Genomic DNA, 288,358 nt, shown 5'->3' on the forward strand with positions numbered 1-288,358 from the left:
GCTCATAATGGTCCGTTCTGGCCTGCAAATCTATGAAACTATGACACTGCGTGTGAGACTAGTTGCAAGAGTGCTAACTTCTTATTTGCTTCTAATTTACCAGGAATTCTGTTTCCCATAGGAAACTTTTATAATTAGCTTCAGTTTCAGTGAGATAGCAGGAATTTTGATAGAGTTAAACTTTGCTGTTGTATATCACTAAATTTTGTGTCAGAAAAGGCTCCCATAGTTCTAAATTCTGCAGTGGGACCTAATAGCATTAGACCCCTGAGCCCATACAGACTCTCACTGAAGTCAATGGGGCTTAGCACAGATACAGGTTTTTGCACTGACAGAAGTCTTAGTGATTGCCGTACTAGATCTAGTCTTAAAATTATCCACCATTACTCTTCTCCATGTGTTTCTTTATTGGTGTGATTACCAGGTTTTGAAAAAACATGTAAATAATTAATATCCTTTACAAGAATGTAAATTGTTCTGAGATTTCACAAGAGTATGTTTTTATGGAATTTTTAAATAGTAGTCAACTAATAGTTGCTATTTTCCAACAGAAAATCTAACCGTGGGTTCTTGTGGGTCATTGGCTGATTGTTAATTTAGAAAAGGTATTCATTAAAATAAAACCGCCACTCCATGAAACAAAGACCCAAGTCATTCTTGCCCTTATATTTTCCTTATTCTCAAAATGATATACTGGAAATACAGTCTATTAGACATATTCATAAACTACTAAATTGAAACAACTAAATTGAAAATATTTCAGTTTGTGCCTACTTACAGCTGGCCTTTGATGCCTGTCAAACTTGCGATAGGGCCATAAAGAAATTCCCTGAAGTTAGAGAGCTTTGGGCTGATTCTCAAGAGGCTAAAGCAACTAAATCAGCTCCATTTCAAATAGGAATTTATTCAGGAAACTCCTATGGCCTGTATTATATGGGAGGACTAGAAGATATGGTAGTCCCTTCTGACCTTACAAATTATGAAAGTTTGCTGATCACTTACTGAGTAATGTGTTTCTAAATATGAGAAGGGATATTTTCCCCCTCTGCTTTTTTATTTTATTTATTTTTGTATTGGGACAGACTTTTGGAAGGGAAAATCCTCTCCTCTGGACTTTAGTTCTATAATAAAAAGAGAAAGGGTAGGAAGATTATTATTGAGGGAAATAAGGGAAATGATTTTCACTGGGATTTCAGCAGAATTAAAGAGTGGCAACAAAAAGGCATTTGTCCTGTAGGACAATTTGACTAAGGAAATTTTTACAGTCAAATAAGTTGTGAGTGAGAGTTTTGCTTTTAGTCAGAGTGAAATTGTTAAACAAGGAAGATTCCTGGAAAAGGAAAAGGTTTTAGACCTCAGTAACAACTCTGACAGTCTGAAGTGCGCCACTTTTCATTTTCTGTTTAAAGTCTGAGTTAAAGTCTTGTTGAAGACTATCTTTAATTTTGTAGATGTAAAATGCTGGCAGAGTGTTAACAGAATACCATTGTTGCTGTGCCTTATGGAGTTACTTGGTTAGCTCAAGTGATGGTGAGCTGTGTAGAAGTGTTTGGGTTCAAACCCAAGTGATGATCCATGCCAGTGTCATTGAAGAAACAGGAAAGATTAATTTAGGTTGCCTTAGATCAAATGCATGAACATGTATATCCCCTAAAGGCTTTCTAAAGAACCAGGAACAGCAGCAGATAACTTCTAAAGAACCAGTCAAATAATTGTGTTGTGCCTAGCTGTGTATAACTTATACTTTCCAGGTCCATAACCGAAACACAATGCCCAATTTTGTTTTCTGGACACCAACAGCTTTTAGTTGAGATGAGGAAGAATAGACTGTTACTGTTATTGTCAGACATTTTTCAGTCTCACGCCCTCTTCTCCTCCAATGGTTATTACTGCTTAAAGAGTTCAGATGAGCTGATGTCACAGTGAAGGCTGCCCTGCCTCATGTGGCAAGACTGTAGAGCTTTCAGAAGTGTGTATGTTATAGAATTATCAAAAGAGGTAGCTAGAAACAATAACTATGGAAACAAGATTTATGGGATGAGAATGTTTAGCTTTAAATTCTAGAACTAACATTTTAAGAGAGTTCTTGTTTAGCAATATTTGTTTGCTCTCCTACTGAGACTGTCAAAGAGGAGTCTTGACCAGCTGGAAAATCTACATGCTCTCTTAAATGTGTGAATAGCCTATTTTTTTACTGTATGGTTTAGTGGTAGTGCTAAGTACAATAGTTGTGTTTTAGTTGGCCACATTTGAATTTAACAAATGTAAACATAGTACTATAATTGTAATAAAATTGTTCCCCCCCCCCCCCCAATATTAAATTAAGAAAAGGTTGCTTGCTCTTTGGGGTAGGGACTGCATCTATCTTTGTGTTTGGAGGGCACCCAGCATATTTTGAGAGTTAATAATAATCCCTAGCTCTTATACAGTGCTTTTTATTAGTAGATCTCAAAGCTCTTTACAAATGAGGTCAGTATCATTATCCCAGTTTTACAAATGAGGAAACTGAAGCACAAAGGGGGAAATGACTTGCCCAAAGTCATCCAGAAAACTATTAGCAGAGCCAGGAATAGAAACTAGGTCTCCTGATTCTCCGTGCAGCATGCTATCCATTAGAGCAGTGTGTTTCAACCTGGGGGGGTCATCCCAAAGAGTGTTGTGGGTCGGGTTTAGGGGGGTTGCAAGCAATAGGGCTGGCATTAGGGGGTAGGAAGCAAGGCAGTTGCCTGGGGCCGCACGTCATAGTCAGAAGGGCAGAAGACAGCATTTGCCACTAGGGCTGAGGAACCAAAGTACCTCCTCTTATACTTTCCATCACCATTTCCTTTCTTATAGCATAAGAACAGTCAACAGAACTGGGTCAGACAAACGATCCATCTAGCCCAACTATGGCCAATGCCAGGTGCTTCAGAGGGGGTGAACGGAACAGGTAACCAGCAAGTGATCCATCCTGTTGTCTGCTCCCAGCTTCTGGCAAACAGGGGCTAGGACACTCAGAGCTGGGCTTGTATCCCTGCCCATCCTGGCTAATAGTCATTGATGGACCTATCCTCCATAAAGCAGTAGATATGGCATATCTCTACTTTAGTAAGGCTTTTGATACTGTTTCACCTGACCTTCTCATAAACAAACTAGGAAATACAACCTAGATGGAGCTACTATAAGTGGGTGCATAACTGGTTGGAATGTCGTTCCCAGGGAGTAATTATCAATGGTTCACAGTCATGTTGGAAGGCCATATCGAGTGGGATCCCACAGGGTGCAGTTCTGTTCAGTGGCATAGAGAGTACATTTATGAAGTTTGGGAATGATACCAAGCTGGGAGGGGTTGCAAGTGCTTTGGGGAGTTGGACTGAAATTCAAAATGATCTGGACAAATTGGAGAAATGGTCTGAAGTAAATAGGATGAAATTCAATACAGACAAATGTAAAGGAAGGAACAATCAGTTGCACACATACAAAATGGGAAATGACTCCATAGGAAAGAGTACTGTAGAAAGGGATCTGGGGGTCATAGTGCTAAATATGAGTTAACAGTGTAACACTGTTACGAAAAAAGCAAACATCATTCTGGGATGTATTAGCAGGAGTATTGTAAGCAAGACATGAGAAGTAATTTTTCTGCTGTATGCCACGCTGATTAGGCCTCAATTGGAGTATTGTGTCCATTTCCGGATGCCACATTTCAGGAAAGATGTGGACAAATTGGAGAAAGTCCAGAGAAGGGCAGCAAAAATGATTAATGGTCTAGAAAACATGACTTATGAAGGAAGATTGAAAAAATAAGGTTTGTTTAGTCTAGAGAAGAGAAGACTGAGGAGTGGGACATGATTACAATTTTCAAGTACATAAAAGGTTGTTACAAGGAGAAGGGAGAAAAATTGTTCTCCTTAGCCTCTGAGGATAGGAAGAGAAGCAATAGGCTTAAATTGCATCAAGGGTGGTTTAGGTTGGACATTAGGAAAAGCTTCTTAACTGTCAAGGTAGTTAAGCACTGGAATAAATTGCTTAAGGAGGCTGTGGAACTTCCATCGTTAGAGATTTTTAAGAGCAGGTTAGATAAACACTTGTCAGGGATGGACTTGGTCCTGCCCTAAGTTCAGGGGACTGGACTAGATGACCTTGTGAGGTCCCTTCTAGTCCTATGATTTTATAATTCTAATTTAGCTTGTTCTTTTTTAATCCTGTTATAGTTTGGGACTGCACAACATCCCCTGGCAAAGAGTTCCATAGGTTGACTATATGTTGTATGAAGAAGCACTTCCTTATGATTGTTTTAAAACTGCTGTCTATTAATTTCATTGGATGACCCCTAGTTCTTGTGTTATTTGAAGGAATAAATAACACTTCCTTATTCACTTTTTCCACACCATTCATGTTGTTATAGACTTTTATCATGTCCCCACTTAGTCGTCTTTTCCAAGCTGAAAAGTCTCAGTCTTTATAATCTCTCCTCATACAGAAACTGTTCCATACCCCCAGTCATTTTTATTGACCTTCTCTGTATGTTTTCCAATTCCAAAATATCTTTTTTAGATGGGGTGACCAGATCTGCATGCAGTATTCAAAATGTGGGCATTCCATGGATTTATATAGAGGCATTATGATATTTTTTGTCTTGTTATAATGGTTCCCAACATTCTGTTAGCTTTTTTGACTGCCACTGCACATTGAGCAGATGTTTTCAGAGAACTATTCACAGTGATTCCAAGATCTCTTCCTTGAGCTGTAACAGGTAATTTAGATCCCATCATTTTGTATGTATAGTTGGGATCATGTTTTCCAATGTACATTACTTTGCATGTATCCACACTGAATTTCCCCTGCCATTTTGTTGCCCAGTTACCCAGTTTTATGAGATCCCTTTGTAACTCTTCACAGTCTACTTTGGATTTAACCAGCTTGAGTAATTTTGCATTGTCTGCAAAGTTTAACTTCACTGTTTTTTCCTTTTTCCAGATCATTTATGAATATGTTGAACAATATTGGTCCCAGTACAGACCACTGAGGGACACCACTATTTACTCTCTCCATTCTGAAAATGGACCATTTACTCCAGTCTTTGTTTCCTATCTTTTAACCAATTACTGATCCAGGAGAGAACCTTCCCTCTTATCCCATGACTGCTTAATTTGCTTAAGAGCCTTTGGTGAGGGACCTTGTCAGAGGCTTTGTGAAAGTCTAAGTATACACTATATCCACTGGATCACCCTTGTCCACATGTTTGTTGGCCCCTCAAAGAATTCTAATAGATTGGTGAGGCATGATTTCCCTTTACAAAAGCCATGTTGACTCTTCCCCAACAAATCATGTTCATCTGACGAAGTGGGTTACAGCCCACGAAAGCTTATGCCTACAGAAATTAAATTTGTTAGTCTTTAAAGTGCTACAGGACTCTCGTTGTTTTTTATGTTAATCTATGTATCTGGTAATTCTGTTCTTTACTATAGTTTCAACCAATGTGCCTGGTACTGAAGTTAGGCTTACTGACCTGAAATTGCCAGGACTGACTCAGGAGTGTTTTTAAAAACTTGGCATCACATTAGCTATCCTTCTGTCATCTGGTACAGAAGATGATTTAAAAGATAGCACAGTTAGTAATTTTGCAATTTCATATTTGAGTTCCTTCAGAACTCTTGGGTGAATCTCATCTGGTCCTATGACTTATCACTGTTTCATTTTATCAGTTTGTTCCAAAACCTCCTCTACTGACGCTTCAATCTGGGACAGTTCCTGTGACAAATCACCTAAAAATAATGACTGAGGTGTGGGAATCTCCCTCACATCCTCTGTAGTGAAGTTACTGATGCAAAGAATTAATTTAGTTTCTCTGCAATGGCCTTATCTTCCTGAGTGCTCATTTAGCACCTTGATTGTCCATTGGCCCCACTGATTGTTTGGCAGGCTTCCTGCTTCTGTTGTACTTAACTTTTTTTTTTTGCTCTTACTATTTGAGTCTTTGACTAGTTCCTCTTCATATTTCTTTTTTGGCTTGCCTAATTATACTTTTACACTTGACTTGCCAAGGTTTATGCTCCTTTCTATTTTCCTAAATAGGATTTAACTTCCAATTTTTAAAGGATGCCTTTTTGCCTCTAACTGCTTCTTTTACATTGTTGTTTAGTCATGGTGGCACTTTTTTGGTCCTCTTACTGTGTTTTTTATTTTTTAATTAATTAAAACATTTAATTTGAGCCTCTATTATGGTATTTTTAAAAAGTTTCCATGCAGCTTGCAGCATTTCACTTTTGGGACTTTACCTTTTAATTTCTGTTTAACTAACTTACTTATTTTTGTGTAATCTCCCTTTCTGAAATTAAACGCTACTGTGGTGGGCTTCTTTGATGTTCCCCCCCTCCAACAGGGATGTTAAATTTAATTATATTATGGTCACTGTTACTAAGTGATTCACCTTTTGGACCAGATCCTTTGCTCAATTTAGGGCTAACTTAAGAATTGCCTCTCCTCTTTTGGATTCCAGGATTAGCTGCTCCAAGAAACAGTCACTTATGGTGTCAAGAAACTTTATCTCTGCATCCCGTCCTGAGGCCACATGGATCCAGTCAATAAAGGGATAGTTAAAATTCCCCATTATTATTGACTTCTTTATTTTTATAGCCTCTCTAATCTACTTGAGCATTTCACCGTCATCATCCTGGTTAGGTGGTTGGTAGTAAATCCCTACTGCTATATTTTTATTATTCAAGCATGGAATTTCTATCCATAGAGATTCTATAGTACAGTTACAATTCTATTGTTGACAGTGAAGGAGCTACCTTTTATTTCTGCTCTACTAATTTGGTTTGCTGCATCACACTGATGTCTTTAAACTTCAAAGTCTTTAAATCTTTAGTCATCTAACTTCAGGTTTCATTTGAGGTTTTCCTCAGAAAAATAATTTCTTCTCCTATATTTTTTCATGGTTGTGTATTTTTTGGTTTTGGGGGTTTTTTGGTTTTTTGGTTTTTTTTTTTTTTTTTTTTGCCTAACCAGTTTGTGCACTGTGGAAGCACTGATCCTTATAGAGTTTGTTTCATCCTTATTGATCTTGTCTTGTATTGCTGCTGTATTCGTCTTCCCTTGCTGCTTACCCTTACCCTGTATGTGAGCCGCAAAAACATAGTCCTAAAATGTCTATAGCCTCAGCCAGGGAAAAAGGGGGAATCATCTCTCTCTTAGTTGTGCTCCGTCTCTACATCCCCTTCCTGTAACTCCTGTGTAGAGTGGATAAATTGATTGGTATGTCCTGCATTATGACTGTTGGGCTGCAGGATCTGTTTCCAGAAATCACTACATGCCGTTAGTCACCGGATGGATGTCTGAAAACACCATTTTCTTAATCCAACACAAATATTGCCTAGACGTGCCAAAAAGACAAAGCTTGGAATGTATCAGAGTAAGGTGTATTAGCTGGTCAGTGAAACTCCATTGAGAGAGTTGGGTTTAATAAGGGCATGGTGATAACTACAGGTGACTGTGGAGCTTCAGCACCTCTATTTATTATTATTATTTATTTTTATTTTCATAGCACCCAGCAGTCCCAGTGAGGACCAGAACCCCATTGTGCCAGGCACTGTACAAACACAGAACAAAAAGACAGTCCTTGCCCTAAACAGGTTATAATCTAAGTATAAGACAAGAGAAAATAGATGGATACAGACAGGGAAGTATAAGGAAAAACAATGAGGCAATACCGGTGAGCATGATAGGCAGTGGGTTCACCACACCAGCAGCATAACCACTGTCAAGTTTTTTTGTAGGCCTCACGACAAAGTAGAATTTTAAGATGCATATTGAAGGAGGATAATGAATTAGTTTGCAGATGTTTACAGGGAACACTTCCCAAGCATGAGGGACAGCATGGGAGAAAGCATAAATAAGCTTGTTAGAAAGTTTAAGAAATGGGTGATGGAAGCAGGCATCATGGGCTGATCTGAGGTAGGAATTAACTTTTCAGTATTGAATGAGAGATTCAATAGGGAGGGATAGATTGTGAAGAGTCCTGAAAGTGAAGAAAAATAGATATGATAGAGAAAAGGAAGCCAATAAAGGGATGCAAAGAGCAGAGTTAAATGGTCAAAGCAATGGGATTGGAAAATTACCTTTGTAATAGCATTCTGAATGGATAGCAGACGGGCAAGATTGCATTGGTTAAATCAGAGAAAAGGATGTTTGCAGTAATCGAGATGTGAGCTGATAAGAGCCTGGTCAAGAGTTTTAGCTGTGTGGATGGATAGAGAAGGCTGTATCTGCAAGACTTAGACTTAGCCTGGACATGAGGTCCTAAAGATAGGTCTAAATCAAAGATGACACCCAGGTAGCCTTTAGAACATTGATGGACCAACAAAGTGGTGCTTGAGTCAGATTCAGAGGGTAAGATGAAGCTTTATGCCTCATATAGTCTCAATTTGTGGACTCACTTGGCTCTACCCTTTAGTGAATTCTGTCCCAATAGCACCAATGGACCATGCCTTTAGGTTCCAGGACACAACAATACCTATTGTATAGCTTGAACTTGTTTCACCACTTCACTCTCACAACACTTGCTATATATACTGCAACTCACTGATAAAATCATGATGCTGGTACCAAACTCAATTCAGTTGACACTACATGTGTTTCAGCACCAGTGAACATAAGAATGACCATACTGGTCAGACCATTGATTCATTTAGCTTGTATCCTGTCTCCTGACAATGGTCAATGCCAAGTACTTCAGAGAGAATGAATAGAAGAAGCAATCATCAAGCGATCCATCCCTTGTCATCCACTCCCACCTTCTGGCGGTCAGATGCTAGGAATACACAGAGAATGAGGTTGCATCCCTGAGTGTCTTGATGCACGAATCCTCTATGATCTTATCTAATTCTTTTTTTAACCCTATTATAGTTTTGGCCTTCACAACATCCCCTGGCACTGAGTTCCACAAGTGGACTGTGCATTGTGTGAAGAAGTTCTTCCTTATGTTCGTTTTAAGCCTTTGGCCTATTAATTTCATTGGGTGACCCTGGTTCTTTTGTTATGTGAAGGAGTAAATAACACTTATTCACTTTCTGCACTCCATTCATGATTTTATAAACCTCTATCATATCCCCCCTAAGTTGTCTCTTTTCCAAGCTGAAAAGTCCAAATATTTTTAATTTCTCTTCATACGGAAGGTGTTCCATGCCTTAGTCATTTCTATTGCCCTTCTCTGTACCTTTTCCAATTTTAAAATATCTTTGCTGAGATGGGGTGACCAGAACTGCATGCAGTATTCAAGATGTGGGTGTACCATGGCTTTATATAGTGACATTATGATATTTTCTGTCCTATTGGTTCCTAACATTCTATTAGCTTTTTTCACTGCTGCTGCGCATTGAGCGGATGTTTTCAGAGAACTAGCCACAATAACTCCAAGATCTCTTTCTTGAGAGGTAACATCATTTTGTATATATAGTTGAGATTATGTTTTTCAATGTGCATTATTTTGCATTTATCAACACTGAATTTTGTTGCCCAGTCACCCAGTTTTGTGAGATCCCTTTGTAACTCTTCACAGTCTGAATGGGATGATTTAGTTGGGGTTGGTTCTGCCTTGAGCAGGGGGTTGGACTAGATGACCCCATGAGATCCCTTCCAACCCTAACCTTCCATGATTCTATTTTGGACTTAATTATCTTGAGTAATTTTGTATCATCTGCAAATGTTACCACCTCACTGTTTACCCCTTTTTCCAGGTCATTTAGGAATATGTTGATCAGATCCCTGGGGGATACCACTCTCTCCATTCTGAAAACTGATCATTTATATTTACCCTTTGTCTCCTGTTATGTTTAACCAACTACTGCTCCATGAGAGGACCTTCCCTCTTATCCCATGATTGCTTACTTTGCTTAAGAGCCTTTGGTGAGGGACCTGGTCAAAGGCTTTCTGAAAGTCTGTGTCTGTAAATCCAGATTTGATGTACCCATTAATGTTTCAAGGCACTCTGAGATAAGTGGATTGGTTCCAGGCACAGCTGGTATGTCTGCCACTTATGTCTGATCCAGACTTATGGGGATAGTGAATGTCGCTATATGGATACAATAAAGATGAGCTGGAACACTTTTCCAATTTTCTTTGCCTCAGTGGGAAATGAAGGAGAAACCTTGTGATTCTGCTTCCTCCTCAGTTTTGATTCCAACCTTCTCCCTGTCTATTAAAAAGATAGTTTATGCTCTCCCATTTAATACTTAGACCACTAACACAGATATAATGGAGTCTCTTGTGCTGTTCCGTCCAGTGGATAGGGGGTATTGCCTGTCCACTTTATCCTGGGCCGGTTGGTGACAGGTCTGAAGGAAATCCCCAAACCAGCCTGAATTATCCAAAGTCATGAAACACAAAAGAATCAGGCAATCAAGGCAGAAATGACTGTAAGGAAAACTAGCAACTTTAATTGGTGACTTCAGAATTGTGACTCAGGGTATCAAGACGGTTCAGGGTATCCTGAACTTTGTTTATTTCTCAAAGTATAATTGATAAACTCTATTAGTACCAATGCATATTTCATCTTCTTCCCAAAGGAAATGGGAAGACTACCAAATTACATCTGAAAATGAAGAAGTGGATTGAGCAACTCAAGAAATCACATTCCAGAGCATGCTGTGTCTGCCTGGTATTTTAAAATGTTTGTCACCCCCGCTTCATAAACACTTCCTTCAGTTTTGAGGTACTGTAGGTATCTTAATTTCTTGTACATAACACATGTACCACTGTGTGTGAGGAAGAGAATGCCTTAGGCTATTTTGCTTTCAAAAATTGTTTTGCAAATAGATCAGAGATTGATTGGTGGAGTTTGATATCTAAGAGTTCTAAAATTGCTTTTTCTTCAGTTTGTACTTGAAAAGAATATTAATGCAGGAATGATTCTACATTAATCTATAGAACAATGAGGTAAAATGAGATGACTATCATAAGGACCCGATAAAGAGCTCTGTGTGCCTCGAAAGCTTGTCTCTTTCACCAGCAAAAGTTGGGCCAGTAAAAGATATTACCTTGTCTCTCTCATATACTGGGACCAACACAGCTTCAACAACACTGTATATCATAAGATACGCACACAAAGAGACAGAGTCAAGATTACACAAGCAACCTTAGCGTTGAAATTTTGTGACATTTGAGTAGAACAGTTGGAAATTTTCCTTCAAAATGATTTTTAAGAGAAAATGCAGTTTTCCACAGGAACATTTCAAGTTTGCTGAATTTTTTTGATTTTTCCATCAGGAAAACCTAAACAAAACATTTTGTTTCAGATTGGTACCACCCAAATTGGAATATTTTGATTTGTTGAACTGACCTGAGTGAACTGAACTTAATTCTGAGTTATTTCAACATTAAACTGCATTTTCTTACGGTGTCATATTGCCTTATGGAAATTATAATTTAGGCTCCCGTTTTCTCCTATTGGCTGAGCTCCCATCTCCCTTCTGACCAACCTAGGTGGTGCATCATGGGAGACACATGACTGTAGGTGTATTGTAGGAGATGTACTTGGGCCTGTAAGTCAAATCCATAGGGGAGAATGGGGACATTAAGATCCTGAACTACAACTCTCATGAATCAGCGTGACACCATGTGGAAATGCAGTTTTTATGTTGAACTGATTCTGAATGATTGGTGCCTCTGGTTAGAAGCTGCTATTACAGTGATGAGCATGGTATATAAACCTAGATTGATGGCTGTACGTACTACGTACACACCAATCCATATGTATTTATATATATGTTGTGTTTTTAGTGAACCTGCAATTGTCGGCATGGCTGATAGTGCACCTGACAGAGCTGTGACACAAGTTGAAGATCTCCAAGTTGTGAATTTCCTGGCCATCACTTCTCACATTCGATTTGTTGGCTTTATTTTGAGTATTTTAGGCTGGATTCTGTGTGCTATTTCAACAGGACTTATACAATGGAGAGTGTGGCATGTGGACAACACCACAATCATCTTCTCTGGCATCGTATGGATCGGAATCTGGGACGTATGCTTTACTCTGAACCCTCAACTTGCCAATGGCTCTTCTTTAATGCTCTGTCAAAGATTCACTACCCAGAACACCTTCATCCCCTCAGAAATTTTTGTTGCCCAAGACCTTCTGACGTTAGCCACTGCCATTGAATCAGTAGCTATAATTTTTACTTTTTTTGCTTTGTGGAGTGTTTATAAGAAAACACTTAAGAAACATTATATCTTAGTCTTTTTTCTAACTGGGGGGCTCTTGAACATCATTTCAAGTGTTATCATCTTAATTCCAGTAAGCTGGAATTTATATTCCATAATGAAAAATCATAGTATTGCCTTCCCTCCTCCTTACCACTTACCTTCCACTCCAAAGACTCAGAAAGTTGGGGCTGCTATTCCTGTGGGGCTTATATCTGTTCTCCTGCTGCTGTTGAGTGGATTCTTACTGCTGTATGACTGGTTTCTTAAACTAGTCAGTAAGGTGCATCCTACACAGAAAGAACCAGATCAAGTAGCACAGAGCCATACACAAACAAGCCAGCCCATAAAAATTTCTGCCAGATCAAGCCAAACTTATCCACACTGCAGATCTTCCTTGGAAATTGACCTGTGGGGCCCACAGAGCCCTTTTGGCTTGCACAGCTGCTCTGGGACCCATCCATATAGAGGCCCCACACTTGTGAAGAATCAGGTATTGGGACAAGAAATGTTAAATAATTTTCAAATTCCTACTGGACCTTTTCCTCACCGACCATCCAAAGCTGTAATACCTGACTCCAATATTTTTATAATTGGTGGAGAATTTCCTTATTTTTAGTTTGACTAGCTGCCTCCAATTTTAATTCTTACAGAGGAGAGGAAAGGTTGAGTATCAGGAAAACAGGTGTCAGATGTGAGGGGTCTCTCCCACTTGACAGGGACCCATAAGCTACATCATAGCTACATCATGGCAAAACCTAGGCCCAAACCTGTTCATGCCTTCCCCTAAAAGCTCTTATTGATGTCTGTTGGGGCTCCATGTGGTGAATAACTCCCGAGAGAGATCTGCACTGCAGATAAGTGCAGATCTGAAAGCAGGATTTTACCCTTTGGGCCAGGGCAAGTTCTGTTTCCAGTTACACGGGCGCTTCACCTGTGTAACTGGAAGCAGAATTTGACCTTTTGTGTTCTTGGTGAACTCTTAGATCCTACTGACACTTACAATTATATTAACCATGTAGTAACTTGAACTCAATGAATACTAATAAAACACATAAAAGAATGTAGTCCTCTGAGGTGCTGTATGCCCTCAACTCCTTTGAAATTAATGGAGTTGGAGGCGTTCAGCATCTCTCAGGAGGAGCTTAGCATCTTACCAGATTGTGTCTTTGAATATGAAATAATTATTCCTGCTAATTGTCAAACATTTGAAAAGGTTTATCACTGAAGCAAATGGCTGTCTCACTTTATAACTGCTGACTACTATCATCTGTTATCTTCTGTGTCAACTGTATTCTTTTATCAAAATGAAAAATAAAATGAAAAAATGAAAAATACGTGTGTAGCTTTCTTTAATAAGGATCAGTTCCTGTGACTTTCCTCTTGGAATTAATTGTCTCACACCTTGTGAGACTAAAGCTTCTAAGAGTGCTCAACCCTTATATGTTTGTTTCCATCTGTCAGGATAGCTGTGTCCTACAAGAGGCTTTTATAATCTTTCCTTTTGGCAATAGATCCATGCTTAAACTGTACTGCGCTTGTATGTCACTCAAACTGTAAACAACTCACAGTGACACACAGTGGGCTAGATTGTCGCTGGCCCTGCAGGGATGTGAAAAGGGGCTGGGTAAGAGAGCACAAGGAACCTTACAAAATATTGTGAGCTTATTGTAAATACCTAGATACTTCTTTGCACCCATGCTCAGGGTTTAGCCACAATCCCAAACTCTGTCCCTCTCTCTCTCCCCAGCACAAGGAATGCAGTCTAGCTCTGTAGCAGGAAAGCTGAGAAAGATCCCAATACCCACCCCATTTGCTCACCAGTCATTAAGCTGGTGTCAGGAAGCATGCACTGCATCCTGTAGAAGAGGGCAGTTCTCCCACCACAGCATGCAGTTCCCCAGAGCCACTGGAAGGATTCTGATGGGTTATCAAAATCACTTCACAAACGCTGTTGTTGAGGAGCTCCTGGCCCTACCTACATCCCCACTGCGATCTTGGGTTAAAAAGCCACAATAAATCCCTCTGTATAGGGTATAAGTGGCTTTTTAAAAAATGTGTTTGTGTAGGGAATTCACAAAACTGAGACTGAACTTCAAAGTTGTCAGAATAATTACAGCAAGGTGCTGGAGAGATGACACTTATGGTAAGACTGACTAGAGTCTATAGATGGACCACTGAACACAAACAGATATATATTACCTTCCCTAACAGAATAGCTAGTTTGCTAGGAGACAAAATGCAAAGAAAGATCATCCATTGCTGTATGTGTGCTGGACCCAGGATATTAGAGAGACAAGGTGGGTGAGGTAATAGCTGTTACTGGACCAACTTCTATTGGTGAGAGAGACAAACTTTCGAGCTTACACAGACCTGAAGAGGAGCTCTGTCTTGTCTCTCTCACCAATAGAAGTAAGTCCAATAGAAGATATCATCTCACCCATCTTGTCTTTTCAGTTCAGGACTGATGGAGTCTGAAATAGAGAAGGGTCATCAAAGAGGTGAGTCAGTGAGATTTCCGGGTCTGTGAAGCTAGACAGAATAGAAGAGGCCAGACTTAAAATCAAAATTTTTACAAACCTCCACTGGTGCCAAGAAATGAAGAAGGAATACAAAAAATGCACCGCTGATGTAGGCTCTAACAGTTTTGTGTTATGCTACTGAAGAGCCAGCAGAGGGTGTCAAAGTTAAACAACAAATTACTCATTGATGTAAATATTAGAGACAGGAAGAGCTAAATATTATTACATTTGCTGAGTACTAGGAATAGTAAGACCACCCAGTAATATGTGGCAGAATAATATTTGATATGTCTATTCATGCCAACTCCATCTCCAGATGTCAAGCTTCTGCCAAATCCCATTCCAGGTATGGCCAAGATTCCCCTATCCATACCTTCCACATACTATAAACATGGGGAAAAAGATCTTTCAAAACTAGGAGCCTGAAATCAGACTTCTAAATACAGTTCTGTAAATAAAGGGTCTGATTTTCAACAGTGCTGTGCTCCACTAGGTGCTGCTGAGATCAAAGAAGTGCCTCCATGTCACCATCCCTCATTCCCCAGGCCTTGCAGAGCAGGGACCACATGGGAAAAAACAGTGGAGTCTGGGAGGAAGGTTGGGCTGGCTGGAGACGAGGTCAGGGGCACACACATACATATCATCTCTTCATTGCCCTTACAAAATGTGCATGAACAAGGTGATGATTTTAATTTACATGGACAAGCTAATATTTTTGTCTTCCTCATTTAGCTGTACTAAGTTTTTATAATGCACATGGATTCTAGTGACTTTGACGTTACATATGATAACTTTTAAAAAAAAATATCATTTAAGTATTGTCTCACATGAGCAATATTTTTCCCTTGGACACAGATACGCTGCAGAAGACTATGGTAGTTAACAAAGTGCTTCTCATGCAGACAGGCTCACCATCAGGATTTACAGGATCTGGGACAAAACCCCCTTCAATTTTTCACTTACTCCTCAATCTGTCCTGCTTCATTATTCTTAAAATAAACAAAGAATTCCAACTATATGCAAAGCCAGCATTTATACGGGCCTCAGTTGTGCAGGGGTTTATAATTAAACATTGCTGAATTGTATAATAGTGTCCATCTGATACAGTTGTAGCCCTTCTAGAATTCCTGCTCTGTCCTATAATATGGAATGTTAAACAAGTGTATCTAAAGTTGTAGAAAAGTATTATACTTTTATTTGAAAAAAGAATGAGGTCATGTAACTAACAAGTGAATCATAATGCACGTGCCCAAAGGGGCAGAGTTAAGGTTATACATTCATTTGCCAAATTTTGAATACTTTATTTTACTTTGGAATTTTAAGTCAAGAATGTCCCTTGAAAGTATTGGCCCATGAGGAGAGAAGTGCACGGCCATGGTCCTGAACCCTCTTTGCTCATTAGCTTGGTCTTGGGTCTTTCCTGAACATAGCATTGCTCCAGTAAATTATGGTGCCATGATAAAGTACTCTGTCTACTGCGACCTGAGCTGAGACAATCAAACGCAGTTTGCTTCCATGATGCTATTACAAGGGAGATGTTTATCTTACTGTGGTATTTTCACATTCCTATACTGTAATATTATGGTGAAACAATTTAACGCTATCAAACAAAATTTTCTTTGCCAAATTTAATAATATAGAGAAGTTATTTGTCCTCTAGTCATCTTGATTTCCTATGGTCTGACAGATTTCCCTCCATCCTAGCTCCCTTTAACTTTCCTAATGCTTCAGCATTGTTCTGGCTATCTTAGCCCACTCTGGTTCCTATATTCTGATGGTTCAGGTAAGCTGATGTTACAAAGTAAGATGTCCTGCATCATGTGATAAAATTCTAAGAACTTTCTGAGTTGTGTGTATTATAGAATAATCAAAGGAGCCAATCAGGAACAATGACCGTGGACACACATGGAATGGCAGTGAGAATGTTTGGTTTTCGTTTTAAAGCCAACAGTTTGGGTGAGTCCTTTCCATTCTTCTGAAAAGGCCAGGACAACACTTCAGGTGGAGAATTTCTGAGAGGAGTTTCTCCTTCATAATGCTTATTCTTTAGGCGCGACTTCTGGTTCAGCCACACATACTGTCAGGAAAAGCCCTGATCAGGTGGGAACTGTTAGACTTTTAAATGTTATTACTTGTCTTTAATCTGTAAATACCCTACTATTTTAGTGTATCATTTACTAGTAATAGGTGTTAAGTACTCCTAAACCTGTAGTAGCTGCTCAATACATAGGAATGTGGGAGTCACTGAGTGTAAAGTATGTCTGCATTAGAAATGCTATAATGACATAGCTGCAGTGCTGTAGTGTGGACACTTGCTACTGTGACAGAAGGGCTTCTTCCATCATTGTGTAAATCTACCTCTCAGAGAGTATCTAGGTTGACGGAAGAATTCTTCCATTGATCTAGCACTGTCTACCCTGGAGTTTAGGTGTGAATTTTTTGCTCCCCCTGAGTGATGTACCTAGGTTGACCTAAGTTTTAGTGTAGACCAGCCCTTAAATACTAATGTGGTAGGAACCATAGAAATACCACAAACAGATAATAAATCATTCTGGTTTTAGTTATATATATGCTTTTAAACCTATAACTTAAAGTAGATTTGAGCAAGTGAGAGAGCAGGGTGGTTCTGCATGGTACATGGTGGCAGTACAATTGTTTAGGCTGAGATCATCAAAGGGGTTATCAAAGAGGGCATGTCCATAGAAGGTAATACTGATGACATAATGCAAGACTCAAGACAGATCATTAGAGTGGCAGAAGGCAAAAGCTTCTCCTAACCAGGGAAGACTGGTACTGCAAAGTCGAAGGTGCTACACTGGAATTACCCCAGGACATCCCTCATTTAGATAAGGTCATTCCATAAATAGAATAGCTCATAAATCTGTTTTGTAGAGACTATTTTTACAAATTTATTCAAAAATACACTTTTAAAACTACAGACTCATTTGCAACAGGAGACTACTTTGAAAGTGGACTTTGTTTACATCATTAACTTTGCTAATTTCACAGTTTGCTATATTGTCCTACAATAATAATCCCCTTTTAATACAAAAAAATGAGACAAAAAAAAGTAGGGCTTTTTTCCCTGCCAGTTCAAAAAATGTAATAATGCTTCACTGTATAAGTGACAGGATTATTGATGTTCTCACTAGTGTAAAAGAAATACAGGCTGTGACGAAGAGTAATTTAACTGTATAATCTCATTGTACTGTGTTAGATTGTGTATGTAAATTCTCATAGCCAGTCGAGAATGATTGGCCAGATTCTCTGCTGAGATATTTAGCACAGTGCAGCAGAGAGGGAGGAACCAAGTAACCTATTATGAGTCTCTTATGTTCTGCCTGGCTCCATCTGAACCCAGCATATGTTACAGCAACCAGAGTGCTACTCTAATTTATGTCATAAATATATATAATTTATGGGAACAATCCCCAAGAGACTCTGCCAGCTGGGGATAGCAGAATGATGAGCATGCTTTGGCCATGCCCCCACCCTACCTGTCCCTGCCCTCTCTGATGCATAGGAGATGGGAGAGGACCAGGGAGAGAATATGCCCCAAATCTCTTTGATATTTGTTATTAACTGACCTTTTGTGATACTATTTTATTTATGAAATTAGTTCCCTTTCTATTTATTGATTAAAAAATAAATTGACAGACTGGTACTAAAAAAAAAAAAAAAAAAAAAAAAAACTGTTTGGATCACACTCAAAAATTCCCACTAAACAAGTGTATATATAAATAAATCAGATATAGATAAAGAAGAATATCTAACAGAATATACCAATTTTTATTCCCAATAAGGACGTAATATCAGTGTGTTATTGACACCATCAATAAATTCATTCCATAGGCTTTTATTATATTATGAAGGGATGAGCATGTACTGGTAACACAGGAAAATTTATCAGAATAAATTTGTCTACGAAACAGTCGATTAAATACACATTAGTACTAATAGTGATTATCATCTTCCCACAGGTAAAGTGTTTCCTGTCAAGTTAGAGTTGATATGAAAAACTGGAGACCACACTGCAGAGTATACTAAATCTGGGTGACATTTGAAAATAAATTTAACACCATCTTTTCTCCAGTGCTGTCTTTGGTGAGTACTGCAACATACTGGCCAGTGTGTACATGTATTACTGCTCTCTACTGGAAAGACTCAACACTACTCTACTGTATGTGCTATCGGCCTTTTCCTGCTAACAGCTAATGGACATTCTTCTTCAAGCAGAAGTAGCCATGTTTTCTGCTTAGATGCGTGTGCACCTAGCACACTGAAACTGGAGAACTTTGCCTACCAGTACCCGTAGGGGAGGCGCTTACAGCCTTATAACAGCAGTGCCACCCTGACCCCCTCAGTTCTTTATCATGCCCCAGGGCTAAAGTCAGAGCTCTGTGTATGTATTTTACCTCATGCTTTTCGGTCTCAGTTTCTGAGAAATTTCTTATTGTAGATAGTAGTTAGTAGTAGCTTAGGTTAAGTTTAATGTTAGTTTAGTTAGAGTAGTTGGCTGACCCTGTGTGGGGTCACCAGGGTTCAAGCATTGTTTGTCATATGGGGAGCCATTCCCAATAGTGATCCCCGCACGAGGTACTTACTGTGTCTCTCAATACGGGACACATACGGGGTGCTCTATCAGCAAGTTGTTCACAAAGACATGGCAAGAGACTTGTGGCTGAAGCAGCACCTGCTGGATCTGACCATGAGACCACTTTGGCACTTAGGCCATTGTCTGATTGACAGTCACCTTTGGATCCAGCAAGCGATACTGCTGTGCATTCAGGCTCTGGCATTTCCCCCAAGCAGAAGAGGGATCGTTCTAACCTCCTCTGGTACTGTGAGGAAAAGGTCCCATAAAACAAATCAGGACCATTCTAAGGATCAGGGAGACTCTTCCTCATCTTCTAAGAGGATTGCTCACTGGCACTATACTCCCTCCAGCACATGGGATGGAGCAGGTCTCTCTAATGTTCCCCAGACTGCACCAAGAGCCTGTTTCCATGCCAGTGGTATACCAAGTAGCATCAGACCTGCTTTGCCTTTCAGTCCCAGACTCTCCACTGGTTCAAGAGTTTGCTGGTGCCATGGCTTCTACTGCTTTGTCCTCCAATGTATCCTTGGCAACTTCTGGACGTGTTGCAGAGCTACCATTCTTGTTGGCACTGCAGTTTGCACCACCAGATCTTCAGACTGTGAAGTTGAGGCCGATGCTGGGCCCGGCAGAGAAGGGCCCCTTGACATTGGGGTGTCCTACAGCATTGTTGTTGTCTTGATGGCTTATCCCTTAGTCAAGTTTGATACTGCTGTTAGCCTCGGTAATAGCATCTCACCTGGTAATGAGTGGGCATGTGTTTCATTCGATACCACTGATGCCAGTCCCCTATTTCTTTTCGGCACTGACGCGACCCCTGGGCTTCAGACAAGTATGACCATTAGTTTGCCCCATCAGGGCTCACTCCCTTGTTGTCACCAGAAAACTTCTGTACTCCTCAAGGTCTAGGTTGTGGTCGTCCTCTCCCCCATTGTTGAATAGGTATCAGAGATTGCTCTTGGATCACCATTGGCACTGATATTGGCATCTGTCCTGCAATCAGGATAGGAGCTCTTGGCCCGGTGTCTACTGGCCATCAGAACCTTATCCATATGCACAGCAGCCTCCTTGGACTCCTTGGGGCATTCCTCATTCCCTGGAGTCACACTTCTCGACCCACTCCAGAGCAAGATCATCAGTTCCAATGGTGGTTCCTGTTCCAAAACCTTCTCAGTCACAAGCAATCATTGAGTCCATTCCCCTGGACTCCCAAGGCTATTCCAACCAGATCCAGTGGTGCAAGAACAGGACCTGTTGTCAGTACAGCAAATTGCCTCTTCGTTCTCCCCAGATGACTTTACCATGCTGGAATCCTCCTCTTCCTTGGTACCCGAAGACTTTAAGGTGTACCTCCTGAGGCATATGGCCACTATCTTGGGTAGCCAGGTGGAATTCCTGCAGGAGAATATGCATGAGCTGCTGGATATTCTCCAGTCATCAGCTCTGGGGAGAGAAGCCTTCCCTATAAATGAGGCTCTCTTGGAACCTTCAAAGGAATTCTGGAATACTACAGTTTTGTTGCTTCCCATGGTGAAGCATTAGGAGAGGCTATATTTCATCCCTATGCAGGCTTTTGCGGGTTTCTACTCCCACCAGCCCTTAACTTGCTGGTGGTAACTGCAGCAAATGACAGGGCATAGCAGGAGAGGTATAAGTCCACCCCTAAGGACAAAGTGTCCAAGAGGGTGGACTTAATGAGGAAGAAGAATTATACACCTCTTCCCTGCAAATGCAAATTGCGAAGCAACAGGAGTAGCTCTCCAAATATGATTTTGTCAATCGGGCAATCAAAGCTCATGGACAAGTTGCCAGAACGCTCCAGAGAAGAGTTTATGGCATTTATTGAGGAAGGCTGTACAGTAGCCAAGACCTTGTTGCTGTCTGCTCCGGATGTGGTGGATGCCGTGGCCAGAATTATGGCTGTGACCAAGGAGGGCCTGATGTGCAGCGGACCATTGAGAACTTATTGTGTGATGGCTGGGTTTTGTTTTCAGAAAAACAAACAAACAGTGAAACCCTGCACTTTTTTAAAGGATTCCCAAGGTACTTTGTGTGCTTTGGGAGTATATATAGCTGTGAAGAGATGTCACTACAGTGGTCAGCAGCTGCAACAGCAATGCTGCTTGCACCATTTTGCAGACAGTCTTCTCTTCCCGTGCGGCAGCAAGACTACTCCAGAAAAAGCCACAGATCCTTAAAGAAAAGGCCTTCTGATTCTGTGTTTAACCAGACAACTCACCCCCCCACTCAGCAACTAGCAAGGGTCCATTTTGATTTGTGTGTTCAGGACAGTGATCCAGTCGTGACTTCTCCTTCTTTGTCCTCCTGTTTAGGGACAGGCTGACTTATTTTTATGGTGTTTGGGACTCAATTACCATGGGAACCTAAGCACCATCAGATTGGGTTATGTCACACAGTTCCTCTCCATCCCTCCTCCCCAGCTCCCTATCCTGTCCCTTTTCAGGGACCCCTCTCACAAGACACTGCTCCTCGTGCAAGTTACGTCTTTATTGGCATTGGGGGCTGTAGAGAAGGTCCTTCTGCAGTACTGAGACAAGGATTCTATTCCCATTATTTCCTGGTCCCCAAGCGCAAGGGAGGGATGATACTTATCCTCAGCCTCTGGTATCTCAGCAAATGCATCAGGTATGTGAGATTCTACATGCTCACCCTAACAACTGTCTTCTCTGCCTTGAATGCCATTGACTGGTTTGCTGCCTGGACCTTCAGGATGTTTATTTCCATGTAACAATTCTCCCAAGACACAGGAAGTTTCTCCAGTTTGTCACAGCAGACCAGCACTACCAGTCCACCCTGCTGCCTTTTGACCTGTCTTCCTTCTCCAGATCTTTACCAAATGCATGGTTGTGACGACAGCATACCTCAGGAAGAGGGGAATTCATATCTTCCCATATCTGGCTGATTGGTTACTGAGGGCAAGTCCAGTGAGGAAGTCACACTATGCCCACTCGGTCATCTAAGTCTGATCCTAAACAGTGGGAAGTCAACATTGGTTCCAACTCAAAGAATCAAATTCACTGGGGCCCTAATAGACTCTATGAATTTGAGAGCATTTCTGCTGACTGAGCGACTCCAGGAGATTTGCCACCTACGTATGGAACTCCAATCTCAACTCTCAGCCACAACCCAAGTATGCCTGAAACTGTTAGGCCATATGACTGCCTGCATACAGGTAATCCAATATGCTAAGCTGCGTCTATGTCCTCTGCAGATATGGCTGAGGTCTGTTTATCATCTGAATCATCTTCTCTTAGACAGAATGGTCTGACTTCCTCCGCTGATCCTGGACTCCTTGCAGTGGACAGTTCAGGAAAACGTGTGGCAGAGGGTTCCCTTCACTTGGTCTCCACTGACCAGAACTATTGTCATTGATACCTCCTTGATAGAGCAGGGAGTGCATCTGAGGTCACTGAAAATTCAAGGCCTGTGGTCGAAACAAGAAGCTTCTTTTCACATCAATGTCCTGGAGCTTCATGCCATCTCTAATGTCTGTCAGACCTTTCAAGATCATATCAGGGAGTCAGTGATTCTCATACTCACAGACAACACCACCGTGGTGTATTATGTGACCAGGCTGGGGGAGCATGCTTCAACATTGCTGAAATCCACCAGCAGTGTAGACCAAGCCTTAAAGTACCCATTATACATTCAGTCTTCTGGTCTTGCACTTAGTTCATTGACAGTCCACTTGATGGCAGTTTCAGCATTTCATCCACCCATCCATGGAAAGTTGGGGATTTCAAACTTCATGGCAGTGAGGGAGTCACTCATCTCCACCCACCAGTTAAAGATTCGGTTAATTTGTGGGACTTTAATACTGTCTTAGCAACTCTTATGGAACCTCCATTCGAACCTCTCACAACTTCTTCTTTCTCCCTTCTGTGCCAGAAAATGGCCTTCCTTGTGGTGATAACATTTGCAAAGAGGGTAGGTGAATAACAGGCTTTGATGGCAGTGCCTCTTTATACACAGTTTTCTAAAGATAAAGTAACCCGAAGTTTTTATACAAAGTGGTTTCCCATTTTCACTTGAATCAAGCTATACGTTTACCAGTGTTGTTCCCTAAGTCACATTTAACCCTAGAGGAACAACTTCTTCACACAGTGGATGTCAGGACCAAATCTTTCCGCTCCTCATCTTGTTCGTTTCATGCACAGACCAAATGAAAGGCAGACAGTCACCAGGTGGATAACTTCCTGTATCATGACAGCACACAAAGAAACACAGCTCCACCTCCTGAAAGGGTGGGACCTTATTCCATGACAGCCCAGGTAATGTCAACAGCATTTCTAAACAGCATTCCTATATTGGACATTTGCAGGACTGCCACTTGGCCCTTTGTGCACACTTTTACAAACCAATATGCCATTACTGCTGTATCCAGATCAGATGCAAATTTTGGGAAGGCAGCCCTGCAGTTCTCATTTAAATAAATTCAGAGCCCCACCTCCTACGAACACTGTTGGTGAGCCACCTAAATGGGATACATGGCAGCATCTACTCGAAGAAGATAAAACGGTTACTGTTTCTTCTTCGACATGTGATGCAGGGGACCCATCCTCCATCCCTTCTGCATCAGTGTCTGGGCTTCCAGTGTTCTGTATGTAGGAACTGAAGGGTTTGGAGTGGCACTGCCCTTATACAGCCAGGGGAGGGGCTAAGTCTCCAGGCCATGAGTGCCACCCCTATGGGTATTGTTAGGCAAGGTTCTCTGGCTCTGGTGTACTGGGTGTGCACACTCATACATGGCTGCATTACATCTTGATGAACAACTGTTGCAGGTAGGTAACCATTTCTCCTCCTTTAGTTCAAGTAGTAGGCCCTATGCTCAGTCCTGCAAAATACTGAGGACACTTAGGATCTCCACAGGAGTGCATAGTTAGGTACATTGTAGGACCTTACAGAAGGTAATTACAAGTGTTTGTAGTACATGGCATAGAGGCTACCATGAAGTTCACAAGAGGCTACAGTTTTGTTAGAGTAATTTACTTTTCTGTACAGAACAGGTAAAAAGCATGCAAGGAAGAAATGTGTTTGCTGAGACATACAATAAGTTACTGTGGAAAGAGATCATGGACTGGTAGATTATGGAAAGGTTTAAAAAACAATTATCTAAAACTAGTTTCACACATAAGTAGATTGCGATATAGCAATTAGATACTGATCACTAGAAATATTTACTGAAGTTCAAAAATCAAAACATATCTCTTTTGTGAATCTGCTCTGTAATTTATAATTTAATTGCATCTGAAACACTAATCAAAAACTTATAAAGCAGCCCAGCCCAAAAGAACTGCTGCTCAAACAGTTAAAATGCAGTATATTTAAAACATAATATATTGTGTGAAAACAAAATATATTCATTAAAATGCGGGAAGACCAAAACAAGAAGGGCCAATTCTCATCATACAGAAAAACCTTGGGAAAGTAGAGTTTTGAGGCATATTTTAAAAGTGGATGAGCTGACATGGTTATTTCTGGGGGGCAATTTCCACACTTAGGGGTCACCACAGTAAAAGTTCTGTTTACCAACCAACATAAGCTGTGATAATGGAACCCTTAAATGACAGGTGGTATCAGAGCAAAAATACTTTCCAGGATGAGGATCACAGAGCCCTTAATAGAGGTATCTGGCTTGAACATACTGTAGCCAGATATCTCAAGGACTTAAAATCTGTAAAAACACAGAAGAGGTAAGAAATAGGATTGCACAGTGATAGTAAGCTACCATCTCTTTTATTTCGAGAACACATGCTCAGATTCAACCCAAGTCAGCAGTGATTAAACATTAGTTTGGGCTATCTGGTGATCTTTGTGAAATGAAATACAGTGATCTATGTTCTATTCCTTGATGTCCCTATTATAAAACCCACCATTTCTGTGGATATTAATTGGCACCCTTGCCAGTTAATCCTGGGCATTCTGAGAAGAGAGGCCAAGCATTAAATGTATATAGATATTGAGATTTCTCATTCCTTTGCGTGGATCATCTGGTTCCGAACCAGAGCACAATGGTGAGGTAGTGTGGAGCATTACTGCAATGCTGGTGCCCTCTATGAGCAAACATGATTTTTAGGATTGCCCATCTGGCCCCTTCCTGAGACTCAATTATTTTCAAAAAATGATTAAGAACAATAGAACACAGAACATATGGGACTTTCTGACATTGGATGTAATTCAGTAGCTAAAAATTGCTGCTTGATCAGAGAATGCCTATACTATGGGGGTTGCTGTAGCTGGGCTGGAAACCTCACTCACATTAGAAAGCCCCTGTTTCACTCATTCATAACCTTCTAAAAAATATTCCTTGTTGCTAGAAACTTTCAGGCTTGACCTAAGTCCCAAAATGATTTCTTGGAGGGTGCAAAGGAAGACATGGGAAGAAAATCCATTTTTGAGAGGGAAAATATACATTTTTTTTGCCAACTGCTTGTAAGAGTATAGGATATATGAAAGATGACCCAGGGGTGTAAGGCACCTCACCACCACTTGCCCTTAGTGTGAGGCAGCCTGGCCTGTGCATGCTGTGGCTCAGCTTCCTGAATCCACCAGTCTCTGGCAGCACAAGTACTACCTTTCACCCCTCCGCAGACCTCACTTTCTCTGTATGGGCAGCGGAAGGCACACAGCAATCCCCAGATCCTCACCTGCCGTGTTCAGCCCCTCTTATATTGAAGAGTCACAAAATTACCAGGCCTGCTGTTCCCAAAGGAACAGAACACGCCAGCTTGTAAAATTCAGCTCGGAATGTTGGCAGCCCATTGTAAATCAGACAATACTCGAGATCCATGTCAACAGATAGATGAATAAACATCTCTTCTCTGACAGAAAACCTGTTTTTCATCTTTGCAGGTGACCAATACCTTATAGACTTTAAGAACATATTTTCAGTATATATGCATAACTCCATACTTATTATTTGTACATACATTTCACAATGACATCAATGACCTGTGTGACACCAGCTTTTAATTGAAACCTCACAAGACATTCTTTGGTGATCCAGAACTTATATATCAGAATCAGGAGATTCCTGTAGCCTCTCAGCTTTGTCAGCATTAACAGGTTCTTGGGTCACAATGAGAATAAAATATGAAATACTGAGTTCAAGCAGCAATGATGCTAACACCCTGAGGAAAGAGATGAAACTTCTATTCTTTGTTCATGAAGTTCAAATACAGGTCTGATCCTGCAACTCCATAAGCAAAGGGTTGCATATGTGAACAGCTCCATTGGTATAAATTAATAAACTAATGGACATGTGTATGTAAGTGCCTGCAGGATCAGGGCCAAAGACTGCAAAACTCATCAATGAGAGACTTTTCCCCACTATAAGAAAATGTATTGTAATAATTAATAATTATATATTGGGTTTCTTTTCACTGAAAATGAATGGTAAAATAATAATAATCAGTTAATTAATTAATATATTGGGTTTCTTTTCAGTGCTCCTTTGATGATCTTCTTGGCTAATTTGCTTGCATGAGGACTGATGAAGATCTCGAAACAATGTCCTCTCTGTCTAAAAGAGTTACCCTCCAGCTAATTGGCTTTTCTTTGGGCTCTCTTGGCTGGATTTTATCCTGTATTACAATAAGGCATGCAGAGTGGAGGCTGTGGCTTGTGGATAATACCACCATCTTCTCGTCTGGTGTTGCCCAGGTGGGAATCTGGAAAATCTGTTTTCCCCCAAACTTAAAAATCTCCAGTGATTATGGCATAGTGTGCTGTCATGAATTCAATTTCAATGAAAAGTTCTTCCCCCTGGAAATGTTTCTTGCCCAAATCCTCCTGCTCATTGCCTCTTTCTTGGGAGGATTAGGAATATTTTTCACTTTCTTACCACCATGGCACTTTTATATGGGAACAATTCGCAAAACTCAGGCTATCTGCTTGTCTCTAGCTGGTGGGATCTTGTATATAATTGCAGGTCTCTGTGTCTTAGTCCCAGTGAGCTGGAATTTCTATTCAGTAGCAAACAATAGCAGCATTCCCTTTCCTCTTTCTTTCCACCTGCCCTCTGTCCCAGTAGCACAGAAAATTGGCATTGCTATTCCTATGGGGATCATATCTGGCCTCATGTTGCTAATAAGTGGAATCTTGTTCCTCTGTATCAGATCTCCTGTGACATCAATTAGAGTAAACCCTATGAACCCAAGATCATAACTATCAATCTAAAGAGAGAGAGAACATTTCAGAAAATGTTTTATGGAAAATCTTTGGCCCATACTCCTGTCTTTAAGTGTAGTAGCAATGTATAAATAAAGTTGATGGTTAGTGCTTACAAAAATAAAACAGTGACTCCTATTCATTGCCAAATATTTTCCAAAGATTTGTCAGTGATGTCAACAGCTGTTTCACTCTACCACTGATAAATGTTTGTATCTTCTCTGTGTATGTAAACTTCAGTCATCTACTAAAATGTTTTAAAAACAGGCATTCAAATGATCACTGTTAATATGTTCATTTAATGGAGTTATGTAAGTAAGCACCTGACACTAACACATTTTGAGACTGAGCCCTGGTCAACACTTACCTGGAGATTCGGCGGCGGTCGACGGGAGTTACGCAAACTACACAGAGTAGCTTGTGTAACTCACGTCGACTACTCTGCTTCCCTTCTGCATGCTGTCTTCACTGCACTGCGCTGACGGGAACAGTGTTCCTGTTGACGCAGCGCTACACTACTTGAGGGGATGGATTTACTCACTTGACTTCCTGATTGATTGAGCGTGTCTACACTGACTGCTCAATCGATCCAGAAAGATAGATCTGGCAGCGGCGACTTTGCTGCCGTCAGTATAGACATACCCTATATCTTATACAAATACAAATTCCTGGTGTGCTTGTTCTCATCATCATCATCATCATCAATTTTGTATTGGTATTTATACAACATCATTGGTGTGGATGGTATTTTAAAGACAAACAAAATGATAGTGTGGCAAGAAAATGGTTTACAACAGTGAAAGATCATGAAATGTGCTTAAAATAATGTCCATATATTAACCTTCATTTTGTATGGATTTTTTTAAAACAAAAGTTAGGATGGTGTGTGTCCAAAGTGAAGGTTGAGGTTGCAGATTCAGTGATAGAAAGTTAGCTGGATGGTGGGTCTTTAGAATGGTTTTGAAGAGTGAGGGTGTACATACTGAATCAGAAAATATATTGTAGACATAGAAGATTGCATGGAACAAGGCACAGACTCATTTGTGGAAAAAGAAAATTAAATTATCTCTCAGGAATTTGTGTGTCATCTAGAAGTATTTATAAATAGCCTCACTAACTGTCATTGATATAAGGTAGCAGGAATTCTTATACTTACACCTTGTCCACACCCAAACTTGCACGGGTTTATTTAAAGGTGTATTTTAAAACTGATTTAGTTAATTCAGTGCAAGTTTATGTGTAGACATGTCCATAGTTAAATTCCACTTATATATTACTAAAATGTTACCAAATGAGGTTGTATAGTATTGTCTGTGACAGAGGTTTTACTAACTGCCCTACTTTGTATATAGTAGATACTTCTGGGCCTGATTGTCATTTACACTAAAGCCCTTGTGTAAATGGGCTACATTGGGCCTCTTTTTTTACATTTGGCACTTGTCTCTTTGGCAGTGTAAGATGCCTTAGTGTAAATAGGAATCAGGCCTTTCTCTTTTTCATATTATTGTTGGTTGGGTTAAATCTTGTTGTTATGGGTTGGGTACAACCCCTACCTTTCATTCAGGTTCAATGTAAAGAGATAACGGAATAGCAGTCTCCAAATCCAAAACACAGATACAGGTCTCTTCCCAACACAAAAGCAAATGCAAGGCTGCCTAGAAATCTGAATTACCAGGCCAGAGGGGTTTGCTGGATATGATTTGACTAGATGTGTGTGTATTTGTGTCTGTAAGAGAAAACAGGACTGTAGCAAGAGGGTGTGGCCTCCCTCTGAGACTGACAGGGAGGAATGCCCCAGAGGGCGGCCCAGGGAAGCCACGCCCACAACTCCAGAAGCGGAGGTGTGGGACCAGGAAGTATAAAGGGCAGGCCTTACGGCTCAGTCAGGGGAGAGCTGCCAGAGGAGAAAGACATTTCTCCCCCAGTGCTGGGATGCCCCACCACTGTTAGGGTCCTGGGCTGGGACACGGTGGAGTTGGGAGGGCCCGCATCCCCCTCCACTCTTCCCACACCACCCCTGGGGTGACCGCCCCTAGGCTGGTGAAGCCTCAATAGGCCGTAGCTGGCTCGCTTTGCCTGCCCTGCTCTGCCTGAGGACTGAGGGCAGTAGACTCCTTCGCTTGCCCTGCCCTGACTGAGGGCATGGGCAATAGATTACATCGAGAGCTCCCCCACACAGATGCGAGAGGGGGCGTGCGCTCCCTCCGAGACTGACAGGGAGGGGCAGGCCACCAAAGTAGCTTACTTTAAGCAATCTTTGGGTTTCTCGCTTAAAGACTGGGTGTATTTTTCCCCAGTTGTGGCCTATGGGTTTTTTCTGCTTTCTCTGGGCTTTTAAAAAAAGTGTCTTGGACCATGCCCCACCCACCACACCCAGTGTGATGATGCATATTCTGCCGCCATGTCCAGCATGATGATGAAAACCCCACACCTTCATCCAGTGTGATGCCACAAAAATGCAAACCCTACCCTCATGCCCAGTGTGCTGATTGAAACCCTTCTCCAGGGCCAGCATGATGACGCAAACCCCATCTCCACTCCCAGTGTGATGACACAAACCCCATCTCCATGCCCCATGTGATGACCTAAAGACGCAGCCCTCCTCCCTCAAACACACACCCAGCATGGTGACAAAGATGCAAACTGTGCCCACATGCACTGCGTGATGACACAAGCCCTGCCCCCATGTTTCATTCTAACCCTGTCCCTTGTGGTTTTGGGTGGCTTTTTTAGAGAAGTCTTGCTTGTTTCTTTGACATTTTCTGGCAACCCACAGCGCACAAGGAGAGACAGATAACTTGGACAAGCACAGTGTGTGACCTAGGGTTGCCAACCCTCCAGAATTATCCTGGAGTCTCCAGGAATTAAAGATTAATCTTTAATTAAAGATTATGTCATGTGATGAAACCTCCAGGAATACATCCAATTAAAACTGGGGAGAAGCCTAGAGAAAGGGCTTATCGGTCTGGGCTTGGGGTTGTAAGCAAAGAAACTATTTTTTTGGTTCCTCCTGGATTCAGGGACACAGGATGTTGCATGTTCTTTGTAAATGAACATGACAATATCAAAGAAAGACCTTTGAAAGACCAAAGAAGGACTCAGAGGCACCACGTTCCCTGGAGGGACTGTTATTCATTGCACGAAGTGGAACAGGGGATGCAGGGAGTTAGGCTTGAAGCAATTTGGACAGAGAAGTCCACAGGGTTTAATAAAATTGCACTTGTTCAACTTAATCTGCACTGAGCTTCACTCTTTGCTAATAAAACACAGTGGCTGCGCCTGAGCTGTTGAGTTCTCTGCAGTGCAGTGGCTGGCAGCATGAGCATGGAACTTGATCTGAAGCCCTCCAGATCCCTGGATTTTGCAGACACAAACCTAGCCAGTGATGGACCTGGTGGAAGGAAAAGTTCCAGATATCCACAGACCTGGCCATGCATGAGGCCAGCAACAGCAGGAAAGTAAAGCTGTTATTTTACCTTATTGGTAAAAAGAGATTTGCAGCACTCTGAAGCTCTCCACTGCTCCAAGCCGCACAGCAATCTTAGAAATCCTGGGGATCTATTGCTCCGCAAAGCAGAACAAAACTGTACAGCAATACAAGTTTTTCACTAGAGACCAATCCAAAGAGGCGGGGATAGACCCCTATGTTACTGCCTTATGCCCATTGGCTGCCACATGCAATTTTGGGGACTTGACAGGACAGGACAGTCCGTGGCACTTCGAATCATCATCTGTGGGAGTAGCTGCTCTGGGAATTCAATCTCACATCAGACAGATGCTTAAATATGGGGCATGCTGCAGAAGTCTCAAGAGAAAGGATGAAAGCACTATGAAGGCTCAATGCCCCCAGAAGTATGTGCAGTAAGACAACAGCAAATGAGAGGAGGTGGCCATGCTCATAGTGAGATGCATTTATCGTGGGAGACAACATGAGTGGGTAAAGGAGAAGTGTCCAGCACTAGGACAGCATTTTTAAGGTAAATTGTACTATGCTACCAGTGTAGGCAAGAACAGACGCTCTCAGAAAGATTCAGTCAGACTTGCACAAGAGGGTAATGGCACATCAGACAGTAGTGATGACATCATGACTTGAGTCTGCGAGCGTATCAGGTTCAGGCTGTCAGGACAGAAATGCAATAGTGGACAGTACTGATTGCTCTGCATGCAATAATGTTAACAGGGAAATGTCCTGTGTGATTTCAGGTGTCTCGTGGGGCCTCCTGCATTGTGATTCCTTGGGGTGAATTGGATTCAAACACACCCATTACAAATAGCAGTCACAATCTAATAAAATACAATGAAATCACAGTGAGGCCCGTAGAAAAATGTGACTTCATAGTAACTAACATGAAAAACAACAGGAGGTGCTAACTGAAGTTTGTGATGGTGGATGGTAAGCATCACAGAGCCCTCTTGGGGAACACAGCCATGGATCAACATCAGAATTGTATAACTGTAGTGCAAGAAGCAAAAGAAGGGGTCCCATGTACAATGAAGACAATTTTAAAAGCATGTTGGGGATGTTTCAAAGGCAACCGGAGTCTCGAAGGAAACTATGACTGGATGTAGACCCCAGAGTAGAATCTGTGTGCTTATCTCTAAGGAAAATTCTAGTGGCACTACATAATTCAGAACACAAGATGTTTGAAAGTCTGCAGAGCAGGGATATCATAGCATCTGTAGAGCTCAGTGCAGCCTGGGTAAGCAGCATGATGGTGGTAAAGAAGCCATCAGGCAAATTATGCATCTGCATAGACCCAAAGCCACTGAACCAAGTATTGAAAAGATGCTACTATCCTCTGCCCACAACTGATGACATCTTGCCAAAACTCTACAAAGCCAGAATCATTATGGCCTGTGATGTAAGGAATGGGTTTTGGCAGATAAGCCTGGATAAAGAATCCAACATGCTAACAACCGTTGCAGCACCATTTAGTCACGACAGCTGGCTGCGCCTGCCAGTGGGAATAAGCCCAGCAGTAGAGGTGTTCCAGAGGAGACTCACCCAAGCACTGGAAGGAATTCTTGGGGGGAAAATAACTGCTGATGATATCCTCATTGTAGGGAAAGTGAGTAAGGATATAGAAGCTGAATGAGACCATGACAGAAAACTACAAGCTTTTTTACAGCAATGCAGGGACAACTTAAAACTTAATCCAGAAAAAATGTGACTCAAACAGCATAGGGTGAGACAGTGCACATCTGCTCACAGCAGAGGGACTAAAAGCAGACCCCCAACAGGAGCACGGCAGTCAGAGACCTGCCCACTGCACTTGTTGTGAAAGAGGCACAGTGCTTCATAGGAATGATACATTTTCTATCCAAGTTTTGTCCACACCTGGCTGCAGCAGTGGAACCCATACACCACTTTACAAGGCGGGATGTTGAGTGGGACTGGGCAGGTGGCCAACAGCAGCCACTTAACATGCTGAAACAAAGGAAAAATGGATGCCCCTGTCCTGAAATACTACTAGCCAGAGGAGCCATTGACACTCCAGAATGATATATCGGAGAAAGGATTGGGTGTAGCTCTTTCGCAGGAGCTCTTGTGACAGCAGAACCCTGTCAGATTGAACAGGAGTAAGCCCAAATAGAAAAAGAGCTTCTGGCTGTGGTACTTGGAGTGGAGAAAATCCATCAGTACAACTATGGCCACCCAGTAATAGTGCAATAGTGCATAGACCCGTAGAGCCAATCAGGGCAAAGCCCCTTCTTAGTGCTCCAAAGAGATTGCAACCCATGTTGATGTTCAGTGTTACCAGGTAGAGATCAGATATTGTCCAGGACAATTACTGGTGTTAGCAGAGATGTTGAGCAGGGCATATATACCCACTGTTAGTGAGCTGAGAGAAGGACATCAGGACATTGAATACATTAACGTGCTGCACTATGACCCAGTTGCAACTGCAAAGCTGATGGAAATCAAAAGGTATGTCTACACTGCAAGTAGACACCCGCAGTTGGCTGATGCCAGCTGACTCACGCTCTTGGATCTCAGGCTAATGGGGCTGTGTAATTGTGGTGTAGAAGTTTGGGCTCAGGTTGGAACCCAGGCTCTAGGACCCTGTGAGGTGGGAGGGTCCCCAAACATGAACTTCTACACCACAATTACACAGCCCGTTAGCCTGAGCCCCGCGAGCCTAAGGCAGCTGGCACACACCAGCCACGAGTTATAAATTGCAGGGTAGACTGACCCAAAGAGGCTATGAAAAGGGACATCCAACTACGGGCAGTCAACGGCGTGATCTTAGCACAGTGGCAAGAAGACAAAAGCCAAGTACCAGTCAGGGCAGAACCATATTTTCAAACTAAAGATGAGCTTAATGTGTAGAATGAAATCATATTTTGAAGACAGAGGGAAGTAATCCCCATCTCGTTATTATGGATGACATGCCTCACACCTAGGCATTGACCGCTGCCTTACACACACAAGAGTATGTTACAAAACTCTGCTCCTTGATAAAAGGGTGTGACACCTGTCAGTCTTGTGATAACCATTAGTAAAAAGAAATTCTGTCATCCCATGAGCTGCCCACCCAAACATGGGAAAAGGTGGAAGCAGATTTATTTACTACTAATGAAAAGCAATGCTTGATTAAGTGAACTACTATTCAATTTTTGGGAGGTTGATGCCCTGCCTGACACAAGAAGAAAATCAGTGGTTAGCTAACAAGGCCCATTTTGTGAGATATGGCATTCCAGACACTGTATTCACTGACAGCAGACCCCAATTTGCCTTGGAAGAATTCAAGGAATTTGCATGCAAATGGAAGTTTGACCACCACACCTCCTCCTTCTCAACATACCCACAGAGTAATAGTAAGGCGGTATTAGCTGTGAAAACAACTAAGAGTCTTACATTAGGCTATTTCTTTTGGTTCAGACCCTTTGTTAGTATATTTGGCACACAGGAATACCCCATCACAGGCATGCCGAAACAGTACATCGCAGTTGCTGATGGGGCAAAGGCCCAAAACCTACTACTAATAAGAGATTGTTGCAGCCAGAAGGATGGAAATACTACTGAGAGAAGATGACCAATAATCAGAAAAAACAGGTGCTAGACTATGAAAAGTTAGCCAAGGACTTACCAGCCCTGGAGACAGGCACTCCTATGGGGATCCAGCCATTAGAGAGACACCAGAAAAAGTGGACTGGAGGGGTGCAGTGGAAGCCAGGTCAGACAAGGTGATGAAGTAAGAGGGACAACTGATCCAAAGGAATAGGGGGTCTTATGAACCAGCAGACACAACACACAGAGAGAGCCTACGGAGAAATAGAGATAATCACAGAACAGAAAGACAAAGAACCATCTGGAGACCAACCCCACAGTGATGGAAGAAATTCCATAGAAATATAGTTTGTTAGCTTCAGTGATAGTGATAGGGAGACAGAGATAGGTCACTCATGGTGTAGTCACCCTGTTAAGGAGACCAAACTATCTCAAAGACTATGTACCCACTGAGTCTGTGCTAAAGATCAGACACCAACTTGGCTATGTGTCTGGCTGAAGGGACATGGGGTGTAAGGCCTGGGTATCAATGATTTGTTTTAATATTTATATTAACATGTTTGTAAAATAGGGAAGATATATCATGATCAGTGATATTAGAGTCAGAGGGCTCACGTTCCCTGGAGGGACTGCTATTAAGGGGACATGGGAAAATAGGAATGTGAGGAGCTAGGCTGCAAGGAATTTGGTCACATGGACAGAACAGTGCACAGAGTTCAGTAGAGATTCACCTGTTCAATTTAACCTGCATTCAACTTCACTCTTTGCCAATGAAACAGTCACAAGAATGAAATGCCTGCACACAGCATAGAAACTTTATAAAAACACCATAATAGAGGTTCAAACTATATGTATACCCCCAAATTTAAAAAAAAAAAGTAAGTGGACCAAAAAACCTCACAGCAGAGTAAAAGATGTGGTTAGAGAAAAAAATACATTTTTTAACGATTGAAAGTCAAATCCTATTGAGGAAAATAGTAAGGAATGTGATCTCTATCAAGTCAAGTGTACAGGTATAATTAAGCAGGCCAAAAAAAGAATTTGAAGAGCAACTAGCAAAAGACACAAAAACTAACAGGAAACATTTTTTAAGTACAGCAGAAGCAAGAAGCCGGCTTAACAATCGGAGGGGCCACTGGATGATCAAGGTACTAGAGGAGCACTCAAGGAAGACAAGGCTGTTGCAGAGAAAATACATGAAATTTTTTGCATTGGTTTTCACTGTAGAAGGTGCGAGGGAGATTTCCACACCTGAGCCTTTCTTTTTAGGTCACAAATCTCAGGAATTGCCCTAGATTGTGGTATCAATAAAGGAGGTTTTGGAACAAATTGATAAATTAAATAGTACTGAGTCACCAGCACTAGATGGTATCCACTCAAGAGTTCTGAAGAAACGAAAATACAAAATTGCAGAACTACTAACTGTGATATGTAACCTCCATTGCTTAAATCAGCCTCTGTACCAGATGACTAGTGGATAGCTAATGTGACACCAATTTTTAAAAAAACCTCCAGAGGTGATCCTGGCAATTACAGGCCCTTCAGCTTAATTTCAGTACCAGGCACATTGGTTGAAACTATAGTAAAGAACGGAATTATCAGCCACGTGGATGAACACCATATGTTGGGGAAGAGTCAAAGCAGTTCTTGTAAAGGGAAATGATGTCTTGCCAGTCTATTAGAATTCTCTGAGGATGTCAACAAACATGTGGACAAGAGTGATCCAGTAGATATAGTGTGCTTGGAATTTCAGAAAGCCTTTGGCAAGGTCCCTTATCAAAGGCTCTTAAGCAAAGTAAAGAGTCATGGGCTAAGAGGGATGGTCCTCTCATGGATCAGTAACTGGTTAAAAAATAGAAAACAAAGGATAGGAATAAATGGTTAGTTTTCACAGTGGAGAGAGGTATATAATAGGGTCTCCCAAGAATCTGTACTGCGACCAATGTTGTTTAACATATTCATAAATGACTTGGAAAAAGATGTTTACAGTGAGATGGCAGATGATACAAAGTTCTCAAGATAATTAAGTCCAAAGCAGACTCTGAAGAGTTACAAAGGGATCTCAAAACTGGGTGACTGGGCAACAAAATGGCAGAAGAAATTCAGTGTTGATAAATGCAAAGTAATGCACATTGGAAACAAAATTCTAAGTATAAAAACAAAATTGTGGGTCTAATTAGCTGTTACGATAATTAAGTCCAAAGCAGACTCTGAAGAGTTACAAAAAGATCTCAAAACTGGGTGACTGGGCAACAAAATGGCAGAAGAAATTCAGTGTTGATAAATCCAAAGTAATGCACATTGGAAACAAAATTCCAAGTATAAAAACAAAATTGTGGGTCTAATTAGCTGTTACGTTCCAAGAAAAAGATCTTTGAGTCATTATGGATTGTTCTCTGAAAACGTCTGCTTAAAGCACAGCAGCAGTCGTAAAAAATAACAGAATATTAGGAACCATTAGGAAAGGGATAGATAAGACAGAAAATATCATGATGTCACTATATAAATCCATGGTACGCCCACACATTGAATACTGCATACAGTTCTGGTCACCTCATCTCAAAAAAGATATATTAGAACTGGAAAAAGTACAGAGAAGAGCAACAAAAATGATTAGGGTATAGAACAGCTTCCATAGGAGGCGAGATTAAAAAGACTGGGACTGTTCAGTGTGGAAAAGCAACAACTAAGTGGGGCTATGATAGAAGTCTATAAAATCATGAATGGTGAAATATGAGTAAATGAATAACAAAGTATTTTTACCCCTTCACATAACACAAGAATCAGGGGTCACTTGAAGAAGTTAATAGGCAGGAGGCTTAAAACAAACATAAGGAAATACTCCTTAGCAAATCACATAATCAAACTGTGGAACTCATTACCAGAGGATGTTGTGAAGGCCAAAAGTATAACTGGGTTCAAAAAAAGAATGAGAAGTTCATGGAGGATCAGTCCATCAACGGCTATTAGCCAAGGTGGTCCAGGACGCAGCCCAGTGATCTGGGAATCCCTAAACTTCTTACTGTCAGAAACTGGGACTGGACACAATGGATGGATCACTCAGTAATTGCCCTGTTCTATTCATTCCCATCTGGTGTTGGCCACTGTCAGAAGACAGGATACTAGGCTAGGTGGACCATTGGTCTGACCCAGTATGGCCATTCTTATGTTCTTATAACTGATTTTAATCTCAACTCCTATGGAAGCTGTTCCAAACCTAATAATTTTTGTTGCCCTTCTCTATACTTTTTCCAATTCTAATATATCTTATAACAGTTTCTCCTCCTACCAGGACCAGCCCATAACACCCTTAATTTGGCTAACTCAAAAGGGGATTTACAAAGTCATCAGTAAATTGAGAATGAACTGAAAATCTTCTAGACCAGGGGTTCTCAACCGGTGGTACGCGTACCACCAGTGGTATGCGGAAGCCGGCTCAGTGGTACGCGAGGGAAAACCCGCCACTGATTTCACCACCGAATTCCCCCTCTCACCGCCGCCTATAAACCCTGCTGCCGCTGAATCCCCCCGCCCTTGCCGCCGCCGAAAAACCCTGCCATCGCCGTTTCCCCCCACCTGCCGCCGCTGATAAACCCCTCCTCTGCCGTTTCCTCCCCCTCTGCCGCCGCCGATGAGAAAGCTCGCCGCCGCCGAATCCCCCCCCTTCCACCAGCGACAAACCTTGCCGCCACCGAATTTTTTTCCCCTGCCGCCGCTCAAAAAACTCTCTGCCGCCGAATTAACACCCCCCCCCCGGCCGCGAAACCCATTTGCCGCCGCCGGGAAACCGCGCTGCCGCCGAAAGCCCCATCCTCTCTGCTGCCGAAAACTGGGAAACGGCGGCAGGGTTTCAGCGGAGGGCATCTATCCCTCCACGCAACCCCGCTATTTTACTGAGTCTCACTCGGGTCAGGTACAGTCAGGTGAAGCGGTACTTGACCCGACTGTACCTGACCCGAGTGGTACTCTGTAAAAAAAGGTTGAGAACCGCTGTTCTAGACCCATTACAGGATTGCCTTTCACCCTATAGAAGTACAGCAAATGGGTAAATCTGAAATCAAGCATATCGGCTGTGGCTAGTTAGGACATAGTTTCCAGAATTCCAGAAGAGTTAATTGCTCAATTCTTTAAAATGACACATCAGTGGGTAATGTTGATAATGGATACTTAGTGATCAGAGTGGATACCAGTGAGACACGGTACGCCCGATTTGCAGATCAATATGGTTCAATGTGCAAGGTTTTCTATAGCTCTACTAGTTAGATGTACAAAGCCTAAAATTAACTACAAAATATCATACTCACTAAACTTGGAGAGCTAAGCAGTCGCTCGGAATGCTCTATACAGGAACGGCTTTCTTTAGGGGCTCCACCAGGGAGTCAGTGGATCCTCTGGTCCAACCAGCAGCACCTCCCGCGGAATCAGGCGTTGATGGAGCACATCCCTTTATCTAAGCGGTGACTTTTTATATTTTTTATACATAGCTTTTACCTAATTACCTTTGTATTAATTATTACATATTGTATTACTTACATTGGGTTTTTACCCTTGATTACATTCTATTTTTACTATGATAATTGGGGTTGTTAAAACAACATTTGGTGATAGGAGGGGTGATAAGAAAATATGCCCCTTGGCAGTGAAAAAGCATACCCCCAGATGTTTAAGGATAACTTGTTATTTTCCTCACTGTTATTTATGTGCAGCTGCAATCATACATGTTGTGTATTTCGTCTTATTATGTGCCGTGGTATGCAGAAACTGAGATATCTGCAAGATTACTCAGTAGTCCTATTCATCTCTGCCAACCAGAAGATGTCAGGCTGCAAAGGCCAGAATAGTCAAGCAAGCAACTTAAGCTATGCTGGGTCTCAAGACAGTGGTCAAGCAACTCAAATTGCACTGGGCCTCCAACAGGTAACACAATATAATGAAGCCTTATCAGCAGATTGTCTTTTGTCACAGTAAATTCAATGAGATGACAATGGTTTATGTAAATTATGTAAAACACAACATGGCTATGAATTAAGGCAACTGCAATTCTCTAGAAGATATGAAGGACATGTTAGAATTGAGAATGAGCAAACCATAATACCATACAAAGAAAAATCAAATGCACAACAGCAAATTCTAATTTTAATCAAAATATGTTAATACACAACCAGATTTTTTAATTGCTTAAAAATTTTTAAAAAACCCATAGGACTAGATGACTGTTAGCAAACATTATTCATCTGTAACAAGTCTGCACTATACTGCCTCTCAAGGGGATTAGCTACCTGTCACAGTAAGAGAGAGAATATATTTTTCTACATGCAGCAGCAACAGTTTTCTTTCTGCCATAAGTTTTCGTACTCTTATAACCCAAATTCCCCAGACTTTCTTCCAGAGTGCATGAAGAATTTTTACACAGCAATACCATCCATTTTTAGCAAGACAGTCTTTAGTGTGGAACAAGTGTATTTAAGAAACATACATTTAATGTTAGGGTTTTCTGCCTTCTCATCAAAAGAATTACTATATCAAACACACTAGTAGGTCTTTTGTTAATAAAACCAAGCTATGAAATCTACTCAGAATGTAATAACAGAGAAGGGAAAAAAGAATATCTCAGTGTTTTAGACGTTAAGTAACATGATACTCCCAAAGGATAATGGTTTTAGGAAATTTAGCTGGTATTAATCTAGTTCATACATAGTCTGTCTTGTAGAAAGAAGAATGTCTTGAAATAGTTTGTGTGGTAGGAAAATGTCTGTTTAGCTCATGAGCTCTTTTGAAACATAACTGTGATTTGATCAAATGAAATCTCCCTGCCAAAAGCAAAAATCCACCAGAAGAGCCACAGAACATAGTATTACCCCACTCCCAAAGGGACAGGTTGTTTGGTACATTAGGATCCTGAAACGTCACTGTTATGATATGAGCCATGAAAAACATGGGCGCCAAAGCCATGAACCTGCAAGAGAAAAGAGAGCTCCACCTAAAATGGTCATATTTCTTTTTACAGGCTTTCCATTGTTTCCACAGAACTTCACATAGGTCTGACCAGGTGTGTCAAAAATCTAAGAGAGCAAGTGGTCATAGAAAAACATATAAACATCCCTGCTATTTGGATTTCAACAGGAAGGTGTAATAGACTTATCATAGTTTTTTTATACATTGCTCCGCAAATCCTGAACTACACAGGTTTCCCTGCATAAATTCAGCAGATAATTTTCAAAGCCCCATGACAGTGTGAACCACTGAGGCAACAGCATAGTCATCAGAGAGCAAATATGGCCATCAAGGGTGAGGAATAGCCCAGAAAGTTCAGCAAAGCAAAGTCCACCATCCATTTTGCCTCTGTCTTGAATCACTCTGGCTGGAAATAAATTGCATCAACGAATCATGACCCAGCAGTCTTGTTGGACTTAAATCCAAAAGAACACAGAGCAATTAGTTTCAGTTTACCCTTGCTTTTGAGTTCACTTAATCAATTCTCATATCAAAAAGCAGCTGCTAATTAAATCACTAGTTTTTTTTTTAAACTAAATGAGCGCCATATTGTTCTGTCAAACCCACTGTAATTAAATCTGGTTTAATCCATAATCTCTAAATCAGGCACTGTCTAAGATTATTCCCTAAACTTTATACACAGTGCATATCATCATGTGTTTTGATGTTAACAATTTCCAGAAATGTATGTAGAACCATAGGGTTGTTTTTAAGTCATGTGATTGATTTGCAGAGCTGGCTTTTGGGACCCATGAAACTTTTGGCTAAGGAAACCCTGAAATGAGTAGGATTATTGGGTTTGCTGCTCTCTAAGCACATTGCTTGTAGGAGAGAGGAGGGATTTCTGTTGCGAAGGAGAGAATAAAAGGATTGGGACTCTATGAATAAACTGCTTGGTCTCCTAAAACCAGCCCTGCTGATTAGTCACATATTGTGATCTTTTATAAAGTTTTTGTCAGCCATATATGTACTCCACGTGGGTCTTAGCATGTTGACTTTTCAGTTTCCTTTGTTCAGTTCTTTATCTGCAGTTATTTCTGTACTTGTTTATTTTAGCATTTCTCCTGTCGATGAGAAACATGCGGTGGAAGAACTTTCCCCCCATTGAGTGGCCTCTGCATATTCCCACCTTGGGATGTGCTGGCTGGGTTTAGCTCGCACCATGGAACCTGAGGTAGCTGTGCCTGTTGGAGTGCTCTAGTGGCCAACCTACCCCTACCTTCAATGCTCCTGGACATTCTATGGTTGAGGCTATAAAAGGGGGGCATGGCACGGCACTCTGGATCCTTTGGTTAGCCCTTCCAATTGCCAGCTGCAATGGATTAAGAACCAGAGCCTTCCTTCCTCAGTGCCCAGATACTTTTTATTAAATTTTTAGAAAATCCATAGTATTAGTTAGCAATAGCATTTAAATTAGAATAGTTTATTAGAATGTTAGGTAGTGTGGTTATCTTGGCACATGGGTTGCATTTTTGAAGAATCCTCAATGGCAGATCCAAAGATTAAGAAGGTGGGTGTGACAGGGTATGTACCCCATACAGGACCTGAAGGGATTAATGTGAAGGGATGAGATGCCAATTAACGTACCTGATAGCACCTGTAAGAGAGAGAGAGTGAGCAAACCAGGTTTAATTGATGATGAAGCCCATCTGGGGAGGGGCTAGGTGGTGATTATAAAGCCAGGAACAGAAAAGGGCTGTAGGGAAAGAGTCTGCAGTCACTCTCTGGGGGATGGAAGAGGTAGGAAATGTGTCTGAGGGAGTATATCTTGGATATCAGCTACAGAGTCCCTGGGCTGGAACCCAGAGGGTGGGCCTGGGTTCGGGTTCTCATACCAGCCACCAAGGAAGGTGAGGTGGAATGCCCTGAGGTAAGGGGTGTATGGACCATGGAGCCCAGAGACAGATGGACAACCTGCTGTAAAGTCATTGGACAAGTGTTTGGTTGGACTATCTGTTACTCTGGAAGGTGTGGACAAAAGAGTGACCTGGCCAGAGGACCAAGTTGTGGGAAGAGAAAGCATGACAGTGATAGAGTAACTATCAGCAGAGGGTACTATATGGGGAGACAACTGCTACGCCACACCACTCCTACAGTGAGTGAACCCCTTTATACAAGAATTTAAATGCAGTGTTACTAGTCTTTACATCTTCCCACTGTCAGATACGCATACACAATGCCTAGCCTGCCTTGGAGACAGATATTCCTCCTTCTCAAGGTGCTCTATTTGCACTACTATTACTCTGAGAGTAATAAAAGAGAGAGAGAACAGATTGCAGCTCTACTTTTATAAAAAGCATCAGCAGCCAAACCCTCTGGATGTGAGGTATCCATTGGTTATGAGAAGATTCACAGGTCAGCTTCGGCCCCAACATCTCTACAGAGAAAATAAAGCAGAAACTACATGAGGTACCATCATTGATTCTCTCATCCTCTTCAATTCTGAGCTTCAAGAAGGCAATGGTATCTATGAAGGATCGTAGATCTATACTTTATTGCTTTATGGGGATGGCTTAAATAGGGTTATTAAAATGTAGGTATCTCTGTACCCATCCCTGTTCCACATACTGATGGATACATATTGTGACGGTATGCAGAGCCCCTAGGGTACAGCCTAGGGGCTGTGGAACTGCTGGGTGCCCTTATCAACTATTTAGCTTGGGGTGAGCCCTCCACTTCACTCTGGCTGGTGACCCACAGGCAGCCTTTTCAGATCCTGTTATCACCCAACAGCAGGTGGTGCCAGACACCCAACTTAGTTCAGTGAATGCTTTCCAACCACTCACTAACCAACAATAGAGAAACTCCAGCTGGCTTCTCGACCCAGGACCATACCATCTACCCTGGTCAAAAAGCCTGACCAGTGGAGTTATTATCCAGTCCACCCTTCCTTCAAAGTGGAAAGAATGTGCACCAGCTTTCATTAATGGGCAATTTGTCTACACACTTCACTCAAAGACACACTGGTTATGATAAAATATTAAACAATATTATTAACTACAGAAAAATAGATTTTAAGTTATAAGTGGCAAGTGTAAAGAGATTAAAAGAAGTTATCCAGTGAAATAAACATAAGTTTGCAGTCCAAGTTCTACAAACTAATAAGATCTTGAATTAGCAATGTCTCACCCTTGTTAGCTGGTACAAGCAGTTTCTTAAATGCAGGCTGGATAATTTTCCCTGCCTGGGACTTCCTTCCTCCCCTTTCAAAGTCCTTTTGTCTTCCAAATGATCCTTCAGGTGTTCAGTTGAATGGGAGTGTCACACTCCTCCTTTTATAGTCTGTTTAGCTCATTAGAGCAGTCCATGCATGTGACATGGCAGCTGCTTCCCATTGGTCAAGCAACCCCATTGTGAATGTGTGTCCTTCAGGGAAGCTTTCACTGAAAGCAATTCCTGGTAGTGGATTCTTTCCTCGATGGCCCATTAACACATCTGGCTGTACCTCAAAAGCTGGCTTAGGTGGTTCCCACCTCACAACATGTTCTAGTAACATTTACTACAATATTTTATAATTTCACATACTATGGTATCACATAGAATCCAACAGTCTATTAATGTTTAGCAAATCAAGACCTTTAAAATAATATAAACAAGGTATACCTTGTACAGAACATACAATAATTACATGAGATTGGTGAATATGGGGTTTTTGGCATGTTGTTTTCAGACACAGGGTGTCACACATATTATCAGTGACGCTGGTAGCTATGCCTATAATTAAGAGTGTCCAATACTTTCCATAAAACCTTTTTTCAGTTGCTTATAACAATGCCAAATTTTAATCAAAACTTTCCATGCCGTGTAAATGGCTGAAATCTTTTTTAAAAAATCAGCTAACATGGTTCAGCTGTTTCTGAGAATGTGCATAGGGGAAAAATGTTCTGCTCATTATTAAAAAAATACAAATTTCATTGAGAAGCTCTATCATCTCCATGCTTTTTAGCAGGGATTTGACATTTGGCAAAGGATTTGCTTTAGTGCTGGGGATGACTTGGGCTGTCCCTGTGAAAAACCATCACAATTTGGCCAAGTTTATAAGACTAAAAATATCTGTTTCTACTTGCTCAGTAAAGACTTGTTAGAGTTTGGCAGCTAAATTCTCTACATATTTTGTCTGAATGGAGCATACTCTATTTCCTCACAGCTCCTATGTGACTATTGGACTGCACATGCATCATTACCATACTTCAGACTAGGGCTGCAGGGGATGATCAAAACTCTCCCCGCAATTGCTCCTTTCAGGTTATGAGGTTGCTGGGTCCCAAGCACTGGAACTAAGAGCAGGGAGATATGCTTTCAGTGGTGCCAACATAATGGAATTTCTATCTTTTCAATCTGCTATTTAAAAATGTAGGAGATTACATAAACACATCACTTTGTTAAAAATGTTAAGATTGCAAAGTCAAGCATTCTAAAGGTAGGAAATGCCAGTTAAGGTTACCTGTGCATATGCATTATGATAGTCTTTAATTACATGATCACATCTTATTTTTTTCACAGGACACCTGCCTCATTCAGTGCATAGGATGGACCTGCTCTGGAGATTAATCAGGGTTAAGCAGCAAAGGAGACTGTTGTGCATAGCAAACCTGTCTCACGTGTTGTGGAGACTAGAAGGTGTATTGTGAATGAAGCAATGAACAGGAGGAAAAGAAAAAGTCTCATGGTTAAGGCAGCTGAATCCTGCCCTAGAGAATTGGATTCTATCCCTGCCTCTGCCACAGAATTCCTATGAGATGCTGGGCACGTCATTTAAAGCAAAATTTTGACCGGTGGCCATTAAATATGTATTCCCTATTTTCTGGGTGTCTAATTGAGAGACCTAGGGCCTGATTTACAGAAATGCTGAGCACTCACAGCTGCAGCTGAAGTCAATGGGAGCCGTGCTTTGGACAGTGCTAAATAAATTCTTTGACTCTGAAATCTCAGGCTATAGATATCTCAAATTAGACATCCAAGAGTAGTGGATACATCAAACAATTTTGGTCTTAATCCCTCATCTGTAAAATAGGCATAAAAACATCACCTTATCTCACAGGGGTTTTGTGAAGATAGATTAATTAATGCTTGTGAAGCACCCAGAAAATATAGTGAAAGCATGATAGAAAAGCCCTCAAGGAAATTAATAATTCAGTTTTCAGTGTTTGGATGCTATGCAGTAAATAATGCATGAAGCCACACACTGAGCAATGAGGCTGTAAAGAAATGTTGAATAACTACTCATACCATGAACACCATTCATCTTTAATTCTGGCATTTCCTAACTTTTGAGTGCTTTACTTTGCAAGCACTTTTTAATGTAGGGTTTTTTTTATAATATATGGCAAAAGTGGCAATGAAATGCATGATATGAATTATTGAGAAATAAATTGAAACTCTTAGCAGCAAGGGATAAACTCTAACAGAATACACAAGGGCTGGCTACAGCAAAAACATTTTAAAAGGGTTTATGTGGGGTAGGCACTTTCGTCTGGAATCTCGATGAAGACCAGTAGAAGAGTTGTCTCCGGTTGGCATTGGGCCAGCTCCTCAATTGTTATAAACTGGCATATCTTCAACTTAAATGACACAAGACTAATTTACACCAACTGAGATTTGGCCCATTGATTATAGTCTAGTCTATCTGAGGAACTCTCTTGTGTTACACTGTAGCTTGGAAACAAATTGGGATGATGCCCAGATACAGGAAATAGTCCATGCTTGGTAATGAGCACAAGGAGCTCCATGAGGTCTCAGGCTAGTGATAAGGGAGTTCCTCAGTGAAAATGAGATATTGGACGAAGTTCTGCCTGAAAAGAGCATCATAAATTTAAGGCCACCAATCTCATTTCAGTTTTACTGAATTCCATATTGCTTATTTAGCTGAAAGTGTGAAGACTGAATATTGGTTGCTGACCTGAATTAAGTTGGGGAGTTCCCCATGTACTCGTCCATTTATTCTGCACCAGGGCCATATTAAGATATGATTATCATGGACTTTACCAGTCTAAAAGAACTACAGAAATTTGCTTGGAACAGATTTCCTGTATTAAGGCTGGAACAGCAGGATCATTTCACAGACATGATTTTACGGTGCAGAGGAGTCTTGGAATTAATTTTAAAAATCAGTTCCTGATTTGTAAATAATTGCAAATATTGCTGGGCAATTGAAATTCACTTTTGAGGTTTGTAAAAGCATAACTAATCTTTTGACGGTATAAACCAACCTATATTTTGATTAGGCTCATTGGAAACCAGTTGAAATTTCAAAGTTTATATGAAATACTTGACATAAAGACATCTAAAAGGTGAGTGGCTTTGTTTGTTTTTTAATTCTGGTGTTATTGCCAGTCCCCTTAATATCTTGATAAGCTGTCTACATAGTTTCTGTGGGACAAATATTTGCTAAGGGAAGCTGATGCTTAGAAGCTACGCAGCACAAACATTCTTAACCTGTTATCACTGAGTATTAGAAATTCCTTGCATGCATCCTGCTTCTAGCAAAGAATTGTACCACAGCACTGGCACCGAGGTTTGACTTGGTTTCTGAGGTTTTTGTTTGTTTAAAAGAACAGTGTCCTCCCAGCTGGTGAGACAGAGTTGTCCACAATAAAAAGCAGGACAAAATACCAAGCAATGTTAGGATAATCCATTCTGTATATTGGATATGAACATAATGCTTCTATAGAAAGAGAGGCTGTGATTGTTTTTATCCATACATACTGGGGAGTGTGGAGAGGAATTCTTCCTCCCTGAAGTGAATTTCCTCCTGGAGTTCTTCCTGGGATAGTGCCACTCCACATCACTCCCCACAATGGATCTGTGATTAAAAGGCACAATTGAGGCTTATGTTGTAAATTTCTCTCTCTGTCTTGGAGGAAAGGGATAGAGATTAATTTGGGTCTTGAATGCTTTGCTCTATATGCAAGGAGGAACTGAGTGTGGTGAAGAAATATGACAGCTCAGAGGGTAAAAGGACCTAAAGATAGATTTCAAACTGGACACTTACAGCCTTTTTTTAAAATTCCCTCCATTATAGCTGTAAATACTGGTAAAATGTTGTTGCTTGATGCAAACAGCTAGTGATGATGTTACTATAAAAAGGCATATAAAATAAGCATAGCCTGGAGAAGCTTGTGAACACTCCTGTGTGGAATTTTTACCCAGGGGTCTATGCTATCTGCCCATTGTTCATGGTGATGATAGCAAAGTGATCACTTCAGCTGGACTGATGGAATTGAGGAGATTTCTCCCTCCATTGATCTGTAAACTTATTTCATGGAGGCTTTATAGCATGTTGAGGACTAGAATCACAAAGCACATAATTAGTGAACATTATTTTCACACCATTAAACCAAAAATGCATTTCTTTGAACAGGAAAAAGTATTTTCTTCTGAACATTCATTCTACCTTAGCCAAAATATCTTTGAATTAAAATGGAAAATGAACCATAATCATGTGACTGTAACATAAAAACAGCTTATTTTCCACAGCAAACATCTCACATTGGAACACATACCTCTCCAGTGATGTCTGTTTGAGAACAAGCATCACAGTGTTGCTGAGGTAAACAGGAATTGGTGAGTGAACTAGAATTGTGCTAGAGACCCTGCACAGGAACTGCATGAGGTCATTCACCTAGGAAGGTCCCAATTTATATTTCTTAAAAAAATCTTTAAATCTTTAAAAAAAAAATCCCTAAAGAAGAAATTACAAATAATTTCTAGAAACAAACCAGTCCTTGAACGTTTATGTGCAAGCTTAATGTGATCTACTCTGTACTGAAAGAGGAACAGTGGAGAACTGGCAATAACGGAGTCTCCTGACCACTGGGTGGTACTCTTAGTGTGCATAACTCAAGAATGCAAGAGGAAACAAGTAATATCCTCTTTGGATAGTAACATGGTGCTCTGTAGTTACACAGTGTGTGTGTTTTTGCAGTCTTTAAAGTTGATCTTCTTGCAGCTTCTGTAGAATCAAAAAAGGGTAAATACCTCTGCCATTTATACATTTCTCACAAGGAAAGATCTCTTCCCCAAGCTTCAAGATAAACTAACAGTTATTCATTTTCAGGTTAAATTCATAGCAAGTTAAACCAATAGCATTGCTTTTTCAGGGAAGAAGCAATTTTTTAAAAAAGCAAAGCAAAATTTGTCATTAAAATCAGTGTAATATAGGCTAGTTACATAAAATTCTAAATATAGTTAGCAGGAAACTTGAGTATATTTGGTAAAGCTTGCTTAGCAGTTTAAGTTTACAGTCTTCTACTGCTATCTTAATCAACAGGTCCACTGTCTCACCCATCCTTTGATCTTCTAGCCTACAGGTCCTTTAATGGCAGTGTCCTATTTTAGTCGGAGCATCTGAAAGGGCTTTTAAAGACAATTCCATCTGGTTTTTCACGTCTGAACATTGGTATTTTAAATAAAAATAGTAACTAATAACAAGAAAAACAATAGACCTCTACCCTGTTATCTCCCCTGGATGACTTGCTAGTGCTGGGCCCCCATACCTGCATTCTGTCAGAAGATGCTGCTACATTCCAGTGAATGAATCTGACCCTATGTCTTATCTATCATGTCCCCAAACCTATTAGTAGCAGGCTGGGGAAGCAGTTATGTGAAAGGCTCTTAAGTTTGCAAATAGATCAGTTGGTGAGGTGGAAATCAACATTCCTCATAAGAACAAAGGTGGAAGTGCAGTTGTCCTGGATGGGTGGGTGTTTGAATGGGTGGGAGATTCACTGCAGTCATCCCTAATACATGGTGCGAGTCAATTTTCAAAATCAAAACCTGTTTTTATGGCAACATTTTTTAGGGTTGCAAAGTACTCAGCTGTATTCTGCCTCTCTGCTCTGCTCTGCTCTGCCTGGATCAGGAAAGCTCCACCTGGAACAACAAAGCAGATCAAAGAAAGGCTCAGCTCTACCTCTTCCAATGGTAACCACAGGAGGGAAAACAAGTAACAGGAGGTCTGCTAAGTGCCCATCTCTTGGCCCTTCAATCATCCCTATTGGATCAGAGCAGGAGTTTTGCACTAACTAAACTGGTTCATCTCCTATAGAAATTTGAATGAATAAATAAATAAAGATTGCAACATTGTTGCCTGACAAGTTATGACAAGATTAGGCCTTGAATAATGGTTGGTACAAAACATACTCTCACTGTGTCATGGGAGTGAAACAGGAGAGTAAGAAACCCCTGATCGTAATAAGTTGTGAGCAAACATTTCATAGTTATAATAATCTAAAATGTTTTGATTGATAAATGAAAAAAACTGGGGCATTTCAGGCTCTTGAGACAGCAAGATGTTAAACGAAAAACTGGGCCTGAACTGTAAAATTGAGCTGTATGGTTTCTTTAGTGAAAGCAGTATTACACTAACTTGAACAATACTTGATTCAGTAGGTAGTACAAAATGGCCAATAAGGACTGCAAAACAGGAATTAAGAATATACAGAGAAACAGAGGGTTTAAAAACACACAGAGGCAGCTCCCAAGCATGGCTGTCTCTCTCTGCTTAGCATAAAATCATAGAAGATTAGGGTTGGAAGGGACCTCAGGAGGTCATCTAGTCAACTAGATCTAGTTAAGTTACTTATGGTAACTCATCTACACAAAAAGTCTGTTATGATTATTTAAGGGTGAACTTTACTAACTCCTGCACATTTCACAACTTTCCTATTTGCAGTTATATCCATCTTAGTAAGCAGCTGAGTCTAGAGAGAGATTGTTGTTTCTGCCTAATTCGGTTTCTTTACAATATTTTGTTGCATTACTTTTCCTTTTAATTTACTATCTAATAAATGCTATACACGAAGAGATTTCTGACCACATTGTATTTCATATTATTACCTTTCAGGTATGCATTACCAAAAGGGTTACCTTAAGGGTATGTCTACACCCTCGCGGAGCTTCAGAGCCCGAGCCTCAACTTCAAAGCGCTGTCTACACCACTATTTTTAGAATTCTAGCATGAGCCTGACTAGCCCAAGTCTATCGACCCAGGCTGGGAGACTTGTTCTTGTGTAGATAGACCCTAAGGGTCTAATTTGGTCTCAGACTCTGAATTCTCAAATAAGTGTATGTGGACAACATCAAAATACCGGATTTGCGCTCACGTAAAGGCTAACCTCAATCCCTGTATTCATTACAGTGCAGCGACTGCTCTTTCTGTGTGCCCCAGAGGCACTGTCCTACACAACAGGCTGCATCATCCATGCACACTCCTGCATGCACATCCAGGAATTTGAGGAGGAACTCTCAGCTCAGGTGGTGAATAATGTCTTACTGCCAAAAGGTCTTAATCCTGTTTTGGAAGAACCATCTCAAAAGTGAGGGTAATTTAGTCTCAAAAACCATGCATTCCTACCTCTGCTGAAGATGTCAATTCATGAATGGTGGCAGTTTTGTAATGTTGATATTTCCCACTACACAATAGTTGGATGATAGCTTGCAGTCTTTTCCTGAGCTGGATTTGAACCAACGATTCAGAGGTAAAAGGCTCCCTATCCCATTGAAATTAATATTTGCATGAGAGGAATGAGGAAATAAAATACAAATAGCAGAAAAACAACAGATCCCCTCCCTCTATCCTACTGGCTATAAGATCAAGAGGACTTAAACCTGGACCTGCTAGGCAACCACCATCCCCACACTGCCACCCAGCAGCACCTGTAACTGAGGCTCAGCCTGTGACCCACAATCTGCAGAAGTTCCATGCCATGGGACGTTCCACCTTGAGTGACATGAGTGACAGTGGTTTTAGCGATCCCTGATTGGTTCCTTTTCCCTTTTTAAACCCATGGAGCATACCAGGAATTGTCCTGGCAAAAATGGGGATCCCTAGTTAGTTGTCACAAGTGCCCTGTTTCTCTGCCCTCGAACTCCTGGTATTGACCCACGGGGCTGGTTCCTGACTCTGGCTTGATCCTCAGCTTGTCTTTCGACCCTGAGACTCTCAGCTTCAGTTCTGGAATTCCCAAGCTCCTGTCAATAGTTCTGACAATGACACTGACCTTGGGTGCACTGGTACAACAACAAGAGACCTCCACCTGGTGAGAGCCTTGCACCACTGTGTCCCTTCCGCTGTCTGAGTTGCTGGTGAAGACTAGCTAGACTTCCCTTCATTCAAATTGCTCCTTAATAAAACAACATTCTACAATGAAATATTTCAACAACAATACACTTTAGATTCAGATCTGCCAACCCTAGAAATTTTTCCCATAGGCCAGGGGCTTTCAGACCCCTCCACAGGGAAATCCCCTAGTCTATGGATAAATCCCCCACTATCCAGCTGCTTTGTCCCATTCCTCAACTTCCTGGAGAAAAGCAGACAAGCACACAAACCATGTGCTGAGGGATAGCCTACTTGCTCAGCACAGAGGCAAGAAGAATCTGACTCCTGGCCTGCCTCCCAGATGACACACTGAGCCTTTTGATCTTTCAGCCAGCTCTTCAGATCCCTGTATTCTTCCAGTTCCAGGTCAGGGAGTGAAGATAATGACACTGACGTAGAGATATGTTTGTAGAAGATTATAATTTAGAGATGCTCCCTCAGAAGGGACAGTATTATGAACATAGCCACTTGGAGATGTGCCCTGGAGATTGGGGTTGGGGAAACACGGCATGGCTGTGTGCAGCAGTTCACCAGAGAGGCTCTCTACCTTGTTTTATTAAAATTTTATTCCTTTCTCATTCACTGATTTGTTATTTAATGAACCCCAAGATCATTACATGGTGTCAGCAGTGCTGAATGAGAAGGAAACTGCAGTGATTTTTGAAGTTAACGCCTGTGTTTGCAACTAAAAGCAGTGACAGAGAGAGGCACCAGAGAAGCGTGTGGAGTACCAGGCACCACAGGCTTTTGCATGTATTTGGTGAGCACAATAGTAACTTGACTAGCTTAAGAAGGGGGAAAAAGCCAAATATTGATGTGTTGCAACCTTCATCCAATCTGCAATTGTCAGGCATGTTGCAAAGAACTGGAAAAAAATTCAGACAGAGATCTGAATTTTATTTAGCAGCCATAGGGGCAGAGCACAAAAATAAATTGAAATCATCTGTCTTTTTGCATGTTGTTGGAGAGGAAGCATTGAATATTTATAACAACTTTCAGTTTGAAGAAGGTGAAAGCATGAAGTTCATTAATGATCTGGAGGATGGAGTGGATTGCACCCTCAGCAGGTTTGCTGAGTGGTAGATACGCTGGAGGGTAGGATAGGATACAGAGTGACCTAGATAAATTGGAGGACTGGGCCTAAAGAAATCTGATGAGGTTCAACAAGGACAAGTGCAGAGTCCTGAATTTAGAATAATCCTATGCACTGCTACAGACTGGGGACCCACTGGGTAAGCAGCCGTTCTGCAGAAAAGTACCTGGGGGTTACAGTGGACAAGAAGCTAGCTATGAGTCAACAGCGTGCTCTTGTTGCCAGGAAGGCTAATAGCGAGGGAAGTGATTATTCTCTTCTATTCAGCACTGATGAGGCCACAATGGGAATATTGTGACCAGTTTTGAGCCCCCCATACAAAAAACTGATGACACCATAGAGCAATATGTCACGGAATTAAGGAAATTCAGTAAAACCTGTGACTTTGGTGAGCTGACAAAGTCTTTGGACAGAGACAGAATTATTTGTGGCATTAAAGACAATGTGTTAAGAGAGACACTGCTTCATTAAGGGGACAACTTCAGAAAAAGCTCTCCAAATATGCAGGGCAGCAGAAACTGTGACTTGGTCTACACTGCAGTCGACAGGAGATACGCAAGCTACGTAAAGTAGTGTTAATCTTTCTGCAGGGATGGATGAACGCTGTCGACTTCCGGATCAATTTAGCGGGTATCCACTGCCACTCAATCGAGCCCACAGAATTGATCCGGCAGTGCTGACAGTGACGAAGTCAGTGTACACATACCCTGTGAAAGCACAAGCCAAAGAACTGAATCCACCATGTAGTGAGTACAAAAGAATATAGCCAGAATAGGTCAAATCAAAAAGAGGAACCACTCGCTATGAAACCACTGCTGGGGGGGTACAGACTGGGTACAGACTGTCATGTGGAAGGTGTGGATCACAGCATGGCCCCAAATAGTGTGTTGCCTTTGGGAAACTCTGTCATAAATGTGGGGAAAATAATCATTTTGCAAAATGTTGCAGCTCCCAAATGCAGAAAAGTCAAGAGCATTCAGTTAAAGACCATTTGTATTAGTAGCTTTTCATAGACGTACTGGGATCTAGCAAGCCTGATGAAAAGGACTGGATGCTGCCTATGACAGTGAATGGAATAATTATTCCACTGAAACTGGACACAGGAGGTCAGGTTAATATTCTATCTGAACGAGATTATGAAAGACTGAAAATAAGACCAAAACTGGGACCAACAAAACAAAAGTAACTGGTTATTCTGGACAAATATACCAGTGAAGGGGAGGTTCATTGCTAGCATCAGCCTTAAAAACACCATGTGCAGGCTCCCTTTCACTGTTGTGCTGAAGGAGGTGACACCAATTTTAGGCCTCGCAGCATGTGAGAAACTCAATCTGGTAAAATGGATGTTCTCACTACCAGATCATATTGAACCTAGCTATGAGGCACTCTTTCGGGAATATCATGACCTGTTTCAAGGGCTGGGATGCTTGCAGGGTGAAATACAGTCTGGTTAAACAAGCAGGTCCCTCCTGTTATCCATCCATGAAGAAAGATGCAATTTGCACTCCGTGATAAACTCAAGGCTGAGCTTGCAAGGATGGAAGCAATGCCAATAATATAAAAAATTGAGGGGCCAATGGAATGGGTGAGCTCCCTAGTCACTGTGGAGAAAAAGAAACGATCACCTACACATATGCTTAGATCCCAGAGAGCTCAACAAGTCTATAAAAAAGAGAACATTTCAAACTACCAACCAGAGAAGAGATTATGGCTCAATTTGCAAAAGCTCAATATTTCAGTAAATTGGACGCATCCTCAGGTTTTTGGCAGCTAAAATTAACCGAAGAAAGCTCAAAGCTATGCACATATAATACCCCATTTGGAAGATACAGATTCTTACGCTTACCCTTCGGCATAGCTTCAGCACCATACATATGATCTCTGAACATTAATGGTGTTGACACCTCAATGGATGACAACAACATCTGGGCTCAATGAAAGAAGAGTATAATCATAGACTTAGGTAAGTCCTGGATGCAACTAGAGCTGCAAACCTCAAACTAAATAGGAAGAAATGTATTTTAGGGGTTACAGAACTGACTTTTGTTGCGGACATTATTTCCAACGAAAGTGTAAAACCCGATAAGACGAAGATTTCAGTCATTGAAATGATGCCATGTCCCCAGTCAAAGAAAGATGTCCAATGGTTCCTGGAAATGGTTAATGCTCTTGACAAACTCATACCTAATCTATCTACCAAAGCAGTGGCTTTGATAAAACTCCTAGAGAATAAAAATGAATGGTACTGGGGTGCAGACCAGGAGGAAAAATGACAACTGATATAAGTACCAGTGTTGAAGTTCTATGCACCAGGAAGGTCTATTAAAATTTCAGCAGATACTTCACAGTCTGGGTTAGGTGCAGTGATTTTACAGAAGCATGAGGATTGTTGGCAACCAATGTTATATGCATCCAAATCACTGATTGAGGCAGAAACTAGATATGCACAGATTGAGAAGGAGCTTTTAAGAACATTGTTTGCCTGTGAGAGATTCAATCAGAATATTTATGGCCGGACAATGGAAGTTGAAACACACCATTGATAGCATTATTTAGCAAACTGCTAAATGATGGTACCTTAAGGATTCAAAGAACGATAACGTTGCAAAAGTATGATTTGGTTGTGACCTACATGTCCACTAAATTCATGTTCACTGCAGCTGCACTTTCCAGAGCAGTGGTTCCCACGAAACCAGAGAACACTTTAGAGCAGTGTTTCTTAACCTGGGGGTTTAGAGGGGTCGCAAGTGCAGAGCTGGTATTGGGGGTGGCAAGAAAGGCAATTGCCTGGAGCCACAGGGGCGCCATGAAACTAAGTTACATGCCTCAGCCCCGTGGGGGTGGGACTCAGGCTTCAGGGGTACAGTAGTTTGGAAAGGTTAAGAACCACTGCTTTAGAGACAGAGATGCAAGCCTACATAGATTTGATTGTAAGGAGAAAGATGAATTGTTGAGAATCCTTTCAGAAGTGGTAATTAAAGGGTGGCCTGAAGAAATAAGCAGTTGCTGTCCAAGTATAAGAGACTATTGGAACTGCAGACATAAACTTATTGTGATAGATTTTCAAGATCAGTAAGGTTGTAATTCCAATGAGCCCCAAAAAGAAATGCTACAGAAGGTCCACAAAGATCATTTAGGAATTGAGAAGTGCAAACAACGAGCACAAGAGGTGCTGTATTGGCCATGGATCAGTCACGATATTACTATCAAGGTAAGAAACTGCTTTTCATGCTTGAAATACAAGCCACGACAACTGGCAGAGCCACAGAGACCACATTCAGTTCCATAAAGGCCTTATGAAAAGGTAGGCACTGATGTATTTACCTGGCAATCAAAGGATTAAATAATAGTGACAGATTATTACTCTCTGTATCCAGAAATCTGTATACTGCACAGTACTAATAGCAAGTCAGTGATAGCCAGCATGAAGGGAATCTTCTCCATACATAGAATTCCAGATGAAGTCTTTAGCGATATCTGTGCAGATTTTAGGTAATTTGACATAGATGGGGATTTTCATCACAAAACATCAAGTCCAAATTACCCCCAATCAGATGACTTGTGGAAAGGTCATACAGGCAGTAAAGAACCTTTGAGAGTGGGGATGATTAATATAAAGCATTACTGGTTTACCAAAGTACACCTCTAGAGAATGGCTTTTCTCCAGCTCATCTGGGAAGAAGGATCAGATCTAATTTACCAATTACGGATAACTTGCTGAAATCTCATAACAATGAAACCATACAGAAGATGAAAGAAAATCAGAAGTGGGAGCAGAAATACTATTTTGACAAAAGGGCCCATGATCTCCCATCTCTTAACCAGGTGATAGACTGTGCCTTAGGTATCACACCTCTAATACTTGGGCTCAAAGGGGTACCATTAAAAACAGCTGCATCCAAGGTCTTATGTAGTCCAGACAGACCCGGGGGACACATTTCTATGTAATTGAAGGGATCTATGAGTAATCCCAGAAAGTTCCAACATACTGACAGTAGATGTTCCAACACACTGAGAGTAGATGTGGACTCTGGCATTTCCCATCTGACTGATCCTTTATCATCAAAGTATAAACTGAAGGAACAAGAGAACAACTCAGACTGTAATGAAAGGCTGATACTGAGAAGATCAGAGTGGGATATTAGACATCCTAAAAGACTCACAGAGACTTGCTAAACCTGCCTGGAGAAGGGGTATTTGAGGTAAGTGAGTGGTAAAGACTCACTCAAGACTGATGTGCTGGTAACCTCTCCTCTCTAGGTAATTGACATATTGGGTTTATGGACATGTACTACATGAGCTGAGAATTTAATGCATGTGTTATTAGATAGTTGTTAGCTGTTTATATGTATCTATGTAAGAGTTAATCTGTTTTTCTTTTAGAGGGAGGATGTAGAGATATGCTTGTAGATTATAATTTAGAGATGCTCCCTTTATGAGACAGAATTATGAACATCGGAATTTGGAGATGTGCCCTGGAGGTGGGGGTTGGGAACACTGCATGGCTGTATGCAGCAGTTCAGCAGGGATGATCTTTGGTTTGTTTTATTAAAGTGTTATTCCTTTCTCATTCATGGGTTTGTTATTTAATGAACCCCAAGATCGTTACACTGAACAACTCCCCAACCCCTTCATTTCCATAGCTCTGCTCTTGGCCAAAGAGCCCCACATCAGCAATGAAGGCCCATAGTCCTCTGCTTCTGCCCAGGCCTTCCACTATGTGCCCTTGCCTCTGTGTGCAGCCACCACTTCCACCCATCGGATGCTGCCCCTGATTCCCCCAAATACAGTCCCTGTATTTGATAATAGAGGTGATTAGCAATGTTTAAATAACCAAGTCCATATAAGTGAGCTAGAGAATAGATTTGGCAGCAGCTTGATGTAAATCTGAAATGCCAATGGCAAAAGATCAAAGGAAGCACTGATTTACAATGTGGTTCATCATTTGTGACTAGTATCCACAGTCACATTGTGCATTATCTCCCATCTGTCAGAGTAGTAAGAGATGACAGCATCTGTCATGTGATATTCTGAAATGATTCAGTAATGAATATTGTTTCCGGGGTAGGTTGAAGCGTGGGAGTTCTTTTGTGGGGTCAGCAATCAGGGGTTTATTTGGGACATTAGCATTACCCCAGAATTCTTTCCAGCATGCCTCAGGATTGGTTGAAGGTACTTTTAAGAGCTTTAGCCCCATCCCAAAAAGGCATGTGAGATTTGAGACATATCTTTGGAAGGTTCTGGAGATACTCATGAATTGGGAAGTTCAAATTGGTCATGGTTCAGTTGAACTCATGAGCTCTCTGTGTGTGTCTCTCTCTCTATTTTGGGTAGATGTCTACGTACCACAGTGGGCAACCATTGAACAGGTGATGATATTTTAATGTTCCAATTATGATTCTCATCATAGCATTAAGCTGTACATACAGAGATTTGATATGTGATTGCCCACCCAGATTGGTGCGCAATATTCAGTGGTTGAGTATACCAGTGTTTGTGCATTTAGCCACAAGTTTTTGGATCAGACTAGTCCTTTCTTTTTCCTTTTCTCATGTCTATTCAGGATGAAGTTTAAAAGTTGAGCTTTTGTCCAAGGCTACACCAAAATACTTTGGATTACTTTCATTTCAGACCTGTTGATCGCAAAAGCTGACACTTTCCTTTGCAGCTCTGTTGTATAGGTGAAAGGCTATTACCAAGGTTTTGGAGGCGTTGGTACAGAGCTTCCAATATTGAAAGTATTATTCCATATATGTTGCCAATGATGTTAAGGTCTTTGCCTTGTGCCACAACTGTGATATTGTCAGCATGAATTTATACAAAATGGTGACAGGTAAGTCACTTATAAAGGTGTTGAATAATGAAGGAGGCAGCACAGATCTTTGAGGTAATCCATCATTAAGAGTGTGTGCTTTGCCAATCTGCCCATTCAAAAGGATGTGGTATTTATGGTTGCTGAACATTGTGGCAAGGAGTATCGTGCTATGGCATTTGATGATCCTTAATTCCTTAAGCAACAGCCCATATCTCCATGCCATGTCACAGGTGGTGGATAAAACTAGCAATGCTGTTCTGGTTTTTACATTTCACTGAAAGCCAGCCAATGTGACTAGTGATGGTGAAAACCTGGTCATGACAACTACTCCCTTGTCTGAAATCAGCCTGTTTATTAGCAGGATGGTGTCAAAGATACAGATGAAATGGGCCATAAGACCCTCTCTATTAATGTGAGAATTATGGAGAGGAGTTATATTGGGCGATAGCTGGCAGCATCATTTAGTGGTTCCTATGTTTGCGGAGGGCCTCTTTCCAGCTTTTTGGGGTCGTCCCAGTTGAATGTATGACAATGAATAGGTGTGTCAATCATGATAGTCTCTTTGGTCCCAAATTCTTATGGAATTCAGGATAAATGCCAACCTTGCCAACAGATTGTTTGCTTTTAGTGGCCATAAGAGCCTGACTTATTTCTTCTATAGTATATGGGGATGATCGCAGTGAAGTGGTGAGGTTTGTCAAATGTTTAAAGGAGCTCTTTCTCAATCTGCTGTCTAACTGGCTTGTCAATTGTGGTCTTTGAGGTGTGAAGTGACAGCACTGATCATTGCTTTCAATTGATGGTGTTTTACTGGGTCAGCAACTTCAAACTTATGGAGGAGTGCCCAGGATTTGCGACTGGAAAGCATGAAGTCAAGATCCTCCACTGTCTTTTTCCATCTCTTCAGTGATTCTACTAGTGATTTTGCTGTGTCTGGATCACCACTTTTCTCAGACTCTTTGAGGAGTGCTCCTCTTTCCAACTGCCAGCAAAGAGCATAGCCATTGCAATAGGAGCAGGGAATGTGTTGTTCAGCAGATTCAATAAAAAGGTGAACAGAGTGGTCATTGTTTTCTGGGATTGACTTGACATGGTATATTTCAACTTCAACTTCTGTGGTATGTGCAACCCAGTTCGCTTTGCAGAAATTCCAGCACGGTTTTGGCATTAATTCAATCAATGGTAGTCTAAAAGCCAATGTGCAGAATAGTGGGGTGGTGTTGACTGTGAGGAAAGTTTCCAAGCACTGTTCATGAAGCTTACAGGGGTACGCTGCTATTGTCTTTCATCAGAAAGCAGAGGTCTTGGTTGTGTTCAGTATTCCATCTGGCCAAATGAAAAGCCCCTGCTTGTTTGGGGTTGGAAGATTTGACTATTCATGGTTTGGAGGTTTGTGGATATTTATTATGGTAAGTTGTCTGATTCTTATTGCAACAACAGAAATTCCCATGGTCTTGGATTCCTCCAGGACTAAAACATCTTTAAGACCATGCCTGATACACATGGCAAGGCCATACTTTGCATCATTCATGGTGGCAATTAATTCTTAGCCATGCATTACGTATCTTGCAGATTGCTCATTGTTTGCAGCCTAAGTTTCTTGTAGAGCAATAACGTTAATGTTGTTCATCTTGAGAACTCTTGAAAGATAGTCACATTTAGCACATGTGGCAACCTTCCACATTGTGTAGTACACATGCAGAGCTGGTCCTATGATTCCTCAGTGATATCCCAGACAAGGACCCTTAACAAATTTCACATTGCTAATCATAGGGGGACATTGACAAACCCATGTCTGGTAGCCTTTTGACGACATTTATTAAGTGAATAGGAACACCATGTGAAGGTTGTCGTCTTGCCCTCATGGGCAGTCACTTAGTCCCTCATTTACCCATATGTGATGGAGTGTACCAGCCCTGCAATGCTTTGGCAGGGGTTAACCCCACTCTGTGGGCCGAGGAGGCTGTGCCCGCTCAGCTCTGCTGGGCATGCTCCCACTGGAGCCACAGTACAAAAGGGAGCAACCCAGCTCGGTCAGGGCTCACCACTGAGGAGAGAGGATGTACTTTGCAAGCTCTGACACAGGAGCTGTCAGAGCCCCGGATCATGGAAGCTGTGGGCACCGAAGTCCAGACTGATGCCCACCTGCCCATGGAAGCCAAACAGTGGGATATCCTGCAGGCAACTCAAGGGAAGCCCTACCACAATGGGAGGGGTTTCTCAATCATAACAGGGTTTCTCCATCAAATGGATTAAGCTATTCTGCTCCTCGGGGATGGCGTTGGTACAGCACAGTTGGCCTCTGGAGCCAGGCCCTTCTGGGAGGATTATGCGTGGGAGGGGGGAGAAGAGGCCATATCCTTTCCCCTTAATATCTCTCCTCTCTGCTGGATTAGGGCACAGTGGCTCCCTGGAGACTGGAATATGAGGGGATTAGCTGGCCACCACAATGAGATGGGAGGAGGGAGGAATTCATCAGACTCTGTATGGGGAATCCAGATGGGTTGGAGGACAGCAAGATATGGGGGATAAGCTTAGAATAGCTGCTCACAACAGGAAGCGAGGGGAACAGGAGCTCTCCCTGCTACCAATTCTGATTGGCTGCCATTTCCAAACAAGTGGAGGAATGAAGATGAGCCATACAATCAGGTACAGATTTCCACACAGCCAAAGGATTTTCCCTGTAGACTTTAGAAAGGCCAGAAACTCCATTAGGGGCTTGGCAGTTATGAGAGTGGGTGTATGTGCGTATGAAATGGGCAGATGTAGGGTGAGCAGATGGCTGTGCAGAATGAGTGACTATATGTATTCAAATGACAAGGAAGGTGTATGGCATGCAGAACAAGTGAGTGAATAAATTGGGGTAGATGTGGAGTGAGATGTTACTGTATGTGTGTGCTTGTGGGTGGAAAGACTGGGAGTGGAGTGGTGTGGAATGAAGATGTGTGAAATAAATGAGAATTGAGATGTATATACTGCATGCATGCGGTGGGTGTGAGACAATGGGTGGATGAAAATGTGTGTAAATGTATTAATTTACATTAATCATAGTATTTTGTTAATAATTAATTAATTAGCTTATTTGTTGGCAGTAGGCTTGTACTTGTACAAATTGTATTGTCTTTCTTGCAAAATCAAACTCAGAGTAAACTGAAGTGTGATATATGGTGCACAGCACTCTGGTTTGGCACTGCTCTACCTAATGTGGAGAAGCTGCATTATACTGGGTACCCTACTTCACTTTTGCCCTCCCCTCCAGTTAGACAAAAGAGGCCTCCAAGAAGCAGAGCTGGCTGAGAGGAGTCAGTGTTATTTTTTGAGGAAGGGAGAAGGGGGCTGTCGAGCAGCCTGAGATGCTACATTTTTCATAAATGCACTGCAAGTGAAGGTGTGATTGTAGTATAGGTAGTCATATGATGCCAGCTTCAATCTATCTAGCAGTATTGTGTAGACAGGTTGCCACAGACTTCAGCATGGGCTTCCAACCAGAGTACATATCCAGGGTCTCGGGCAGGTTTGCTTACCTGTGCTACAATCATGCCTTCACTTGCAGAGTAGACATGCCACAGAAGGAAAGACAGAAGGGCACAAAATGGGCAGTGGCACTGAGCCTAATATGCTTTTCCCCTCCTATTAAAATTTTAGTGGTGCTGCCTGATTCTCTCTCCTCCTCAGAAACCACCATTGGCTCCAAGGTGCTGATTCTCTCCTATCTGGAGAATCTGGAGAGGTGGTAGGAGGATGGGGCAACTGAAGATACAGGGTACTTATCCTGGCCTCTGAGTGATTGGGGATGGGGTTCCTGCTCAGAAGCTGAGTGGTTCTCTGTCCAAGTTTCTTGGGGCAGTTGATACAGTCCCTGCCCTGACATCTCATGTGTGTGTGAGTGTGCATGTGCATGTCAAGGACGGAGGGAGTCCCTGCTCTTGGGAGGTAACTGACAGACAATTGAGAAACTCTTCCTAGACTTCCCACTTTTCTCACACCTGGGAGAACCTCACACATGGGGGTTGTCTGTTTCTCAAGATAGCCTCCAGGCAAGGGTCTTTTCACAGATACCCTATGTGCCAACTCTATTCAAGCACCCCTTTGTGGCCACTCACTAAACAGCTGTGAGAGGAATCCAAACCTCTGGATCGCTAGGTATTTTAAGCATCTGGTCTCAGCAGGCTGCAGCGCTTTCCTCCCTTGGCCTCTCTGGCAGATTTTCTGGGCACTGACTGAGTCTGTTGCCTCTCCACGGAAATGGAGATCCTCAAACCATCTGCATGTGGGCCTAAGGCAGGTAGAATGAGGGGCTCCATTTCTGCAGGTAAATGCTATTTTTCCCATTTTTACAGATGAGGAGCTTAGACAGAGAGACTAAGTGACTTGCAAAAGGTCACAAACATTCTGTCCCAGAGTAGCAAATTGGACCCAAGTTTCAGGTCCTAACACCTGGACCATCCTTCCTCTCATGTCTGCCACAATGTCTGTCTTCCCTTCAAAAAATGTCCCCACTAACTCTGTTTGTCCCTGCATCTTCAACTACAGGTTCCATGCTTCTGCCTGCCTCTGCCTGGAGCAGACTGCTGAGGAGGGAGAGCCAGGCTGGTCTAGACTGGCACAGACATGGAGATGGAGACATAGAAGCAGTGAAGGGCCTAACATGCAGCCAGTGCATTCTGCGGTGGGAGTAATCACTATGAAAGAGTGGAAGGGAGAGCTGGGTCTGATACATGCAGGTGCTAATAAATTACTTTTTAAAAAATTAAAATTAAATGCCTCAAAACTTTAACATAGATTTAAGGTTGACTGGTGGCACTTTGTGCCCTTCCGGAACATCAAGTTCAGCTAAACTCGAACCTTTGTGAAAATCAGAAATAAAGTACATACCAACACAATCTTAACTCTTTGCATGATGCCCCAACCCACCCATACTAGCACTCTGCCCTTGTAGATACTGCAGAATGGTCAGGGAATAGGGTGCATGACATTCATGATTTGTTTAGGCAAGATGTACTAACCGGAGCTACTGCCATCTATTCTACTCCACAGAAATATCCCAACATTTGCTAAATGCTACAACCCCTTCATACCGTCCCTGATTCCATCTAACAGTATCACTTAACCGTTATTAAACCCACAGACCACTCACATATCCCACCTCTCTGCTGGCAATCCCCATGGCAAGGAGACTCTTGTGCGTTGCTACTAATACACCACAATTCAGCACTGAAATGAGTCAGTCTGATCAAAGGAAAAGGGTGCATGTGTACCATGAGAGATGAGGACACACCAGGGGAAGGGAGAGACACTCAACCCTCCCCCCCAAAGAACAGTGTCCCCCACATCTCATATCACAGTCATAGCTCTGCCAAGCTTCTCCAACTCATCCATCCATCACTGAATACAGCTACATCTAACTCAGTATATGCAGTTAAAATGCATGCAGATCATTTTCAGTGGCTATTGCCAGCTTTAGGGAGATAGTGCTAAGGCTACCATAACCTCTTATATCCTAGTTTTACTAAAACTCTTTATTTCCTGGTTTTCAAAGGTTTGAATTTCAGTTTAGCTGAACCTGACATTCTGAGAGGACACCAGCTTCCCTGGGCAACTGTAACTCTGTGTTAATGAAGTTTTGGGGCATTTAATTATATAGTGGTAGAAAGCTGTGTTGCAGTCATAGCAACCTCAGCTCAAATCTCACAGCTGATCTTTGCTCTACAGGATGGTCTTGTGGTTCAGGGACTGGGCTGGGGACCTAGTGATGCTAGGTAAATCAGGGATGAAATTCTACAATCTGTGTTATGCAGAAGAGCACACTAGATGATCATAATACTCAGCTGGGGCACCAATATGTATGTCTCTCTACTGTGCTCAGACTGGAGGTGAGGTCACACAACAGAACACACTGGCTAACTCAGGAATCCCTCCCCATCTCAACACCTGCAAGAAGCTTCGGTAGGGATCCCCACCAAAAGAGCCTAGGCAGACACACTCTCCCACAACCCATCCTCCCTTTCATATGAAGCATATTTGTTCTCAGCTTCTTAGACAGCATTGAACAGATCCTCAGCTGATGGAAACCTGGTGTGTACCTCCGTTGACTTGAATGAAGCTTTACCCATTTACAGCAGCTGAGGACCTGGTCCCAGCTGTGTAGCAGGTTTCTTCTGCACTCCTTTAAATCGTCTTCTGCTGGCTCTAACGTCAAACACTCCCCATCCACATATGTATTACCTACCACCTCACTGACAGCTGCAGATTTTGATAGGCGATGCTACACACTTGGTCCCAGATCCTCAAAGGCTTGAAACGAATTGAAACTTTGGAGACTAACTAGTGTGAGAGCTGGGCTTTGGGAGCCAGGAAGTTGCGAATAGGCGTGAGCCGTGGCGAGGTTGATCCAGTTCCTTACTAATTACGCCTCATTCTCCAGATGGCTTGTGTGGACACGGGGCGGGTGTGTGTGAAATTCACATGATAGAGAAAACTGGATGTGGGAACGCAACCACCCCCATCTGGAGCGGTTTCATACACGGGGCCGCTCTCTCTCCCTAGGCCGGGCCACTAGTTTAGAGGGGGCGCTGCCGGCCGCATGGGTTTGCCACCTGAACCCGGCTCCGAATTCAGAGGCAAGCCCTGAGCGGAGCAGACGCTCCGGATTCCAGTGTTCCCCCCCCTCCCCCTTGCACCCGGATTTGTTTCCGTGCCACCTGGGCCAGGAACTAGTAACTTCAGCCACCGCCGCGCCTCGCTGCCCTTCCTCAAGTGGCGGGGCCCGGGCTCGGACCCACCCCGGGCCGGAGGAGGGGAGTGTCTGCGCCGCCGGCCGGGGCTGGAGGCGGAGGGGAGGGGCAGGGCAGGGCTGGGGCAGTGGGGAAGCGTCGCTCCCCGCCCCAGCGTGGGAATAGCCGGGCGGGGCTGGGCTGGCCCTGGCGGAGCAAGGGAGGGAAGATGGCCGGGGCAGGCGCCGGGCTGGAGCGGGGGGAGCCGGCGGGGCTGTGAGCGGGGCGGGCGCTGGGAGACGCGGGCTCTCGGGGCCGCTCCCGGGCGGGGTTAGCGGCGGGGCTGGTCCCGGCTCGGAGCGGGGGAGGATGAGCCCGGCGCGGCGCTGCCGGAGCCGCCCGAGTCCCGCTCCCCGCGGGGCCGCTTGGTAGCGCTGGAGGCGGCGACGGCGGCGGGCGGCCGGGGCCCGGCAGCGGGCCCGGACGGGGAGCGGGCTGCGACCGGCTGGCGGCGGCCGGGGCCGGGGAGCGGCGGGGCCATGCCGTGGCTGAGCGGCGGCCGGAGGCGGCGGCCCCAGCAGCAGCAGCAGCCGGCGGCGGCGCAGGGAGCCGGGCAGCCGGCGGCGGCGGGGGGCGGCCAGCGGGGCCGGGAGAGCTCGGAGCTGCCGCTGCCCGCGGGCTGGGAGGAGGCGAGAGACTTCGACGGGCGCGTCTTCTACATCGACCACAACACCCGGCAGACGTCGTGGATCGACCCCCGGGACAGGTACGGGGCCGCCGGGCTGGCGCCACGCCGGGGCTGCCCTGGGCAGCGCTCCGCCCCGGAGCGGCCGGGGGGGTGGGGGGGAAGGCTCCTGGCTGGGGCACGTGGGGTGGAGAGCCTGGCGAGCCCCCCGCTTCCATCTGGCTGACGGCCCCCTGCCCTCAGTCCCGTGTGGGGGCTGCGGGAGGTGCATGTGTGTGCGTGTGTGGGGGGGTGTCTCCCTCCCCCAGTTGTGCTCCCTCCTTTGCGGGGCGAGCAGCAGCGGCCCGGCCTCTACCAGGGTCTCCCCTCCTCCGTCTCAGCGGCGGGGACGTGCTTTTGGTCACGAGCGGGGGAGCGGGGCCCGTGTTCCAGAGACGAAATCCTGCCCGAGTTCCCTCTCCGCGCTCCCACTCCCAGCCCTGGGTCGGGAGGCGTGCGTGCGTGCGCGCGCTGCTGCTGCTGCCGGCTGGGGCCGTCACGCCTTTGCAAGGCTGCCCGCTCTGGTGGAGCTAGATTTCCCCTCACGGACATAGAAGACATTCCAACTGCAACACTGTTGCAGGCGCCCCCCCCCCCCCCCCCCAGCTTGCAAAAAGGAGCTGAAGCCACCTGAAAGAGTGGCCGCGCTGCGACACTCGCTTTTATTTATCTTGCCAGGGTGGCTTGTCTGTTCCGCGGTGTAAGTTTACCAGCCACGAAAATCCAGAACCGCAACGTCTTTAAAGGGTTTATTGGATTTTTGTAAGTCAGGGGGTTGCCCGAGTAACTTTTAACTGCATTCCCAAAGTAAAGCCAAAGACACTCTTCTTGCCCGGACCGAAACTCCTGCAAACGTTGTTTGTATTTCAACAGAAGCAATTTTAAGTATTGGTAATTAGGTGAAATATCACTTTATTCTGAAGTGTGACAGAGGAGATGATATTTGGTGCCTTATGGGTGTAGTTTAGAAATACAGAGTTGTCACTTGTTGATCAGGGGGCTACTACTATCTGATACATGTCTTCTCGAGCTTTGATCTACCATTTCGTTTTGAGAAGAACAGAAAAATATTCAGGCCTCCTCTGATTTAAGTATGTTTAAAAGGGTCTTGTGTGGAATATTCATACTTCTCTGCTTTAGAAACCCCAGACAATTCCACTCCTCCCAATTGCACTATTTTAGATGTAGCTGTGTATAAAAAAGAATTGCAGCACAAAGTCTCTCTTACAGTGGATAGACTGATTGAGCTACACAGCTTGATTCTAATACAGTCCTTAGACTCTGTGAACATTTGTGTACATGCTTAACTTTACTCACATGAATAATCGCCCTGACTTCTGCAGTGGGCCAGCTCCTTTAAATTAGGCATGTTTGCAGGATCAGGTCTCTAGTTATTTCTGTTTAATATTAAAGATGACAATCTTTTTGCTTCCAATTTGTAAATATTATTATTTGAGTGGTATAAGCTTATTTTAAGAGACAAATAAACAGATGCACTGTCTGTGAATAGTCAATACCTTGTTTAGTGAGGGGTGTACAGCTAGAAGCCTGGAAGGTGTTTTTATTTTTCAAGTGCTAGTACAGAATCCACTGTAACCTCATAGCACACCATGCTGATTTATTAACCAGTCTGAACAAATTGGAAACAGCAGCTTGAGACATAATGAAATAATATGGTAGATTACCTTATCAGAAGATAACATTTAGGGAGAAATCTGGTAAATTAGTGTTTTTTCTAATCAAGTTGAGGAATATGTAGGCTACTACAAATTACTTTGGACTACATTGTTACAACATGATTTCAGATCTTTTGGACTTGATGACCTAATAAAGTTAAATGAACTCATTCTAATGAATGAGAAAATATCAATTTTTTAAAATAAGTTTTTAAATAGACTTGCATCACCTGAAAGAATTTATTACAGTTTAAAGATTGTAGAAGTCAGCAACATTTATAGATGGTGTGGTCTGGTAAACACAATCTCACTTTAAAGAGGTGCTCTAAAAATTTCCCTGTGGAGTCACTGAACACAAGTCGGTATTTTAGGTGTCTGTAAAATAAGAAACAGTTTGCTGTATACTTTTCTATATTAAACAATTTTTTATAGTAAGTGAAAGTTGGACAAGGACAGTTTGAACTTCAGCCAGAGCTACCTTGCCAGAAATATGCATGGAATGTTAAGCAGGCCACAGAAACATTTAAATGGAGTCTGGGTTAAAGACAGTAATAATAATTTGTTCAATTCCTGTTTTAATGTACCATTGTGCAAGACTGTTTTTGTAGGTAAATATTTATGCTGTTTATACAGTTAACTGCTTTCTTTGAAAACAATTTTAGCTTTTTCCATAGTCTATTTGACTGTGTGTATGTGCATGCTTTGTGTTAATGTATTGCAGTTTTCTGGTGTATTCAGCTGGCATATTATAATTTTCTACATTGATTGTATACTGTAATGCTGTTGACGACTTATTTTGAATATGCAGTGGTGTTACAGTCATCTCAGTCTCCGGATATTAGAGAGACAAGGTGGGGGAGGTAGTATTGTTTAATGGACCAATTTTTGGTTTTGAATATGCCATGTTAGGAGTGTCTGGAGGCAAGTAAGTAGTCAGTCTCTCTCTTTGCCTTCTCCTGAAATGTAATGGAAGAAAGTCTTTCAACATGGCTCTTTGGAGTATATAGAGCAAATACATCAAGTGCAGAGGAATGGATTAAACAAGTCTTAGCATAACACCATTGAATTAATTACTGAATTTACCTCAGTATGCTTAAAATCATCATATGCTTTAATTCTTTAAAATCAATATTTTGGAATGTTGTCTGATTTATGTATAGCTTTATCAAAAAAAAATTAGATTAATGCTTAATCTTCCCTTAGCTCACCAAAAATGCACAGGTGTGTGGTAGAATTTGTTCAGTGGAAATAGAAACGTTTAACTTGATGCAGATACAAAAGATGACTTATGCCAGGCCAGTGCCATCAAATTCTGCAGAATTTAAGCCTTCATTCTAGCCCTGTGGTAGCAAAGATAACTGTTCAAATGCAAACTAAGGATAAATTGCTGCTGTGTTATCTTACAGACAGACATCTTCAGACTATGCTGTTGATTAGACTTTCCTTTGGAAATGCTATAGAGTGAAAACTGACTGGTCTTGTCAGTTTTCATTGCTGCTATTCAAAGTCTTCTGGGCAGCAGGGGAACAAATTAAAAATCAGGTCAACTCAATTGCCATGCATGGGAAAGTCCTAAGCAGCTAGGAGGCATACGTACTTTAGCTGTGCATTTTGGAGGGGGGAAAGGATTTAACATCACATTGAGAGTGGGATAGGGTAGTAGCAGCACCCTTCCCCCCCATCACCGAGGGAACGGAATAAAGTAGCAGAAATCACTCCACACACCCCATTCCTGAAACAGCCAAAAGATCTTGGGATGGATGAGGATGAGGTGGAGGAGAAATACACAGCATGTTTTTACTATCTAGCCAACCAGAAGGCATTAGGGAAAATTTGAACCTTGGCCCCGAGGCCCCTCAAATTGTCAGACATCTACTAACTAGAGACTGATAGGAAAGATGGTGCCCCATCCCCAAGCACTCATCAGGGATAGCACTCTATTAAGTATTCCAGCATGCTCCCCATTCCCAGCATCTTGGGAAATTGGTTCTTCTTTTGGGCAGTGCCTTGGGGGTGTGTGTGTGTGTCTCAATTCTTTTGTTTGAGTACAAAATTAAACCTACTCACAATGGTTCAGGTAACAAATCGATCCCTATGTGAGGGTGGGCAGAAGAGAGAGAGGGAAAGGTTGATGGAATAAGTTGGGAAAGCAGTATGTATACAGACATTTTAGGGGGATAAGGTGAGGAAGGGAGGAGGGGAACAATGGAAAAAGAGATGAGGGGAGATGAAATGGAAACTGAATATGACTCAGGAAAGAATATATTGAGATCTATTATAGAAAAGAAAACGGAGTAAGGCTAGGAAGGAAAAGAAGAAGAAATACTAGAGATGAAGTATGTAAGGTCAGTGTCACAGGGTGTCCTACTCATGGCTGGTTGGCACCTCCTGGTGATTCTGGGGAGTAGCGCTGCCCAGTTTGGTACCCCCTTTAACACCCCCTTTCTGGTTTTCCACCATGCAGGTCTTGTCCTGATCACAGTGTCACAGTACATCTGTTTTGTGACTTAGCCTTCCAGACAGATCTCACTAATTTCCTCTTCCAGGAGAGTCTTTCAGAGTCCTTCTGCATCAGCAGCATCAGGCAGTCTTCATACTCGTTGCCCTGACTAAGTCACTCCTGCAATCTTCCTATTTACTGCCCCTAACGATACCATTCTGCAGTGGATGGTAGGAGAAACCAGGCCTGCCTTCTACTCTGAGTTGCAGTTCAGGGCTCTATAGCAAGCAGTTTGGTCTAGGACTTCACCAACCTTACTGCTCTTTTCCCTGGACTACAGCCCACCATGCTTCTTTAAGTTTATTTTTAATCAGCCTTCCTAGTCTGACCCCTTTTTCTTAAGCTTATGAGATAAACTCTGCCTCATGGATCCATGTTTCCCCTTTCTGCTCTCTTACCTCAGAGAGAGAGAGAGAGAGAGAGAGAGGGGCTTCCTCCATGTTGTTTTCCACCGTGTTGCCACCTGGCTTTACAGAAGCCCTCCCTGTTCCCTCACAGGTGAGCTTCCTTGAAATTAGGTCCTTCACACAGCCTAATTCTCCCCTATTTTCAGCTTAATTGGCTGATGGGACCCACCTGGCCTAAATCAACTTTTTCATGGCTCGTGTGGGGAGTACACCCCATAACAGTTGGCCAAACAGTTTTAGTGAGAACTTTATCTTTGAGATAGATCACTGGCTTGGTTGACAAAGATAATTGTGTTGATGTATATAGACTTCTGTACACTACAAAATCAATGTGCTATATATTAAATGGATTGTAAATTGCTAGATCTCAAAACTTAATTGTTAAAAGGTCAACAAGTCTGTACTTCCCCATCTGTCTGTTTGTTTCCATCTGTATCCATTATACTTAGGCTCTGTAGCATAGACATGGCCTATATCAACATAACCCCCTAATGTAGATACAGCATATCCTGACAGAAGTCCTTCTGCTGGCATAGTAACACCATCTACCTGAACAACATTACTTAAGCTGACAGAAGAACTCTTCTGTCGGCATAGTTACATCTGCGCTGGTGGTTTTGTTAGCATAACTGTCTTCAGGGGATATGGGTTTTTGTGTCACACTCCTAGCCAGCATAGCTATTCTGGCATATCTTTGTAGTGTATATGAGGCCATAGATGGTAAACTTTTTAATGGGGTTCTGATCAATAGCCAGGGTGCTTAGGTGCTATGATAACGTGAAAGTTTCTGGTGACCTTTTTTCTGAGAAGATCTGGCAACCACATGCTTTGTAGCAGGGACTTGAAATTTGGCTAGGGGGTGGCCTTTGGGTCAGGTATGTGCCTTTTTCTTTCCCTGTTAAAACTGCCCAAATTTGAAAAAGCCTTTGAAAAATTGCAGTTCACACATGCTCAGTAGAGATTTTGATTTTTAGCAGCTAAATTCACTGAAGATTCCATCTGCACTGAGTATGCTGCAGCTTGGAGCTGAGCAGGACTTGCTCTGCAATTGCAGTTCTGGGCTGCTGCGGGCTGTGTTGGGTATGGACACCTAAACTTGAGAGCTGGAGGTTTGTCTTCCCTGTGCTCTTAGTTGGCACCCATTCAGGCAGCATGGAGGAGGAAGCTACTTGATTTGAATGCAGAGGGACAAAAGCCAGACTTGAAGGGGGAATAGTTTGGAGAAAGAGGGGGTGTAGCACGTAAACTGGGAATGGAGGCTGGGGGAAGGAAAAGAGTAGGGTCCATTGAACCAGGTCAGGGCCTCATTTTGCTAGATGATGTGCAAATGTATAGAAAATGACAGTCTCTGCCACAAATGTCTTGTGTAACTCTTTCAGGATCAGGGCTTTAAATCATACGTGCTGAACGTTATGCACTCTGAATAACTTCCTCAAAATCAAAGGTAAGCTTGGACATGAGTCTTTGAAGCTTTGGGGCCTAACAAATATTTTAATGTACAAGTTAGATGGAACTTAACAACCAGGCCATAGGCTAAATTTTGCTCACAATTAAACAGATGTTGCTCCCATTGACTTCAATGGGATTTGTATCCATATGACAGAAGAACTTGGCCCATATATTCATGTCAGTTTCCAAGTACAGTAGGTGGATCTGTCCTGTGGAAGAGGGTGCAAGGACAGCCATTGGATTTCTGTTCAGCTTAAGTCATAAGAGATTTCTTTTACCCTTTGATTTAGGTAGTTGCAAATTTAAGGGAGAGAAGCAATTCAGTCACCCAACAGGAGAAATTGTTCTCTGTACACTCAAGTCACCTTTTCTTACACAGGGTTAGGAAATGTCAATCTAATCAAGTCTCATAGAAAAAAGAACTAAGAAATTGTCTATAGAAAAGTCACACTTTGTTACAGTACTGAAAGGGCCAAACATTTTATAACAGTCAATAACTAGGTTGAATTATCCAGAACCTTTTCATCTTCCTCAAAGAGATTTATTTTCCAGCTTGATGATCTGAGTTCACTGTACACAAGACCAGGCCCTGCTTTAAGTTTGTCTTTTGAATATCCCTTAATAAAATTCCAAGTTATTTTCAGACTTTTCTCACCATTTCCTTTTTGTTGTAGTTATAGTCCCCAACTAAACGGGTTGGTTCGTGGTGTAGAGCTGTTTAATAAGTTTTTGTCAGTGATGTGGAAGAAAACATAAAATAATTACAGATAAAGTTTGTAGATTGGTGGAATGGTAAATGATGATGAAAGGTCATTGATCCAGAGCACTCTGAATCAGTTGTTAAGCTTGATGCAGTCAAACAATATGCTAAAATACAGTGCAGGGTAGAGGTACAAAGAATGTAGGCCGTACCTACAGGCTGGGGAACTGTATCCTGGAAAGTACTAACTCTGAACAGCCATTTGGGGACATAAAAGATAATCAAATTGAACAAGATTTCCCAGTGAGATGCTCTGGCAAAAGGTTTAACGTAATCCTTGAGTGTATAAATGGGGATATTGATTAAGAACAGAGAGGTAATATTTCTTCATATATGGCATTAGAGAGACTACAACTGGAATATTGTGCCTGTTTTTTAAAAAGGATGTTGAAAAATTGGAGAGGGCTCAAAAAGGCCGAAAGGAAGGATTTGAGATTTGGAAAAATATGCGTTCCAATGATAGACAGACAGTTCAATACATATAGTTTATTGAAAGGAAAGTTAAGAGGTGACTGAGTTACAGACAGTGACCTACATAAGGAGAAGTTACTTGAAACTTCAGGGCTCTTTAAACTAGCAAAGTCATAACAAGAAATTATGGAAGCGGAAGCTAGAAATAGTTAAAAGTGGAAATAAGATACATATTTGTAGCAGCAAGGAAAATTAACAATTGGAATAATTGATCAAGTGGCAGGTCTTGAAGTGTTTAAATCAAGATTGGATGTCTTTCTATAAGATATGCTATAGTTCAGGGTTTCTCAACTTTTTTTAATCCACTTTAGGATTTTTTTTTTTAATTTGAAGCCCCCCCCAAGTTGTGACAGTGGGGGGTGCCATTTCAGATTTCAGCTGGAGTCCAGGGGCCACGTAAACTCTTGGATTTTTTTAAGATTGAAATATAAATATCAGTCTGTGTTGTGATTATTTTCTGTCTCCCAGCAGTGCTCCCGTGCCTCATTCTGCCCCCAAATCACCTGGCAGTACCCCTCTACATTCCCCTGCCCCTGAAAATTACCAGACTCCATCCTCATACTCCCCCAGCTGCATCTTGCATAGGCCATCCCCCACCACTGTACTTCTCTCAAATCACCTGGTGATACCCCAGCTTCGAATGACCTGGCAGTGCCCCCACCTCAATCACACATCCATGGCCCTTCTTCTGCAGAGAGAGCAGGGGGTCCGGGGGGGGGGGGAGGAGGAGGTATATGGAGGGAATTTCCCCACGTGGATTCTCTGTTCTATGCCCTTCTCCTGCCTCGCTTACCTGGGTTGCATTAGGTGTGGTGGGAGCTCCCTCCTACCAGAGATGCAGGGACAATCTCTGCTCGCCTGTGAGGGTTGGGCTCTCTAAAACAACCCTGGGATCCACTTGGAACATCCTATAGCTGGTCCTCCATGCCCAGGTGTGCCACAGTTTGGGTCAAGTTGTTTTGCACCCCCCCCACCCCCCCCCCCACTCACACACACACACACAGAGTTTGTTCTGAATGCAGGAATTATTGGTTGAATTTCTGTGGCCTGTGTTATGCAGCTGGTCAGACTAGATGATCACAACTGTCCCATCTAGTTTTTGAAATATATGAATCTATTCCCTTTTTATTGCTGGAGATGTATAAGTACAGGTATTTTTCAATCTAACATTGGCCTGGGCCCTGATTCTCCAAACACACACATGCTTAACTTGATATTTGTGAGTGACTAAAGCATTTGAAGAATTGGGGCCAGAGATGTCGGGCTAGTCAGTGTTTGGGTGTATTTTTAAACTTGGTTTACTTAAAAATTGTAGCTTCTTTGTTACTCTTATTCGTTAACAAATCTAGTTACAAATCTAGAAACAAATGAGGTGGAGAGGGTATTATTTTTGCCAAAATTATATGCCTGTTTTGGGGAAAAGCAGTTATCTGTGATAATCCCATATCCACAGTTATCCTAATTAATGGCTTTGATATCCTATGGTTTATCCAGCCTTGTTGAACACTGATTCTGTACCTCCTGTGGTAGAAGATTCTGAATAGTATAGGCCTAAAATGTGTTGAGTTGTATTGTAGAAGGTAGAGATGGAAGCTGCTCTCCAGATCATGCAGACCGTTTCTCTCCAAAAGTGAAAGATTGTTCCCTACAGTACAGTACAAGTGATAGATTTGTGTATTAAAAAGAACATTAGATTGAGTGACACAAAACTTTGGTCAGGTTAGCCAATTTTTTCAGTAATTGAAGAAGAAAAACTAGAGTTCCGTGAAACTTTAACAAGAAGAAAGATGTTAGGCTGCTAAATGTTTTGTCAAAGTTCATAGAAACTAGTTTTTATTTTGGGCACCCTCTAAACCCATACAGTTTTACACTTACAGATGATCTGCTCAAATTATATTTGTCAGAAAAAAATGTTAGTAGAGTTCAGAGCTTTGGTGTGTTATGGCAATGATACAGGAGAATATAAGAATGTATGATAAGCATTTGATCTTGGAAGGTCCTGGCTGGCTGTCTGTGGGGAGGTGACGAGCACCCTTGAATTGGACTTGTGGGCAATTCACAGCTTCCAGTATCTTGCCCTGAGCAGCTAAGTTTTGAATGTAAGGAATTTTTGGAAAATATCTGTTCTTGAGAATTTGAGACATATCACTGCCTTGTACTGATGAATGGAAGGTAATGCAATTTAATCTTGGATAAAATGAGGATGCTGTCTTGCATCGTAAATGCATGTAAGAGTTTTAAGGTAAGGCACACACAGTGAAATGTTAAACCATGTCTTAAGAAGATGGAACTCCAGACGCTGTTAAAACTGTGAGCTTCAAGGGGCAGGGACTCTTATTTGCATGTAAAGTGCAGTGAACTCCAGAAGCACTTAGAAAAATAACATGCATGTTTAGGTATTACTGAACAGGAAAGTAAATATTAGCTTTTTTAAAGACGGTAGCTAGAATGCATATGTCATATAAAAGAACATTTTTACTCTATTTTTCAGGTTCTATAATTAGCTGATTTAAGAATGAGTGACCTGAGAGTTCAATCCTGAGTACAAGATGTGGATTTAGGTTTCTGTCGTCTTGAGCAACCGTCAGTTTAGATTTAGATTCCATCAATATCAATATAGTTTGTGTTAGAGGCAAAAAATTAGTTTGTGTAGTGAACGAAGTTTAATAACAACAATATACAAACACAAGAACAAATGCCTTCCGGGCAAAAAGAGGAGAAGTGTTGGAATTTGTCTGTAGTAGATAAAACTCCGTTAATAAGACCACTACATTTCCTCAGTCCTTCATAAACTATTAAATATAATGTTTGATTCATGGGGCTTCTGATATTGTGGTGGGAGTCTGTGGGGGAGCATGTTTATAAAGGTCTGAATGGGTCTCTACAGAAATATATTTAATCGCTTTTTTGGCAGAACAAAATAAAACACTACTTCTGCCTACAGTTTAAAAATAGAACTTCCTGAATATCATGTCCGCTACAGATGTGACAACTTACATTCTTCAGCAGAGCAAGCTAGCGCCATGCCACAGATTCTTAACATTGGGTCTTCAGCTTGACTGCAATATTATCTAATGAAAATAGAAATGTAGGTGCTTTCTTATCTCTCTCAATCTCCTTCCCAGTCAAATATAGACTAGGGTGGCATCCATACTAGTAGAAGCAAGGAACAGAAAGAGAAGTTGAAAAAAGGATGGATTATAGCTAACCCAGAGGGAATAACGTTTCTCATGTTTCTACAGCAGGGTTCTTGTTTGTTTTTTCGTTTGCAGTATCTGCTAGAGGCCCCAAACAGAACTGGGGCCCTATTTTGCTAGGTGTAATGCAAACATCAAAGACATTCCATCTTTGAGAGAGCTTACAGTCTAAACGTGGACAGAGGTGTATAGAAACAACATGAGAGTAGAGGGACAAAGAAGAGGGTGAAATAGCAGGAACCCTAGGTATCATATTTCAGATGTTGTCTACATACAGACGTGGATTGGTTTAAAATAAGATGTGTTTTAAAAGTGACTTATACCAGTTTTTCTAACACCATTTTAAAATGGTGTATATCAATTGAGCTTAAGTTGGTAAGGAATTGACTTAAGGTAAATCGATGAGTCAATTTAAAAGTAGTTTAAGAGTACAAATCCTTGTGTGGATACCAATCTAACTAAACTGATTTTAAAAGAAATCAAGCCTTATATTATGTACGATAGGTAGGTTTCATATTTTTTTGAATACAAGTAAGATGGGTGTACAAAGGATAAAAGTGAATCACTAAACAGGCCACATATTTAATCATTATCATTAGATAGTTTACAATGGGTGTCATGGTAAAGGTGGGTCATTGGAAGGGGTTTGAAGGACAGGATACTGGGTATGTGAATCATTTTGGGGAGGGCATTCCAGGCATAAGGGGCAGCAAGGAAAGAGGCATGAAGGTACCTGTGGTAGAAGTGAACAAGTGAGTGATAGATGCTGACATCATTTGTAGAGTGAAGGGTGTGTGAGATACAGTGAGATAGAAGATTGGCTAAGTAGGGAGGAGCTTAGCTGTGAAGGACCTTGAAGGTAAGGTCCAAAAGTTTGGGGAAGGGAGAGCCAATGGAAATAGTTAAAGTTGATCTGAGGAGAGGAAGTTAATGTGATCAAAGTGGTAGGCTAGGATGATGATTTTGGCAGAAGTGTTTTGAATTTGAGATGGTCCAAATGTTTTTAGGTTTTTTTATTTTATGAATTTATTTTTTTTTGTGGACTTTTGTGGAGCAAGGTTGGAATACTCAATGTCAGAGAGGACGAGATTACAGTAGTTGAGGCACAAGATGATAGATGAAAGCTTTGATGCACTGGATAGAGAAAAGGCTGGATATCTTTGTTTGCTTCATTGCTAATAATAGGAGCATTTCATGCTGAGGAGAGTACATGGATCAATGAGGTAAATTGAACATCAAATTAGATTTTAGTTGGTCATGTCGAGATTCTGGATTGTTTCCTGACCTGATTTTTTTTGTTGTGTTCCCCACACTCCCTCACTTTCTAGGTAAGTAATTTTAATCAGTTCTACCAACAATTTGTGATACATATCACTTTTAATAGCCCATTGAGTCATTTCCATCATCTATTCTTTGCTTCTTGTCTAGTGAGGCTAGCACCACGTGTGTGTTGAAGTAGATGAATAAGAGGTGGTGTACTTGTTTATGTTCTTTAAAGGAGTTTTTTTAGGCTATTTAGTGGGTGTTTTGCTTGTGTGAGGAATGCAGGAATGGTCCCTAAATATGCCATAGTTAGTTGGGTACAGGTCCTGTAGCTAGCAGGGTGGAAGGGGTGCTCCTTCTGTGCTGTTGCTTTGATTTTGATGGGTAAAGAAGCTGTTTGACCATTAAGTTTGAATTAGTGAAAATGAAAGACAGAAATTGTTGTTACTTTAAAATAATACAGATGATTTTTCTATTTTAGTACATTTAGTTGGCAATGAAACAAAAAATGAAAAAGTACAGAGATATCAACATCCTTGAACCAGAAACTGAGAATCAAAGACTAGCTTTCAGAGCTTTCTGAGAGATTTATTTTCAGGATAAAGTATCTATGGTGGGTCTTATTGGGACTTTTTTGATTTCTATTATACTTAGCTTGAGCTTGTTCACAAAGAAATCAGATCATGCTTCTTTATGGTAAAAATGTGCACTTCATATCACCATTGAGATAGTATATATTGTTCTGATTTATTAAAATAGGATTGGCAATGCAACTAATGGCTATAATTAAAAGGACTGTAGTGTTCATTAAGCTTTAAAAAAAAACTACTAAAATAAAAGGGTGGCTTGTCAATGTAGCAAAGACTAGTACAATATCTCATAGTTATTTATTTATGTAGCACTGACAATGTATGTGATTTTACAGAAAAGGGATTATGGCAGCAGTGTTTTGAATTAGCATTCAGTTTTGAATTTTGAAATTTAAAATGTTTAGAGACTCTATACAATCATTCATGCACTTTTTAAAAAAAGCTTTAAAAGAAAAATGAACTAAAAGTTTGATATGGAGAGGGAAGACCGTGTAGAGAGAGAAGTCATTTAGTTGGTGTTGAGAAAACACCGTAGGCGTTTGTTTAATCAATAATCTCCAGCTATGCAGCTTCTGTTTCTCAATAACTATGTGGGAAAGGAAATATGCCTCCCTGACTGAAGGTGAACTATAAACTTCAGGATCTGTTATTGCATGTGATTTTAAAAAACAGTGAAATAGTACAATTACTGTTAGAACATGCTATTAAAATGAGTTGGTTTTAAACATTCTATTAAAAATAACATAGCAATGAATATGTTTGGAATGCAATAATTGTGGGTGTCTAATGTTGTAGAGTCATCGGTTTTTAAAATACAGAAGAAACGTTTAGTTGTTCAGCAGGCTTCCATCACCTGATGGAGAGAATTGACATTGACAATTCACTGTTAATAATATTGTGACAGATTTTGTAATCCCATAAAGTATCTTTAGAGGCCATTGTATTAAATGTATGAATAATTTAGATATGATTGTGTTCTGCTACATGGGGGAGGGTTACTACAGATCCTCCAGGATCTAAAACCAGTGTTTGTGGGGGGTAATTAAAGTGAGTCACCAGATTAAACAACTCTAGAGAGGTATCACCCCCTGGAGTGGTTTACATATACTGGTTCAAGCTGGGTTTTCCAGAGACTCAAACAAAGAAAGGGCATAAAAAGGCTAAATTTAAAAGATCCAGGGCCGCCTTTCTGATCTAGCAAACGGACAGGACCTTCTTTCCTTGGGTGGCCCCCGCCCTTGTGGAAGGGTCGGAAAGACTTTGGCTTATTAGGGCCCCGCAAAACTTTGGCCTATGCCCCATAAGACCACTGGTAAGCTTTAAGCATGCATATAAGAATTTCTATTGTTTTATATGTTATGTCTGGAATGCTTTTACCTTAAGAATAAATGTGGTTGCTTAGAAATAGTTGTGTAGTAACTGGGAACTGCTGGCAATGCACTGTTTGTAGCTCTTGGGAGACAAATCAATGCACAGGCGCTGACTGTTAGGCAGACTGACTTGCTGGAGCTATCAGAGTGTGCATGAGTCAGCTGTGCTGCCTTAAAACCTGTGGTCAGAAGGGAGTGGATCAAAGGTGCTTACCTAGATAGAGACAGGTGATGGCAGCAGACCTGAGACCTCTCTGGGCACTCTTGGAGTGAACCAGAGGGGGTTGGGGGATACAGTTACCCTGAAGCTGTGACAAATATTACTCCGAATGAATGGAAGGATTTTAGCAGTAGATAATTTGTCTAATTTTCAGCCATGCTTAAGGCCCTGATCCTACAAATACTTACACATGTGCTTAATCTGAGTAAAGTTAAGCATATGCATAAATAAGCTTGGCAGAATTCAATTTTCATTTTTAAATAATTTTGATTGATAGCATCAATGTATGTTTTAAGCCTTTACCATTTTTATCTATTTACATTTTCACAGGCATGGGAAATATTGGGGGCGTGTCAGACAATAATTATTTAATGACCACAGACGTTGAAAAAAAGTTAAAGCTTTAATCACTGTTAAAAACAGTGTTAACATCACATGCAAAGTAGGTATCCTTAAATCAAACTGTAGTTCGCAAACAGCATTTTCCTTCCTTTCCCTATCTGTAAATTTTGATGATCAACTATTGAAATATTTTTTCATCACTTTTGTGTGTGTGTACAGTGCAATCAATATTTACTGACATTTCATCAAAAAATCTAATTCTTCCATGCCTTTGCATAAGTGTTTATTGGATTGTGGCTTTAGTGGTGGTGACTGCCTTAAATGGAGGTGCTGTCATGCCTGGTGTTTGGGTTATTTTCACAGATGAACATTTCCATAGATGTGTGCTTGTGAAGCTAAATTAGTTAGCTCTTGTTCCTCAATCTGTTGCACAATGAAAACTCCCATTAAAGTAACTAGGAATTTGGGGAACACACAGAATGAAGGCTCGTGCCCTTTTTTAGACTGTAAGCTTTTAGGATCAGGAACAGTCTTCTACTATGTGTTGAGACTGCATGTAGGACAATGGGTCCCTGATCTTGGTTGGAGTTTCTAGGTGTTACTATAATAAATTTTGTTAGAAGTGAATTGGTGAGTAGTTTATAGTAATAAAGTAGAGCACTTCTGTTTCAGTATTGTAAAGTTTGTACAGCATTCCAAATGCATGCAGTGGGCCCTGTTGAAAATAATGACAGAACTGATGTAGGTTATGGGAATTTGAAGAGGTGAGCTTGGCCCAGAAAAAATGTGCACCAATGTAATACAAACAAGAAAATTATTATTGATTTAGCCCTGACAGTGTTGCTTGTGCTGTACAAATAGAGTTCCTGCCCCAATGATTTTAGACTGTCAAACACAGAAATACAATCCAAATACATAAATACAGTCCAAACATACATGATACATAGTGTGAAAGGCTAAACTTAAGTGTTGGCATTTTTAAAATCTATGTATTCTGTTTTGTGAAATAGGCATGTTGACGGTCATTCTGAATTACACTTCTTGTTTTCACCATCAGGGCATAATTTATTTAAAAGAAGTTTGGAATGCTTTTTGCTTGTTCACTGCAGAAGTGCATGTAGGACCTCCAGGGTTGTGGTTGCTTTGAGATTTGCACTTAAATATCACTAAAATCCCTCTTTTTTTACATTTAAGTGTTTGAATTCAGTCTCTGTATTTTGTATAATTACTCTTCATTGGACAATTGAATCTTCGGTGTCATTTGTTCAGAGGAATATTTGCCAACTTGCAGAAGAGATTTAGAACTATTCTCCTTTGAAATGTTGCCCTAATTTTTTCATATTTGAGTTCTTCTAGCTAAATTACCAGTCACCACAAACTCCAAACTATCCCTCCTTTCTCTTTCTGATGACATCTCAGACGTAGGCCTATAAATATACAAGGAAATATTCTCCCTATTCATCTTAGAAGTTAATTAAGCTAAAATTAGCCAGTGTAAATTGTTAGTCTATTAACTACTTATATTTTCTGATATTGCTAATTTTAATTGTAGCAAATCTCCAGATTTTGGAACTTTTCCCCCAGAAATGTTGCTTTCATTTTTGTAAAAACTTTTTCATTGAATTTTTCCAAATGTCTCTGTCCAGGATTCAGCTATGTTCAGCACATACCCTGGTGTTGACCCTAGGGTAGGCTCTGGGGGAGAAAAGTGGGTCAGAGCAGACATGGGGCAGTCATCAATGGGAAGTGTGTATTAGTGCTCTTGAGAAAATTGGTTTTAATGTCACGAAGTTATGGACCTTAAATTAGAGTTCATACACATGCAGCACTTTTTTTTTTTTTTTTTTTTTTTTTTAAAGCAAGGTTGTTTGCTTAGAAAGAGTTGTGTAGGGACTCTTTAGTCACTTGAATTATTATGAATTAACTAGGACCTGTTTCCATATGTATCTGGGAAATGTCAGGTAAAAAGCTTGCTTGCTGCTTCTGCCTTGCTCACCGGAAAAGCCCCCTTTGCCAAGGGGAATGTGCACAGGGAATGGGGGTGGGAGAGTCTGAATACTGTTCTGATCCTTCTTCTTCCACTGATGGGCTTTAGTAGTTCCATGGACATCACAATCCTTATTTAGGCTCTGATTCAGCAAAGCACTTAAGCGCATGAGTAATCCAGTTAAAGTCTAGGAGCCAAAAGACCTAACTCTCAGCCCTGTTTCCATTCCTTTGGACTGAGTGGCCTCTGGATCAGCGGTATCATTACGTATTTCTGCCGCATTTTCAAGACTCACAAGTAGGAATTTTTGCACAGATTTGGTTTTACAACTTTTTGTCAATCTCTAGACAATGGAAAATATTTTGAACTCTTTTTTTTAAAGATATTTTATGAAAAATTGATTCAATTCCATGCTTTGTGAGCTCCAAAAATAAGGTAAATTTGATCACAACTGCATTTTTGAAAGAATTATGGCTATTTCACCTAGATCTCATTGTAAGAGTATTTCCATGCTCACTCTGGTTTTTGAATCTCCTCTCTGATAACGTTCATAAAAAAAGAAAAATATCACATGCTGATTTGGACCAGAGGAGAAATCTTTGCAACAGTTTGTCAAGGTGTCCTGGGATTATGACACCTTGGAAAATTTTCTGAAAAGAAATGAAAAATATTTTTTTTTTTTTCAAAGTGCTTCTCTTTTCTCTTCTCCTTCTCTTCTCTTTCCCCCCAGAAATTCAGAAATGGCTTAATGTAAAGCCTTGTTTTACACTTGATTCCCAGTGAAAATCAGATAGTTTGAATTTTGCATAAGCTTAGTTTAAATTTTGTGGAGTTCCTTTTTTTAATGAGTCTTCCACAGATAATACAATTTCAGTATGATGTATGTACTGTTTGTTAGCTCTATGCTAACTGCTGCAGATATTACACAATCTATTCAGGTGTGTTTGAGATTTAAGTAATGTGATCCTTGACAGCTCCCCATGGTCCTTGGTGGCTCTGTGCTTGTGTGTTTAAGCATAGATATAGAGGTAATATGCTTCAAATTATAGGAATTTTTCTAGGTTCAAATTCAGATAAAGATTTCCATTATTATAATTTAAAACAAATGTTGTAATAATATGCTTTCCTCTCACTTAAGTCAATTTTTGGGGCCTTTTATTCATTGAGATAATGTACATTTACAACAATAGGAACTTAAGTGCCTCATTCAGGTACAACGAGAGCATCCACCGCATATGTCCTCGTACCACAATATGTCTTAGTTTTGTGCTAGCTGAACTACCTCAAGGAGTAAATGAGTAGTTCCATCCATACGTATTTGTTCATTGGCTTCTACCGTGTAGCAGTGATTATACAGGTGGTTTCTGTTTCCTGGGCCTCTTTCCTTTGTGAACTAGCTCAGACTTCCATTTTATTTCACATGGTCTACCAAACAGCTGTTAGATTGTAATGACTTTTGGTTACCACTCTCCTGGTATGAATTTAGACCAGTGACCTAAGGATTTAATCTCATTTGTCAGTTCCTCTGTTGTGCCTTGCTTTTTTCCCCTATGAGATACTTCATTAACTTCTCAATATAATCTAAAGGAGAATGTTGTGGTTTTTTCCCCTAATATGGCTTGATTTAAAATTTTGGCAAAGACGTTTCAGGAGTCTATATTCAGCTTTTATAAAATCTCTGCACCATTCTGTCATTACAACTTTTACAGAATAACGTACAGACATTTTTGCTACATATATCATGTCCAATACATGAAAAGTCTATATATTTTGAGGTTTTGCATATTTAACTGTTTTCAGATTTCTTTAAAAGAAATATTTTGTACTTCAAATATTTGGTTTATACTTTCTGAAGTCAACTGGTAACGTCTTAAGGAAGTACAGTGAGTGTGTTTGTGTGTGTGTGTAAAGAATTTATGGAACTTAAAAAAAAAATTATTTTAAAAATAAATTACTGAGTATTCAGAACTCTAGTGCCATGTAAATGAACTGTGGAAAACGTGACCTTGTCATGGTAAGGTCTCCCTTTCAGTGGATGGAGGGAGGCCTTCAGAATGTGCATTTGTAAGTTTGTGGGTCATGTATTCAATAAAGAATAAGATGATCACATTTTATATCTGGAAAAATAATTTCTCTTGTTAACCTTGTATTTGATCTGTGGTATCTGTTTTGATACTGAAGTGGGAAAATTCAATAGCAATGGTGATTTCTGTAGTAGGCCGTGTCTTCAGTAGGATAAAAGTAGGTAAGGGTGGGTGTGTGTGTGCGCGTGCATGCGTACGCGTGCATGTGCCCCACCCCCTAAGATTGTGCTTCAAGTTACCTAACTCGGGTTAAGAATATACCTTTTTTGTGTATAATCTAAAATGTGGTATGCATAATTTTTGTAACAAGAAGTTCTTGAAAAAAACTGAGTACCTGATGAGTGAGATTCTAACGGGAAATTTGGCTTAGATCTTTGACCCTGTGTTTTGGTTAAGCTTATCTATAAATGTCTATATGTTAGCAGGCATGTTTTAAAAATGTATTTGAGTATAAAAATTAGCTGTCTTATTTGAAAAACAAGTCAGACCTGTGCTTCATGATCCATGTGAAACTGCTGCTTAGAGAGGCTCTAAGAAGGCATTTATACAGTGAAGAATGAATGGCATGCCTACACTAACTCCCACAGGCTGGATATTTTCAAGGTATCAGACAGAGCTGTATATGTTGCTGTCTCTCTTTCTCTCCAGATATGACTATTTCTCTCTCAGAAACCCATAAAAAGCCCTTACCCCACTGGAAAAAAAGAAAAATGACAGAGGTAATTACACACATTTCTTTTGTTCCCGTTTACTGTGATACCTTTGTGCTTTGTAAGTTAGCGTTTTTTTAAATCATTGTTCTTTGAGTAGCTTAGTTAGGAATTTCCTGTTCACATTTTACTACAATGGTTTGTTTAAAATGATAGACCACAGTCTCTTTCCTGACCTAAAACTAGATTGGCCTTGAATGTTGAACAGAAGTATAACAAACAAGGAGAATTAATTGTATTTGCTTATGTCATGAAGAGAGGGCTTTTACTACAATGGATTCAGTAATATCTAATACCATCATTTGTGTTTCTTAAATATTTATGAAAACAAATAAACACAATTATTATATGAACTGTCAGGTCTCTAAATTTGTTTCTTTGATTCTCCAGGACGGGTCGTTTTTAATCAGGACAGCTATTTTTAAAAAGTACTTTACCTGTCTATTGGGGCATGAAACTCAGTGTTACCAGCAATTTTTTCTTGCCGTCTCTTGTAACTATGTTAATGCAATAAAACTACTTTAACTTGATATTGAAGTCATAAAATGAAGAACTCAGGTGTCAGGAAACACCAAAATTGTGGATAAAATATGCTTTGCTCTCCAGTAAAGTACCCTGTTGCTTGCCTCAAATAAATATTAGGATAATCTTCAATTATGTCAACATATATTGGTTTTAAAATAATAAAGTAAAAAAAAAATCTACCTTAGATGCATACATAAGTGTAGCATCTTTTAATCTGAGTAATTCTTACTTAAAACAAGTAACATTACTAATACATGTACACATGTTCCGTTTTCCACATATGTGAAAAGTCGCAATAAATTTATTTTCAAATAACTTAGGCCATAGGCATTTGGTATTACAGGGAGAGGTAAAAAATACAGTTTCAGCTTGTTTTAAATCTAAAACAGTCTTACAGTAGTTTTTCTATAACATATATGGCATATACAAAATATGTGGTGCTGTCACAAAGGTTTTATCAGCACTACTTTGGGTTGACCTACCTAACTTGCTCATAGCTTTGCCACCTTGAATAATATGACTATTGCAATCTCATGGTGGTATAAACTTCCTAACACATAATCATGTATTTTTGTGTGTGTCTGTAAATAGAGTGTATGCAGTATTTAAGTATCTAAGTGAATTAAATTTTCAAGCCATGATATTTCATATTTTTAAAGATATGGATTCTATAGCTGATACAAGACACAGGCATGTCACTACAAGAGTGTTACTACTTAAAATACTCAGCTGTTATGGTATTTCTAGCTCAGCATCTATCTCTGTTCCACCCAGTAAATACTCACATACATAGGATTTACTGTGGATTTATAGAGGAAATATTTAATGTATTTTTAAAGAAAATAGCTTTGGAAGGGAAAATATTTGGGTAACTTGCACGTGAATGTCTAGGGCAAGGTGGGAGGTGCTTTGCAGAAAAATGGGTTTGACATTTGATTCTATTCAGAGAATTCTGAAAGAATCGTGTGGCAGGAGTTATGTAGAAAATGTTATTGTTTTTCACGTATAGGTCTGAGTTCTATTCCCTTTTTGCCATTTTCCAGTTTTTAGTACCCCTTCCATTAAAAACAAATTTATTCTTAATACCCATGGTTAAAATCTTAATAATTTCCTTGCCTAAAACAGCAATCATAAGAAATATGCAGTGTGAGTGACTCTTTGAATTATGTTTCAGATTTTGAACTTCAGGGTAGAGGCTTTACTTTAATCATACTGTTTTGCACTTACAAATATCTCCAGGGCTGAAAGGAAACATTTATATTTTCTGTATAAGCTTCAGGCTATATCATCTTTACCACGCTGGCTTAATTTGAGCTTGGCTTATGTAATGTATTTAGTTATCAGTAGTTATATGTGAAATGAATTAGTATTCTATTTAAGTTGCACAACAACTCTCTCTTGATTGGAGTTATGGTGTTGCAGAGCAGTGGGAAGACACTCGTTTTTCATAAATGTGTAGCAACCTGGAAACTATCATTATTGTATAGTAAATCTCTGTCTTTAAGGATCTCTGTCAAGAATGGTACTCCAAACTATGCCTTATTCTTTGTCATTAGCAAAGTTTGTTCATGTGTTTTTTTTTCCTTTCAAACTTATATTAACTCATTTGGTTTATTGGATATAATAAAATGCAGCTGAGCATTTCACAATGTGGTAACACATTACTTTTTTATTTCAATTTTTTAAAAGCTGGGAAGTATGGGCACTTTATTTCTCTCATGTGTCTGTGTTTGTGTGGTGTTTTTTTTTTTTCTTTTGTACACATGCAGTTTCTATCAGCACTGGTTAAGTGGCGTATCAACAATATCTAAGACACGTTAATGAATAAACACCACTACAATGCAAACTGTTAATTCACTATAACTTGGGGAACTGTCATTAAAACACTTCTTAACTAATTTTAAAGCCAGGAGCTTTGAAGTGCTGTAAGCATGTGAGTTACTGAAACTGATCACCCCAATGTAATAGTGGGCTTCAAAGACTTTGGAAAGCTCTAGTCATTTTTCCAACTGCCAACCATAAACAAACAAACAAAAAACTGCACTGAAAAAAAGAGAAGACTGCCTTGGTAAAATAGTATCCTGACAATTTAAAAAAATTGGTTTGTTTCTAGTACACAATCAAAATGTATGTCCGTATGAAATCACATGAATAAGAGCAAAGGAATGTAGTTGAAGTTGCCATTAATGTGAAAAGATGCAAGAGCATAAGTGACCTTAAAGGTAAAGGTATGTGTATTTGGAAAAAAATGTTGTGATCTTTTTGTTTTGGAAATTCTAGTTAGTAGAGATTAAAACAGTATATGTTCAAGACAAGGAAAGAATCTGCTAAGCTTGAGTAGAAAGTGCAAGATGCTGTACAGTTTACTAAAGATAGAGTGAATGAGTTTTTGCTGTTGCAGGCTTTGGGAGGAGACCTTGCCTCAAAAAAAAAAAAAAAAAAAAAAAAAAGGGGGGGGGGGCGCAGCTTGAAAGAATGTTTGGAATTATTTTATTTTTCTTCAGAATAAGATTCTGATAGATGCTAAATTTTGCTAGAAAATCTTATTTCTGTTCACTAGCCTTTGGAATACTTATGGACCTGATATACATTAAAGTAATTTCTGCACAAGAATGGCAGAATGGCATTTGTGTAACAATCGTCTCCTTCTAAAATTAATTTAACTATATGCAATAGCTTTTTAAATATTTTTTAAATATTTCAGATATTTTAAAAAGCTTTATACTATTCCTGATTTACATAAAATTGTTTTGGCACAGTCAACAACAAATTGTATTTTATCTTTTTTAAGGGTTCCTAAATTAACTCTGCTTGGCAGAGTTTTCACTGCAAATTCTCAGCTCCCAATTCAGTTGTTGGCATTCTTTTTAATTTTCTGAGCCACGGCAAATGTTGAATAGTACTTCTTTTCTGTGTTTGGTAGAGTTTTGAGAAGTACAGGCCATTTATTCAAAGGTAGCTTGGCCTGCTTTCATGATTTTTTACATTTCAAGAATGCTTGGCATCACTGAAGTGCCACCTCAAGAAGTGACGTTGTACAGACCAATGGTGACATAGTCTAATGTGCAAGCAACTATCTTCAAATTCATTTCTTTGTATTACTTGGCTGCACAGTTGCCAAAAAGGAATGAAGATCCGTATTACACTCAGGACTTTGTTGACTGATGGCTATAAAATCATTGTAATATAATTGCTCCTAACACAGGGAAAAACATTTAATAGCCTCCATAAAAATAATTGAATACAGGGCTTGAAACAGCTGCACCCCACTGGTAAGTAGGAAGTCTTGTCTGATGAGTGGGGATGAGCTAAAGCATTGATTTCTGCAGAATTTAAACATCCATTACAAAGTTTTGGTTACTATTTCTATAACACTGACAGTGTTTACAGACAGGTGTGAAGTCTTGCTCCTTGCTCAAGGAGTTCATAATCTGTACAGATAACATATGGAGGAGGATGGGATGCAGTGAAATTCAATTTTGTTGAATGGTGATCAAGAATGTATTTCCACAGTTTCTAATCCTTATGGCTCCAAAGATGACCTTGAATGAGGGGGAGGGGCAGGGAACAATCCTCTTGGGGAAGGAGGGAAGAAACTAAATCATAACTAGGCTTATATTATGATGATTTGTTTAGTCAGTAGTGGCCCAGTTCTGCTCTCATTGAACTCAGTGGCACTCTTTTGCAGAACTCTCATTGATTTTAATGATGTGGGATCAGACTTTCAGATACCATCATGAGCTGGGTATAAATACATAGGTACGTGAACCAATGCATTACTATCTTCTTGAGTCTGCAGAAACGACTACTGTGCCTATGTTACTATTTCTCAAGCTTTATCTCCTGCACTACCAAAAGGAAATTAAGAAAATGCTGGTGAGTTTCAGTAATGCTATTTAAAACCCTCTGAACAAGAATCCTGTGGATTTAAATCTGTATGTATCTGGGAAAGCTATCAGTAGCAGCACCTGTGGGCAATTCCTGTTTATATGGGAAAACAGGACCTGAAAAAGGAGGCCGGGGGAGGGGATAGTAGAGGAGAGCCACTTCCTTGGCGGCAGCAGCAAGGAGGTGGGAAAGAGTCAGCTTATCAGAGAAGCCCTCTGTCCCTCCTCAAACCGTCATTAGGTTGTGGAGTGAGCATATGGGGAAGAGTGAGAGCTACCCTTTCAACTAGATTGTGTGGGAGGCTTCGAAATGTATCTAGTAGGTATCTCAAAGTTTATAAAAATAACAGAACTCAAGCAGTGTGTAGTGACAGTAGGTAGGCAAGAATCAGAACCCCATTACCCTTTGAGCTTCCTGGCATGCCTCCCCGTCTTCCTGCTTATTACACCACAACGGAGGGAGCTTACTTTTTCCCCCCCTTCATTTCTCCTTTGAATTCAGACTCCCATTGCTGGACTGCACATTGACTCCAGTTTACTCTGTGTTCACCTGAGAAAACAGTGCACTCTGCTATACATAATAGAGCTTTTAAATCTGCAGATTTCTTCTCATAAACTGCTGGGAGCTTGACTTAACTGGATTTTCATTAATCAGGGACTGCCTCTTGTCTCAAATTTTGTTGGGCAGTCCCTGAAGACTGGCTCACCTATCTTGCTTAGCTCTAAGATGGTCAAGATTCCGGTGAGAGACAGACAGAGAGGGACAGACCCACAGAAAATGTTTTGTAGTCTAGTAGAAGGTGCACTGAGCTGGGAGCAAGGAGACGAGTTCAACTCTGGCCTCTTCTGTTGACTGTAAAGGGTTGTGAAGTGCACAGAATTGTTATTGAGCAAAACTTTGTATCCCTCCCATTGAGGCAGGCAATCATATTCTCTATGTTTTACAACTATAGAAACATAAGGTCACTTTTAGCAGAGCTGGGAATTGAACTGAGCTCTCTAATATGGCAGTTTCCTCCATTTAGCCACACTGCCTTTCAGAATAAATCTGTCCCATGTATGTGCTTGGCTGTTTTGTTTGTAAATACTAGCCTCTTTGGAAACAGAAATCCTGTTTCCTTCCTCCCCCACTTTCCCTATTAAGCCTACACACACAGTGGTTTTAATAGTACTCATATGCTAGATTGATGGCTAACACTTATTTTTCTTTAAACCGGTGTAAGAAAGTTAGCCCTTCCCCCCAAATACGGGCCTGACATCTTTGACTATAATTTTCTTCTTAATCGGTATTAAAATTTAGAACTGGTCCTGTCTGTGGGATGAAGTGGGAGAAAGAAGTTTAAGTACTGCTTCTGGAAAAAGTATAGTTTAATGAACAAACTATTGAGTTTATCCTTGACTTTTGAAATATAAAAGTTGTCTCTCTTTTGTACACTTTAAAAGAAACAAAGGCCATTTGGTCAGTCGATACTACATGTTTTCATAATTCATGAATAGCTAATTGTTTCCTGAATAACTCTTAGTGTTTTTCCTTAGCTATCTTAACAGATAATTGATTTCATTTGGGTTGGTCATTTCATGAAAGGCTCTGAAATCATTGTATAAGAACCTGATAGAATAAAATGCTTCTGGGGTTACTGTCTAGTATTGGAGACTCAAAAGTGCTCCTGAAGTTTTGCTTATTTATTTGTTATACAGTTGTTTATACATACCTCTGGGGGGAGAGAAGATTCATTCAAGAGATTTTGATTCCATTGAGTGAGTTTCAGAAGCACCCCTGAAATATAGATCTCTGAGCGTGATTGGGGCCTTGGAGTGCTTCTACAGAATACAGAATGTTTAATTACATTTAAAAAAACCCTTCAACCTGCATTAAAAAAAATTACAGTTGCAATTCAGCCCCTTTGTGCATATGTATTATGATGTAGTCTTTAATTACATGATCACATACAATGTTTTCCACAGGACCCATGCCTCAGCAGGATCTGGATCTTTAGACTTGGAGCTCTGACCTCTACCACTTGAGTTAGTGCAATAACTGATAGCAGTAGTAAGCTGTTGTTCTCTTGTGTTCTCTCACTTGAAAGGGGGAAGAGAGACACATATTTACAGTGGGTTTCACAGCTGTTTGCTGAGAGCTGAGGAATGTGGAGACTGAGGACTCGTGGGTTCAATTCCAGGTTTTGTAGGACAGTGTTCTCTAATGCCAATAAACCCTCTGTCCTGTCCCTCTTCCCCAAGGCTTCTGTCCCCCTCTATCCTATCCTCTCTCTGCTTTCCCTTTGCTCTTAATCCATCTCCCACTCCTTTGCTCCTGCCACTCCTCCCTTTTTGTGCCAGTATAGCATTCCCCCACACCTCTTGGTTCTAACTTACTCCAGGACTGTGTATTTGAGAGTGAGAGAGATGCAACTGGCTCTTCACAGCCCCCCCCCCCCCCCTGCTCGGAGTGCAGCTCTAACATCACAGGGAGTCAAAATCTCTGAATTGATAGTGGAAATTGACCTTCACATACACTTCCACTGATCACAAGGGAATATTTAAAAGTACAAAAAATAAGCGGGTGTTGAAGAATACCTAACAGACTTTTAGGGGGTGAGGGTTAGGAGGTGATTTCATAATTAAAATTGCCCCTATGCCGTACCTTCTAAGAGAGCTGCAGAGCTGGGAGAGAAATGCTAATAAGATGCTGTTTATGAATAATAATACTATAAAACATAAAAATCAGTTTCCTGAGATGTTATAGATGGAAGTATGGTATTAACCCTCCTCCTTTTCAAACACAAACATGGGAAATTGACAAACTAGATAAACTTTCTCAGAGCCCTGGAATTAAAGGGAAATAATCTGAGGAAACGGAAATATCTATTTTTAACTTTCTTAATAGTATTTGTTTTTTGGGGGGAGCAGGAAAAGGAGGACCCTTATCTAGTGTTGAAGGATTTGATAAACATAGCTTCAATTAGTATGTTACCTGTGTAAATGCCCTCTTCATTGATAGTTATCCATTTTAGGGATGATTTTTCTCTTGTCCTATGGTAAACTGGTTTTTCATGAGCAGCAGTTGCTTTCTGTTGTCTGGCTACGAGGTGCTGGTGTTCATTACTTGTAGATGTGCAGTTGCATGTACTTTTTGCAGTCAAGACCATAGTGTGTCTTCAGTGCTGTTTAGTTCTGCTATATCTCTTGTTGCTCCAGGAATTTACCATATTTAAAATTTGTGTTGCTGTATGTGGAAACTTATTACATGGATAATTTTGCAAAATTACTATATTTTTTAGTCTAATCCTTTCACAATTATTTTATTTTAAGAGGACTCTGCTGTTTGTAAAGCAAATGTTAAACAGATCTGTTGTTTTTGCTGATGATTTTTATTTGACTTTTAGAGTACACTGGAATGTTATATTCTGAACAAATTTTGTAAGTTCTCTTAGTACTGTTTTACTCATGTTAAAGGGCTTTGTCACTGTATAGCTATTTATGTTTAGTTTGTTACACAGAAAACACATTTTTTCCTAATAGATCCATTTCTTTAACATAGCATATTTATGTAAGTTCCACTTCAGTGTTTCTGTTACCTAAAGCAAGATCCTGTTTTCCCACTGTTTTTTGTCATTTTGTTCTTATTTGGTCAGCATTCCTGAATGGATTTTTCACAGAACATTTTTAATTCTGGGACTAAAGGACTAAATTGCAGTAGCTTTCTTTAAATTTAAATATAATGTATTATGAAATTACTGGCAGTATTTAAGATTGTAAGGTTTGGTACCATTATTTTTACCTCTGAAAAATATATGGTGAATATTAAGCTTGATGACTAAACACTTTAGGATCTATTACCTAACGTAATAATCACTGTAAATGCAGCATGGTTATATACATGTTTTTGGCACTTAAAACAATGTAGGAGCTTTATAGGCATATGTGTGTAGGGATGACACACACTATTGGGCGGTATTGAAGAACTGAAAAACAAGCAATATGTTTTCTGAGAACTGGAAGAATGAGTGGGGGAGAATGTTGGCTGATATGATGGGGAAAGCTGCTTAGGATTCGGGAGAGTTTTTGGGAGGTCCTTCCATCTTTAAAGACTTGCAGGAGTAACCCACATTTGGGAGACCTGTTTTATGAAGCTTTATAATAATATTTTTTATGTATTTTGATGATTTTAGATGGGGACTGTTGTAAGTGTAAATACATAACACAAAACATAAATTACAAGTAATATTAACTACATGAAATCGGAATTGACACAACATAAAGCAATAAAGACAAATTGGGCAGTTACATGCCCCTCTAATTTTGAGGTCATGGGAAGGAATATTGTGATATGGAAAAGGACATGTACCCATGGTGCAGAAAATATGTTGAAGATGGTTGTTTTTTTTGTTTCCCCCTGTTTAAAATATCTAGATGACTATTGAGCTCTAAAACAAATTATGTATCGTTGTTTACATTACTTTTACTTATAGTAACTTTCATTAAAAGACTTACATTTATGAACATGCTGTGAGAGGAATCTGTCCTGCATATTGAGGGCATATGGGGTTTGTACTCTCATTTCTGGGGTACAGCAGTAAATGATATTTCAAGGAATCTGTGTAAATACGTTAGCTAGAAAGCTTGGCGCACATAACGGTTTTCAAACAGAGGATAAGAATGAAACCTCAGGATCTATGATATCAGAGGTTCTCAGAGATGAGTGAGACACTGCTGGCTAGTGATTCTAATATTACTTTGAACCATAGAATTGTTTGGGTGTGGTGTACTTGCAATTTTTTATTTCACATTTTTCACGCTAAATTTGTTTTTAATTAGGATGAGTTTGAAGCCACGCTATGCATATAATTTTGGCACCGCTTACAAATCACTTTGTGATGAAATTTGAAAAGAATGTTCTCCTGAACATACATTTTTTCACCGTTGTTGTTTCCTGCTTAGTCTACATGAATTTACTTTTTCCTCCCATTGTTAGGTGCTTGATTTTATTTTATAACACTTCATAACGTGGTTCTGTAACCTTTTAAAAATAAGGTTTCTCTTCCATAAGACTAAGACTGGATAAGGTCCAAGGTCATATAGTACTTTACCAGGAAGTCTTGGGCAAACACTTACTACCGGGAGTAGTACTTACTGCTGGGAATAGCCTCATTGAAATTAATGAGAATACTTCCAGTCGCAAGTTTTTTGCAGGAACAGAGCTTTATCAAGAAGATATTAAAGGTGAGTTACTGTGCAGCAGATGGGGTGTGAATTTACAGCACATCAGTTTGCTGCAGGAACTTCTGGAGTGGATATTGCTACAGCACATTGAAAGTCCCAGCCTGTGGTCTGGCTTATTACTACTTGAAAGCATAGTATGCCAAACTGCACTCTGGGACTTTGAGTGTGCAGTAGCAGTATCCACACCAAAAGTTACTGCAGCAAATTAGTTTGCTGTAGATTCACACTGGGGCTTGCTGGGCAGTAACTAGTTGTGTAGATGAGCCCTCAGACCCTGCATTTCTTACCTAGGTCTGGTCTACGCTAAAACATTAGGTCAATCCAGCTACACTACTTGAGTGTAAAAAAAAAAAATCCACACCCCTGAGATATGTAGTTTAGTCGACCTAATCCCTGGTGTAGACAGCGCTAGGTCAAAAGAAGAATTCTTCTGTCCACCTAGCTGCCACCTCTTGGGGAGGTGGATTTACCTATGCTGATGGAAGAACCTCTCCCATCAGCGAAGATAGTGTTTATACTGAAGCACATTTCAAGTGTAGACAAGCCTTTAGTTTTCCATCAAAATAGTGTTTGGCTTACTGGTGTATTTGAAAGTGACTAAGGTCTGTTTCTAATCTTATTTAACTTCTCCTCCAGGGAGACTCTTAAGAATTAGCCACAACTAGCTAATACAGTTTTAAACATGACTTGTCCCTATTATTACACTAGATGCTAAATTCTGTTTAACATTCTGTTAGTTAGAGTGTGTTGATTAAGTTTTTCTAATGATGCATTCTTCCAGCATGGAAAAGGCTTTTCTTATATTGATAACCAATTGTAGACCACAACAGGTTATAGCTATATCTAGTGTAAGCCTTGAGTCAAAAGCACTGTATATCTTCATCCTTTCATGTGCACAGTCAGACCAGTCCTTTTATCCAAGGATATTTCAATTTTATCAATTGACATCTGGCCAAAGTGATTTTGAACCTTGTTATAAAATCCATTCATAAAAGTATTTCACAGCATCCTTTATGGAAAAAATGCTGATGAAAAGCCTTATCATTCCTGTCATTTGCCATTTTTATGGTATGTGGACTTAGTAGCATGACTTCTTGATCTGGCTGCCTGTAGGAGGAATGCTGATAAACTTGGAGGAGGAGAAAGAAAATCTAGTTTTTTTTGAGGAGTATCCGTAGGGTCACTACACTTCGGGTGCACATGCCCTGCTCAAGCTCTTGATCAGAGATGTTTCCGCTTGCAGTGCTTGTTCGGCCTTATGCCTACTTGAGCTATATAGGGATGCACAGGTGAACTTCCCTCAGGTCCTTCTCTACTGGCTCGGCCTGAGACAGAGCCCTAGCGTGTCTGTTTTGAACATGCCTCAGCTATTTCATATTCTTTTTATAGTTGTTTAGAATAGTTAATTGTTAGTAGTAGTTACAGTTACTTAGTAAGTGTTAGTAGTAAGAAGATAAGTTGTGTTTGTTTTTCTTCTCTCTTTTTCTTTGGGGAGCCTTGTCTTCCTGGCATGGCGTGTTGGCTCGCCAGGTTTCAAACACTGCCTCTCCTGCTTTAGAGGCTGTACACCTGTGAGTGATGGCCTCTCTAAGTGTGTCCATTGTTTGGGAGAGTCCCGTCTCCCAAAATTGCAGTTTTTGCCTGTCCCTCAAGTCAAGGTCAAGGAAGAACAGGGGGATTAAGCTCCAACTGTTAATGATGGAGTGCTCATTTTGACCAGCATCTGAGTCGGATCAGGAGACCCTCATGCATACATCTGTCTCCAGACAGATCTAGTGGCTCTTCTTCCATTTTGCAGGCTTTCCTAAAAAGAGGTCATTGGAGGTTTCTGAGAGGGTTCTCAAAAAGAGGAGTATAGACTCTCTACTGAAAGGGCCTGCTCCAAAACAGCCCAAGTCCCCTGCAAGATCTATGGTCTCTGAAACCTAACCTCTTGGCTCGGTACTGTTGAGTCAAAGGACGACTCCTCCGTTAAGAGTGGAGCCAGAAAGTCCTGGAGGTTGAGGAAGAGACAGGGCTTCAATATTCTCTACCAGGGACAAAGAGGGCAAGCATAACCACCCAGTCTGATACCGTCAGGCTCAGTCCTGCCATCAGCACCTACCCATTCGGCACCTTGGGAACTGAGCAAGCAGTGGCGCCATGCTCCATTGGCACCTACATCAGTATGTGCATCATTGACAGCACCATCAGCTCTGGCTACTGTGTCCTAGGCTACTGTATCGGTACCAGTTCCCTACTCCATACCCCAAGAGTTTAGATACGTGAGGGGTCTGTCTGTAACAGATGAACTGGACTCCCCACTCCTTATGGTTATTGAGCATCTTTTGGTAGTGAGACATCGATCTCCAGACAGCTACTGTCCCCTACTACCACAGGACTCTACCTTGTTCTATCAGGGCTCCTCCACTGGACAGTGTTGAGGAAGATGGATACTTCTAGCTGGTCTCTTCTATTTCAGTCCAGGATGCCCCTGCATATCCTGTCACGAACCCATTCTTTGACACTCACAGGGAAGATCGCGACTGTCATCAAGGGTGATGGAACCAACTCTGCATGCCACCCCCCAGTATAGGGGCCCCCCCAGTGACTACACTGGGATCCCTGGGCTGCTTACTGACTGCAGTTCTCCAGACAGCTGGTACTGTCTCAGAGGGAGACCGGGGTGTTCAGTCCTCTCATCTCCAGAGAGCGAGTTCCACCCACCGCAGGAGGTGTTTGAGGAACAGGAGGCCAAGGTGGATAAAGAGGCCACCCCTCAAACACTCATCTCATCCTCGTGTCCGGATGAAGCAGTTATGTTTCCACCACTTATCATGGCCAACGATGAAGCAAACAGTACTGATGCTGCTGTAATCTGCCTGATTCTATTCTCTGACCCAGTTCTGCAAACAGTTTTTGTGTGCATGCATGCGAGTGAGCATGTGCAAGAGCCAACAGGAAAAGTGGCATCCCATAGTGCCCTGCGGGATGTGAGACCTCTTTAAACTTTGTGTTAAAATGTTAAGCTTCGTAACACACCCCTCTCCTTTCCCAGTTTATGTGGTGGGGTTTGAAGGCTCAGATTTGGGGGGCTTCCATCCTACTTGTTCTCTCCCTAGGTAAGCACACTTGCCAGGGGCTTCCTATCTTCTTCCTCTTTCTATCCCTTCTCATATTTGCACACATGGTGAGGCTTATTGAGTACCTCCAATCCCTTCTACTGTCTCCTCTCTCCACTGACAGTGGGCTGGCAAGATCATGCAGATACCTCCTCACCACTGCATTAAATGAACTGATGAGGATTTGTTGCTGCTTCTAAAGTTGCTGAGCAGGCAGGAGTTGTGTGGATCAAGTAGCAGCAGAGAGGAGTTAGTGGCTGCTGCTGCTTAGGTTCTCCCAACAGATGCCTGTGCCCTGAGAGAAGCTGATAAGCCTGTAGGGGAAAGGCAGAGATTTGTATGGGATCAGCTGCGGCCAGAAGTCTGGAGAGGTCCCTGAACACTTTGCCTTTTTGAAACTTCAGCTGCTGGAGTCTGTTTGGCGTTTGTTGTCCATGCCATTCACTGGAGTTGCTTCTGTAACATGCACATCATGCTGCTATGAATTCATAGATTTTGGGAAGTGAAGCTACATTTAAAGAATAGTTTTGGCTTGGAAGAGGAAAACAAGTGAAACATGCATGGGTCCTTCAGTTATGTTGAATGGAATATTAAAATGTTATGTAGGTGGGGTAACCCATTCTCCCCTCTCCTAGTCATTCTCCCTTCTCCTACTGGTGTCAGGTGCTTTGTTTAGACAGTGGTCTCTGTTGTACGCTGAAGTGGCCAGCAGGAAGTCAGCCATTTAATTATTCATCCTGGAAATGTCATGATAGAATTAGATGCACAACTACTAAATAGTCCAAGATACCCTCACAAGAATTAACTCAATATTGTGTGTTTCTAAACATCTAATTGAACATAAATAAGTTTTAATGTGTGCTGAGAAACCTAATTGCCACATCACTGACTCCTTCCCAAAAGAGCATCAGAAAGACTGTATTTAATATAAATAAGCCATTCGAAGAAATAAACATAAATTAATGCAGACCAAGCCTCCATCTCTGTACTACCAAATGCAGAAGTCGCAGATGAAGGCATAAATAATATGGAAGCACAAATACTGAAACTAGAATAGGGTTTTACTTGTGTGCCTTGAAGTTGTATTGTTAGCTTTGGTGCTGACTGTTGTGGTAGGTTCTCAAATAGAACAAATAATAAAGAATGCTGATACTTTGACAGTAGAAAATATGTTAATGAATTATCATTTGAGAAACCAATCCTGGGGAAGGCAAATCTGCAGAGCTGCTGGAACAACACTGTAAATGAATCCGTTCCCAGTTTCATGAACTGCCATGAATAGCAGAGCCATGCATGTGGCTGTTTGTTTAGTTTGGGACTTTTGCTTGAATAATGTATTAATACTGAATCTTAACAATAACAAATATTTTAAAAACAATTTGTATCTTAAATAGATTTTGCCTTTCTCTAAATAATTGCTATAAATATTATTTGCCTTAAAGCACTGCTTAATATTGACAAGATTTTGCACACTTTTGTTCTTTTAGTGATGCACCTGAGTTGAAACAAGTTCAGATTCCAACCTTCTACTCAAATATCATGGTGTTTTAGTCTGGGCTTTTGATTTGGGCCTGCTGCATAATTTTTGATTATTGGACTCATAGCTAGTATTTAGCATTTGGCCAACTAGCAATTTTTTGCATTTACAATGAAATTGCACAAAAAAGTATTTATAAGAATAATACTGTAACGAACCCAGCTGTGAGTGTTGTGGTATACCAGTCCTCTCCTAGATATTTGGTAGCATTTTCTCTGTACCATGAGCTTGATGGTAAACATTGTAGGCACTCACTGTTTTAGGCTCTTCAGACACCAGTGCTTGGGGGGAGGCTTCCATAAACATTCACAGATTCTGAGTAACAGAAGATTGCTATATTAGGGCTGGCAAAATAGAGGGTCCAAATACCATAGATACAATGGCTTCTAAGTTATAACACAAAAGCTCAAACTCCTCCACACCATTTTTCTGCCTGCACCATGCTGTCCTGTATTCTTTCTTGCTGTACCCTTACCAGCAGTAGGCTGAGTCTGCTTGGGTCTCACCTTCCTAGTCCTAGATCGTAGTCTACCTGTAAGCCTTCCCTCTGCAGTCTCCAGGCTACACAGTGCCTCTCAGATTCTGGCTTTCTCCTTTGCTTGTTTCTCTGAGATCTCAGGATGTGACTTTCTTTTCCTGAATTGAAAGGGTTATGGAGCCTTCTGCTGGTTGGATGTTGAACTGGAGAAAGGTAACTGTGTCCAGTAACAATCCAGCAGATGTATTACAATTCTGTACTTTGTTGTGTCCGTAAACACTTTTAAACACACATGACCGATCACAAAGAAAGGGAAATAAAGACTGCCTTAAACTTTGATTTAATTTGTTGCGTAGGAGCAGTAAATAATAGAAACAACAACAAACTTTTTGTTTTGTAGTTGGCCTTTAACCTAGGTATGGATTTTTAGAGAAAGTGAGTCCTTTTGGTCAAGTGACATAAGACTTGGCAGATACACTTTCTTTTGTACACCTTTACCCTGGTTTTGCTTGCGGATCAGAGCTACCATTTAAACAGTGGTGGCTGCTTGGAAGATTAGTTCTTGTTTTCATGATGTATTTCAGGAGTTCCTTTGCTGCCAGATATGTAGTTTACATGGGAGAGTTAAGTAAAGAGTACAATTTTTAAGGCATCATGAAAAAAAAACCATTTTCTGAGCCATGCCTTCTTTTCTGAATATGATTATGAATAAAAATAAGAAAATACATTATATAACTATCATGATTCATGGGTGTACTTGATAGTTTAAAAAAAAGGCAGGGGTTGGAGTCTTCCAATTTTTTTGTTAGTTCTATCTTTATCATAGTTATACAGATTCTCAAGATAGTGACTATGAACTACTACTGTTTCTTATTTTTGGTAATGAACAGGATTGTTTGTTATGAGTGTTACAGTTCAGTCCAGCCCAAATTCAACATATAGCTGCTGTCCTGAAGAGATTCTACCCTCTTGGTTTATGGAGACATATAGGTGCTATCCTATTCAGATGGGTTATTTGTGACGCAGAAGCAGCTGCGTAATAAAGATTTCAGTATTTCATGGCTACTCATCTCCTTCTTAGGCATTTGGTTTATGTGAGATATCAGAGGATACACTGAGCATGTTTAGTGCATCCAGATTCCAATACATGGGTGAGGTTCTTTACTGGTTGGCTGGTTATCATTGACAGATAAGAAAATGTAAAGGGGTCGCATGGCCTGAAAATTTAAAGTCTGTGTGTCTAAGTGATCTCTGAATTGACTCAGTATGCCACATAACACAAGGCTCAAGAAACTGTAAAATGGGGGGAATCAATCCTTTTAGTGAGTTTTCAAGAGTCAGAACAGAATATTCCTGCCTTATTAATTTAATGTGGTGACCATTTCCAATGACTGTCAAGAAAAATGGGAATGTTTTTCTTCATTTGTATAGCATCGTAAGTGATGTTAAATCAGATGATTTTCTACTTATGTATTTTGTAACTGTTGCCAAATTAATTAATATGAAATGATTTGCTGATAATAGTAGGCAATAAAGTCCCAATTCTGCAATCTGATCTTTGCAGGCAGACTACTTGTGCCTGGGTGCTGACCCCATTGACTTCACAATATGTGGTTAGGTGTCTACTTACATGGACTGAATTGCAGCATTAATGCCTAAGTGTGGGTGGTGTGTTAAGCCCTGCTTTTACACTTTGTCCTTGGCAGGTGGAAGGGTTCACAAATACAGGACAACTTACAGGTTCATGGTCTTAGAGACAAATAAGACTACATCCACTAAAAATATTATGGGTCTGGTAATCAGTAGAAAGCAGTTCTCTTCTGCAGTTTATTAAATAAAGTAAGCCCGATTCATCACTGTGCTACTTCTCTTTTATGCCACTGTAATACCATTGGAATTGAATACACTTATTTGGTGCTCTGTTGGCAATAATGCTACAGTGTAACCTGCTTGTGTTTAATTTTTTTAAGTTTGGGTGCACATTCCCCAAGGTACACAAAACATTAGAGAGGACTGTAAAAATAACTGACCTTTGAATTGATAATCTTTTTTTCCTCTCACTTTGAAGTGATGTTTTATTTCTGAGGGGAACAAATCCATTGTGAGAGGCTGCTTTGAATGCAAGTTATAATTTAAAATAATTTAAAATATCTCAATCATTAAATACAGTCGGTAGAACTAAGGGATCTGACATTGAATGTTGAATAGTTGCTGAGCCCTGTGCAGGTACTTGTAGCATGAGTCTTTCTGTGTTTTCCTCCCAGTGACCTCAAACTAGGCTATATTGCCCTCTGCAAGTTTCTGTCCTAACACTGTCCTTCCGAGCACTGAGCTTCATTTGTGCCAAATTCGGTGTGGTCGTTTCTGTTGTGGATTTATGTCCGCGAGGGCATGAGATGATGTGTAACCAATTATTTTATTTCAGAAATTAAGGTTAGATTTGAGCTGTCGTTCTTCAATGGTGAAATCCACTTACCCAGTCAGGCACTTTGTACACAAATGTGCACTTTTATGTGAGGAATGAAGACTTTACCTTAAGGCTTCTCTTTTTTTAAATGTATATAGTCTATATTACTCTGAGCTACCCACATTTCTAAGTAGTGAATATGGGTTTTAAAAAAAAAGGCTGGCATTTTAGAATGCACATCTTCTATGATTTGAACAATTAACATGCTCTAAATTTTGTTGTTAGAGCGAGGTGCTTTATGTAAGTTGGACAATGTGATGATATAATATCCCAAAGTACTCTAATATAGGGCTCATTGCTTAAGATGTAATTTGTTACAGATTTTACACAATGCCTTCTTTGCCTTAACTATAGTGTTTGCTGCCACATTGCTAAAGGTGCGCTGGAATTTTTAAAAAATTGAATATATTTTTGAAAGGAAATATTGCTGAAAAAGCACATCCTTCCACGACCAGTGGAGTGCTTTTATTACTTGTTCAATACTGTACTATCCTGCTGGGAGAGGGGTGGCATCTCTAAGAAAAGTATGTTTGATCTCTTTGGATTAGTCTGTTTGGAGGAGCTGTGAGGGTTAGGGCTGCAGGAGGGATACAGCTGAACAGTTCAGTGGTCACAGACTGGCTTTCTTCAAAGAAGTTCCTGCAGGCCTTGGAATGTATTTCTAGCCAGCCTGTAGCTACAAAGGTGAAGGAAGTCATTATAGCGTCTTCAAGATTGGAATGTGACTAAAATAAGCTGTAAACAGCTTTTCCTGTGAATGGCTTTGTGAAACAACAAAAAAAGCCCTCTTCAACATTTCCCTTCCCTAATTTTATATTTTCTATGAAAAAGTTGCTAAAAACCAGGCTAATGTGTAAGCTTAAACTTATTAAGGTGGTTATAAGTTACATATAGTATGAAAGGCAAACAAACACTAGGGCAAAATTCAGACATCTGAAAAAAACACTTTAGCTATATGCTTTCCTCCTCCTTTCACCCTCTCCACTTCTCATCCATTTTCTCCCCAGCAGCAACAGCCACTATGTTGTTTTTTAAGAGTACCTTCACTTTGTGAGTGAACCAGCATTAGCCCTATCAGAATGAATAAGGATAAGATCATGTCTAGAGTTTTCTTGTGTCAAATTGCACACTCCTTTACAGCTTCCTGTGACCTTTGTAGCTACAAGAAATAAATAATTTTAACAAATTTTTTGCCTAGTTCACATTGACTGGTCAAAACAATCTTAAATCTATTCTTAGACTGAGGCCAGGTCTACACTGCAGACCTATATAGGTCTAACTGCGTTGTTCATGGGTGTGAAAAATCCACACCCCTGACCGATGTAGTTATATCAACCTAACTCCCTGTGTAGATAGCACTATATTGACAGGAGAGCTTCTCCTGTTGACATAGCTACTGCCTCTCGGGGAGTTGCATTAAACAGCATCTTCACTAAAGCGATGTAGCTGTAGCGCTGTATGTGAAGACCTGTCATGAGTCTAGTTTTCAAAGTGGGATCAGCTGACAGATATTCTAGATTTTCAGTGTCTATCAGTCAGAATCTTCTAGACATTTTCAGTTTTTGCCATTGCCCACTGTGGCCCTGTTTACAGTAGGAAAAAAAATTCATGGGTGATGGTGAGTGTCAATCCTGAATGTCTTAGTCCTCCCCTCCCTGCTCCTTTTTCCCCCAAATGGCTTAACTTCTACTTTGGACAAGGCACCCAGGACAATTCCCAGTGTAAATTAGACAGACCTGTTGGCAATGTCTGAATTACAGCAGCCAGTGAGTTTCCAGAATCTCTGCAGTACTGCATGCTGGTACCACAATGTTACCTCTTGGACCCCCATGTAAAGCCTTGCAAGAGCTTCCTCGCCTGGCCTGTGGTTGTCTTCCTCCTCTTCTGACAGTGAATTGCTTGTCACATTGATTCCAGGGCTTTTAAGCACCTTTACACAACTCTGGCCCCTTCACTGTGTGTAAAGGGGCCATAGCAGGTGTGAAAATCTCATGTTCCAGCCTCTTGTTCTTCCAGTGGTCTAGCTCAATTTCTGAACAGGGTGTTGAAAGTAACTAAAATTGGCTTGTCCTGGTCTATACTAACAACCAAACTGCTTTCAGCCCTCTTGAACAGGGACAGAAGAGGCATGTAGTTGTCACTTGTTACAAACCCATAATCATTTTCTTATTCTAGAACAGTCCTTTGGTTTTTTGTTTAGTGTTGTTTTTATCCCAAGAGAGGATTTCCACCTTTTCAAACAAACAAACAAACAAAAAAGGATTCCATTATAAAGCGTGTTAAAATTTGGGGCCTAAGATTGTGTATTCACTTAAAATAGTCTGATTTTCCCCATGAGTTGATACTTTTTAGGGAACTTTTACTAAGCTTACTTTCACAAAGATGTTGGACTATATTTGGAAGCATTTACATTACCTGCAGGAATATCTCTTATGTATCCACAACAGATGACAACGTAAAATAAACAAATAAAATGGAGATGGGAAGAAATCCTCTCTGATTCAGTCAGAAACTGGTCAGCTGGCAATACTGGCATGCTCATGTCCAGTCTCAAGTCTTGTAATTGGACTGTTCTTATCATTTGGCTTTTAAATTGGCAGAGTAAATATTAGTAAATCTAGGCGTTACAAGAACATTTAATCTGCTGCATTGCATGTGCTTTCAAGACTAGTTTTTTAAAATTGTTTTTACCCAAATCTTTTAAGTTAGGTGGGAAAAAATCACCCAAAACAAAGAAACATGGTTCTTAAAGATTTCTGTCTATGCTTAAACCCATGAGATTCAGATTCCAAAAGCTTTCTAATGTGCTTCAAAATTTAAGATTCTGAAGTGTTACATAGCCAAAAAGGGCTGTGATGTCTGAAGATTACTAATACTTTTAGGGAAAGGTAAAAAAATGAGAGAGCTGAGGAAATAGCTTAATCTTGATTTCAGTCATGATATGAATAATGGCAGTGGTACTGGAAGAGTACTATTGTGGCAGTTTGTTGTGTACCGTGAAGTATGATCTCTGGTTAGGAGATCATAACCTTTTTATATAAAAATGTATCATTTTAAAAATTAATGCTTGTATACCAAAGGTGATATGAGGGATGGAAGAAACCAATATAGAGTGATCTCATCATGTCACTGATTTGAAACTTAGTCTGGTAGATTTTATTTGTATAATGAAAGTTTACATGGAACCTAACAAGTACTTTTTCATGTGCTCATTGTAGAATGTTAGAGGACTTGAGTCAAGGGGACCACAATGGAGTGTTTGTCTCTTAGTGAGCACTTAACAGCTCTGATTGTACACAACAGGCATTATTTTGTTGGCTTTTCTTTGCAACTGGAGTTAATTTTATTTTCATGAAAGTGAATTATGAATATCATTGTTTGATCCATAGAGCAGTCAGATTCTGTACAAGTTCTTTAAACTAGTGGAAAAGGCATAACAAGAACCAGTGGCTGAGAGTTGAAGGCAGACAAATTGAAATTAGAAATGAGCCACACATTTTTTTACAGTGAGGGTGATTACCATTGCGCAAAAAAAAAAAAAAAAAAAAAAACCCTACCAATTCTCCATCTCAAGTTCTTCAAATCAAGATTGAGATGTCTTTCTGAAAGATATGCTGTAGCCAAACAAATTATTTGGCTCAGTACAGAGGAAATGGGTGAAATGTAATGGCCTGTGATAACCAGGAGGTCAGACTACATGGTCCCTTGTGGCCTTAAACTCTATGAATCTATGAAAGTTTAATCAAATAGCGCTTTCAGCATATCTCATTCTTTCAGTTACTCCTGTTCTTCAAGTACTGGTGTTTTTCTATTCAGAAATAGCTAATTGTGCTATATTATATTTTGGTTTAATACTGTGGACAGATGGGAGAATGACTTTGGTTGTTTTATTCTATTTTCATTTTTAACTTCAGACAAGAACCTAATTAATTCTTTTTTGATAAAAAGTGCTCTTGTTCTGTTGCTGCCTGTCTCCTAATTTTGATGATTTAAAGTGCTTTTACAGATGTGTTCATTCCATGTACAGTTCCTTATATAGAAACAGGAAAGGAGACCTCTTTTGTAGCATTTGAATTAATCAGAGAAAAGGGGGTGATATTTCTAGAGGACATTAATTTCAGTAGTCTCCTGATGTATTTTTGGCTGACCTGCTGCAGGTCTGCCCGCTGCATATCTGTTTGTATGTTACTGTTCTACCATTTTATGTTTTGTTACTATGGGAACTTGTAGTTTGTCTAGCAGAAAAAACATTTTCTAGGCTTTGTCTATATTCAGAGTTGTACCAATTTAGCTAAAAGTGTCACTTTAAAACTGATCAGTTAAACCTGTGCAAAGCACAGTGCAAACACCTGAATCTGATTTAAAACTTGCTTTTTTTGATTTAGCTTAATTCAATAAGGAATCAGTAAGATACATTCATAAAAGTCTGGTTTAAATCAAATTAAGAATGCCCACTCTGTTCTGCACTGGTTTAAGGAAATCAGTTTTAAATTGATTTAAAATTAAATTTGTACAACTTTTAATCGAGACAATTCCTCAAGCCTGGTCTACAATGTGTGGCTCCGTCGATGAAAGGTACATCACTTATGTTACTTACTGATGTCAACGTACTTTGCATTGAGTGGCCAGACTATCTTCACTATGCTATGTCGATAGGAAAGAGTCAGAGCTTACGCTTCTCGTTCCGGTGGAGTGTCAGAGTCAACGGGAGAAGTGCTCGGCAATAGATTGAACATCTATCTCTTCACCAGACCCACTCGCATCGATGCTGTGATGCCAATAGAGCCGCCCAGTGTACATGCCCTTAGTAAAAACTTTACTTAAATAACTCAGGTGTTGACTGTGTGATCAAGGTTTCCATTTCCATTTTTTTATTTTAGAATGCAAGCATGAATTCTTAACAGATCTAAGGTTTCCTTTGGATATACAAACTATTATTCCACAGTTCAAACAGGTTTTTGTGCAAATGGTATAAAACCCGTTACCTCTACCTAATTCCCTTTCTTTACTGTTCACTTTCACTCTGTCTGTTCCCTGGAAGTTAATATTGTACATATCCAAGAAGTTTAAGCGAGACAGGTGAGATCAAGATTAAGGATGCTGGATTCAGGTTCTTATGGCATGCAAAGGCAGAAGACTGCATGTGTAGGTTTTGCTTATGAATAAGGAGAGTGTATGTGTCGGACAAGTATGCCTCACTACCCGCAAAGAAAATCCTGTTGATAATGTGGCAGTTCTAGAGTAATTGTAAACACGGTGTCTCTAGAACAAAACCACGAGAGGTAAATCAATTGCTATAACTTTACTTGTATTTTTCATATTGTAACTGAAGTCCAGAGACGTTAGAACTAACTTGGCAGTATTTTGCCTATATAACTACTAGATAAAGTATGGGAAGAACACCTATGCTGTTCTGTAATAAAGCTTCTTCTCAGTGACTGCAGCTTTTGGTTCAAATGGACAGTTCTACATGAAGTATTGTACATAGAAGTTGTCAATGATGGAAAATTTTAATGTAGGTGTCCTGTATATATGTATGCTAGAGAGAATTTTACTGTAACAGTACTATAGCTCTCATCTCTAAAACTCCTTATCTCTTATTTTACTAGATGTCACCAGTTTATGAACAATTCAACTCTCATGTAGCATTTGTAAACTCTAAACACTTAGTCAAAATTTATTTCTGAAGATCTAAAATTTATAAAACTTCCTGTTTTTATTTTAAATATTTTGGGTTCCTGTTGGATAAGTGTTGTGTACAATATCCTGTAATGTTGTCATAACATTCATTTTAGCAGATTTGTGAAAATATTCTCTAATCTGCAAAAATTTATCAAACCGAATTCTACATTTTTATCTTTAAAAACAAAAGGACATAGTGAACCATATGATCGATACAAACAACTCTTGTACTAAGCACATTCAAAACAGCACAATTGTATAAGATAGTGAATATGAATTATTGCCTTGCACTTAAATAGCAATTCAGTTTTAAAGCACTCTACATGCATTTAAAAATGCTTAAAATAGTCATGTGAGGTAGGTAGGTAGCTATCATTATTCAGTTTGCATACATGTGCCTAAGTTTGGAATTTTTGTGATCTGTCCTAGTGTTAATGTAGTACTAGTACTGCTCTACCCGTGGTGGTGGAAGTGCTAGCATAGAAACAACAGAAGCTTTTTATGCTCTCTTTGCTAGTACTTCCATCAAGGCAACCATTGACAGTGCAGCAACACTGGTTCTAAAGGTGAGAAAAGTATTAGTGTAGATAAAACATTTAACAATCAGATGCTATGGCAATGAGAGCCTTAAAAGTACGTAGGTAGTTTTGAGTGGCACGCTTTGCATGTCTTCTGCATGTGACATCAATGAACGAGCCTGAGCAAGAAAAGAGAGCATTCCTCTTGCGTCTTTAGTGACGTTGCTTGTTATTTAAGAACAGTCTACGTGTGGATGTTTGCTGTGTATCCCTTCCAGATTAGAAAATTAATTCTGTTTTTGAATTCTCTTTTCTTGCTGTTTTATTTTGTGTTCAATAAATTTAAATATGCAGTCGCTTCTTCATTGGATTGGTCAGACCCTCCCCCCCTTCAAATCAAAATCTTGTTTGATACTAAAACAAAATTTTGGCGTTTTTTGTATGTCCATTACATGGTCTGTAGAACAAATAATCAGTGTCTCTGGGAAACACCTAGATGACCACATATATGGGAACTAAGAGAACAAACTGTGATTTTCTAAATATTGTTTTGAATACTGCTCGAATTAGTCATCATGTTTGTAAACATGATGGAGAAGTATTAATTCCTTGCATTTTGAAAATGAGTGGAATACTTTAGTATATAAATATTTTATAATTCAGACTATTGCTATAAAAGTGTGAAAAAAAAAAAAAAAATTTCAAGTTGAGAGAGAGTTTGAGGAGAGAGACCCAGAACACTAATATCGATTTAAAAAAATATATATTTTCCCATTTGTATTTGAAAAGTTGTGACATCAGGTCAAAAGTTTCTGGAAATTATGAAAGATTTCATTGTTTTTATGTAAAAAAGATAAAGATAAAGTAATGCTGCCATGGGGGCAGTTAGCAATAAGTCTAGTTTTTTTAATCTGAAAAGGGCATAGGAGGTCATGGTAGATAAACAAACATGAGCTGTCAGTATGATGCTATGGCTAAAAATGGAAAAAAAACCCATTGGATGTTCAAAGGAACATTGAGTAGCAGTAAGGAATTGATGTTACTTTTATATATGGCATTGGTGAGAGCACTGCAGGAATACTCTGGCCAATTTGTGTCAGTGCTTCAAAAAAGATTCTGAAAAATTGAAGAGGGTACAAAAAAGAGCCAAGACTGGTTTAAGGTCTGGAGAATACACCTTCCAGCAAGAGAGTTAATAAGCTAAATAGATTGAGTTTCATGAAGAGAAGGTTTAGAGACAAGTTGACAAGAGTCCGTATCAACACAGGGAAGAATATATCTGACACTTTGGGGCTTTTAACTCTAGCGTACAAAGTCTCAACAAGGTTCAGTATTGCACTTTTCAAAGTTGAAGCTAATTAAATTGAAATGATAAATAAAGTGCATATTGTTATCCTTGGGGCTGGTGCGACATTGGAACAGCTCACCAGTGGATGTGGTAAATCCTATGTCAACAGAAGTCTTTAAACTGAGATTGTCTTCTTTTTTAAAATATATGCTCTAGTTCATACACAAGTTAAGGAATTTTTGCAGGAACTACTGGAGGAAGTTCAGTGAATTGTGTTATATGGGCAATCAGACTAATGATCATTAGGATCCTTGCAGGCCATAAAACGTATTCATTTATAATTGCTGTCCAAATTCTGATCTTTTATAGGAGACTGTAATCAGATATTGCACATTTGTGTACAAATATGGAAGCTGATTTTTTTTTATGAAATATGTGGTGATATGCATCACTTATAGTATATTAGGTTAGATTTGTTTATATTTAACTAATGGTTTTTATTGCGTATATTTAGTTAATGTTTATCTTTATAAAATTAACTTTTCTTTTGTGAATAACTTGATTACATAGCTAACTCTATTTTTTATTTGAGCCATTTAGTAACTATTAGGGAATACATTGGTAAGGGTTTGAGCAACTACTGGAATGATGTTATGGGAAGTGAACTGGATAAAAAACTACACCCTTGATTTTGCATGCATTACTTTTGCCTTTGTATTGGTTTTCTTAATTTCTTGGTCGTTTTGATCTTCCAGAACAATACAAATGTTGAATCCATGATGCAGGGAATACTAGGAAAAATGATTATTCACAATACTCTGTTAAATGTTATCTTTTCTGTGTATTTTTTTACTATTAGTTTGTCAAGCAGTTGCTGCAGAAATAGTATGATATTCAAAACATTGTTAGTAAGGTTGCTGCTGATACTTGTGTATATCCTTCATTCTAGGAATATAAAAATGCTTCACAAAGATTGCCTCTTTACCTTTTCTGAGGGCAGGAGGGTAATTTATGCTGGACCAACATAATAGAATTTCATGAACAGTTGTGCATCGACAACTGAAAAAGAGAATTTTCTTTTCTTTCTTTTTTAACGTTTAGGCTGCTATGGACAGCAAATTGCACTGCTATCACATTCTAAGAACTTGGATGCTATAAAGTTTCCAATAAATGTGAACAGCAATGAATTCCACCTCTGTTCTCACATTGTTACTGCAATATGGGAAAAAACTGGCAGGACTGCATGCCATCATAATTAAATAGTTAAACTCAGAACCTGAAGGGAGAAGCTGTCTCACCTGTTTTGGGAGCCTCTCTCAGCATACTTTCTAAATTAAATTTTCATTTTCTTTGTACATTTCAATTGTAATGTATTTATTACTATTGCATATCCAGGTTTCTTAGCTATTTAAATCAGAGGTTTGATATAGTCAAAGCACATACTAAATAGCATAAATTGCATATGAACTGTGCATCTTTTGAGTATATTTTCATTATTTATATTTTACAGGATTACAAAGCCATTAACATTTGCTGACTGTGTTGGCGATGAACTTCCTTTAGGATGGGAAACTGTTTACGATCAACAGATTGGAATTTATTACATGGACCATATAAATCGTGAGTAGAAGTGGGATTATTTTTGTGAAAACTCACAAGCTGATATCTACAGTTACACAAAGTATGATTAAGATGACATTTATTCAACTGAAAGCCACTGTGAGAAATCCTGGGCAAGTTATTTCTTGCAGTGTTTGTTTCCTCATCTGTCAAATGGTGATAATACCCTCCTTTTGTAAAGTGCTTTAATATCTATGGATGAAAAATGCTTCTATGTAAAATCACTATTACTACCGTGAGGTAATATAAAAGGTTATCTAAACTGCACTTGTTGGAATAAGTCAAGTTTATAATTTCATTTTTACAAATATTTATATTCAGGAAGAATTTCCAAGGTAGATGTATTCCTAATCAGTGCTTCAAGTTTACGTTTTGACAGAAAGGTATTGAGGGAGCATGGCAAAGAGTGATACAAATGCTAACACTGCTGAAGTGTCAGCATTTTCAGACTATATTTTGTATGTGTTGCACACCTTTCCAGTGGTCCATAGTTTGCTCCCTTTCAAAAGAACCCAAAACAGTCTGAGTGGAAGTGTGTAGTTTTTTTCATTTTAGCAGCCACTTAGCATAATATTAAGATTATTGATTGATATATTTATCATATCTTCTTATGTAAATCAGCAATCTCATCCTCTCCTAAGCATTGCATATTTTATGCTTCCACATAGCAAATCAGTGGGGTTAGAACGACGACTGGATGGATATATATTAATTATATTTGCTGTTTGGCTGTTGCAGAGCTTCATATCACCACTATCTGACACATTTGCCAAGTATACTTTTAAAAGCATACATCTTATCTTTATAACTTTGTATTATTGCCACTATTACAGTCGGGCACTGCCATCATTAAGCTGTTTATCACCACTGAGTGAATGCTTTCAGTATTGTGTGGATTGGCAGCTAGATGGTAAGAAAAGAAGAAAGTGCTATTTACCACTGCTGCCATTCCTCCTATCTGCAAAAACCATTTCAGCACCATCTATTTGAAATTAAATTCATCTAAAATAATAGTTTCAGATATTATACTGTCTTCCAAACCGCTTTGCCTATTTTTGTGGTTTTCACAAAAATATTTTTCATCTGATTTTGTTGTGTGAAAGACCCACACATGCAGGCAATGCTGCTTCTATCTAAAACAAACAAAAACCTTGAAGTCACCAGAAGGATCAATAATCTAGCGAATATTTCAAGATCCCTTGAAAAATCATAGTGCAGGTGCTTGTGTAATTCTTAAAGAAATGCTGTTAAGAATATTGCTCATTGAATGATTTTCATTTGAGCTGTCAGGGGAACTTTTGTAGAACATAGAGCTTTACCTCAGACTGTAATAGTGTAATATATACATAAACACCCCAGACACACACATTATACATATAAGCATAGAGTAAATAATTCTGAATATTGGCACAAAGTCAGGTTTCTTTATTTTGTAAAGGACATATAGGTATGGTAGATAAAGAACTAAGCACAAACTTCCATTGGCATGCTGTGGCTAAAAGAGGTAATAAAGCGTCCAATTAATAGGATTCCTCTGTTAGGAACTAGATTCTCCAGGCTATGGAACAAAGATTTGTTCATTTTTTTGTTTTTGTTTTTGTTTTTTAAGCTTGATGCTAGGTCAGGGATAGAATTTATGGGGGTTATTCACTAACCGTTATGGACACAGGTAATAACAGGTGAATGCAGTGATGATATAAGAATCAAGGAGAGGTTCTGGTGGAAAGAACCTCTTACTCTGGGAGTTCTCAAACTTACTCAGAATATTTGCCACAATAGCTGTTGGGTGACAGTATGCAGTGGGAGAACAAGGTTGCTCATTGACTGGACTTTTTCCCATCTTTCTTTACTGTTGGCCTGGTTATATGCCCTGTCCAGCAACTGGAGCTTAGTCTATCAGTAGACACAGTGGCAGAAATGTATGTAATAGTTGCATTTTCTTCCAACATTCCTTGTAAGAGAGGTTTCAAATCAGTGCTTTTTAAAGTCTGCATTGCAGGAACCTCCCACACTATGTGTACACCCAAATCCTTTCTTTTTTTCCAACCTTTGAAATAAAATCGCAGGATATATAGTTCTTCTAGGCCTCCTGCCTGGGTAACTTTATTCAGGAAAGAGGAACACAAGCTGGGCTGTGATGAAAATGATTCTGGCCAATGAGTTTCCATTTACATTAGAAAACCCAAGAGGTAAAGGAATCCTCTGTAAATCACAGAACTACTTTTCTGAGCCAACCCTGATCTCCATCTTGTCCTGTTAATTCTGGCCTTCATTGACACCCTCACTAAGCTGGTGTTGGATCCTGTCCAGCCATTTCTTAAGAAGCTTCAGTGGCTGCCAACCACAGAATTCCTTTTCCCTCCTCCTCAGAGTCTTGAGAGCCTTTGAAGTTTCCTTTAACCAGTCGTGCATTCCCCAGTTGGGAATAACATATTCCATGTTCTTGGCCTGCCATGACTATAGGAATTTCAGTCAGCTATAAAGAAACTAAATTAGTGGCTATCCAAATTTAAAACACCTTCAGTTTCAGTTTCTCTATGGTAACTTGTCTGTGCTCCATACATGTAAAGTGCAGTGTTCCACAGAAGAATGTCAGTATTGTACTAAACAGGAAGCGTCTCTCTTTCCAAGTGGGATACAAGATGTTGAGGAAGGTTTTTGGATCACTTGGCAGGTTATGGAGTGTCTCAAAATGTACAGCCTAATCTTTTCAGAGGCTTATGTATGATACATCTTAACCTTTGCTGTAACCTGGGATTAGAATTGGAATATTGTGAAGAGCCATTTATTGGGGTGTCATAATTCTGCATCACCATAAATATTTTCACTTTTTTTATTCCTGAAAATCTCATTTGTTTAGGTGTCTACTTTTCGAATGGTTCTCAAACAATAGAGCTGCTTATATGTTTGTGGTGATTTTTATAATTAGTTGGAAGGAAAAACTACAGTTATTAATTACTTGGGCTCAAACACTATAATTTCTGATTTCATAACAAACAGAAATATTTAAATAGCTTTAAGCCCTATCATTAGTACTAACAAAAAAGTTGGCTTTCTCCTTTCCTATCATAGTAACAGGAAAAGCAGAGTTTTTAGGGGAAAAAATTAACTGAAAATATCTTCTTTGCTTGTATTGAGTATCTGTCTTCTGGCTTACTCTACATTCCTCAAGATGGCCTGTGGTATGACGTTTCAATAATCACTTCATTAATAAATTTGGAACCTATAACAGAAATACTTTCTATGGTATGGTTAACCTGTGGTGTCCCCTGCTGCTGGGTTTACAGTGGCTGTGTAGTTTTTAAAAAAAAAGACTAGATGACTTTGTGATTTTTTGACAACTGTTTATTGCACCTGTGCCCATTAAAATAATGAGATAACTTAAACCATAAAGATTCATTTATGTGGTGGCAGTGGTGAAACCAGCAATGTAGATAAAATGAAAGCAATTTTATCACCATACTGACTAACTCCTTTCTGAAGTACGGTGGTAAGATGCCTGCCCCCTGCCTGTATTACAGGTTACCCAATAACTGCCAACAGTGGAGCTGCACTAATGGTGAATGATGCATTTGATTTTTGTAGGCACAGCCATATGAGACTGGCATTTGCTATCCCGTGGACTCTGCACAGGCACACCCTGCACTTGGGCCACCCATAAAAACCTTTTTTTTTTTCATGGGGATTTTTTTTTTTGCTCTATTTTTTTTTTGCATTTTTTTTGCTGTTTTTTTTTTTTTTTTTTTTTTTTTTTTTGCATTTGTGGGCCACTGAATTGTTTGCATGAACATAATATATTGAAAGCTTTTTTTATGCTATCAACATGTATTTAAAACAGTTTCTTGTTAGTAGAAACAAGCTTTACTTTCAGGCTGTGACTATAAACATTAACTATTCTCAAAAGTTAAAAGGGTAGTGATGAGAGTGTCAGGGCTCTTATGGCTGTTAGGTCCAAAGAAAGTTAAAATTAAGCATGTGTTAAAGTGCTTTCCTGAATCTGGACCCAAAACATTCATCTTCTTTGGTCGCTAACTTCATTTTTCACTGTCTGAATGTGAGATCTCTGAACTGCTCCAACTACCCACTGAGTTGAAAATCAAATATTGGGGTATTGGTTTGGTTCTTACTTGGCTGTGGGTTGTATTACGCTTAGGCCATCAGAATGATCTGATCTGTCATCTTAAAACATTACTAAGGTTATTCAGGGCTGAAAAATTACTCTTCTTTTTAACTCATCTCTAAAAATAAAAGACTCAAATACAAGTGACAGTGTACTTAGGGTGCCTCTCCTTTTTTCTGTCTTTTTCTGGAGTAATCTTGAACTTTGTATTGAATTGGATATACTAGATGGTTTAGAGACAGACTTCACCTGGTTTCTTTGAGCACATTTCCTGGCTTGTGAACTATCAATATAGGTATTGAGAATTGACATTGAGAAAGAACTTGTGATTAGTGGAATAACAGGACTTAGGTATTTTCTCCTTAGAGCTCACACAAATTGAGGACCCAAGAGAGCAATGGAGAAGAGAGCAGGAACGCATGCTAAAGGAATATTTAATTGTTGCCCAGGAGGCACTTAATGCCAAGAAAGAGATCTACCAAATTAAACAGCTGCGCTTTGAGCTAGCACAAGAAGAATACCAGCAGCTGCACAAAATGTGTGAGGATGACAGCCGCTCCTATGCCAGTGGTGAGTTTACTTTTATTCTCTTGCTAATATGTATTTTTCCACTATTCAGTATTTACACATAATCCAAGAGCTTGCACCCATAACTCTATTTTTTGTTTTGTGAAAGTTTAAACTACTCATGAAGTTGCTATGTTAGATTGCTGGAAGAAATTGTATCTTAAAGGAAAATAACCCTCTCCAAAGAAAGTTTCTTCCATTATAAGTAGCAGTTTCATTTTAATGAACTTGCACTTTTGAAAACTAGGTTCTATCTTTACTTAAAAGAGAAGGCTAATCTTTGTATCCATCTGCAGAATATTGAAAGCATTAGTGTAGCAATGAGAGCAGAAATAGGCCACCCCTAGTTCCTTCTTCTAAGGCTCTATGAATGTCAAAGTCATGTGTTAGATTAATGAAAAACACCTCCTTAATTGGAACATTTTAGAGTATGTTTGGATCCTGGTTACATGGGTGCACTCCAGTTTCTAAAGTTCCTGTTCGCTCTAGAGAAGACAGTGCCTTCTGCAAGGTGTAAGGGCGATCCATTGTTGTTAGCTTGCAGTGCTGTGTATCAGCCGGTGACAAATTTACCTACCTTAAGCTAACTCTTAGAAAATTAAAAAGTTTCCTTAATGCCGTACGCAGTTGTTAATAAATGTATTTCCTTGTGAGATGTTTATAAAGGCAGCGTTTAGGCTAGGAATAAGCAAACAAGTCCCTCTAAGTAAGATAACTAGTTTGAACTTCAGCCTTTTATCTGATCCTAGCTCAAATAGTATTTTATAAGGTTGACTAAAGGTTTAGTTAAGGATTTCTTTGGTCAGTGCTACTTAAAAAATAGTATGAACTAAGAAGAATTGATTCACTCACTTTTCCCCTCCAGTTATAATTCAGTCGTCCTCTGCTGGCTCCTTCACTGTCCACAAGCCTCTAGCTGTTTTTTCTCCCTAACTCTAAAGGCCTCCAACAGACTCAAAAGTCAGTCGTGTCGTCTCCCCCCCTCCCCGAGCTCTCCAATATGTTGCTGTCTAATACTTTTTAATGTCTGTTGAAGGACCTAGCTGCCTCAGCTTTAAAATCTCTTAATTTGTGTCTTGCATAGTTCAATCTAGGTTAGATCACACCAAGATTTGCCAGACATTGTGATAGTTAAAAGCACACATTCCTGGCGTCCAGCACAGAGACAGTTGTATCCCTGCAACAAATACCTAAAGGAGTGTGAGGGACAAATGGAGGACTGGGTAGAGGTTCATTTTATGTCAAGCATGGAACCCGCATCATATTGCGGAGGGGGGGGGGGAATGGTATTTAGTGTGTGCTGTGGAGGAATGGGGGTTACCCAAAGGATGAAATGAGTGAAAGTCCAAAATGTTTGGATAACAGTGGATGATTAACTGAACCCATTGAAGTTCATCCATCACTAGTTGAGAGTAGGTTTTGATGTGGCTTTAGAAGCCAAGCTGGACATTTTATGAGAGATGACTTTATAATGTGAGCCCCACAGAAAATTTTCTTTCATATGGCCAACCACTGGTTGGTGACTGTGGTGGAATAGACATAAAAAGTTTCTGCAGATGACTGCCTTCACAGTCCAATTTACTGTCCAATCCCAGTACAATTTATTCTCTTTTATTAGTGCCTGCTTTTAAATGTAAAATTTGCTTACATTTGATGTTCAGAGCCAGGGACAGAGATGTTTGATGCATGACTTTGGCATTTTGAAGGGCTCGGAGCCAGGAAGTCCAAACAGTTAAATATACATTATGTAGTACACAAGTAGATAAATTATGGAAGAAAATCCCTTTTAATAATTGTATGTGCCTTTACTAAAAGGCTACTTTGTTTAACCAATTCTTAAAAGTTCTTCTCTTTCATGCATAATATCTATCGTAAAGCTCAGTGTTTTTTTACCTTGGGTATACCTCCACCTCACAGTCTGAATGGATTATTTTCATACTGTTTTCAAAATTAGAACAAAAAATGGATAATTTTAAAATATTTTAAAATGTGGCAGCTGGGGGGACAAAGTTGGCTAGGGCCCCTGCAGTGGAAATATTGAGGGGGTGCTGCTGCCATGAAAACTTGTGCATGCTTGGTAGGGGGAGGGAAGAGTGGCTGCAGTGGTGCTTGGGATTTGTCAGGGGAGCAATGGGACCAGGAGCAGGGGGGAACATCAAGAGCTTCCATCTCAGTCTGAAGCTGTCTGCGCCGTCTCACCCCTCGCTGAGTGTCAGAACCGCCCTTTATTGCCCTTCCTATTTCTCTGCCCCCCATTCGCAGGGAGCTTCCATCTCCCTGCCTCTCCCTCTCCCTCCCCCTCCCCCTCGGTGAGCAAAACATTGCAAACGGTGTTGAGTATTAGCCATAAATGCTTTAGTTATTTCATAAGGGAACCACATGGTTAGGAAAAAGCAAAGATCTTCTGTCCAAATCACTGTGGTTTTTCTTCATGGCTGAAGTTGTTCTGATGATTTTAAGTTGCAATTACAGGATAGAATTTTACATAAGGTGACAGATTTGCTAGAGCAAATGATAAATTATACTCAGGGTATTATACATTCAGTGTGTTGCATCAAAGTATTAATGAAACAGGATGCTACAAAAATCTGTGGTATTTTCGTTCAAAGGCTTTCCATATTAGATTAGGCTTATATTTCTATCCCTTCAATTTTTGCTGAAGTTTACATGTCATAAATTTAGAACTCCCACTGGAGGTGTGCGTGCACTTCCTATGTACAAGATCAGATTTTTTTTTTTAATTGCAGTGTTCATTTGGGGCCATGCACGTGCTCTCTGCCTCCTTGTATACCCATGTGACATAACGGGTGGGGCAGCCATGGCCCTCCCTCAGTTCCCTCTTACCACTCATTACAGCAAGATGGAACCTGGCAAGTGTATGATCCACTGTCTTTAATCTCATTTTAAAAACAACTAGGTGAAGTATTTTTTTTTTACACTTTGTCATTGATTAATTTGGTTGTTTCAAATCAGATATCCCCATGTACAGTGGGGCTAGATGCTTCACACCAAACACTGCGACCTTTGGGTTTCAGCCCTGCCTGATCTGTGATGGATTTATTCCCCAGTTTGAAGATGGAATTGATGGCTTTTTTTTAATCTGGGGCACCCTTCTCTCCCCACCCGAGCACACACTCCCAGCAAGAACCACAATCCAGGATTTGGTAATGAAAGAAAGGAAATGAAGAAAACTCCACCATCATGTGGATGTTAAGTGTGCTGGCACTGGGATCATCTGCACCAATCAGAGCTACCTCTGGGTACCAGAAGCTGGGTACCAAATCAGCATGTATACCAACTGACTTGGCACTGGCCTCTGAACCAGCTTCTCTGGCATTGATGACATTTGTCATTGGAGCCAGGACCCCAACATAGGGATGGGGCTGACAGGAAGGGCCAAACTGAAACCAAACATGGCCCCAAGTATAGGGAGGCATCGCCCCATAGAAAGGAGAGGAGACATCACTCCTCAAAGGGTAATGTGCCTAAGTCTTTTACCAAGGAGAGTTACACTGACTAAGCTGGCACCAGTGAAGGCATCAACCACTGCCCCGATTGTGGGACTGAGATGCATCCTGGTGGAACTGCCGGGATCCCCTCTGGGGTTATTGCTAGTACTGAAGTGGCACTGGGCCCTGGAACCAATCCTCCACCATTCGAGGACTACTTTTTCTCATCACCATTGTTGAATTATGCCTTCTCCCCAGTGTCAAGCAGGGATGCTTCCCTCTTACCATATGCTAGTGGCCGTGCAGATGACCCGTGGGATCCCTGTTGCAGGGCGCAGCCACAAAGACACCAGGAGTGGGACTGGGCCGACCAGTCGCTCCTGGGCTAATACCCATATACCTGGCCATACTGGGGACCATCATTTCTGGTATCCTACAGCAGATCCCCTTCCTATAGGTACAGGAAGATGGAGAGATTGAGCTGTCCAGTGGTATCGTGACTTGGACCACTGACAACAGAGCCACACATGGATCTCCAAGAAGTAAGGACGCTGGAGAAACAATGGCACCTTGGCCTCCACCCAAAGTGTCTTCACTGTTTCCTGACTAGGTGGTCACACCTGCTCTAGTCTTGCTGACCCATGATTTTAAACTACTCCAGAATCTTCCAGTTTACATAGTGAAGACCCTGGATATTGAAATGGATATTGAAATCCAAGAGAAATCACACACTCTAATTTCTTGAGCACATTGGCTCCATCCAGGCTTGTGCTTTCTGTAAATGAACGCATACTGGAATCAGGTAGGAAGCTCTGGCAAAACCCAGCTACCATCCATCCCACATCCAGACTGGTTGAAAAACATTATCAGGGGCCTCCAAAAACCTCTGAGCGCTTTTCCTTCCACGGAAATCCAGGATTAATTTGTAGTTGCAGCAGTGCAGGAAAAAACAAAATTGACAAAAGGCACATCCAAGGACAAAGACTCAGAAAAAGCTTTTTGGGTGCATGTTGGCACCTGCTTGGATGCAAAGCCTACTCATATACCTCGTTGCAACTATGAGGTACTGTTAGCCAGATATAATAACCAGATGTGGGGAAGTGTGACTCTTTCTGACAAACGTGCTACAGGATGTTGGGGAGGAATTATTAAAGGAGATCATCAGAGAAGACCAGATGGTGGCCATGATGACCTCACAAGCTGACATGGGTGCCTCCGACAGTCACAAGGTAGATGAGCATGAGATGGGCCTCTTGGCTGCTGGCCTCAAAATACAGAGAAGTCAGGATACCAAATAGGATCATCTGTTTGAGGTCTGGAGCTCTTCAACAAGAGAATTGACAAATCACACCATTCTTTAAAGGACACTGGGGCCATCTTGAGATCACTGGGGACTAGACTTGCCAACTTTATATTTAAAAAATATGGGACAGACCTCAGATGTCCCTAGTCTTCACAGGAACCTTTGGGGACAAGTCCCTTCTTCTCTTCCATTCTTCCAAGAGGTTATTTCTGCAGCTCTGGTTGCTGCCACTGTGGCTCCTGTTAAGGTTCCGTGCAGGTGCTGGGAACTAAGTGGGAGCCTCTGGCATGATGGAGGGGTGGTCAGGTGGAATTTGCGTGGTGTTGAGACCCCATGTGCCTGGCTGAAATATGTGATGAAAGGTACCCCATACTGACTTAGAACGGGGCAGGCAATTTTGTGTTTTTAATTGGGGATGTCCCTTGAAATATGGGACTGTTGGCAACCCTATGTGGGGATGTACACCCCCAACTCCCTAGAGGAAGCTCTATAAGTACCAGATCATTCATGCTCCCAGGGCAGACAGCAGGAGTACCACTATGAAAATGATCGTGATTCTTGAAGAGGCCTCTCATCTGCCTTCTCTGTTATTCATTCTTCCCTGTCAGCCTGGTAGCAGATTTGACTGCAGACTGAACAAATACATACACTGCCCCAGATTCAGGATGGTAACACATGCATCCATCATTTCATCTCTTCAGACTCAAGACTAGTTAGTGGCTCTCTACTTGGAAAATGTAGATATAGATATCCACTTGGTTCTCAGGAAGTACTTTAGATTCACAGCGGGACTGACTTACTACCAATACAATATTCTGCCATTTGGACTCTTCATGGCACCCAGAGTATTCACAAAAAAGTCTAGTGGTGGTGACTGCCCACCTGGGAAGGTTTTGGCTCTTTGGTTTCTGAGGTACTAGACACTAGTCATATGTTTTAGGCTATCATCTTGCTTTCTCCCCACTTATATTTTAACTTGGTTCTAGTTGGCTCTATTGCAAATACTGTAACAGGGTGAAACTGATGCCATATGAAACATTTAAATCTCAGCTCTTGTGGTGTGCGAGACTGGCTGCTAAAATCTTGTCAGAACTGGAATGGGGGGGGAAGCAAGCTAGTATTATTTTGATATTTTAAAATAGGAAAGTCATCCAAGTTATTAAAATATTTTTCTGTATTTTTTCAAGACTTTCAATAGTGCCATAAGTCTTAATTTTGTTAACCTATTGCCTATCATCTTGCTCAGGGCAACTTTTATTTAAGTGAAGATAACATTGGAGAAATAAGGTCTGATTTTAGTGCTTTATTTGATTGGGCTGTTGTAGTTCTTCTTCTGCCCTGGAAAATAAAATGTGTGTGACAGCACCAGAATAGGGCACAGACAATTACTCAGACTTTTCTGGAGAGTATCCTCAGGAAAGGTACAAATACTAAATAATTTTTAAGTTTCTGGAACTACTGAGACGTGTTGCTGGCATTCCTCAGAATCAGAAACCTAAGAAAATACTGGAAAAATATTTTAATGTACTGTTTCAGTCATGCTTTCAGATGTAGAAACATTTTAGACCAGTAAGCATGCTTTCAGTATTAGTAAACATTTCTAAATATTGGTCCTGGACCAGTTAGAGCAGTTCTGGAACTGTGGAGAGCTGGCTTGTCAAATGATGATCGCATAATCCTTCTTGTTTCCATCTGTCAAATCACATTAAAAGACAGTTAACAATACATTAAGACTTTTCTATGTATGCATTTGCAATAAGTGCATCAAAGCTTATGTGCTCATGATTGCAGGTGGAAATGGAGGTGTTCATGAAACTCTCACTATTAAGTTGTAATCAACACTATAAAAAAGTTTATTAAATTCTGGAATAGAGAATTTCTGTCCATGCATTGATAGCAATTGCACAACTTCTTTTGGCAAGTTACTGCATGGTTTAAATGACATTAGTGTTATAAAGTTCTTTCCACAATTGATCAAGACATACAGCAGAGTGAAACACCGAGCTGGCTTATAAAGCATCAGGCCACAACTTTATTAACAACAGGTGGAGAGGGGCTCTTCCCTCATCCTACTTCCCTTAAATACCAGGCATTCTATTGGGCCCAGTGCTGGACTAAACAGCTTCACACAGTGAAACCAACAAATTAGAGTTAGCAATTTCCAACCTAACCTCTTGGACTTTGGCCCACTTTAGAATCCTTTTACTACCACAGTCTGCAGGAGTTTGAGATCTCCCCTTTTCTCTGTATGCTAACAGGTCCATCAGCCATTTTCTGGTATTCTTATGCATATTTTCATCTGGGAGTTGCCCCTTTCAGCTTTTTATCCACATCCACACTGGCTGCTAATTGCTATAAATTAGACTTTCCTGTATTATTTCTTAACATTAACTATTCCTTTCCTTACTCCTTTAAACCTATAAAAGGACTTGTATGATAGTGCGAGGAAGACAAAACCCAGCCCAAAGGAAAAAATTCCATTTTAGTCCCAATATTGGTAACCTGGTCAGATCCACATCATCAGGGAAAGGGATGAGGGGGCATTACAATTATACATTTATCGTTTAAGGCTACTGAAAATAATTCTTTCTCAGCTCTTTTTTTTTTTTTTTTTTTTTTTTTTTTTTTTGTTAAACAATTATTTGCCATATGGATCATTATGTTCCCCTTCAATATTTCATTAAGCTGTGCATGTTAAATTCTCTTTTTCGTACAGTATGAAAAGACATTGTGTGTCACATCCTTGTGGGGGAATAATACAAAAAAATTGCACCGCAGTAATATTTAACTTTTTAAAAGGGGGAACTACACAAGAATTAGGAGGCTTGTTAGATGGAAATTAAAAAGAACTGTCACAAGGATTAAATGCCTACAAGCAGCATGGGAACTATTAAAAAACACCATAATAGACGCTAAATGCATGCCACAAATCAGAAAAAGACAAGAAGAAGACTAAAAGAATGCCACCATTGCTAACCAGCGGAGTAATAGAAGCTGTTGGAGGCAAAAAAGCATCTTTAAAATTTGGAAATCAGCTCCTAATAAGGAAATAAGAAGGTGCATGATCTCTTGAAGTGTAAAAGTCTAATGAGGCAGGCCACGAAAAAATGTGAATGGCAACTAACTAAAGACGCAAAAACTAACAGTAAGATTTTTTTTTTTTTTTTTTTAAAAAGCACATCAGAAAATGAGAGCCTGCCAAACAGGGATTGGAGACACTAGTTGACCAAGATGTTGAAGGAGCAGTCAACTAAGACAAGGCTATTGAAAAGAAACTAAACTAATTCTTTGCATCTGTCTTCATTGCTGAGGCTGTGGGGCAGATACCCCATCAGAGTTACCCTTTTTGGGCAGCAAATCTGAGGAACTGTCCCAGATTGAGGTGTCAATTTAAACGGAGATTTTGGAAAAAATTGATAAATTAAACAGTAAATCAGTAGGACCAGATGAAATATTCACCCAAGACTTCTGAAGGAATTCAAATATGAAATTGCAGAACTACCAATGGTAGTACATAACCTAGTACTGAAATAAATGTGTATCAAATGACTGGAAGGTAGCTACTGTAGTGCCAATTTTTTAAAAAAGACTCCAAAGGTGATCCTGATAATTACAGTGGAATGGAATGTAGAAGCTTTTAATCAACAGACCGTGCTGCTCTATAGCAATTCAGGATAGATAGTGAAGAACTTAGGATAATTTCCCAGTTAGAATTTAGCCTAGATTGATTTTTGGAATCTTGAATCTTACAGAAAGAAGAAAGAATATGTTGGCGTGTGAAATGATGTTGCATCTTAGAAAACCTCAGTCTAGAGAAAACACAAAAGTGTCTTTAAATTGGAGCGCTCTCCAAAGTAAAGCTGTGATAAGATTATTAAAATGCTTGCTATTAAGGGGCTATAACTCTGAGAGTGAGGAAATTTTTGAACTGTGAACTTGCATGTGGTTGTTGCAATTCAGTGCATGCAAGCAGACAGAATTTCATCAGTCTGAGATGATTGAGTTGGAAACTGATTGATTGGTTGATTTTGATATGGAACAACTTCTACTTTTCTGTTCTTAGAACAGCTTTATTAAATTGAATTTTCTAATTATGTGATTTTACTTCCTTTATCTGTATTTGGTACCAAATTGATCCACATTCTATTAGATGGTTCAGTCCAAATTTTGGCCAGCTAAATAAATTCTTACATTTATTGCACATAAATACCAGACATTTAACTAACAGCCAAAAATGACTTCTATCTGAAGTCATGTTGAGGAGGTTGTAAATAAAATCTGTTACCATAGGGCCATTAAATGTGTTACATTTGTATGAAAGTTCCTAAACGGCAAAAAAAATAAATGGAAAAATCCTTAAATATACTGTCAATTTTTAGACCCTACTGTTTAGAAGAAATCATTTTGGCTACAACATTTCTGTTTTACTCAGAAATAATTACACAGAGCATGTCTTGCCACAAATGATTATTATAGCCTACAATGATCTGTCTGGAAGTTGTAGACAAATAAGCTTGTTCCATCTTTGAAATAGAATGACTCAAGTTTGGGAACCCAGAATGCCATGCAGCCCACACTTTTACAAGTATGTACTTTTTTTTTTTTTTTTTTTTTTTTTTTTGTCCCTTATCCATCAAAACACTTAAGCATATGCTTAAGTGATTTGCTGAGTTGGGGCTTTGGAGTTTTAGAAACATGTTTGAACTGGCTAACGTATTTGTACAGTTTTACATGACATACAGCCTACACACACTATCATTTAATGCACTGAAAACGTGAAAATTTTATCATAAAATGCCATTGTTTTCCATCTGTTTAGCATTCTCTGGGTTTTCAACTAATACCAAGTATGATCCATGCCAGATTAAAGCAGAAATAGCAAGCCGTCGTGACAGAGTGAGTAATCTTTTTTGATGTTATTATGTGATGAAAACAGTGCTGGACACACCCTCCCACCCACCATTAGGCTTAGAAATTGTGTGTGCATGCTTTCTAAAACTGCATGTGTTTAAAGTACCTTTTTACTCCTGAATAATTATTTAATAAAAAAGCAGTGATATTCCATATTTACTATGGCTCAGTGATGCTAAAGGCATTTTTGTCTGTTTAGAAATGTAAAGAATTATTTTCTAAATGACAGCCACACAAACTCAACTTTATTTTAAAAATAATTTTATTTCTGTCTCAAGCATCACCACCAGTAGCAAATATTCTGCAAGCCACATTCTGTCCCCAGCAACACCTGTCCAAACCAATTGTCTTCAAATTCTGCCATCATGTTAGTAGGGCTCTATCGATGTTACTGAGATCAGAATGTGGCTGTGTGTTGAGAACTTGGTGATCAGTTCAGTTGATGCACAAACCAGAATAGATCACTTGCTCAGGGCTGCATTTATAAAGGAATAAAATATAATAAATGACACCCCAGCTCCCCCCCCCCCCCCATCACTTTCCCCACACACTATGGTAAATATATATAACTCTGAATACACATATGGACCACATCTGTTGTATAAGAAGGTACCCTTTTTACTTAATCATTTTTAGGTTAGAACTGTATTTTGAATACTGTGTTGTCTGAAGTAGTTGCAATGGAAGGGGGGAAAGTTATACTTATCTTTCCAAATCTGTTTGGCAGTTTTCTTATGAACAGTAAAAATCTACATATTTAATTGAAGCTAGTTAATTAGTCCACAACTAATAAAGCAGTGTATAACATCATATTTCTAAATCACATATTCCTTTTATTAATGGATTAAAATTGGACTTAGCATGCCAGATGCTCAACTTATGAAATAAATTAAAATACATATCTTTGAAGGGTGGTGTTCCCGTTTGACTTCATGATTTAGTGACCACTTTTCACAGGAGTGGCTCTGAATATAAATTACATTCACCACCCATCAAAGGCATTTATTCTGTCTGTATGCATTTACAACATACTGTATGCGGTGAGCTAATGTTTAGAAAATGCAGCAAACCAAACAAGAAAATATAGTTTAAAGTTTAAATTTGACTCAGTTTGTCTAAATAAGGTTTAAAGAAAATAAGTGATCGTTCTATTTGCATATGGATTTCCCATCTCTGTCCCCCCTCTAGTCCAACAAGGAAGTGACCATGAAATATACCTTTTATTTTTGTGTATAGGGAGATCCTCTGTGTTACGTGCACTCATGTATATTGAATTAATGTAAAGAGTGCAATATATACCATCAAATATATATACATGCAAGATATTAATCATGTAGTTTATTTTAGCTGAGTTTTATAAGGGTTGGGCTAGATAATCCAAGAAGTTACTATATATTGTCTGTAGTAATATGATGATGTAGTGATTTCTGTTTTTGCGTGGCATCAGAGAGATGTCATGTTAATCATTTTGTCACTTATTGATTTAACTGTCTTATCAGTGTTTAGGATACATTGGTGAAGACCAGCTGAATCTCTGGGAGACTCAGTTCATATTTTATGTTTATGAAACTCACATTTTTCTTTTTTTTCCTGTGGCAGTAGATTGACTGCATAATTTATTGAAAGTATATACAAAGGAGTGCCTGTTCGAAAACTTATGTGCTTTTTTTAGCCAAAAGTATAAAACATCCATATAAAAACAGACATAATTCTGTGTATTATAGCTGTTATAATGAGCATCAATTAAAGAGCAACTTTATTAAGGTAGTGAAGCCTGATAGTAGAGGTCACTACAGATACACACCAAATTTTGGAGATTATAATGAACAGCAGCTTATTATTATGTTACGTAAATGTTTGTTACACTTACTGCTGCTGAGGGTTCACTTTGTGCTTGTATTTTATAATACAGATATAAAAATGGGCAGATGAATCGTCACAGTCTCTAGTGACTTTCAACGAACATTCCCATTGAAAAAACCATAATACTGAACCTCTTCCCTATTTGGACTGCCTGAGCAGGCTGTTTGCAATACAGTTAAATAAAGCTCGGTAGGTCTTTGGGGGGCTGTCTACCACAGAGTTAGGTGGGAAATCACTGTTCCGGGGGGATAGAAAATGGGAAATCACACGCAGACTGAGACGTGTTGGCCATTAGCACAAGTGATAGCAATCAGCATAGTAGGTTATGCAAAGGAACAATTACCCTGTACATTTAGCAGTGTTGTTACTTTGTGACCATTGTTGGGCAGGTTTTTATTAATATTTCTATAAAGCATTTGTTGATTGTTTTTCCCCCCTTAGATTAAAAACAGATAATCACTTTTTCAGTTTGAAAATGCTAGTCTTTGAACAATGCACAGTAATTTAAAATTATTGGTATTTGAAAGAACAATTATAGTTCCTCAGTGATGTGTTGCTATAATATATTTTTGCTTAAAAATATTTTGTGTTAAGCTTTCTAGACTGAAACGAGAGTTGGCACAGATGAAGCAAGAACTGCAGTATAAAGAAAAAGGAGTGGAAACACTGCAAGAGTGAGTTGAGAGGTTGTGGGAGGGGTGAATTTTTGTTTCCCTTCTGCCTGTTGGCATGCATTTTTGTTACTTAACTGGAAGTGTTGCAAAGCTTTATCTAATGCATAGCTGCTGCAAGTTTTTATATTTGCATAGGAATTGTTTTTTATTTTATTTTATTTATTTATTTTTAAACCAGGGGTGTCAATCATCCGGGCCATGGGCCGGATATGGCCCGCCAACCTTTTTGGTCCATCCCCTGGAGGCAGCGGGTACGACGCTGCGGGATCTCGTGGCAGCGCATGCTGTCACGAGATCTGTGTACTCTGGTGGCAGCGCGTGGAGCACTGTGTGCACGAGACACAGCTCTCCAAAAGTGCCTCGTATTTCGATTTATGGTATGTATGGCCCATTTGAAGTACATTTAATTCAAATCTGGTCCGCTACAGCAAATGTTTGGCACCCCTGTTTTAAACTGTCCTTATCAACCTAATACTGCTCTCTCTTGTTGGTAATAAGACAAACTGATGTAAGCAAGATTGGCTGGAATTATTTTGGATGATTATTCCATTGATTAATGTGCCAGCAAGTTCATAAAAAATTGGCAAAATATGCAACATTTTTTTGTATTTTTGATGCTAGTAATTTCTTTTAGAGCTTAGTGGAGAGGTGATGTTTACTTACTGTTACAATGCCAGGTTTTCCTTAATTTCTGACCTTCAGGCAGCAATCCAAAAACAGGCAACTGCTTTATCTTTTCCATTTGCTAGACATTGTACTAAGAAGTAACAACAAATACATGTGAAAGGTACAGTTCAGATTTTTTTTTAAAGGAAACAAGCTTTTAAACGAAATGAACAGTACACTTATATCTAGATTATCTAGATTTGTAGTTCATCAGGTTTCTTTTTCGTAGGACACATACTTGAAAGTTTAAGAGAAGAAAACTCTCATCAGGCCAAAATACTTCATTAGCAAATATTATCAAGTCATCCTCAGACACAAATGTCTTTAAATTGACTACATCAAGTAACTACGAGGCCTAAAAACTGTCAGAGATAATATAATATAAGACCAATTATGAGTATATTAACGTAATGGAAACTATACAGTAACGCATAAGGAAACTGTTTAATATAGTGAAAATATCTTGGCTGTTTCAAGACAAGTGGTAATTCAGGATGCTGTTATATTCAGTGACAGGTAGCGTGCGCGCGCGCACACACACACACACACACACACACACACTTATGCCTTACACACAGTGTCTTAATATTGTCTTTATCAGTATTAACTTCTTAAACCAGATAAAACATATTTCTGCCCATGTCTTCTTTCTCATGACAACATGAGGTTAGCTTAAAATGAGGGTGCTGTTTCTGCGAAGGATTAGTCACCTGTCTAGGAAGATCCAAGAACAAAGAAACTGATTTTAAAGCAGTTTCAAACCTTTCTTTTACATGGTTTTGTGAAAAGAAAAGCCTGAGAAGTAGTTGAGAACCCAAATATTAATGTCTAAGATTTTAGTCTAAGTTAAATTGCACACATCTGGGGGCGGTAGGGGGGAGGAAATCAATAATTACTTTAAAGTAGAACAACGAGAGTTCTGTGGCACCTTAAAGACTAAACAATTTATTTGGGCATAAGCTTTCGTGGGCAGAAACCCACTTTAAAGTAGGATTTTGTGAATCTGTTCAACTAATAGTTCTCTATCAGTCACTCTGATCAAACAGTTTAAAAGACATGATTGTTCTGTGCTTCAGTGTTTTTGTCACTGACATTGAAGCCATAATCTCTGTCCTGCTTTTTTTCATTTATGGTGTCTAGGGCAACATCCATTATTGGTTATCAAAGCTAGCCATATGTCTGTTAGTGTATTAACTAAAGTTGTGATGGAGTTTTCTTTAAGAATATCTCTAGAGCACTCTTGCTTTGCTGATGTTCTCCAGGGTGACTTTTGACATATGAATCAGAGGGTTTGTGGTTTTTAAAAAGGTTGCACTGGGAATGCTTGTCTTTGGAATATATTTTGAATCATGCCTGAGCCTGACATTTCGTTGTATCAATCCATCCCGAGAAAGTTCATTATCACAAAATGGACAGTCAAGTAGACCTTCTCCTCAAACCCCCCTTTTTTTTTTTAAATGGAAAACTAAGGTTTTTGCAGGTGCTTTAAGCTCAGTCACCTAGTTAATTCCTCTTCTGCTGTAGAATTTCTTAAAAACTTCAATCTTCACCACTGCTTTCTGCCTTCTCGCTAGGCTGTGTCAAAACTATTTTATTAATAACATTTTCAGGTAATTACCAAGCATAAAATGGCAGGAATCAAGTCTAATTGTTTGGTGTGCGATCATGTGTTTCTTTTCATTTTAAGTCTGACTTTAAGCAACATTAGGAATCCTTGTATTTTGAGCTTTGCATCTGGGTGAATGTCTAGTCTTTTAAAGCCCTCGCATAACTTCCAAAGAGCAAAACACTATGAGTAGTTAGTTAGGGGTCTAAACCTACTGCTGCTGAAATCAGTGTTAACTCCTGTTGACTTCCATGGCCTTGTGCTGAGACCTAAGGGAGTGGACAGATTTTATTATAGGTGGGGCTGGTAGTGCTGCCTGTTGTTAATATTGCTTGACACTTCCCATTATAAGACCCTATTTTCAGTTGATGATAACTTTGCCAAACTTACATTATCTTGTCTCAGGTGGAGTTCTATATTTAGTTAATTAGTTTCAGCCAAAATGGTTAAGATGTTATGGATAATGAGGCTAGGGGAAAATGCATTGTTTTGTCTATATTAAAAAAAATTCTGTTGACCTTTTCTTTGAATAGCTCCAGTGACCCTGTGCTTCGGAGCAGGTACTTGAAATTTGGCTGCATGGAGGCAGGATGAGGCAGCTGGGGTCCTTTGTGTGAGGGGATATGCATTTTGCCATCCTTGTGAAAATCTGACCAAACCTGGATAAGTTATAAGCCTCTAAAAAACACACTTCATGAATGCTCAGTAGAGACTCTGATTTTAGCAGATAATGTCTCCTCTAGTTTCCATGTCTTGGTCCATCACAACTCCTAGTGCTGTCCAAACTGGGTGACTGATCATGTTCCAGACCAGGGCAACAGGGACATAACTGGACTTTCCCCTTTAATGGCTGCTCCAGGCCAGAGTGGGGCCAGATAATGGACCTGAGCACAGCAAGCCTATCACTGGTGCTCTCCGTTGACCCCTTTCTGCCACCCACACAGTGTGGAGGAGTAAGCTATCTGATTTGAATGCAGAGGGGACAAAAGCCAGATCAGTTGACTGGAGGAAACACTGAGAATAGAGCAGGGAGCAGGGGGACTGGCTGGACAAGGGGCTGAGACTAGGAACCAATGTAGAGGGAGTGGGGACAAATCTGACAAGCAACTGAAGTGTGAGAGGAGAACTGGGACCGGTTGGGCAAAGAGATTAGGACTAGGAGCCAGGGAGGGGAGAGACTGGGCCTTGGAGCTGGGAAGGGGTGAGGATGGACACTGACCAGGGAGCCAGTGGTGGCTGAGGGGAGGGATGGATAGGAAGAAGAATCAAGAGTGGGGAACTGAGACTGCCTCTTCAGGAAAAAAGCCTGGAATAGGGTGTGGGGAGAGGATGACTAGGACTTGGACAGTGAGCCCAGAGTGAGAGATTAGAACTGGGGAGCCAGAAAAACTGGGATTGGTATGAGAAGCCTGAGGATTGGAGACAGGGACCAGCTAGGCAAGGAGATGGGTCAAGGAACCAGGGTTGGGAAAGCGACAAGAAAGGGAGAGGTTGGAGGTGACAAAGCAAAAGGGATCGGGCTTAGAGGGAATGGGTTCACTGGCAATTTGGGTGTGCACGTGCGTGTAAGTGTGTGTTTGCATGGAGGAGGACAACCTACTCTTGCTATCAGTTGCTCCGTCGGCTCAAGTGGCAGAGGTCTGTGCGGTGGATCAAAAGATTCCAACCCTGGTGATGAATCCTGCGGACGTCAACATGTTGTCGATTTCTGTCTTTTCAGTATGCTGCTTTGTTTTTCAAATCTCTGAAGATACAGACACACAAACTATTCTAAAAGAACTTTACTAAGGTTGCAAGTGTAAGCACTCAAGAGTTAGGAAAAAGGAGACCATTGCGTGTAGGACCACTGCTTGATTTTTTGGCAGAAGTCGGTATGGTGTATAGTGAATGAGGTAGGAGATTGTGGAAAGACAAAGAAGGATCTCCTGGTTAAGTCAGTTGAATGCTGCCCTGTAGAGTTAGATGTTTTTATCCCTGCCTCTGCCACAGAATTTTTGCAGCATGCTGGGCAAGTCATTTAAACTAAACTCTTCACAGGTGGTCACTAATTGTGTGTGCCTCATTTTCTGGTAGCCTGTCTTGAGGCTCTGGGGTCTGATATACTGAGCTCTCAAAGCTGCAGCTGAAGTCAATGAGAGCTGTGCTTTGATGTCATAAAGTGCTACTGACTCTGGAAAAATTAGGTCCTAAGTGTTTAAAATTGGGCATCCAAATTTAGTGGAAACTTTTAACCTTCATCTTTCTGTGCCTCAGTTCCGCACCTGTAAAATGATGATAGTACCATCCTCTCACCTCTGAAAGGTGTTGTGAAGGTAAATTAATAAATGTTTATTAAGCATACAAATCCTGTAGTGATGAGTGCTGTAGAAAGACTGAGGAAAGTAATAATTTTATTCTAAGAAGGTTCGAACATTATGCAGTAACTAAAGCATTGAACAATCAGGATAAAATAAAATATTGAATAGCTGCTCAGTAAGTGAGCATCGTCCAACCTGCTCAGTAAATGAGGTCCTGTGGAGAAAATAGAGTGTGATCATATAATTAAAGGCTGCATTGTAATGCATAGGCAAACGGTGGCCAAATTAAGGTTGCACAGGTGATCGTGACTCTGGCATTTTCCAGGTTTTGAATGTTCGTTCTTTTAATGTAGTTTTCTTGTATAATGTCGATATAAAACCGCACCAAGTGTGGGTCTCATGAGAAAACACCAGTTATGGCCAGTACTCTGATAACAGAAAAAAAGATACAGAAATGGTCTAAAAATAAAAAAGGCATTGTTTCTGTTAATGGGATGGCTTTTACAGAAAACCTGGCTTCTTTACCACTACCTGCTGTTGATGGAAGACTTGCAGTAAGCTCTCTGTGGTTAACTGAAGGCCTGCTGCCAGGATCAATGATGTAAAAGGCAGAAGATATAGCACAACTTTCCATTCTTTTAGGATGTAATCTATTGTATGATATGGGAAATCAGTTGTAGGGTTGGGCATTGGTTTTTTCAAGGGATGTAGGGTAAAAAGAGTATTACAGACAGTAAATTGTGTTACTGCATGTTCAATTTTACCGTTAGTTGTATTCTCTTGACAACTTAAAAATCATGTTGAAAGCAAAACAGTTTATGGGGGCCAATTTAATTTTGAAAAAATGTTCAGAAGTTTATTATTTTTAATAAAGAATAAATATTTTCTTTCCTTTTTACTTCAAAAAATATCTCACAAGATAAACTGGCAGCAGCAGTTTACTCAAAAGTTGAATTTGACAATACTTTTTGCTACAGCTAGCAATGAATCTCACCATTTACCGCCAGTGGTTCTTAACCTGTGAGGCAGCTCCTTACAGATGAGCACAAGACATACCTGGAAGAGTGTATCCTTCTGGAGATATGTGGTCACTGAGGCCACTCAACCTGCAGTACAGGTAGTAGAACAAAAAATAAACGTGGCAGCCTTGAATTGTAAGGTCTGCCTGTGCTCCTACCCACTATTGATGGGCCAGTTTAACTAGGGAGATTCATGGAAGATTGTTTAACTGGGGAGATTGATGGGAGATTGTAGCAGGTGTGTTGGAGGAGCTGTGGTAGCTGGGAAGCTTCCAGATTTTTGCACACACTGAAGTTTGCGCGTGCTCTCTAGTTTTCAAGCTGAAGCCAGAGACCAGAAGAGTGTTGGTCCTGTTAAGCTTCTAGCTTTGTTTAGAGCAGATGTTCATCCTGTTCAGTGCTCCCATAAGAGCGTACATGCATCAAGGGATCCTACCATTATTCCTCTTGTAAGTGGGAGCAAAGGGCAGAGAAGGAAAGCCATTAGTGCATACCTGCCAATAGTTCTGATTTGGTTGGAACCTTCCCAAGTTTTGAAAACTTCCGGGAAACTGCAACTCCTGGACTATAGCAAGAAGCTATTCAAATGCCCCAGCGCTAAATTTACCTTGCCAGCTTTCCATGGTGAAAAGTTCCAAAGGGGTAGCTGTGTTAGTCTGTGTACAGCAAAAACAACGAGAGTCCTGTAGCACCTTAAAGACTAACAAATTTCTGTGGGCATAAGCTATCGTGGGCTGCAACCCACTTCATCAGATGCATGAAATGGAAATCACAGATAGGATATATATATACATCCAAGGGTAAGAAACATAACAGTGGGCAGGGCAAGTGCTAACAAAGTCAATTCAGTTAGGGTAGATGAGGCCTATTCACAGCCCTTGATTAGAAAGCTAGAAGTTGATTAGAAAGCTAGAAGCCTGGACCACTCCCCACAAGAAATCCACTTCCTGGAAACTACAATACAAATAAGGGATGGTCATGTTAATACCATCCTATACTGAAAACCAACTGACTGCAATACATACCTTCATGCCTGCAGTTTCCACCCTGGACACATTACACGATCCATTGTCTACAGCCAAGCCCTAAGATAAACCGGATTTGCTCCGATCCCTCAGACAGAGACAAACACCTACAGGATCTCCATAAAACATTCTTAAAACTACAATACCTGGGGAGGTGAAGAAACAAATTGACAGAGCCAGACAGGTACCCAGAAGTCACCTACTACAGGACAGACCCAACAAAGAAAACAGAACACCACTGGCCATCACCTACAGCCCCCAACTAAAATCTCTCCAACACATCATTAAGGATCTATAACCTATCCTAGCAGATGATCCCTCACTTGCTCAAGCCGTGGCAGGCAGGTTGTAGGGCGCGCAAGAATATTGTAACGCGGATTCAGCTTAGCATGACAAGGCAAGACCCTAAAATCTATAACAGGCTTCATAATTACTAACAGGCCCTTTATGGGCCAGGCTTGGAAATATCCTTTAAAGGCTAAGAGGAACTACCTTCCTTGGGTCTGGAGGGGCCCCGTCTGGTATTAACAGCAGATGTCTGACCACAAGGTGCGCCTTGAAGGTCAACTTCTGCTAAATGCCTAACCGTAAGGCTTGTTTCAGACTAGCTGTAAGGCAGCTTCTGCTAAATGAGCTAACCCCATTAACCAGTTAAAGGTCAGCTCCTGCTATGGGGTACTAAAGTCAGCTTATTGGGATGGTCCCTAGCCAGCTACCAATAAACTAACAGGAAACAAGTATTAAGGCCCAATCCCTAAGTGGACTGAGATATACCTCATTTATTGCCAGGTGAAGACCATTGCTTGGAGTAGGGGATAAAGGGTATAATAGAGACCCCCGGGCACCGCCCTGCTGAGGCTCTCCGTGGATCCGTTGAAGTACTAGCGGATGCCCCGGGTGGATCGGTTCTCTGGTTGCAACTCGCTTCATAGGGTGAAATATGGGTCTCTTCACCCTCATTCTGGTAAGCGCCTGGATTCCTGATTTGTACTCCTAGCAGCCTGGATGTCGTAACAATAGCTTAAGATCTGTAACTCTCATAGCTTGAGTGCTGCATGAATAAACTGCTGTATGGGCACTTCCTTGTCTGTCTGTCTCTTCCTAAGCACTGAGATCTAAAAATACAAACCATCTGCCTCAGCGGAGCACACAGGCCTATCGTTGCTTACAGACAGCTCCCCAACCTGAAGCAAATACTCAACAGCAACTGTACACCATACAAGAACAACACTAACCCAGGAACCTATGCCTGCAACAACCCTGTTGCCAACTCTACCCGCACATCGACTCTAGTGACACCATCACAGGTCCTAACTGCATCAGCCACACCATCAGGAGCTCATTCACCTGCACATCTACTAATGTAATATATGCCATCGTGTGTCAGCAATGCCCCTCTGCCATGTACATTGGCCAAACCAGGCTGTCACTTTGCAAAAGAATAAATGGACACAAATGAGACATAAAAAATGGTAACATTCATAAGTCAGTAGCAGAGTACTTCAATCTCCCAGGACACTCTGTAGCTGACTTGAAAGTTGCCATACTTCAACAAAAAAACTTCAAAACCAGACTTCAACGAGAAACTGCAGAGCTGGAACTCATATGCAAACTTGACACAATCAGACTGGGTCAAATAGGGACTTCATTACAAGAAGTAATTTTCACTGTTCACACATTCTCACCGTCTAATCAACGGTTGTGAATAGGCCTCATCTAGCCTAACTGAATGGACTTTGTTAGCACTTGCCCTCCCCATTGTTATGTTTCTTATCCTTGGATGTGTGTGTGTGTGTGTGTGTGTGTGTGTGTGTGTGTGTGTGTGTGTGTGTGTGTGTGTGTGTGATATATATATATATACACACACCTCCTATCTGTGGTTTCTACTTCATGCATCTCATGAAGTGGGTTGCAGCCCATGAAAGCTTATGCCCACAGAAATTTGTTAGTCTTTAAGCTGCTACAGGATTCTCGTTGATCTTGCCAGCTTGCTTCTCTTAGGTGCAGACAGCTAGCTGCTAGCTCTGACTTCCTGCCTTTAGAACTGTGCTCAGCTGAGCAAGGGACCAGATTTTTGCATTGAAGAGAGGGACATGCAGTAGCTAGTTAGCCACTGAGCAACAGGAAAGACGTCTTCATACTCTTTGGAGAGCAAAAATAGTCAGCAGGGGTAGATGTCCCAAATTATGAAGAGAGGGTATGGGTATGTGGAGAGAAATCAGGGCAGTATTGTTTTCAGGGTATGATATTTTAAATCAGCCAGTGGTGTGGAAACTAGTGGAATGCTTCATGTCCACTCTGGTGAGTTTGGGAGGATTTCTGTTTCCTTTTTTTCTCACATTGTATAAAGAAAATAACCTGCTCAGAGGTTACACAAATATGTCCTCCAGCTGGGGGTCTGGCAGCTCCTGGGCTCCTGCTGATTTGGAGAATTGCTGCCAGCTCTGTAGTGGAGCAGAAGAGAAGAGAAAAAAGTATAGCAACACCAGGGGGGGAGTGTGGAGAAGAGAAGAAAGGAAGGAGAAAAGCAGTGGGGAAGGAAATGGGAAAGGCTGAGTGTGAAGGATCTGGGAGGGAAAAAGCAAGGGGAATAGTGGAGGGAAAATGAGATAAACTGGTAAAGAATGAAAATATGGCAGAGAACACTTAGAACCTAAGAGCTGGGGGTTTCACAGAGGGGCAGAAACTGGAAGAAATAGTCAGAGAAAAGTAGGAATGCTCTCTGAGAAAGCTAGTGGGAATTAAAAATAGAATAAAAATGTTTAAATCACCAAAATGCATAAAAAAGAAAAAATTTGAAAATGGAGGAAGAATAGACAGAAACGAGGGAAAAGGAAAAGTTTTTTTTACAGAGCCTAACACAAAAGGGCACAATCTTGTGGCCTGTAAGTGTTACTAAATTATAAATGGTACATAGTAAAGAATTTAACTGATAGATGAGCCGTAGCAGTGACAACAAGTAGTTAGGGTGGGATTTTCAAAAGTGCCCAGCATTGGTCTAACTCTGCTTCCATTGAAGTCAATCCCATTGATTTAATGGGAGCAGAATTAGGACAGTGGTGAGCATTTTTGAAAATCCTACCCTTAATTCCCAAATGAGGACTCATAAAATGGAATTTTCTTAGGAACATAATGACTTTTTTAAAAAAATCATTCCATTTTCAAACCGTATTTTCACTCCCATGTTCTCAAAAAATTGGCCTGTTAGGTAGAAAGCTCTCTGACTTAGGCTCATCCCAATGTGCCTATTTATTTACTGAAGGATTTTTGATTTATCAGAATGTATGAGTCTTGTTGAGTGAGGGCCATGTGAAAAATGTATACTTGTGAGGAAGAAAAATGCCAACTGAAGAAAAAAGGCAAAAAAATGTTTGTGCTCACATAACTATTTAGTTAATTTTAAGATTTAAAATGTGCTATGGACCTAATGCTCAATGGAGACAAAGGTCTTTGAAATATTTGAAGAAATATGGAGAAAAATTAAGTTAGGATCACACAAATTACTATAAAGGATCAGAATTATGGTCCACACAGCCCAAAATCTTCTCTCTGACTGTGGTCAATACCAGGCGTTTTACAAAAAGGTGAAACAAACTCCATAATGGACAATAATGTCATAATTTACTCAAGGGAGAAGTTTATTTCTGTCTCCTGTTATTTAGTGATTTGATTGTCTTGATGAGAACAGTTTGTGCCTTAAACGTTTTTTTATCGTATCTAAGGATACTGTGAATGTTTTTACTATTCATATAACTATCTAGTCATTATTTGAGTCCTGCTACTTTTTTTTAATAAATGGAAATATCTTCTTAGCTATGTTGTCTTCAAAGCTAGCAATGAGTTGCACTATGAGTTTGGAAGAATATTAATTAATAATAATTTTGTGTATTCCTTAGAACAGTGTTTCCCAAATAGTTGGTCCTGAGCCACTGGTGTGTCCCGGGAAGGGACTAGGTAGGTCATCTGTCACCTCCTCAGTCAGTCCCTGCCCCATGTGTGCCCCAGAAGCCCTAACCCCTACCCTTGACTTATCATAGAATCATAAAAGATTTGAGTTGGAAGGGATCTCAGGAGGTCATCTAGTCCAACCCCCTGCTCAAAGCAGAACCAACCCCAGCTAAATCATCCCCTCTAGGGCTTTGTCAAGCCAGGCCTTAAAAACCTCTAAAGATAGAGATTCTACCACCTCCCTAGGTGACCCGTTCCAGTGCTTCACCACCCTCGTAGTGAAAAAGATTTTCTTAATATCCAACCTAGACCTCCCTCACTGCAACCATTGCTCCTTGTTCTGCCTGCCACCACTGAGAACAGACTAGCCCTATCTTCTTTGGAACCTCCCCTTCAGGTAGTTAAAGGCTGCCATCATATCCCCCCTCACTCTTCTCTTCTGCAGACTAAATAAACTCAGTTCCTTGAGCTTCTTGTCCACTGTAACCCCTAGGTCCTTTTCTGAAGAACTGCTGCCTACCCAGTCGGTCCCCGGTCTGTAGCACTGCAAAGGATTTTTCCATCTTAAGTGTAGGACTCTGCACTTGTCCTTGTTGAACCTCATCAGATTTCTTTTGGCCTAGTCCTTCAATTTGTCTAGGTCACTCTGTATCCTATTGCTACCGACCACTATATCTCCCAATCCTCCCCAGCTTAGTATCATCCGCATTCTTGCCGAGAGTGCAATCCACCCTATCCTCCAGATCATTAATGAACAAAGCCAGCCCCAGGACCGAACCCTGGGGCACTCCTCTTGATACTGGCTGCCAGCTAGACATTGAGCTATTGATCACTACCTGTTGAGCCCGATGATCTAGCCAGCTTTCTATAAGGTATATCACATACACCGCTTTCCCCAAGTGCACAAGCCAGTCATCTCATCATAGAAGGCAATCAGGTTGGTAAGATATGACTTGCCCATGGTGAATCCATGCTGACTGTTCTTGATCACCTTCCTCTCCAGCAAGTGCTTCAAAATGGATTCCTTGAGGACCTGCTGTATGATTTTTTCCAGGGACTGAGGAGAGGCTGACTGGCAATCAACCTCTCAAGGCCCATCTGGACCAAAGCACTTCCAATGGATGGTTGGTAGGTCCCTGGTGGGTTTCCTTAGTAAAAAGTTTAGAACCCACTACCTTAGAATTCTAGGTTAGCTTGGACTGACTGTATGACTGTCAGTTTATGACTGTTTGCAGTATAATCTGTTATGACCCTTTATCTGAGAAAATAAAAATTCACTTGTCAGCCTCCAAACTGCCCCGTCCCTCCAAAAAAAAAAAAAAAAATCTCTAAGAGCATAAATTAGTAGATACTTACCTGTAGAAAAATCCATTTGACGTTAAATAACTTTCTTTTCTCTAGATACCTTCTTTTAGATGTCAGGCAGTGTAGCTAGCAGGAAGGTAGAAGAGGACCTTCTGGCCTATATTGCTGGGGTTGAATCTAAGTGCCTGATATTAATGTGACCTTGGGTTAAAGCCGAGTACTTTCTGTATCATGTGAAATTCTTAGTGAGTTATGGTCACTTTTTCTACTGTGGTTTGGTCTAATCTTGTCCAAATCTTAAACCAGTGCTGCCATCTCCTAGCATTCAAAAATCATGAGTCAGGCCCAAAAGAATCATGAGATTTTAAAAAGTAACACCTTTAGGTCCCCTCTGGTATTTGAAATTTCAGGGTTCACGTTTCCCAACTTCTTCTATGCAACCAGAAGGTTAGTTACATGATTCCGTGAGTTGTTTGTCAGTAAAGTGAAATATTGCAAGACTCTCAATAAAATCCCCAGAATTAGCACCATTGCTATACTCATTGATGGCTTATTTACAGGGTAATAGGTTTCCTTTCTTTTAATTAATTTATTTTTTATTTAAGATAAGACGACTTCATTGCAAATGGAGTTTCACCCAGTTTAGTTTCTGGAAAGAGAGTGGTGGTTGAACAAGCCATATGAATGGGCAAGAGGCTTGTCTCTTCAGGCTACGTTTTAAAATTATTCTTGTACATTAATATATTCAGTGTTGTATTTTAATATTTTCAGTGTACTCGGAAAATTGTAGTTTTTATTGTCATCTCCCTCCTTCCATATTGCAGTTCAACAGCCTCTCTCCTTCAATAAACTTTAAGTTTCTGCTAGTCAGTACTGAGTAGCTCAAGATTGTTTCAGGGTTCTGCTAGCTTGGAGTAGCTTAATGACATCTTGCTAGGTAGGACATACAAATGTTTACTTTTCTAATTGACGTTGTACAGCTAGTTGTCCTCATTTTGTTGTGCTGTCGCACTGTCTGGAGTGGCTCACGACCGTGAGTGCCTACCTCAGGGCAGACTGTCAAAAGCAGGGAGAGACCCCAAACTGGTGGTATGTTCTATAATTAGATTTCACCAACCCAGTAACAAATGTGAACTCTCAAAGTGCTACAATAGTCTCATAATGGAGTCACAGACAGTCCCCTTAGACAATCCAGTCTATCTTGCCACCCAGGCGAGCTGGGCTATGTGATAAACAGTCACTTACATCAAAAAATCACAAAATATTCAGGTTGTACCTGTCCCAAGAGACTGGTCACTCACCCAGGTTGATTTGCATCCCACATCTCATACCAAAGACAATGCTGGTAGCCAATTCTTTAGTAAGCTAACTAAAGGTTTATTAGCTAAGAAAAAGAAATGAGGGGAGTTCAGAAGTTAAAGCAGGAAAAATATAAATATAAATAAAGCAGGAAAAATATATGTACAGGTAACTTCAAAAGATAGCAGAAATGTAGTAATCTGTCAGTTTCCCAAAGTCTTTTAGGGCTACTCAGCATAACTCTGAGGATCTCCATCTTCTCATCCAGTCCAGAGATGAAGAATTCTTTTTTGTGTCCATATTTATAGCTTCTTCTCACAGAAACCAAGCTGACAGCAACAGTTCCCACACAGACCCCTTCTTCATGGGACAATGCACTTAACCAAGTCTTTGATCCTTGATCTTGCTCAGTGGATCATTTGCATTTAATGAACAGGATTTAACAACTTATAAGAAACCATCATTTGCATTACACAAGATTTCTTTCTTGTTTGATGGGTTACTTAGTTACAGAAATATATACAATGCAAATGGTTGCTGTTACATTCTAACATGATGTATGGTTGAAGGAGAACAATATGTGCAGCATCCTGCAAACATTTTATAAAACATTAAAGCACATTCTTAACTTAATATCTAATATTTATTTTGATGATAACACAGAGATAAGCAAGACTGGTATCCAACTATGCACATGTAAGTGTTCAGTGAGGCCTTGGCATGAGCTGACACCTGGTCTGCCAGCATCACGGTGGCTGTAAATCTTCTGTTTGTGTTTGTTATCTTTTATCATTCTGCTGGAATATGAAAGATAATTTTCTGCGGTATGCTTGTCCCCTGTCATAAAAACTTGTTTGCACTTTGATATTTTTGTCATCATTTGCCTTTCTTCTAAGCCACACATCCTTATCCTTTGTTTTTATGTTTACCTTAATACTCTTGCGGGTCTCACAATATTCTTGTCAGTATTGTCAGCATATTTTTGAGCTTTTAGAATCCATAGTATTATGGATTGTAAAGAAAATGCAGTTTAGTTTGTATTGTAAAGTAAATGCAGTTTGTGAGTATTCTTACTTTGTATTACTGAATCTTTGTATGGAATAATATACCTGCTGACAGTTTAACCTTCTTCTGACCAATGTCATCTGCCCAAGAAGATTTCCTTTATTAGCTGTGGCATATATCCCTTAAAAGTACTCGTACTACCTCCCCCCGACACACACTTTCTTTTACACTACTGTAGGCACAGAAGTTGAGATTTTCAGAGGTGACTAAGAGTTTAGCTGCACGTTTCCTATTAACTTCAGTGGGTGGCTGGCTAAATCCCCTAGTCAGTTTGGAAATCCTAGCCCAAGTACTTATTCTAGAAAGATCTGTAGGGATTCTGGTCTTATTTTTAATAGGTGTTACCAAGGAAAGTTGTGAGGATGATATAATGGGAGAGGGTTTGTAGGTGTTGATCTGTCAATGATTACTGATAACCAGTTACATTAATCCGCTTAACTGTTGACAGAGTGATTTAATGGTTGAGCAGCAGAACCCATTAGAGATATCTGGACCTGTACTAGGTCTGTCAGTCCATTGAGATGGACTGCTTATTAACAGATATTCCTCCTGAAAGAAGCTGATCTTAATCTGGAGGAAGAAGTGATTTTGACTATGATAAAGATGTTACCTTCACACTCCCACCTCAAAGACAAGATCCAGAGTGTGTCCTGGTATGAATTGAGTTGGAAATTTTCTGGGACAGTCCTATGATTTCAAGCTGGCCATGAGATCCCATGTTGCCATGAACATTGAAATCCAGTAGCAAGAATATGCCTTGATTATTTCTGGTTTAGGCTTGTTATCAGTCAGAACTTCTTGACAATACAACCTGAAACTTTACAAATGTCTCTCAAGGAAAACAGTGAAAGTCCCATCGCTAGAGACTTTTGAAACAAGACTGAGCAAAGGCCTAGGAAGTATGCTGTAAAGAGTAAGGATGGTGATAAATTGGACAGAGTTCAGAGATGAGCCATGAGAAAGATTAAAGCATTATAAAACATGCCTTATAGTGGTAGACTCAAGGAGAAGGTTAAGGGCTGACTCGATCTCAGGCTAGAATTACTGACATGGGGAACAATATTTGCAGACAAAGGTCTAACAAGATTCAGTGGCTGTGAAAGTTAGACAAATTCATACTGGAAATAAGGGTAAATTTTTAACAGTGAGGGCAATAAACTATTGGAACCATTTACCAATGGTTGTGGTGGATTTTCTATCACTGACGATTTTAAAATCAAGATTGGATATTTCTTTATAAGATATGCTCTAGGTCAAAAGGAATTATTTTGTGGAAGTTCTATGGCTCATTTTATTCAGGATGTCAGACTAGATGATCACAATAGTCCCTTTTGGTCTGGGAATCTATGAATCAATGCTACATTGGCAGGGAATTGGAGCAGCTTATGCTAATGGATCTATTTCAACTTTACCACCTGTGATATGATTTTGTAAGTTAATTTTATTTTTATTACATAAAATTGCCTTTTGAGTGTGTGTTTATGTTGCATGAACCGTGAACCCTTATTCAGGAGGTCAAAAACAGGAAACTTGTCAGTTCTGAGGAAGCTGAGGTGGGCCAACTGCATTGCCTTATCAGTTTCCTGGTTTATAGTCAGATAACTTTTTAGAATGTTCTAAATATTGGGTGTTTGTTAATTCAAAGTAAATATACCATTTTATGGAAATGGAGTGGCATATTAGCAGGCAATACTTTCTTTAGGAGTCTTTGCATAATTAGTTAACTTTTAAATTTGTCTGCATTTTTGCCAACAGGATTGATCGTAAAATGTCAAGTGCTCATACAAATTATAAACTGGATGAAGCCCAGGCCATAATGAATGAGCTCCGAACCATAAAGAAAGCTATTTGTATGGGTGAGAAAGAGAGGCAGGAACTCATGCAGGTAAGAAACTTTCTACTGGATAAATAGTCGCCCCCCCAAAAAAAAAATAGTTGCAGAAATAGTTGCTTCCCCTTGTCTCTGCTGTATTCCCTTGTTTATAGGTACATAGGATTAGCTATATTGAGTAAGACCAATGGTCCGATCTAGTCTGATTTTCTGACTATTGACCAGTACCAGAGGAGAGGTGCAAAACCCACATCCTGAACAATTTATGTAGTAATGCTTATCTGGAAAGTTTCTTCCTAAATCCCATCAGTTAGTGGTTGGCTTATGTCCTGAGCCTGAGAGTTCATATCTCGTATAACTAAATATTCTTCTTCTTCATATAAATGTCTCATCTTTATTTGAATCCATATAAATTCTTGACTTAAGTGATACCTTGAGTTCGACAGAGTAAATTGTGTTACATAAGAAAGTATTCTTTGATCAGTTTTACATTGCTTGTCTTTAATTTCATTTTATGTTCTCTTGTTGTTTGTATAATGAAACGGTAAAGAAGGGAATGTGCTAAATCACTTATTTTATTTACCGCTACCCTGTTTGCTTCTATCTTCCCTAACCTATGTAGTATTTATCTTATTAATTTCTCCTAATTGAGAAATCTGTCCAAGCCTCTAATAATAATTTTGTCCCACTTGATTGTTTCAGTTTGTGCTATGGCTAAGGCCATACTTGAATTGCAGGATGATCGTCCAAAAATTGCAGGTGAATAGTAATAAGGTCCATTATTACTTTTCTGAGATTTTCCACTGTCAGCCACCTGGGGCTGAGAGGGCAACCTGAGGCTGAGAGCTGGGGCTCCTGCCAATCGAAATGCAGTGGAAGCCCTAATATTGAGGGATCCCCAATTTTCGCAATATTGCAAATTAAAGTAGGGCCTTAGCCATAGCTAAATTCAGTGGTCCACTTTTGGGCTTCAGCAGCCAGCAGAGGAATACCAGTACTATGATGTACTAGTCCAGATAACTGGACTGCAATCTGATGAGATACGGTAAAGCCTCTTCCTCCCTATCATTAGACATTAATCTCTCCCCTTTCCTTGGCAGTCCATTTTTTTTAATAGCCTCAACTCCATACCATCGGTTTATATACCTTATTAAAAATCCTCAAAGAGCCTGTCGACTTGGAAAGATGACAAAGATAATTCTGTTAAACCAGCTCTGCTGTATGCAAAAGATAATATCTTGCCTGCTAACTTTTAGGAGCCTAGTAAATTAACATAGCCTTTCAAATGTATCTTTCATCTCTCTCTTCAGTAATTTCATAGTGTCTGCTAACTTTATTGATAAATTATTTGGGTAGCTTGTAATCTGCTTATATTATGTTTCCATAGTTTTAAAATTCTTCAGTCTCTGGAGCATTACCCAAAGGTCAGCTGGTGGACCACAAAATGTTGTCTAAATAGGCAGAACAGTGAAGTCACTATTAAAAGTTTCAGTGTTGGCAACTTTCAGCATATTTGGTATTTTGTACTGGCCAACTTTTAAAATGGTTTTCAGCCTTCCACATGCCATGGCTAGGAATGATTTGAATGATTAAAAAGGCAATTCTTCCTGGATTCTGTGATGCACATTTTGGGAAACTAACTAGCAATTTAAATACGTGTGTGAGAGATCTTGGATCAACTCAGCTACTGGGCTTGTAGCTTGTTTTAACCCTCCCATTAGACACTTTTTTTTTTTTTTTAATTTTCATGTCTTAGTCCAGCAATACAATCATCTGAAAGTCTTGAGAATTACACCTTTAAAGCAAACTTTAAGAGAAATAGCAGTGGCCCGAAAAGTAGTATTTTATGTAATTAGAAATCTAGAATCAAGGCAAATGTCAAGGACTGAAATGGGTCTCCCGGGAATTCTGCCTACAGAACAAATGAGAAATTTAGGATGAGATTGGTCCTTGGTTTTAGATCTGTATGACTGAAGAAAATTGAAGTTGTCACAATAGTGTATTTCTTCCAGTGCATTTTATGGTACAAAAGTCTTTAATATTCATTTGTTTCAAAATTAGTAGTTACATATTTTATCCAATTTTTGGCGTACTTTACAATCCTAATCCAATTTTAAGATTTAACAAAATAAAAATATTTAAACAACCAAAAAAGAAGAAAATTAAATAAGTTCCCAGCAGAGGTGATGTAAAACCTTTATTTGTTTTTTTTATTTATTTTTTCAGATAATTCTTATAAGCATATCAGTTATGCAAGCCAGTGTGAAGTCTGTTTAAAATTTGCCATATTACTCTTAAGTTTTAAAATTCCTGCTTAGCAGGAGAAGAAAAAAACTCCCTACAATAAACACATTTTGGAAAAAGCAGTGGTTGTGGGGGAGTTGTGAGTTTTATGTGTCAACACTTGGTAAACTATTTCAAAAAGAGGAAATAGAAAACTTCATAACTACCTCTTAATCTAAATCTGTAAAATGTAGGCAGTGGACCTAAAAATAGCAGAGGTGACTCAATCTTCTGTAGGTGCTGAGAAAACTCCGTCTGTTGTAGAAATATATATAATGATATAAATATAATGATAATTGGATCAGGATATGTGGGAGAGAAGTCTGAGGCAAGGAAGGAAGAGGTGGACTGATTTAAACTGGGTGCTTTGGTTAGAAATAATGCCACAGATGTGGTGTCATTGCTCCGAAAAGATGGGTCAATGTTTATAAAAGTTATGTGCATGGTTAGACTTCTGAGACCTGTTCTTCTCCCTTACCTCCAAAGTGTATAGTTGTATTGATTTTGCTGTTTGTTCCAGTGTGAAATTTCATGTTCAGTTTTAACATCCATCATTGACACCTGTGGGGGAGATTTTCTTTTTTTATTGGGTAGAGGGATGAAGTAGGAAATACTGAGGTGGAAGAATTGTTTCTGTCTAACATGAAGTTCAAGTCTCCAGCCCCAAAATTGTAACTGATAGCATGTGTATGTGGTATGGGGTTCCCAGGATAGAGCTAAGAGGAGATAAGTAATGGAGTGGCAGAAGTTTCAGGCAGAAGATCTCCATTGCCCTACACACAATCTCATGAAGAGAAGTGGCTTTGAGCAGGACAGTATAGATGAAAGTGGGACCAGATCATGGTGGTAGAGCCTGGGTGGGAATCGGAGGGCACCAGGCCCCTCTCCTATATTAGCTTTCAGGAAGGGCTTTTGTCTTTCTTCTATTGTTGTCCAATAGTAAGCAAGGGGGAAATACCAGTAGTACCACATTGTCAGCAGTTCTGTGTGAACTACAGTCTGAGAACCACTGAGCTATAGAAATACCTGTCCTTTTATTCTTAGTAATTGTGCTTGCCTAATAACTACAGGTTGTTGCAAATTGGCAATCCTCATAGGAACCTAAAATCAGCAAACTGTTTTTCACTGGCATTGAACCTCCTGTATTTTAGAATCAAATTAGTTCGTTGTTAGGGTAACGATCTTCTACCTGATGCTGGTCAGTATGGTCCTAGTAGGCTAATTTAAGTTTTGTTGAGATTTGTTAGTGTGACTTATCACCTCTTTTGGGATGTGTGGGAAAAGTTTATTTAAATATTTTGTTTAATTTAATTATGTTTAATGTTTAATTGTCAGTGGTCTCTTTCATGTATGACAGACTGTATGGTTTTTGTTTTAATTGTGGCAAAAGAAAAAATATTGTGAAAACATTTTGTTGCAGGAGAGAGGGAATATAATCAGAAGGTCAAATCATGAAATTGGCTATTTTTCTTGAAGAAAAACTCTGCTTAATGGGATCTTTAAAAAACCCCAAATCCTGTTGTCTAAGCTTGTATAAAATCATGATAATGGCTTTCTTCTTTTAATTAACATTTCATTTAATAAATTGAAAACTTGCCTAATATCTGGCTGTTGCCAGTTTGTACGAGTGTCTTACCTGCCCTTCTCCCTCTGTGCTGTTCTATGCCCTTACCTCACAGTCTGCCCAGTTCCACAGATTTCATAGTGTCACCCTTTCCTCAGTCTAAACTAAAAAACTTCTGTGGCTGCATGGGCCTTGGATTGTAGAATCCAGAGATGATATCAGCTAGGATGAAAATTGAAGCAATGGGAGATGTTTTTCAGGATAGGTGGGAGATCAGCAGTCACTGAGGGGTGTCATGTGTTTGAGGCAGGGGCAGGTAAGATGTGGCCCTTTCTGCTGCTTGTCCTGGAAGATGGCAGCTGCTGCATATAAAGTCAGAGCCATATGAAAACTGAAGCTTTCACGGATATTTCTTAACTAATATTTGTTGTTCTTGGATTTAAATTATATTAGTTTTAATATATATTTATCTGTACAATTATTGGTTTTTTTTTTAAATGAAGTTGTCCTTCAAAACAAGGTTCCCATGTCACAGAATGAAATTATGATAAATTTGATTTTCTTACAGGTAGCTTTTTTTTTTTTTTTTAAATATCCTGTCATATTTCAGTAATAAAAAAGTAGGGGGTAGAATAATTCTACTATTTTTTAAAAAATGGACAACCAAAATTAGATTATATTAAATCACGTTTCTTAATGTTCTTTTTTTAGAGCCTGGCTAAGCTAACAGATGGATTCAGGAATAGCTGTTGTATTACAGACTCTTTGCAAGGTTTCCAGCACAATTCTACTTCACTCAGTGATTCCTGTTTACCTCAACAACACTGTGATGCTTGTTCTCAAACTGACATCACTGGAGAGGTATGTGTTCCAATGTGAGATGTTTGCTGTGGAAAATAAGCTGCTTTTGTGTTACAGTCACATGGTTCGTTTTCCATTTTAATTCAGAGGTGTTTTGGCTCTGGTGGAATGGATTCTTAAAAAAAAAATACTGCTTTTCCCCGTTTAAAGGAATCCATTTTGGTTTAATAGTGTGCAAATAATGTTCATTAGTTACATGCTTTGTGTTTCTAATCCTCAAGCAGGCTATAAGGCCTCTGTGAAATGTGTTTACAGAAGAATCTGCTCCTCAGTTCCATCACTCTGGGCTGAAGTGATCACTTTCTTACTATCGCCATGACCTGTGGGCAGATGGCAAAAGAGACCCTGAATAATAGCTCCCCACAGGAGTATTCACAAGCCTCACAGTCTATGGTTTTGCCTTTTTATAGTGCCATTGTTTGTACCAAGCATTAAATTTTTACCGGTATTTACAGCCATGCTGGAGGGAAGAAAATTAAGGGCTGTAAGTGTCCAGTTTGATGTTTGCCTCAAGGACCTGTTACCCTCTGAGCTGTCATCTTTCTTTACCACAATGGTTTCCTCTCTTCTTATGGATTAAAAGATTCAAGATCCAAGTTGATCTCTCTTCCTTTCCTCCAAGGCAGAGGGAAATTTACAATTTAAATTAGGGATCTAATATTTTTTCTTAGTAAGAATCCACTTCCTTCTTCATCTGGTCTGTCATGCTTTCTCCATCATTTCCTTCATGCCCTTCTTTAATACACTTTCAAGAAAAGTATGAGTGTCGCATTTAAACAACCCAATTTGAATTACACTACCGTGTGTATACCTGTTAAAGCGGCTACCTTGCACTATTATTTTGATCATTTGAATTAGCTTTTCATGGGCAAAAAATAATCATCTGCTTCTTAGGAAAAGATTTGAAGTGGAGTTGTAAAAGCCCATTCACAATTAGATAGTATGAGAATTTGAATGTTATGTCAGATACAAAGCTTGTTACAATTCAAAAACTTCAGGTTAGCCAGCTTTTTTTTTTTAGTGGTGGTCTCCACACATTTTTCTTTGGTCCAATTTTCCTCTAGTCCCTTTCACCCATTCCTGTTTTTGGCTAGTTAAAATTCTTCAGTCAGTATTGACAGAGCAGGTGAGTAGAAAGGGAATTTTTTATAAATGCAAAGTGTGATTGTGGTCTGTGAAGAGTTTGAGGGAACTGAGCTGAGAAGTCAGTTGTTGAAACTGGTGGTGGATCAGATTGCAGAATCCTAATTCACCAAAAGGGGTAAGAGCCATGGTCTCCACTTCAGAATACACACTGAATACCATCCAACACAAATATATTTTGAAGACTGTATTTGTATTGTATAGATTGGTTAGAAAATATAAATGTATAACTGCATAGGAATAACTCTTACTCCTGAATTTTAAAAATATTTTGGAGTCAGGGAATTAATAGCAGCTGGTGGTTGTGAGTGGGGAAAGTGATGGATTGCATCACCTGTGCTTGAGAGTGCATAGAGTGGGAGAGGTAACTGACAAAGGACTAGAAGCTCAGTGATCTGGTCGGTATGGGGACACAGAGAAGCTATAGCTACAAGGCCATATGTGGCTGGCTGGGTAGAGGAACTAAAGCTGCATGTGATGGAGTATGTTGCCCAAGGAGGGGTTGCAGAAGAGAGCTGGCTTTGCTTAGTATGAGTGGCAGCATAGAATCATAGAAGATTAGGGTTGGGAGGGACCTCAGAAGGTCATCTGGTCCAACCCCCTGCTCAAAGCAGGGCCACCCCCAACAAAAACATGGTGACAATGCTGCAACTTTTTGTTTCAGGAAGCAGCTGTAGCACATTGGAATAAAACTGTTTGTTTAAACTGTTTAAAATTGGATTAAAATACTGGGTAATGTTTCAACATATAGGGCACATCTTTCTTTTTGCTTTGGAAGCAAAAACCCCACTGCCTTTTCACTGAATTTTCCCATAAAATAAGAATAGTACGGTAATAAGCAATTAAATATTGCACTCTCTTGATAAATCACATTCTTTACATTTTGAACTCTGACTTAGGAAGGTATTGATAATGCATAATTAAATGTAACTAGCTCTTTTAATTTCCAGGAAGGTTGTTTGCTGAGATGGCTAACTTTACACTTACTACAGCTTTAGATAATTTATTATTAACCCAAATTCATATTTTAAGAGTACAGACTATCTCTTGCAGACACATTTTTATTTAAAACATTGACAGTTTTTTGTAAGCTTGGGTGGGGAGGCTAAATTTTATTTATATTCTTTTTACAGTGTTCGTTACTAATGTGTGTTGTGTTTCTCCACCTTTCCTTCTCTTCCTGGTTCTCAACTCCCAAAAAAAGTTTTGCTTTGATGGTAAAACGAGACTTGTGGACAAAGTCAGACTGAACTGGCAATATGAAGAGGCCAAAAAGAGGTAAGTAAATTTAAGCCTGTTTTCTTTTCTTTGTGACTGAAGCTTTGGAAATAGATTTGGAACTAGGCAATGATACCACTTTCAGTGTACCTCCTGAAATAATTTTAGAAAGATTAAGTTAGTTAATTTGCTAGTGCTTTGTCCAGAGGTAGTTGAGGTTTATTGTAACATAACATTATCAGTAAGATTACAATATTTGTTTTCAGGAGAAAATTCCAAGTGTCAGACATATCAGAAGCCTCATACACGCACAAACTTGCACTAGTTTAAAGCTGTGGTTTTAAAGGGACTTTATTAAATTGTTGTAAAACCCTGTGTGGACACCCTTAAATTTATTTAAACCCAGTTTATATCTATTTAGCTTGTGTTGGTTAATTTACAGGGCAAGCTAAATCAATATAACCAGTTTTAAATCCATATAAATATGACTGCATAAAGGTTTGTTTGCACTAATTTAATTAAATCAATGTAGCTAAAGCTTAAAACTCAAAATGAATAAGTGAAAACAAAACTTTTAACTTAACAGCAGTGCTTTTAAACATGAAGTATTCAAGAGCTTAGATAATTAACAGAGGGTGATTTTTATTTTTTTAAAACAAAATGTTTGAAAATTGGTTCATCCTTTACTAATTCCTTCAGTCATATATCTGCCAATAATCCTTCAGTTATTTTTTTTTTTTTTTTGCCAGAGTATCAATCTTGTGGAACCAACATAGCTCTGTAAAAGTAAACTGGACAATCTTCTGGCTTATGCATCAAGAAAATTAACTAATTTTTGTTTGCAGTGCCCCCTAGCAACTCCGTTCTCCTCAAATTATGTGCCCATAGGCACATAGGCAATTCCATTAAAGGTGACAGGGTTGTACTAGTATAAATGGTAATTTGAGGACAATGAGATTGCAGTGCTGTAACTGTGCTTTTTATAGGCGACACTGAAAGCACCACCTATTATTAAGATTGCCCAACGTCTCCCCCAGCCCTGTTTTCAGTAGCATATAACTTTGCCATAACATAACCCTTGGGTCTGATGTTTTCCAAGCCAACTGTCTACCTTAGCCAAAAGTTTTCAACATTTCAACCAAAGTGGTTCAGGCATTTCTGAGAATGAGGCTAGAAAAAATATATATTTTGCCCATGATAAAAAAATGTTGGTGACCTTTTCTTTGAGAAGCTACCGCACCAGCATCCCCATACTTTGGAGCAGAGACTTGAAATTTGGCGCGGAGGTGGGGGTAACACTATGTAAGGGATTTGCTTTTCTTCCTCCCTGTGAAAATCAGAATAATCTTGGCCAAGTTATAAAAATGTGAATAATTGCCTTTTACACATGCTTGATGGTGACTTGCTAGAACATCGCAGCTAAATTATCTGAAGATTCTGTCCATACTGAGCATAACTTTAGCCAGGGCTGAGCAGGCCAGAGCTGGGCATTAGAGCTGAAAGCAGGGAGACTGACTCTCTTGTGTTTTCAGGGCACTGCTGCTGGGCCCGGGAAGCGAGCAGGAGGAATCTGTCTGATATAAATACAGAAGGCACAAGAGCTGGATGTGTGAGGAAGGGAGAGGGAGGAAGTAGATTGGGACAAAGAGTTTGGCAGGGGTGACTCGGATTGGCAGGGCTAGGAGTCCAGGACTGGGAGACAGATTGCACAAGAAATTTAAGGACAGAGACTGGGATTCAGAGCCAGTGAGGAAGGAGAGCATGGGTAGTGGAGGCTGGGTCTTGGAGGCTAGGGGAAACGGAGGAAAACAGATTAGGCAAGGTGCTGGGAGAGGGTGAGCTGGGACTGGCTGGGTAAGGAGCCAGAACGTTGGGAGGAACTGGGAATAGCTGGGCAAGGAGTGTGGGAGGGAGAGTCCAGAGGGTGAGACAAGGACTTGCTGGGCAGTGAGACTGGGACTAGGATGAGAAATTTGAAGAGTGGAGTTGGGACTGGCTAGATGAGAAAAATGGCACTGGGATGAAGAGCTAGGGGTGGGAAAGAGAGGGGGACATGTTAGAAGGTACGGAGCAGAAGAGGTCATGCTTGGATGGAATGGACAGAAGAGTCTGTGTCCACCAGAAACACTTCCTCCAAATGCTGGAGTGGAACCTAAGATTCCTGAGTCTTACCTTTCCTCTGCTGCCAGCAAATATCTGTGAAACCCACTGTCAAAGTGTGTGTTTCATCCCCCTCTGCAGTGCTGGACTGCATAGAGGATGCCAACCTAGCACTACTATAAGTTACTCTATTAGTTCAAATGGTGGAAGTTTGTGTGAGATCTAAAGGTTCCAACACTGCTGATGACCAATGTAGGTGTCACCAAGATGCTACATGATAGAACTTTTGATTTTTTCAGTTGGGTTTTTTTAAAAAGCAAGGAATTTACACACACACATTGTGTTAAAAGCATGCTATTAAAGTTGCAGAGTCAAGCGCTCAGAAGTTTTAAAAATGCCAGAATTAAGGCTTTCTATGCACCTTTGTGCATACAAGCAATATGATACAAACTTGAAATTACATGATCGCACGTGAGTTTTTCCACAGGGCCCTTACATTCAGTGCATGGTATGGACTTGCTCTGGAAATGAATCATGGTCATGTAGGGAAAGGGGGGCTATAGTCTCCAGGACCTAATTCATTTGTTCCAGAAGTTGGGAGCTGTGCAGTGAATTAGGCAGTGGAGTGCAAGAAGAGAAAGGGGGGGTGTCATTGTTAAGGCAGTTGAGTGCTGCCCTGGAGAACTGGATTCTATTCCTCTATCTGCCACAGAAGTCCTGCATGATACTAGTCAAGTCACTTAAACTAAACGTCTCACAGGTGATCACTAACTGTGTTCCTCATTTTCTGGCTGCCTGATCTGAGACCCTAAAGTCTGATTTGTAGAAGTGCTGAGCACTCACAGGTGTCACTGAAGTAAGTGGGAGCAGTGTTTTGAACATAGTAAGTGCTGCATAATGCTATGTACTCTGAAAAATCAGTTCCTAGGTGTGTCAAATCGGGCACCAAAAATTAGTGGATATTTTTTACCTTAATCTCTCAGCTCCCTTTCTGTAAAATATAGATAATACCACCCCTTCAACTCCCACTAATCTTGTGACAATAAACTGATTAATGTTTGTGAAGCACTATAGCTAAGCTCAGGAGGAAATTACTAATTTTGTCTTCAGAGCAGGGTTGGAATAGTGTGCAGTAAAAAAGACCTGCAGCCACACATTGAACAATGAGGATATAGCAAAATATTTAACAGCTCCTTATTAAGTGAGAACCATCCACCCAGTGCACTGAATGAGTCAGGGGTCTTGTGGAAAAAGATGGTATATGATATACCATCACAGTTTCATGGTTAACTGTACCTTTGAAAACCTCCCCCTCATCGGCAGTCTTCAAGGGCACTGACTTAAAGACGTCAGGTTTCCTAGCCATCACCCCTCTCATGCTACAGCTACACTGATGGCGGCAAACTCGCCATCATCAGATCGATTTTTCTGGATGGACTGAGTGGTCAGTGAAGACCCGCTCAATCAATCCAGAAATCGACGTACTAAGACCACCTTCGCAAGTGGCGTAGCGCTGCGTCGATGGGAATAATTCTATTATTATTTAACAGTGCAATTAAAACTGCAATTAATTGTGACTATTTTTTTAATCTAGTTAATTTGTTTTTCATTAATTGCATACATTAACTGCAATTAATTGACAACCCTAATTATAGAAAATATATAGTGCCATATAACATGATACAGAAAAATTAATCAAGGGCCCTGCCCCACATTACAGTCTGGGAGAGATGTGACATTGATCAAGGATGAAGAAGAGAAGTGAAGTTTATGCAATATAATATAACAGGGGTTACTTGTATCTTACTGTATAAATCATGTGGGAGGAGATGTTAATTAAATTTTCTGAGGTATACCCGATATTCTACATGTTTTTCCCAGAAATATTTTTTTTGTTTGATGCTGGGAAAAACTTGTTGCTTACTTCTTTGTTTTGCAGTATGCAGCACAAGCATAAATAGAGGGGAAATGCTGAGCATTCCACTAAGCATGAGGTACTTGTGTTATCTGAACATCAATAAGTGACCCAGTTAAAACCTTTCTCTCCTAACTAAATTTAGACTTTTTTTTACTGAATAAAAAAGGCCCTCTATTAAAAATATTTTTCTAAAATAGTGACAAGGGTACAGTTTTCTATCCAGGGATAAACAGCTTTGACAATGAATTATTGTTCAGCAAAAGTGTTTTAGTTGCTTTTAAAAAGTATCTTTATTTTGCACTGTATAATGTACAGTAGTAATTAGCATTTTAACTTTTGAGTGGAACCACACAAAGCCCATTTGCCCCTACCAGTTATCTCTGTGGTCACATTCTTCATTTATCATGCATTCCTTCCCTTTAGCTTGCTGGCATTTCTGTAGAGCTTTTGTCTCCATTAAATATTTTTGTCTTCAGCCTCACTTGGCTGATGAAACATCTACTGTAACTGCACAGCGTGGGTGCAGGAATGTGCTGTGTTGGATTAAAATCTATAAACTAGAAAATTAACATGCTGCGGTATATAATAATTGTAAAACATTTTACCATGACTCCTTGCTTCTCAAATGTAACAATTTGTTATGCTGGAAGTGCACACTGACTCAGTACACTATACAAGTTCTCCTGTTTATTTTTTGGGGGAAAAAAAACCCAACAAACCAACAAGTTAACAGGAAATTTAAAATAGACTCACTGTGTGGGGTAGAAGCCATCTCCCTTTTCTCTTTCTAAAAAGTGGAGAAAAAAAAGTAAAAGTGTAATATATGATATGCCATATCCTACCTATCCTTCTATAGAGTCTGGAAGATAGAGCAGCTTCAAATAGCAGTAACCTTTTGGCTTTGCTATCTGGTAAAGGAGAAAAAAAAATAGTTTTCTGTTTGATATATGTGTTGTGTGTGTTCCTCTTGGCAGGGAAGTACAAATGTTAGATTTCAGATTGAGCTCCCTAGGGGAAAAAAAGACTAAGGGCAAAGTTGCCTCCATCAGATCGACCTTTCTGGATCGATTGAGCAGGTCTTCACTGACTGCTCAATCAATCCAGAAGTTGACACTTTAAAACCACCCCCTCAATTGATGTAGTGCTGTGTCGACGGGAACCATGTTCTCGTCGGCACAGTGCAGCAAAGACACCACGCAGAAGTGGAGCACAGCAGTCAACGGGAGTTACGTAAGCTACTCTGCATAGCTTGTGTAACTCCCGTCGACTGCCACCGAATCGTCAGGTAAGTGTAGACCAGGGCCCCAGTAACAGTAGAAAAATTTCCCTCGGCTACTTCTACACCCTTCTTTCTCATTGAAGGTGATCTGATTTGAAATCCCTCCTTTAAAAATTCTCATCCTGAGTGGCTTGGGATTGACGTAAATTAAGACATGCACAGAGAGGTTTTTTGCAGTTTCCCGTTAGAAGGATATTGGATAATTTGCCTCTTCTTTCATTCTTCTTGTGAGCAGCTTCGGCTAGATGTAGTTGGGAATTTTAACTGCCTTTTCAGTTCTGGAGAAAACATTCTTTCTACCCCATCAAATCCATTGCTCTTGGCAGAAGCTCGTAGTTCATGATTATTACTGTTCAGTTCAGCTCACTGGGAGGCTACATCAATTGCTTCTATCCCTTACTCTGCCCTCCCTCACCTTTTAAAAAATATCAGTCGAATAGGCTTTACCATCTGTCTGTGAGCCCTGCCACTTGGCCCGCAGAGCGGAGGGAGGGGTAATCACATTAATACAATCTCACTTGGGGCAATGACTCAAGGAGTTCCTTGGAGCGCGGGTTTTAGGGCTTCACTTGCTATCTCGATGAGAGCCCACCTCTACAGAAAGTAGTTGGTGGAAGCTGGGGCCACCACAGACCACTGCGTTGACAGAATTGTTGCACAGCAAGAGAAATCAAAAGCAAAATTGGCTTCTTTGACAACTCTGAATGGTGCTAGTAGTTAAATGCCTTAGATGAGCTTCCATCAGCAAAACCATTCTGAAATATTCCAGTTAACTATGCCACATCTCCCTTGAAGTATATGATTATGCTTCTGGAGAAAGCGCAGTCTCTTTCGAAGATGCAAATTAGAAGTAGTGCATTTTGCCTTTTTTCGGCTAATAATCTTAAGAAGTTATAGACCCAAGTCCACATTAAAAGAAAATCTCCCAGTGCAGTGTTCAGTGTAGCACCACTGTTTGGCAAGTCTGGTTTTTGGCAAAGACAATAGGAAAAAGCTATTTAAACTTTAAAACAGGAATAAATATGCTCAGTATTCTTTTTCTGTGCTGTTGGTCAATTACAATTTGAACAGTGACACTGCTTAGCTGTAATGATATTGGCATGGATCTACAGCTGAACTGATCATAACACTAGTGAGAGAATTTCAGTGAAATACAGGATCATGTGGCTAGCTTTAAGGTCAGAATGTGCAAAAATGATTTAACTGTTGTATGGGTGCCAGAATAAAAAAAAATATTCAAGAGCGGTAGACAGAGAAATTATTCATTTTCTACGGAAAGAAATAGTGAGATTTAAAATTGTAACACAGGTAAATGCTGAGGAGCTTTAAATTTGAAATCGTGCTTTGTGAAATGCAAATAAAAATGTTCATATGAAAAATAAGCTTTTACTATTGATTAGTATTTGTGTGTGTATGCACTTCTGCGCTATTGTCTGTGATCAAGAAGCCATTAGTTTATTGTAGATAGATGTTGATGTGTCATTGATGTGCAATCTTAGATAAGCTGCAAAAGCATTTTGCACTGTGATTTTAACCCATTCTGGTGCCAGTTGATTTTTGAACTCAGGCTTAATTAACAAATCAAGGCTTCCTTACCTACAGGGATCTCACATGAGATATAACAAGCACAAGCAATAACTTGCACCCTCCTTCTCTACTCTGAGGCCAGACAGCATCATTTTTCCAAGCCCTTTTCTGTAGGATGTGCTACAGGAAACATTAGATCAAACACCAAAATTTTAGATTAACTGTCAACAGACAACTTAGGACTTAGAGTCTGTATTTATGGAAAGGATATTGGTTTCATCCTGCAGGTTGATTCACATTGCTCCATTGTCATTGCTTTAGTCAGGCAATTCAGAGAAAAATCATTGTATTTTTGATGGCTCTAAAGCCAAAAGAAATTGCCATATCTCAGTGTGTTGAAACATTCAGCAGTATTATGGAGGCCCAGTGGTTACTCCATAGTTGAGGTTGTAAGAAACTTTCATTATAGGGCAATTTTGAGCTCTCCTAAATTCCACAGTAAAGATTGACATTTCACAAACGTAGGTAGTCCTGCAAAAAAAGTTGTTATGGCAAAGTCGGAGGTATATAAGACAAGCTATTTATATGACGTCACTTGAGAGAGAACAATAATTCATTTTTAGTGAAATCCTCTGATGTATTCTTTCCATTTCAAAAATGACTTGGTGTAGGCACTCCAGATTTTCTGATGTTTGTTTTGAACTATAACCTTCTAGTTTCCTGTCATTCAAACATCTGTTCTTTTGTTACAACTAAAATAATGAGTGGTGTAATATAACAAATATATATTGCAGCCTTAGCTTTATCTTCGAGTTTTTCATTTGGTATGTTAGTGTTTGAAATGCATTGCATTAATAAAAGTATTTCTATTTCTAAAAATCACAGATCCTTCAAAGCAGGTTATATAAGCAACATATTCATTCATTGCACATGGTAATTAATGTCTCTTTTTAAACAACAGTCTTTTCATAACGTAGATCAGGAGTGGGGAAAGGGAACCTAAAAATGAACATAAGGGAGGGTAAAAGTAAATGGAGTGGTTTTTTTTTTCCCCCCAAAGACTCTGCCCTTTATTGGCAAGGAAACAGCAGCTCCCCAGCTAGCGTTAATCACTATATTATAACATTTCTCAGCTTCCTGAGAAAAAACAGTACTAAGTATGGGCAGGAAAGACTTCTCCCAACAGAAACAATACCCAATGTAAAGTTTATTTCATACTGCCATCTGGAAAAAATTTGGTCATCTGCAACATCAGTGGGAAAAAATAAAATCAATTATCAGTGTAAGCAGTATTGCAAGCTGTATACCAATGATATGATAGTCTCATATTTACTTTTTTTTTAAACAATGACATTTCAGAGTCTTTTGTGATGGAAAATATGTATTTTTTTGTAGTTTTCATTTTAATGCGGGTAATAAGTTTCAGAATAAAATGCTCCATGCACATATGAAATAGGATATTTTACTGAACCAGTCAATAGTGTTTCCTCCTTTTAATGTGAATTGCTAACTTCTTCTGGAATACAAGTGAAAGCACACTTGTGAATTGGTATTGTATAGTTTACAATTACATACTTTGTGCTTCAGCTATTGTGCGTGAATTCCAAATGCGGTTTCCTGAAGAACATCTAGACCATTAAGTGGAATGTCAGAACCAGGAACGATCAGCAAAATTAGTGTTTATCCACTTCCTTACATCCATTGGTATACAACTCAGCACTCAGAAAAGACTCACCAAACATTTCCTATGACATATACAGCTCAGTTTTCAAGCACCATCGATGCCAAATGAAGCTAATAGGAACTTCAGGTGCTCAGCAGCTTAGAAGAAGGCCCATGATCTCTGAGGTTTTTGTCAATGCACAAAGATTATACTGATATAAGGTAGGGTGTGAATGTAAATGGCTATAGTTATAACAATATAACTCCTGTGTGGACACTCTTAACTTGGTATGAGTGGCTTTTTATGCAGTAGCTTATAGTGCTTTGGAAGAGGGGAGTTATATTGGCATAACGATAGTGGTATAACTGAAAAAAAATGTCCAGTTTAGACAAGCCCTTAGTTTTAACATGAACATAGGTTCTGCTCATGTAAGACCATGTATCAGTGTCATGGCCAAATTTCAGTTTGAGTATTTACATTTTGACTACTTAAATTCTCCTAAATTTTCAACTAACTATTATTCACTTTCTGCCCTAAACTGTTCCGCAGCAGTGCTGTGAGCTGATGTACAGTTGTATTAGGATCTTACGTTGCATCGATCACTGTGCTATCTAAGCACTTTCCATAGTTAACACACAAGGGTGACTTATAAACTCTCATTGGTTTGCATCTTACCTCCCAGTCGTAACAATTGTACATTATGTGAACAGTTTTAGGCCTAATAAGTACTAATGGTTTCTGAGTTGCTGTGAGAGAAATTGATGTAGCTATGTTTGGGAAATAAATGAACCAGTTATTCAAAAAAAAATTGTGCTGATGCAATAAAATTGTGCGGATGCAACATTATGGTCAGAGTTTAAAAAAACATTGCTGCTCCCCCCCACCCCCCAAATGCTACAGTTACGGTTTCAAAACACAAAACAATAGTTGGCTCATATCGGGTCCCCAATTTTGTTTATTTATGGGCACATTTTACTGCGGAAACAGCTAATATATTAAACTACACACACACGAAAATTAGGAATAAAACACTGTAAGTGCAATATGTCAGTTAATGTTGTGGAAACTTAATTTTCTTCTTTGAGTAGATGCAGCCATGTATTGCATATGGGAGGGGTGCGCCACACATGCCAGAGCCAGAGAACTCTTGCCAGAGAACTCTAGTAGCACTCATAGTGGTGGTGCTCACACTCTGTGTCCCCTCCCCTGCCCATATAAGGGCAGCACCATCCCAACTCCCTCAGTTTCTTCTCAGGTAGATTTGGAGCTTAGTGTGGTGTCTTCACCTCACTTTTGCTCTGTTTTCTGAGAACTTTTCTTGTATATGGTAGTAGTAGTACTTTAGATTTAGTTTAAATGTTAGTTTAGTCTTAGAATAGTTGGCTGGCTGCCTGCCTGCCTGTCGTATAGGAGAGTCATCCCTAAGAGTGACCACACACATGGAGCTTGTTGTGTCTCAGCAATGGACACATTAAAGAGAGCTGCTCCATCTGCAAGTCATTCACAAAGGGGACTCAAGTGGTGAGAGACTTGTGGTTGAATCATCACCTTCTGGAGCAGGCCATGTGGCCCGCTTTGGCACTGAGGACCTCTTCTGATTAGTTGCCACCTTCGGATCTGGCAGAGGATGCCGCTCCATGCTCAGGCTCTGGCGTTTCCCCCAAGAGGAAAAGGGGTCATTCATCTTCCTCTGGTGCAGTGAAGAAGAGGTCCCATAAAATGAGTAGAGACCATTCCAGCACTTGGGGAGATTCCTCTTCTAAGGGGAGTGCTTACAGGTACTATATTCTCTGTGGCAAGGGGGGTGGAGCAAGTCCATCCAACCACTCCCAGGTATCATGCTGTGAGCAGCAAGGGCCTGTACTGACAACTCTGGTTCCAGCAATGGGGTGTCCATTGAGTCCAGTGCCAGTGATACTGGCACCAGTGCCAACTGTCTCCAGACTGATATCTCAGGCAGCATCAGACTTACTTGACCTCTCAATCCCAGATTGTCTTCTAGTTCAGGAGTTTTCCAGTGCTATGGCTTCTGCTGGCTTATCTTCCATAAGTGACCCTGACAATTTCTGGCCATGTCGCAGAGCCGCTCGGTCAGCTGGCACTGCAGCTCACACCGCCTGGACTGTAAACTATGAAGCTGAGGCCGGGCCTAGCACTGACAGCCCCCTTGATGATGGTGCATCCTTCAGCACCGTCATTATCTTGGCGACAGATCCCGTCATGGAATTTGGTACTAACCTTTGTGTTGATAACTTTCTTGGTAGGGATGGGTGGGAGTGTCTCTCATTCGGTGCCACCGGTGCCAACTCCCCATTCCTTTGCAGTACTAGCGCTGCCTCCTTATTGGGCTTCAGGTGAGTCTGATCAGTTGTTTGCCCCATCGGGGTTGGTTCCCCCATTGTCACCACAGAACCTCTGGGATTCCTCGAGATCCAGGTGGAGGTTGTCCTCCATCTCCTCGTTGGATAGGTGCCAGAGATTTGCACTCTAACCATTATCAGTACCAAGATCAGCATCTTGTCCCACAGTTGAGACAGGCTCTTGACCCGGTGCCTACTGGCCACCAATGCCTTCTCCATATGCCCCATGGCTTCCTTAGAATCCCTGGAATGCTCCTTGGTCCCTGCAGTCCTTGACCCACTTAATGAGATCACCGGTCCCGACAGTGGCTTCCACTGCTGTACCATCTCAACTACAAGCAGCTACTCAGTCCATTCCCTGGGACCTACAGGGCTCTCCCAGCTGGATCCTGTGGTACAAGAACAAGATCCATTGTTGTCTCAGCAAACTGCCTCTTTGACTTCTCTGGATGACTCAACTGTGTTGGAATCTTCCTCTCTCTCAACCTCTGAGGATTTTAAGTCGTATAAGGCCTCCTGAGGTTTATGGCCACTACCTTGGGTATCCGAGCAAAATTCCTGCAGGAGAATAGTATAAGCTGCTGGGTATTTTCCAACCATCAGCTTCAGGAAGAGTAGCCATCCGGATAAATGAAACTTTCCTGGAACCTTCAAATGCTCTCTGAAATACCCCAGCTTTGTTGCCCTCAACAGCGAAACACCTCTTCGTGGCCAAGACAATGCTCGTTCTCTGACTCCTTATTTTATCAATTTGGCCTCCCATCTCCCTTCCTCTTCGTGATACTGAGTAAGAAGATCAGGATGATCAGGTTTTGCATCCAGTGCTCAGCTCCCCGCATCTCACAGTGTGGATGCTGCTTGGTTAGATGAGGAGGAGGAAGGATATTTGGAGACAATTTGGCAGGTATTCCTTAACGGTAGGAAGCCCTCCACCAGAGCAATCTATCTGGCCAAGTGGAAGTGATTTTCTATATGGTGGTTAGCCCAGGGAATTCAACCAATGCTGGCTTGTATCCAGGTTATCTTGAAGTACCTGTTACAACTTCACTCTTCTGGTCTTGCATTTAGTTCATTGAGAGTCCACCTAGCGCAGTTTTGGCATTCCATCTACCTATCCATGGAAAGTCACTGTTTTTAAACTCCATGGCAGTGAGGTTCTTGAAAGAAGTCACTTGTCTCTGCCCAGCAGTTAGGGCTGGTTCCCTTGTGGGATCTTGATACAGTTTTAGCAGCTCTTATGGAACTTCTGTTCAAGCCTCTGGCAACTTTTTCTTTCCCCCTTCTGTGTCAGAAAACTGCCTTCCTTGTGGAGGGAGATTGAGAGTTGCAGGCTTTAACTGCAGAGTCTCCCTACACCCAGTTTTCCAAAGACAAAATAACCATGTAGCCACATCCTAAGTTTTTATCTAAGGTGGTTTCCTAGTTTCACTTGAACCAAGTTGTGTATCTACCTGTGTTCTTCCCTAAGCTGCATTCAATCTCAGAGGAGCTGCATCTTCACACATCGGTGTCTAGCTTTTTATCTGCACAGAACTAAACCTTTCTATTCCTCATCTTATCTTTGTTTCATATGCGAACTGAACGAAGGGTCAGCGAACTGAATGAAGGGTCAAGCTGTCTCTTCGCAGGCAACCTCCAGGTGGACAACTTCTTGTATTATGTCAGCATATGAAGCAGCCTAGGCTACACCACCTCAAGGGATACAAGCTCATTCCACGAGAGCTCAGATTATGTCAACAGCATTTCTAAATGGCATTCCTATATTGGACATTTGTGGGGCTGCCACTTGGACCTTATGCCTATTTTTTCAAGCCACTATACCATTACAGCTGCATCCAGATCAGATGCACACTTCTGGAAGGCAATCCTGCAATCCTTCTTTAAACAGACTCCGAGCCCCACCACCTGTGAGAACTGCTTGTAAGTCACCCACATGGAATACACAGCAGCACCTAATTGAGGAAAAACACCCAGTTACTACCTATAACTCTTGTTCTTCGAGATGTGATGCAAATGTATATTCCATTATATGTCCTCCGTCTCCTCTGTATCGGAGTCTGTACTTCTGATGTTCCACGCAAAGGAACTGAGGTGGTTGCGACGGCCCCACCCTTATATTTGTAAATATCCAATAGGGTTCTAAAAAACAAAGAAATCTCTGTGTGTGACAAGGCTTGCCTATCCCAGCCAACCTGCTTTCTCTCTCTTCTTTTCTCAGTAGGCTCCCTCTTCTGGCAGCAGCATATAGTTCAGAAGCTGCAGGCTTCACCAACAGGGAATCAAGTGACTGCTGGCATCTGGTCAAGAGCTACTAAGCAAAATGCAATTGTACCTAATCGGCTGCTCTGAAGAGGGCCTCCCTAACTCAACTCCCTGCTGCTGTATCAGCCCCTTTCTCCCCGCTCTCCCCCCACACTAGAGTGGCAGTAGTTGTTTTGGGCTGAGCATTCCTGTTATCGTTTTGAAGGAGAGGCATTTTGGAGCAGAGGAAAAGAAATCCATAGCTCCTGAGGACATTGGCGATTCACGATTCCATTCTTGATAATGTCTTTGCTTAATGGGGAATACTAGCTCGGAACCTTTTCTCCGTACAGGCAAACTGGAATCTTCCTCAATACTGCTCTAGAGGAAGTCTTGGCAAAGGCCCCCTGATGTGGTGGAAGGGTCACTTGGAGTATGTCTTCCCTCCAATTCCTTTGATACCACAGGTTCTATGGAAGATCTGCCAAGACATCCTCATTGAGTCATCCTCATTGCACTCAACTGGCTGAGACTATTCTGGTTAACAGATCTGTTGAAGCTCTTACTGCAACCACCCATGAGCATCCCCTCGTTGCTGGACCTTCTAACACAACATAGGGGCAAGGTCACACACCCTAATTCGGGGCGGCTGCAACTTGAAGCTGGGTATTTGGATGGCCATCAGAAATAGAATGCTGATGTTCCAAGAGGGTATAATCCATCCTTAACCAAAGTAGAAAAGATTTATATAAGATGCTATTACTCAGCTAAATGGAAGCATTTCTCTGCTTTGACTCAATGCAATGTGTCACCAGGCTCTGCCAGAATCCCTGATACCTTAGAGTATCTGCTTACTCTTAAGTCTTCAGGTCTTGCATTCAGTTCCCACAGGTGCATTAGCAGCAATTAGCTCTTTCCATCCTTCAGTGGATAACCGTACAATCTTCATGCACCTTGTTACAACTAGATTTTTAAAGGGGATGCTCAGATCCTTTCCACCAGTGATGAAGTTCGTACTTCCGTTGGGCCTCAATTATGTTTTATCATTTCTCACTAAGACTCCTTTTGAGCTGCTAGCTACATGCTCTGTGACCCATCTATCCATGAAAGTGGCCTTTCTGGTAGCTATGAAGTCAGCTGGAAGAGTCAATGAACTGGGAGCGCTTATGGCAGGCCCACCATGTACTACCTTCTGTAAAGGAAAGGTCTTGCTTTGCCCCCATCCTAGAGTCATACGCAAGGTAGATTCTCAGTTTCACATAAGTCAGGTCATCTACTTCTCTGTATTTTTCCCTAAACCACATGCCTCAGAAAAGAAGAGAGAACTGCATTCTCTGGGCTTTGGCCTTTTATCAGCAAAGAACAAGGGACATTAGAAAGATGCCTAAACTATTTGTTTCCGTAGCAGAGGTATCAGGTCATCAACCTATATCAGCGCAAAGACTTTCAAAATGGGTCTCAGGTTGTATTACCCCTTCTTACCAGCTAGCTGGCATCCTCTCCTCCCCCTGGAAGGAGTAAAGACTCATTCCACCAGAGGGCAAGCTACTTCAGCTGCATCTCTAAGAGACGCATACTAGAAATATGTAGGGCAGCTACTTGGAGCTGTTTGCGTACCGCCGCAAGCCATTATGCCCTGATAAAGTCATCAGCTGTGGCTATGGCTTTGCGGACAAAGTACTACAGTCATCTATCACTTCTGCACCCTCACAGTCATCACTTGTTTGACTACTGCTCGTTAATCTCCCACATGTGGAATACACATAGGGATCATCACTTGACAAAGAAATGGAGGTTACTTACCTGTAATTTGAGGTCCTTTAAGATATGTGGTCCTTAACTGTATTCTACTACCCACCCTCCATCCCCTGTGGTAAGAGTGGGAAACTGAAGATGTGTTGGCCCGCCCCACCCTTTATGCCCTCAGTTGGAGGGTTACAATGAATGGGCAGACCAACAGCCACTGCTTGCAAGAAATTCTGGACTCAGGTACGTGATGTGCATGAGTCTGCCACATGCAGGATATAGATAGAAACCACACATCTCGAAGAACCTCCGTGTACAGGTAAGTAACCACCATTTATTAAACCTGCCTTGTTGTGCACTGGTACTGTTTTCAGGGCCCTGTTTGGGATCTCAAAGTAGCAGTCATTGTTCTGCCTTCAACTACAGAGTAAAGGAAAAGGCTGGAGGGAAGATAATATTTTTTTTAAAAAAACCTCTAATCCCCACGTGTGACTTTAACAAAAATTACATTAATTAAAAATATAGCTTTGGTCATGAGACCTACACATTCCTTTTTTTGTTGTTTTGTTTTTAAAGGGAAGCTTAGAACTTGCATAGTACTGCATATTGTGATGGGACTCTAAAAATCACAAGATCACTAGTTTACATTTTCTCTGGTCCCTGTAGTTAAGCTAGGATTTCTGGAGAATTTTTGTTTGTGTTTCAAGGGCACATCTGTATTCTCCCTCAAGCAAATCTGAGAGCGCTTGTGGATGTGAGGCTGGGCAGTACATTCAGCTCTTCTCAAAGCTGACACTTATGCTCAGTATACTACAGGCAATACTACAGGCAATTAAAAAACACTTCTGAGCATGCTCAGTGTTTTTTAATTGCCTGTAGAATTTCTCTCTCATCCCCCCCACTTCTCAAACCTACTGTGGCGAAGCATATGTTCCTTGTTGAATTTGTATGTGCCAACTTTCAGCCTCTAAACTTCAGCCGTTTTTTACTTTTGGCCTGTTCCAAAAAGAGTGGCTGTTTTTTTTTGTTTTTTTTGTTTTTTTTTTTTCTTTTCAGGTCAGAGCATATATTTGCTTTCCCTAACCACCTCTTAGAATCAATGAATGTATTGACAGGAATGTAACTTACAAAATGTACATTTAAAGTCTTGTGTAAAACCTCAGTTTTCAGAAATAAATTTTTTTCTTCCTGCTACAGGCTTTTGAAGATAATATATTTTACAGTGACTACACTTAAAAAATAATGCTTTCATTAGGCTTTATGCCAAGAAAGTCTCTATTGATACAGTAATTTTAACATTTTTCTGAAAAAACATCGAACGGTGTCCTAGGCATTTTGCCCATTCCCATACATGAATAACAAGTACTGATGGGCTTGCATTCCATAATCCAGTAGTTGGTATCAAATTCTTACTTTTCTGGGTCAACAGACTGACTTGCTGCTTATTTGACTATCAAAATTTACTTTGAAAATATTTAAGTGCTGCTATAAAGTGCCGAGATGCACAGAGGAGATAACAAAACTTTCACTGTAGTTCATAAGTGAACACAGATTTAAGACGGCAGCATACATCTTCCAATAAAGTAACTGCTATTCAGTGTTTTGTATAGCACTACTGTGTTACTCCTTTACATCAATATAATGTACTGCTGTTACAACCTTCATTTGAATTTACTGTACATCTCAGAATGTTTTCAGTAAAGGAAAAAAGGAATTTCACACGGAAAGTATCGAAGGTGGATTTAAATACAGTTTTAGGCTTGTCTTTACTAGGGAAATTTGAATCGAAGTAGCAGTAGGTAATGGGGTAATTATACTTGTGCAATCCCACATAATGTAGACCTACTACATTGGTGCAAAATGGGGCATGCATGGGTGTAGCTATATCAGTACAAAAATCTCCAGTATGCACTAAATATAAGAGATCATTTTATTCCTACATAAAGCCTCCAACAAGAAATCTTTACAAATCATTACAAATACATGGGAAAAGTACCTTGAGCCTGATGTAGTTAGGACACCTGTTTTCCAACAGTGGCAACTGAAAGAGCACTGGATGGAATACTGCCGCTGAACTTAAGAAACATTCAGCTGAGAGAGAAGAGTATCCGCACATTCCAATAGCAATGAGATTGAGACAAAAATGTGTCTTCTCACTACTACGTATGGGGCTTTTTTTGTTTTTAGTGTACTATCGCTTACAAAAAGCTATGTTAAAAGAACATTATTTATCTTGCAAGGTCAAGCACGAAGAAGTACTCCAAAAATAATCAAGAGGCACCTGATACCGACTCCACAGTTAGTTACATTCTGAAATGGACTTAAAGTGGGGCATAAATTCCAGTAGGTCCAAGTATGTGGCCAATTATTGTGAAATTCCACACTAGGTTAGTTTTTATGCCTCTTGAGTTTTCTGTACAGTTTTTGTTTGGTTTTTGCTAATACATTTTTAATAGGTAGTCTTGAATTTGGGCTCTGGCTGTAATTTATCCATGGTCGTTCTGCTTTTCATTGTTGACTGGTATCTTTCTAAAAAAGTTGTCTAGGTACCCAAAACTTGATAAAACGGTGTGCCCTGAGTAGATGGAGTGCAACACACAGTTTTCTTTCTTAAAAAAAATAGGGTAATTTTTAGCCCATATGCTGTGTGACTAAATCTAGTTGAGCAGGGCCATGGAAGCCTGATTGATGTGCACACTCTTCAGTCAGGAGCTACACTTGGTTAGATTTTATCATACAACAGATACATTTTAATGCACAGCTGCTGACAGATAACATCTTCTCCAACTGCAGCAGTATTCCTGTCTCTCCTGTGCCCCAAGCGTGCCCTGCTTAAGAATTTAAAATAACCCAAAACCTAGGCATTAATTCATAAATTTAATTATGATGCTGTTAGTTTCTACACACAACATACTTGAGACCAATTCACAAAACCAAGGAAATGAAGAGTTGAGTTACTTAACAGTAACTTCTCCTTTATCTACAGGCCATACCTTACCATTATTGCAACTACCATACCCCATAGACTGTTCATCATAACTTTAATTCTGCTCTTCTGAGGATACCAGCCTTTAAGAATAATACTTGTGTGAAGACATCTTTACTAAAGTGTTGTCTCCCAATGAACTGTTATGCCAGACATCCACACCTAGTACTGTAAAGGAGGATGTAATCTAGTAAAGGAGGGAGAGGGGTGGATGGAGTGTGGGGTAGAGTTAAGGTTGTTCTCTGTGGCCTGTAGTGTCCAGTAATAGAAAGGAGTGTTCCTCTGGGTGGAGGAGTAGAAGTTAGATGTCCTAATTTTTTTTCATTTCTTTGTTTTCGTAGGTTTCATGTATATTGTGTTTAGCAACCCTAACTGCTTCACAAGGAAGTTTTATACTTTCAAATAAACTTTCTTCAAGTTTTTAGTGGTTCTTTTTTTGAGGCAAGGCACAATTGTCAACATTGAACAACACAAGAAAGAGACCATTAGTTTAAACAATACCTTAGATCTCCTTCCTGAGACCTATCAAAACAATGGTTATATGAAAAATCTGAAGTAGGAACTCAATATTTTTAAAATGTGACCTACAGAAAACTACTCAAAACAGGAGGAAAGATTCTAGCTAGTTCCCATGAAAAAGAACATGCAGCTCAAGGGAAACCTTGCTTTCAGTAATATTTAAAAAAAAAATAGTCCTATGGAACTGGCTGGATGGAATCCTTTCGAAGAGTGACTGAGATGGAAGGCATGTAGTGCTGTTACTATCTAGTGAAAAACACCAGTCTCAGGAAAAGTAACTGTAGTTTGTGATAATAAATGATTCTTCTATTTAAAAAGATGGGTCTTGCCCCTAATGTGCTTGTTATATAATTTTATAACGAATACACCTCTTGACGCTCAATACAATGTTTAAGAGTACAATATGGAATGTAGTTTGGTGCATGTTAGACTTGAAATATGCAATAATTAGTTATTTCATAGCACAGTTTTTACCCCACTTCATTAATATGAGCTTTTTATAAAGTTGCATTTAATTTGTTGATTTATTTTATCATGATTGAACATAGAATTCTTTTTTTTTTCTTTTAATTGATTAAAATGAATGCATTCCTCTTTGTCTTTATCAGATTTGAATCAGTTTCATGAACATGACTTAAAAATATTAACTAAAAAAGTTTTTGTAATAAAATGAAGCCACTGAGCCTTTCTAAGTTATTCAGCATGGAAATATTGTTGGTTAATTGCCAAGATTTCTAAGAACCGAGAAAAATTTTGGCAAATTTTATATTGCACCTACAAAATTTTCTTCCTTTTTCATATTTCCACTTTTACTAAAAGAGCTGTCAGGGTGTTGGTAATTGATTGACAAGAACATGATTGTCTACATCAGGTCACCTGCAGACATGGCATTCCAGATTTTCACTAGGGAACACATACTGAAACAAACTTCTGGGCATTTTTTAATTTGAGTGCATAAAACAAATAGTAATATATAGGTTTAAAGAGTTCCCGCTCTAAAATAAATAGGTCTCTTGGGTTTTTATGTTTCTTAATTGTTTTAAACTATTTTAATAATATGGGCCAAGCTTTTTATATTTTAACCTTTAGGGTTGTGTCCTAGGAACTCTACTTAGATAAGTAGCCCCGCTGAGGTGAACTAACCCTTGTTCTTCCTCTTACATGTGCACAAACTTAAAACTGATAGATTTTCAGAAAAGATGGACAAACCTCAAAATATCAGGAGATTTACTTCTGTTCAGTTGCCTATCTAGATTGTTTGTTTGTTTGTTTTTTCAAAATTAGGACTGGATTCTGCCACCCTTAGGTTATGTCTACGCTACAGAGACTATAGCCGCATAGCTATGTTGGCATAGCTATGTCAGCACAACCTCTTAGTGTAGGAACACTGCCTTCCCAAACGAAGTTAATTACATTAACAAAAGCAGTCTTCTTTTGACATAGATGAATCTACACTAGAGGTTGGTCAGCATAGCTTAGACATGATTATAATCATAATAATTATGATTATGTCAGCAGACTTTTAAATGTAGGCCAAGCCTTACTAACTAGTAGTATCTTATTCTACAACTAGTTTCTTGGTGTCCACAGGGCTATTCATATGAGTAACACACTTTTCAATGTGTGGTTGGTAAGTTTTGTCTCTTAAGCTTTTGAGATCAAGTGACTTTGGATCTTCCAGGCCTGGGTAGAACAAGGAAGTTCAGAGGCATGTCAGAATGAAAGAGGCAAAAATGAAACTGTTCAAACTTAATTTAAATTTGTGTTTCCTGACAAATCAAATTTTCTGAAAAGACCTCAGCTCTGGAGGGGAGGAGTGTTTATGCAGATAACCTCCATGACTTCTGCATTTCTCAACTCTTAATATTCAAGATAGTTTGTTCTTTTCTCCTTCTCTGGCCATCACCATACCACAGTAAGGCTCGGGTACGCTCCTGAATGGTTTGCAGATGGGCTGTTGTGACTTTCGTTTTCAAACAAAACGAATAAATTGTTGCAGTGGTGGGACTGGGAGAGATTGGCTTATTCCCAGTAGTACTGTACTTGTATAATGGCTTTTTCTGGCCACAACTCTTCTGCTCCAGCCCCATGTTTGTTTGTTTTTTGGACTCATGGCTTGTTTATTCCTCTCCTTCAGTTGTCAACCAGGGAGTGCCAAATATTTTCTTCCCCTTAAAGATTTTTTCCCAGCTGAATGATATGCAGTCACTTGGAGAATAGTTTGGCTCTAGACATTGTGGGATTTGTTGATGGCGAAGTCCCTCAAAGCATCCCCAAAATCCTGATTGGGGAGAAGAATAAGAAATAAAGGGGACCATTCGCTTCAGAATAGAAGACAGTTTCTTAAGTTACACAAACAGCACTAATATTGTTTCCTTGGAACGGCAGCCAACGAGTTTCATGTTAACTACATCTAGTCCTACTAAAAATATTCTTTTTATATGCATATATTTATATGATGAATTAATGCAGTTCAAAACTGCTAAATATCATGGCAGATATTGTCCTTTCTAGTAATTATCATAGCTGTAATGATTGGTTTTGTTTATTCTTCAGTTTACTATTATTTAAAAAAAAAAAAAATCATATGTGAATTAGGGTCTAATTGAAAGCCATTAAAGAAAGGAAGCTGAGAGTAAAGTCTGCAATTGTATCCTTATGTCATCTTTTGAATCTGTCTGCAACATATACATCATACAACATATACATGGTACAGTGCAGAAGAACTCTAAATATCTTTTAAATCCCCAATATAATGGGGTGTATGTGTAAGTTCAGAATGTTAAGCTATAGATTTCAACATATTCACTTATGTGAGACCATAAATGTATGCTTGCACATTTTTGTGGTTTATTTCACATATACAAATAATTTTAAGAATAAGATAGCTAAGTACTAGTGTCTGGGAGCAATTTTCCTCTACAGTTGTTCCACAGTGTCTTTTCCCTGTTACTTACCTATTTCTTGTTCTTTCTTTCGGTTTTTTTAAAAAGAGTTTCCAATATACAGCAGCAGCTGGCCTTGCTAGATAATGAATCTTGGCCAGGAATGGCTGAAGCGGACAGGGACCGTCTTCAGCTCATCAAGGAGAAAGAGGCTCTTCTTCAGGAACTTCAACTCATCAGTCAGCAGAGACGATCCCCAGAAGACATTGCACGTTTGGAGGAAGAAAAAAGGCGCTTGGAGGATGAAATTCAGCGTGCTCGGGCCAGTTCTGCTCAGGGGGCCACTGAAAGGTTTGGGGACTTTAGCAAATTATTTTCTTACCTACCAGAGAAAGCAGCTGCATAGAATCCAAGTGAAGAGCTGGTGCACTTTACCAGCTTTATATGAGATCAAAGCACTACAATGGTTATTTGTGCACTTCTGCTAATAAAAGAGGCTGAGGTCCCAGTCAACACTTCCTGACCATACCACTGTTTAGATCAGTGGTGCCCAGACCTTTCCTGTTTTGACCCCAACCCCACCAGTAATGAAATTTGTCCATGCCCCGCTTCCTCCCCCCCATTACTGCACAGTGAGGGTTTCCTCAGTAGAGGAGCTTGTGCTGAAGGTGGAGATGGGGGAGAATTGGGGATGGGGGAGGAGCTGGGCTGGAGATGGAGCAGCGGCTAGGGCTGGGGGCAGGCTGGGGCAGGGGCTGGAGCTGGGTTAGGAGTGGGGATAGGAGCAGAGTGGAGCTGCTGCTGGGGCTGGAGCTGGTCTGGGGGCAGATTGGGGCTGGATGGTGCTCTCCTGTGGGGGCTGGCCCAGGCCCCGCCGTGCACTCCCCTTCCCCAAACATTTCTCCACATCCCCCTTAGAGGGGCATGCCCCACTGTTTGAGGACCACTGGTTTAGATTCAACCTTCTGAAAGCAGTATTAGAGTGAAATCGACAAGATTAGTCACTTTCCCCTTTTCTAATGAAACCCGTGGGATGCACCAGAACTGGTAAGAATCATAGCAGTTTTTCACTTCCTTTTGCAAAAGCGCTGAGCTGAAGAGGCATGCCACTGAGCTACTCAGGATGGATGGGGACCCAAACAATAGTGATCCATGATGATTGGGATAGTTAGTAGGCACCTGGGGTTAGGTTAGAGTGATGGAGGTCGGTCACATCCCCAGAACTAGTAGAGACATCAGAACAGAGACCAGCCCTACACACAGCAGTAGCCCCAGGACCAGGGAAATTCAAAGATGACCTTTATGCTGTGATTGTACACACCTCTTTCCCACTGATCTGGGCAGTGTAGTTTGTCTGGACCCAAATCTGGCCCCAAGATTTTGTTGCATTTACTGTATATACATTTTGTGTATTTAAAATCAAAATCAATATGAAGCATTCAGTTATTAGAAATGAAAATATTCTTCACTTGGAGAAAGTATTGCTCATTTCAAGGTGCCATAAATCGTCATCCGAATTCAAGGACCCAGACTATAATTCTGACCAAGTAGTTCACTAAATTGTGCATATTATAAAATGCTTCCAATCAGAGAGACAGAGCTTCTGTCTAAAGCTCATTTCTCCTAATGCTCTAATAATTACTCTAGGCTTTATGGTGAACCTTTTCTTACATCAGAGGAAATATTTCTGCCGACTCTCTTCTTCCTTGCAAGCAGCTAGCATCTGTGAGAGGTTTCCCAGATTTTCTGTGCATTCTTTTGGTTTGCGGAATAGGTTGAGGCATGAATTAATGGTAAAAAGCCAACTTTGACACTTGAGGACACTACACTGCGCAATGTTAATACAATCTTATCTAAACATTAACACTTATGTGATTAACTTAAACTTTATAAATAATTGAAAATGGCCCCATATCTAAGTTTGCAGAACTCTATTTGACTTGAACAGGCTTACTTCAGGCAGTAAATCCAAATGGTGATAGAGAACTCGCAGCTGATTAAATAAATACAGTTAATGTTTTGTATGACATTATTTGTGATTTTTGCAATATTGGCACTCCCGCTGAGAAAATGACAGCGAAGGGAGTTCACTTTATACTGCAGTGTAGTAAATTTTATTTGTTGTTTTTGGGATCTGATGTTAGGTAGTGCATACTGTGCTGGCAAAAAGAGCTAGCTCTTTTTCCATGTTACAGTCTGTGCTGTGGAAACCAACATTCCAGTGTGATATTTGATATTTCAGATTCTAGCAAGAAATTGAGCAAAAGTTAGAGCAATATTTAAGGATGCTGTATCTTTTTTCTAATGAAAGAGAGCGTACAACACCAGAGACTAGACTAATTATTATTAGTATGTCATGTTCTGTTTTTCAGGTACATCAGTGCCAGAAAGAATTTATCACTTAAGGTTCTCCCTCCATATCTCCCCTCCTTCCCTTGGCTTGCAAAAAAAGGGTTGATGTTTAAGCACATTTAATAAGAGTTCTGTTACTGATTTTAAAATATAGTGTTAAGCATATGAAGAGCTGGAATAACTTAAAACTCATACAGTAAACTATATTTGGGCTTCAAGATTATGCTGTGTAGAGAAGGTAACTTTTTCTTGTTTCTTAAATAGGTATTATCTGAGTGGTTAAGGCTGACATTTAATTTTTAATTTCACTCATCCCAAAGATTCCCTTTTCATTTCTCTTTTACTACCCCATGTTAAAACTTCTGTATCTAATTAACAATCTTTCCAATCAAGGAGGGTTTGATAGGACTTGATGTGGAGCCAGTTAACACTGCCCTTAAGTAAGCTAGAGAGGTCTGGACACCCACCTCTTTGTTCCACTGCATTCCAAATATCAGCCAGCTTGTGAGTGTTGAGGACTGAGGAAGTGACAGATCTGGGTCGCAGCATGGAGGCATATTATGCCAAGAAACCAAGCAAATTACCACCCTGATTTTAATTTTTGAGGGGAAAGGTTTTAATTTGGAGTTAAAATAATAAAACTCCAGAAAAAACATATAGAAATCTGAATTTCAGGTAGAGAATAAATGTGGAATCAGGGAACAAATTCTGCACTTTTAAATTATGTTTAAGAATTTCAAAATATAATCAGAATATTCTACAAGCATGTAGGTCGTATAGGCAAAGTTGTGTTCGGGCAGTAACACGGAGCAATTTGGCCACTTGCTGTTGCCTTAATATAGAACCAATAATTGTCACTTTTTCCTCCCGGAGAAAGAAGTTTTTATCATAGTTTAATGTTTTAAATGCGCCAACTTCTGTTTGAAGAGAACAATACAAGACATATATTAACAAACATCAAAAAATATAATGACAGTTTACTACAGTAAACTCGCTCTTGGGGAGTTACTTGAAGATCAAATCGATACTTAATTTTTTTCCAGTGGTTCCTCACTCCACTCCTGCCACAGTATATCTCAATGAAGCCATGATCACAGAGTTTGGTGATAAACTGCTTAACAGAATAGAAGTTCTCCAAAAATTTTTTCTTTTCCTTTTGAAGTTTGACTTTCCGTGTGTCAGGGTAATTGAGGTATTTCCAAGTACCTTGTCCTCCAAAGTACATTTAAGTGACAGAGTTTTCTCTGTTTTACTTGAGCTATGATATTGACACCAGGAAGAAAAGAAATCTTACTGTCTTTAATCAGCTGCTCCTGCCTCTTACATGTCAACGTCAGGTACCTTTATGTGGCCTTGGCAATTTCAGTTATATACATTCACTGCTATGGCTCTTGTATTTTCTTTTGGTTCCTTATGCCTCAGTTACTGCAGTTCACTAAGTGCTATGTAAGGCTCCCAGTTCCTATGCTCTCAATGAGAGTTCCATCATGGATTAAACACTGTGTATTGCCCTAAGTGAACTAATTCTGTTTGCTAAACAAGGATTCACTGTTTACTCCAACAAACCTGCAATACAACAAGAGCTGTCTCTTCTTCTGTGTTTGGAAAGCTCTGAGCACATTTTGAACACTATTGCAATATAAACAAAAGAAGGAAAATAATTACAATTTTTAATTCTAGGATACTGTTACAGGAGAAGAGAAATTGTTTGCTTTTGCAGCTAGAAGAAGCTACTCGTTTAACCTCCTATTTACACTCCCAGTTAAAAAGGTGAGTTCTTTAGAAAAAATAGTATTTTTTTAAATAAGTTTTCTGTGCAATTCTAAATTTATTTAAAAAAGTAAAAGTACAAATAGAACAGACCATTTTACTTTTTTGTACTCTTTTTGTATGTTTGTAATATAAGTAAAGGATGGGCATTGATTCCTACTTTGTTGATCTGTTTTCTGTAAGTATAGTTTGAGCACTGAAAGGCATTCACAGTTCGCAGTTTAGCAAAGTGTTTGTTCTGTCATAAATTCAGGGGTTTGGAAGGAGTGTTATTAAAAGGAGAAAAGTACTTTTCACTTTTAACAAGACTGCATGGCTTGAGAGTTAGTGAAGTCTGTTTGCATAATATGCAGAAAAAAATACAGCTGAACCCATTTTAAGATTTTTTTAATTATAAATAAAAATGTACACACAAACAACATTAAGCCTTTAAACTACACATGACAAAAGAGAAAATTCATTTACAATCAGTGCCATTCTTAAGCCCATATTAGTGATGTATTATTTCTTAAGCATTGATGATCTTTGATGCTGTATAGGAAGACAACACAGAAGACAGACTAAATAGACAGTACAAATCAGACACACTACTCCGAGGTGACAAGAGGAAGGTAATTAGAGAGTCAGTATACAATCAGGGAGGCAGCATTTTACTGACATGGATTATGTTTTTTGGGCTTGGTGGGAGAAGTTAATTTTGAGGAGAGATGTGAAAGAAGAAACAATAGGCACTTGATGCATTGGAGTTTGGGCTAAGGAGAAACAGAGAAGGTTGCAAAGCATCTTCCCAGCATCCACTGTCAGAACTGGCTCTTTCCAATCTGCCTGTTCATGCAAATCTTACAATTTTCAGTTGGAGGGAAAATATGAGTACAGTAGCAGCAGCAAAACAACCACTACCATTACCCACAATCCAACCAAACTCACTAAACTAAAGGGCTGAAGAGAGAAATAAGGTCAGGGTCCCTTTCTGGTATGAAAGGCTAAACAGAGTGGTCAGCAACAAGAAACTGATAAAATGTGCTTGGAAAATTCTGTGAGATTCACTACTCTGACATTCAAGACAATATTATCTCAGGCTGGGGGTTTGCATGCTTACGGAGGAGACAGAGGATGTCACCCTCTGAACATGAAAATGTCCTGAGATCCACAGGGACATCCTATGGGTTTGAGAGCATCTCCATGAAGGATCAATCAGACTTTTGGCATGGCTCTTGAGGACCCCTCACCTCACCAGTACGCCACCTTCAGGAGCTTTGCTCCTATTGGTTCACACTTCATCCACTGCTATACACTTATCCTCACGCTTGGAGAGTGGTAGAGGAATAGGATTAATGCTGAAATTGTCACTTGTAAGCTCCAACAAGGTTTTCAAATGGAAATTCTGTGAGTTTGCTTGGATATAAAGCTGTATAGAGTGACTGTTCCCTGGTTCTGCTGATGCCCTACTCCTCTCGAACCCAAACTATTGGAGTCAATTCAGAGTGAAATTTAATGGCTTGCAATATACAGGAGTTCAGACTAATGATCTAATAATGACTAATGGTCCCTTCTGGCCTTAAACTCCATGAATCTGTGACTTTCCCTTGCCAGTCCACTCTCCGGTCACCTGTCCACCAAAACTTAGAATGCCATCTGCAGATTTGAGGAAAGGGATGTAATTATCCTTCTTGCTCCACTTCTTCTCCTTTTCAGGCATACTGACCTGATTTGGTTGTCATTTATGCTACATCCTTTACCTCTGTGCCTAAAGGCAAGGGAGGAGAAGAGAGATGGCCCTTAACCTAAGTATTACAATGCTGAATGCATGTAAAATCATCTACCTTAACTGTGGGTTCTTAGTTTTCAATCTGTGCTGTGATTCTAGCTATTTAATTCATATATAAACGGGTCTTTCTCTGTTTTAGTTTGTCTGCTAGCACCCTCACGATGTCCTCTGGCAGCAGTAGGGGATCCCTGGCATCCAGCCGAGGATCCCTGGCGTCCAGCAGAGGGTCTCTAAGTTCTGTCAGCTTCACGGACATCTATGGCCTCCCACAGTATGAGAAATCAGACAGTGTTACAGACTATGGTCCACATCTGCGTTTTGACCTGATTCCATTTGATTCTCTTAGTAAAGACGTGCAGTATTCTGATTCCATTGGACATTGTAACTTCAATAAACAAAGGAGGTCCTTGGATACTCCTCAGTCCCTGGCATCCCTATCATCCCGGTCCTCCTTGTCATCATTGTCTCCTCCAAGTTCCCCTCTGGACACTCCCTTTCTTTCTGCTTCTCGGGATTCTCCATTTGCCCAGATGTCAGAAGGATTTGAGGAGATAGCGGGCATAGGAGCCCTAGAAATGCTCAGAGCTCAGGCCTCGGTTTTGGGTGACGATGATGCACAAGGAACAACTTCATCACAGACTCCTGCTTATCTTGTGGATGATGATGGACTCCGAGAAATGGGACCACACCTGGCAAACATCCAAACTGGTGGAGGTGAGTTTGTTTTCATCATTATCATTTGGTCTCACTGACGCTTCAGGAGATAATGAAAAATACAGCAAAAATGTAAGCCTGCCAGTATAATAGAAGATGTATATCCTCTATCAGTTCAATTTATTTTTTTATTTAATTTTAAAAAACAATTATGCAATAAGTGTTAACTAAGATGTGTGTTGTTCAAAGGCAAACTGTAGAGAATGCTTGTGTACAGTAGTAACTTTTTTAGATATAAATTGTTAATGGAAACTTCAGCACTTTTATGAAAATATGCCAATTTTGTTGATTAAAAAAATAGGCCTGTGTGTTTACTTCTCAGGAAAAATCCTGCATGAGAGAACCTGAACAGTCTTAGATTGCGTGACAACTGATATCGTTTTTGTTTGTGCGCCAAACACACTTAGTAATAGCAGTAAGTTCGATGGAGGGAAATGGGGATGCAACCTGAACTAGAAATAAACAATAAGAGAACACAAGTAACATCAGTAACTACCTCTTCTCTGATTACCCACCCCCCCAAAAAAGCAAAAAAAATCCACGATCAGAACTGACATTTTAAAATCTACCTGTTTCATGCAGATCAGACCCTTTTGTTTTACAATTGGTATGAGGCAGGCAAACACAACTGATCTGTAAGTGTATGTATGGTTTTACTGTATTTCTTGATTTGTGGGTGCATGGTATGTAATGTCTATTTGTGAGTGTTATTTGGGCCGGAATTGGGGTGGATGAGTGTTGGTGCCACCCAGTATCTATTCTGCTCAAATGAACTGACATGCGTACAACAGTTTAGGGGAAGTCCAACAAGCAAGGGTGTTGAGACTATTAGGGATCACCAGATCTTGAAGTGGTAGGAGGGGAGGGGCAATTACACTCTTACAATAACTCTAAAATCTGTGTTTACCAGAACATACTTTCAAAAATATATACCATGTGTACTGAAATAGATACTATTCCATTTGTGTTGCATATTATCACAATATATCCTCATTCGTTATGGGCGCTCCCCACATATGAACCCATTGCCAGATATCTTCAAGAACTCATGGAGGATGGGTGAAGTCCCATAGGACTGGAGAAGGGCAAACATAGTATCTGTCTTTGAAAAAGGGGAACAAAAGAGCACCTGAGGTGTTATAGACCAGTCAGCCTAACTTCAATACCTGGAAAGATACTGGAACAAATTATTCAACAATCAGTTTGTAAGCACCTAGAGGATTTTAGGGTTATAAGGAACTTGTTAAGAACAAGTCCTAATTTCCTTCTTTGACAGAGTTACTGACCTAGTGGATTGGGGGAGGTTGGGAGCAGTAGACAAGATCTACTTTGATTTTTTTTTTTTTTTTTTTTTTTTTTTTTTTTTTTTAAGTAAGGCTTTTGACACAGTCCTACATGATTTCCCTAGTTTACTTACAAGAATATGTGATATAGTTTATATTGTTATAAGGTGGGTACACAACTTGTTGAAAGACCATATTCAAAAAGTAGTTATCAATGGTTGCTATCAAACTCAGACGGCATATCTAGTGAGGTCTCGCATGGGTCAGTCCTGGGTCTAGTACTGTTCAATATTTTCATTTCTGACTTGGATAATGGAGTGGAAAGTATGCTTATAAAATTTGCAGGTGACACCAAGTTGGGAGCAGTTGCAAACACTTTGGAGAACTGGATTAGAATTCGAAATGACCTTGACAAATTAGAGAATTGGTCTAAAACCAACCTGATGAAATTCAGTAGAGACAAATGCAAAGTACTACTTAGGAAGGAAAAATCAAACGCACCGCTGCAAAATAGGGAATAACTGGCTAAGTGGTGGTAATGGTGAAGAGGATCTGGAGGCTATAATGGCTCAGAAATTGAATACGAGTAGGGATCTACTTAAATTGCAGAGAAATCACACATTTGTCATGGGATGGTCGCGGCATAAATATCAGATTTCTCAGATGTGTCCATACCATGCCACCCTTACTGCAGTGCTGCTGCTGGCAGTGGCCCTGCCTTCAGAACTGGGTGCCCAGCCAGCAGTCACCACTCTCCGGCCGCCCAGCTCTGAAGGCAGTGCAGAAGTAAGGTTGGCAATACTTTGACACCCGCCCCCCTTCTCTCTCCTCTTCCCCCCCCTCCCCCACACAAACACACACAAGGCTTGCCCTTTTGGATTGGGACCCTCAGTTTGAGAAACTCTGTGTACTTTTGTATATTTTTACCTTACTTTTACCAGGATAAAAATACACAAAAGACTAGATTTCACAGGGGAGACCAGATTTCACACTCTGTGATACATTTTTCATGGCTGCAAATTTGATAGGGCCCTAAATATGAGTCAACAGTGTGATACAGTTGTGAAAAAGTCTAGTATCATTCTGGGGTGTATTAACAGGAGTGTTGAATACAAGACATGGGAGGTATTGTCCCAGTCAGGTGTGGTGATGTCTGAGCTGCATTGCTGTGTTCTGTTCTGGGTGCCACACTTTAGAAAAGGTGTGGACAAATTGGAGAGAGTCCAGAGGAGAGCAACAAAAATGATAAAAGCTTTAGAAAACCTGACCTCTGAGGAAAGGTTTTAAAAAAAACCTGGGCGTGTTTAATCTTCAGTGAAGAAGACTGAGGGGGGGGTGTCTTGATAAGTCTTCAAATTCGTGGAGGACTGTGATCAGTTATTCTCCATATCCACTTAACAGTGGACAAGAAGTAATAGGCTTAATAGGCAAGGGAGATTTAGGTTAGATATTAGGAAAAACTTTTTAACTGTCTGGGTACTTAAGCACTGGAACAGGCTTCCAAGGGAGGTTGTGGAGTCCCTTTCACTGGAATTTTTTAAGAACAGGTTGGGCAAATACTTCTCTGGGGTGGTGTAGGTTTACTTGTTCCTGCCTCAGTGCAGAGAGTTGATGGCTTCTCAAGGTTGCTTCCAGCCCTACACTTCTATGATTCTATGACATTTAAGTCCCCATGTGCACCCCCACCAATTTTTGCATCCAGAATTTTGCTCTAGAAGTGTGTATTTCCAGGAATATCAATGCGCTATGTATCAAAACACCTTTATGAATATTACACATAAAGAATAATGTAAATTAAAAAGTGTGTGTGTGTGTGTGTGTGTGTGTGTGTGTGTAAAATAGAATACTGCTGCATTCTATACAGTAGCTACTTGTAAACTCCTGTTTGCAACCAGATAATGAAAGCTTCATTGACAAGGGCGTGGAAAAGGATCCAAATGAAATATTCTATTTAACTAACTTGCTCAAATGCAATATTTATGTGCAGAGCCAATTCCTTTCTTTAGCATAGTTAGATTTACTAGAAGATGTTGCTGCAAGTTATATTGTAAATATTGGCAGTATTACAGTATTCAGACCAAAATAAATACTATTCTGAAGAGCAGCCTGTAGGTTTATGTGCCTAAGTTAGTGCTAAGCAGAGGCTTCTAGAAACCTCAAAATCAGACCATATCCTGTCTTCACTGCTTGTGGTAAATGAAGACCTGTTACTTAGTCCACGTAAAGCCTATATATAGGGGTCTACTTAAATCGCAGAGAATTCATACATTTTTCGCAGGTTGGTCATGGATAAATAGCAAATTTCACAGATGTGTTCATACCATACAAATCTTTCTTCTGTGCTGCTCCTGGACGCGGTGCTGCCTTCAGAACTGGACGGTGGCCAGCACGTAGGTTAGGGTGGCAATTCTGCGACCAGCCTACAAGGGGCTTGCAACGCCCTTTTGGGTCAGGACCCCTAGTTTGAAAAACGCTGGCTAAAGACCGGTTTTCATGGGGGCGACCAGATTGCACGGTCCATGATGTATTTTTCATGGCAGCAAATTTGGCAGGGCCCTCCCTACCTATCTGTATAGTTCCTAGAAATGAAGACCTGATTTGAGTGCTGAGATAAGGAAGGCTATGGTTGGGCTGTTTCAGTTATACTCTTCCTCTCACCCCTTTTTTTTCTTTTCTTCCATTTAAACATTCTCTGCTGCTTTTGTCACTAGAGTGCTCCTGTACCACTGTGTTCAGCTATTCCTTCTCTGTGTGTAGCATGGAATGTTCGTACTGGAAGTAGAAACAGCACAGGCTAAAGAATTACTCTTGAGCTTTTTTTCATGTGTGAATTTTAAAACAATTATTTAGGAAAAATAGTCCCCCTTCATATTTCTTGCCTAGGCTCTTGACTCTTTTGCACTCTTTAAATTGATTGGCTTGGATAGTTTGCATTCTGTATCATAGCAGGTGTTTTCAAGCAGCGTTTCTCAAACTTTAAACACATACCGCCTTAAGAACTGTTGTGAAGTGAATTGATGGAACATCAAGCTCACATACCACCATGGTACATGTACCACAGATTGGAACTTCAGGGTTTAGAGCTAGCTTGTTGGTTTTAAGTTCTTGTGCAAAGTGTTTGGTTGCTGCCACCTACTGGTGTGGTAGCATAATGCAAAAGGAACAAATTGTACTTCAGACAACACTGCAAACAACTTTCTTACATAATTCAATAAAATAAAGTGTATAGGAATTTTGATTAACTTTATTATTCATGGAAGTGGGGGAGGGACCAACAGTCACAACAAGATCCCTGTTTACTGCATGCAGGCAGTGTGCAAGATTTCTTCACACAATGTCTTGTTTGTGCACCTCATTGTTGACCTGCACCTCTGCTGCCCCTCCAGTCATGCGTCTCTCCTGAGACTATATTAAGAACTGTGCTAAAATATGTTGTGATTTTTATGATGTGGACAAAAGGAACATGACTGAGCCATGAAATTCATCTCACTTGCAGGAGGAAGTTTGAAAAAGAAATGGGGAAAAAAATCACATCTGAATAGAACATTGTTTTTAAACTTGTACATTATTTCTTCCATGAATTTTAATGTAAAGAACTGCCATCATTAGCACTGATTTTTATGCTAGTTTAAATTATACATTAATTTAAATATAGAGGAGTATTTTGCTTTCTTGCAGAGAGGGACCCAAACACAAAATCCATATATATAACCCTCATCCCTGAGCTTTGCGGAAGTTTGGATTTAGATCCAAACTTCACAGCCAGCCCTTCTCTGCAAGGGGCCAAGTTAAAATATTTGCTCCAAACATTACCAAACTGGGGAAAATGCAGATCCAGTTACAATTATTTGGGTACATAGTTTCCATTAATGTCTAAATAATCTTTTATGTAAAAAGCATTGGCATATATTGAAAAAATGATTTATCAGCGTGTGCTTTTCATTTTGTATCTTGTTTCTCATGCGGCACAGCAGAAAAATTCACTGTAAGTGAACCTGGAATTACTTATTGTGCTGGTTTTGCCTGGAACTCCCAGTGTGGTGTTGTGTTTGTGTTCTGTCTGACTTGCATGTGGAGAAGAGGGTGGCTGTGCTACATTTGGTTTTGTTTGGCACCACGCTATATATGTTTAATTATTATGGCATATTTAGATTTTTGCTGTGTCAGCTAAACATTATATACATGGCTGCGGATGACTTCTCAGAAAAATCTTTCTGTAAGCCTCAGCTTTATTATATCCTAGTAATGCCCAACAGTACCATTGTAGGTAAGGGTCTGTTTGTGTCTCCATTATAAGTTTCTTTTCTGGAGAGTGTTTAACTCTACTATTAAATTATTTTGAGCTGACACACAGCATAAAGTCCAAGTTCATGAAACTTGGGACTACATTTTCAAAAATGGCTGGTGATTTTGGTGCCTCAGTATTTAACAGCTAGTCTGAGACATCTTAAAGAGTCCCCTTTGTCAGGTAGTGGAGTCTCAGAACTTTCTGAAATCAGGCCTGTTTAAGGTGCATCAGCTGACCCAAAATTACTAGTTATTTTTGAAAATTTAGGTCACTGTTTTTTGTTCAAATTTCTAAGACTTTGAGGAAGGGAAAAAAAAAGAGGAGATGCTGCTTTTTGTTCCTCCATGCCTGAAATATAGCATTTAAATATTTTAAATAAAACTTTTCAGCTTCCAGCTTTGTTTGACTACAACCTATGGTAAATCCCATTCCGTTACATCCAAAACCTGGTGTTACTTACTGGTTGTCAAACTTTTTTTTTTTTTTTTTTACATATTTATTTTATAGTCAAAGGCATGTTCTGACATTTGCCACCTCTCCCAAATTCTCGTGGGGTTTTCCTGATGTTATCAGGTGATTCTGTGGCCTGCAGGCAGCAAACAAATTGCAACATTGTCGTAACGTCACTTTTTCATAACTTCACCATGTTGAGATCAATTTTTCCTACCGGATAAACTCCAAAAGGTGACAGCCCAGAGCAGAGAGCTTGCACAGTGCCTAATATGGTTACAGGTTTTATTTTTGTCTCCTCTATCCACACAAGCCATCTGTTTAGTAAAAAATTGCACCGGTGTAACTTGATTTGGTTTTAATTAAAACTGATACAATTACACTGGTGCAAAAGGCTCTAATTAACTGGAATGGAGAAGTTTGATTGTAATTGTGGTAAGGTTGGAATGCATTGTGTTGCATGATGATCTCTACTGGACAATTAAGATGGGAAGCAATGATCCAGGTGAGCTTAGTTCTTTCTTCAAGGTCCAAGACACTGATTTAGAAAGAGATCAGGATACTCCTGGTCGATGGTCTAAATTTCCAGGATAGGTATAGATAGCTAGAAACATTAGATTTGGAGGAGGGGTTAACATGGCTTGCTATCAGTCCACAAAGGCAAACACTTGGATCCTCTTGCATCTTGAATTCTGGATTCTGCACAGGTCTTTTCACCTTCTGCAATTCTCAAAATATATTGTTGTCTTGACGTTTGAGTTTGTAACATATGCCAGGCTTGCCATGAGGTAAGGTATCTAGGTGAAAGCTAAGCTCCATCTTGAAGTTGTCCAGTGGAAGGTTGAAACATGATTAATTTAATCCTGACCAAAGTTTTCTGTTGACAGCAGGTACTGACATTTGAAAACCAGCTGCTGCCCATGTGCAGTAATTTGAGGGCTTTTGTGAAGGCATGGTATGAGTAATTGTGGGGTTCTATTCATGTTGCACTCAAAAGGGGCTGAGATTCACCTCAGTGCAGGGGGGTCTGCCCGAAGCCCGTGCATCACAGACGTCCTGTTGTGTACTGGCCCTCTGCTCGGGGGAGGGAGGTGCATTTAATTTGTTGTGAATATTAATGCATTGAAATAATTAATCTTTGTGGTGTACTTACGAATGAATTGTGCCATCTGTTTCTCATAGGACATGCATTGTGTTTTTCCTCTGTGGTAATAAGCTGTATCTGTTAGTCAGTTCTTTCCCAGTGTAATGTCCATTACCATCCATGCACATGCAAAAAACCAATTGCTCTAGAAGGTTGCTTTGCAGTTTGATGCACCTCAGAGCCACTCCTTGAGTATCGCAGGATGGATAGGTAGGGGAATGATATGTTTCTATTTTCCCCCACTTACGAATGCCACATCTCATTACCAGCCTTTCTTAAAACATTTTTAGTTGCTTTCCTGCTTTCTGTTTAATTCTACCTTTGAGGAAAGCAAATTAAATTTTAAAAGATCACATTTAGTGCCTGTGAAATGAGGAAACACTTAAGTAAATCAGTTTGATATCTCCCAGAGACTCAAGAGACAGAATTTCAAAATTTAGGGCCTTCTGAATTTGCATAACTTTATGTATGAAGTTCTTGAGCACTGTTACTTGTGCATGCCCATTTGAGGTTCTGCACCTGCAACACTCACTTCCATATGCAAAACTATTTTGCAAACATTCTGTTATATACCTGATATGATGTTAAAGTGATTGTCCATACAATTTGTTTGCTGAGTTTGCTGGTAGAGCTGAGGGAAAAAAGACGGGAAATGGCATAGTTTCTAAAACATGTTAATAATTTTTCAATATATATTTTTTTGTTTAAAATATAGGTCATCCAACTCTACTTGTCAGGTTCAGGTCCATTTTAACAATGTGCTTCATGCTACAAGTAGAAGCTGTTACTATGCGGTCTGATGTAACCAGCTTGATTTGTGTTTGAGGAACTAATGTATAAAAACTAATAAAAACTCAGTACTACCAACAGCAGATTACTTTTTAAATCTTTAATTTTTAGCTAGGTTAAAAGAATTAGGCATTATGGATATCTCCAATATATCACACATTTATAAAGGGATGCTTAATAGGTAAATTGTAATATTAGGGTAAGTGTGTGTATATATGCTGGGGTTGATTCAGTTTAAGGTTACACAGTTGGTGGCGGTCCTCTCAGAAATACATTGCATGGTGAGATTAGTTTATATTTTACCTTGTCATGGAGAAATTAGCTATCAACATTCTTCCTAAGTTCTCCAGCAAAATAACTCCAATCCATTTTATGCATTTTTCAAAGTTGCAATAATGTTCCAGAATGTATAATTGTATTTACATCAACTGTTTGTTTGAGCAGTTCAAAAGTTATTAATTAACGTTATATAATGCAATGTGAGAAATTGCCTCAACATGACATTTTCTTTAATTCCCCTTTCCCCCATCATAGCTGTAACTCTACGTGAAGACAGTGCTAGAAGGTCGGAGAGGAGAGCCAGGCGAGTCTCAGCATGTCTATCCGACTATTCACTGGCTAGTGACAGTGGCGTGTTTGAAGCTTTAAGCAAAAGGTCAGGTGTATAAATGCACAATAAATTGGAAATGTCCTTTTTGTGCCACATACAGTCTGCAAAAGTAGTTTGTAAATTTAAAAAAAAAGTTATACTGGATAAGTGACGATGCTTAGTATTTAATAGTGTACGAATATTAGTTAAAATGCTTTAGAATGGAAGCTGGCTACATGTTGTTTCACAAGTGTGTGTTTGTCATTTCCACCTTTCCTCTGTGCAATTCCTGACAACCTGTAGGATATTTTCCCTCCTTTTACATGTAAAATGTTGCTTTTTCCTGTTGCTGAATTACTTTGGCCGTCTCATTGTGACCTAACACCTTTATGATTTCAGCATGTATCATCCTCGTTTTTTATTTTCACCAACAACATGAAAACAATATTTTACAAAATAGTATTTACAATTCTGGAAACAGAAGGGCAAAAGAAATTATTAAAGGGAAGGAATAATTGACTATGTGGAAAATTTTTAAAACGAAAATGTATAGCATGGCCAAATGATGATTAAGGGGAGGATGTATAACAATATACAAGTGTGTGAACACTGTAAAAGAGCAAGTAGGGAAAGCATAATCTTTAGAGTGATCTAAGGAGGAATTACAAAGCGTAATGGAAAATAGAGCAAAGTAAATTTAAGCCAAATATCTGGAAAAAATAATTCTAAAAATGACATCTCTTGGACTGTGGAATAGTTTTTCCAGGGAGGCTGGACTCATTTAACATTGGTCAAGTGTAACCACTGTAGAATATACAGCTGAATGTCCTTGGCAGGAGCCTAACTATGCTATGTCTACATTGCAGTAATACCCCCGTGGCTGGTCTGTGTCAGTTGACTCAGGCTGGGGCTGTGGGGCTGTAAAGCTGCAGTCTATATGAACCCTGGGCTTTGGGACTCTTCCCCATCGCAGAGTCCCAGGGCCTGGGCTGGAGCCCAGAATGTCTACACTGCAGTTTTATAGACCTGAACCCTGCAAGCCTGAGTCAGCTGACGTGGGCCAGCCACGGGTGTTTTACTGCAATGTAGACATGTCCTACAGGACCTAATGAGCCTTTCCCATGTTTGACTTCTGATTTTCAGTGCTTCAGGACACCAAACAAGTCACAAAACTTGTATCCAGTTTTTTTGCATGTTAAATGGATATATGCATTTTAGCCATAAAATAAATCCCTGTACATCAGTGTGTAGTTTACAGCTGGCTTTTTTCCCCATGTAGGAATGAGGATGTTGAAGACCCCGTTTACAGTGATGTTGCTAGTAGTGAAGAACCACAAATACATGTTGGATTCCAGTGAGTAATAATACTTACAGTAGATACTGCTCACCAGGATTCTCATTCTGGGGTCTGACCTATTAAGCTTTGAACACTGAGGGCAGTGGTAGTTGGGTGTGGGCATGAACCAGGGCCCTTATTGGATATAATGCAGTAACCACTGAGGTATATAAATACTACCTGCAAGTGTTCCATTCAGTTCCCTCTACCTTGGTTGGCAAAGGAGCACTTGATTTGCTGCATTTTTCCATCCTTCCAGCTGTTTCTATAGTATTCTTTTCATTGTCTTGCGTGAGTCAGAATATGAGGATTTGTCTCAGTACATGAGATCATCACCCCTTCTCTGGCCCCTTTCTGTCACGTAAGGCACAGCAGAAGGCAGGTTTAAGACTGCCTCCCAAGTATCCCCTTGCAAGCCCTGGTTTAGGGATGTGTGCTGTGGGGCAAGATTGGTTAGTTACAGCACCCACTGCTGCAGGGATTCCAGGTATCACTGCCACCTATAGGACAGCCAAAGGCTCTATCCTAGGTTATGTCTACACTGCCTGCGGCACAGCCAGCGGTGCAGGATCGATTTTGCGGGTTCGATTGAGCAGCAGTAAAGACTCGCTCAATCGAACCCAGACGTTGACTCTGTAAATCTGCCCCGGCAAGTAGTATAGTGCTGTGTCCATGAGAGGGCATTTCCTGTCAGCACAGCGCAGTAGAGATGCCGCGGTAAGTAGACGTTAGGAAGTCGATGGGAGATATGCAAGTTACTATACGTAGCTTGCGTATCTCCCGTTGACTGCAGCCGAAATCACAGCCAGTGTAGACCAGGCCCTAGACAGGCCCCAACACTGGCTACATTATGCTAGGAGCCTCTCAGCCCCCAGAGCAGTCCTCTTGCTAGGCTGCAGGTTCTGTTCTGCATCTCTAAGAGGTGCAGCACTGAATCTCCACTAATATGTTGAACTTGTTTGTTCAGTTTCCAAAATCATTTTAACATGAAAAAGTTAACTCCTAATTATATAGCATATGAATCAGCAAAAGAATGTAGACCATGGCAAACTGTAACTGATGTTCATGTAAAGCAAGGAATATGTTTTCAAAGGCCAGTTGTGTACACGTTTTTTGTGTTGGTATAAGTGTTTTGGCTCGGAGTGTGATTTTTCTTTTGATCAGTATTCACTGATACAACTTTTGGTGTGGATGCAGTTATATCAGTATAAAGGTGCCTTACACCAGTATTAGCTTATTCCCCTTCCCATATGAAAATAGTTCTACTGGTATAATGCACCTTTATGCTGATACAACCTCATCTAAATGAAGGTGGTTGTACCACTCTAACTATACCTGTATAATTAAAGCAATACAACTCTTGTGGATAGATAAGCCCTAGTTGTAGTTGAGGGTTGGCAGCATGGGCAGGGATGAGATTTTTTTTTTTAAGGTTAATAGTACTTGATTCTTATATTGTTGGTTCTGATAGCTTCCCTAATATAACTAGTGTAGTACTGTAATGATATTATGCTTCTCTTGCCAGACTGTGATACCTAGAATCACTTCGGATCTCAACAGAGCTTTAACTAACTTCATTCAACCGCACGTGAATAAAAGCTTTATCTGACTCCAAACATAGTTGTTTTTCTTCCTTGTAACATTTTTATTCTTCCATCCAAATTTGGCAAGCTAAACAATGAAGAGTTCTGCTAACTTACTCAGCCAATTTATTTTTCCAGGCATGATGGTGGAAGTGAATGTCTCCTAGTCCATGTGTTACAGCTGAAGAACTTTACTGGCCTTGTTGTGAAAGAAGGCTGCAAAATGTAAGCTCAAATATCACCAAAGGTCTCATTATTACAGAGTGTTGCTTATTTTGTGCCCCAACCCCAAATGTATAATGAATAGCATCTAGACAGATTTGTTTAAAAATGGTACCATATTTGGGGAAGCATGAAAATTTGGTACATTTTGATAGGTTTGGGGGTTTTTGAGTTAATATTCAGGGACATTAAGGAGTGATCATTAAGTAAATAGTTGTCTTAGAGGCCAATCATGGCAAACTTTTACTCACATAAGTAATGATTTATGACCCTTAGCTAGTTGTAATAATCCAGCTGTGAAGCCCAGGAGGACTGTGAACTTCTGTAAGTTTTGCAGCTATAGAGACCATTTGGAATAGAATGCATATAGATAAACTAATTTCAACAAAGAAATTATCTGACTGAGTCTCAGAATGAGGGATTATAGTCTCCCTATATCTGGTCTAATAGTTTGACAGTTCATCACTTCTGTTTCTTTTCTGCAATTGCTAGAGCATGTATCTACATCTTTAACTAGGTGTATTTACAATATTTCTTACCTAATAATACTGGAAATTGTACTTCTGTATTTAAACATCAGATGACACTTAGCTGAAAATATATCTCTAAATTCATGGCAAATCATAGGGACCACGAAAATTCTGTTGTCTGAATTTGTTTCTGCTCAACGAACTTGCCTGAAGACTTTGGAAAGTTGATATAAATGGGACTCTTAAATTAACATAAGCCCCACTGATAAGAACGCCTCTTGAACAGAAAGCTTATTCCTTCCCCTTTCCCTCTCCCCTTCCCCAAACTACATCTAAAAATTTCAAAATAAGTTGGATCACTGTCCTAACATTAGTCTGTGGCCATACATAGAAACCAAACTTTGGTTAACCTGGGAGTAGAAGGGGATGGTAAGGAGAAGGTAATCATCTTGTATCGTTCAACCCATGTTCCCTATGTAATAAAAGAGAAATGTTGATAGTCGCTGCAGAGAGCCATGTATAGTGACAATCATCCAGAAAGATAGTGACTAGTAATTTTAGGCTTAAGAGTTTTATTGGAAAAAGAAGCAGGTAAAGATTGTGAATTTTAAGACACTCCCCACCCCAGGGTTGCATTGACTTTTCATTACTTTTCTTTCCCTCCCTCCTAACTTCTCTGGCAAAAACTGGAGGGGGGGACACAATGACCGTGGCTATATTGTAATGTCTCTAGGTTAATCAGTAGTGTTGGAAAGTGGAAGGACTGCTCAGCTTTGTTTTTCTTTCACTTAAAGAATGCAAGACTACACACCTATAATGAAGAGATACCAGAGTGTGTCCTGAATGTAGAAATTACATTTGTTTTTATCGTTGAGCTTGATTTTTAGAACTTAAAAAATAATTTGAACCTAACTTTCTTTATGCCAATTGTGCTTTTTTGATTGTTTTGCTGTTCCCAGACACGTTAGAGTTTACTTACCACCACTGGAATCAAGCACACCAACCACTTACTGCTCTAGAGCCTTGGAATTCCAAACTCCATTAATATTTAATGAAGTTTTCCGAATCCCTGTGCATTCAAGTGTATTGAAATTAAAATCGCTGCAGCTGTATATCTGTTCAGTTGACCACCAGCAGCAAGAAGAACTCTTGGTAAGTGGTCCTTTTTTTTTCCTGAAAAACACTATGGTATTGTGTGCTATCAGTTGCTTAATAAAAGTTACTTCCATATCTGGGTTAAACAGAAGAGAGGGAGAAACTAAGAAATATTCCCTCAAGTAGCCCTAGATTTCACTGATGTAGGAAAGAAGTAAAGAAATAAAAGTTACTGTATAGCTTCCATCTTGCAGTCTTTTTCTGACTCAACTAATCTCTCTGACTGTCAGAGCTTTCTTCTGGAGGAATGTTTGTGCCCCTTAAAAACAAAAAAACCTCTCTAATAGGACCCTTCTACATTTGATATACAGTATCAGTATCTGCAAAAGATGTTTCTTTCTCCAGTGTTGAGCCAAAATAAATATCAGCTGTGGAACAAGGCAGTCCTTTTTATGATGATGCAACCAATATGAAAAATGAATAGTGTCTTCCTTTACGGTACACAATATTGACATAAAATTGTTATATCCTCCATAATTTATTTCCCAATACATTATTTTCTTTTGTTCATTTCAAAGGCATTTGTTCCTTGTCCTCTGTCCACCTCTTTAAACAGAACCCCAGGGAACTTTTGGCATGGAAACAATAAAATAAATACTTTGCATATTTTCTAATTAACTCTTTGTTTAATCTGCTTAAAGTTAAATACAAATTCTGCACCCATTTCCTAGGTTTCTGTACTGTTAGTTACTTCATCAACTAACTTGTATTGTGAGAGGTCTAAACCATACTTCCTACATACTGTAACTCATTTAAATGAAGGAGACCCCTGCTGGTAGTTTTGTAGAATAGAAATGAACAAGTCCCACTGCTAGCTAGATAAAGGCTTAAGCTGTAGATGGGTTAAATTAGGCCAAACAATTAAAACTCACACGTACATATACAGATATTAAAAATTGCATGGATTTGGTCAGATCTACTGCACATTCAATACACAAGTGGTGAAAACTGTCACACATACACTATCTGGGAACAACAGGCTCAAGTAAGATGTTGAGACTCTTTTAGTCAGGATCACTTCATCCCTTATTCTTTGTTGCCTCCTTGAATTTTGGGGCATCTAAAGGTGATTTACAAAGGAAACAGGTTTGATTTATTCCATATTTGGCTTATTTATGATGTATAAGGAAACTTGAAAGTTTTTACTACTTGTTTTTTCCTTGCAATTCTGGTCTTGTGTATCTTGATTTTTTTTCCTGGAAGACTCTCTTGATGAGTAGAAAACCAACAGAATTATAATATCAGAGATACCTTGCAAGTGAAACTCAGTTAATTGAGAACAGTAGTGATTTTTATTCGGATTAATTTTTCAGTAATGACAATTTAACTCAAATATATGAATAAATACTTGAGCAAACAGCTACCTTTTTAAAAGATCAAGATCTGAGAGTGCTAACATCATGTCCAGTAAACCTCAGGAACATCAGACGTAGCAGTTTGATTCTTTTTAATTTAAAAAAAGAATAAAACCTCCTCTTTTGTGGGGAAGGGATGTGGGAAGAAAGTATTTTTTATACATCATAAATAAGCAAAACAAGACAGACTTTAATTTTTTCCATTGCAGGTCACTCATAAGGTAGAGAATTAGTAGTATTTTGACACAGTATTTATATTAAATGGAATAATTCTGTGAATGAGAAATGGTGCTTATTTTGGCCTATCATTTTTACAGGGCATTGCTCAGATTAGCCTGGCTGATTATGAGAGTTCCAGTGAAATGCAACTTCACTGGTATCTTGTCCAGATATTCACTGGTTCAGACCCACAAAGGGTGAAGGACAAAAACCAGTGTGAAGAAAGCACTCCACAGTGTTCTGGAAATACGGCTACAGTGAAAACGGTATGGCCAGGAAGGAGCAGTTTGTTAACTTTAAGTGGAGCCTCATCCTCTGCAAGTTCGTTTGTTTGTGTTCCTGTGTGGAATTCGTATACTATCTGCATAAATAGGTGATATTTTAACTTTGTTTTTGTTGGAGGGGTTTACCATCGAAACAAACAAACAAAAAGAATGTTTCTTCTATTATAATTGAATGCTAATCATATCTGGACAGATAATCAAAGCAGAAGAAATGTATTTGTGTGTGCATGTGTGTCTTGAAAAGAGGTCTGATTTTCCCGCCCGCCCCCAAATTGTTCAACTAATCTATAGCATTTAGGCTGCAGAAAATGGGTCATCATATGACATTTCAGAACCTCTGAATTTTAGTAGAAAACATAGCTTTTTAAAATGGGGAGGGTGCTTTGTGTTCTGTTAATTGCAGTATATGATGATGATGATGATGATTTAAAAACAAGTATTTTATAAAACAGAAGTATCAAATTTACTTTTTCAATATAAGGAACACTACATTGTAACTGGCTAATTCCTTTCTCTGTGAAAGAGAATTAATATTATGCTGTGTTTTGTTCCAGTTATATACATGGATACTCCTCAAGAATCTGAAAATATCTTACAAATATCTTTAAAAGAAATCAGAAATCTTATACAAATTTCCACACTTGCTAGAATTTAAAGGCTTGGATCCTGCAAGCACTTATGCTTGTGCTCATATTTAAGTACTTATTACTGCTATTTAAATTGTAAAACATTCACACTTCCCTAATGAAAGGCTGCTACCTCTTTTGGGAGTTTCATTAATTGAACAGCATTTACTTTTTGGTCAGCTGGTGAGTATAAAGTCATGATTCAGGACATGCTTCTCTGAGCATATTGTGACAATTCTTTTATTCTGAATACTCTATAAAAACCAAGTGCTGGTTAAAGGTGTTTAATATGAAGCCCATTTTCTCTTTCAGGATGCGGTGACAGCCCTGTTAGCTAGGACCACAGCTCAGCTGGAAGCAGTGGAGAGAGAACTGGCAGAAGAGAGAGTGAAATTGGAGTACACAGAGGAGGAAATCCTAGAGATGGAAAGAAAGGAAGATCAGGCAGAAGCTATATCAGAGAGGTATAAATATTAGGTTAAAACCTGATCAAACAGAATTTGTAAGATCTTGGCTGAAGTTTAAATTGTGGTTCTGTCCTCAAATATGACAGTAAAAACAACAGATCATCTTACTCTTGAGTTCTGCTCCTGCCTGTATTCAGTGTATACAATCATTATGGCCTGTGATTGTGTGCAGGCAGGAAGGAGCCCAGCTTGCCTCCCAGATTCCAGGTTGAGTTTGCAGGAATAGCAACTAGAAGAGGGTGGGAAAATGTCTTTTTGTTACAAACTGAGTAAATTTGACATGGAGCTATTGGGAAGCAGAAAGCAGGGAGCCCTGGAGTGCCATTGTTGCAGTCATTTTCCAGAATATAATTTACACTTTAATTAAAATTCTGTTGTATTCATGAAGGGAAATTAAAATAAAATTGTATTTGCAGAGGCAACAAAGTTGAAATGTAGACAGTTCATGTCCTGACCCTGCAAACACCTACATGTGTGTGTTCTGGATTGGGCCATACACATTAATGCATTTTAATTGTTTATATCCGACCTTGTACAAAAATTAGAAATGAGTTGTTAACACTGTAAAAGACTGCATTTTTCTGGTGTGCGGGGATTGTTTTTCTATGCTATTCTCTTAACTACTCTCACAATAAGAGAAAAAGAATCCAATTTGGCCACGAGATAATACTGTGCTATCAGCTTGACAGGGTGGGAAATGTGCAAAAATTAAGGACATTCACAACACTGATTCCACAAAGCATTTTTCAGAATTTTGCTGAATTGTATGAAACTTCATGACTATCTTGTAAAATGCAGCATGGGTGAACTACTCTTCTCTGCAGGACATTCATCATGCTTCTCAGAGTTTTCTTATTATGGTGATTCCTTTTTTGGAATACTCGACTAATCCTGAATTTATTCAGATATGGGGTAAAATTTAGTTAGATCAACAGCTTTAAAGTTGCATCTTACTTCTCAAGAGTCTGTAATTGACCAGCTTATTTCAGTATTACTATTTTCCCATCAGAAAGACAGGCAGGTTATTGGCTTTGTCTTGTAGAAACATTTTTTTCACTTTTCCTACCAACAAATTAGCCATAAAACAGTGTTTCTCAACTTATTTACCATTGTGGGCCAGATATGCAGCTCTCTGTCTTATGTGAGCCACATTCACACAACATACACACTGATGTATGGCCCTGAGGATGTCACATGGCCCACAGGTATGTGCTGATTGGGCTGCCAGTGGCCCATGGACAGCAGGTTGAGAACCATTGGCCATAAATGTTAGACTTTATCCTTATTTTCAAAATGAGGAGCCTTTGCAGATGCCAAGTATGAAATAAGCCCTTAAATACTGCTTATCCATTTTCCTTCTTGCTTTGAGGCTTTTATTAAACGGGTATTTTTATGTTAGGGTTGTATTGTCTTAAAAGATAAAAGTTGTAAGAGGGAGGCTGCTTTGTTATGCAGTGTACAATCAACCTGTATTTATTGATGCAGAAATTCTCAGCAAAAACCACTGGACTGTTTCTTGCTGAGTGACTGGACTTTGAAAAGTGACTATAATTTTAGGTCTAGCAACAATACTTGTAATTATTCTAGGTACGATAATGACATGGGCAGCCAATCTCATGGTATTGGATGTACATTGCAAAGGTCAGGATTTGTCCTACCTCCAACGGGTTAATAGGGTGACCAGATGTCCCAATTTTATAGGGACAGTCCTGATATTTGGGGCTTTTTTATATAGATGCCTATTGCCCCCCATCCCTTCCTGATTTTTCACACTTGCTATCTGGACACCCTACTAACTAAGGTGCTGCTGCTGAAGGCATTATGCCAGATTAATTGTACCAACAGCCTGATCCAGTATAGCTGTTTCTGTTTAAGAAAAGGGGCGGACCCGAGCCATTTAAAAAAAATGAAAAGTGTGTTCCTCCAAACCATCCATGTGGTGTGATGAGATTCCCTATAGTACTGCTCAGTAGAAGAGAAAACAAACAGCAAGATTTTATACCACCCTCCCACTGTCCACGTTATGCAAAGTCTTGATATTCAATATCACATCACAAAATGCCCTCATAAACTGCATAACTAAGAAGTTCTGTATTTGGCTGCCTTTTAATTCCATGGTGTTCCTTTCTTTTCATGTTAAGAGATTTAAAAAAGAGGACTTACTCCTGCTCTTTTAATTTTACAGGCTAAATAATCCAGTCTTTGCAGTTTTTATTTTATACATCACTGTTTTCCATGCTGTTAGTTTGTTGTATGAAAGAGGCATTCTGTCCTTTTATTTATTTTAATGCTCTTCTCAAGGCTGGGAAGTGACTTTCTGGGAGGACCAGAAAAGCTGGTTCTTCCATGAAAGATTTGAAATTGATTGCTTGTCTGTGTATCTTGGAAGTTCAAAGAGGAAAATCACCTCATTCAAGTGGAGTGAATCTGAACTGCAGAAACAAAATTTTTAAAAAGGCAAATTTGATTTGGATGTTGAAATTGATTAACATAGCACATAATTTTTGCACAATACTATCACATTTCGGAGAGTTCCTTGAAATGTTCTGTCCTTAGGAGTTGGCAAGCAGAATCTGTTGACAGCGGATGTAGTAATTGCACTCAGACCAGACCAACTTATCCAGTGGCATCTTGTGGTGATTCATTACGTGGACATATGTTTGCAGTTCCGGCAGGCCAGTACAGTTCTGGGAAAATGCAACCTCTGCCCCTCAAGGTAAGTAGAGAAAACACTGTACTCTTGGACGCTGGCAAATGCCAGCACACATGGTGCGTTATTAGCACTAGCTGAACTCGTGTCATCTGATGAGAAAATAAAATCAGAACTGCACAGACAACCCTCACGTAAAGTGTTGTCTGTAATGCTAAAAATCATAATCTATATTGAGTTGTTAAACTTTCTCTTTTAGTTATTTTTGAGGGGAAACTACATGTTTTCTCTTAATTTTACTTCCTATAATTGGATATTTGTCCAGTTTTTTGTTTAACAGAATCACTTGATCAATTCGTAAGGTGAAATATATTTGCTCCTGCATAATGAGTGAGCATGGAGCTACACTCAGTAACTGCGTTCCCTAGAAGTATTGTGGAGCAGGCCACCCTCACATGCAAATATTCATACCAATGTCACATTCAGGGAAGATTTTTTAAAAAGTAAAAAACTGAAAGGTTAAATGTGTTACTTCACTCTTGTTGTGTTAAAATAAATGTATCTGGTTTTCAGACCAAATTTGATGTGTTGAAAGCTGTTATGTCATTTAAAATCTTTTGTTTGAGGAGTTAAGACATAGACCAGGTCCCTAGCAGGTGGTAATCAGTGCAGATCCATTGAAGTCAATGGAACTGTATATATTTACATCTACTGAGCATCTGGTCCTTTCAGATTGTGGTATGCCATTTAGTGTCACATTGTAGTTGGGGCACGCTGAATATTTGAGTGAGCCATCTAAATGCTTGGAAGCTTGGTTCAAAGTTTGTATGTTTTAGATCTCCAAATACTTTGAGGTTTTTCTGTGATATTCTCAAAAGTCTTCTGTTTCCATGTGACTGACTCCTCTCCCTACCTTTGTAATGACCTAATTCTGGGGTTGCCACCTTTCTAGAATCAGCAATTTTCTGAAAAGTTATTCAGTTCTCTCCTTCCATTGAAGTAAGAGATTAGACAGCTGTCCTGTCCAGCAGAGTGCATGCACTGTTTTGTGATGTGGCTTTAGGATGCAATATGTTAATCTCCTGATGGTGTAGGGCCCAGCAGAAAGGCTGTTGGCACTTGCAAACCAGTCCCACTATCTTGAATTATGTGGTTTTAGAATTATGGTTTTTTTAAATGAGAGATGATTCATGCACTGGACATATTGATTAAAACTAGGATCATAACTTACATGGCAAGTGTTTCTGCTTTTGTTGTAGAAAAGGTCATTGGAATAAATGTACTGTTTTTGGCTATGACTTTAGGTGGATAAAGAGACCAACACAGAGGATCTCTTCCCAGAAGAAGTGACTATTCTTCCAAAAGAGAGAACCTGCCGCAGGCCCCGTGGTTCTGCTTTTGTTCGTAGTAGCACTATTGTTCGTTCACAGACCTTCTCACCTGGAGCACGAAGTCAGTATGTTTGCAGAGTAAGTAGAAATTGTTTGCAATTATACTTTCAGAAGACGAAAGTTTAGTTCTAACCAAAAAAATCTGCATTGCATTGAAATATTATCACTGGAAAGAGTTCACTGTCAGGAATATAGTTCTCTATAAAATATTAAGCATCTAATGATAGAATTGTCTTTTGAAGGTCAGCAATATTTATCATAAGAACCTATTACATAACTCTTCTTTGATTTTTGTCTATATGGTATCTAATACAATGGAGTTCTGATCCTTGTTCAGAGTTCCTTCTTGCTACCATAATACAAATAACTCACATAGCCACTTGATACACCTTGAAACTCATACTGCAAGAGGCTCAGATAAAATTGTTGCACATTTCTATCCAAAGTGGCTCCTTAATAACAGATTCTGCCACATTATAGGTAGAATGGCAGTAGTACCAACATAAGGTTAGCTAACAGTCAACCTTAATAGTGGCATTTCCTAACTTTTGAGAACTTGATTTTGCAAATGTAATCATGATTTACGGTTTTTGGGGGATGTGTAGTTTTGCTGTGCTTAACATCTTCCCTTACAAAGAGTAGACAGTTTTTTAATCTCTCCACTATGTATTTATTAATTGCATCTTCACTGCCATTTATATTTTCATATAACTGAATGACATGATACTTATTATTTGATGCAGCACAGTTATGTAGCAATTTAAATACTTTATTATCTTTGCTTGTTCCCTTCCCATTGAAGGAAAGTACATAGCCTGTTAATGCTCAGGACAGATAACAGAAAAAAAAAAAAACAACAATGTTTAAGTCATATATTGCCACCTTCAAGTTTTAACTGAGATATTTGTTAGTAATTTAAGAAAAGAAAGAAGGAGACTGTGTCTTTGTGCCCAGTCTATTGTTATAATCTTTTTTCAACTTTGTCCTGGGCATTAGTCAAATTAGGAAATTTACTTTTTCTCTTGCATATTTAATAGGGTTGTGTAATCAATCATATCCTCAAAAGGTGAAAACCCATATTGTCCATTTTTCATTACTTTGAATATTTGTTACTGACACTCAATATTCAGAAATTATCTGTTGGAGCCAATAAATGTATGTGCATTGCTTCATGTGCTTCAAAGAAGTTAAGCACTATGTAATGCTAGATATGGTTTTATTATATATTGTTAAAGCAGGCACCTCATCGAATCTGACAAGCTAATAATTTAGTGACATTGGCTTGTTATTCACAACAATAAACCACTTATGATTATGATCAATCTTGCTAAACACAAAAATCTATTAGCAATTTAAAAAGAAACATAGTAAAACACATGTACCATCTTTTAACAAATGGACTTTCTTCAGAAACTGCACAATACAATTTTTTTGAAGTGAAGTCAAATATGAGTTTATGATGCAGTCTGGGAACTTTTGTGTGTTAATGTAAGTAAATCCCAAATGTCCCAGGAAAGTGTTCTGTTGTCTGAAAGTAGATGGCATTATTTTCAAATAGCTCATAACATTTTTAATTCCAAAGCAATCATGAGTAAATGTCCATTTACGTTTAATATTTTTTCTAATCAGCTGTATCGTAGTGACAGTGACAGTTCAACCCTGCCAAGGAAGTCACCTTTCATCCGCAATACATTGGAAAGGCGAACTTTGCGTTATAAGCAGGTATATTACAGTATAACAATGTGTATTTTTCTCTGCTGAGACTATTTTACTAACTGAAGCACTGGTACTTTAACCTGGATTTCAAATATGTATGTTAAGATAGTTTTTATGAAGCATCTGGTACTGTCATGTAATAAAATAATTGGGTTTTTTTAGGGGAAGAGACAGATTTTGAGATACAGTCATAAATAATTGTAAAAACTTGCCTGTCAGCTAGTGACCAATTTACCTAGATACTAATTATGGTTTGGTTTAATTATCCAGTGTTTTAAAACACTGTGGGTAAGACTGCGTGAGCTGCATACCCACAGAGTGCAGTGAGACTGATAGGATTGTAACAGAGATTTCTAATCAATGTGGGCTACCTAGACTTGGTCCTAGGTGTTCAGGAATAGGCAAGGTTAAATGCCCCTTTAGTCTCTTACCAGAGAAGTGGGGTAGGGAGTGTACAGAGCCTTGATGTTATCCCTTGTGCTTGCTGGCTAGTGCAGCTGAGCCAGCGTGGGAAGTTTTATAATGTATTGCTGGTATATATGAGTAGCAAATTGCTACGTCCTTCAGAGCAAGGAAGAAGCTTGGAAGGAATTTTTACTCAGGATGTGTCTCTTGAGTCACAATGCTTTTGGGGTTTACTTCTCTAGTGGTGTAGTTTATACACACCCTTTGCTAAAGGCTATTCCTGAAGTCATCATTTAACTGTAAGAATGTCATGATGGCAGAGGAAGGTATGCAAAATAAGAAAGTTTGGTTCGCAATCTTATAATTATTTATAGACTAAGACATCTTACAAGGATAAGGCAGTTAGTTTTTTGAGACCAAAACTTGAATCTACCACCAAATATGAATTAAAATAATATACAAATATATTTAATATACAAATAGTAATATACAAAATATGTTTAGTCTTATCACAGTGAGATTGGTACATTATTTCCAAAACGTCCAGTGCCAGAAGAGTTAAGGTCAGACATGAAATGTCTGCCTTAACCAACTAAGAATATATCAATACGACATGTTCTGAATAACATCTCTGTTGCGTGTCTTATTTGAATTATAATAACCTAGCAGTCCTGTAGATCTTCTTTGGCTGAGCTTATGGCAAGGACATCCCTAGACCTGGAGCTGGATCTCCAGGCATCCAGAACAAGACAGAGACAGCTGAATGAAGAGATATGTGCTTTAAGAGAGTTGAGGCAACGTCTGGAAGATGCCCAACTCAGAGGGCAAACTGATCTACCCCACTTCGTCCTTCGGGACGAACGATTCCGAAATTTGTTGAAGGAAGCAGAGAGGCAGGTATGATTTTTTGGGCTGTACATTGGGCATATTCAGAAGCCTTGATTCAATCTTGCTTGATTGTAAATGTACCTCAGAAGTGCTAAAGTTAAATAAATGGAACTTTATAATGTTATACGATTTCAAATAAACAGTTTCACCTCAGTTACCCTTGTTGTTACCATCATGAAAACATCAATATATTGATTATTACTGAAAATCACATTAGTGACAATTACTGGAGGACAGAACTGTTTGATGTATCTGAGAGATTCAAAACTGTCCAGCAAAAGTTTGATTTTGTGGTATTTTAAAGTATATTTTCTGATATTGCTATAAGTTATAAATATGTTGTAGGGGAATCGCAATGCCTTTCTTCCCACGTGGTCTCTGTTTTAATACTTTGCAGACAAGACAGACCAAATTTGAAAATCACCAAGAACAAGCAGCTGAAAAAATGCTAAAGAAAGCATCCAAAGAAGTATACCAACTGCGTGGACAAAACCAGAAAGAGCCTATTCAGGTGCAGACTTTTAGGTAAGCAATAACATCTGTATTGAAAATAGCACGTTTAACCTTTACAAGCCTCTGTTGGTTGTAGTGTACAAATTGTAGTACTATGTGGTATATTATTATTATAGCTATTTTGGTAGCTCCAAACCATCTGGCTTCATTGTGTAGTGTCTTGTGTATCTATAACCTTTACTTATTGATGTGGGCCTGTCTGAGTGGCAAAAATCCTTTTCTCCTGCTGACAGGCAGGGCCTCAGGAGAGTAGAAATTGCAGGATTGGTTTTTGATAGCTGTCTAATTCCTGCAATAACAGCACCAACCTTAAGCCCTTCATATTGGGGAACACAAGGCAGGGGGAAAATAAATCAAATATATAGACTGGCATACAGAGATGAAACCAGGGATAGTTTCTAATCACATTTAATCTGCTGTGTGGCGTTTGCTCAATAAAAGAGTGAGAAGAATAACAATTTCCTTATTTCAGATATGAATGTATCCAGAAATAGTTAGTCCATTAGTTTCTGTATATGTTACAATAAAATCTGAAACAGTGCAGTTTTGTCCAGCAAAGAGGAACAGTGCAAGGTTTAGCTGATGTGTAAAGCCTTGTGTGCTCCTTTGTACTGTGGAGCAGCTTTCATCCAAAAAGTAATAGTGTCTATGGTTTATATTGGCAAGGAATTTGTCTTTCTTCGAGTGGTGTCCCTGTGGGTGGTCCACTCTAGGTGTCTGGTGCATCCGTGCATCCTGATTGGAGATTTTCGTCAGCAGTGTCCGCTCAGGTTGTGCATGTGTGGCCTGTCTTGCGGCGCTGTTGGCGCCTTGAGCTATGTGCGTGCTCATGACCCAACCCCCTCAGTTCCTTCTCAATCATCTACGGTCCGAGACGGAGCCGCAGCATTTCCCTTCAACCGCTCGTTCTGAGAGAAAAGTTAGAATAGAATAGAAGTTAACTTAGTTTAGTGAGTTATTTCGCCTTACCCTTTTCCCTCAAAGTTAATTTAATTTTTTTTTTTTTAATTCCTTCCCCTATCCCTTAGCATATCTAGTAGTTGTACAGTTATCATGCCTGGTTCCTCAGGTTTCAAAAGATACACTTTGTACAGACACACCATGCCGGCGTCAGACAGGTATGCTCAATGTATTAGATGCCTCAGTGAGGGACATGTCACACAGTAATGTCCCCACTGTAGGAACCTCATGGCAAGGGCCAGGAATGACAGGTAACTTGGGTAAAAATTGATTCTAATGGAGAATTCCCTGAGACCTGCCTCAGATCGTCGGTGAGAGTCATCACTGTTACCATCTGATAAACACGTCTGGAAAAGGGCTTCAACGCCATCTAAAAGCCTGCCAAAAAGAGGCCAGCACCGACCAAAATAATGGTTGCTCAGACCCCTTCGGTGCCTGGCATCCTCAGTGGCACCGAAAGAGAGTCATAAGAACGACAGTCAAGGGCTAAAACAGTGAAGACCTCCTCTGATTCGGCACCGACGAAACAGGTCAGCACTGACTGTGAAAACGGCACTGACCATGACCTCAGCACTGGCTTGTATTACAGTGCGAACCGCAGCTTTGGCACCAGATGCAATTGTGGCACCGAGACAGACAGCCACACAGATGGTAACGGTGCCGACCATTTCATTGGAAGTGACTCAGATGTCGGCACCAATCGACTCTGTGGCACCAAGTTCGGCACCGGGTGGGAAACACAAGTCTAAGACGAAGTACCATGAACAGGAGGATTTACCACTATATGGCACAGACATGTCACCGCCTCCACATGGAATCATGTTCCCAGTATTATCGTCCAGCGGGAAAGATGACAATATTGAGGAAGGAGTTTTCTCTCCTCAACACTCCTCACCTTGTAGACTCACATCTCTCCCCTCTGGTCATAGGGGATATGGTGGTTATCCAGGACAACCGTGGCATGCACCCCCATGGTTGGTCCCACCCATGCTATACCCAGTGCAGTGGTGTAATTGGGAAACATGGTCACAGTAGGCCAGGGATTACAGCAGACCCTCTACTTCTCATAGGGATAGAAATATGTCTCCACACCACTCAATACAATCGGTCGTGGACCCTCCATCAGAAGCCATTAAGCAGGTGGATGATGCAGCAGAACCACAAGCATCACCAACACCACACAACTCCTCCTCTTCACCGGACAATACCATAATACCACCTCCACCTACAAGTGCGGATTATTTCAGGAAATTTTAAGACCTGTTTAAAAGAGTAGCACAAGATTTGGAGATACCACTTCAAGAGGTATCGGAGAAACACGATAAGCTCTTGAAAATCCTGCACACCACAGCGCCATCTAAGATAGACTTACCAATGGACAAAGCAGTAATGGAACCAGTGGACAGCACATGGCAAACTCCAACCATCATCCCACCATGTGCAAAAGGGCTGATAAAATATATTATGTCCATTCTAAGGGAGTGGAGTTTTTGTTCACCCATCAATTCCCTGGTCATGGAAGCAGCATATCAAAGGGGCAAAACACTCATCACAAATCCACACCCAAGGGCAAGGACTGGAAGAGAGTAGATTTATTCCGATGGAAAGTTTACTCCTCATCCACTTTACAACTATGTGTAGTCAACTACGCCGCATTACTTTCCAATTGTGACCATGACACACACACAAAATTCATGGACTTTATTGACATTATATCAGAGGAAAGAAGGGCGCAATTTCAATCTCCTGTTATGGAGGGTCAGCTTATATCTAGAACAGCCCTGCAGGAGGCTCTCGACACAGCAGATACAGCTGCCAGAACCATGGCCATGACGATCGTCATGCGAAGGGCTTCCTGGCTCCATTCGGCAGCCCTGCCCAGGGACTTACAATCAATGATCATGCAATGAAGGACTTGCGAGTGACGTTGTAGACCCTGTGTATCCTGCAACAAGAAGGAGACAAGTTAGATACCAACCTTATCAAAGAAGATACCCACAATACCCCTATTAACACAGGCAATATGACACATATCGATCCAGGCAAAGGCCTCAGAAAAGACGACAAAATAACCAGCAACAGTCAACATCCCAGCTGTCATCGTCAAAACAATTTTGAAAGATTGGTTGAGAGCCAGAATGACCTCCCTCAAATTCCAGTGCTAGAATTACTCACCATGCAATTTGGCCACCGTTTCTGTCCATTCCAAAATACCTGGGTGTCCATAACATCAGACAGATGGATGCTAGAGATAATTCGCTCGTGGTACTCCATCCCCTTCACCAATATCCCTATAACCCAACCCCCTTCCCCCGTCCCTCTTCAGGGACCCAACTCATGAGCACCTCATACAGCAAGAAGTAGATCATCTAGTACTCCGCAGCACAGTAGAACAGGTGCCACAACAATACAGAGGAAAGGGTTTCTATTCCTGTTCCTTTTTAACCCAGAAGAAAAATGGAGGATGGAGACCCATATTATACTTCAGAAAGCTAAACAAGTTCGTATGGGAACAGAGATTCAAAATGGTCACACTATTGACCATCATACCACCACTGGAACAAGGAGACTGGTTTTCAGCCTACAGGATGCCCACTTTTATGTCACTGTACTTCTGGAACACAGACAGTTTCTCAGTTTATCCTCAGATACAGCAACTATCAATACAGAATACTTCCCTTCAGCCTTTCCCCAGTACCAAGGATCTTCTCTAAGATACTAGCCATAGTAACCACATACCTTCACAGTCAAGGATTAATTGTATTTCCATACCTAGACGACTGCCTAATAAAAGCAAGCACTCAAACAGAGGTGTTGCAAGCCACACAGCAAACATCTCTGTTCCAGGCCCTGGGACTCATGATAAACCACACTAGCCCCAGTACAACAGCTAGAATTCATAAGTTTATACCTTGATTCAACATCAGCGAAGTCATCAGTACCGGAAAAGAGATTCGATACCATCAGAAACCTGATCTCTTCTATAAGAAAAAGTCCTCTTCTCACAGCCCACACGTGTCTCCAACTTCCGGTCCACATGGCAGCCACAACTTATGTAGTAAGACGCGCATCTGCAGATAAGGTGATGCCTACAGGTAAGGCTGTCCACAGTATACAATCCTCGCATTGTCTATTCAAAGTGCTAACAATGCCCAACCACATCAAGGACTCACTACTGTGGCCGCACATCCTGCTAACGTGAGGGTTGGCATCCCATTCTATCAGGAGCTGCCCTCAATTGTAATTACAACAGACGCATCCCTCATTGGATGGGGAGCGCATCTATTGCACCACACCACATAGGGCAGGTGATTTCGAATGGAAACATGTCTACATATAAACTTGCTAGAACTCCGGGTGGTACGCAATGATGCTTGCATTTCCTCCCGCTTATAAAGAACAAAACAATGAAAGTCATGACGGACAAAATCGCATGCATATATTATATAAACCGTCAAGGGCAAACCTATTCATACTTGTTATGCAGAGAGGGGATGAAGCTATGGAAATGGTGCATCCATCATGGCATCAGTATCTCAGCTTCATACCTCTCAGGATGCCAGAATGTTACTGCAGATGCCTTTAGCAGGAACTTCGCACAGAAACACGAATAGGAACTAAATGAGGTAGTACTGTAGGACATCTTTCGACAATGGGACCATCGAACCATCGACCTCTTTGCAATCCCACAGAACCAGAAATGCCCACTATTTTGTTCCAGAGTGGGCTTAGGTACCGAATCCATGAGCGATGCCTTCTTCATCAGCTGAAACAAGTATCTGTTATGTGCATTTCCCCACATACCAATGATCCTGAGTGTCTTACACAAAATACGCTCGGACAGAGCGAGAGTAATCCTCATCTCTCCTGCATGGCTGAGACAGATGTAGTATTCTGACCTGCTTCAGATGTCGATGTGCACACCAGTAGTCCTTACAACATGCAGAGACCTACTCCATCAAGACAGTGGCTAGACTCTGTACCCGCACATAGGCAAACTCCATCTCCCGGCATGGCTCCTGCATGGTTTCAAGGGGAAGAGTTAGAATGTTCAACACAAGTCAAAAATGTGTTATTAAACAGAAGAAAATAAATGACTTGCAAAACTTACCTCTAAAAATGGACTAGGTTCAACAAATGGTGTAAAAAGAGACATATCTTACCTGTATTGGCTTCAATTCCAAATGTCCTGAAGTACATTCTCAAACTCAAAAATTCAGACCTCTCATTCAATTTTATCTAAGTTAATTTGGCCGCCATAGCTACTGTCCACCTGAAAATAGCAGACAAGACTATATTTACTCACCGGATGGTCAAACGATTCCTTAGCAGCATACCAAACACATACCCGAGATCCGCATGCCCACTATTCCATGGGACCTGAACTTTGTATTGCGTTCGAACCACTAGTGACATGTTCCCTCTATCACATGTCCATGAAAGCATCCTTCCTAGTGGCCATAACATCTGTACAAAGTGTAGCGGAAATTGGGGCACTCATGGCACACTCAGCCTACACAATTTTTTACAAAGACAAAGTCACACTATGTTCTCACCTGAAATTTTTGCCAAAGGGGTCAACTCATTGTTCCATATTAACCAATGAATTCATCTGCCTACTTTCTATCCAAAGCCGCACAAGAACGCACAAAACGCCTTGCTACACACATTAGATGTTAGACAAGCACTAGTGTTCTACTTGGACAGGATGAAATCTTTCAGGAAAACATTAAGACTTTTCGTATTGATAGCAGAATGCTCTAAAGGAGAGACCGTACCTAATCAGAGACTTTCTAAGTGGATAAAAGACTGCATTCACTTATGTTACACCCTAAAGAATGTGCAACCCCCACAAGGGATCAGAACGCACTCCACCAGGGGGAATGGCAGCATCCACAGCCTTCCTTAAGAACGTTCCCATAGCTGACATATGTAGAGCGGCTAAGTGGGCCTCAGTACACACATTTACGAAACATTACACCATTGACCAAGCTTCCAGGTCAGACGCAACCATAGGCCAAACTGTGCTGTCATCCATAGACCATAACAACTCCGAAGTTCCCGCCGCCAAATGAGGGACACTGCTCCATAGTCACCTAGAGTGGAGCACCCACAGGAACAACACTTGAAGAAGAAGAGAAGGTTACTCCCCTGGTGCAGTAACTGAGGTTCTTTGAGATGTGGGTCCCTGTGGGTGCTCCACTACCCTCCCTCCCCCCTTTCCTTCGGAGCCTGTTCTTCTTATTGCTCCACGGTAGAGAAGGAACAGAGGGGGTCGGGTTGCACGTGTACAGCTTGAGGCACCAACGGCGCTGCAAGACAGGCCGCACATGCGTGACCCGAGCAGACACTGCTGACAAAAATCTCCAATCTGGGCGCACCAGACACCTGGAGTGGACCACCCACAGGGGGACACATCTCGAAGAACCTTAGTTACTGCACCAAGTGAGTAACCTTCTCGTATTCCCCATCCAGTTCTATCCCATATAGCTAGCAGTGGAGAGTAGTAGTACTTTTTTGTTTCTTCCAAAAGTCTGATTCTAAATGATCTGTAAAATGGATATAATGATGCTAACCTCCTTTGCAAAGCACTTTGAGAGCTACTGATGAAAAGTGCTATACAAGAGCTAGGTGGTATTATTAATTATTTTGTTTATTTTATATATTTATAATAACTATACAATATGAGCCTGGTTTATTATGTTTATAAACACACAAATATTTTTTAAATATTTGATCCGAGGAAGGGCTAAATAGAGATTGAAACAAATTCAGTTTCTTGAAATGAAAGCTATGTATATATGTATTTGTTTGACAACCTTTTTATCTTTTTTTTCAAATGGCAGAGAGAAGATAGCATTTTTTACAAGACCAAGGATTAACATACTTCCTTTGCCAGCTGATGACGTGTGACATGTTGCATTGTAAACATGAAGTATTTATCTGCCTGTTTTCTTTTAATGAAATTATTAGACTAGCTAAATTTCTTTTTAAAAGTTTGTGCAAAAGCTATTAATATACACCTTTTGTAAAAAATAAAAAAGTAAAAGTAAAAAAATATAAATATATATATATACATACACACACACACACACACACACACACACACACATATATATTTTATAATAGTGACTGCAACAGGGCTTGGTTTTTCCTTGTTGTGAAATTGACATCTCTGAAGACAACTTATTTTATAAAAGATCAACTATCCTGTTAAGAGTGTGTACAGTTTTTATGCTGTTGTATTTGACTTAAAGGCTGGAAGACAGAAACAAAGTGAGTTCAGGCAAATTCACTGTATTGTAATTTATTTATAGTACATTTTTCCTTGAAGGAAAATACCTACTTTAAGATGTATTTTAAGACTGAAATTTTGTTCTTCAGTATTTGTCATGCAGTAGAATGGAACCATTGAGCTGGTTTTGTTTCTGATACCTGAAATGAAAATACTATGTTCTAAATTTCACTTTTATCAGCTTTACTATCTTATAATGTAAATTGTATTCTTTAGCACTGTCTTGTGTTATAGCCAAATATTATCACCTGCAGTGTTTTTAATACTGATTAAAAATGCCATTCAACATAGCAGAAGTCATTTGCATGTTCTTACTGTGCACTAATAGATTGTTCTCATTTCAGTTGTGTTTAATGTATCTTTATATTTTTAACTAGATTCTCAATTTAAACGGGGGGAAGGAAGAGGGTGGCAGGTCTTTGTTTTTACTATGATTTAATAAAGAGGGAAATAAGGGGAGATTGCGAACTTGCCATATTAATAAAACCAGTAAAGGAATATAGCATCTGCGTAGTTTTAAACATGGGGGCCCGATTCAGGAAAGTACTTAAGCCCTATATTCTGGAAAGCAACCCTATTCAGAAGGATGGTTAAACACAGGCATGTCTTTTTAAGCATGTGTTTTGAGTTAAGCACATGTGTAAGTGCCTTCCTGAATAGAAATGCTTTTCAGAAACAGAGCTTATACCTCTGGAAGAAATAGCTCACTTGTTTGGCAATTGGGCCATCTACGACTTGACCAGGAGTGGTTTTATTTGTTTCCATTAGCTTTAACATAGGACTGTCACCCTAAATTCCCGAGAATGCCAGTTTTGTGTCTTTGCATCTTGCAAGTATGTAAAAATGCTTCTTACTAAACTACTATATACAGTTTCTAATATTTTCTAACATGCATTACCTAAAGAGAAAGATGCCCCACACAAGACTTATTTAGCCTAATTGTTGGAGCACCCAATGTGAAAATCAAGTTCTCTCTTGATTAAAGGGACATTGTCAGGACAAATTTGACCCCAAATTTAGGTTTTGTGTAAAAGCCAACAAACTTGCAAAATCTCTGACCAGTAGAAATGTTTTCATTATTTTTATAAACAAGTAATCATTCCCTGCAATGTTTAGAACTCATATGTTGTATCATCCTGTAAGAGCATGAGAACCTGAAAGTTAAACTGCCTGAGTCTATTTTCATTGTCCAATCTGAGGAAGAAAGTAAGCAGAGTATAAAATAGAAAAAGCAAAATATATTAAAAACTCAACCAGATTAATAATCAAACATTATTAGTAACAAAGACATTTGTGGTTTTAAATTATATTCCTTTTTATCTGACATAGTGTTCGTAAGCTTTCTATTAATCTAATCTGGCATGAAAAAAGTAACAAAAGAACTGGATGTGAAGATGAAGGATATTTGGCTTTATCATACTAACTGCCTTCAAGCCTCTTTTCTTGGCACTGGTATTGATAGTTGTGAAAAAAGTTCTCATGCCTGGGTAAGAGAGATTCAGAAAATGCACAGAATATAAACAAACATAAATACTAATTGAATAAATAAAAACTAAAAACCAATTAAAACAACTGTCAGTGTTGGGATGAAAGTCTAAGAACACCAACTCTTTCTATCAGTGCTCGTTACCTGAATGGCCCAGTGAGTGAGAGGGAATAGATCTGTCTCCTTTACAGTGATTGCCATTAAAAAGGCAGCGTTTACCAGCAGGTACCACACAGTGATATCTGAGATATCTCAGACTTGTCATATACCTAGACTAGGAAATAAGAGTGTGGTATCTAATGGCAAATGTGCCTGTTTTTTTGTTTTTTTTAATGGTGCTTTCTGTACAGTATCACCAGACTGTTTCGTGAGTCCAAGATTGACTGCTGTAATGAGTACTCTTTTTTGATGTGGTAATTAATGAGTTATAATACTCAGTATTAATCTCTCTTGTTTTTGTCACAGTTTTGTATGATTGTGTCATTTGTATTATTTGCAAAGTATTTCTTCTACAGAATAAAATAATTTACTATAAATACAAATAGAGCTTTGTTATGTTACTACAATATGTTTTTGAAATAATTTACATATAGGTCCATTATAATACCGTTAAAAAAGTAATTTTTTATGCCATATAGCATTGTTAAATTTAGATGACATCACTGTAATAAACTTTCATCTAATGGTAAAAGTTAGGGAGCTTGTGAAACCAAACCGTCCAGAAAGGTTACCCTAAAGGCTTGAAATGGATCCAGAGTGCCAAGTGTGGGAATAATGGTCCAAAGACTTTGCACTACTACCCTCTCTTGAAAATAAGGTGACATCTGCATTAGAGGTTCATGGTTAAGACCTTTTCTGGGCTTATTTGCTACTTTTGTGTTATGATGAGCAATTTCTCTGTAGAGAAAAGGCAGTTCGATTTCCCTGCTAAGGTTTAATTTGTGCTGTGCAGATAGCGTCATCCTATTTCTACTTTTTTTTTTTTTTTAAACTACTTCTTTAACTATGTATTGAGCATCATAGTTCCTAGATGGGGTCACTCCAAACAGAAGGAAGATATACGGCATAAGTTAATTTTTGAGTTTCATTCCTGGCTTGAATTACTCTTACTAAGCCACACAAGGACATTTCTTCAAAAGACTATGCATTGAATTTGAAAATGAATATACAAAATGCCTGGCAGACAGTGGGTCACTATGCTTCAGAAGCTCTGTCTTCTGATTGTATCTGCGTAACCCTGGGCAGCATGAGCACAGAGGAAATTTATAGCACTGAATATATGCCGTTCTGAGTTCACTGTTCATAAGGCATTATGGGTATAATAGAGCTAGACTATTTTTAACCTGTCTGCTAGAAAGAGTCTTTGGAAGTTTAGCCTTCACTCATTACTGCGTCAAGATCAACAACAAAAGTTAAAGGGGATATATTGGAATTGCATCATGGTATAAGAACAAAGTTTCACACATCTCTTTTACTCAAACAATGGTAAATATATTGCAAGATGATAGTTCAAGGTAAGTGTTACATAAAGATGATAACAAGGATCTTCTAAAGCTTAGCTGATTATATATGTTGATGTTAACTGTAGGTCCTGTTGATCACAGTAAAATACGAAATTTTATCCAGGGAGGAAGACTATGTTCATTTTAAGTGTAGAAGAACCCCACAATTAGAGGATCTTGTGGGAGATTTTAAAAAGTTTCATTTACAGGGAGAAGGTTTAAAATACTCCAGAACCTTTGTTCTAGGGAAAACAAGAATATCTTTCCCCCACTCTCCTCCCGTATATAGTACAACCACTTTTTCACCATTCAGTGTGAGACTATAAATTGAGCAGATTGTTTGGTCCACTTCATAATGTAGTTGTTGAAAATAATGAGAAATCGTATGGAAAGGCATCAGTGTTTTAACTATTTGGAAACTCTGGACTTAAGTTGTGTGGTTTAAAACGTTCATTTGGCTGGTGCTTTGGAAAATGCCTATGTACTTGGGGTTAAAAGATTTTACAGGATATTTTTAGTTGCATGTTTCTGTAACCTACAGAAGAATCTAGATGATAGAGTTTTATTTTCTATAGTGAATTAGTTGTTATGCCCCTAAAATCCTTCAGCATATTAGTAATGAGTCCACTTTACTAAACATACACATCAAGGATGTGATAGGAAGAGAATATAACTGTGGGATGAGTTCAATGAGACTGACACAGAAGAAGGGAAGAATTAGACCATTAATTTAGAAGCTTCTCTACACAAAAAAAGGGAGCCCTTGGGCGTGTGCTCATTTGATTGGTGCAATCACTCGCTTGCTTATGGCTAGGGTTATGGTACTTGGATTATGTGGGATTAATAGGAGGTTCTTCAGCTGTGGCCCATAAAGAGCTGATGGGTCACATGGAGCTGGCTCTCCTCCTTATTTTGAACTGCAAAACTGGAATTAAAAGGATTTTAAAAAGTAAAGGAAACTCCAGGTACATGAAGGGTGGGATTTTCAAAAGAGATGGGGCAGCCAGCTGCTTCCATGGAAGTCAATTGGAGTTTTACTCCTGATTCCAGCTGGAGCAGAGTTAGGACAACACGGAGCATGTTTTTAAAGTCCTGCTCTAAATACTTTCCTAATGCTACTGTCCCACACATGCGACTATTGTAATTGGCACAGGGCTCTTACATGATTATAAATGAGGGTGGAGGAGAGGTGATCTGCCTGACCATGATTATGCAGGGAGGTGGACCCATAAGCCAGTATCTCTCTTAAGATGTGGTCCACACAGTGAAAATGTTTGAGAAAACCCAGACATACTAGACTAAGTCCCAAGATCTAATTGCTTGTGCAAAGTCCATGTAAATGGACTTTGGTCAGGGAATCTGCATGGGAAACCGGGGGAGACAGGCATTTCTTCAACCTGGAGCCCAGATTTGGAGCAGCTGTTTAGCCATTCTGAAGTCACTACTCCAGTTTTCTATTTATAGTAACACCTGGTATGCAATGCCTACCGAAGGATTTGGTCCAGTTGGGTATACATAGTTATGGAGCTGCTGGCTATTTGTTTGGCCTGCCCCAAATGTTTTCTGCATGAATGCAAAGAGAACTGTTACAGAACTGTTTTCTTAACCTAAACGGTTATGGGTTGAATCCACCTGTGTTCCCCGTCTGTAGCCTGTTAACGATTCCTTGTGTGCAACCATACTATTTTATCCTACCTAATTATTGGTAGGTAGTTAATTTCTCATAGGTATCACTCTAGAAGTGGGTTTTGAGGAAGGATGTGAACATGAGGAGATTAGGGGATTTGACCAGTTCAAAATGGATATCCCAAGTGAGGCAAACAGAATATTGTAATAAACGTGTAGTACTTATGACAACACCCTAAACTTTGCTGTATTTACTTTCCGGTTTGGTACTGAGAAGGCCTTCTCTAAAGATAATTAAGCCTAAAACAAATGTGTAAAGTGAAGGAGGATGAGTAATGTGAGTGTAATGCTATAATAAAGCATAATAATTTGGTAACTTGCCTTTACACAACTATGTATATATAGTAGTTTGCAGTTGACGGTAAGCTGGGGGGAGTTGTAGATAATGCTGGAGAGTAGGGATCGGATACAGAGTGACCTAGACAAATGGGAGGATTGGGCCAAAAGAAATTAAATGAGGTTCAACAAGGACAAGTGCAGAGTCCTGCACTTAGGAGGAAGGAATTCCATGCACTGCTACAGACTGGGGACCAACTGACTAAGCAGCAGTTCTACAGAAAAGGATGTTGGGGTTTCAGTGGACAAAAAGCTGGATATGAGTTAACAATGTGCCCTTTTTACCAAGAAGGCTAATGGCATGTTGGGCTGCATTAGTAGGAGCATTGTCAACAGATGGAGGGAAGTGATTATTCCCCTCTATTAAGCACTGGTGAGGCCACATATGGAGTATTGTGTGCAGTTTTGTGCCCTCCACTATAGAAAGGATGTGGACAAATTGGAGAGAGTCCAGCGAAGGGCAATGAAAATTATTAGCGGGTTGGGGCACATGACTTACGAGGAGAGGCTGAGAGAACTGAGCTTATTTAGTCTGCAGAAGAGAAGGATGAGGGGGGGATATGATGGCAGACTTCAACTACCTGAAGAGGAGTTCCAAAGAAGATGGGGCTAGTCTGGTCTCAGTGATGGTAGATGATAGAACAAGGAGAAATGGTCTCAAGTTGCAGTGGGGGAGGTCTAGGTTGGATATTAAGAAAAACTTTTTCACTAGGAGGGTGATGAAGCATTGGAATGGGTTACCTAGGGAGGTGGTGGAATCTTCATCCTTAGGGGTTTCTAAAGTGTGGCTTGACAAAGCCCTGGCTGGGATGATTTAGTTGTGGTTGGTCCTGCTTTGAGCAGGGGGTTGGACTAGATGACCTCTTGAGGTCCCTTCTGACCCTAATATTCTATGATTCTATGTATTTGTAAAATGTCATTGTGAACTATATACTGAGAGAGACAAATCTTCCTTACAAATAAAATATTTTATCTTACAAATACATATCTTAAATGTTATCTTAAGAAGAAATCATTTATTTAGAACTCGAGAATTGTGTGTGCTCAGAACAGTACTGTAATTAGAGTAAGACTCGGTCCAAACTTGTGCTTAGAGAATGGTTCTAGATCTGATACGCTGGAAGACCAATGATTTGAAAGTCAGGGCAATGAGAATTGGGTTTTTCTGGGGGGTTTATTTATTTATTTAATATTTTTTAAGTGGCTTAAAAAATCTTAGTGAAAGATTCCAGGGGAAAAAAATAAACAGGGATTTATAAATAAGATATTAATCATGTGACACATAGGAAAAGGAAACGAACAATTTCAAGCACAAGGGGCAGCAGGGAAAGGGAGAAAGGAGAAAGATGAGTAGGAAAAAGAATCAAAAGAAAGTGGATAGGCATGGGAAAGCTAGTGTGAAATAAGAAATCAGAACAGAGATGGCGGGAGGTACTAAACTTTGGGGTAAGGATAGGAATCTTGAACATAATGCAGAAGATGAAGGAAGCCAGTTAAAGGATTCAAAGCGGGTGTGAAATGGTCCAACTGGTGGGAGAAAAAGATGTTTTGTGTAGCTGCATTTTTGGGATAGATGCGATGGAGTAAGGTGATAAGCAGGCACGTCAGAGGATTGTGAGAGATTATGAAATTGTGGTTTGTGCCATTTTCAAACTACTGTGATTAGTAACTTTTTATCTTTATGAAATATGTAATAAGGCCTTGGGGGCATAGCTGTAAAATAAACAGCAATATCACTCATAGCATATGGACACGAGAGTTCATGGTTATTTTGCTTTTCCTTATTAACATTGATTTATTATTGCTGTTATGACAAAATCATAACCCCTTTTTAGAAAAGCAAGTTGGGTGTGAATTAGCAAGTCATACATTTTGATTGATAGAGCTTTGTAAATCACAACATGAGATGTGTAGAAAAAGGTGATACAGCTTCCCCTGCCTCAGCTGAAATCTGCAGGATTACACACACACACACACACACACACACACACACTCTCCCTCTCTCTCTCCCCCTCCCCCCACAGCAGATACCCTATAGAGGGAGGATGCAGTCACATGACTGTTACTGCTTCCTCCCCATGACATCATTGCTTTTGCAGCCATACCAGTAAGGAAAGGATGCTGTGAAAATCTGATCAAAATCTCTGGGACTGAACTAAATGATGTTGCTTTGAAGGTAAGAGACATAATTCTCCAAAAGCTAATTTGTCAGTCTCTTTCTGTGTGGTCATCCTAGAGATCAACCTCTGTTAGGCAAACCTTACTCTAGAAAATAGAGCAAAGCAGTTTCTGTGCAAGCACAGGGTTTGCAGGTATGAGGTCTGCTTCCCTGCACTTTACAGCTGTTCTGGCTGACATCTCTAGCAGCAATGCTGCCAGATGGAGCTTTAAAGCTGAAGATGGCCCATTGTCCTGATATGGGCCCTGTATCCTAATACGGGCCCTAGTAAGTGTCAAATTGTGTATTTACATTAGCAGCCAGGAGCCTAGATCAGTATAGAGGAATAGCAAATATTGTCTTGCTTATATTCTCTGTTTTTCTCCCATGTGTAAAGCAAATTAGAATAGAGATGAAATGTGTCTAATCTTTAAAAGAAATGAAGATTAATTGGAGTAGGGGTTAGCAAATCTTAATGGAGAGGATTTTTTATTTTTAAATTTTTTGCTGACACTATTTTTAAGGACTCGTCCAGCAGGTTTCTTGCATAATTCATTTGCATGGTGTCAGATGGTTCTTATTTGCATGGATTTTGTCATCGGATATAAGCAATGAAAATTATTCATTGGGGAGGGGGAGGAAAAACATGAGAAGGCAAGAAGACTTTTGCTATTTAACCCAAAGTGCTAGTCAGATAACCTGCATGTATTCAACTCATAATTAAAGTGGTGGTAGCAAAAATCTAAATTCCAGCTTTTTTCTTTTGTTGTAATTTAAACTCACACCATACAAATATATGAAGATAAATCATTTAAAGGTAGGAAGGAATGTTTGCTCCTCCGTATTTGAAAATGTATTTTATTGTTAGTAAACTAAAAATAATGGTAAATGCTGGGAGTTTTCGGGTGCAAGAAGTCAAATCACTTAAGAGCATGACAGTCAAAGAAGAACATTTATCCTGCTTTCACTTGTGTGAGAACCTTGATGAGTAATTATCTGTCTTAAGCAGAGAATGGATGATGAGTCAGCAGCAGCAGCAATAGCAGGGAGATAGATGGTCAAGTGAATTTTTGTCACCTTATGCAGGAAGTTTTTTGATTCTTGAAATTCCCTTTCTTTGGTCATACATATTTTTTCCACCATTGAAAATGCAAGAAAAGATATGGTTTTGTGTGTGTGATGTATCCTGAAAGGGAAATCTGGGGTGGGAGGGGGTGTGCTTGTGTGTGCGCGTGCGTGTGTACGCATGCATCTGTCCATCCATTCCTGTGAGGGAAATCTGGTTGTGCCTCATGCTTTTGAATGTATTGTATGTCCTAGTGAAAGGAACTTGAATGAGTGCACACCGCTATCACTAATTGTTAACATCTAATATAATACCAGAAAGCAATAAAAGCTGTGTGGTCAAATGTGTCTTAAAGGGACATCAGCTCTATAAGCCTTTTTGTAAAAACATTCAAATAATATCAAATCTGGTAGAGAAAAGCATCTACAGAGATTTTTCAACACATAGGCACTAAAAGCAATTTGAACACATTTCTATTGCCATATTAATGGGATTGCACTAAGGGCTGTATTCTTGAGCCTCCAATACTGGATTTATCCCTTCAAATGTCTTTGAAATTTCAGCAAGAGTTGTGTGAATTCTCTTTGCACGTAAACTCTGCTAATATGTTCCTGTTTCAAATACAGTATGGTGCCTGGCACCACTACTGTGGCTTTTTATCTGTGTGAAAAATCCACAAGGACTTCAGCCCTGATCTTTTAAAAGGGAATTTTTTATTTTCCCACTGGTAATATTTGAATTCATTAATGAAATACGCTGGGAACAAAAGCTCTCAAGGCTGATTTCAGTCAGGCACTTTCCATCCAACAAAATCACAAGATACCAGGATAAGTACATTTTATCCCTCTGACCTGTGCAGATGTTTTGTGTGCATAACACAAGCAGAATATTGCCCTTAAGCTCCACTTTCCATGTAGTTAGCTTCTTCTGCTGTACTGTTTGCCTGCTATGTGGGGCACCCACGAATGTATGTGTATTGCTGTTCAGTTAAATGAATCATGCCAGAGATTCAGATACCAATTATTTTGGACGTTAAAAATAAAAATGCATTGATGATTTTCAGATTTGGTATTTCTGGACTGCAGGCAATAACTCATGGCTAATGCAAAACTTCAAGATCTTGGCAAAAAAAAATCCATGCTCAGCTCTCGTATAGCAGTGCTGACCTCAAAGTGCTTCACAAAGGAAGGTTTCCCCTGTTCACAGATAAGGAACCTGTGCAAGAAGGGAAACCTGGAGTGTAAGAGCACAGGGGAGGAGGGTGTCTGGGTCTGGCCAATGACCCGTATGTTTACAGCCCTGATCTAGTGCTCAGGGTGGTCATCCCTAAGCATTCAAAAATGAAAAGGAGATGGAGTGATTGGTCTGAGGTCATACAGCAGCTCAGTGACAGATCCATCAATAGAAGCCAGGGTCCCTGACTCTCATTCAAGAGGCCTGTCCTCTGGACCGTGTCCTCTGCTCATGATGGGGTGGAAAGGATTTTGTTGCACATCACAAAACCCTAGTTCATTCACAGTTTATCTTCCCGTTAGAATGACAAGAACAGAACTATTGGCCTACCTGGTGCAGGGCTGTCAAAATCCTTGTGCGCTGAGGGCTTAATAGCCTTATCACTGGGACGGGGGATAAAAAGTTCTCTGGCAGGAAGCTAACTTTGTAGTCTGACTGCAGTGACAGTAAATGCTGCATTTGACACAAAAAAAAGTGAAAACCTCCTTTCCTCTGTCCACTGGTATTGCAGCCCCCTGCCCTCACCTAATAGTGAATTTTCTCTCTCTCCCCAATACTTGGGGAATTTTCCCCCACTCCTCCATTGGGCATTTCCCAGCTTTCGGGGAATCACTTTCCTCCCCCCTCAGATTGGCCATGTTCCAAATGTGGGTGGGAGAAGCAGCAGCAAGAATTTAAGGAGATACCAAGGCCTGAGAAGGAAATTAGAAAGCAACCTCCTCCTGTGAGCCCTAGCCCAGGAACATTGTGGCAGGAGTGTGGCAGCGGCTCAAAGAGCCACGGCTGAACCGCAGGGGGCAGCAGCTCAGCTGCCTGTGCCCAGTCAGGCATTAGCTTCCTCCTCAGTTCTGTCCCCTCCAGCCCTGCTCTCCCTGCAGCTTGCATTGCCAAGGAAGCAAGCAGCTGGAAGCTGGGGAGTTTTGCAGTGTGCAGGGTGAGCTGCGGGCTGGAGAGAAGGGGCCTTGGGGCTGGATGGAGCCCGTGGCCCATGTTTTACAGCCCTCATCTAGTGCTGCTGTCCCCAGCCATTCAACAGCTAGGAATTGGTTTGAAAATCACCAGCTTTTAAAATAGTAAATGTTGTGGGCGTGCCTCTGGGTTTTCAGGCCTACAGGGGACACGTACTCAAGCTTTTCTGCACCGCCACGGGGGAGGGGGCAAAATGTTACTTTTAAAAATGTAACAGGAATGCAATTGTTTTAACATTCATGTGACGATCAGCGCGTTACCCAGAGACGTGTCTCTTGACTAGTGTAGCCCCCTCCCCCCTTCCTGTTCACTGGCCCAGTCGGAGGTTTTTCAATAGAGGGTACATCTGTCTTGTGGCTTTTTACACAATGTTGGAAAACTGGGCCTGGGGCTCCTCTGTGTGCTCTGCCTTGTGTGTGTCACCTCAGACCAGACCCTCTCAGACAAACCAGGAAGAAAGCTTTATTCTGTCAAGCAACACAGAACAGGATTACAGTCCAGCAGCCTCTCTGCTTGCTTGCCTGCCTCCGGTTCCCAGCTTCAGTCCATGCTGAAACTTCCCGCTAGAAGGGCACAGGAGACTTCCTGGCAGGAACCAAGAACCTCTCCAAACGTGCTGCGGTTTGTAGCCCACAACTTGTAGTTCCCGCTGCGCTGAAGCACGCAGCACCTTCTGCTACATGAGAACACCCATTTCCGCTAAGTTGGAAATACTTTCTGTGTGATTGTAGCCATTAATCCCCTTTCCTTCATAAAAATGTTTGTTGTCTAAGTTCAGTTATACTATTTTGAAGGGTGTAAGTACGATAGCTCTACTTGAAATCCTTATTTGCTTGCAAATGTATAATTACCCAGGTCCTGAGATAATTCTGCTTCTCACCAGTAATATGCTTGTGCGTTATCATATTAGTTCTGTTGACGGATCACATCAAAATCTGTTTGCCTAATGAGAGTTAACTTGAACCCTTTCCTCTTCAAACCCTTGTTTTGATTACTGTGTGCTGCGTGGATTCCAGGCAATTGTCTTGCAGGTGACTCTTGTGAGAACGTGGAAGGCAACCCATTGCTCATTTGGATAAAAGGTCATGGAAGCAGTGAGCTCAGTCCAGAGAGAGAAACAGTGGCCTGAGTGGGGACACAGGTCATCATACTTAGCTCAAAAACAGTGCTTAGCTGATTCAATAATGACACCGACCTACTCCTATCTGTATTCCTTGGCTACAGGCGGTGGTGTTGACACGGGGCCTTGTGTGTCTGGGGACACAGAAGAATCTAGCATAAAAATAAAGTACTCATGTGCAATATGATCCTATAGGCAAAGAAGGAATCAAGCAGCATATTTTGAGTTAATTTAATGGAAGGTACTGGACTGACAATGTTGGATACAGAGTTTCTGTAGTTATAGTACAGATATTTGCAGTGCGAGCTTCTCCACGGTGCTCAGCCCATGTGCCTGAATTCACATCTTGAGGATTCCATGCAAACGGAGGTAGTTTTGCTGAGCAAATCAACTGCAGTATTAAATTAAAAGCAATACAAATCAATGAGCAATCAGGAGCTCAAAAGCAGACCTGAAACATATGGTTTCTTCTTAACAATAATGGATTAAAGGTCAATTTTCATGAAGAAAGCAAGACTAGAAAATAACCTACGTGAATCATGTGAGAGTTAATGGTGTGACAGAAATCCGAACTTCTCAAATCTGACTTTTGAGTGTTCATTTCTCAACCACAAAGTTGTATCATCTCCAGATTTTGTTTAATTACATTTCCCTGTTTTCTTTACAAGACAAAAGGGAGGAAGTCAGTGCTAACCCAGAGAGTTCTCTTCCCTGAACTGACAAAAGTTAACTGTGAGGGCTGTTAATTCTTTAATAAAGAAAATATCGCAACCTGAAAAACCTGAATAGAATCATTCTAAAATCCGTGTATGAAGTTGCTGATATTGCATATTATTAACTTGAGATCTACAGAACCAGTTTCCTTCATACTTGGGGCTGACATTTAAGTCTTACTGGGCACAACAAAACAAACTGATTTTCGCTTGAGCTGATGTTGAGTTATGTGAGTGCAAAAATTCCACTTGGAACATATGTGGAAAGTGGTTTGTTTTGTTGGGGTTTTTTTTCTTCTGACATAACTCAACAGCTGAACCAATTTTGCTCAAACTTTCCAAGAAAGCTCAAGCTGTGACCATATTTCAGACCATAAGGAATTTGTTTGAAAAAGGAAGATTTACAATTAAACTGAAAAGGGAGGTGCAGGGAAAAAGCTTAGGATGAAAGCTGGAAGTCAACCTTAAATAGAGTGGGTGCTACCATTGCAGGTTTTAGTACTAGCAGGGATAGCCTTATGATTTACAGGGCACCTAGCCAGAGGAGTACTATATAGCTAGAAGACAGGAAATCGGGCCATACATTCTTGCTGCCTCCATTCCCATTGCAAGAGGGGAGGGAAGGTCTGGCAGTGAGATACTGCCTCCCCTCTTCATGCTGCCAACAATGCAGACTGTGCTGGCCTGCGAGTTTCAGAGCGTCCATGGATTCTTGAGGCACCAGGTGGACACTTGCTTTGCTATTTTTTTAAGACCAGCTCTATTATTGTCACTACACTTTGTCCTTATCGTATGGAATGGCTGAGAGATAATGCCTGGAGACCGTGGTTTAATCTGGAACAGTTCTTTCCCTTTGTACCTTAATTTTCCAGTGATTATCCCATATGTTTTTTAACTTCCAGAACCTATCCCATGTGGTACTATGCCCTATGTTTTTTCATCTCTGCTGCAGCTTCACATTTTTGCCATGGAGATTCTTCCGGGTAAAAGTACACATCAAAGATCTACTACATTTAGTTTGCTCACAGCATCATAGCAGGAGACTCCTTAATATGTGGTAATCAGCCCATATAAAAAAGACCACAGTATTTTAAAGCAGTGTTTCAAACCACTTCATCCCTCTTTAGAGATGCTGCTGTGTTTTAGCTGACTGCTACAGAATATAATAAGATATTCTCTCCCTAGAAGAGAAATCTATTTGATAGTCCTAGAAGCACAATAATAAAAACACTGTTAGTTTTATTCTCCTGTTTTTCCCCCTGAGTTTTTCCAACCTGACTGGTCTCCACTTTCTTATGCTATATCATGATCCAAACAGGCTTATAAATGGGTGTACTGGGGTGGGTTTTTTGGCAAGGCAGAGGGCAGGGGCATTGTTCTAATTAAATGACCATTTTTAAACAGCAGAGTTTATACAGAATGTCGACTAGATCAGTCAGTATGCTCATTTATGACTTTGAAAACAAACAGCTTTAAATTGCCCCAGGGTACTTTTAAATGTGCTTAAAATACAGTTGAACATGCCAATGGTTCAATCATGTCTTCTCTAAACATATCTTGTAATTCATCATGATCTTTTCTTTAATATTTAGAAGAATGTTCCATAACCTTTTAATTACCTTCAAGTGCGCTGATGATGATGCAGCATCATGTAGCTGTTATAATGTCATCTTCCTGTCGGTATTATCTGTTGAAATGGGAGGATTTTTTTTTTTTTTAAAGGAAAAGAGACATTTCTTGTGTCAGGGCTGTGAACAAATTCATCCTCATGATATCTTGAGTAAAGCAAGTATCTTCACCTACAAGGATGGAAGGTGCTCATAGAATACTAGAAATGACTTGTTCTCAGTTGGGTATGTGACGGTGGACCCTGCTGCAGGGGCACATGCGCCACATGCATGCAAGATCAGATTATTTTGACTAGCTGTGGCCGTCAGGGCTTCACATGCATCTTCTGCCTCTTTGTGCATGCATGCAAAGTCATACAGGACAGAGCTGCCACAACCTTCCCCCCCCCCCCTTCATAGAATCATAGAATATTAGAGTTGCAAGGGACCTCAGGAGATCTAGTCCAACCCCCTGCTCAAAGCAGAACTAACCTCAGCTAAATAATCCCAGGCAGGGCTTTGTCAAGCCGCAGCTTAAAAACCTCTAAAGATGGAGATTCCATCACCTCCCTAGGTAACCCATTCCAGTGCTTCACCACCCTCCTAGTGAAAAACTTTTTCCTAATGTCCAACCTAGACCTCCCCCACTGCAACTTGAGACCATTGCTCCTTGTTCTGTCATCTGCCATCAATAAGAACAACCTAGCTCCATCCTCCCTGGAACCCCCTTTCAGGTAGTTAAAGGCCGCTATCAAATCCCCCCTCATTCTTCTCTTCTGCAGACTAAACAAGCCTAGTTCTCCTTCGAGTGATTGCTCATGTCCATTCCAATATAGGTGAGTGCATGCCAGCATGCACAGTTCCCAGAACATTTTTCCCCTTAGCAGACCCCGTAGGGTCAGCTCTAGTGCTCCCTGGAGCCCTGCGCACATGCCTCAGTATATGAGGCACTGCAGACTCTACGGCCCCTCAGTTCCTTTTTTCTGCCTGTGACGGTTGCTGGAACGGCATCTTGCTCTTCGCAAGTACCATTCCCCTTTGTTGAACTTTGTTGTTATTCATTAGTGTAGTTAAGTACTGTTAAGTAGTGTTAGTTTAGAGATAGATTAGAAGCCCTGAAGGGCTTAGGGTGGCCGGGCCATGCCCAGATCACCTGGCTTTAAGCCCTGTGCCTCCTGCGGGAAGGTTTTCCTACAGAGTGACCTCCACGACCGCTGTCTTAGATGCCTGGGGGAAGAGTGCAGGAAAGAAAAATGCAAGATTTGTTGGGCTTTTAAACTGAGGAGACAGAAGGACCGAGATATTCGATGAAAAGCCATTCTCATGGAGGCAGCGCTCCGTCCGGCCTCTGAGCCCACCCGATCTACGTCGGCACTGAGCGTGACCTCGGTGCAGAGCGCACCCCTGGCACCGACTTCGACCCGGCGCCGAGAGGTATCCCCGGCATCGAGAAAGAAGAAGCGACAGCACACAGAGAGCGGACACTCCCCTGCGCCGTTGGTACAGGCAGGGTCAAGTTTGGAGATGCACCAGCCACGGCCCATCGAGTCCTCTCCGGCGCTTGCATCTCCGGTCAGGGAGCCTCCCCCGACTCCTAGGGGTGGGGAAGTGCCTCTGCCGGTGCCGTCGACACTGGAAGCTTTCCAGGTGACAAGAGCCTTGCTGGCTTTGCCTATGCCGCCTACGTCCCACCCTCAGCCAAGGGGGAGAGAGGGCTGGTGTCCCAGGGCAAGCCTGCGTTGGGTTCCCCCGAAGGGCGGTGGAGACCCCCGGAAGGGGTGGAAAAGTCTCCCGCCAGACGGCTATCGAGGGTAGAGCAAGGACGCTCCCCTAACAGCAGCTTCAAGTCCATCTCATCGAGCAGATCCTCTCCTCGGCACCGAAGTCAGTCCCCAGCACCGGAGGCAGCGCGGGAAAGACAGCATCGCTCGACCTCAGCCATGCGGCACGGGGACAGTCCTAAGTCCCAATCCCCAGTACTGAGGGGATCGCCCGCAACCAGCCAGCGCAGATCCAGGTCGCGGTCTGAGAGCCCGGTACCGAAGGGTTCGCCCGCACTGGCATGGCACAGAACCCAGTCACTCTTGTGGAAGCGCAGCACCTGGTCGACGGGCTCAGGATCAGCACCGCGATGCTCCTGTTGGCACCGCTCCCATTCTAAGGGCAAATGGCACCGGAAGTTGTCTGTGCTGAGACGGCGTTCGATGACCTCAAGCTCTTTGGAGCACTCCTCCGCCCGCTGGCACCGATCGAGGCGGCGGAGGTGGTCCTTGTCGTCCTCCATATCGGAGGCGTCGAGAGGTTGGTCCCCAGCATGGAGCAGTACTGGGAGCCGGAGGTGGGCTTGACATCACCGCTCCAGTGGCTCAGGGTCCCGAAAGAGGGGTAGCCGGGGGGACTCTCGTAAGGCCAGCCAAAGCCCCCACGAGACACCCCAGCTGGTGCCACAGCCAGCCCTGCTTGGCCACAGGGTCTCTGGCAGCAGACCTGCTCACAAATAGGGAAGATTTAGTGAGGGATCTGTGAGCAGATGTCAGGGTGATTGAAGTCCCTCATGAGAACCAGGTCCTATGAACTGGAAACTTTCCCTAGTTGACTGAAGAAATCCTCATCTACCTCGTCCTCCTGGTCTGGTGGTCTATAACAGACACCCACCATGACATCACCCTTATTGTTCTTGCTTCTAAGCTTAACCCAGAGACTCTCAACTGGCTTATCTCCTGTTTCATACTGAAGCTCAGAGCAATCATAGAGCTCTCTTACATACAGTGCAACTCCTCCACCCTTTCACCTCTGCCTGTCCTTCCTGAACAGTTTATACCTATCCATGACAGTGCTCCAGTCGTGAGAGTTACCCTACCAAGTCACAGTTATTCCAATCATGTCACAGTTTCTTGACTCTGCCAGGACTTCAATTCCTCCTGCTTGTTTCCCAGGCTTCTTGCGTTTGTGTATAGACACATGAGATAACTGGCCGATTGCCCTACTTTCTCAGTGCAATTCTGGAGGCCTCCCCTTTTGCACCCTCCTCTTCTGCTTTCTCTTGGTGTCCCACTTCCCCTTACCTCTGGGCTTATATCCCCATCCCCCTACCTGTTCTTCAAAACTCCATAGTGCAGATCCTGACAGACAACACAACTGCAATGTAATACATAATGCAATGTAAAACAAGCCAGGAGACATACGTTCACCTCCCTTCTCTCTGGAAGCCACCACACTTGACATGGTGCCACCACACAGGATAGCCGTGTTGGCTTTTCACCTCCCAGGAGTAAGCACCAACCTGGCAGACTTCCTGAGAGACAATCGGTGACTGCTCACAAGTGGTCCCTACAGACATATCCCATAGTTGGGGGTTCCCATGAGAGACTGTTTGCCACCAAAGTTAATTCCAAGTGCCAGAATTTTTGCTCAAAATTCTGTACTGGAGGCCTTCTTTATGCCTTGCCAGTGTGATTCCCCTGTTCCCCAGGTGATTTCCAACATCAAAAGAGACAAAGTCATGATCCATAATAGCTCCATATTGGCTAAAGCAGTTTTGGCTGACAGACCTGATGCAGATATCTGTTGAATAGCTGATCTAGCTCTCCGACTGCCCGGACCTGATCTCACAGCGCTATGGTCAGATACTCTATCCAGACCCAAAGTCCCTGCACCTGAGAGGCTGGATGCTGGCTCATTAAGTGCCATGGCAGGAACAGGCAAGCTCTGGAGATCTTGCTATGGAGCAGGAAGACATCCACCACATGGATTTATTTGTCAAAATGGATGGTATTCTACATTTGGGTGGCCCAGCAGAGCCAGATATGCCTTGATACCATGGATATTCGACTATTTGCTGCATCTGTAGCACTCTGGCAGATCATTCTGCTCCATCAAGGACCACCTTGCAGTGATTTTAGGATGCCATCCACCAGTACCATCGTGTTCCCGCTTCACTCACTGGCAGTATCAAAGTTCCTCAAGAGTCTGTTATGTACATACCCACTGGTCAGAGGATCCTGCTCCTGGGACCTCTGCGTCATCCTCTTGAGATTCATAGGTCTCCATTTTGAACCCCTTTCAGAATGCTTCTTTTTTCATCTCAGGCTGAAGACTGTCTTCCTAGTTGCTATCACATCGGCCAGGAGACAGAATGAGCTGTAAGCACTTAAATGCTGACCCTCCCGACATGGCTTTCACAGAACAAAGTAGTGCTGAAATTTCACCCCAAGTTCATCCCCAGGCAGATCTCAGAATTCTATCTAAATCAATCCATTATCCTGCCTGTCTTTTTCCTGGTGCCCCATACTAAATTGGGAAAAAAGAAGTTACATACACTGGACATTTCCCGAACCTTCTGTCGACAGACCCAACCATTCAGGATGTCTCCTCATTTATTTCTGGCTGTAGCTGGCTGTTCCAAGGGCCGGGCCATCTCATCTCAAAGAATATCTAAGTAGAGAAAACAACGTACCATACTATGGAGAAATCCCAAGGCAAACTCTACTATGTTGTGCTTCTATTGTACCACATTTGGCATAGGGCTAAGATGGAATTCTGGATGCTTTGGAAAAGAGGTTCCTCACAAATATAAACAACAGGAGCTTACAGTGCCACCTCAGTCTTCACCAGCCATGTGCCTTCTCCCCTTGGTCTCATTTCTTTCTTTTATTAAAGCACAAGATTAACTGAAGATGATAATGACTTGAAATCTGCGAGGGGAGCAAATTTCATACAGCAAAACCAGATTATTATCTTCAACAAAAATAGGATAAAGATTAAAGCAATAAAACATATAAGTAAGGCCCTATTTAATTTGTGATATTGCAGAAATTGCGGATTCCGCAATATTGAGTCCACTGTAATTTTGACAGTGGGAGCCGTGGGAGCTCTGGCAATCCTTGGGCTGAGAGCGGGAGCCTCCGCTGTCAAGCCTCGGGTGGCCACTCTCAGCCTCAGGTCCCAGCTCTCAGCCCCAGGTGGCTGACAGTGCGCACCCCTGCTCTCAGCCCCATGTTCCTGCTGTCAGCCCCAGGACCCTGCTCTCAGCTCCGGGCCCCTGTTCTCAGACCCAGATGGCCGTCCACGGAAAATCACAGAGAAGTAATAATGGACTTTATTACGGCCAATAAGAAGGTCCGTTATTACTTTTCTTCAATTTTCCATGGCTTGTCTGCAACTTAGCCTCATTTTTTTGGACAATAATCCCGCAGTTCAAGTCGGGCCTTACATATAGGTGAATTTTCTGTAATTGATAGCAATATTGTATGTATAGAAGTAATTGAGTAACTATGATATGTTGAAAGTAACTTGAAACTTGTTGGAATTTCATTAGTAAAACCACTGTCTGCTTCTCTCTGATGTGTCCAATTAAAACAGAAAACAGGATGAGGAGAATGTACCATGGAACTAACATGTCTAGTTGCAATAAGCTAGAGCCAAGCATTTTCCTTTGATGGCTTTTCAACTAGTTGTTTCCAGTCAATATGCTTTTCAGTTTGCTCTGGGCTGCAGGACATTCTAGTCTGGTTTTGCTATGGAAATATATACTTTGAATCAAATCAATCACCATCTTACCTAGAACACTATTTCAGTGATACATCCCTTCTAGCTGTGGTTTCTACATTAGTACATATTGTAGCAAATGCCACAAAGCTGAGAGTTTGTCAGTATTTCCATTCTAAACATAATTTTATCACCCATCTGTAAAACTTTTCTCCAGGTGGCAATTTAGTGCGGAATTGGCTTTTTCTGATGTACAGAAAGGTGAATTCATCCATTTAAGGGTGCAGAAAAGCATCTTAAAACTCAAAAATCACATGTGGTTTTAAAAACAAAATTTGACAAATGATGAGTACAATCCATACAGAATCTGGTGTGCTCATTTGCATAGCAACACCCAGAATGCTCTATTTTTTTAACAGTGCTTTACAGATGTCTTGAATTCCATCAGCGTGTTTGTAAGCACTGACCTCTTCTTTGTCAGCTTTACATAAGCTTTTTAATTTTTTTAATAATTAAAAATAGTCTAGTTTATCAGAACATGCCTAGAGAAATGCTGCCAATCAGACTTGCAGTAGGCACTTACTGAGGTTAGAAGTTCATTGGAGCATGCAGATTTCCTTTATGGATTGTTTTAAAGCTGAATGAAACAAGTGGGCTACATGAAATTCCTGTAGGATGGGTGCACAACTGGTTGAAAAACTGTACTCAGAGAGCTAGCAATGGTTCACTGTCAAACTGGGATGATGGGTTGGGTTCCACAGGGGTCAGTCCTGGGTCTAGTACAATTAATATTTTCATTAATGACTTGTATAATGCAGTGAAGATTATGCTTATAAAAGCTTCTGCATCCAAGTTGAGAGGGGTTGCAAGCACTTCAGAAGACAGGACTAGAATTCAAAATGACCTTGAAAAATAGGAGAATTGGTCTGAAATCAACAAAATGAAATTCAATAAAAATAAGTTCAAAGTACTAAACTTAGGAAGAAAAAAACAAATGTACAACTACAAAATGGGGAGTAAATGGTGAGGTTGTAGTACTGATGGAAAGAATCTGGTGGCTACAGTGGATGACAAAATGAATGAGTCAACAGTGTGATGTAGTTGTGAAAAAGGGTAATATAATTCTCGGGTGTATTAACAGGCGTGTCATATGTAAGACACAGGAGATAATTGTCCGGAGTATTGTGTCCAGTTCTGGGTTTCACACTGGACAAAGCAAAGGGAGAATCCAGAGGAGAGCAATAAAATAATACAAATGTTTTAAAAAAAACCCTGACCTATGAAGAAAGATTTAAAAAACTTGGAATGTTTAGTCTTGTGAAAAGAAGACTGAGTAGGGACCTGATAAGTCTCTAGATATGTTAAGGGCTGTTATAATGAGGATGGAGATCAACTGTTCTCCAGGTCAACTGAAATTAGGACAAGAAGTAATGGGCCTAATCTGCAGCTTCTTTCTGCATCTAATTCTGATTTCTGCATCTAAATATTGACAGCCTATCTGGAGTTTTGGGTTGTTGGGTGTTTTCTTTTCCCCCTTTGGGTGCATTCTAATAACTCCCATTAGCCCTGTTACAATAGATTAGTTTGGATGGTAGAGCTGTCCACCTTCCTTGTCTAGCCATGTGGAATTCCTCTAAAATATGCATGCTTTTAAATGTACAGGACAGTCTTCCTAACCCCCTTTTCGGGTAACAATATGATTCAACCAAAGAACTTCTTATTCAGAGCTTGTAATATACCTGAGTAGCATTTGAGCTGTGTGGAACTCTAGTGATGTAATCCCATCACCTGGTTTCAGTGCTCCTGATTAGGCCACAACCTTAGCCGACTCCGTGGATGCCCCAGAGTTCAAGCACCCACCAAAAAAAAATTTTTTTTAAAAGAGAGATTCTCAGCACCCATGAGCCACAGCATGGACGGTGGTATAAGAGGCACCGGTGTCATCCCCAGCCTCCTTCCCAGGAAAGGGGTTCCCCCCACATCTCTGCCTGTGCTCAGGGTTTTTCCTCACAATTGTGTCTGTGGCATGACGAAGTGACTGGATTTGGGAAGTAAAAAGCCAGAGTATCTGTCACGTGAGAGAGTTAAGCATGAGGGCAACGGGATAGGCTTGGAAGGGAATCAGAAGCACATAGAAGCTTTTTTGAAGGATATCCATGCTACTCCTCTTCCCCAGATCCTAATCCATTCATCTCCTTAGCTGGCTCTTTGTTCAGGGTTGAATTTCATATTGTGTGATGCTAAGAATTGGCTTGCCACCAATGTCCTGTAAACATCTAACTTGCATTATGTTGGAGTCTGGTGGTCTCACTGTGATGGAAGTGGAGCTCTGATGTAATAATTTATGACTACTGTATGTCGACATGGTTATTGAGATGTTTACTGTATGATATATTGGTTTAGTTTAATAAGGGCTGTAAGGAAAAACAAGCAGGGAGGGAAAAGAATAAGATAAGCCACCCCTAAGCAAACACTGAAGGGTTGTTAAGAGACAATGCTAGGATAAGAAAAGGCCTGGAAACCAGAAGGTGTTTATCAGTTTTAAAATGGACACTTTCTCAAGAGGAGGAGTTGTTTGGAGGGACTATATGGACATATAGCACCCAGGGACTGAAGAAATTAGGCCTACCTAGATCACCATCACAGGATGGTAGGGCTTTAGGTAAGATGGATGTGCATGTAGACTATTGTTTTAAAATTCTTTTTGTCTATGCTTTATTCCTATTGTCAAAATAAACAATGCTTTGGTTTAAAGAGGTTGTTGGGTCACTGTATACACAGACACCTAATGGGAAGAGCCAGAAGTACTGACTCTAGTCAGACCTGCTGGGTAAGTGCGGTTGATACACAAGATGCTGTAGCGCAGTGTGCAGTCTGAGGGGGAGAAATGCAGAATTCTGCCCCCTGAGATAGGTAAAGACACACAGCCTGACTCCTGAGAGGATGCATTCACACAGACCAGGAAGGGGACAGAGGTGCAGTTAGACCTGACGCTCGCCAGCACACAGGCAACGTTAAACATGCAGGTTAGATAGAGTGGTGATTTTCTAGGAATGGGTGATCTGTGGCGAACTGGCTGAAACGGTGGGCAAACAAAAATATTTTAAATACTTACCGCTGTATGTTCTTTGTGAGAGTGTGATATAGACATACGGCACTGGGAAGCTCTAGCACCCAGGCACACAAATTGACAGTGAACAGTAAATAATAGCATGGAGCTATTTGACCACGGCCAACGCTCTGTGATCACAAACCAAAAACCTATTTAAGTCTACAACCAGAGTCACATCCAGCTTATCATCCTCACAACTGTGGCAGGTCACGTATATCCAAAATTGCATTCTGCCATCACTAAGCCACAAAACACATAGTCTTTGGTTATGAAGTGATCAGTGTCACACGAGGAGAGGATGGATGGCCAGGTGATTAGGGCACTAGCCTGGGACTTCGGAACACTGGATTTAGTTCCCTGCTGTGCCACAGACTACCTGTGACACCTTGGGCAAGTCACTTAGTCTTTGTGCCTCTAGTTGCCAGCTGTAAAATGGGGATAATAGAGCGCTATTACCTAGCGGGGGGTTGTGAGGATAAATCCATTAAAATTGGGAGGTGCTCAGATACTGTGATGATGGGTGGCATATAAGTACCTTAGATAGATTAAGCTGGTAAGAGTTAAGTGTGTGCAGGAGAATCTTTCCATCTGCTGTGTTAGCTGCCATTTTTCTCAGTGTCATTCTTTCACTGCTACTTTTACTAAATGAGCCAGTCCAGCAGCAAATTATTCAGGCTTTGCAGTGATATGTTGGACACCTGGTCGGGGTTTCTTGTCCTTCCCTAGGCTTTGATCTTCCTAGGTTGATTCATTTTCAGATAAACATGCCATGGCGTTTGGAAGATTATTAGATTTCTACACTTAAAAGAGCTTCTATAAATTTGTCATGGTGACCTGCTGCACTCAACTCAAAAAACTGAGCTCTGGTATTGTTGTGTCCTGTATGCTCCTACCACAAAAAATTAAAGGGATAGAAACAGAGGGATTAAAGTAATGCAATTTAAAATTTAAAATATAGGCAAGTAGATTGGGAGGAGCTGAGGACAGCACTAGGGACAGGCTATGCAGACAGTGAAGTAAATAACATGTCTGCCTAACATTTTTGCCTATTTTAGTTAGATGAATCAGGAAATTTCCTGAGAAATTCCCGGGGCCAGATTCTGCTTTTACCAGCACACGTGTAGCTCCCATTGACAAACACCTGGGATTTGTGCGTTTACGTCTGGGGGCAGACTATGGTCCAAGGTGTTTAGGATTTTATTAATCTTATCAGTCCATAGCAAAAATACATTGTTTCTGCTAAGGAATTCCAAACGCTGCTCCTGTCAGGTTACCTAAGGATCTCTAAAGTCCATATTTACCTCCAATTTTTCCTTGTAAATTACAATTGGTGCTTACGGCAGTTTATTTAATGGGTACCAACCCACCAAGAACTGATCTTGTCAGATCTCATCCGGAGCAGTGGCAGTCTTTTTTGGTCTATCACCTGAGTGGCTACATAGGAACCTGCATTTCCAAGGGAGCCTGCATCTTATATGTACTTGACCAACCATCTAGAGTGCCTTTGCTCAAGCTTCTCAGGGAGAGAGAGGTACAGTAGTGCTGTGTGAACCTTTATATGCCTGGCTTGTGTAGATTACTTGAACCAGATATGGTTTCCAGAGCTTGGCAGTAATGTGTTTGGATGTTTATGTTCTGCAAAACCTTGCCTTCAAAGGTGACTGAGACGATCAGCCCAGATTTGTGAAAGTTATGGGCTGAAGAGGACCATCCACCCTACCGTCTCTACCTTGCAGCCTCCTCCCAAGACCTGTATTACCATTAAATGTCTTCTGGGGGCTGGATGGGGCCTGTCACCTATATCCTGGGGTCCGGTGGTCCCTCTGTAATTCCCCTAGGTCTTCCTCAATCACTCAGTCCTAGAGTGATTATTGTGTTATAAAGATTTGCATGGTGTATAATGGATGTAATTTTGTTTTGCCTTCATGAATGGGTAGAGCTAGGATCCTAGGTATGTACTAGCACTTATTTTCCAATGTGGCCCCTTTGACTCTAAGGTGTCCTGCAAGCAGGTAGTTTGTAAGGCTATGCTTACTTCTTCAGACATGGTCTGATGTGCACCATTGCAACTGAATTCTGAAGCCTTCCTGATTTAGTGGACTGGGAATTCCATGCAAACATTTTGCTCAGGGTTAATGGATTGTTTTCTGGAAAGGGTGGTCGGCTTAGCTGTTGAAGTAGGCTTTAGAACAATTACTTTTCATACATACTAAGCTCCTTTAAACAAGACGTGCCTCCAAGAAATGCTGTCTCATGCTCCCACCATTCTTGCATTGTGTGTGTAGTGGCAGGTGGAGGGTTTTCTGAATAATTTTGTTCTGAAACACTTGGAAATGTTGCATTAATTTACTAAATTTTTGGTTTTTCTTCCTACAGGTACTAATATGGTTAATGCAGGAGACATGAATGGTTCTGGCAATCTGATGGATTTCCTGGATGAGCCTTTCCCTGATGTTGGGACTTATGAGGACTTCCACACCATTGATTGGCTAAGAGAGAAGTCACGTGACACTGACAGACATAGGAAGGTAAATGGAAGGAAAAGTGAAAACCAAGTCATCAACTATGATTTCTTTATTTCGGGTCAGACTTTGGGAAATTAAGGGAATTAGTTTAAAAAAAAGTCAGCTGGACTGAAAAGCTCTAGGGCTTAAATATGGAGGAAGGTTAGAATTTTTTCAAATCAACAATACAAAGATGGTTGGAAATTTGCAATCCAAGTAAGGGGAAGAAACTTGTAGAGAGAGGCTCTAGATCCACCTGGATAAATAATCACCTCAAAAAGGTTATTAGGAGTAAGCAGAGAGTCTAAAAGGAATCAAAAAAGGTGTAGTAGATCAATAAAGAAAACTATGTGTAGGTTAGAAAATACCAGAATAACATGAGAATTGCTAAAAGTCAAGCTGAATTAGCTCTTGCCAAGGAAAGTAAAATAAATAATGAGATTTTTTTTAGTTATATAACTAAAAAGAGAATGAGGAAAGTTGAAGTTTGTCCACTATGCAGTGTGGATGGGAACGAGATGAAAGATAATATAGATATGGCCCCAAAACTGAATGACTATTTTGTCTCGGTTTCAATAATGATGCTAATATGGAACATGGGCATGAAGGCAGTATGGCTAATGAAAATGAGTGCCTAGAAATGGAAATGACCACATCTGAAGTGGAAGAAAAATTGAAAGAGCTTACTGTGCTCAAATCAGACATTTCCACCCCAAAATATTTAAAGAACCAGCACATGAGATTGCTAGTTCAAGAGCAAGGATTTGTAATAAATGTATCTATTTGGAGTGATACCATATGACTGGAGACCAGCTAACATCTTCCCTATATTTAAGAAAGGGGAAAAAAGTGATCCAGGCAACTACAGACCTGTTAGTCAGATCTCAGTAGCAAGCAAGGCTTCAGAACAAATTGTAAAGGAAAGAATAATTAAAGTCATAAAGGTAAATGGTAAAGGCGATGCAGTTTTCCAAAGGTAGATCATGCCAGACTAACCTGATTTGAGTAAATAGCTGATTTTCTTAGATACGGGAAATGCAGTAAATCTAATATACTCGGTCTTCATAAAGCATTTGACACAGTGCCACATGGGATGCAATTAGTTGAATTAGGGATTGATTCAAGCATTGAAAGGTGGAAAAGGAATTGGCTAAAGGAGAGAAGGCAACGGGTTGTGCTGAAAGATGAATTATCGGACCGAAGGGAAGTTATTAGTGGAGTTCCTCAAGGAACAGTGTTGGACCAGTCTTATTCTATATTTTTATTAATGACCTTGGCACAAAAAATAGGAGTGTGCAAATGAAATTTGCTGATGATACGAAGTTGGAAGGTGTTGTCAAGACAGAGGAGGATCTGAATATTACACAAGAAGATGTGGAGGAACTTGAAGAGTGGAGTGATAGAAAGGGGATGAAATTCAATAGTACAAAGTGCACTTATGATCTAATAATAACATTTTCTGCTTGAAGCTGGGTGTTTCTGAGTTGGAAGCAACAGAGGAAGAGACTTGGGTGTGTGAGTCAATCTTAGGATGACTGTGAACCACCAATGTGATGAAGCTGTAAAAAGGCAAATGTGATCTTAGGGTGTAAGGATGAAAGTTCCAACAGAGAGAGAGAGAGAGAGAGAGAAGTATTAATGCCATTATACAAGGCACTGGTAAGACATCACTTGCAATACTGTATACAATTCTTGTTACCCATGTTCAAGAAAGATTAATTTAAACTGGAACAGGTGGAGAAGAGCTACAAGGATGATCAGAGGAATGGAGGGCCTTTCACATGAAAAGAGATTGGAAAAGCTTGTTTAATCAAGCAGAAAGAAGGGCAGGAGGGGGATATGATTGCTCTCTATAAATATATTAGGGGGATAAATACCAGGAAAAGTGATGAGCTACTTAAGCTAAGGACAGTGTTGGCACAAGAACAAATGTATATTAAACCAGCCATGAACAAATTCAGGCTGGAAATTAGAAGGTTTCTAACCATCAGTGGGGTAAGGCTCTGGAACAGCCTCCCAGTAGGAGTTGTGGGGGCAAAAAACTGAACTAGTCCTGAGAGAGAGATGGACAAATTTATGAGTGCAATTGAATTCCGCGTGGTTTGTGATGGTAGAGGGTAGGGCTCAATAGCTCTGAGGCTCCCTTCTGGTGTATGGTCTGTGTTCCTAAAGCGCATGCACCAGGGTTTCAGGGTCCGGAAGAGAGTATTCTGGGAGTGGTTTTTTTTAATCTCCATCCTCTGAAACGTCTGGAGGTGGCCTTGGTTGGAGATAGGACAGTGAATGGGGTGGGCCAAGGCTCTGAAATGGCACTGAGCATTCTCTTTCTCCCGTACTTAGCTAGCTAGTTCTTGCTCACATGCTCCAGGTCTAATTGATTGCCATATGTGATGTTAGAAAGGAATTTTCACCCAGGTTAGATTGGCAGTGACCATCGGTTGTTTTGGGTTTTTTTTTTTTGCATTCCTCTGCAGCATCTGGATGCAATTTAATTGCCAGGATTACCTGGGACTGTCTCACTTAATCATTTCTCTGCCATTGTGGTGGCCTTAGGCATTGGTGCACCTAGTTCCCTCCTGCTCTCTTGTGGTGGCACATAATGGTCTAATCTCTTGTGGTCTGTAATCCTTTGGTTTAATTTCAGTTGTTGAGTTTAGCATTGGGTTGGTGTTGATGTTCTGTGATATACAGGAGGTCAGCCTAATGATCTGATGGTGTTTTCTGGCCTAAAACTCTATGTAAGAGATGTAGACTCAAACACACGTACGCATCAACAAAAGATCAAGTTATATCCATTCCTAAAGCAGGAAAATGTTGTTTTCAAAACTGTTGTATCTCATCTCATTTTGCACGTCCTGCTTCTTGAGTAGGACCTACAAAAAGATGTTCATAATTTGCCATTCATTGTGCGTGATTTCACCTTTCAATATGAAAAAAAAAAAAAAAAAAACCCAAACCCTATTGAATCTGGTGGTTCAGAGGTGAAATAAGTAATTGTTAAAATTCACTTTAAAGAAATTGATCACAATCATTATAAAAACCATCAGTCTTTTTATTGTTCACTTCATCTGTGTTCAAATAAGAGTCTAGTCTGGTAGATGTGATATAACAAAACCGACTCTTATGAATCAATGTATATATTTTTTCAGATTACAAGCAAAAGTAAGGAATCCATATGGGAATTCATCAAGAGTTTGTTGGATGCCTGGTCAGGATGGGTTGTGATGCTTCTCATAGGACTACTGGCAGGTATGTGCACAATAGCAGAAGTGCTGTGCCTCGAACTCTCTCTCACAATCTTCCTGCAGAGCCATCTGCTTATGTTTTACTTACTTTGTCTCGAAATTTTTTAGATGGATGAAATAAAGAGACAGTTATGCACCCACACAGTTTTAATGCTTCACTTGGAAAGCCTCACACTGAGTGGTGATCTAGAAAAATTGCTATTAACGAGTAATGTGATTTCTGTTTTGCTTTTGAAAATATGCCTCAGGGTGGACGTGCCTTATCCTTGATGAACTGCTTTGACTATATCAGCCCCTGATCACATGTTCCTCTCTCGATCTTGGTGAATTTTATTTCATGAGTAAATATTTTTATGCAGGAGGAGTGTATTGGTTGAGTACAATGAAAATGTAGTTCTCTAGTGCACTAAATTCATTGTAGGCTGAGTTATCTTTCTATACATGCCTGAAAAAAAAATGACCCAACACACAACCAATTTCAGACTGACTTCCAGATCTGCTCACAAGCCAGATAGACATTAAATATTTAACAACAAACACAGATGGGAAATTCATTAATTTCCTGAGTTTCTCCTGTCTCCAGTTCAGTTTAGCACCTCTTCCACTTTGGAAATCTGCACTCATGTTACCAAGCTAAAACAGCAGCCTGGAATAGTTTTGATGCTGTTTCAGTATGACTGTGTGGTAAACAGCACGATGTCAAGTTTTACACACAGCGTTCTCACCAAAACTTGTGTGAATCTCCTGGTTTAACAAATGTAAAGCTAGTACATATTATGTAAAATTGTTTAGAACTGTGAAAGCTGTTTTGGGATATTATGGCTAAAGCTAGAGGGAACGTTTTCGTTGAAGTGAAATTTCGGCAAAATACACTGTTTTGTGGCAACATATGGATTTCTACAAAATTTTTGTTGGGAAGATATATGAGACACCGCACCCCTTTCCCTAAATCTGAAGGCTGATGGTTAGGGTACTGGCCTGGGATATGGGAAATGCAGGTTCTGGTCAGCACTCTGTCTGATTTGGGATGAAAAGCTCTGCTCTGAATCAGGGACTTGGAACCTGTTTCCTCCAAACCAGTAACCTAAGCACCCAGCTACACAGTGAAAACATTTGCTGTCTTGCTCTTTTGTTCCAGTGTGGAACCAAAATATTTTGAAACCTCAAAAGTTGATGCCAAATGGAATTGTAGTCCTTTAGGTATGTTGTGTGGGTATGTTGACATTAGGTTGGAGCTAGATAACACATGTTAACTAACCCTACCCTTTTTCTTAATGTGGATGTAGGTTAACACCTTTTACCTCAAGCGGCTTAATCAAAATAAAACATGGTATCTCGAACCTACACTAGGGAACAGGTTGCGGTTACGTTGGGCTTAGTTAACAGATATTAGCTTCTCACAGGCATACACCTTACCACTTCTCTGAGTACTGTACACCACCACAGACAACAAACTTAATTCTGCCCTTCTAGAGGTATGTGCCTTCCCGTATCCTCTTCACAAACTATCCCATCCATACACATCAGCATACCTCTCAGGATTGTCTTGCGCACACTTCTTCATCGCCAAGGGGATTTGATGCAGTAGAAAGAAAAGGCTAATGGTTAGGGAACTAGCCTGAGGGGCTCTGCCACAGACTTCCTGTGTGACCTTGGGAAAGTCATTCAGGCCCTGATTTTAAGGTATGTAGGTGTTGTTTCACTCAGCATTGGAAGGTCTAAGGGATCCAGAGGGCTAAGTCCCACTTTCAAAAGTGATTTAGGCACTTAGGCTCCTAAATCTGACTGAAAGTCATTGAAACTAGCCTGACTTTCTGAGGTGCTGAGCAGCTGCATTACCCATTGACTTTCCTTAGAGAGATGAGTTTTCAGCACTCCTGAAAATCAGGCCCAAGGTTTTCTGGCTTATAGGGCTCTACCTAATCTATTAGCCCACAGTACTGCCCAGGCAGGTCATTTAGCCCTTCCATGTCTCAGTTTTCTTATCTGAAAAAAGCCTTGATTTGCACCTGTGTAGCGCTTTCGCCTGTTAGCTGATCTCAAAGCACCTGACCCAAGCAGCCTAATTTTACAGCTGGCATAACTGTGCAGTTTTCTCAGAGAGGTTCTGTAGTATATTGGATGAAATGTTGTCTTGTCATATCAGAGGCCTTGGGCATCTGTCCCCAGCTCCGCCACAAACTTTCTTTGTGACCTTGGGCAAGGTGAAAACAATCTTACAGTCCTCATTTACTCCACCTGTAAAGTGACATTAGTATTGATTTATCCAACAGGGCACGGTGTAAGTCTTCTCTAAGGATACATCTACACTGAACAGGCAGCAGCGTGTAGGGTATGTGTAGCTACATGGCTCAGTGAAAGGCTCTGGCCAGAGGGAAGGCAGAGGTGTCTCTCAGTTTCTATACTGCTATTTATGCCCATGCTCGGATGTGTGTAGTGTATGTACTTGACACATCACCAAAAGCAGTATGCAGTGTAGATGTACTTAAGCAAACCTTGGAGAATGTAGATAATTATGAAGATCCACCAGTGGATGAGGTAAGGACAAAACTCTGCACATTTTGGACAGGGCAGAGGATTCCTTGTGCCAGTCACGGATGTTGTGTTTCCCTGAACCAGTTAGAGATTCTGATCAGTAGGAGGTTTTTCAGAAGTTTATAGAGCTTACTGCAAAACTCACTTAGCAAGGCACATTGGTGATTTATACCAACTCTGGACAGGGCTCACTGTTTCCATAGAAACTTGAGCAACCAGAAATGACAAGCCACAAAAAACAAAAGACTCAAACTAACTCTTTACAAAAGCAAACACTTGGATTGCTGCACCAGCTTTCACCTTAGCTTCTCTAGTTATCTCATGTACGTCTCTTTGGTATATCTGTGTTCTCCTTTAGTTAGGAGAGAGATTCTTCCCATATCACATGAAATTCTTCATTGCTGGCATATAGCCTGACAATGATGACCAGCGCTATTTCTCTTGGTGATATGACAATAAATAGGATCTACCTATGAAGTTATTTCAAACCTTTCAGTTGTCTTTAAAGAGGTTATTTTATTTTAACTTTTGAATAGAATTTGAATAGTTTTTCAGTAACAGCATCTAGAAACACCAGTGTAAGATAAGTCCAAAAGTAATTACACCAATTCTGTGGTGGAAGACACACGTTACGCAAAATGCACTGATGCTAAAGTAGATTATGATGTTTGATTAGTAATTATACAGGAAAATCTAGATCCTCTCTGGGAATCCACAGCATAGGGCAGCTACTCAGCATTGTCTGGCCACTGGATGTCACTGTTGCTCTGTATAATTATTTGAAAAAGCTGGCTCCGGCAATGAAGGATGAAGCTCATAAAGGAAGTATTTTAAAGACATGTTTATTCTGAGGCATGAATTATTGTTACGTATCTACATCAAAGACTAAATCCTAGTCCTATTGATTTTAATGACTGAACTCTCATAGGATTCAATAAATCAGGATTGGACCTGAACATTATTTTTATTACTTAAATTACTCATTTTAAAAATCTGTATACTGAGACCAACAGAAATATATGTGCGTATGCACGCACACATCCCTCGCCTCATCTACCATGTGGAGCCATTTCCCTGATCCTGCAGTCTGATACGAACATGTTGATCTCCCTGCATGTGTGAATGCATCCATTAACTTCAGTGGTACTCCAATATGTCAAATGGCATGCTGGCATCAGCGTGGGTCAGGTTGCAGGATCGGGGCCTGTGTCTGTATTTGGAATGTGATGTCCCATTTTATGAGGTGGAAAGCCAGGATGAGAATTATGGTGTTAAAAGAAACATTGCACAGTAAAACACAGGTGATGAGAGGACATTTTTGGAAAAGCTCAGTTCCTCCCTACTAACTGGTTCCTCCCTCCTAACTGGTGACTGTTCAGTCTAATTATTTGGCACCTCTTTAATGCTGACATTGTCCACCAGATCATGTGTTTTGTTTCAATATGATTAGATTAGTATATGTTCTGCTTGACTTTATTTTTTACTTCCTGATCTTTTTTCCAGGCACTTTAGCTGGAGTTATAGATTTAGCTGTAGATTGGATGACAGATCTGAAAGAGGGTGTCTGCTTATCCGCATTCTGGTACAGCCACGAGCAGTGTTGCTGGACATCTAATGAAACCACATTTGATGACAGGGACAAATGTCCCCAGTGGCAGAAATGGTCCGAGCTTCTAGTAAACCAGTCTGAGGTATGCAAGATCTGGATGGGCTGGGGACTGGGAAATACTAACCATCTCCTGGAATATTCTTTTTTCCCCCCCCCTTACTCTGTGATTTTTCTCTTGAGACAGTGCCCTTCCCCCTGATATAGACAGTAACGTGCTGCCAATATTGTTATAAGGGGTTCCTACAAAAAAATTTTCTGCTTAACCTATTATAAGCCCCATGTCTCAGGTGTGTGTGTGCGTGCTGCAGAGAGGAAGTCTATGAGAATGGGGAAATCTCTTATTTGATACCTCACTAGAACAAAATAATAATCTCATAACTAGATCTGGGTGAAAATTTTCAGACAAGTAGTTTATTTGCTAAAAAAAAAAAAATGCGGTTGTGGCCAATCTGAAACTATTCACGAATTTGACCTGATTAGTTTCAGCTGGCAAAACTTTCTCCAGTCTCTCTCTTTTTGTGTGGAGAACTGAGTTATGGGAGTATCCTCCACCAGCAATTTAAAAAAAAAATAAATACCCAACACTGGCTGCCGTCTCATCCATTAAAAAAAAAAAAAAAAGTGTTTTGGACGTATTCTTGTGGGCTCAAGGGATAAATCATCAGTTTGAGGGTTTAACCTGGAACTCCATACAGTCCCTAAAAGCCCTGTCATCACTGTACAAGCAACTGCTTGGTCATTCTTAACAGTAACCCCACAACTGTTCTAATTTTTCATTAAATTAATGCTGGTCTGTGAACACGCAAGGCCCAATTTTCCAGAGGTGATGTCTCACTGACTTCACTGGAACTTGTGTGTGCGTGCCACGCCATTAAATAGAATCAGGAATCTCTCCTGTACGAGTGGGCGACACATAATGCTAAGCTTTACTTTGCATGGCATTTGAACTGTCTTAGTCAGTATTTATAGGCGGGTAGTTGTTTCTTAGTAACATTAAAGAAACATTGTCCCAGTTGCTGAACTGGAGTGAATTTGTAGTAATTAGAAGTCCCGTGGATGAAGAAGAGGTGGGAAGGAAGGAGCGGGAGGAACATATAATTTATATGGGCCCTGTCTTCAGGACATCCACAGCAGGTCACAGATATCTGTAAATAGAGAACATCCTCAAGGATATTGGCTCTCCTCATATGCACCAGAAACTCAGCAATCAGGTCTATTGTATTTTATGCATTTCAGTAAGCCTTACAAACTGGATGGGTATTTTAGTTCACACTTATTTAATATTTTCACTACGTTCAAGCTAGGTTTCTGATCCTCAAGGATATTACAGTGAAAATAACTTTCAGTTTGACCTGATTCTGGCGACGGCCCCAGACCAACAGAACTTCTAACAACTGTAGTCTCTCCCCGCCTCCCCTCCACTGTCTGCTATAGTCAGTAGATCTAACTGTATTAGTATTGTTGTTATATTACGGTTGCACACAGAGGCCCCAATCAGGGATCAGGGATGTACACACACAATAAAAGTCAGTCCTACCTCTAAGAGCAAACCATTTGAACAAACTCTGCGGGCTTCCCAGAGCCTTGTAGAACTTCTAAGAACAATCAAGATGGATTTAATTACGTTCAGGACAGAGAGATTTTTGTTCCCATTCATAAGTTCCTACACCTTTCAGAAGACATCCAGGCAACAGACACAAACACAGTGAATAGAACTGGTTGCCTTGAGTGTACAGAAGGAGCAGTTCACATAACATTTTACATAGAAAGTTCTTGGAGGGTTTTCCCAGATGTAATCTGTTTGGACTCTTCTATTTTATGCACAGTGGTGACTCTGCTTGTTGGAGCTAACTGAATTTGACATTTTGGAGCCCTAGATGTAGATAGATATTGTTTGCAAAACCATTTCTTCCCTGTGGTTTTGGACATTATGGCTGCTTCAAGCCCCTTAAATATATTGCCACTAAGAATTCTAACACACCCTATGGGATCTGTCAGTATTGTTTTAATTATAGGCTTTCTATGGAAACCTGCTCCCCCCAAAAAAAACCCCAAACGCAGATTTGTGATTTAAATTAGAGAAAACATGAAAATCAATCAGGCATGCACCATACTGTGTTTTCTTCCCTACTCCTCATTTTACAGGTTACCTGTGTTGGCCATCTCTTCAGTCCTGTGCTGTTTCCTTCTCCTATTCCACTGCCTGTGCCACTCCTTCAAACAGGCAGCAGATGTGGCTGTAAAAAATAGGATAGGCACCATCCTTCTTGTGGATATTAAACTTGCCTCAGCTAATACACATGATGCATTTGTTTTGGCCTAGAGCGTTGTCTCCAACAGTCACTCATGGGCTTAAATTTAAGCATGGGAGTAATTACCTTCCTGAATCAGGGTCTTGGTGATGGCAGCTAAATGTGCTGCTGACTCACTACATAGCTGGGTCACTACTACTTCCTTCTGAAAGACCTGCAAATACCTAAAACCCTTTCTGTTTACCTCTGAGATTTGAAAAAGGAGTCTGTCAAAAGAAACAATTATGGTACAACTCAATTAAATTAAGAAGCAAAATAGCTGCTTTAGCCCAATGTTAGACACAACAGGTCTTTCCTTAACTATTTATTATTTGGGGCTGGATTCAAGGAGTTTCCGTGACCCCTCTTTTAAAGCATAAACTAAAGTGATAGCATCACCTGTGTCAACATATACAAACAGCCATTGGTTCTCTGACATAATATAGACACATATGGTAACGATAACACTATTTTAATTATTAACTGAGTCAGGATCATTTTTAACCTTTGAAACCTGTAACATTGTTTACTCCTTTTTAATGTTGTTCATCTCTTTATCTGAGGGTGTCAGCCTGACATCTGGGTTGCTTGCAGATGGCAACAGAATGAGGAGTTGCTTGCTGGGTGTGCTGCTGTTTTGTGGTGAATATTGAAAGCGCAAGGAGGCTGTGCCCCACAAGTGCCCACAGCCTCATGGCACTTAAATAGTCAATCTCCTGGCAATCTTCTCTTGGCAATAGGCAATAAAGAACTATCTTTGTTAATTATGAAGTCTCCGATACTCTTGACCATCAAATGTGGTGACAGGCTGCAATCCTGAGCGGCAAAGGGACGAGACAAAATGGCTTTTGAGTAGCTGTCCTTGTCTCTAGTGGAAAAAATTTACAGGGTGGTCATGGACACTACTAATCTTCCCACAGAGGCTTCCCTTGTCCCTGTTCTGTGCCCTCAGGTGGCTGAAGGAGAACCTTTGAAAGGCATGCCTCATATTGTCATTATTAGACTGATGAATCACATCTCCATGCCTCCTATTGGATCGGTCCATTATGGGCTTTTTTGGGGTATTGGCCCGTCTATATGGCTTTCTTATTTGGATGAGACACATCTGGTTGAAATTCAACCCAGAAAAGGCCAAGGTCCTGGGTTGGGACAAGTGTCCTGAGGAAAACTTTTTGGTCGTTTTTGTATGCCTGTTCCAGGGAGAATGGCATCACTGAGAGATGGGTATGGAATTTGGAGGTCACCAATGACTTCTCACTCAGCAGTTACAACCTCAATTAAAAGTGGCTATTACCATTACCATCTCCATCCTGTCAGGATAGTCCATCTGTTTATCTTGAGTATAGGCTTCACCATGATTGCTTATGCTTTTGTCACATCCAGGGTAAACGACTGTAATGCATTCCTAATTGGGCACCCTTTGAAATTGCTTTGGAGACTGCACCCACAACAGAATGAGTCATTTACCTTAAACCTTTTTATAGGAATGAGGAATTCAGTTATGCCCATCCTCTGCGAAGTGCACTGGTTGCTAATACACCAAAAAATATAATTTAAGGTATCAGAGTTAGTATGGAAAGCCCCTTCATAATCTAAACCTTCAGAACTGGATTGATCACTTCTCATCCTACGTCCCTGCCTGATCATTACATATAGCCAGGGTGGCTCTGGTCTCTGTCCTTCTATTACAATTAATGGAAAAGTGTTGCTAAATTCCCTGCTTTGAAAATCTCAGCCAGTGTCCCCGGAGAGGCCCACCACGGTCTCTTGTTGGCTGATTTTAAAGTACATGGCAAATCCCTTTTTTTGGGGGGGGGTTTTCTGGCTATAACTGGGTTTGCCCTGGTACTAGATTTGTTTGGTGTTATTTGGGCTGCCTATGTGTGCTTAGCTTTTCTTTCAAATGTTCAAGTGTTTAGTTTGGCATTTTGTACAGTGCTTGAGAACCTTACAAAAGACACAATATAGATTGGTTTAAATAAACTAAGATGCTGCATCCATGTATCTTTGTTGGAGCACAATGTGCAAATGTTCATATTTACTGAAGCAAAAGCAGCTTCAAACATACCACCACTGTTGTAGTAAATGAACAGAACCTGCTCTACCACACTCCTAATCTTAGCAGAAACATGAGGGTTATTGCATTGCATTTGTCTAACTGTGTTTGTTGTTGTTACTTTTCCAGGGTGCTAGTGCTTACATTCTAAACTACTTTCTGTACATTATGTGGGCTCTATCTTTTGCTTTCCTGGCGGTCTCCCTGGTCAGGGTGTTTGCTCCTTACGCCTGTGGTTCTGGGATTCCAGAGGTGAGTTTCTTCCAGATGGATGCATATTTAAAAACTGAAAAATCATTTCATGTCACAGGCCTGTGCCACAATATGTCATATGCCTTTGGCATATGAACAAGTAGAAGCAAGGCATTTGAATATTTTTTCCACTTGACATGTCTTTATATTATGCCTTTTGCCTAAACTGTGTTCATGTTACCCATCTAAATTCTTCATATTAGACTCCACTCAAATGCATATACAATGGCTGCTGTCTTGGCTAACAAACCAAGGATTAAACTAGACCCTCCCAGAGCTAAAAGCATGAGCTGCTACAACTTGAGCTAAAGATCTAAGACTACCTAACTGTGCTGTAACAATTCATATCCTCTGTGGATGGAACACAGGGGGACCATAGTGCATAATCACCAGTGGGTTACATGTTTACACAGAAGTCCATCAGATGCAATTACTTGCTTCAATTATGATAGAGAAGATAAAAGTTTAAGCCAAGATTTAAAGGGGGTGGGGCAAAAAAAGGGAAGGAGGAAGCTAAGCTTTCCAAAGTAACTTGTGATTTTGAGTTCCTCAATTTTTGGGAGCCCACCTTTGGGACTCCTTTAAAGGATCTGATTTTCTGAAAAGCAGGTGATTCACGCCGGCTGCCCAAAAATGAAAGCAGCCACACTCACCAGTCAGTTTTGAAAACTTGGCCCTAAATCCATATTTAGGTTCTCAAGTGAGTGATCTTGAAATCAAGGAGCGCTACAGGCTACTCAGTACGAGTTGAGTGTACTTTTAGAAAACTTGCTTAGAGATTGATTTACTGCTTTATATCTTTGGTGAAGAAAAACAAAGGGAAAAAGGAAAGGGGGGAGTATGAATCACTGTAAACTGAAACTTGGAATGGTGTGTTCTTAAATTGACACAACTTAGTTGGTGCATACTTTTAAGATCATGATGTTCTCAGTTGGTACTATAACCTTGTGAAGGAGTTTTTAAATTATTTTTTATTATCATTTTACATGTATTATTGCTTTAATGCCTATAAACTAACCAGGTTAGGAACCCGATTGTGGTAGGCATTGTACAAATATCTAGTAAATTATAGTTCCTGCCCTCAAAGGGCTACTAAGTCCACTAAAACTGCTATTGCTTGAACATGCTCAGTCAATTCCTTTTACACTGCAGCCAGTAAAGGAAGCTGTGCCTTTTCTGACGCCAATGCAGCCCCATGTCCTAGTCCCACTGGACTGGGATGTAGAAAAGTAAAAATCACTGCTAAGAATGGAGGCAGATGATGTGTATATGCTAGGGTTACCTTCAATTTGGGTGTATTTTAGGGGGTATATTCCAAATCAGATTTCTGCCTGTTGACTTTGTTTAAATATGGCAAGATTTGATCCATATTTTTTAAAAAATCAAGAGAATCTTGTTAAAACCAAGACCTATGCAGAAATCAGTTTCATAGCACTTTAATATGTTTTTGTGATGGAACCTTCAGAAATGTCACCATTTCTTCATTGTATGGAAGCTGCCCCTCACTATAATTATTTAGTATTTTGGTGACAATTGATTTCATCTCACTTAAGCTCTGATCCTGCAAGACTAGCAGAGTCCCGCGGTCCTCAGTGAGGCTCTGCACAGAGACAGGGGGCCACCCACAAGAACTAGCTTGTAAAATTGTGGCCATGTTGATGACTACTCATGTTAACCATGACTCAGAGATCACTGTAGAAAAGTTGTCTTTTGCTCAGCACATCACTGGCTTCGTTCAAACAATGACTGGTCTACTATCGCTGTTAGGTCAGTGTTGCAAAATCAGTGTGGCAGAAGTTCATTTAGTTCTTCAACCTATTCTTCCTGCCTTCCAGATAAAAACCATATTGAGTGGTTTCATTATTAGAGGCTACCTGGGGAAGTGGACACTTCTAATCAAAACAGTCACCTTGGTTCTGGTGGTGTCTTCGGGCCTCAGCCTTGGCAAAGAAGGTCCGTTAGTGCATGTGGCTTGTTGCTGTGGAAACTTCTTCAGCAGCCTCTTCTCAAAGTACAGCAGGAATGAAGGAAAGAGGAGAGAGGTGAGCTTGAACTCTGATGGTCATTTCTTTCCCCTTCAATATAGTCAACAACTCAAAGGACTCACATCTTGTATGCAAATCTTTGTGTTGCAGGTACTTTCCGCTGCAGCTGCTGCAGGAGTCTCTGTTGCCTTTGGTGCTCCGATTGGTGGTGTACTTTTTAGCTTGGAAGAGGTAAGCGCTACCAGGGAATCAGCTATGTTTCATTTTCATGATCTACGTTTGCAGGATTCTTTGCCATCAGTTAAATCACTTTCCTTTGATTCCGTCCTTAAGAATCCTTTTTATTTCCCCAATATTTTTATTTTAGTCTTTGCCAAAAACATATATATTTGTAATTGTTACCAATAAAAAGGAACCCTGTAGTTTAGTATAATGTTGGTGAAAGAGGAGCAATGGTCTCCTGGAGATAGCTTGTTTATGCTGTGTCTGTTAAGCATTTGACTCCATAAAAAAAGGTGTATCCCTTGAGCATTCTAACAAAGGATTACAGAAACTTGCTACAGCATGTCTAGAGATCATAACTCCAGTCTATCCATTTAAAACACAACAGCTTGCTTAGGATTCATCTTACATTCATTTTCCATTGTTTGCAATTTCTTCTTCAAGTTTGAAAATGCCTTTCCTTACATGTGTGACCATTTTCTGGTTGCAGACATGTGCATGAATATAAAGTCTGACATCTGACCACAGAGAAAATTCAGTAAGTGCAACAAAAAAGAGTAACTGAAGCGAACACTTTATGTCCTACTCAGTTAAGCATTCACTGTCTGTTTGTTTTAGGTTAGTTATTACTTTCCCCTGAAAACCCTCTGGAGGTCATTTTTTGCTGCTCTTGTGGCTGCCTTCACTCTGAGGTCCATCAATCCATTTGGAAACAGCAGATTGGTTCTTTTTTATGTGGAGTACCACACCCCCTGGTATATGGCTGAACTTTTCCCATTCATTATGCTTGGGGTCTTTGGAGGTCTGTGGGGGACGCTCTTTATCCGTTGCAACATTGCATGGTGCAGGAGACGCAAAACAACCAGACTTGGGAAGTATCCAGTCCTAGAGGTCATTGTAGTCACTGCTATCACCGCCATCATTGCCTATCCTAATCCATACACCCGGAGGAGCACCAGTGAACTGATCTCTGAGCTTTTCAACGACTGTGGTGCTCTGGAATCCTCACAACTTTGTGACTATATCAATGACCCAAACATGACCCGGCCTGTAGATGACATCCCTGACAGACCTGCTGGCATCGGAGTCTACACTGCAATGTGGCAGCTGGCCCTGGCTCTGATTTTTAAAATTATCATCACAATATTTACTTTTGGCATGAAGGTAAGTTGGAGGGTATGTAAAGTTCATTGCTGCAATCCATGTTGCATGTTGAAGCTAGACCTTTGCATGACAAAACCTGGTTGGCATTAGAGTCTAGAGTGTCATGTTCGGGTTACATCCATCTGGCATAATACCAGGGATGTGTATGAGAATGTGCTAATAAGTACAAGGTATTAGAAAATTAAGGCTTAATTAGAATGCTGCTTTGATGACAACAGAATCATCGGAAGACTTAGGAATTAGCAGGAATTCCCTAGACACTCATGGTGCCGTGGATGAGTTGTAAGATGCTGCCACATAACCATCTTATGTCTTTCATTCAGTGTTTGTATTTTGTTTTAATATACAGAGTAACTCAGTTTAGCTGTAGCATACTATTTGTTTTTGTATGGCTTACTTCCCCTGCTTCTCATCAGCTTGTACTTCATAGAAAGAAGACAGTATTGGAATGAATCCTCTTGTTGTATCGTTGAGTTTTTTGGTTTTAAAAATATATATATTTTAGTTGAGCATTTAAATTAATTCTGATCAGCAAGTCAATTTCAGCATGATTCCCACTTCAACTGAAACTCGGCTCCCGTGGAAATGGAGTATTTTGTGCTCTGTATGTTGTTGAGTTCATATCTTAATGCAGTGCAGCGTAACTAAGTTGCACTGTTTGTGGGAACCGTAAGTTTGAATTTACTGACTATTTAATACATTTAAAAGCTTATGAAATTGTGCAAGTGTGCACCATTTTAAATAAAAACTCAGCTGTAATATTCCATCAGTGCAGGTTTGATTAGCTTGGTTTGTTTTTCCTCTCACTATATCTGTCAAGTTTTGCTTTTTAGAAAAATAGGAGAAACAGAGTTCACTATATCAGACCAAATGGCTAAAAGAAAAAAGATGCTGTTTGAAGGCGAACTTCCTGGAAGTTATGTAGCAAGTTGAGATGAAGAAATGAGCTGAACAGTCAGACGACTCATATCAATTTTTACACCATTTGACTTTTAATTTAAAATCCAATCTAAATTACACTGAAATTTAATAAAGTAAAAAAGGTAAACAGTAGTTATAAAGTTTCAAAGTATCCTATATGATAGAGGTTCATTTCTAGATGTTGTTTACAGTTAAGCTTATACTTGTGACACATAAATAAGCTACACCTTCAGGATAGGAGAAATTAAAACTATACAAGATGCACAATTTGAACTTAAAAGAGAAGATTGCTCACACCAGTATTGAGAAATAAAGAATTCAGGAGCTAGGACTAGGTCAAATAGATCAGCATATATTAAAATTATATATTACGTTTTATGTACCTGTATAATTCCAGTCATTGCTGAGGACCACCTCAGACCAAGGAGAAGATCCACTGAGACTTCCAGAGAGTTGTGGGATATGGCACTGGCTCCGCTAAGGGATGTTGGTACTCTAGCACCATATATCTTACATGAATAGCTGAGACTTGTTTGTCAAAACTTTCACTTGTATGTATTTCATTTAAGATCCCTTCAGGCCTCTTTATTCCCAGTATGGCCGTTGGAGCCATGGCTGGTAGAATGGTTGGAATTGGAGTGGAGCAGCTGGCCTACCATCACCACGACTGGATCATCTTCAGGAACTGGTGTAGACCAGGAGCAGATTGTGTCACACCAGGGCTTTATGCGATGGTGGGAGCTGCAGCATGTCTAGGTACAGTAAGTGGTGGTCTTTGTTTTTTGTGTGCTACAAGACGATATCCAGCTGGCCTCTGGGTTTTTTACATTAAGAGAATTTCATGCTCTTGGAAGCACGCAGGATTGCCACTCTGACAATCCTGGAAACAAATTATATGACCAGGCACAGTACAGGCAGCAGCACTGAACTCTTCCTCGCATTGCCCCATCAATGTGGTTTAAACATGGTCTAAAAGAGAGGGATAGTTAGTTGTCCGTGCCCGGTCACACTTAGTTCTCTCTGTAGACTCTTCCACAAAGGATGTCAGTTCTAAACAGGATGGGGATGGGTGGGGAGAGAGTGATAAAAATAATATGTTTTGTTTTTATAAAGAGCAGGAAAAGGGAATCCATCCTAAGAGGCTTGCTCCTTTTTGATGGCTGTCATTTCCACTGTAACTGAACTGGGATTACCTGTTGATTTAAAATATGCCACTACTGAGCCAAGGGAAACAATCTTTGGTCACTGCCAATTTTGCCCAAATTTAAATCATTGACCTAGAAGTAAAAGGTCTGTGTCCCATTACCAATCATGCAGGCTATATGTACTCAGTCTTTCATCCATGATTATAAGTCAAAGCCGGGTTCCTTTGTATTCAATGAAAATTTTGCTATTGACTTCAGTGGGACTGCCATTCAGTCCTAAAAGCATATTGATAAAGCAAGGTCATTGATGGAAACTAAATCTTACACATCAAACGCCTAGTTGTAGATGGAAAGGAAATGTGAAAACATCAACCCCTAGCATATCATTTCTTCTTTCATTTTTTATCTGACCTGTTTCTCACTGTTACGTAATTTCCACTGCCATTTGGTATTTGGACTATGCAGTAATGCTGGGACAGAATTAGGCGTTGCGTGTACGCATCTTGTACAAGAGTGCTTTTGCTGATATAGCTTATAGCAGTTCTCTGAACAAAATAAGCTATTCTGGCAAAAGGACTCCTGTGCCAGTATAACTGCATCTAACACTAAGGCTTTTGCTGACAGAGTTACATCATTAGGGGGTGTGATTTTTCACACCTCTAACCAACATAACTATGCCAGCAAAAGTTTAAGTGTAGACCAGGCCTTAGTGTAATTGAGTAGACTTCCAATGAAACTGCATCCAGAGGAGCACTGCAACCTCCTGTCAAATAAGTAGGATCATTTGTGACACCATTCATGGTAGGAACCTATTGTCAGAAATAGTAAGCCAGCCTCAGTCATCCTTTAATATTCTTTTCTTTAGCATTCCAAAACAGAATTTATCAGTGTAGACATTTTGCTTTCATATTAAAGAAAAGTTCTTTACTGTGTATCCATTAGCAGGCAAGCATATTCTTTTTTTACATGCCACAAACTGCTGTGTAATAATTGTAACTGAGTAGCATTACCCATGCCATTATATAAAAAGCAACTTTTAATGATGTATTTGCTCATTTCTCTCATCTAAACAATAGTACCGTATTTTGATATTTTAGAATATCAATTTATCACAATTATCTTTCTGACATTTTACCAGGAGAAACATACAGTTGTTATATCGTAATTATATGATTTTTTATATCCTGCAGTGTAAATTGCAGCAGAAGACAGATTGCATATAAAATGACCACAAAGAAACTAGTATGGAAAATGTTGTTGCTGGTACTGATTTATATACAGAGGGCATCACAACAAGTGTAGCTTTCAAAAACATGTTTCATGGAAGCCACTTACATTATGACAACCAATTTACAGAGGTTGATCAAAGACTGTGCTATGTTTAATACAATTCCCTTAATGCTTCCTTTTCTCTAAGTGTGTAATTCTTAAGCAAGTATGTTTTCAAATTAAAACTTCAAGCTGATCATTGTACATAAATGAAGAAGTCATAATGAAAATAAGCATGTCTGTAGTAGTTATGCCCACACTTAGCACTGATTTCCCCAGAAATACAGGCCAAGTAGTTTAGATGTACCCCCAATCCAGTTTTGGTACACTGTGTATCAGATATAGTTCATATGTGTGTGTGCTTGGCTGTTGTGCCAGATTATTTAATTAAGATAATCTCTAAGCATGGAGGTACCTGAATCTGTAATTATCCACTTTTCACATGCTAATAAACTTGGATTGAGCATGTCACTGTAACCTTTTCTGTTCAAAATTACAGCAGATGACATAGAAACCTGTATTTTCAGTGAATGACACAAAGTAAGGGGTTTGAATAATTTCATGCCTTTATGAATATAAGATACTAGAAAGCCAGAAGAGTTGATAAATATAGAGATTTTTGTTGTTGTTTTTTTTAGGGGGGAGCCTGAATGATCTTTTTCTTGGCAGGTGGAGTTACCAGAATGACTGTCTCCCTGGTGGTGATTATGTTTGAGTTAACCGGAGGCTTGGAGTATATCGTACCTTTAATGGCTGCAGCAGTAACCAGCAAGTGGGTAGCAGATGCCTTTGGGAAAGAAGGGATCTACGAGGCACACATCCACCTCAATGGTTATCCATTTCTGGACGTTAAGGACGAGTTCACACACCGAACTCTAGCAACAGATGTCATGAGGCCTAGGCGTGGTGAGCCTCCACTCTCCGTCCTGACACAGGATAGCATGACAGTGGAAGATGTGGAGACCTTAATCAAAGAGACCGATTACAATGGCTTTCCTGTGGTGGTTTCCAAAGACTCAGAGCGTCTCATAGGTTTTGCACAGAGACGAGAACTGATTCTTGCAATAAGTGAGTAAAGAGTACAATATAGATTTTACTGGGAATTGTAAAGGGTTTTAGTGATACTGTGAGGCATGTAGGAATAGATTATAAGAACAAAACTGAAGGGTTTGCTCCAAAAGATGAGGAAAGCTGCTTCTACCCTTCTTTATAAAAACCATGCTGAGCATCCTCCCTGCTGCAACATACCTTTGGCTGACCTCTGGGGCTTGATTCCGCACTCAGTTATACTGAGGTAAATCTGAAATCACTCTATTGAAGACATTGGAGTTAAACCAGCTTCAAATTGATGAAAGTTAAATCAGACCTTAGTCAGGAGCATCTCTAGTCTCCAACAAAATCTCTTGTCTGCAGTAGAAGTCCAGAGATAGCTGTGAACCCTAGACACTACATAACAATAGGCAAAGTCCGGGTGCCACGCTGTGTTAGTTTCTGTTATCACAGCATAGTTCTTCTAATATGCAATTTATATACAATTCAAATCTTGCAGACCAGGTGACCTGAAAGAAGATCAGTGGTGCGATTTTCAGATGAGTGAAGGAGGGGAAGCTCCTGAGTTCTTTGGAAAATAAAATCTATAAACAGAAAATAAGAGCTGTTTTGGTGACAGGCTTTCCTGCTTACAGGGGCTTTTTCACGAAGCAAGAATTGCTTTGTAAACCATGTAGTCTTTACATTTTTAAGCTGCTTTACTTCAAAGGATACTGCCCAAGGCCTACATCTACATAGGGAGTAAGTGCTGCAATGCTGAGCTTTTGTAATGCCTAACTTTTCAGAACCTTTTCTCTCAATTTGTCCCTTTGTGGATCTGCCCCTAAGTAAAATTAGATCTAAAAATTAAATTACTTGTTACTGTCAGGTGTCCATCTGTTATTTGATTTCCCATCTCCCCTTCTCCAAAACTAATAATTGCTGCAATATTATATATATTAAGCACATGGGATGTAAAAACCCTTTTTTTTCCCTATTTTGGAATCCACTTCACTATTGTAGGTTTAACAGAACGCCATGGACTCTCAAGTGATTGGATTCATGTTCTGCCTAGAGATGGAGTGTTAAGAAGGGAGCAGATGAGAGAGAAGAGGGCCCAGTTGTCTAGCTGTATTACATATTGCCGCCTTCTCTTGAGCTACATATTTGTTTGTTTTTAACTGCATGACCCAGGGGTGGGTGGTTTAAATGGTTTGTGAACTCAGACTAATTTTCCAATTATCAAGCATAGGCAAGTGCACACCTCTCAAACTGAGAGTCACCTGGCTGTACTGTAAAAAGACAACCTACTAAGTAGTTCAAGGGAATCTGCTTTTTTTGAATAGCATCAACTCTATAGCCCCACCACCATCTCTTTTGTTCCCCATCCTCCCTTCCCCCAAATCACAAGGAAGGAATCCTCAAATAATAACTTCAATATGAGGCAATTGTTAAGTCACTTACATGATAATTAAGCCAACAATTGTGACAATCTTTGTTTTACTTACGAGCTGTCACTTCCTCTGGCAGACACAAAAGATAGACCAGACGGCAGGGCCAGAAGGACAAAAGACACCAGTGTTTGAGAGCTGACAAAATAATAAAGGCCAAGAATTGGTACTTTTTATAAAATTTTTCTAACTATTTTTAAGGTGTCCCCACCCCCGACTCCCACGTGACAACTTGAAAATACAAATTAGATGCATTGGGCTTGACCTTTCCTCTGCCTTGTATCTCGTGTCATCATGCAATGCAGTGCATGCTGGATTGCAGGCCTGTTGCACTAATGTCGCACCAATACCAATTACAAGCAAAGCATCAAACCACTACTGTGTGAGAGCTTAATGTCAGTGAGGAATCCAAGAGCACTTCTCAACTGCAGACTAGTTTACCAATTGTGGGTGTGTGCTTTCAACCACGGGAGACTTCACTGTGGCTGCAGACTCCTCTGCCAACCAACATAACCTCCATCTGCCTCAGATTTAACTTCATTCAGATGTTCTTTGTCCGTGAACTGATCTCAGCCAAGTACTGGGCTAACTTAATAACAGTATGAAAGATAGTTAGAGCTGTGTGTCATCTGCATGCTTTTGGCATTTGAGCATGTCTTACTAATTCTGCTAGACTGCATGTGAATAAGGCTGGAGAGATAACTGAGCCTCCATGTGAGGATTCTGGTGGCAGAGGATATTGGGGCTTATCGCTGCACTTTGAGAGTGTTCCTGCAGAAAGGACTCAAGCCATATTAGTGCAGTACCCTGGACTTCCCTCAGGAAGTATCTCATTAGGCACATCAGTGACTCCCTCCTCATACACATTTAAATATGACTGGCCTTGTCCACACCTAAGGCAAAGTTGTGATTCACGTCATATTAGTTAAAACAAGTTAACTCATTTTATAGCGGGACACATTTCTCCAGTGTAGATATACCCTGAAGAAACAGTGTTTCTCTTCAGGTACCAAAAGATGAAGGAAAGGCTCAGTTTGTCTGAGGTCTGTCTAGCTAAAGAGACAAATGCACACTTTTAATATAAAACTAGTGTAATTGCATTGATTTTGCATTACCTATGGATAGCCATGACCAGTTTACACATTTTAAACCATTCTTGTGAACAACAAGAGCAAAGCTCTGTTTAACATCCTATTAGTTAAAAGAAGATAACTAACATGTTGGCTAACTCAGTGCACATTTCCACTACCGAGAAATCCTCAGTATGGAATCGGAGAGCCACCTAGGTTAGCTAGGTTGGGATTTGAAGCTCACTTGGATCCAAGAGGCCATTTCCATATCTTGAGGGACTAATTCATTTTCTAAATCTGACAGGAATCTCCTTCAGTGGATTACTTTGATTCAGTTGAGTCAGCCAATATAGTCACCCTTCCTTTGGGGTTGCTTTGCTCCTTGGGCTAAGTTATATTTGTTTTGCACACTCACCAACTGAAAAATATCCATGTAATTACTGTGTTTTATGACTTCTCTAACTTCCCAACCCATTTACACCTTAAGTATAAATCTCACCCTTTTTATGGTACCACTGAAGCTGGACCCATGTTAATGTATCATGTGCAAAAGCACTATCTCTAGAGACACAAATTTTACTTCCAGGAGTAAAACAATGGCATTGGCTTATCTGCGTTGTCCAGTGTCATTGCCATTTGGGGGGGGGAGTAGTACTTCTGGAAAAATAGTAAGCAAAATGTCAGTGCCTGTTGCTTCGTGTGTAGATAAAGGAGGGAAAATAACTAGCTGATTTAGAATCAAGAATCTTTATGTGAGGAACATTTCTTGACCTGGGTCAGACCAAATGAACCACCTTCAGCTAGATGAAGTAAACCCATAGCACAATATATCAAAGAACAATGCAGGCACATTCACTTTTGAAAGTGAGACGTATAAATCAAGACAAGAAAAGACAAGGGTAGCATCATTCCTGTAAATTGCAGTGGGATGTGTAGTATAGGGGGTGAAAAGGTTGAAAGTCTCAAGACACAGTGATATTTTGTTGGAACAGGAGCAGTTCTGACTCCAGTGATATTACAACAAAATCATCTTTAAGAGAAAAATAATACAGCAGGAATGTGTTGGAAATCATTAAGTCTGCACATTGCAAGTCACAGAGCACTTTTCTGCACTATGATTGATGGAAATGAGCTCCAAGAATATATATATTTGCACTGTGTGTCCAATTTGCTGTGCCTTTCAAGAACAGAAGCAACCTGAATCAATCAAAAGGGAAAATGGTTAGAATTAGCTATGATTTCTTTAAAAAACCACGATGTGTTTATATGAGGGAGAAGGGAGATGTCTGTCATCAGTCTTGAGATTTCATCTCATCTTTTGTTAGCACCATATGCTGCAGAGTACAAACGTACAGCCAGTGAGGAGAAAAGTGCAAAGAAAATCAGCCATTTCCACTCTAACAGTAATTGTAACACAAGCTGTTATGGGCATACGTTAAGTGACAGGCTTGTAATAACAGTCCTAAAAGCCAGGTGTGAACTTCACTTCACAGCTTGATCAAGATGCCAGTGAGAGATTTTGATACGGAACATGGGCAAATATGCACAGTTGAGAAAACTGAGGTGATCAAACTCATTTAGTGCAGCACTTTTTTCCCCACTCTTGCTACTTTTCCTAAAAGAAGGAACCACACCTTCTCCCAACATGAAGCCTAGGTAAACAAGCTTTATAGGAGGAAGTCTCCAGAGGTTCAGGGGACAAAATCAGCCCCCTAACCTGTGGGCAGGGCATGTGGTGGCTCCACAATCCTGGAATAATGACTATGTCTCCTCCCTTCCCTCCCCTACCCCCACACACCGCAATGGGAATTTGTCACCAAGTGTACCGCAATGGGAATTTGTCACTGGATCAATGTACAGACCAAGACTGCCCCTTTATGGTGGTGTAGAAGGCGCAGTGTCCAAATCAGATGCACATGTAATCAGAATTTCCACATTTCCACCATGTTGGCGGTCTTTCATACCTCCGCACTGTGAGTGAATTTTATACAAAGAGATTTCATTGTGCTATATGCTGAACCTAACAGTGTAAAACATTTGAATTAAAGGAAAATGATGACAATGATCATCCCAACACAAGAAATAGTATGTTGGTAAAGATATCCCAAGCAAAATAAAAGGGACAAGCTATCAGGAACTGTCTTTACATTTGATTTGGGATAGGATTCCTTGAATTACTGTGGTGGCCCTGTGAAATGTGCATGATTTGGCATATTAAAAGCAAAGAGGGGGTAACCGTTCTTTTCCAAGTAAGAGTATATATGGGTTTCGTCTGCCATTTGCCTGGTCTCTTTGTCCTCCAGAGAATGCAAGACAGCATCAGGATGGGGTGGTGAGCAATTCCATCATGTATTTCACTGAAGATCCACCAGAGCTCCCAGCCAACAGCCCTCACCCATTGAAGCTACGGCGCATTCTCAATTTGAGCCCTTTCACAGTAACTGACCACACGCCAATGGAGACGGTGGTAGACATCTTTCGGAAACTTGGACTCAGACAATGTCTTGTCACACGCAGTGGGTAAGTATATATAGATGAACCAACAAGGTTAAATACTTAAAGGGGAAGAAAGTGCTATATCAGCTTTGCTATAACTGTAATAAATATATAACTTTTTGCTATTCAAAGGAATTTATAAACAGTAACTAACCCTAGACAGCCTGTGAAGTCAGTTGGGTAAGTAGTAGTATTATTTTCTCTATTTTGGAGGTGTGCAAACTAAGGTAGGCAGGCCATGTGGCTACGCAAGACAACAGAAAAAATCAATGGCAGAGCTAGAATTAGAAGTCAAGATGTACTGGCTGTCATTGAGCTCATGCTCAGACCATGTTCCCTTCTCTGTAACGTATTTTAACTTAGGTGCCAAATGCAAGATAAGGGTCAATAAAATACAGATACCATCAGGCTGATGTCCCAGTATATTTTGTTTTTAAACAAGTACAAATGCAGAGTTGGCAAAATATCATTGTTTGCAAAGGGTTTGCTTGTTCCTAGGCTTCCAGCCAGACTGAAGTGCTCATGAAAAGCACGATGTGGATGACAACTGAGGAAAATAAATCTGCTCAGTTTTGTCTGACAGAAAGGGAAAGTGTATGTGAGTTAAAACTCCGTAAGAGACAGATGATGAAAAATGATCAGGAACAGGAACTGATTCAAAAGTGTGAAAAAAAATACCTTTGTCTGCATGGGGCACATTTTCCCAACAGCTCAAACTGGTTTTAAAACCTTTTGGAGTCACAGTCTATCCTGGGCGTTAGTGACCAGAACCATTTTTATAACAGATAAAATATTGGCCCAATCCCTGATAAATTTGGGTGCCTAAAGTTTTGGCTTCTAAATAAAACCTGCTGGCTTTTCACAGGTGCCAAGTATCTGCAGTCAATTGCAGTTGTGGGCGCGCAGCAACTGCGAAAATAAGGCCTTTGATTTGGAATACGGATTTTGGTGTCTAATACTAGGCACTCGGGCTTGGAAACGTTTGGTTTTGGTTTCGGTTTCTACCTCTAGCAGTTCTTGAAGCATCAGCCACAAATATCATCTCACAACTGAATCGAAAGGCAAAATGGTGATAAGAATGATGTGGGTCCAAAGTCCAATATCTAAGAATTTTCCAAAGTTGGAAGGGAATGCTTCATAGCACAGGGAAGTATTCTGGCCCCTGAGGAGTCATGAAACATTGGACATTAAAAAAGTGTCACACAGTCTGCACTTGCATTGCTAGTTAGAGCTTATTAATGGGCAGATTCCAAAACCCTTACTTGTGTAGGATGGTAACTTCTTGTTTAGTCCCACTAAAGTCGGTGGTAGTAATGTGCTATGTAGTGAGACTAAGGGCATCAGAATATTGAACACACAACCTGAAATTCACCCTTGTGCAGAATGCCAGCACAAGTCATAGGCCCCACTTAGCCCTAATTTGATGGTTTAAGTCAGTGGTTCCCAACCTTTTTGGCTCAAAGGCCACAGATATTTTTACAACCCTGAAGGGCCACCAGTCTCTGCCAGCAGCCCCCCTGCCCACTGCAGCCAGGCGGAAGGAGTTCCGCGAGGAGGCTGCACCTGTCCTTTAGCCACGCGGCAACGGGCTCCGCCTGGGTCCTTAGGCAGCGGCTCCCTTCTGCAGCCAGCGGGAAGGGAGCGGCGGGCCACTTTGAAACCCCCTGTGGGTCACATTTGGCCTGTGGGCCACTAGCTGGAAACCACTGGTTTAAGTGGTTATGTGTTGCTACATCTTGTGCTGGTGGCCCTCTGCTCAGGGGTGAATTTTATTCTGACAGAATTTAATTATTTTCTCAAACAAAATGGTGTCGCATTAATTACAGTCCTCTCTTGAACACAGAGCAGAATAGATTCTCCACAAAAGGAGATAAGAGAACCAAAGCACTTCATTTTTATAACGGAGGTGATTTTTATTGTCTTCATCATCATCATCATCATCATTAGGTGGGAATAGTTTTTTGTTTTGTTTTTAATTATTATTTTGGAGATTAAATGGGGATCCACAGCTTCATATTGAAGCTTTCAAAAATGGACCCTGCAGCAGAACAGGAAAAATAGATGAGATATAAGATGATTAACCTTTTCTTTCTTTTCTTCTTGTCTTCTAGAAGGCTCCTGGGCGTCATAACTAAAAAGGATGTGTTAAGACATATGGCTCAAATGGCAAATCAGGACCCTGAATCTATCATGTTTAACTAGATGGGTTACAGAAGATGGGAAGAAATAACCTGGAAGGAATCTCTCCTAGATTAACACAATGGCTGCATACAGTATTTTGTTTTGTTTAAAGAGAAAAATACAATGTGTATGAGGAGTGGCCCAAAACTAAGCTATAACAGAGAGGATTGGATGCAGAATGGGACTTATTTAAACAGGTAGGCAGGTTAAAAGCTTTCTATAGCTGCAAAACATCAAGCTGTATTTCTTCAATGAGTTTCCTAACAGCTCTGCTGGTATGTGTGTAGGTTTAAGTGATATGGTCCGAAGACAAGGAACCAGGAGTACTGGAGAGCACACCAACATTCACACTAACTTGCTAGACAGGTGTGAAGACTAGCAGACATTTATAAATAAGTTAGTAACAACTGTAAAGCTTTGTGTTCCAAACTAGAGAACCAAGTATGTGCAAGTCACGTTGATTTATTTGTTACTGATGTCATGGTTATTTATTTGCTACTGAATTATACTAAAATATTTTCATGGGAAAAATCAACCTATTTATGGAGAAGTTTGTCATCTTCAATTATTTTTGTAAAAGTTAAATGAAACTGGAGTGGAACTAAAGCTGTAGAATACACCTGCATTAAGCCATTCTGTTTTACTCAGTTTAGTAGTTCTGTCAATCAGCTCTTCTCTATTATTTTTAAAATGCAGAGACTGATTTGTAAGGATTATTTCTCTATGCAAAATTGGCATATTGGTACTGCAATATTTAGCATGATGTTTGCTATTACTATGGAATAAGTGTAAAAGCTCACGAGTGAGATTTTCAAAGGCACAAAGGACAATTAGGTGCCCAACACCCACTGAAAGTCAGTGGGAGGTAGGCACTTATCTACCTCCATGAGAACAGAAGAAACAGGCAAATGAAGCTCTGCAATGATTCCTGCTCTGCTTCAGTCTATTCCTGAGTCCTCCACTGGCAATTGTCGGCCCCTGCAAAGAGATTATTTAAATTAACATAGCAGAGCTGAAATATTTATTTTCTAGCAGAGCTACTCACGCTTTAATCTGCTTGTACCCTGTGCAGGATTCATGCTGCAATCCTCCACAGCACCAAGCTTGGACAAGGGTGCAAGAAAGCAATGGTTGTTATTACCTCTTGTCACTTACTCCCCAAGAATGCGAGGTTTAAAAGAAAACCGCTCCAAGAATGTTGGGGTAACGATGCTAAATTGGTCCTAAAGCCTGCCTGTCCTGGTGCCCTGTGCGATGCAGAATGTATGTATTTTATGTTTTGATATACTGTAATAGTCTGAATGCAGAAGGCCGAGTGCTGCCATCAGTTAGCCCCCTCTCGTCCAGAGATAGAGGGTGTATTTTTAGAGTCATATTAGAATTTCAGAGCCCATGGCAAGGACTGCCTCTGAAGACAGTCAATGATAACATCGGACACCGAATGTGATAATCACAGCTATAAATTATGCCTTACATAATTCCCATAGTACAAGCCCTATCATCAGTGTTTTATGTCCAAACACTATTGCCAAAAAGGCATCTCAGAAGTTACCAGACAAACCCCCCGAGGTATAGATCCCAGCCTTAAGTATTTAATTGATTCTGCAGACCCTAAAAAGTTTTCACAGAGCTTGGTTAATTTAAGAGTGAGGAATGTACTTCAGTTTATAACTTTCAATTTATGCAACTACAGTTCAATACTTGTTTTCAAGCCATTGGACTGAGATGATGTCAAACCAAATGGGTCAATAAAAACTTTGATGATGAATGATGCAAATTCAGTATTACACATTTGTTATTCCTGGGCTATGTTCAGTTAGGCTAAACTTCTGACAGGTAATTGAAGTGTCCTGCACTAGAATGCCTTCTGTTAAAGCACAGGACAAAGGTAACATACGTCAGTCCCTTATTTGACAGTCACCGTAATAATACCTGCTAATTTTTTGTTTTGGTGAAGCAGAAAACAAAGACCATTCAAAAATTGTAGAAGACCCCATTTAATTCTGTGTTGGAATGATTACATAATAATGAGTATTGTTTTGCTTTATTTTTTAATTGGAGAAAGCAGTCTATATGTTGCACCTTATTAAAAAGTAATGTTGGACTCTATTTTTAAATAAAAGAAGCTTACAGTACTAGCAACAAACATGAACTTACTTGTAAGTGAAGAGGCATTTATATCGTGTGTACCAATATGACTTTGGATTTCAATGCACATGACCACTCAAGCTTGCCAGATGATTTGGGATATCTCTGATTCAGTTTTGTGATTGCTAAAGTGATATATGGAGTTGGTCAACCCCATACAATGAACTTCAGACGAGTAGTCTTACACTGTATTTGGAGGGTAACACTAGTACATCGTTTTAGTATCATGAACTCTTTATTTTTAAAAAATTAAAGAAAAAAGAGAATTTGTTCTCCTGCAAGGTTTTTCTGTTTGCTGTCTTCTTTAAGGTATTCTAAGGCTATTAATTCAAAGTCCAATGAGAGTTCAATTTTTGGCTGTGGTTAATGATTACATTTTTTGGATTGAAGCTAGCTCAACGAATGAAAATGGTAGACTTAATCCTGCATATGTAACTCAGGCAAAAACTCCCATTAATTTTGTGCCTGTGGATTATTTTCAATGAGAAGAAAGAATGTGGGATTGGGCTCTTCCTGTTGGTAGACATTTCACTATGTTTTTATGCAGATGTGACACTAAAGGAGTTGACGACAAAAGGTTTTAAAGACACCATGGCACTTTTCCAGAAAATAAGTGTGTTAACCCTGACACCTTGACAATATTCCAGTTCAACTAATTGCTATGTGCCTGTCTAAAAGTTTCCCTGCAGTCTCCATTGGATACAGTGTTCTTCATTTGCTCCTCCTTTTTTGTGCAGCTGAGCTGTGTACTGTTAAATACCTTTGAGAGATGATTGCATTTCAGAAGCAGATGATGAAGTCCCGGGAGACATTGTAAGTGGGTCATAGATTGCTGCAAACCCATATGGTGTTGCTGGCTCTTCCCCTTGCTTACACGGGTGTCTAGAAGCTGAAAGGAGGAGTAGTCATAGCAGAAGACTCCATAAAAAGGTGGAGCAGGAACCGTGAACTGAAACTGGCCGTCATAGAGCCACCTCTGGATATGGTAGCAGTCTTAATGCCAGGAGCTGTCAATCACCACTTGTGGGAGCAGAGCCTTTCTTGCAAGATAATACAGAAGGTATGTGTGTGAGGTCTAGCACTCTCCTTTCCACACCTGTGCTCCATCAACCCTGGGTCAGCTTCTTTCCTCCTCCCCTGAACCTTGCCTGCCCTGCTTCAAGACCCAGACCAGCTGGCCATATGGCCTGGTGAGAGCCCCACTCCTTTCTGTTCCCCCATTCAACCGCTTCTTTAATCTCCAGAAATCACGATCTCCCACTCCTGCCCTGCCCTCTTGTCTCAGCTTCAATCTTTCCAGGCCTGTTCTACCCACGCTGAGGCAGGTTCCATCCCAGCACAGTCTTAAGGCCAGGATATCCTGCCACAGGGAAATCATTCCAGGGTAAGAGAAATCTTTTGGTGGGATATAGGTTCTTGCATCATTTCCTGCTGCTGGCACAGCAAGGGGAAGTGGACCTGGCTGAAGGAAAGGGGGTGTGCTTGAGCATCCTTACACTGCATTGATTGCTAGCTCTGATTTTGGCCTCTTGAGGCCATTAGCAGCCAGCATAAGTTAGGCAGCCCTCAGTGCAGGAACAGTAGCCTTAGCTGCAGCTGTTGGTCACCTTTGCATACCTCTTCTAATCTAGCTTGTACTGTGTGCAATTTAGCCCAGGCTGAGGATCTGAACCAATGCATAGACAGCCAAGAGCAAAGAAAGTAGAGACTTCATGCTGTTACAATTCTTTCACAGTCAAGAGGTGGTTAACCGGCTGGAAAGATGCTGCCACATGTGAAGGCAGACAGGGGGTAGCCAGTTTTTGGCCTGTCTTCAACATTATATTTCATTAGAGAAATAATTCTGCAGAAGAAACAATAAGCGCACCGCACCTTGTGGGGATTTCCAAAAGCCCCAGGAGTCAGTTTCTGGCTTGTGCAGTGAGATGAACAAATGCATGATCCAGCCTTTGTTATGGAACACATATTTTAATGATTAAATAGCCTCTCCTAATCCAAACAGATTCAGTAAGGAGAGCAATAAAAAAACAAAAAACAAATTCACTCTCCTCAGATTGCTTAATGGGCTAGACAGAGTCAACTGCTTTATATAGTGAACAACTCTCTGTTGTGTCAAGTGCATTTATTTATACACAAATGCATGTGAAACCCACCAGGACTGTGATATTGCTCCCCTATAGAACACTGAAATTCTTTGGTAGAGGGAAAGGGGGGTAATATAGCCACTATTATTTTCTTTTCCTGCCATTTCCTAAACTGCAACATATTTCCATCAAGACTATCAAGTCCTTTCCCTAAACAGTTGCCAGCATGAACTGGATTGGGTCACAGACTGGTTCATTAGCAAAGTGCTGATGTGCAGTACTGTAGGGGACTAGTGTCAACTGATCTAAGTGGTAAAGTAATTCTTTTTGAGAAAGACAGTAGAAATTAGTGGACTGACTGGAATAACTCTACCGTGCAATGAGACCAACCCAAGTAATTAGGGCGATGAAGGCTTTTGGCTGAATCTGGCTGTAATTTCATATTTCTGAGGTCAGCCACAGAAAGTTTTCCAGTCACTAGTAAGGCATTTCCGGATGGTACTTGGATTATGTGATGAAGCCTCATGCTTTAGAAAACCAATGACAAACTTCCCATTCTTGTATATTTTTAGATCATTTTCATGCTTATAAAATAAAAGAGGGCTAACACAGCACTGGTAATAATACATTGTACTTCCCTAGTGATTTCCATCAGAAGGAACAAGCTAATGAATTAAGCTTCAGATATACAGTAGTACTAGGACCTCATATATAGTATTAGAGAACTAACTAAGTACTATAAATCTTACTTTACAAACAGGGACTCTGAGGTATAGAAAGGCTGTGTGGGGCAGAGGTGACATAGAACCCAAACAAACAGCTGTTCTGCTTTCAAAGTCCTCAGCGTCTCACAAGGCTCATCCGTATTTTCCATCGATCTGAACCCATTAGGAGAGCAGACTGAAAACAACAGAGGCTAAATTTGCCTCCTCTATACCATTCCCCTACTATTAAGGGCATTTAGATCGAGATTGCCAAATTGGTCTGCAGTCTTGAGACTCTCAAGGCACCTCTCTGACACTGAATGCTCAAATACTTACAGCAGGAAAAACACCTACTTCCAGCTGTCATCGGCCAGAATTTGCTGCTTCTCCCATCTGACGCAGACCTGGTCATTTTAATCCATGATGTGTGTCTCTATCCCAGGAGCACACAATGGAGCTGCTAAGCAACCATTTAGTTATATCCTCTCGCTCTCTCTTCCCACCCAAATCAAGTGAAATTTTAATTAGAGGTGAAAACAAGACATGAAGTCAAGAGGCCAGGTTGCAGATTTTGAATGCCCCACGTATTTGGTTTAGTCCCATATCAACTTTTAAGTAACACCACCACAAAGCACTAGTTACAGGAGCATAGGAAGTAAGTCACTGCCTTTCAATCCTGGTCTATGCCTCTCCGTTCCGAACCCAGAGGAATCTGCCCAGGGCACCAGGCCCAGAAGCCTCCCCTTCTTCTCTGCCTGGAAGAGCTCTCAGGGGTTGGACTTAGCAGTCCCCAGTGTCTTAGGGCTTCTTCACTAAAGCACTAGCGGGTAAGTCTCAGACTTTTAGCCATGCCCCCTTCCAGACTCGGAGGGACCAGTTCAGGGCATGCCAGCCTTCCCCTCTGTAAACAGCAGCAGCAGCCAAGGCAAGTGCCTACCTCAATTTCCTCGCTCCCTTTGTCTACTTCCTTGTCTTAATCCAACAGGCTTCTTCCTTTCAACCATGACTTCAACCATGAATACCTCACAGAAATATCCCTCCCACCCAGTGCTCCCTCCAAGTTTTTGTAACAAATAAAACTAACAGATGATCATCATCTATAACTAAAAAACCCCTGACATACATCCAGCACACCTGGTACCACTCTTGTCATATCTTTCTTTGTATTGTATCCTTTCCTAGTTCCCCTTCACCCCCTTTGTTTAGCCTTAGGTGCCGAACGCCTACTTTGGGCATCATTGTCAAAACCCCTATTCAGCTGCTGCCAACTCCAGAGGTGCCTAAAATTCCTCTGTGCATACATTTTCACTGTAAAAATCTCCTATAGTTTCTGCCACTGGACATGTGCACAATGCCTCATTATAGGTGCTCTCTCATACCTAGCCCAGCATGACCCTCAAACCAGGTGAAATAAGCATTCCACCATCAAGGTGGGGCTGATCCAATTAGCAGTCTCAAAGCATGTCCAACACCACACAAAATGGCTGAGGAAGGAGTGACAGCAGCCTTGGTTCTAGCGCAATGCTTAGGGCACTCGCCATAGTTGTGGGAGACCCTAGTTCCATTCCCTGCTTTGCTTGAGAGAAGGACAAGGGATTTGAAGATGGGCCTCTCACCTCCCAAGTGAATGTCCTGATCAGTGCGCTGGAGTGTCAGTCTGTCTGTCTCTCTCTCTCTGCCCCAACAAATATTTCATTATTTATCCACAGTGAAAAAGCTTCAATAGGAGAGAGACAGATGCCCCCCCATTCAGAATAGCTCATACTACAATGATTAGGGCACTCACTTGAGATGTTCAACTCCCTTCTCATTAGGCAGAGGGGGGAAATGAACTGGGGTCCTCTACATGCTAGGTTTTAAGCAAGCACTCTTCCTCCTCCCCCCATTGGGCTACGGGCCTCGCTGATGGCTATGCTCCTGTTGAAGGTATTCCACTGTGGATAAATAATTAAAGAAGTCATTGGAGCAGGGGGACTGGATCCTGGCGGCCGCCCAAGGTAGTGCTTTAACACCCCCAGGCCATCACACCATTCTCATGCATGTTCTCTCTCTCTCACACCTAATATGAACCTTTTGTTATTTAGCCACAGGGGAACAGTTTCAACAGGTGAGAATGAGGGAGCCTCACATCAGAATAGCCCAGTGGCTAGGGCACACACCTGATAGATGGCAGATACCTGTTAAATCCCTTCGCCTACCTGGCACAAGCTAAGGGGGAACTTTAACTAGAGGGTGGGGGGAGGAGGAGGGAAATGTCCTAACCATTGGGTTAAAAGTTATGCAGGAAGTAGTCATCCTCCTTCTCCTACATTTCTTTTGAAATCTAGCCTTGAGCATCTGGGCTTAGGGACTGTGAAGTCACATATTTTTTAAAGTCTTAAGGTACGACTATGATCCTGCAGTCCAACCTCCTGCATAACACAGACGTTGCAGGGTCTGCCCTGATACAAATAATTATAGTAAATCGGCAAGCCAGTGACAAATCCAGGCATGGACCTTAGGTGTCTTGCCTCCCAGGTTATGATGCCTTTCCAGCACACACATCAAAATACCTGCATTCTAAATAATTCTGAAATTGTTTTATTTTTAGTAAGAATTAGCGTCAACATGCAAGGGCCTGTGCAGTGGCAGCGACTGCCCAAATAAGTGGTCACAAGCTGCCTGCTCCCTTCCTCCTGCCCCCCATTCCCCATGGGTCAATCATATGTTCCGAAGTGAAAAACTGGGGCAAGGATATTGATCATGAGGGGAAAGTGAAGGAAGAGTAAATGTCAAAGGAATGCATGGGGGGGGGGGAGGTGAAGGGTGTTGGGGCAGTGGAAAGACAGCCTATCTCCTCTGCCCCCCCTTATATCCATTTGTCGTCCATCGATGAAATACTGCAACACTATACAGAAAAGGGTTGGATGGACAAAATTAGTAATTGTCCATCTATAACTCCTTTACTCTTCTCCGCCAGTCTTAGCTTCTGTACTGCTTTCCTAGCATCATCCTTGCCCTCCCTCCCCCAGGCCGTCACAGACATTCATCAATTGACACCATTCCTCCCCTGCACCACCTCACCTCCGCCCCCCTCTATTACCTTAGCTTGGCTGAGACGTCATGGGACCAGAAGTGTCACGAGGAAAAGGTGGGGAACAGTGATATTTGGCTGGGAATCCTCCCTTTGGGGACTGACCTTTTAAAAGGCCAAGTGCCATTGTCTTCCTACCATTGCTTCCTATATCTCATCTGACATGCCAGGGGAGGAGTATGGACTTAGTGAGTCACTAAATTGCCGTACATGCAGCTATAGCAGGAATTTCCAACAGTTTATTTCCCCACATATTACATACAACTCACCTTAGTCTGTAACAATGGAAACCAGATCTGTCATTGTGGATTGTACAGTACTGTCTGTATTAAGTGCAGCAAACTCACAACATGTCAGAGTAGTCAGCATTAATCTGCTCTTATTTCTCTACAGCGTCAGCAGCCCAAAGAGGGACCCAGTGTTTGACCTCAGAGTTAGATATTTTTGTGAACTTCAAAGAGAGGTCTAATCTTTCCCAGTACTTTCTCATGAGAGCATTCAGGTACGAGAACGGGTGTCCTGGCCAATAGCCTCTTCTGCATTTGAGGGTATAACACTTGTATCAGTGCAATATTCTTAGCTGGTACGGAGCTAGCAAATGACTTATTAGCAATACACTAGGGTGCAGTCTTCTCCCTAAATGTGGGTATACCTCCAATTAACATTAATGGTGCTTGCTATGGCCATAGAATACATGTCATTTAGGTATACAATATTGCTTGTCCTATGGCACACATTGTGACACAGCATACAAAGTGCCACCGGCACAGTAGGATGCAATAGCGTCAATTTAGTGAGCATGAGTTAATGTATAGACCGCTAGGTGGCATTCAAATACCCACTATAGCAAAGTTTCCAGCCCCAGAATGCCAGCAAGTCATGCATGCTGGCATTTTTTACTTTTAACATTGCAGGGGATAATGTTTTATTTTGTTTTTTTTAACTGTGAAATTGTATCCATGATTTTCCTTAGCTACGTGGAATTTTTTAAATTTGTATTTATTTATTAATTTTTTTTTTTTAAAAGACAGAGGTTTGTGAAAGATCTTTGTGAGGAGAGGGGGAAGCAAAATCTCTGCATTGTTTAGACTATTTGGCAGGGGCAAAGTTTGTCTGTTGGCTTTGGCTTGTTCACCCACACATCACATCTGTGAAAACATCGTGGCAAAAGGAGGAAAAAATAATCTGCAACCTCCTTCCTGGTGGTTTCTGTGAGATTTTCGTGTAACCGATACAGTGCATTCAGTTCACAGAGAGGGTGGGATCCCCAAAACCTTTGCTCAACTGCTACCTACGCCTGTAGGCACCTAAACTCTCTAGGTGCCTAAGTTGCCACTTTTAAAGTCTCTGGTACACCTAAAATTCAGCAGCTGAGCATGTGCACAGACACCTAAATCCTGACATTACCCAGCAGCTCAGCACCTAGCTCACACCTAACCATCAGAAGGATTAACATACTAGGCATTCTCCATCTATCTTGCTTTCAAGGGGTGATCTGGGAAGTGCGCTGAAAGCATATCAAAATCCACACAAAACGTGGTGGTGTGTCTCCCCTAGGTTACTTATCTGTACTCAAACTGTTCTCTGAGATGGAGGTGCAGATGTATATTCCACTCAGGTGTGCCCCCTGCATGTGAAAGCTGGAGAACCTTCCTAGCAGTACTCACAGGCATGGTGCTCATGCTCTGTGGCCTTAGCCTCCCCCATGGCTACATAAGGGTGATGCCACTTTGTCCCTGCTCCTCAGTTCCTTCACACCAAAATCCAAGAATCAGGACTCAAACGCAAAGGGGGTGGAGGATGAGTTGTGGAATACACGATTGATCCACATCTTGAAGAACTGTTACAGTACAAGTAAGTAACCATCTCTTCTTCAAGTGGTTACAGACACTCAGGTGACTCCCAGGTAGTTTTGGCAGGCAGTAGGGCTCGGAGTCTATTTAAACAGTGACTGCAGAACAGTCTTCTCAACGTTTGCATCTGATCTAGATGCCAGGGTAATAGCACGTCTAGCAAAAATGGATACGGAAGACTTGGCAGCTCCCCTGCAAATGTCCAATATTAAGACATCACTGAGAAATGTGATATCACTTGTTTTCTTGTGGAATGAGCCCATGATGTCTGTGGGGGTGTAATCTGAGCTATTTCATAAACTATGGTAATAAAGCGCTGGTATCCCCTTGGAGATCATCTGTGTGACCAGCTGACTTTTCATTCAATCTGCATGGGAGACAGAAAGTCAAGCTGGGCAACGAAACCATTTAGGCTCTCCAAGTAGAATGCTAAGCACCACCTCATAGCTTCTGTGTAGAGATGCTGCTCATGCGCATTTGAGTGTAGCTTGGGGGAAAAAATATGTAAGTAAATAACTGGGTTGTGACTGGAGGTCCAGACAAAGGTGCTGAATTATCTAGAATCATTTGCCTGGGGAAAAGGACCTTGTAGGATCTAATAGGGCCCCAATGAAATCTTTTTTTGAGTTGGGTTCAGTGTTGATTTTTCTTTGTTCAGAATCAACTTCAGGTGGTTGAAAAGATCCAGCATGAATTGGACATAGCTGAGGACTTGTGCCCTGGATCTGCGACTGTCCAGCCAATCAGCCAAAACATGAATTCCCCTCCTTCTGAGGTAGGCCACTACTAGCATCCTGCATTTGGTAAAGATGCATGGGGCTGATGACAGATCAAAGGGGAGTGATGACCGATGACAAGGAATATTAGGAACTTCTCGTGGCCTGGGAAAACTACCATGTGGAAATAAACATACTGAAAATTGAGAGCAGAAAACCAGTCATGATTCACCTGAGACAGAATAATAGCCAAAGTAACCAAGTGGAATTTCATATACTTGATGAACCAGTTGAGACTGCAGGGATGGAGGATAGATCTCATTCCTACTTTGGACTTGTGGATCAGGAAGTACCAGGAGTAAAATTCCTTCCCGTATTGATGATGAGGACCCTTCTGTATGGGACCAGAGTTTGGACCTGCTGAAGAAGCAGTAGCTTATGAGAGGGGTCCCTGAAAGGGACAGGATAGGGGGGATGCAGAGGATTTGTATGGCATAACCCAATTCCACAGGGCTTAGGACCCATCTGTCCATCATTATTGATTCCCAAGGGCTGCAGAAGTGAGCCATCTGTCTCCCAACTGAGGAGATAAGGTTGAAACATCCACAGCTGGTATGCTGCTCTTGATGTACAAGTCAAATTGGCTGCCTGCCTGAAGGTGGAAGGGAAATGGGCTGTCTATGTGATCCAGAAGACCTCCTCCTATGGGAAGTATTCCCTTTTTTGAGCTAGTCCGATGCCTTGAATGGTATGGTACCTGTCTAAAATACCATTGGGAGTGGTATTGCTGCTGTTGTTGCTGACCTGTGATGAGCGACCTTTTCATGGCTGGAGAATAAATCCCCAAAGAGTGCAGGGTTGCTCATGAGTCTTAAACAAATGTAAAGTCTCTCATCCATTTTATCAGACAATAAAAATTGACCATTGAATGGCAGGTCTTCGACACGCTTTGGATGCCTGGTGCTATTCCAGAGTTTTGCAACCGTGATGCCCTTGTCATTATAATCGCTGATGCCATACCTCTGGCAACTGCAATGAAGCCTTGTCAACCAGATGGTCACCCACAATAAATGTTCTGAACTCTTCCCTAAAGGTAACTTGTCAGTGAATTTGGCTACAGAGTCTCAATTCACAAAATTATATTTGGATGGCAGCACCTTATGGTTTGCAATGTGCATCCTGTAGCCTATAGGTATATGTATTTGCTAGGTAAGGCATGGGCAAGACATCAGAGCAATGAGCCTACAGGCCTGTGTCCTGTGAGACATTGGCTTAAGCAATTAGCATAAGGCTTTGAGGCCTGCAAACTTTGGCACACATAAATGACCTGATAATCACATTGAGTTTTGGGAATTATGAAAGGTGTGTTTACGGAGGAAGTTTATACCAGTTAACTACAAAAATCTTAAACTGATACCAGCTTTTCCATATTTTTCGGATAGGAATATCTGCAGGAATCATAAGAGTGCCATGGCAACGAATTGATGTATATGATACTAAATTGAGACCTATAAGATAAAGGCACCCCAACATTGTCAGGGTGAGGAAATACAAATAAGGTAGCAGGGAGAGAACCCTACTAAATAAGCAATAGGCATAGTGATGTCAGCAAACATATTAAAAAAGTTGTATCTCAGCTTGTGTGGTTGGGAAGGGAGAGATGTAGCTCTTGTGAGGTGCCAGGATGATGGCCACTGATGGTGATGATGAGGAAGGTGATGGTGATGAGGAAGATAATGGCTAATGTTTCAGGTTGATCTACAAGGGATGGTGTGAGTATATGGATATTTGAATGTACGTTCTGGATTATCTCTAGTTACCTTTCTGGGTTACAGTGTTGGTGACTTTAATTGTCTTATTAAAACTGTTACAAATACAGAAGGATTTTCCTAAGTGTAAGTGTTACAACTGTGCACATTGGGGTTCCCAACTGAACAGTACTTTTTAATAAAACTGGGCCTGATCTTGGGACAAGAACCTATCAAACCTCAGAGTGTTAACTGAGGATTCTTAAGTAATCAGTATAATTCGTACACAATCCATAGATCAGGAAACAAGCTGCAAGGAGGAGGTCAAAATATATTTTCCTCACAATGAGACCCAACCTCTTTGTGTTCTTGGAGCTAGACTTGTACCTCCCTGATTGTGACCTCTTTCTGGTTGTTGTCACATCAAATGCATTAGGGGCAGGATGCAAATAGAAACACTCCAGCACCTGCATAGGAACATAACAGTGCTTGTCTGTACATGGTATGTGTCAAAGATGCTTGAGTATTCCCCAGCGTCTTGGGGTTTCCAACAGTCCAGTAGCTCCTGTACCTGGGTTGAAGGATGTCCACCAATTTCTTGTGTATACTCAAGGGTGAATCTATTCTTCTGAGGAGTTCCTGAGGTGCCTTAGAATCATTGGACACTGGGGAGGAAGACTCCGGCACCACAGAGACATCCAGCAATGAGGATGATGAAGAGGAGTCACTGGAAACTCTTGTCACAGTCCTAGTTCCTCTAAACATGCCTCAGAGTCCACCTGCTCCTAAGAGGGCCAATTCTGTCTGAGTTTGCAATGTAGTACCACCTGGTGGTTGGGTGTCTTTTCCCTGGATTGGTGGAGAATCAGGATTTTTCAGAATGAGGAACCTCCCCTGGATTCCACAGAGGCCACCGAGGCCAGGACTATGGCATCAAGGGCCAGCAGGCCCTGGGCCAAGAGCTCCTGTCTCTATTGTGAGAATGATACTCATCCTGGTACCAATCCAGATTTGTGTGCTGCCATCCTTATATAATCATGAGGGGCTAGGGCCTCAGGGTTCAAGTGCTGCACCCTATGGGTACTGCTAGACAAAGTTCTTCAGCATCAGTGTTCTGGACATGTGCGTACTTACATGGAATACATATGTGCCACTTTGCGAAGAAGAACCTTTAATCGAGTGGTTTGAGCATTCATCCAGAATATGGGAGACAGAGGTTCAAATTCTCTCTGCTTCATTCAGAGCAGATACTTCAACTTGGGTTCCCTCTCTTCCAGGAGAGTGTCCTAATAATCATTGGACCAGTGAGAATGACCATATGGCCTGGTGGTTAGGGCACTGAGGTGGAAGTCTAATGTTCCAATCCCCCTATCCAATGAATAGTGCATTATTTATGCAAAGTGGAAACCAGCCCGAGTGCCCCATAGCCAGTGGTTGCAGCACTCTTGAGGGAACCGAGGTTCACGTCTCTGCTCTACATCATACAAAAGGGAAATATACTGTGGTTCTCCCAGCTTTGAACACTGGGCTAAAGGTTATAAAGGGGGGTTGGCATCACCATCAAAGGGTTTTTTTTCTTGAGAAAGGGGCCTAAGGCAGGTTAGCCTTAACTCCAGAAGAGGGTTCACAGTTGTGAATCCCGAGTGACCCTGTGACTTGAAGTTAGACCACCCAACTCCTTTTCAGTGGTGGGGTTTAATGCCACACCCTCTCCTCAACATTTCCTCCAGGCTTGCTCAGCATGCTGGCTTTTGTGAATTCCATTTTTAGGCACCTAAGTGTCCCCCGGCATTGTATGGGGAGCCAGGGTGCCTAACTCAGGGCTGTGAATTCCACCACGTCAGGGCACCTAAAAGTCAGGCGCTATAACTCTCAGATTGCAGTGCCTAAGCTCCTTTAGCATCCCATCCCAAGTGTCTGAAGAAAGCATTTCTTTGCCATTTCAAAGTGGCTATCAGAAGGAAACACCTCTAAGCTGATGACGTTAGAAAAAAATGGAGTTATATTTTCAACTTTTAGAGACTTGTTTCTATTTTTCTTTTTATGTTCTTCAACATCATTTTTGCCTCAATTCTGTATTTTCCCTAGAGCTGCAAAATCTATGTGATAAATGAATCGTGATCCTAGAAGATCCTGCTGTATTGCAGCATAGGCACAGAGTGTTGAATTAAAAACCTTGCACTGTAATACACTAAATTACTCTGAGAAAAGGGTGAGGAGGAGTGGACTATGCCATGCAAATCTGTTACAATTTTTATTCAATACATTTTGTATTCATGTGGAAGAGCTGAGAACACCTTCAGAGTTTAAGGTTAGGGAATCTGTACAGTACACCATGCATGTTACTGTTTACAGTATAGGGCCTTCACTCGCCACAATCCTGTGCAGCTGAAGTAAAGGATTCTTAGCTGAAAAAATGTCTTATGTTTGCAAAAGGAAGTTCCTCCTCTGATGTGAAATCAAACTTAAAGTAGGATAGAAGCTAGTTTATATTTGCCTGGATGGCTCTTCCTATACTGCCACCATCACAAATAATGGTACTTTAGCAAGCCTGATGCATACATGGGTGTGAAACATTGAGGGAAAAGTCATCAGGCTGCTTGATGTTAGAGGCTCAACAGATGACACAATCCTGTCTATATGTCAGTACTAACCAATGTTCCTGCTTCATGTTATGGGCACTGTTCTGCTGGCAAGCTGCCTTTTGAATGAGATATAAACCAGGAAGTCTTAACCATGTGTGGTTATTTAGAGTCAGATCTTACAAGTTCTCTGAGTGTAAATTCTATTGAGTTCTGGGAATGAAATCTGGACCCCATTGAAGTAAATGGGCAAAATTGCCATTGGCTCCAATAGGATGTGGATTTCCACCCTGGATGCTGAGGACTTGCAAAATTGGTTCATAAAAGTCCTATAGCACATTTTCCAATGATGACAATATTAACTCAGTGTCCTCGCCAAAATGCAGGCTGAGTAATTTAATTCATCCTAAGGAAATGCCCTCTTTAATTTCAACTGATAAATTAATCTTTACTCTCTGTTCTGAACAGTTTTGCAGGATTGCTGTAGGGTAGGAGTTACTTTTCACCCTAAAACCATCTATTTTTTCCAGTGTTGTGCAAAGTATTCAGTCGTATGCATATGCTGAGTGCTTTCGGATCTTCAATTGAAAGGTGCTATGTAAACACTGATCACTGCTACTATTGCTGAAAGCAGTAGGCTCAATTTAAAAAATTTAAGCAAAAACCCTAATTTTCAAATCCATTTCAGCCAATGCATCAGGAGAAATCCTTCACACAAAGCCAAATCTGAGACTTCTCTGCTAAACAGAATGAGGATGGTTTTATCCCTGTTGAACACTTAGACTTACAGTCAGTTGATTTGGTTTCAAATGCTTACCTTGAACAACTAGTTCTGGATGCATACGAACTGCGTGTTTCAAGATCAGAAAGTCAGACTGTCTTCTTAGCTACTATTCAACTCTCTTTTTTGTTTAAAATGGCACTACAAAGCACCCTAAAATGCTCAGCCCAGGCGAGGGGGCGGGGGGTAAGGAAATCAATCCAACACTTCTGTATATGAAGAAGACAATACAGTATGCAATAGAATGTCCATTCATTGGACCATTCCATTGTCATTATTCAGCAGCCAGCAAGGTTTTAAAAACTATTGAAAAGAAAAGCAAATTAAGACAAATCTCAAAGAGGACAGGTGCTTTGTAATATATGCTTGCATGTTCCTTCCGGACCGAGATGCTTTTCCCATTAGAGTTTTGTCCCATTTTCAGGTTGCCTCCTGGTCTTTTTCATTTCACCAGATAGAAAGAGGCAGTCATTGCCATGGGTTTAGCTCAAACTCTGAACATCCTGGCTTTTATGAGTTTTAAAACATCTCACTGTCCTGTAGTTTCTGTACGTGAATAGCAGTACTAAAATAGAAGGTTTACTTTGTCCACAGGCAGACGGAGGCCAACTTTCACACATTAAGTGTAACAACTAATCACCCCTAACTTTTCCTAAAGGTTTATGGTGCTGGCAGACAGTTATTTTCATTCTGATATGATTGTCTCCTTGTAGGTTCCTACTTCCAATAGTATCTCAACCACTTTACTGGTGCTTTGCAAGCAACACTTCCCGACTAACTGCCTTCGCAATCTTTCTGTCTTACAGACAATACCACCACTAGACTGCTGTTGAATACAAAAGATGAGACACAACCAACAGAACCTGCCAGAGGAACATCATCAGATTATTTCTCATCTGAGCAGTTTATTAATCTATAAAAGTACATCTTGGTTCCCTGTCCATAAGTACAGCTGTGCAAATAACTGATTTTTCAGTTTGGTGGCTGACCCGAAAAATCAGGGGGAAAAAAAAAGTGATTTGTTTCAAACCAAAAATGATTTTTTTTTCTCGCCGAAACAAAAATCAAAAGCAAAGAAATTTTTGTTTAGGTCGATTCAAGATGACATTTTTTAAATGAAACTGATCGTGTTGAAAGTGTCAAAATGAACCCTTTTGACTTTTTTGAAATTATTTTCCTCATTTTTTAATTTTTGGCTGAAACTATTGGAAATTTGACCTGAATTCGAGGGTAGTTTTGATTGCCCCAAATCTTCATTTTCTAAAATATTTACTATTGGACAAAAAAGTTGACCCAGTTCTATCTGGGACATTAAAGGTCAAGGCGAGACTGAAAACTAAGGCTTATGCATGTACTTAACTTTCAAATACAACTACTTAATGTTAGGTTCCCAAATCCATATTTAGACAATCTGGAGGTCAGTGGGAATTTGTGGATGATCAGCAATTTTGGAAATCAGGCCGAAGCCTAAATATGGATTTAGGAGCCTAACATTGGGCTCCTTTTTCTGGACAAAACATGGCGCTACAAAGGAAAGGGATACATGAACTATCCTGCGATAGCATGGCTGGTTTTGAAAAATTTGATTTATATTCTCAAGCTACTCACGTACTCACAAATTATTTAGCCTGTCCTGAACTATGCCTCTGATGCACAGTAAGACGTCTGGAGAAGCTTGGGCATTATGTAAATAATTAATGATAATAAATAATAGTATGTGCCTTATAAATATTTAATAATTCTCTCACATTTGACTTGGTTAGAGTGGAGTTTAAGAGACTGGCAAAGGCTTGTGTTTTCACTCATTTTTATCTGCATCAGTTTGTTATTGCTATTGCTAATTGCATATTCTGTCTCCATACTGTGTCACCTGTAGTCTTGATTCAATGCTTTGCAGTTTCTTGTCCTGAAAGGCCTTTGTGATTGAGATTATGTCAAAATCTTGACTGACAGCCAGAGGAGAATTTGTTCTTAAACAGACCTTGCACCGTTAGAAGACTGATATCTAGAAGATTGGATAGTGTGACACTGAATTCACAAAAACTAAGCTCCCAGTTGATGCCAGATGCCTGGGATATAGGACTCGCTCTTTGACTCCCTTTGATAGTCATCCTGTGGAGGTAATCTTCTCCCAGAGATAGAAAGAAAAAGCTGCAAATCCCTGAACAATCACCAGTTGCAAAATGTGGGAGAAGAAATTGGCAGAAAAGTGGAAAGTTTTCTTAATATATCTCTTGATCTGATAATTATCTGTGTAATGAGATATTTTAATCTGAACATTTAATTTACATTTTGTAAATGTGTTGTTTTTTATGGGAAGTAAACAAATGATCATTGCTAGATAGCGGGCTTCCCTCCTTTTGACTGACCCATACACTGGAGTGGTAGTACTGTCTTTAACATGTATCCAATTATTATTATTTACATTCCCCGTCATGGATCAGGACCTCATTGTACTAGATGCGATACAAACAGAACAAAAAGATGATTCCCGGCCCAAAGATTCTATAATGATCACCCGTGGTTTGTCCAATGAGTTTGTTTTCTCTATTGAGTCTATAATTATCTACACTACACAAAGGCAGTCACAAACATCATTTGTTAAAAATAAATGCTAACAAGCAGAATTTCAACATAGCAATGATGCTACAATATCTAAAACTGTATATCTCTATTAATGTTGCATAAAAGATAACTATGATTAAAATATGCAGTAGAAATGTTTAAGATTTTGCGGATACAGTTTATGCTTCAGTAAATTTTGTGCTTTCATGGATGTAATGCAATTTTAAGGCATGCAATTGCACTTGTGTAGGACAGACAGGTTATTTCCCCCACTACAGAATTACTGGGTGATATACTATGGTCTGTGTTATGCAAGAGGCCAAACTTGGTCATTTCTGGCATTATAAATCTGTAGACTTAAAAGGATCTGAAATAAGTAAATACATAATGCTTCTTTCTGAATATATATAATACATCCAGGAGAAAAAGACTATAGGGAGTAGATTTTTCAGTGCATTAAAGCTGCTTTGCACTGCTCTGCTGATATAGAACAGTCCCGATGCCGGCTTACCTGCTCACCAGAGAATTCACTTTGGTCAGGAGAATCCTTAAATGAGGTAGAGTCATTGCAATAAACTCCTACACTGCCCCCTTCCCAGATACTGGTGCAGTGAGTAGGGTCATGGAAAAAGGGGTGTGGCTGGATTGTGTCTATGCTCTTACTACGAGAACAGCCTCTTGATCCCATGAGTATGTGGTGTAAATTAATTTATTGTGAGGACAGGCCTCACAGACTGACCAGCTTGCTGAGGGTGCTGGCTTATAGCCATATTTATCCCATTCTCGCTCCTTCCTCCCTATCTTGAGCTGCCCAGAGCACAGCTCAAGAGCTGAGCCTCCATATCATAAACAACTTGTTATGAAATAGATTTTATCTTGTGATCAGTTAGGTCCTCGGTTGTTAATTATTATTATTTATATTGCAGTAGCACCCAGAGGCTCCATTCAGGATGGGGGCCAGATCATGGTAGGCCCTGTTCAGACACACAGGAAGACACAGTCCCCGCCCCAACGATTTGATAATCTACTTCGAAGCAAGACACAAGTGAGTGAGTATAACTATAGGAAGAAAGAGGGAAGGAGAAGAAAGGTAACAGGAGTAAGTTCACATGGTAAGTTGACTTGATGATGTAAGACAATTTGGTTGTTTTTCTTACATATACATTATTTCACGCAGACCAGGTCCTCTTCTTGAGAAAGAGAAGATAAAGCTGCAGAGAGTTCTATATTTTGACATTTGTTTTCATTCTGATTCAAATTTTTGAAATTCTCTGTAAAAGAGAGAGTCCTCGGGCCCCCCAGCTCAAAGAAGCAGTGGGTCTGGAGGGCTGCTCCGAAACTATGGATCCTGGAAGTTCTGCAGCCCCTGACTCTAGGCCATACCTCTCATCTCAGCTGTGAACTCTGGAAGTGCGGGCTACTTGGTAGCCTGTCTGGCAGGAAACCTGCTCTAGCAGCCAGGTTTCAAAAACTGCCTGGTTTCCAGAGGAACTTCATTGGAATCAAACCCTCCACAGAATGTTTTGATTTTGATGAATAGGCAAATTCTGCTGAAAAACGGTTTTGCTGGAATTTTTTCTGACCAGCTGTAGTCATAAGACTTAAGAACCCTTGCAGAACACTAAAGGAACAGACAAACATGTCTCTGTGAGCTGGGTGAAACCTTGTTATGGGTTAAGTTAAAGCCCCACTGAGATCGATAGATGTGAACTTACCTTTTAATTAACACAGCTGTAAGCATAAGGCCCCCACCTAAGACAAAAGGAGTGAACCTGCCCAGGAGCATGCATGCGTGTGCGAGTGTGTACGTACACACATGCAGAAAAGACAAAAGACCAAAAAAGACAAGGACAGAGATGCAGAAACAAAAGCAAGAAAGCCAAGCAGTAGCCAGTAAGTGCAATGCGATCCTGGAAAAAGCTAGAGCAATGGTTCCCAACATTGGGGTGTGGGACCCTTGGGGGGGCACCAAAGATTACAGGGGGTCTATGAGGCTTCAGTAATATTGAGGTCATTTAGCCCCGCCAAGCTCCACACCGGGCGCAGCCCCTCTCCCCCAAGCTCCACACAGCCGTAACGAAGAAGCTGCCCTCCTGAGGGATCAGCAGCCCCCCACACACCACATACCAGCCGGGTAAGAGAGAAGCAGCCCCTGCCAACCCGCCAGGGTCTGCCTCCGTTACCCTCAGTCTGAGGGACGGGAAGAGGCGGGGCCACACGGTGTGTGTGGTGGCAGCTGCGCCAGGGAAGGCTTAGCTTCTTACTCAGATAAAAGTAATTTATTATTGATGTAATTTAGAGTTATTATTATGATATGTGTTTATGGCCGGTGAGGAGGGGAGTGGGGTGGCGTGTTTTTTACCTAGGCCATGTCTACACTAGGAAGTTTTGTCAACAAAAGTCAGCTTTTGTCGACAAAACAGTCCTAGTGTACACGCTAAAATGACCTTTTTGTCGACAAAATAAAACCACCTAGACGAGAGGCATAGAGCCTTTGTTGGCAGAGCTAGGGTGACACACTGTCAGTGTAGACCCTGTGTTCCCTTACAGCTGTGGAGGGGCTGTCATACTTGTCCATTGAAATTGACAAGTGGGGGGCGATGGGGGATGGAGCTTGGCTCTGGAAGCCGCTGGACTCCCGGCTGCGGATCCTGGGCAGCTGCCGCCTGGCTGCGAGCCAGGGGAATCCCTGGGCTTCCAGCTGGGGTGTAGGAGGCTGCCACTGGGCTCACAGCAGGGTGCAAGCCCAGGAAAAGGCAAGCCCCAGTGAGCTGCAAGCCCAGGAAAAGGCATCTACAGCCTCAGCAACCTGGGACCAGGCAAGCCATGGGGGCTTCAGCCAGCTCCCAGCCTGGGAGCGAGGAAGTCCCTGCGCCCCGGCTGGGATCAGTGGGGGGGCAGCCCCCAGAGAGCTCTCAGGCTCCCAGCAGGGAGCTGAGAGATGGGTCTCTCGGCTCCTCCCCCCCCCCCCCCCCCACACACACACACTGTCCCTTAGGTCAGAGGAATCGCTCCTGTTGAGGATGCACTCCACTGACCCAAGGAGAGTCATGTTGACAGCAGCCACCGCTACAATTATAATATCCTATGTCGACAAAATTTCTGTAGTGTAGACAAAGCCTTAGTGTGAACTAATGGGGCTTTCACTCAAAAAGACTGGGAACCACTGAGTGCTAGAGTAAGAGCTTTTGGGTATGTTAGCTAAAGATGCTTGGAGCAGTAAGCCAAGGAACTGCTTCTTTTGTTGTTAGTTCCTTCTGCTTTATTGTACATTCCTTGTAAATAAATAAGATTGTATCAAAGAAAATACCAGACTTCATCAATTTCAACTTCCAACTGGAGCATCCCCAGGGCCCCTAACTCTGGCTAGGTCGAAAAAGGACAACAATATCTACATCACGGACTCAGACATCTCCAAGTCTCCTCAGGATAGGTGACAGCCACCATCTTGGCCAATGTACCAAGGATTGAACCTGGGGCCTCTAAAGCTAAAATCATGATCTGCCTACACCACGTTGCCCCACCTGAGACTGTAACCAGCTCACATCCTCTGTGGATTGGCACAGATGGGGACCTGTAACACACACACACACATCCCTTGCAGGTTACACACGTGCTATTATACATGCTAGATAGGGCAAAGACAAAAGAAATCACCTTTACTTCTGAGGGAGAAAAGAATGTGCTATTGTTCCTTTAAAAGTAAACAGGATTACCAATTCATACATTCATGGTAGCTGGTTTTTAATCTGTCAAGAAATAATGATCTATTATTTTTTACTTGAGGGAAATGACACATTCTAGTATCTGGTATTTGCAGCTGTCAAATTATGTGTGTGAGAATCTGTCACTCTCCAGCAGTGCTTAATGAATGCTCTTTTACTAGCACTGAAGAAATGTTAGCACCTTGCCAGCAGCTGTGGAGGCTGACTTTGTTTTCCAAGCAGAAGCCTCACATGTATTCACTTCCATTCCATACAGACTTAACACACACTGTCTTGATTGTATTAATGGAGGCTTCTGAGCACCCCAAATACTGTACATTCAAAACTTTCCTCATTTATAGCAGATCTCTGTAAATTAAACCCAAGAATGTAACCCTCTTCTCCCCAGATCCAATCCATAGGTAACCAAAAATAGAAGTACGGGATCACTGCCAGTTTCAGTTTTACCGGCTAACAAAAATTCAGAACCCTAAAGGCTCTTTTTTCTCCACAGCCCCTTAAATTGCAATGTAGATGTACCCTACGCTGTTTTTTGCAAGAATGAGTTAGGCACCTGCCTCACTTAACACAAAATGGTACCTCACTTATAGGCGGAGGAGGTGTGGTGATTCCTCCCTCAGAGCTGGAATACCTGTCTTTCCCTGGTTTGTGGATTGCTCTGAACCTTGCTCAGCTCTGAGAGAAGCACCTCGGTGTCTAGAGTGAGGCACATACCCAGAGGCAGAAATGTAGGTGCCTAGGGAACTTTTACAGCAGCAATTTAAGCGCCGAGTAAGTTGAGGTGCCTACAGAGTGAGGCATCAGCCAAATGGGGGTTTTGTGGTTTGCAGCGGTGCTTAAAATAGAGACTTATTTGTGGATCTGGGCCTCAGGGTTTTAAATATATTGTGGGGTTTTTTTTTGTGATTGAAAATTCAGTGGGAGAAGTGATATTCCCTCAGGTGACCCAGGCAAAGGAACACTGCTGCCGAGGTTCCATCACTTGAGCGGACAAATCCATTCATTGCACGGGAGTGCAGAAAACATTGAAACGCAGCAATGGCTGGGAAATCAGAGGTCTGTGCCGTGAGAATGGTAAAATTCCTTCCCGACTCCTGTAGGCCGTGGAAAATGTTTGTGACACGTTGGATAGAGATGGGGCTTAACAGGTCTGGTCAGAACCGGTTTGATAAGAGGCGTTACTCGGCCTGGTGAACAGGCGTGCAAGGCCGTGTGAATTTGTCTGTGGTGCCAAAAGAGGAGGAAAGTTAGGAAGCGAGGTCACGTGCTGTAAATTTGCCAATGCTAGCTGTTCCCTAGAGAATGCTGTATAAAAGCTTGAAATGCAAACTGCGCAGCGAGACTCGGCCATGAATCCACCTGGAGTGCGTGGCATTGATCCCGCAGAGTTGCTTGCTAGGGTCTCCCTCTGCTGTTTGAAGCATATGCCGTGATTAAAGATAAGTGCACCTAATTGGTGTGGGTGTGTTTTTATTCCTCATCTGGTATCTGGAACCTCCAGGCAGCAGTAATTGGGCTCTGTCTGGCATAACAACTCCACATACCATAATCAGTTAGACCCTGAGCATGTGAGCAAGAACCAGCCAGGCTGATATTTACAAGTAAGACAGTATATTTGCAGTGTAAGATAACTTAGACTGTAAACTCTTTGGGGCAGGGACCATCTCTGGTATATGTTTGTACAGTGGCTAGTATAATGGGTCTGGTACCTCTAGGTACTACCACAATACAGATAAAGAACGAAAAGAGAAGGTAGAGAGTGAATAGAGAGGATATACTAGCTCCATTCCTGCAAACAGCTTTGTGTGTGATCCATTTGACTTAAAAAAACCCTGCATAGACACAGGGTCTGCCCATGTGAAGCCCATAGCTGCCCTGGGGCCCAACTCTAACATTTTCTTCAGAGGCATCAACAATAACATAGGAAATGCAATTTTACTCTCGGGAAATTAGACACACTGATCTGAGGTACAGGACAGATGATGGAAATCAGAGCATTTTTACGGTTATGAATGCTCAAAAGCAGTACTAGTAGTTTTAAATATTAGGATCATGAAATAACCTAATATTAGTGCAGTCAAAGTTTTATTCAATCGGGCAATTCGCTAAAATAAAATATAAAACAGCAGTAGTACTAATTTGATTTGTGGGACATTAAAAACTATAGATGATAATTTTGGGCTTTAAATACAATAAATCAGTCACTTAAATTTAATATAACCTGTATAATTTCATTCTGCTTCATTAGCCCATATAAACACAATAAAATGTGTCCAATGCAAACAAAGGGCATCCTTGGGGTGATATTTAATTGTAATAAAACTGTCATCCAGATTAAGTGACCAGCTGAGCAATTCATCTCTTTGTAGGCTCAAATGCTATTCTAGAAAATGAAAACTGGGTTTAATTTATACTGTTATGCCATCACTGAGGAAACAAGAATTCTGCTTGTGTTTCTTACCACCAATCTGTTCTGAAAGTGGACTGTTCCTATGAAAAGGGCTGGTAACACAGCCCTGATCTTGTTGGGCAAAACTCCCATTGGGCATCAGGATTGAGCCCTCTAGGTTTAGCCACGTTATCCAACAGCTAAATTGAAATGCTTTAATCAGATGTACTGAGAAAGGAATTTTTTTTCTATTGCCCTGGCATGGTCAAAGCTCATAGCAAAGACTATGGGTCCAATTCATCCCTAGTGTAACTCTTGACTTCAGTGGAGTTACCCGAGGGGTGAATTTAGCCCATTATCTCCTAAACACATTTTTGAAGTGACACTTCTAAGCAGCCGGAGTTCCTGGAGCAGTTTTTCTTCAGGCTTTGTGCCTCTGTCCGAATGTAGACTGGATATGCGCTTTTTCCTTCTCAACCTGTGATGCTCACAAGATACCAAGAGGATGTCAAAGCCCTCCAGACAAATAAGAGGTGGAGGCATCACCATTTCCCCCTCTACCTTAAAAACAGATGGAAACTGAAAAGGAAACCAAAATCCTTGTGCTGTGTAGTAGGGATATTCTTGAAATAAAGAATGAAAAATGAGCTGGGAGAAAAATACCTTCTGCAGTTACCACTCAACAAAATACAATTGTTGACGAAACTATAACAGAATTTCCTTCCTTCCTTCCTTCCTTCAATAGGAAGAAATACATTGTTTTTCTTAGAATATTAGTATATCTCTTTGCAGTCAATATGGTTAGCTGGAAAGAAACACAACTCTCCTTCTGTTTGTCCTTTGTTGTCTAGGTAAATGTCTCTCAGCCAACAGCTGTTGAATATTAGCAAGTGACCTAGTCAACTATCCCAATTGAAATCAGAGTACCAAAAGCAAGTTTTGCCTGTTGTACATCCCCCTTCTCTTCCTTTCTCCAGTGAAAAGAGTGGCTGTGCTGTTGTCCCATACCTTCTATTTCCTCTCATGAGATCCTGGGCAGCCAGCACAAAAAAAGGATTTGCTCAGAGTGCTTTTCATGAACCCAATGTGACTTGGCACTAACCTGAACTGGGAGGAAAGTAGCCATTCACAACAGACTCTAGTGCAATGGAATCATTTATATTTCACTCTGAATTTTAATCCATAAAACCATTTCCATGTTAAAAAATACAATCCAATTGGTTCTAAAATAGCAGTTTTTCACCCAGACCAAAAAACAGCCAAATTATTTTTTGGTCTTTTCTATTGATCTAGGCCAAAATTTCCAATAAATAAATAAACGAGCGCCTAAATTTTGACTCTAATTTCTTAAATATCTTTTAAAAAACAAACAAACAAACCCACTTTAATAAGGTGCCTTAAGTGACAAGGTAAAGGTAAAGCTAAGATAGGAGAGGGGAAGTCTTCATTTTTTCATTGAAAAAGAAAATAAATTAGATCTGCAAGAAATGTTTGAGATCTCTAGCTTTTGGTAAGAATTAGGGAATAGACATTTTAACTGATTTTTTGTTATTTTTGCCTGTAACGCTTAACATATATCTATTGTATCCTGGGAACAATGCGTGTTCCCTTCTTTGGCTAATGGAACCCCTGGACATTGCTAAAGCTGTTAAATATAGACTTTGTAGCTTACCAGGGGCAGTTGCTGCCTTAATTTCTGAAGAGAGTAACTACAGATGCTGACAAAATTGGTTAATTTATTCAGAGTTCTTCATAGCTCATTCTTTCAATAGGATTCATCAATACTTTGATCCAGTTTACATTAGAGAATTTGAGCAAAAGAGTCCCACCCTGTGCTACCACTGATAGCTCAATGTGCACAAGGTTTCAGTAGC

General features: G+C 40.5%; 4 protein-coding genes and 1 long non-coding RNA gene across 8 annotated transcripts; 4 read left to right on the plus strand and 1 right to left on the minus strand.

The window, feature by feature from the left end:
• The first annotated feature begins 11,779 nt into the window (after window positions 1–11,779).
• LOC137156298 (claudin-34-like) lies at window positions 11,780–12,799 on the plus strand. Its single transcript, XM_067553028.1, has one exon. The coding sequence runs from the start codon at window positions 11,780–11,782 to the stop codon at window positions 12,797–12,799; it is 1,020 nt and encodes a 339-aa protein (XP_067409129.1).
• A 14,030-nt stretch (window positions 12,800–26,829) lies between these two features.
• LOC137156296 (claudin-34-like) lies at window positions 26,830–27,486 on the plus strand. The gene has a single exon (XM_067553025.1). The coding sequence runs from the start codon at window positions 26,830–26,832 to the stop codon at window positions 27,484–27,486; it is 657 nt and encodes a 218-aa protein (XP_067409126.1).
• A 15,282-nt stretch (window positions 27,487–42,768) lies between these two features.
• Window positions 42,769–65,166, minus strand: LOC137156291 (uncharacterized). The gene is made up of 4 exons (XR_010920732.1): window positions 64,734–65,166; window positions 49,314–49,366; window positions 47,201–47,297; window positions 42,769–42,872 (listed from the first exon to the last, which is right to left on the minus strand). It is a non-coding gene; the product is annotated as an uncharacterized lncRNA (long non-coding RNA).
• Window positions 65,167–65,589: 423 nt separating this feature from the next.
• On the plus strand, window positions 65,590–212,246 carry WWC3 (WWC family member 3). 3 transcript variants are annotated; one of them, XM_067553011.1, is made up of 23 exons: window positions 65,590–65,983; window positions 111,184–111,293; window positions 115,780–115,983; window positions 125,552–125,628; window positions 128,101–128,180; window positions 144,166–144,295; window positions 148,800–148,949; window positions 151,297–151,370; window positions 172,643–172,885; window positions 176,567–176,656; window positions 178,564–179,138; window positions 187,627–187,747; window positions 188,961–189,035; window positions 190,739–190,825; window positions 192,252–192,444; window positions 194,120–194,287; window positions 195,244–195,395; window positions 197,955–198,114; window positions 199,353–199,517; window positions 201,069–201,161; window positions 202,227–202,457; window positions 202,846–202,973; window positions 209,768–212,246. In XM_067553011.1, exons 1-23 carry the CDS (start codon window positions 65,757–65,759, stop codon window positions 209,832–209,834), a joined length of 3,600 nt encoding a protein of 1,199 aa, XP_067409112.1. In that variant the 5' UTR covers window positions 65,590–65,756; the 3' UTR covers window positions 209,835–212,246. The 3 variants fall into 3 exon arrangements, with proteins under 3 accessions (XP_067409112.1, XP_067409113.1, XP_067409115.1); XM_067553012.1 differs by having other exon boundaries at window positions 202,230–202,457; XM_067553014.1 differs by lacking the exons at window positions 65,590–65,983; window positions 111,184–111,293; window positions 125,552–125,628 and having other exon boundaries at window positions 115,825–115,983.
• A 22,829-nt stretch (window positions 212,247–235,075) lies between these two features.
• Window positions 235,076–264,549, plus strand: CLCN4 (chloride voltage-gated channel 4). Of its 2 annotated transcripts, XM_067553026.1 has the most exons (11): window positions 235,076–235,219; window positions 238,345–238,444; window positions 242,479–242,666; window positions 247,061–247,183; window positions 249,019–249,225; window positions 249,319–249,399; window positions 250,009–250,554; window positions 252,045–252,231; window positions 254,559–254,957; window positions 259,743–259,959; window positions 262,047–264,549. In XM_067553026.1, the coding sequence occupies exons 1-11, from the start codon at window positions 235,076–235,078 to the stop codon at window positions 262,135–262,137; spliced, it is 2,283 nt and encodes a 760-aa protein (XP_067409127.1). In that variant the 3' UTR covers window positions 262,138–264,549. The 2 variants fall into 2 exon arrangements, with proteins under 2 accessions (XP_067409127.1, XP_067409128.1); XM_067553027.1 differs by lacking the exon at window positions 249,319–249,399 and having other exon boundaries at window positions 235,091–235,219.
• The last annotated feature ends 23,809 nt before the right edge of the window (window positions 264,550–288,358 follow it).

The sequence above is a fragment of the Emydura macquarii genome, unplaced genomic scaffold, assembly GCF_026122565.2.
Source record: "Emydura macquarii macquarii isolate MOO-44397 ecotype Brisbane River unplaced genomic scaffold, CSIRO-AGI_Emac_v2 contig_1424, whole genome shotgun sequence".
Classification (NCBI taxonomy): Eukaryota; Metazoa; Chordata; order Testudines; family Chelidae; genus Emydura; species Emydura macquarii.

Coding starts and splice junctions, on each gene's coding strand:
- CLCN4 (XM_067553026.1), top strand. CDS start 235,076: ATGGTTAATGCAGGAGACATGAATGGTTCTGGCAATCTGATGGATTTC. Junction 249,400..250,008: donor TACTTTTTAGCTTGGAAGAG/GTAAGCGCTACC, acceptor TGTTTGTTTTAG/GTTAGTTATTACTTTCCCCT. Junction 252,232..254,558: donor GGGAGCTGCAGCATGTCTAG/GTACAGTAAGTG, acceptor TTTTCTTGGCAG/GTGGAGTTACCAGAATGACT.
- LOC137156296 (XM_067553025.1), top strand. CDS start 26,830: ATGTCCTCTCTGTCTAAAAGAGTTACCCTCCAGCTAATTGGCTTTTCT.
- LOC137156298 (XM_067553028.1), top strand. CDS start 11,780: ATGGCTGATAGTGCACCTGACAGAGCTGTGACACAAGTTGAAGATCTC.
- WWC3 (XM_067553011.1), top strand. CDS start 65,757: ATGCCGTGGCTGAGCGGCGGCCGGAGGCGGCGGCCCCAGCAGCAGCAG. Junction 189,036..190,738: donor CAAATACATGTTGGATTCCA/GTGAGTAATAAT, acceptor TTATTTTTCCAG/GCATGATGGTGGAAGTGAAT. Junction 192,445..194,119: donor AGCAGCAAGAAGAACTCTTG/GTAAGTGGTCCT, acceptor TCATTTTTACAG/GGCATTGCTCAGATTAGCCT.